At 40.6% G+C, this 271,320-nt stretch overlaps 3 protein-coding genes, 1 long non-coding RNA gene and 1 pseudogene across 9 annotated transcripts in view; 2 read left to right on the top strand and 3 right to left on the bottom strand.

Moving 5' to 3' along the window:
- Positions 1-29,093, bottom strand: part of TMEM236 (transmembrane protein 236) — a 47,776-nt gene extending 18,683 nt beyond the window's left edge. Inside the window, exons 1-3 of the mRNA XM_015146568.3 lie at positions 28,709-29,093; positions 9,610-9,682; positions 4,289-4,430 (exon numbers count right to left, since the gene is read on the bottom strand). Of these exons, the coding sequence (XP_015002054.1) occupies positions 4,289-4,430; positions 9,610-9,682; positions 28,709-28,965 (472 nt within the window). The 5' untranslated portion in view covers positions 28,966-29,093. The remainder of the gene's footprint in view (positions 1-4,288; positions 4,431-9,609; positions 9,683-28,708) is intronic.
- Positions 29,094-59,892: 30,799 nt separating this feature from the next.
- On the bottom strand, positions 59,893-133,837 carry STAM (signal transducing adaptor molecule). 3 transcript variants are annotated; one of them, XM_028826032.2, is made up of 15 exons: positions 133,691-133,837; positions 116,081-116,165; positions 102,665-102,768; positions 89,691-89,766; positions 89,514-89,609; positions 86,259-86,405; positions 81,063-81,153; positions 79,103-79,295; positions 77,435-77,529; positions 73,647-73,735; positions 69,127-69,214; positions 68,620-68,674; positions 67,895-68,048; positions 66,763-66,938; positions 59,893-61,235 (listed from the first exon to the last, which is right to left on the bottom strand). In XM_028826032.2, exons 4-15 carry the CDS (start codon positions 89,739-89,741, stop codon positions 60,998-61,000), a joined length of 1,473 nt encoding a protein of 490 aa, XP_028681865.2. In that variant the 5' UTR covers positions 89,742-89,766; positions 102,665-102,768; positions 116,081-116,165; positions 133,691-133,837; the 3' UTR covers positions 59,893-60,997. The 3 variants fall into 3 exon arrangements, with proteins under 3 accessions (XP_028681865.2, XP_015002052.3, XP_077801601.1); XM_015146566.3 differs by lacking the exon at positions 102,665-102,768; XM_077945475.1 differs by lacking the exons at positions 102,665-102,768; positions 116,081-116,165; positions 133,691-133,837 and adding an exon at positions 93,446-94,040.
- Positions 133,838-134,048: 211 nt separating this feature from the next.
- On the top strand, positions 134,049-156,174 carry LOC144330996 (uncharacterized). Its single transcript, XR_013397788.1, has 4 exons — positions 134,049-134,437; positions 138,631-138,692; positions 152,085-152,136; positions 155,339-156,174. It is a non-coding gene; the product is annotated as an uncharacterized LOC144330996 (long non-coding RNA).
- Positions 156,175-157,586: 1,412 nt separating this feature from the next.
- HACD1 (3-hydroxyacyl-CoA dehydratase 1) lies at positions 157,587-186,522 on the top strand. Of its 3 annotated transcripts, NM_001193912.1 has the most exon segments (8): positions 157,587-157,606; positions 159,497-159,766; positions 171,719-171,836; positions 172,023-172,041; positions 172,119-172,207; positions 176,368-176,489; positions 182,074-182,252; positions 186,042-186,252. In NM_001193912.1, coding segments are annotated over 7 exon segments (867 nt in total). In that variant the 5' UTR covers positions 157,587-157,606; positions 159,497-159,509; the 3' UTR covers positions 186,125-186,252.
- Positions 186,523-195,116: 8,594 nt separating this feature from the next.
- LOC144330995 (pre-mRNA-splicing factor 38A pseudogene) lies at positions 195,117-198,982 on the bottom strand (annotated as a pseudogene). The gene has a single exon (XR_013397787.1). The product of XR_013397787.1 is annotated as a pre-mRNA-splicing factor 38A pseudogene (transcript).
- Positions 198,983-271,320: the final 72,338 nt, after the last annotated feature.

Below are 271,320 nucleotides of genomic sequence, written 5' to 3'. Positions count from 1 at the left end.
CCATGAAGAAAAGCTGCCTCAAAGAAGGAGTCTGGCTCTGCCGCATTCAGCCACAAGGTCTATAAGTGCGAGGGGAAGTGGTGGTTTGCAGGGGAGTAGAATGGCTGTTATCTGAAATCACTGAAGCCCAGCCAATCTGTTGGTACATATACACTCTAAGGGCTAAAAGGCTGTTGTTTCCAAGCAAAAACAGTTATTCTAGTGCTCTGTTTGAGACCTCTTTAGAAAACTAGAACTCAGTGGCAGGAAGCCAGTATTCCCACTAGCAGAAGAAAGGAAGTCAATCTAAAGCACCAGCAGCACATCCACCAATATCCCAGACACAAGCAACCGCAGCACCAACAGCATTTAGAGCAGAGCCAAGCAGGAGTGGTAGAAAACAGCATACGCCGAGGGGTTTGCGCATGAGAGTAAGAAACTGAGTGCAAAGCAGATGCGGCAGGGTCGCCAGCGGTCTAGACCAACAAATAAGGGCACAGGAGACCCACCGTGGGTCTGGTTTAAAATGGGAGCAGCAGGTGGGCACAGTGGCTCACGCCTGTCAACCTAGTGCTTTGGGAAGCTGTGGCAAGCAGATCACTTGAGGTCAGGAGTTAGAGACCAGCCTGGCCAACAGGGCGAAAACCCATCTCTACTACAAATACAAATATTAGCCAGGCATGGTGGTGCCCTCCTGTATTCCCAACTACCTGGGAGGCTGAGGCAGGAGGATCACTTGAGCCCAGGAGGCAAAGGCTGCAGTGAGCTGAGATTGTACCACTGCACTCTAGCCTGGGCACCAAAAAATTAATTAATTAATTAATTAAATGGGAGCAGGAAGAAGACAGTGAAGAAGAGGAGACAGAAGTCCTCTTCTTTCACAGGCTATTCTTTGTGTTCTTATTATTTGTACACGTGACTGGGGGTTGGCATTCCTAGGTACCACATACATCTGTGAGATTGCCGTGCTGCAGAGATCCACACGTCAGAAAAATGCTCCCATACGCGGTGCAACCACCATGAAACGCGGCAGTTAGAAGCTACTGCATGATAATTACTTGATACTGAGAAATTTCCACTGGTAATAGGAGGTTCGTAAAAAGGATTCCTTGGTCCAGTGAAGACTGTTTTAAGCATAAGCATATTTCATCTGCAGAATAACTTTTATTTAAAATTTTTGAAAAGGAAAAGCTACACAAAGATAAAAGTTTTGTAGCTTGGAATGAAGATGGTTAGGATGCTGTAAGAGTGTCCATAAATCCATACATTGTAGATGATGTTAGTTTCATCTAACGTAAAGTCCAGACTGCTACTAGCTAACAGACATGGATGCATTTCAGACTATCTGGAAAGAGCAAAGGACATATTCACTTTTCCCACATTCCTAAAGGGAGTCAAATGATTCTAGATCTTGTTCATCCCCCACCTCTAGTCAATTTTTTTAATTTGCAAGTACCACCTGTAGTGAAACCATATTTATGGTATACTTGCTTAGGTTCAGAATTATGTATTTAAGATTTACACGTTAATGTATTTATATATTAATTCACATTCCAAGGAATAAATGATAAAACCTCATGGATTCAAAAATTACATAATTTATATCATTAATCTCATGTTGAAATCAGTGTAGGAGACTATTTGGGTTCGAGGTTTGCATAAAAATTTAAAGTATGTATCATTCATATTTACAAAGGCATTTCAAGTGACTGCTAGTTTTTTTAAGTGTAAATTTATTAAACAGCTGAACTATCAAATCAGACACTAATCTTCCTAAATTTTGATGGAGAACAGCTCAAGAAGAAGGCTCTTCAAGTGAGAAGCAGTTGTACAAAATATTCTAGAGTCTTCTCCCCGAGATCCACTTCTTCTTTGTCTTATTTCAGTTCTCAGTGTCATTGTTGAAGTTATGGATACAAGGAAAATTCCCCTTTAAAAATCCAACTAATGGCTGGCCACGGTGGTTCACACCTGTAACCCCAGCACTTTGGGAGGCCAAGGTGGGTGGATCACCTGAGGTCAGGAGTTCGAGACCAGCCTGGCCAACATGATGAAACCCTGCCTTCCCTAAAAATACAAAAATTAGCCACACATGGTGGTGCATGCCTGAAATCCCAGCTACTCGGGAGGCTGAGGCAGGAAAATTGCTTAAACCCAAGAGGCAGAGGTTGCAGTGAGCAGAGGTCATGCCACTGCATTCCAGAGCAAGACTCCATCTCAAAAAATAAAAATAAAAAAAAATAAATAATTCATCACTAACAAAAATAAAATGTCATTAACTTATTCCCGAAAAGATACACGTGTCTGTCTTTTTTAAAAAGACCTTTAAACTTGCACAGGAAATTTATATTAATATAGAAAATACAGAGTCATCAGAAACCATCCAATTTAAAGCTGGGTGCAGGTGTGCACACCTAGAATCCCGGCTACTCAGGAGGCTGATGCAGGAGGATCTCTTGAGCTCAAGAACTCTAGATCAGCCTAGGCAACACAGCAAGACTCCAGCTCAAATAAAAAAAAAAAATCAAATTTAAAAATAGATTTGAATTTCTAAGGAATCTAGAGATGTAGCAAAGGATTTGGACATTCCCAGCTCTCCTGAGTTTAAGACAAATACTCCTAACTCTGGAGGGCAGATGTGACTTGGGTGGGCTTTCTGCTCAACAGATGGCCCCAACTGCCATCTTATCAACCTACATGTCACCTGTGTTATGTTAGACATAACAGACCGTCATCTCTCTCCCAAGGATGAAGTAGAAAGTGACAGGCTCAGATTCTGCAATTTCCTAGTGGCCTCCACCTCAGTTTTGTTTTCCATCTGAGCAGCAAGAGTGACTGGAAGGTACTGGTATCTGACCGATAAATGACTGACGGGCTCCAGTGGTGACACCGTGACTCTGAAGCTGTCTCCTGAGCCTCACTCAGTTGACTCCATTCACCCCATCAGAAAACAACTGACAAACCTTACCCATTTCAAATGCACAACATGACAAAATCTTAGCCACAAGGTAACTAACATACAAATATTGCCAATTAAACACAGATACTACTGCATGAAATTTAATAAAAGTTGGAGTAATTTATGACTAAATAAATAAAATATTCTGTTAACAAAATACCTTTTTGTAAGGGCCAATCTGTATTTAGTTTCAACTCATCACTTTGGAGGAGATGTGGCATATCTTGTTGGGTTTTCTTTAAATTTTATTTTTTTTATAGGGATGGCATCTTGCTATGTTGCTCAGGCTGGTCTCAAACTCCTGAGCTCATGCCATCTTCCCATCCTGGCCTCCCAAAGTGTTGGGATTACAGGCGTGAGCCACCACACCCAGCCATAGCTTGGTTTTATTAGTGCGATCTTTGGTATTTTTATAATTCACAATTAAAAACACATAATTGGGGAGGGGGGAGGGACAGCATTAGGGGATATACCTAATGTAAATGACGAGTTAATGGATGCAGCACACCAACACCAACATGGCACACGTATACATATGTAACAAACCTGCACATTGTGCACATGTACCCTAGAACTGGAAGTATAATTAAAAAACACACACACACACACACACACATAATTATCTAGGACACAACTACCACAGTCATATTAATTCCTGTAGTAAAAGTCTCCAAACTAAACTTTTTATTAATTCATTTAAACATATGGTTTAGGCCGGGCGCGGTGGCTCAAGCCTGTAATCCCAGCACTTTGGGAGGCCGAGACGGGCGGATCATGAGGTCAGGAGTTCGAGACCATCCTGGCTAACACGGCGAAACCCCGTCTCTACTAAAAAAATACAAAAAAACTAGCCGGGCGAGGTGGCGGGCGCCTGTAGTCCCAGCTACTCGGGAGGCTGAGGTAGGAGAATGGCGTGAACCCGGGAGGCGGAGCTTGCAGTGAGCTGAGATCCGGCCACTGCACTCCAGCCTGGGCGACAGAGCGAGACTCCGTCTCAAAAAAAAAAAAAAAAACATATGGTTTAAGAGACTTCCTAGAAAAATATACATCTAAATAATTTACTTGGATAATTTCTTGCTGGAATAAACATTAAGGTTTTTGGTATTAACTATTTGATAATTTTTAATTTATCAGTACTACCAAAATGCAGATAGGAAACAAAAGCAGCTATCTAGCTATCAAGGTAGGTTTAAAAATAATTATGTTTAGATATCTTCGTTTACAGTCTTCTATCAGTAATGTTAGCCCTAAGAAAAGGTATCGTTAAACATGTTGTCACATAACAGAGTGGCAGAAAGGTGAAAGATATATCAAACTTTAAAAAATATTCATATTTAAAAGAACACTTACTCTTTTGACTCCCTCTAAGAGGATATATCCTGAGTTTTTCAATAATATCAACCACGATCAGGGATAACAGAACCAGAGACACGGGTAGGTCAGGTAACATATCAGGTAAGACATCAGGGGACCCATTAATGCTCTTTTGAACCTGTTTAGAGAAAACCATTCAGAAGCATTAAATTATTGTGCTTTGTTTGCTCAAAATGCTTTCAATAGTTTGAATGCAGCACTAAATTAATTATAATTACATTTACTAAAAAACTAGAAGGTTGGTTTTTAACTTGTCAGGTTTTAAACTCCACAAGATATTGAACCATTTCTAAAGCAATCATAAAGATTCATATTAATGGAAGCCTATTTTCAGTTAAAGACAGACCTTGGTAAATGCATGTAAAAATGTAGTAGTGGGCTCCCTGTAATATTGAAGGGGTAACTCCTTCCAACTCTACTGCTGAGCAGAGTTTCTAAGAATCCAGTCTCAAAGAGCTAAGGGAACAAATTTTAACATTTAGGATCTTCCAAGAAGACAGAACTCAGATAATTCCGGCTAGACTTTGGGATACTTCCTTCGCCTGCTTAAAGTGTTTACAAAAAGCTATGGCAAGACCAGGTGTGGTGGCTCACACCTATAATCCCAGCACTTTGGGAGGCCAAGGTGGGAGGATTGCTTGAGCCCAGGAGCTCGAGAGCAACCTGAACAACAATTTTCCATGTCTATGAAAAATGTTCCATGTCTATGAAAAATTTAAAAATTAGCTGGGTGTGGTGGCACACACCTTTGGTTTGAGCTACTCAAGAGGCTAAGGTGGGAGGATCACTTGAGCCCAGGAGGTTGAGGCTGCAGTGAACTGTGATTGTGGCACTGCACTCTAGCTTGGGTGACAGAGCAAGACCCTGCTCCACCAAAAAATAGAAAGAAAAACAAACCACAATAACAAAAAACTATGGAAAGCATTGTATTAATGATGAAATATTGAAAGTTTTCCCTCTGAAATCAGGAATAAGACAAAGATGCTACTATGGCCATTTCTGTTCAACATTGTCCTGGAGGTCTTAGCCAGGGTAATGGGCCAGAGAAAGAAAGAAACAGTGTAGGCTGGGTGCTATGGCTCACACCTGTAATCCCGACACTTTTGGGAGATGAGGTGGGTGGATTACCTGAGGTCAGGAGTTCGAGAACAGCCTGGCCAACTTGGTGAAATCCCGTCTCTACTAAAAATACAAAAAAATTAGCCAGGCATGGTAGCACATGCCAGTAGTCCCAGCTACTCAGGAAACTGAGGCAGGAGAATTGCTTGAACCCAGGAGGCGGAGGTTGCAGTGAGCCGAGATCACACCATTGCACTCTAGCCTGGGTAACAGAGTGAGACTCCAAAAGAAATAAAGAAAGAAAGAGAGAAAGAGAGAAAGAGAGAGAGAGAGAGAGAGAGAGAGAGAGAGAGAGAGAGAGAGAGAGAGAGAGAAAGAGAGAAAGAGAGAAAGAGAGAAGGAAAGAAGGAAAGAAGGAAAGGAGGAAAGAAGAAAAGAAGGAAGGAAGGAAGGAAGGAAGGAAGGAAGGAAGGAAGGAAAGAAAGAAAGAAAGAAAGAAAGAAAGAAAGAAAGAAAGAAAGAAAGAAAGAAAGAAAGAAAGAAAGAAAGAAAGGGAAAGAAAGAAAGAAAGAAAGAAAGAAAGAAAGAAAGAAAGAAAGAAAGAAAGAAAGAAAAGAAAGAAAGAAAGAAAGAAAGGAAGAAATTAACAGTGTAAATATTGGAAAGAAGAAAAACAAAATGTCATTATTCATAGACTATTTGACTGTACACAGAGAAAATCTCCCCCAAATGGATAAATTATTTCTAAATACCAAAGACAAAAGAGTTCAAATATATGAGTTTTTTTTAAAAAAATGATACTATTCAATGCCACTTCAATCAATATTGCAACTTTTTGTGGAAAAAGACAGGCTGATACTAAAATTTATATGGAAATAAAAAAGGCAGGAAATTCTAGAAGAAAAAGAACCAGCTAGGAAGATTTACTCTTCTGGATACAAAGAACTAGTAGAAAGCTGCAAGAACTAAGACAGTGTAGTGTTGGCATAGGAATTATGTATATCTGCACTTGATTTATAACAAAGGTGGCACAGCAGAGAAATGTGGGCAGGACGGACTTTTTAGTAAATGGTGCTTGGTTCATTGAATGTTATATGGTGAAACAAATTAACTCACTGCTGCACAACATACACAAAAATCAATTCCAGACGTATTGTGAATCTCAAAAAGAATGAAGAAACAATACAGCCTTCAAAATATAATTAGAAGGCTGGACACAGTGACTTACACCTGTAATCCCAGCACTTTGGGAGTCCAAGGCGGGTGAATCACTTGAGGTCAGGAGTTCGAGACCAGCCTGGCCAACATGGTGAAACCCTATCTCTATGAAAAATACAAAAATTAGCTGGGTGTGGTGGCACACACCTGTAATTCCAGCTACTTGGGAGGCTGACAGGGGAGAATCACTTGAACCCAGGAGTTGGAGGTTACAGTGAATACAGATTGCACCACTGCACTCCAACCTGGGTAATAGGGCAACACTCCATCTCAAAAAAATAAAATAAAAGAAATAAATTATATGTATATGTGTGTGTATATATATTTTATATATATAAATAATGTATATAATATATATTTTATATATATATATAAAAAAATTAGGGAAAGATGTTAAGACTTTGAAGTTCAGATTCACAATGACAAAATCTTCTGCAAGTGACCCAAGCACTATCCATAAAGGAAAGAAATAGATAAACCACACTATTTTTAAGTTAAGAACTTCTTTTCATGAAAAAGATATAAAAGTGTGAACACAAGTTACAGAGAGGAAAGATATTTGCAATACATATAATCAAAAAGGGCTTGTGTAATCTGAATATGAAAATGATTCTTCCAAATAGATTTTTAAAAGATAAGCAACACAATAAAAAATGGGCAAGATGAAAAGATGCTCAACCTCATTAATTACGGGAGAAATGTAATTTAAAAGTACAATGCGATTCAGGATCATACCCACCAGAAGAGCTGAAATAAAAAGACATGATGATGCCGGGAGTGGTGGCTCACACCTGTAATCTCAGCATTTTGGGAGGCCGAGGCAGATGGATCACGTGAGGTCAGGAGTTCGAGACCAGCCTGGCCAATATGGTGAAATCCCATCTGTACTAAACATACAAAAATTAGCCAGGCGTGGTTGTGGGCGTCTGTAATCCCAGCTGCTGAGGAGGCTGAGGCAGGAGAATCGCCTGGATCTGGGAGGCAGAGGTTGCAGTGAGCCAAGATCACGTGTGCCACCACACTCCAGCCTGGGCAACAGAGCAAGACTCTGTCTCCAAAAAAATAAAACACAACGCAAGTGTTGGTGAATGCTCCTTCTCTGCTGGTGGGTTCTATAGAGATGCTATAGAAATCAGCACAATCTGTGTGGAAAGCTGTTTGACCTTATCTCTCACAATGTAACATTTCAGTATCTCACGATTCATCAATTCTGCTCCTGCATATGTAACCAACAAAAATGCTTGCATGTGCACACCAAACGACATATTCACAGATGTTCACAGCCGCATTATTTGTAATTGCCAAAACTGGAAGCAACCAAGATGGCGACCAAGAGTAGAACACAGAAGTAAATTATGACCTTTTCATAAAATGAAATACTCTACAGCTGAACACGAGTGAGCTTCAGGTATTCCCAGAAACACAAATGACACTTACAACCATATTTGAAATAAAAGAAGCCAGACATCATTTGATTTCTCCTTGGAAAAATTTCAAAAACAGGCAAACTAGCCTGCAGTATCAGAAGTCAAGTTAGAAGTGACTTCTGGAAAGGAGGGAAAGGGAGTCATTGAAAGGAGCATGAAAAAAGAATGAGCAAGCAATGGGTTTCTGATACAAAACTAAAATAAAATACTAAATGCAAATAAAGGAGCGTGGGCATGGAGCTGGCCAAGGTTTCCTTCTTGACCTTGACCTGAGCGATGCTTACCCAGGGATTGTTTTGTGGTATTCCATTGTTACTGTACTTTTTCCTTTCGTGTACTTTTCTGTTTATGTGTCATACTTCGGTGAAAATTAAATAAGAAAAAAAAGGAAAGGAAAGAAAAAGATGTAACAATGGATGAGACATCATAAAAAAGAACCAAAAAGGGCTATCGAGCTCCAGATATGCCATCAGTTTACCGCAGTGATGTTTCTTAAAAGGTTGTAAACTAAATTTTTAGTTTTTGGGAACCTTCCAAATGATTTACAAGGTCTTTGGGAGGGAAAAAGACAGCTCTACATTGAAATATTCATCTGTTGCAGTTCACTGGATGCAAAGCACATCTGTGTGACCTCCCAAAATGATTCTGTGCATTCATACATTGTCCTAATGTAGCATCTATGATGTATTCTAGCAGCACCTATGATGCGTTCTGACAACCATGTAACTTCTAATGTCATACGTTACTTGGTACTGCCCTGTCTCACAACACTTGTGATACTTGTTCTAATTGCCTGTTTCTATTTCTAATGTCAGAAAATTCTACCAGAGACCTGCCATATTTCCTGAGTCCCCTATGCCCTGTACCTAACAGTGCCTGGCCTGTAATATACACTTAATGAATATTTGCTTCACATAAAAGTGAAATATCACAAAGTAAATTAAGTCATTTAAGTAAATTAAGTATGCTTTGGGAAAACAAAAGTTATCTTTCACAGCACCTTGCAAATCAATAGGATTAGTGGGGCATTCTTCTCTGACCTTCTTGGATAATGAAGTACTTACAGCCTGAAAATTCTGCCTAAGATATTCCTGCCCTGCAGGTATCTATCCAAGACTTTTTGAAGCTATATATAGTCAAAACATAAACTCATCATTATTTTCAAATAAATAACACATGCAAATTATTATCAATGGACATCTTATCAAAGGTATTAAAGCCTAAGCGGTCCTTCCCTTAGATCCTGTTGTATTCATTTAGAGTTCAGGACAATCGTGAAAAACATCAGGTTGACAGAAGAAACAAATACAGATCAACTTTCACATTTTTCACTTTTTAAATGTTCAAATATCATTTCTGTCTCTCACACACAAACACAAAATTAATTTTTAAAAATTGGCTATTGGACTTTCCTTCACAATCACAGAGGTAACAACGGTCTTAGTACTTTAAATAACGTATGTTGTAAACTGGAAGAAGACTGGATTACATAAATGTCAAGAACTTTGTTGAGCACGCTGCTCTATCAAATTCCAATAACAAGAAATTATAAAATCTCATAATCTTGTAGCAGAAGAAGTCAAAATTCCATACCTCAGTCACTGCTATGGAAAAGGTGAGGCAGGGCAGTGTGGTGAGGACCACACACATCATCAGAACAGGTCTCCTAGCAAAGGAGAAAAAATAAGCCAAAGCAATCATGGACAAGATCGACAGTTCCTCTTACATTCTGCTAATTTTGCAGTTCCTGTTCCATTCATCTATAGTTTTTCTAAGAAGCTGCTGCTTCCCTATTTCCATTTCCCAAATGTTTGCGTATGGCAAAGAGGAACCCGCGCAGAAACCAGAATGCTTCTTCTAGAACAAAGGGGTGAGAGATTTCCAAATAATTAGCAAACCACAAACTATTAAAAGCATCAAATCACAAGTCAAATGACATTCAGCATGTTCATAATTCATTAATTAAAATCCTGCCCAAGAGGTGAGGCTGTAGTGACCAACTGAATAAATGAACAGCATGACTTTCAAGTTATATTATATCCCATGTTGTAAAATTTATTTTTCAAAAGTACATTTAGAGATGATAAATTATTGGATATTTAAAGATCACTTAAAAACATTTAAATTTTTTTACTAGAACCAAAAAAACTATACATACATAAAAATGACATAATTTTTCAAACTTGTTTTTGGACCACTTCTTAAACCTTGCATGATCAACCAATCCAATAGCTATTGAGATATAATACATAGAAAATAGTATATCTTATGACACAGAAAATTTAAATGTGGCCGGGCACGGTGACTCACTCCTGTAATCCCAGCACTTTGGGAGGCCGAGGTGGGTGAATCATGAGGTCAGGAGATCGAGACCAACCTGGCTAACACGGTGAAACCTCATCTCTACTAAAAATACAAAATATAAGCCAGGCATAGTGGCAGGCGCCTGTAGTCCCAGCTACTTGGGAGGCTGAGGCAGGAGAATGGTGTGAACCCGGGAGTCGGAGCTTGCAGTGAGCCAAGATCGCACCACTGCACTCCAGCCTGGGCAAAAGAGTGAGACTCCGTCTCAAAAAAATAAATTAATCAAATAAATAAATAAAATAGAAAATTTAAACGTATGTTTAGCATTCTTAATTTACGGGACAACAAAGGATACTTATTCAAAGGTTTTCTACAATGAAATATTTACCTTCTTTTTGATTCGTTAATATGTATTATGTTAATTTCATTTATATAATGTTTTCTACGTACAAGCAGTGTTGAATGCTTTCAAATTATTAATTTCTCCACATTCATAAAAAGAATGAAATCATGTCCTTTGCAGCAACATGGCTGTAGCTGGAGGCCACTATCCTAAATGAATTAACACAGGAACAGAAAACCAAATACTGTATGTTCTCACTTACAAGTGGGAGCTAAACGTTGGGTACTCGTGGACTAAAGACGGGAATAGGCACTGGGGACCATTACAGAGGGGAGAGTGGAAAGGGGGCAAGGGTTGAAAAATTACCTATTGGGTACTATTCTCACTACCTGGGTGGGGGGATCAGTCACACCCCAGACCACAGGATCATGCAACATACCAGTGTAACAAACGTGCACACGTACCCCCTGAATCTAAAATACAAGTTGAAATTATAAAGAACAAAATAACAGAGAACAATTTCTCTTTGGTGCTGTCTTGCCTCCCCCATCCCAGTGCCATCTTAGACGTCCTAGGTGTAAATATAAGTTAGAAGATGAGATTACCCCTCTCTCATGGCCAGACCTAGTACAACCTGGCTAAGACTAGTCTGATGGAATTTTCAACTGGTAGCTTTCTCTGTTTGTCTGAGCTGAGATCCAAGTTCCTACAACACTAAGTTCTCTGAGTAAGATTGGACAAGTCACTCATAAAGATCTCTTCTTCTCAACTTGACCTCTAAACGATGACAATACCCCAGAGACTATTCCCAGGCCTGTTCTTTGTCTGTATTATCTTCCTGGATTATCTCATTCTGGCTTCAAATACCACTTATTTGCCCAGGACTGCACAATATATTCTGGTGCTTTTCCCTGAACCCTGACTTGTCTACCCAATTGTTAGACACTTCCACTTGGCAAAGACACAAAGACACAACTCAGACTTACCATGTCCGAAACAGAACCCAAGTCCTCCTCCATACTTGTTCCAGTCCATCATCTAATCCTGTCTGATTTACTGCCAATGTCCATTTCAAACTCCTTTTCTGCCAACACCGTAGTTCATCCACTGTCACCTCTCATCTGCCATATTTCCTAACTGGTTTCCTGTTGGTGGTTCTATTCTTGCATAGCAAAAACATTGTCTTCATGTTTTTTTAATGAAATCATGCTTTTAAAATGTAAAACCCATCTTGTCAATGCTCCAACATTGGGGAAAGGAAGGAGGTTATTGGTTAATGGGTATAAAGCTTCAGCTTTGCAAGATGAAATGAGTTTCATGGGTGGATGGTGGCAATAGTCACACAACATTGTGAATGTACTTAATGCCACTGAACCATACCCTTAAATTGTTAAGATAGTAAATTTTACATTGTATGTTTTTTATCATAATTTTAAAAAATCTTTGATGAACACACAATGTGATTAGAATCAAATTGAATCTTATTATCCTAGTCTACATGCTGTGCATGATGTGGTTTCTCTTATTGCTCCTACTCTCATATATAGTATAGGAAACACACACAGGCACACACACACACACACACACACACACACACACACACACACACACACACGAGTTGTATACATAGCCCTTATGACTACCTAGAAATCTGCTGATTCTTTGTTTATTGTTTGTCGTCTTCCTCTTTCCTCATCCCCCGAGGTAAGTTCTGTGGAAGGAAGGACCTTGTCTGACTTGTTTGCTGCTTTATTTCCAGCATCTAGAATAATGTTTCTGAATCATTTTTGTGTGATGAAATTTCTGAGAGTCTAGTGAATCCTATGAACCCTTCTCAGACAACATTTTTAAATGAGTAAAATAAAATACACAGATTTTTAGAAGATAAATCAATTATATTGAAATTATTCAAATGTTAAAAATTACCTAAAGTCTTTCATTAAAAATTGTATACAGTTTATGGTTCTTTCTTAAAGAATTATGTAGTAATCCAGATTCTTTTTAAAGTTTAAACTTGGATGAGAAAGAATTTACATCATTTCTTTCATTAACCTCATAACAATATATGTGTCTATCTATGAACATGTCTTTTTTTATTTTCTTTGGAGCAGGCCAGGCCTGGTGGCTCATGTCTGTAATTCCAGCACTTTGGGAGGCCAAGGTGGGTGGATCACTCGAGCCCAGGAGTTCGAGACCAGCCTGGACAACACAGCAAATCCTCATCTCTATAAAAAAAAATATAAAAATTAGCCAAGTGTGGTGGTGTGTATCTGTAGTCACAGCTACTTTGGAGGCTGAGGCAGGAGAATCTCTTGAACCCTGGGAGTCAGAGGTTGCAGTAAGCCAAGATCGCACCACTGCACTCCAGCCTGGATGACAGAGTCAGACTCCGTCTCAAAAAAAAAAAAAAGGAGTACTTAAGATCTAGTAAAAATTGTAATCACTCATAATTTCAAGATAGTGAAGATCATAAACCATATACTGAAGTCTCTCCTACAACTGTTGTGTCATACGAAAAGATCTGTGATATATGGTCTGAAAAGCTCTATGTAATAAACTTACAAGTCCTACTAATACTACTGTGGTTTGTTACCAACATCTACATCAGAAAAGACTGGTAGCTTTCAATTAGAGGTTAATGAAAGAAATAATGTAAATTGTTTCTCATCCAAGTTCAAGAACTTCATGATGCTAGAGAATGTCCAACACATAGTAGGAATTCAATAAATACTAAATGAATGGACTCATTAGTAATTAAATGACAACCCAAGTTTATGTTTTATTTAACCAGAAGTTACATTAACCTGTGTTTGAAAATCTTGACTAGGATATGCTTTATATATATATATATATATATATATATATATATATATATATATATTTTTTTTTTTTTTTTTTTTTTTTTTTTTTTTTTGAGATGGAGTCTCGCTCTGCCACCTAGGCTGGAGTGCAATGGCTGATCTTGGCTCACTGCAACCTCTGCCTGTCAGGTTCAAGCGATTCCCCTGCCTCAGCCTCCTGAGTAGCTGGGATTACAGGTGCATGTCACCACACCCAGCTAATTTTTGTATTTTTAGTAGAGGCGGGGTTTCACCATGTTGGTCAGGCTGGCCTCAAACTCCTGACCTCGTGATCCACCCGCCTCAGCCTCCCAAAGTGCTGGGATTACAGGCATGAGCCACCATGCCCAGCTGGATATGCTTGTAATTTATTGAGTATTATGGATCAAATGGTGTCTCCTCAAAAAGATATGTTGAAATCCCAAACCCCAGCACTTCAGAATGTGATCTTATTTGGAAATAAGATCTTTATGAAGATAATCAAGTTAAAATAAGATCATTAAGGTGGGTCCTAATCCAATATGACTGGTGTTCTTATAAAAATGGGGAAATTTGGTGACAGAGTTGCACAGAGGGAACTCTATGTGAAGAAACCCATGATGTGTACCATGTGATGATGAAGGCAGAAATCAGAGTGATGCATTTACAAGCCAAGGAGCATCAAAGATTGCCAAAACCACACCAGAAGCAAGGAGAAAGACATGGAACAAATTCTTTCTCATATCCCTCAGAAGGAAGCAATCCTACCAATATCTTGATCTCAGTGTTTTCACCTCTGGAATTTTGAGGCAATACATTTCTGTTGTTCAAGCCATCCAGTTGGTGGTACTTTGTTACGGCATTTCTAGGAAACTTACACCAATTTTGCAACTGGAATGTGGAATGCTGCTGTAACAAACACCTAAAGATGTAGAAGTGGCTTTAGAATTGAGTAATGAATAGAGACTGGGGGAGTTGTGAGATGCATGATAGAAAAAGCCTAGATTGCCTTGAAGAGACTGTTGGTAGAAACACAGGTGTTAAAGGACATTCTAGTGAGGGCTCAGAAAGAAAAAAGGAGGGATATAGAGAAAACTTTTAGCATCTTAGAGAGTAGATATATTGTCATGAACAGAGTATTGTTAGAAATATGAATGCTAAGGTACTTCTGGTGAGGTTTAACCTGGAAATGAGGAACATATTATAGGAAACTGGAGGAAAGGTGATCTTTTCTATGAAATGGCAGAAAATTTGGCTATACTGTGCTCTGTTGGATAGAAAGTAGAACTTGCAAGTAATGAACTGAGATATTTAGCTGAGGATGTTTCTAAGCAAAATGTTGAAGGCACAGCCTGTTTCCTCCCTGCTATTTACAATAAAATGTGAGTGAAGGAAGAGAGATAACTTGAAAAAAGGAATTTTTAAGCAAAAAGGAATTAGAACTTGAAGATTTGGCAAATTCTCAGGCTATCCATATTGCAAATGATAAGAAAGCATGTTTGGAAGAGAACACCAAGGTTGTGGTTTGTGAATCCAGTCAACCATCTCAGCAGAAATACTGCTGGCCTGGACTGAAGGTGGCAGAGATAAGATGAAACGAAGAAACGCTGTTGGACTTCTAGGACTCTAGGGAGCAAATGGGTTGATAGAGCTATTTGGCTGCAAATGTGTTATCTTTCAGAAAAGAAAAAAATGACTTTGACAGTGGTTCCAAAGCCAGGGAGACTGGTGCTATAACCACAAACCCAGAGGTGATCAACCTAAATCCATAGGGCAGAGCCATCACCATCCAAGGCTGAGTGGTTGGGGCCGCTACCCTCACAGGCCTGGATGATGGGTTCAGAGGAATCAGCATCAAGACACAGAGGATTATTTTTAAACCTTAAAAACTAACGGGATTTTCCTTCCTCGCTTTTGAACCCCCTTTGCGTGGGACCCATGACTCCTCTTTCCTTTCCAAATTCTCCCTTTCGGAATGGTAATGTCTATCCTGCCTCACCATTGCATGTGGGAAGCAAGTAACTTTTTGTCCAGCTTCACAGGTTTGCGGATGGAAAGAAACTGACCCAGGAGGAATCATATCCCACGTCTTGCCTATAACTTGTTTGGATGATTTAGAGGGAAAGTTTTGGGATTTTGAGTTGATGGTGTGTAGTCAAGATTTGGGACTTAGAGTTGATGCTGGGATGATGAGGACTTTTGGAGGTGTTGAGATGAATGAGTCTATTTTGCACACCAAAAGAACATGAATTTTGGGAGGGTCAGAGAGTGAAATCCTACGGGTTGAATTATATACCCCAAAACAGACATGTTTAAGTCCCAACCCCCAGTGTCTCCGAATGTGATCTTATTTGTAAATAGGGTGTTTATAGAGGTCATCAAGTGAAAATGGGGCATAAGGGGAGACTCGTATCCAATATGACTGATGTCTTTTTAAAAAGGGAAAATCTGGGACCAGGCGTGGTGGCTCATGCCTGTAATTCCAGCATTTTGGGAGGCCAAGGTGGGAAGATCACAGGTTCAAGAGATTGAGACCATCCTTGCCAACATGGTGAAATCCCTTTTCTACTAAAAATACAAAAATTAGCTGGGCATGGGGGCACACGCCTGTAGTCCCAGCTACTCGGGAGGCTGAGTCAGGAGAATTGCTTGAATCTGGGAGGCGGAGGTTGAGGTGAGCCAAGATCATGCTACCACACTCCAGCCTGGGAGACAGAGCGAGACCCCATCTCAAAAAAAAAAGGGAGGGTGGAAAATCTGAAAACAGACACGCAGGTGGGGAAGACTAAGTGAGGACACATAGGAATAATGCCACGTGAAGACGAAGGCACAGATCAAAGTGATGCATCTACAGGTCAAGGAACACCAAAGATTGCCAGCAACTACCAGCAGCCAGGAGAGGGGCATGAACAGAGCCTTCCTTACATCTCTCACAAGGAACCAACCTGCCGTCACCTTGATCTTAGACTTCTCACCTCCAGAACTTTTAAGTATTTCAGAATTTGAAACAAATTTCTGTTGTTTAAGCTACCAAGTTTGTGATACTTTGTTATAGCAGTCCTAGGAAGCTACTACAAGTAATAGAATTTAGGTTAGAAATATCACAGACACTTCTTTGAAAGACTTTTCATGCTGCAAAGAATGCAAGTTTGCGACCATGGTACGATTGGCTAAAGAAAAGGACACATGGGCATGGTGTAATTTCCACATGAAAGACCAAGTTAGGGTACTGCCCATAGACCTCTGTGTGCATCATAATAAACTGGCAATGAGAAGGACCCTCCTAGGAATGGGACCCATTAAGGATGAACTAAGTAAGCTCAGCCACGTTGGGTTAAAAACTCTTGTTTGTGCAGCAAGCATCCTGGCCCTGAGATTTCTCATAGATGAAGCATGGTGGGTGGAAAGGATCAGATGAGAACTTGGGAAATGACTCTCTGCTCAGAAACATAAATCCTTTTACCAAACTCATGAAGTTAAAGTTTCCGTGCCCATCTTTCAAGGCTCTCCAAAATCTAGTATTAACGTTCCAACATATAATAACTCTCGGCTCTTTACGACAACTCAGTGAGCTCATATTATACCACAGGCTAAGCGCTACAGGAAAGAATTTTACCTATGACAACCTCACAACAACCCTCTGAGTGAGGTATCAACCCTATGGCAATTAAACTGATGTTGAAGGCTGAATTAATTTGCCCAAGATCCCATGGCTGGGAAGTGAAAGATGAATTCTAATCCAGGTCTTGTGAGCTCTAAAACTCACGGCCCGAACCACTCTGCAATGCTGCCAACCCATTTCTCACCACTCGCTCCTTTCTAAGCAAGTAGGTCTTTTCCAACCCCTTAAATAATTCACTATGTCCACTCATTCCTCATATTCATCCTCCTCCTCTGGATGCCCTCCCACATCCAACTTTCCAAGCTCAGTGCAAATCAAGTTTTCCTTACGAGACTTTCTCTGATTACTCCAAAGCGTAGTGCTTTTCTAATAAACCTGAGTCCATAAACCACATGTACTGAAAGGCTGCTGAGTTCAAGGCACTGTGGTGGGCTGATGGGGCAGGGTGGAAAGGGACAGGTAAGAAGGATGAATCAAAAAGGGCATCTCCCTTACTGTCAGTATTGAGGGGTTTTTTTTGTTTTTGTTTTGTTTTTTCTTTTTTTAATAGAAAGACAGGGTCTTGCTATGTTGCTGAAGCTGGTTTCAAACTCCTGGCCTCAAGTGATCCACCTCAGCCTCCCAAGTAACGGAGACTACAGTCATGCATCACCATGCCCAGGTAATTTTTTTTAAATTTCCTGTAGAGACAGGGTCTCGCTGTGTTGCCCAGGCTGGTCTCAAACTCCTGGTCTCAAGCAATCTTCTTGCCTCAGCCTTCCAAGGCTGTGCCCAGTCACTACTAAGTTTTGATGATGCTCTTCTCTGGGATAATAAAGGACTAGTTGTGGGCCACATAAAATTTGGTGATTTGTTGTACAGTGGTTTATATCACTTTCTAATTTTTTCATGTACAACTATCTAGACTCCACAGTGGACTACAGAGTCCCTGAGGATGGAGGCAGTACCTGAGAACAAAGGCATGTACCTGCAGTAGCCTGGAAATAATGTTGGCTAACATGAAGAATTCAGGTAGGGAGGCTGGGCATGGTGGCTCATGTCTATAATCCAAGCACTTTGGGAGGCTGAGGCATGTGGATTGCCTGAGTCCGGGAGTTCGAGACCAGCTGGGCAACCTAGCAAATCCTGTCTCTACAAGAAATTTAAAAATTAGTCAGGTGTGGTGGTGCACACCTGTAGTCCCAGCTACTCAGGTGGCTGAGGTAGGAGGATCACTTGAGCCTGGGAGGTTGAGGCTAGAGTGAGCTATGATCATGCCACTGCACTCCAATCTGGGTGACAGAGCAAGACCCTGTCTCAACAAAAACCTAAATATATATATTTATAAATATATATATGATGAAACCTAAATATATAGATATACATTTACCTATCTGAATTTCTTTTATATATATACACACACATATATATTTAAATATACCTATATATATTTAGGTTTCATTACATATATTTATAAATACATATATTTAGATTTTGTCTTTTATATATATAAATATATGTGTGTTTTGTCATATATGTGTGTATATATAAAAAAGAAATTCAGATAGGTAAATGTAGACCCATTAAACAAACCCATAGAGCGGACTCATGGATCACTATTAACCTGGAGGATTTCTAGTAAAACTAGGTTTAGTCAATCATACACTCTGTTATGAAATAGGTGACATCATTGCAATGGAAGCCAGTAGCATTATATCAATAGGTGAAGTCAGTAGCTGCATCAGGAGGACATCAGGGTGTCACTAAGATAATATCCAGGCATTAAAAATCCAGCCAGCATCCCAAGGAGACTTTCAAAAGAGTCAAAGGTCGAGAAATCATGGGATAGGAATGGCTGATGGAACTCTGCCCATTGGAGAAGAGAAAACTTAGCAGACTGAGATGTGGCGTGGATGAGATGGCAGAATGATGCCACTGCCTTCAAATGTTGCAAAAATTTAACACAGATACAGTAAGCTCAGAGAAGTCACCCCTGGAGACACAATTTGGGGAGTTGTCATCCTACAAGGGGCAGTTTACATTATGCAAGCTGATGGGAGTGCTCAAAAAGCAATAGAAATGGGGAATAGGCAGTGACGGGCACAGATCCTGGCCATGGAGAAAGAAAGGGCAGAGGAGGCGAAGTCTACAAAGTGGATGGGAAAGAGAGCTACATAGTGATAGGTTTCGTTTCAACATAAGGGAATAAGGAAGGCTGTACTACGCAGAGCCACAGAAAGTAGTGAGTTCTCTGTAGAATCAGAGGTATTTGCATTGTGAGAAATCATTTTGTAGATGAACACTAAGAGTTTGCCCAGCTCCAGGATGCTGTGGAATAATGTCAATATTTGATTTACAAGCAAGGGGAAGAGGACATTTTTAAGGACTGGGGCTGAGATACAGAAAACTTCTTTTTCTTTTTTTTTTTTTTTTTTTTCTGGAGACACAGTCTTACTCTGTTGCCCAGACTGGAGTACAGTGGCATGATCTCGGCTCACTGCAAACTCTGCCTCCTGGGTTCAAGCGATTCTCCTGCCTCAACCTCCTGAGTAGCTGGGACTACAGGCGCACGCCACCACACTCAGCTAACTTTTGTATTTTTTAGTAGAGATGGGGTTCCACCATGTTGGCCAGGCTGGTCTTGAACTCCAGACCTCAACTGGTCCACCTGCCTTGGCCTCCCAAAGTGCTAGGATTACAGGTGTGAACCAGCATGCCTGGCCCAGAAAACTTTTTTGAAGAAGAGAATTACCCTATTGACAAGGATTGGGAGGGAACGCGTGGGGAGAAAAGAAACAAAAAGTAAGACCAGTGGGTGAAGGTTGCCAGAGTCCAAGCGTTAGTTAATGAAATGGTCTTCATTTTTTCCTTGAATAGAAATGATCAGGACAAATCAGGTCTGACACTGTATTTGAATATATGAAAATTTGGGGGACCACATCAGAAACTGAAGTTTTGATGGTCTGGAAATAAGGGCCTAATTGGGATGAGAGAAACAGTCATGGAGAACAAGGAGCTGACACAAGAGAGAGGAAGAGGAAGAATTACCACAATGTGGTGACTTCCTGCATAGGATGAGGAGAGAAAAGAAAAAGTAAACATAGTCCTGCTGGTTTATTGTGTGATATGGCGTCACTGGGTCTCCACCCAAATCTCATCTTGAACTGTAGCTCCCAGAATTCCCACATGTCATGGGAGGGACCTGGTGGGAGGTAATTGAATCATGGGGCGAGTCTTTTCTGTGCTGTTCTTGTGATAGTGAATAAGTCTCATGGATCTGACAGTTTCATAAAGGGGAGTTCCCGGGCGCGTGCACTCTTGCCTGCTGCCATGTAAGACATGACTTTGCTCCTTATTTGCCTTCAGCCATTATTGTGGGGCCTCCCCAGCGATGTGGAACTCTGAGTCCATCAAACCTCTTTCCTTTATAAACTACCCAGACTCAGGTATGTCTTTACTACCAGCATGAGAACAGACTAATACACTGGATTTAGTAGGGCAAGGAAGATAAAGCCTGCAGTCAACTATGACAAAATTATTTATCTTTTTCATGTATAATGCCTCAGACCAAACTGTAAAAGAAATATGGATAGCTTAAACTATATGAAAAATAAAAATTCTCCATATCAAAAACACCAAAGTAAAATTAAAAGACTAATGATAACTCTGAAATGTATGCTACATCAAATTCAACATCCTTATTGCTTGATGATCTTGTGCAATTAAAATAAATGAACATCTTTAATGTTTATAGAATTCATAAATCAGTAGCAAAAAAAAGGACATACCAACAGAAAAAGAGATCAAGGACAAAAATACATGATTTTTAGAAAATACAAATAGCCAATAAATCTATGAGAAAATGTTAAACACAATAGATAATAGATTCACTAACGGAAACTGGAATGTTCTGAGAAGTAAACTGGTAAGCAGCAGTGTTTAGTTAATGGGGTCTTACCAATTAATTATCTCTCAGAGGTGTTGAAAAGTGAGCTGCATTTCCTTCAGGTTAGCCCGTGTGTCCAGGAGTGCACAGATGTCACTAGTGCTGTGTGTTTCAGTTGGGGGGGCCAACGCGGAGCAATAAGGTGCTCAAGGCTCCCTTGGGGTAGTCTTGGCTCAACTGCTCATTGGCTCTGTGATCTTCTAACTCCTGTGCCTCAATTTCCTCATTTGTAAAGCAGAGACTATCATTGTTCTTGCATATCAAGATTAGAAAATCAACTAAAATAATACAGACAATGTGTCTAAAATTATGCTTGATACATAGCACTTGCTCAATAACTATTTGTTCTTACTTTACTGCAACTACAACAGCTACTACTACGATGATCACCACCACCACTACCTAAAGCAGATCAATAGCAAAATCTCATGGAATATATCAAAAACTTAAGCCAGGTAAAATGTTGCTCAAAATGGTCGGGTCTTTCAAACTTGCCCTGCCCAGGATTCCTGATGTGTTCATAGTCTGAATTAATCGTACTCAAAAGGACTCAAATGAATGCCCGAAATATAGCTCTAGGTCCCAAGACAGTTTGGGAATCTCCACAAATATTCTAGGATTATCCTGCTGCCAATGTACCTTCTCAATGAAGATCTGCTCCCGTTTCAGGCTAGCCTTGTATGTAGCTCAGTGTTATCACACATTTTCTGATATTCCAGGAAAAGAACCCTCTTATTTCCTGGAATACACAGTTTGGTGTGTCTATAAATAGCTTTCTTCATTCCCCCAAGCATCTCCCTTGTTATGAATTTTGGCAGGCATCCCTAGAATGGAGCCATAATTCCAGAAAAATCAGGAAGTGTTAACAAGAGAAGGGAAAGTACTGGATTAAAGTTCAGCCTCCAGTACATTTTAAGCTCTCTGAAATTGTTTCCTCCCTCACAAAATGGGAATTATGTCTGCTTGGTCAACTTTACAACACTGACATGTAGGCCTAGCGAGAAAATGAAATGAAAAATGTAACACAATAAAACATAAATATGACATAAAATAAAACATAACAACTCTGTGAATGTAAAACATGTCTGAGATACTAATGATCTCACCCTATGGGTGTTCATTCTTCTCAAAGAATAAAAGAAACCTGCAAAATTCTCCAAAATTGAGGAATATTACTGACAGCATATATTTTCCTTCAGTTTTATTGTCACTTCTACCACTTTTCAGAGTCATTCTGGAGATTTAACATGATCACATTTTTAATGAAAACAGTAAATTCAGTCTGAGGTCATAACACTTATATTCATTGAATGATTACTACAGACCAGTTGCTACGCTAGGAACTTTACATGCATGATCTTACGAAGTTTCTTGAAACAGCACTCCAAAAAAGAAACCTAAGTTGTCTCTGTTTTGCCCAAGAAAAAATTAAGGCTCAAAGAATTCAGATAACTCACGTAAGGTTTCACGGTCAATGTCAAAGCTAGGATTTGAATCCAGGCCAGTTTTCTTTTACATATATTCCTGGGCACACCCTTTGCTGACTGATGACTCACTCCCTCCTGAAGACCAGCCTCACAGGGCTCATGACACCAGTCTGGACCTTCAGGGAAGCTCTCAGATGAGCCTCATCAACATCAAATCATGAATGTTCAGGGTCTATGAAATTGCACATAAACAACTATTTGACTATTTGACTCAACTATTTGACTCAAAAATACTTCATATGCTCAATCCTTACTTTCTCTAACAGCAATTATTTTTGCATTATCTTCATGTAGCAATCAAGATATGACGCTCCATATATTACGCCATGTATTATAAGAGCCAAATACACCTCTGGGTGAAATGTATGTTAATGACGTTAAAAGCATTGCATTTTCTGGCTGGACGTGGCGGCTCACGCCTGTAATCCCAGCACTCTGGGAGACCAAAGTGGGTGGATCACTTGAGGTCAGGAGTTGGAGACCAGCCTGGCCAACATGGTGAAACTCTGTCTCTACTAAAAATAAAAAAATTAGCCAGGCATGGTGGCGCACGCCAATAATCCCAGTTACTTGGGAGGCTGAGATGAGACCACAGCTTGAACCCCGGAGGTGGAGGTTGCAGTGAGCTGAGATCATGACACCGCACTCCAGCCTGGGCAACAGAGTGAGACTCCATCTCAAAAAACACAAAAAACAAACAAACAAAAAAAACCACATTGCATTTCTCTTGAAACACACTTGGCATTCAAAGTCAGAAAAAATAAAGGAAAAGAAAGTTGCATGACATAGAGAAAATTGCATGGAATTAGACCCAGGCTCACAAATCCTAGCTCCCCCATTATGTAGCCTTTTTTTTTTTTTTTTTGAGACAGGGTTTTCCTCTGTCACCCAGGCTAGAGTGCAGTGGCATGATCTCAACACACTGCAGCCTTAATCTCCTGGGCTCAAGTGATCCTCCCCTTTAGCTCCCAGAGCAGCTGAGACTACAGGCACGCACCACCATGCCTGGTTAATTTTTTAATTTCTTTGTAGAGATAGGGTCTCACTACATTGCCTAGGCTGGTCTTAAACTCCTGCGCTCAAGCGATCCTCACACCTCAGCCTCTCAAAGTCTTGAAATTACAGGCATGAGCTACCATGCCTGGCTCCACCTGCTAGCTTTATCGGTTGACAAAGTTAATCACTTCAAGTTCCAGTGTCTTTGTCTGTAAAATGAGAACACTAGCATCTACACTTCACTGAGTTGTTGTAAAGTTTAAACTCAATAGTACAGAAAGTGTAAAGTTCCTAGAACAGTGCTCAGTAACTATTTTCTCTTCTGTGCCAGTAAAAGATAACTATATGATAATGCTCACCAATGTGGCCAGAAGGAAACAGTTTCAGTTTCACTGAAATTACAGATAACCTGTCCACTGTCTAAACACTATTTAAAACATGTGTAGCCAGCCACACCCGCAAACAGAAACTAAAGACTGGAAGTGTATTTCCCAAAAGACATCACTGAGAGATATAGTTACGACAAAACACTTTAGCACAAGGGAGGTACCTGAGCCAGATGTACAAAATGAAATCTGAGCAGACACCAGAGGTGACTAATATACCACGTGCACTGAGGGGCAAAAACGAAAGCCTACTCTGTTCCTTAATCTCAATTGCCCCAGGAGAATGGGACCTTGTCCTTCACAGAGGCAGTCTGGGACAGTGGCTAGAAGTATCCATTACGGAGTCAGATAGACCTAGGTCCAAAGTCTGCCTCTTCCACTCTCTCTAGTTCACTGACTTCGGGAGAGTTGCCGAACCTCTCCGATCGGCAATTTTCTCTTGGGAATAATAACGAAAAACTCAAACATTCTACTTCAGGCCGGGCACAGTGGCTCATGCCTGTAATCCCAGCACTTTGGGAGGCTGAGGCAGGCAGATCACTTGAGGTCAGGAGTTCAAGACCAGCCAGGCCAACATGGGGAAAACCTGTCTCTAAAAAAGAAAAACAAACAAACAAACAAACAAATTACTCAGGTGTGGTCGTGCACACCTGTAATCACCGCTACTCAGGAGCCCGAGGCAAGAGAGTTGTGTGAACCTGGGAGGCAGAGGTTGCAGTGAGCCGAGATCACTCCTCTGCACTCCAGCCTGAGCAACAGAGCTAGACTCCATCTCACAAAAAAAAAAAAAAAAAAAAAGTCTACTTTATAATGTGAAGCAGATATTTCTCTCTCTTTTTGTTTTTCAGAGTTGGGGGTCTCAGTCTGTCACCCAGGCTGGAGTGCAGTGGCACAATCATAGATCACTGCAGGCTCAAACTCCTGGGCTCAAGTCATCCTCTTGAATAGCTGGGACTACAGGCGTGCACCACCACGTCCTGCTGATTTTGTAATATTTTGTAGAGTCGAGGTCTCACTATATTGCCCAGGCTGGTCTCTAACTCCGGGCTTCAATCAATCCTCCCACCTTGGCCTCCCAAAGTGTTGGGATTACAGGTGCAAGCCTGGCCTATGAAGTACGTATTTCTGTACCACCTCATATCAGTACTTACATGGGACATAATCAATGACCTGTAAAGAATCAATTATAGCCTAATAATAACAGTAAGTTATATGTGAAAGTTTGCTGCCTAAATGACATTCAGAATCTAGAATCCTAGAGATTTCAGTCAATGTGAAAACAAACAACCAAAACACAAAAAAACCCAAGAGCTTCTTCCTGGGCTGTGGCGGGCCAGTTTCCCATTGGTTTATTCCTGTTGTCAGTTGAACCTTCTACCATTCCTTTAAAAATTCCAACCCAGCCAGGAGTCTTGGATGGTCAAAGCCATCCCTACAGGGTGTGAGAGGTGGAGGGTCAAGCCCAGCTCCAAGCTATCTCTTTGGTGACCCTCGGGCTCTGGTCAAGGTTTGGAAAGCCCCTAAACCCTACTGATAAAAGCACTGCCTACAACAAAATGCTTTATTTCCGGAAACCCCTTAAGACCCCTGCTCTTGGGGAAAGTCTCCTGGCGAGGTTCGCAGAAGCGGCCACATCCAGGAGCCGTACCTAAAGAGAACACCATGAACTTCACATGTCAGCTCTCCCTCAGCATCCTCCCAGCCTCAGCAATGGTATTTCTAGCTCTCTTGCAGAGTCTATTATTCTTACATTTCTGCCCTTGCGTACGAGCAAATTCCCAGTGCCTCACTTCTCACATGTGTTCTATGTTGTTCGCTTTCAAAATAAACTATCAGCCGGGAGCAGTGGCTCATGCCTATAATCCCAGTACTTTGGGAGGCTGAGGCAGGCGGATCACCTAAGGTCAGGAGTTCAAAGCCAGCGTGGCCAACATGGTGAAACCCTGTCTGTACTAAAAATAAAAATAAAATAAAATAAAATAAAATAAGCCAGGAGGCCGGGCGCGGTGGCTCAAGCCTGTAATCCCAGCACTTTGGGAGGCCGAGACGGGCGGATCACGAGGTCAGGAGATCGAGACCATCCTGGCTGACACAGTGAAACCCCGTCTCTACTAAAAAATACAAAAAACTAGCTGGGCGAGGTGGCGGGCGCCTGTAGTCCCAGCTGCTCGGGAGGCTAAGACAGGAGAACGGCGTGGGCCCGGGAGGCGGAGCTTGCAGTGAGCTGAGATCCGGCCACTGCACTCCAGCCTGGGCGACAGAGCGAGACTCCGTCTCAAAAAAAACAAAAACATAAGCCAGGAGTGGTGGCAGACCCCTGTAATCCCAGCTACTCAGGAGGCTGAGGCAGGAGAATCGCTTGAACCCAGGAGGCAGAGGTTGCAGTGAGCTGAGATTGTGCCACTGCACTGCAGCCTGGGCAATAAGAGTGAAACTCTGTCAAATAAATAAATAAATAAAACATCAGTATGAAAGAAAAATTAACTTATCAAAGAAAACGGAGAAGTCCAAGATGAGTAAGAATCAGATCTGAAGATCTAAAAGGAAAAACACATTGATATCAGAGACTATTTTGTCCTCAATACCCTTAATGTGGATCAGTACACCCATTAGCTGATCTGCTAGTTAAATCAACATTCAATCCTGATTTATTTAAAATATCTCTGTATTGTTATTGAAGTACTTTCCTCCCCTACAAGGGTAATAGAATTTACCAACATAGTAAATTATTTGTTTTTAAAGTCTAAGTAGGCCAGCTTTGGTGGCTCATGCCTGTAATCTCAGCACTTTGGGAGGCCAAGACGAGTGAACTGTTTGAGCCCAGGAGTTTGGAACCAGTCTGAGCAACACGGCAAAACCTCATCTTTATAAAAAACAAACAAAAAAATTAGCCCGGTGTGGTGGTACACACCTGTAGTCCCAGCTACTCAGGAGGTCGAGGTGGGAGGATCACCTGAGCCCCCTGGGGATGTCGAGGCTGCAGTGAGCAATGATCAAGCCATTGCACTCCAACCTGGGCAACAGAGCCACATCCTGTCTCAAAATAAAGAAATAAGTAAATAAAAAGTCTAAAGGAACCAGTTGTTTTAAAAATCTTAGTTAATAGTCAAAGTATGCCTTAGGCCTGCAAAATGCAATGTAAATAATTAAAAATAGACTTACTTTCAGTTTTATGCAAAATTAAAATTCTACATTACCATCTTCTGATTATGACTTGTGTAAGCGCACTCTGATGAGTTTATGTAGTCTAGTGTACAGGAGAATTAGGTCCAACATTTACTACTGAGAATAACATGAACTGGCATAAACTCCAGTCTTACCCATCTCATATGTTATTATCACTCAGTATAAATGACTGTAGAAAAATAATAGAAGATACCATAATATCCATACGTTTATAGAAGCAGTAATTGTAGCCTCCCATTAATGTCACATTCTATCCTTATGCTCTGCTCACATCCTTACCCACCGTATGTTAGAAATATCTTTCAGCAATACTTATACACTGTTAGTGGGAGTCTAAATTAGTTTAACCATTGTGGAAGACAGTGTGGTGATTCCTCAAAGACCTAGAGACAGAAATACCATTTGACCCAGCAATTTCAGTACTGTGTATATACCCAAAGAAATATAAGTCATTCTGTTATACAGACACATGCATCCGTATGTTCATTGCAGTACTACTCACGATGCCAAAGACATGAAATCGACCTAAATGTTCATCAGTGATAGAAGAATGGATAAAGAAAATGTGGTATATATACTCCATCGAATACTATGCAACCATGAAAAAGAACAAGATCATGTCCTTTGCAGGGACATGGGTGGAGCTAGAGGCCATTATCTTTAGCAAACTAACACAGGAACAGAGAGCCAAATACCCCATGTTCTCATTTATAAGTGGGAGCTAAATGATGAGAACACATGCGCACACAGAGGGAAACAACACACACCAGGGCCTTTCAGAGGGTGAATAGTGGGAGAAGGGAGAGCATCGGGAAAAACAACTGATAGGTACTGGGCTTAATACCTGGGTGATGAAATAATCTGTACAACAAATCCCCATGACATAAGTTTACCTGTATAACAAACCTGCACTTAAAAGTTAAAAGTTAACAGACAAACAAACAAACGTACCTTTGAAAGCATCACGGGGATTCCCTGCTAAAGAATTCTTTTATGGGCCAGGCATGGTGGCTCACTCCTGTAATCCTAGCACTTTGGGAGGCCGAGGTGGGTGGATCATTTGAAGTCAGGAGTTCGAGGCCAGCCTGGCCAACATGGAAACCCCATCTCTACTAAAAGTACAAAAATTAGCTGGGCATGATAGTGCATGCCTGGGAAAGAATCTGTACAAACAAACCCCTAATGACACAAGTTAACCTATGTAACAAACCTGCGCTTGTACCCCTGAACTTAAAATAAAAGTTAAAACAAACAACAAACAAACGTATCTTTGAAAACATCACAGGGATTCCCTACTAAAGAATTCTTTTATAGGCCAGGCATGGTGGCTCACTCCTGTAATCCTAGCACTCTGGGAACCTGAGGCAGGCAGATCACTTGAGGTCAGGAGTTCAAGACCAGCCTGACCAACATGGCGAAAACCCATCTCTATTAAAAATACAAAAATAAGCTGGGCGTGGTGGTACGCAACTATAATCCTAGCTACTCAGGAGGCTGAGGCAGGAGAATCACTTGAACCAGGGAGGCGGAGGTTGCAGTGAGCCAAGATTGCCCTACTGTACTCCAGCCTAGGTGACAGAGAAAAACTCCATATCAAAAAAAAAAAAAAAATTCTTTTACTTACCATCCTTTAATTTTTCTGTAAATATAACATTTCTTGTGCAGGAGAACTTTTACAGGAACCCAGATCAGTAGAGTCACTAACGCAACATAGGCAATAGCACAGGAGACGATCAGCCAGTAGGGTGTGTTATCAGATCTAGCCATTGCTCCCTGGTAGGCGGTGGCAAACTGTTCCGTGATCACCAGTGTGGGGATGGAGAAAGCGGCAAACTCTAGGAGCTCAAAAACCACGAACTTAATGAGCCTTCCAGAAGCCATCCCGAGGAAAGGCAAGCTGCCAAGGACCTGGGACTCCCTCTTTGACTATGGGCAGCATACGGACCCACAGATACTGAACTGGGATCAAGTTCCTTGTCCTCGGATCGCTAACCAGTGACTTTTTTTTCTTTTATTGACCCTCACATGGTTCAATGATCTCCTAACTTAACAACCTTGGTCTCTTAAAGGAACAGGGCCATTGTGGAAGTGATCACTCAACATATTTGCACATCCATTATTAGAAGTCAAATGAACTTTAGAGCATGCCTGGGAGCACGGGTAAAAGCAGGGTTTTAAAAAGGTGTTTATTGCTTATATTTGTGTAATAGTCAACTCTTGTTAAGTAAAACTGCTGGAATAATATAATTTTAGAGTTAAAGGGGAATAGATAGAATCCAACTCTCTATTTTCACATAAAAGCAAAATCAGGCAAAGGGAGATACTCACACCCAAGTCTTCATCTTGGAAAACCACCCCTCCCTTTCAAGTGCTTGAAAAGGGAGTTTGAATTCACTTTATCAACTTTCTAACCAGGATTCTCCCTAATACTTAAGATATTCATTCATTATTGTGCATTAGTTGCCATATAACACAAATTAATGCTATTTTTGTTTTGCTGCCCAGCAAACTGAAATGATGACATTAGAAGCCTGTTATCAGGATTTACACATTAATAGCTATCTGTGACTGGCTTAAACGCATATCAAATATTTAAAGGATGACAATTGTCTCCATGAATATCCTTCCTTCGAAAAACATACTTAAGACCGGGCACGGTGGCTCACACCTGTAATCTCAGCACTTTGGGAGGCCGAAGCGGGCAGATCACCTGAGGTCAGGAGTTAAAGACCAGCCTGGCCAACATGGTGAAATCCTGTCTCTACTAAAAAATACAAAAATTAAGGCCAGACACAGTGGCTCACGCCTGTAATCCCAACACTCTGGGAGGCTGAGGCAGGCAGATCACCTGAGGTCAGGAGTTTGAGATCAGCCTGACCAACATGGTGAAACCCCATCTGTACAAAAAAAAAAAAAAAAAAAAGACAGGTGTGGTGGTGCATGCCTGTAATCCCAGCTACTTGGGAGGCTGAGGCAGGAGAATCACTTCAACCTAGGAGGCTGAGGTTGCAATGAGCCGAGATCATGCCACTGCACGCCAGTCTGGGTGACAGAGCAAGACACCTTCTCAAAAAAAAACCAAAAGCATATTTGAGCACTTACAATGAGCATTTTAGTATGTGTGGGGGTATGAAGATGAATGAATGACAGAAGTTCCTGTTCTGAAAATGCTTGAGGTCCAATGGAGGCGATAAACTGAGGAACCACAACAAAAATAACTGAGGTCAGAAGACTGTAAACGAAGTGCTACAGGGACACAGGTGAACTGCACCTTGCTCCACCTTGGGGTTGTGGGAAGAGGATGGGCACATAAGCACGGTCAGGATGGACAGGGGCACTGTGGTGTTGGTGACATTTCAGACGCAGCCAAGGAGGCTGCAGTGGTTAGTGAGAATCTGGTGTGGCACAGCAGGAAACAGGAGGAGGCAATATTAGAAAAATAGTTTGGGGAGCCATTTGGGGTGGCTCATACCTGTAACCCCAGCACTTTAGGAGGCCAAGGTGGCTTGATAGCTTGAGGAGGCCAGGAGTTTGAGACCAGCCTGGGCAACATGGTGAAACCTCTTCTCTACAAAAAATACAAAAAATTAGCCAGGCACAGGGTCTCATGCCTATGGTCTCAGTGACTCCGGAGGCTGAGGTGGGAGGATTGCTTGAGCCTGGAAGGTTGAAGCTGCAGTGAACTGTGATCGTGCCACGGCACTCCAGCCTGAGCAACAGAGCGAGACCCTACCTCGAAACAACAGCAACAAAATAGGTTGCGGTAAGAATGTCGTGTCCCATTAAGGATTTGCGGGGGGCAGGGGGCGTAGCCAGCAGTGAAAAAGCAAAGTTTTCTGAACACAGCAGTCCTTTGGTCATCTGGAAAGGAGGCTCGATGCTGATGTGGAGGAAGGACAGAGCAGTGCTACCCTGGAGGCAGGAGGCCAGCTGGGAACCAGAGAGGAGCCTGGGCTAGAGGTAAGAGCCCCCCAGCCAACACAAATGGAGCGGGAGTGATGAAGCGGGGTCACACCAGCAGACATTGAGCCCCGTCCCTTCTGTGGCCTTTCTTGTGCCTGCTGTCACACTGATGCAGACCCATATTTCTCTAGGCTTCTCTCTCTCAAGGTCCTCGGCAGAAGGGGCCCTGGGCTGCTGGAGTTCCAGGGTGCATCAGAGGCTCCTGGTGTGGCTCTGAGGATTGATGCTTTCTGCCCTACCACTGCCAGACAATTAATCAGCTGGTTCTTCAAGCCATCTAGTTATTTTATTTGAACTTGGATTTTGAATCCATTGAAGTTAGCAGAAATTCTTTCAAGCCAAAGAAGAGACTTGGAAGAACAGTGATAAAATATGAAAGGATGGGGTGGAGGCCCATCTGAGCAGCAGTTCTGTCGTCAACTACTTTTTTTTTTTTTTTTTTTTTTTGAGGTGGAGTCTCGCTCTGTCACCCAGGCTGGAGTGCAATGGCGTGATCTCAGCTCACTGCAACCTCCACCTCCCAGGTTCAAGCAATTCTCCTGACTCAGCCTCCCAAGTAGCTGGGACTTCAGACGTGCACCACCACGCCTGGCTAATTTTTGTATTTTTAGTAGAGACGGGGTTTTGCTATGTTGCCTAGACTGGTCTTGAACTCCTGACCTCAGATGATCCATCTGCCTTGGCCTCCCAAAGTGCTGGGATTACAGGTGTGAGCCACTGCACCCAGTTGCCAACTACTTCTAATAACTTACCATTGACATCAATGGTCAGTATCATTCCTGATGAAAATGCCTATTTAAATGGTACTGGATATGAATTATATTTTAACCTCCTAACACTCCATCTTGAGTCACAGCGCTCTGTTGAATCATAACATCAGCGACACAGTTTGTGTATGAATAGGAATTATTGAGCATTTGAAGAGTTATTGAATAGCTTGACTCTTGAGAAAGGTCTCTTACCCGGGTCTATAGTTCCATTTTGAACGCTCAATTTTTATTTCCATTTAGAAGAATTTAAAACTGACACCAGCTTTCTATTTCTCACCTGTGACTTTCCTCTGGTTCAGAATCTTCCTCCACCTTTATTTTTTAATTTTTTGAGACAGAGTCTCGCTCTGTTGCCCAGGCTGGAGTGCAGTGGTGCGATCTTGGCTCACTGCAACCTCTGTCTCCTGGGTTCAAGTGATTCTCCTGCCTCAGTCTCCCTAATAGCTGGGACTACACGCACCCACCACTACACCTGGCTAATTTTTGTATTTTTAGTAGAGATGAGGTTTCCCCCTATTAGCCAGGCTGGTCTCAAACTCCTGGCCTCAAGTGATCCACCTATCTCGGCCTCCCAAAGTGCTGGGATTACAGGCGTGAGCCACTGCTTCCGGTCACCTTTACCTTTAAAGATGACCCCAAGAGTGTTAGCATTCATGTGACATGACCTGTGACCAGTGTTTTCTACCTCCTGGAATGCTCTGGTCACTGGCTGTGGTTTCTTTAGGAGAAAGGCTGTGATTCTCGCTTTCTGCCTGCCACGAGCCCAACTCCATGTAAAGAAACAATTGAGTGTGTCCACATTGTCCTTTGAACACTTCCTGCGTGCAGATCCTGGCCGTCCCTGTTAACTTACGCTTTGCTTAGGAATTTAACACAAGTGCCCCGCGAAGACCCGAGGACGTTGTCGGAGTAAGTACACTGGGCAAGTTAGGGCTAGGAAGGGTGACCTACCCACAGTCCATCTCCCTTCTCCAGCCACATCTTCTTGAATGAATGGGTCCTGGGCCATAGAGTGTCCAGCCATCTAAGTGTAGCCTGGCACAAGCCAGGTCAATTGGATTCTCACCCTTAGGAATTTGAACTCAGAAACATGGGGAGAATTTGGTAAGTGGAGCAAAAGAAGGTCATGAGTTTGAGTCAGAATTAGAGCAAGCCAAACTCTACGGGCTGGAACCTCCACTCCTGGCATGTTGTCAATTCTATCTGATGAATGAACAAATAGAAGCCAGGCAGTGAGGGAATAGAAGAGTGAGTTGAGCAAGGAACCTGGGAGTGAGAAGGCTAGGACAGATCAACAGGGAGAAGCAATCGTACCAAGAAAGACCAGTCTTTACAGGCGCCTGAGCTGTTGAACCTTCCAGCTCACATGTGTCCTTACAAAAGGTGGTCTTTGTTCTTTGCAAGAGAAAGGGCTTGAGAATAAGACAAAGGAGTGTGTTTGTGAGCAGAGGCCAAATACCACTCAGAAACCCCATGGAAAATCACCAGAAAATACAGGAGAAAGGATGGAAAAAACTCAGAGTTAATCAGAGAAGGCTTCTCAGAGGAGGGAAGCTTTGTATCGCTCTTTCTGTTGACTCAAAGCGGTAGCTGTATACCGCTACAGCAATTTTCTCTGCATAGTGTAATAATATTTCCTTTGAAAAATTGTTCTGGCTGGCTGCAGTGACTCACACCTACAATCCTAGCATTATGGGAGGCCAAGGTGAGAGGATTGCTTGAGGCCAGGAGTTTGAGACAAGCTTGGGCAACATGGCAAAACCTTGTCTCCACAAAAAAAAAAAAAAAAAAAAACTAAAAATTTAGCCAGGCATTGTGGCATGCACCTGTAGTCCCAGCTATTCGGGTGGGAGGATTGCTTGAGCCCAGGAGTTCAAGGCTGCAGTGCACTTTGATTACACCTGTGAACAGCAAATACATTCTAGCCTGCGGTAACAGAACAAAACCCTGCCTCTAAAAATAATAATGATTTTTGTCAAGGAAAAGTAGTTCTAAGAATGTTTATGATGTAGTAAGACAGGGAAGAGGATGGGAGAGAGAAGCAAGTTGTAGATACTATGTCTAACAACATGAATGGTACAATCTTTTTGCTTTCAAATATTGTAGTTGTAGGTTTCTACGTAAATTTTAAAATCCAGGAAGATACTTGTCAAACTGTTCACAGCGCTGTCCCTGGAGAATGGGTGAAGTGGGGTGGAGGGAGTTTAATAACAATTTTGTGCGTGTTTTTTTTTTTAATCTTTCCTCCACCAGTTTGCTTTCCCTTACTTTACAGAAGCCAAATAATCTGGCGTGAACCTGGGAGGTGGAGCTTGCAGTGAGCCGAGATCATGCCACTTCACTCCAGCCTGGGCGACAGAGCGAGACTCCGTCTCAAAAAAAAAAAAAAAAAGGAAGCCAAATAATCAAACTGCCCTTCAATTATTCTTTTAATGGTAGTACTTAAGAGCAGTGAAATAGTCAAGAGGCAAGCAGAAGACAGCAGACAGGCTTGAACCACTGTTTTCTGGCTGGGCCTTTGGGTAGAATTGGATTGTCCTCTCCTGCTTTCATAGGAAAAGGCTGAAAAGGGAAGCTTCATCCTTCCACAGACACTTGTTTTCTCTTCTGCTCCTCTGTGCAACCTTTCCTAACTCTCCTTTTCCAAGCAGAATTAAGTCCTCCCTCCTTTCTCAAAACACCTTTTTTTTGAGACAGAGTCTTGCTCTGCCACCCAGGCTGGAGTGGAGTGGCACAATCTCGGCTCACTGCAACCTCTGCCTTCCGGGTTCAACCGATTCTCCTGCCTTGGCCTCCTGAATAGCTAGGATTATAGATATCCTTCACTATGCCCAGCTAATTTTTATACTTTAGTAGAGACGGGGTTTCACCATGTTGGCTAGGCTGGTCTTGAACTCCTGACCTCAGGTGATCCACCCGCCTTGGCCTCCCAAAGTGCTGGGATTACAGGCGTGAGTCATGGTGCCCAGCCTCAAAACATCTTTCAGATGCTTGTAGGGTAGCACAAATGATAAAAATGTTCTTATATCATTCGCTTACACACTGGGTCCCCTACAAAACCCTGAGCTCCTGGAAGGCAGAGAGCATCTGCTTTTCATCTGTGTCTCCTCATTTCTCAGCACAGTGTCAAGCGCACAACAGTCCATTAATATGTATTCCTGGAAAAAAGGAAAGCACAAATGAAGTATAAGAGAAGTGAAGGCGGCCAGGCACAGTGGCTCATGCCTGTAATCCCAGCACTTTGGGAGGCTGAGGTGGGCAGATCGCTTGAGCCCAGGAGTTTGAGACCAACCTGGGCAACATGGCAAAACCCCATCTCTATGAAAAATACAAAAATTATCTGGGCATAGAGGTACACACCTATATTCCCAGCTACTCAGGAGGCTGAAGAGGAAGGATCGCTTGAAACTAGGAGGTTGAGCTATGACTGTGCCACTGCACTCCAAACCTGGGCAACAGAGTGAGACCCTGTCCTCCTCCCAACTCAAAAAGAGAGAGAGAAGTGGTGCGTTACGAATAAAAATTAGAAAAGAAAAATTTAAAGAAACAAGAATACAGCAGAGAAAAAAAAAAAAAAGAGAGAGACAGAGAAGTAGGCAGCAGAAGGAATGTGCAGGGATTTGATCATGGCTAACTCTTTTTTTATGCCAAGGGAGAGTCAGCTGTGTCCCACGCTGACATTTCAGAAGGAGAAATCATATTCTATGAGTCTCAATTCAATCTACTCACTCAGTCTACAGGCTTCAATTTCCTCTCTCGCTCCTCCTTACCCTTGCAATGCTTGGCTCCAAATAAAGCTACCAGATCTCTTTCTCCATAGCCTGGCTCCTTGGGGTCTCAAGGTAAAAGAGAAAAGACAAAGTCCCCGTGGATTGCAGAATTGATTAATCTCGTGATGCCTGTTGAAAAAGACTATGACCCTTTCCAAGCCTTCCCCATAGCTTCATAGATGTGAATGCTACAATATTTCCCCAGCCTTCTCCAATCTGTGGGCCCTCAGAAAATGCACACGCCCTAATGGGTTTGCACCATTAATGAAGGAGACTGGAGAGGACTGTCTGGTATTTGACTGACCCGAGGCATAGCCTTCAATTATTTCAGAGTCTTCAGCCCTTTTGAGGTGTCATTTGCCTGAATTTTACAGAAAGGATCAGGAGGCAGTGAATGTTCCTTCATGAGGGACAGAGCAACTAGTGAGCTTGGCAAAGAAAAAGAAAGCTACTATGCCAACACTAAGCCACCGGGAGGAAATAATCCCAGACCCCTGACTTGCAGACAAAGACAACGGGAGATGAAAGAGGGTTTAAGATCACCTACCTACCCTTCAGCTGGGACCCGTTTACTCCAATCCTGATTCCTGCCCTTCTAAGTCCTCTGATGAGTGTGCCATGCAGTTGCACTGAGGTAACTGGAAAGACACAGAAGGGGACATTTTCAAACCACCCAGATTCTTTACTTGGATTAACCCAGTACTGATTCAAGGAACTCTGCGCCTTAGTTTGCTCTTTAATGCTGGGTTTAACAACTTCCTGGTAGGAAACAGATTTGGGTTTCTGAAGCTGGATCCGTGGTGAAAAGACTGAGCCTTGTGGTTAGAGTTCACTTCCATGTACGAGTGTTGATGCAGTGTTTTTTATTTTAGTAAGCAGAAGATATCATTCTGTTCAGGGGAACACCTGTTCTCCACACTTCCAACTGTCACTTCCTTCCTGCAGGCAGGAAGTCAAAAATCGAGTCTCTAAAATTGTTAGGAAGATCATTTGTAATCTCAAGGTTTGCTCATTGTTTTCGGCGTAGGGTCTGTGAAACACAATGTGCAAACTGCCAGGAATGTTCTGGCATATCCGTGGTTTGTTTCCTGTGATCTTATGATGTGCAAAAAGGCAGGAGCTAGTGGAGTGAAACTGCTCTTGGGATGGAGCTGAATGTACATAGAGCCTAGGGAAGAAGTGAAAGTCGGTTCCGGGGCCTGGTTTACTGTTCATTTAATAAAATTTCCACAGAGTTGCTGATCACCGTACGCAGGCGTGACCAAGTAAATCATTTGAAGTGAATTTAGTAAGATGATGTCACTATCCAATATAAGCCCCCTTGACCAATTTTATGCTATCATAGTCCAGATTATGCTAAATATATACTATAGGAAAAAGTATTATTTCATCTGTTTGGCTATCAAATAAGCAACTTTGTAAAAGCAAAGATGACAGCGTATTCACTTTTGTGCCCTTTTATAACTGGTGACTTTTTTTTTTTTTTTTTTTTTTTTGAGACGGAGTTTCGCTCTGTCTCCCAGGATGGAGTGCCAAAAAGCTCTGCCTCCCGGGTTCACGCCATTCTCCTGACTCAGCCTCCTGAGTAGCTGGGACTACAGGCGCCTGCCACCAAGTCCAGCTAATTTTTTGTATTTTTAGTAGAGACAGGGTTTCACGGTGTTAGCCAGGATGGTCTTGATCTCCTGACCTCGTGATCTGCCCACCTCGGCCTCCCAAAGTGCTGGGATTACAGGCGTGAGCCACCGCACCTGGCTGACTCTGTTCTTGAAATTAACAAAATGTATAGGAAATCCTTAAAAAAAAATTACGCTCCCTTAAAATGTCATTCCACTAAAATTTCCCAGATCCTAAAAGAGAAAGAAAGTGAATTAAAATTTCCCACTCCACTATGTAGTCATCACACACATTGTGGTGTGGTAATGTGTAAATGAGCTAGAAATGTTTTTAAAACTGTATTAAAGGAAAAAAGGAAGTCACCTCACTGTTTGCAACAATTCTCAAATTTTATTTTTCAAGGGACTAAAACACGTGAGCCTTTTGGTATTGCAGAGTAACAAATTTAAGCAGAAAAAGTGTAGGTACAGGCCTAATCAATTAGCATAAATTCATCCCAAAGTTCACAAGGATGCTTTAACCTAAATTTCCCACATCTTCACTGTTGAGGATTTGATAAGTTTACAACTCTCCAATTCTTCCTTAGGTAAGTTAAAATATCTTGAAATAACTATTAGTAGTCCTGCCCACCATATATTCACAAAATAACAACAATGTTCATTGTGCAGTTAATGTGATCACTGTAGATAAAAGTTAAAATAAAATTTCTAGCCGGGCGCAGTGGCTCATGCCTGTAATTCCAGCATTTTGGGAGGCCAAGGAGGGCGGATCACCTGAGGGCGGGAGCAGTGAGCCAAGATGGCGCCATTGCACTCCAGCCTGGGCAACAAGAGCAAAAATCCATCTCAAGAAAATTCAAGTGATTTGCCTGTATGCAGTGCTTCCTAACTCCACTGGGTGGTGCAGGTTTGGTTTTGTTCTGTTTTCATCACAATTTTTGAGTTGATATCTATATACACATAAATATTTTTTTTGAGACACAGTTTTACTCTGTTGTCCAGACTGGAGTGCAGTGGCACAATCTCGGCTGACTGCAACCTCTGCCTCCTGGGTTCAAGCGATTCTCCTGCCTCAACCTCCCGAACAGTCGGGCGCCACCATGCCCGACTAATTTTGTATTTTTAGTAGAGACAGGGTTTCACCATGTTGGCCAGGCTGGTCTCGAACTCCTGACCTCAAGTGATCTGCCTGCCGTGGCCTCCCAAAGTGTTGGGATTACAGGCGTGAGCCAATGTGCCTGGCATTGAGTTGATATTTTAGAAGATATTAAAGGTTTGGAATCTTCCAACCTAAATTATTCCTTTTCAAAATTCAGGCTATTAAGTTGTGAGTCTTGTGGAGATAATATGTCATGTTGAACTATGTAAATTTGGTTCATTTAGTTTGATATTCAGTGAGGTAAGTCAGAGCTCATCTCAAAAGCCACTTAGATCAACGCCCTAGGCTTCACCATAATTTTCCAGGTCCTCCACAATCTCTCCCCTACCACCTTTCTCTCTGACCAAATTTCCTCCCTCATTGTCCTCCTCAGTATTCTTCAAACACACGAAGCATAAAGGCTTCTGTTTGACTTTGCCCTGTTGTTCTCTTGGCCTGGGAAACTCCCCAGGGATACCCAAAAAAGCCAACCCCCTCCGGTTCTTCAGGTCTTTTCTTAAGTGACATTTTCTCATGAGACAACTTACCTAAAATTTCAACACCTCCCCAGCTTCCTATCCCTCTTTCTGCCTCATTTTTATCGCTTAACATTAACTAATGTAATATTTTACTTTTAGGTTAATTGTCTTGTCTCCCTCAAACAGAAATGTAAGTTTCTTGACAGCAGGAATTTTTACCAATTTTTTTTTTCCTTGAGATGGAGTTTTGTTTTTGTTGCCCAGGCTAGAGTCAATGGCACAGTCTTGGCTCACTCTAACCTCTGCCTCCTGGGTTCAAGCAATTCTCCTGCCTCAGCCTCCCAAGTAGCTGGAATTACAGGCGCCTTCCACCACACTCGGCTAATTTTTTTGTTTTTTTAGTATGTTCACCATTTTAGCCAGGCTGGTCTCGAACTCTTGACCTCAGGTGATCCGCCTGCCTCACCCTCCCTAAGTGCTGGGATTACAGATGTGAGCCACCGTGCCTGGCCACCAGTTTTTTTTTTTGAGACAAGGTCTGACTCTGTTGCCAGGCTGGAGTGTCGTGGTACAATCCTAGCTCACTGCAGCCTTGAAATCCCGGGCTCAAGTCATCCTCCCACCTCAGCCTCTTAAGTAACTGGGACTGAGGTGGTGCATATCACCACCTTAGCCACCTCCTGCCTAATTTTTATTTAGTAGAGATGGAGTCTCACCATATTGCCCAGGCTGGTCTCAAACTCCTGTCTTCAAGTGATCCTCCCACCTCAACCTCCCAAAATGCTAGGACTATAGGCATGAGTCTAATTTTGTTAGTTAGTTTGTTTTTAATACAGTTTAAGCACAGAGAATGTGCCAGTTGTTATTCAGGAAATTTTACCTGAACCTCCAGGTTGAGCACATGAGTTCAAGACCAGCCTGAGCAACATGGTGAGACCCCCATCTCTACACAGTATCAAAAACTGGCCACACGTGGTGGTACACGCCTGTAGTCCCAGCTACTCAGGAGGCCGAGGTGGAAGGATTAATTGAGCCCAGTAGGTCAAGGTTGCAGTGAGCTATGATCATGCCACTGTATTCCAGCCTGGGCAATAGAGTGAGATCCTGTCTCAAAAAAAAAAAATTACAACAAAATTCATTTAAAAATTGAGCAGATGTTTATTGCAATTCATGAATCAGGACAGCATCTCATTCGATAAAATAGGATAAGAACCTTGATGAGTAGAGCAAAAGATACTGGCTGAACAGACAGAAAAGGGCTGAAGAAAGCAGAAATAAGAAATGAATAGCAGATTAGTCTTTTAAAAGTTACTTTATAAGTTTAGATCCAAGGGGGCTTCTTAGCGTTTTGGCTCAGGTACACTGGGCCCCTTCTGATTGGCTGTACAGGTACACTGGGCCCCTTCTGATTGGCTGCTATAAATCTCCAGGTGTTTGGAAAACTTCTCAAAGTTCAATTTGATGACATGGCACTTTGAACTTTCAACCGATGACTGCATTTGGGTTTAGTCTGATCTGCTGGGAGCCTAGATCAAAATAATGGCCTCCCATAAACTTAATTTAACACTAGTCTAGCTGGATTCTTTCAAAGCTCCTAATCGAGATACACTAAATTCACTACAAAACACTGAGATAACGGCAGACTAGATCTAATTACCCAGCTGCAAGCAATATTGGTCCCTATTTCTTCTTATCATACTTAAGATGCTAACCTTGTGCTGTAGTTTCAAATGCATATTTCTCTTATTCATTTTACTTCCTTAAAGGTGGTGACAGTATCTTGTGTTGGGGAAGCCCCAAGACCACCACCCATTTCAATAATTGTCTAGGACTCACAGGAGTCAGATATGATTGTACTCAGGGCTATGATTTTTTACACTGAAACAACTTGAAGGAAAATCAGCAAAGGGAAATGGCACAGGCGGTGAAGTGCATGGGAAACGGGGTGCCAGTCTGCACAGGTCCTCTCCCAGTTGAGTCAAACAGGACATGCTGAGTTCCCACAGCAGTGGGCCATGACAACACATATGAAAGGTTGCCACCAGGAAAGCTCCTCAGACACTCAGTACCCATGGTTTTTACTGGGCGCTGGTTGCCAAGGCACCTTCTGCCTGGAACCCACCAAAATGCCAGGCTCCCAGAAGGAAAGCAGGTGTTGAGCATAAACCACATCATTCATGCAAATCATTTAGGCACAGTGAGCCACTCTTATCAATTCTGGGAATTGTGGGAACCCTCCCGAAATTTAAGTTCCCAGACGCCAGCCAAGGGCCAACTTTGTAAACAGGCCTTTCAAAAGACAGCAGTCCACCTGCTCGGTTAACTGTTTTCTGTCCACTCACTCAGTGTTAGATCCCGCTAGTGGTTAAACATCTGCTGAATTCTATTTTCACCTTTATATCATTGTTAAAATGAAGCAATGGGAATGAAATGAAATCATCATACATACCAACAATTAGTTACATTTTTAAACTGTTCACATGGATATTTTTTAAAACTGTGTCTTGCCATTTCATTTGAGTATATTTTTTGTTCCTATATTATTTAAGCATGGATAAACCAATTTAATGTAAATAGTCATCATCGTAAGTACAGAGATAAACAAAATGTAATGGTTTAAATCACCACCACAGAGGTAGTGGCCCAGGTATGACTCCTATTTTCAACATTTATGTATGATCTGACTTAAGGTATTTAAGTTAATCTATATGACCCTCCTCTGTAATAACAATAATACTTTGAACTTATATTTCAAGGCCAGTATCAGACTGTTGATAGATTGACTCAGGCTAGTAGTAAACCTACTAGTCTCAATAATTTAAAATACTTGACTGACTGGGAGCTGGGTGTGGTGGTGTGCCCCTATAGGCTCAGCTACTGAAGAGGCTGAGGTGGAAGGAATACTTGAGCCTACGAGTTCAAGACCAGCCTGGGCTACATGGCAAGACCCTGTCTCTTTTAAAGAACAAAATTTTTTTGAGTGACTGGACAACTCTAATTGCTGGTAGGATCCAAGCCTACTGATGCTAACAGATATTTCAGCAAGACTCTGGTGGAGTCTGAAGCAAGCCCCTGTGGCTCACCAGGGGGTTGTAAGAATGACTTCTGCTGTGCCATGACGGGGCCCAAAATGATACTCTACAAATGACACACTGTGTCCTCAGGAATAGAAGAAAGTGAAGTGAGATGTCTGCCTTGGCAGATCACCAGTGACTTTTATCATCTTATTTTTCCCCCGGACGATGCCAATGACTGCAATCTATGAGATCCTGCCTAGTATGTTTCCTTAATAGACTCCACTCTGTATTGAAAAGGCCTCATATATGCTTAAAGGAAAGCACAGAGGTTCCTTTGATTTCAACTTGGAATATAATTGGTTCCCCTTCACAGCTCCTCGTTACCATTGAGACAAGAGGTTCAACTGGTAGAATGGGGCAAGGGGAAGCCTTGAAATTTAGGCTGGGGAGTTTTAAACCAAGTCTAAGACAGAGGGTTGTAAGAGAGGCTACAGAAAAGAGTTCTAGGCTGGGTGTGGAGGCTCATGACTGTAATCCCAGCACTTTGGGAGGCTGGTGGATCACCTGAGGTCAGGAGTTTGAGACCACTCTGGCCAACATGGCAAAACCCCATCTCTACTAAAAGTACAAAACAAAATTAGCCAGGCATGGTGGCGCGCACTTGTAATCCCAGCTACTCAGGAGGCTGAGGCAGGAGAATTGCTTGAACCCAGGAGGCGGAGATTGCAGTGAGCCAAGATCACGTCACTGCACTCCAGCCTGGGTAACACAGCAAGAGTGTGTCTCAAAAAAAAAAAAAAAAAAAAAAGAGTTCTAAAGGGTTCCTGAAGCACCTGAAATTATACGAAAAACTCTAGGCAGTACTTTTCTGGTGAAAGGGTCCATAGCTTTCTTCAATTTTCAAAAGTGATCTTGACCTCAGAATGTCTGTGAAGCTTTAGACCAAGAAGGTGAGGACCCTTGTTGGAAAGGAGGAGGCTGCATGGTATCAGTGTTTCTCAAACTGGTGTGACCGAAGGACTCCCGGGGGGTGGTGAGGCACTTAATTATAGCTTTCCAGTCCCATCCCAGATTGACTCAATCGGAATCTGCAGGCAAAAGGCCTGGGAATCTGTGTTTTACCAAGTACCCCTCTGATGTTGTTTGGAAAACAGAGGACTTGGGCATCTTTAAAATCCATGCCAGGTTAAACATTTCACAGTTCCAGGATTTTTATGGGCCTATTTCTATTGGTAAAGGCCTATAGTACTCTACTTCTTGAGGGTTGCTAGGAAAATGGCCCCTCAGGGCCTCACTTCTGATGCTTTCAGAAGACACGGCTCTGAAGTTCCTTGCATCTAATTCTCTCCTCCAGAAAATTCAAATTCAACCATTTTAAAAACCTTGATACACATTATAATTCATTATGTGAACCTCTAACAGGAAAGTAAGACATAAAGGCAACAGCTACCCCTTGTCTACCATATGGCCTATAGCATGACCATCCTTCTAATTCTGCAGAGAAACATCAGCTCCGGCTCTTTTGATTGTTGAGAAAACCCAGAATGGTCCACATATGAAGGAAATAAAATTGTAAACATCGGTGCGTTCCAGATGTCATGGAAGAACAGTGAGTCATAAACGAACTGTCCTGTAGTGTTACATTTTTTCCCAAATAATCTGTCCGAAGTCTAGATCATCTTCCATTAAATGGCTAATTTGGATTTTTCAAGAGTCAATCTCAGCAGCACCACCTACTGATTAAGTCAGTACTTTATGTAAATTCTTAGCAATGTACACAGCAAACAATTAACTCGAAAGAACCTAGAACATGTTTTGAGTTTTCATAAAATAATATGCATGGTAATATAATTGTTAGAGAAAAATTTAATGTTTTTGCAGGTGGTGAGTTAAACAATGCCTGCTTCAACTGAGTATGTCTCCAGCATGCTGGCTCCCCTCCACTTCTCTCCCTGTCCTCAATATTTCCCCATCACTCTGTATTCGAGTTGGGTTTGGCCAGTGAGAGGACTGGCAGGAGGCCAGTGGGCAGCAGCAGAAGCGAGGGCGTTGATTCCCTCGTCCCTCTTTCCCATTCACTGTGCCAGTTTCAGCTGTCAGTCCGTCCCTCCCCCTAGGTCCAGCAATCACCGTGCACACTTGCCGCTGTACACTTGTTCCTCTGGGCCCAGGGCGGTAACAGTTGAGGGTGTCTGTTCCCTTGACCTTCAGTAAGTCGTTCTTTCAGAAAAGCCTGTCCCCTGAAGCTCATCAGTGATTCTCCAGGGCTCTGGAGACCCAGCTTGCAAATGGTGAAGCGGAACCGGCCACCCACTCAACATTTATTAAGTGAATATTGCAAAAATGATTGCTCTTGGTGTAATAGTAGATAATAAAGATTCCATTATTTTCCACAAGAAGCTCAAATTTACACACATGAAGGGGATTAGCGTTGACAAAAAACCATTTTTAAGGCATGTGATTCAGCATAACTACTTAAATTTCTATACACAATTGTATTAATCTTAGGTATTGAATAGGTAGAACTTTGGACCAGTTATGTCTCTACAGTTTCCCGCAAGAGTCTGACATCATTTACTATCATCAGATTAGAACCCTAAGGTTTATTTGAACGATCTTCAATAAGCAAACTAAAAACCTGGAACCAATTCTTTAACCCACACATAATGGAGACTTCTGCATTCTAATGGGGCATTCTTACATGCAAATGCTTACCTTGGAGTCCTTCTGTGGGACACGCACACACACACACGGAGAGAGAAAAATACAAAATTCTCCATTAGTGCAAGACCCTGGAGAACAAGGACCTGCTTTATTCTCCCCTGTGGCCTCCAGCATTCTCAGGAGGGGCCTCCCATGCAGTGGAGACTGAATCAATTGTTCGATGACAAGATGGGAGACAACACAGCATGGCAGACACAAGCACAAAGGTTGCCTAGGTTTGCACCCCAGCTATGCCACCTGCTAGCTGGATGACCTTGGCCAAATGATTAACCTCTCTGTGCCTCAGTCTCCTCACCTATGGCGGGGGTTATTAGTATCATCCTAGTTTAAAAGAGTTATTTGAAAAGCACTTAGACTGGTGCCCGTCCCATAGGAAGGACAAGAGCTTGTTGAATAAATAAAGTGATGGTATTTTTCACATCACCTGGAGCCACTGTAGCTGGAAGGGCCTTTAAGAGATATAATTTTCTCATTTTATTTTATTTTTATTTATTTAAATATTTATTTTTGAGACAGAGTTTCGCTCTTGTCATCCAGGCTGGAGTGCCATGGCATGATCTCGGCTCACTGCAGCCTCCGCCTCCCAGGTTCAAGCGATTCTCCCGCCTCAGCCTCCTGAATAGCAGGGATTACAGGCACGCACCACCATGGCTGGCTAATTTTTTTTTTTTTTTTTTTTAGTAGAGATGGGGTTTCACCACATTGGCCAGGTTGGTCTGGTCTTGAACGCCTGACCTCAGGTGATCTGCCTGCCTCAGCCTCCCAAAGTTCTGGGATTACAGGCACGAGCCACCATGGCTGGCCAATTTTCTCATTTTAGAGATGATAAACCTGAGGCCCAGAAAAGGTGAATTCAGTAAGCCACCGCGAAAGGTGTGGTCACCTCTCTGCTGGGAAGACCTGCTTGTTGATACACATATTTTATAAATCAGTGGGAGTCATTTTATCCAACCAAACAAAAATCCCAGCCCCTGACCCTAGGGAATGAAAAAACGTGGGCTTCCAAGCCTATTCTGGGAAAGGTTTAGTCATAAGTGGGTTAACTTGGGTTCCACAAGAAACGACTTTTTGACTTTATTATTACCATCCAATGTAACTGTCAAGACCTATGAAGGCAAGCTGCAAAGTCAGTCAGCCACAGTTCCCGGAATGCTGACAGAAGGCACAGAGGCATGGCTCCAAGACAAAGAACTACGAAACTCACAGCGTTAGCAGGAGCCGGAGCATCATTTCCTGTGCCAGTTCCTCAAGCACAGGGGATATAAGAAGGGCAGGTGACAAGGGCAAAGGCAGTGAGCTGCAGAACAAAACAGGAGCCCTGAGCTAGATCTCTCAGTCTTTCATCATGGTCAGCCTGCCTGCGCTTTGCTCTAAAGAGACACCAACTCCATCTTCCAAGGGTGTAAACAAACCTGCCCTTTGCTTCAGAAGGAGACGCTGTCTGTATCTCCCAAGGCTGTGTGCCATACAAATATCCTGGAAAAGATGGCCTAGAAAAATCACTGTCATCGTCTCTGCTTGCAAGATGTGCAAGAACTATGGAGGATTATCTCCCAATAATTTCTACCTTCCATTTCTACACCATTAAGCTTTTGGCAAATGTTTCCATGCATACGCCAATCCGTCAGCCACTATGATTAATCCATCTGACAGACGTTGGGGCCCAATCTGTTCCATGGCACATTTAATTAAAACTACCACCAACACACTGCAAGCAGTAGGATAAGGCCAACTTCAACCATGCCCCAGTGGCCTGGACCCAGCCACTTAACTCTCACAAACAATGAATTTACCTTCAAAAATCAGCTAGACCTGAACTTCCTCTCCCTGAAGCAGACCAACGTAGGATGCAAGTAATCATCACCAAGGACAGGCAGCTAATCAGCACCAAAGCCACATCGGTCAGCACCTGAGAAACAGCTTGTTCATGGGACCAGGATACTTAAGTGACACCAACTAAGATTTCACTCTCATCGGCAGATTTTCCTTTGACTAGATTACCTCCTTTTTCCTCCCAACATTTTTTTGTTTTGTTTTGCGATAGAGTCTCGCTCTGTCGCTCATGCTAGAGTACAGTGGTGTGATCTTGGCTCACTGCAACCTCCACCTCCCGAGTTCAAGAGATTCTCCTGCCTTAGCCTCCCGAGTAGCTGGGATTACAGGTATGCACCACTGTGCCTGGCTAATTTTTGAATTTTTAGTAGAGACAGGGTTTCACCATATTGGCCAAGCTGGTCTTGAACTCCTGGCCTCAGGTGATCCTCTCACTTTGACCTGCCCAAGTGCTGGGATTCCAGGCGTGAGCCACTGCGCCCAGCCTTCCTCCCAACTATTTCAAGTTCGGGAGTACATATGCAGTTCTGTTACATGGGTAAATTGTGTCAGGGGTTTGGTGTACATTAATTCATCACCTGGGTGGTGAGCACAGTATCCAGTGGGTAGTTTTTCGGTCCTCACCCTCCTCCCATCCTGCACCGTCCTCTTGCTGGATTTCTATAGTTCTCCACATGCCCCATCCCTTCTGGGTCACGTGTTTTCTATTGCTGCATAACAAATTACTACACATTTAATGGCTTAAAACCACCTACACTGATTATCTCACAGTTTCTGCTGGCCAGGAATCTGGACAGGGCTTAGCTGAGTCCTCTTCAAGGCTGTGATCAAAGTGTTGGCCAGGGCTGGGTTCTCCTCTGGAGGCTCGTCTTGGGAAGGGTATGCTTCCAAGCTCAGCCTGCCAGCAAAACCATGACGTAATAATGTCAGCAAGGAGTGATGGCCCATCACATATGCCATAGTCTATTGGTTTTCAGCAAGTCACATGTCCTGCCCATACTCGAAGAAAGGGAATTAAATAAAGGTCTGAACATCACAAGGAAGGGCCCATGGGGACCCACTCCAGAGTCTGTCTGCCGAAGACACATTCTTTAGGCTCACGGCCAGGTCCTAGAAGCCATAGTCCAGCACTGTCCAAGAGAAACAGAATGTGAACCATGTGTGTAATGTTAAATTTTCTAGCAGCCATATTAAAAAAAGTGAAAAGTGCATACACTACAATACTATTTTATGGATGCAACGGTTACCGTGAAATACAGTCCCACCAAAACAGCTTACAAAATAGCTTACACTGCTGGTTTTTAAATTTAAATTAATTCAAATGAAATCAGATTTAAAATTCAGTCCCTCAATTGCACCAGCCCATTCCAAGTGCTCAATAGTCCAAATGAACAGAGAGGTCTTAGATCCACCCTCTCTTTAAAGCAGGAAACAATGCTTCAAATATCCCCTGGGTCAGGCAAAAGTGAAGTGGTGACAAGATGCTCTCCTTGACCTCTAAAACCTCTTCTCAGGCTTCGATCTTGGCCACTGTCCTTATCAGGCCTGCACAACCCGGTTTTAGCAAGAATCCTGCTAAGTCAGTTTAGAGAGAAGCCCTCCTGCCCTTGAGATCTGATCAAAGCCCTCGCCCTCCACCCTGGCTAGCTGATCACCCTGGCCTGCTCTTAGCAAGAATCCTCTCTATCCCCGAGGTCTCCTCTTAGTGATTTTCCACCTATGGACTACTCCCCACCACTCTTGGTTGTAAGTCCCCATCTGTCTTTACTGTATTCCACTGAGCCCAGTTCTGGACGCAAGTCTCTTTTCCCTATTGCAATAGTTTCTGTGTAAAATCTCACAGGCCGGGTGCGGTGGCCCATGCCTGTAATCCCAACACTTTGGGAGGCTGAGGCAGGCGGATCACCTGAGGTCAGAAGTTCAAGGCCAGTCTGACGAACATGGAGAAACCCCGTCTCTACTAAATATACAAAAAAATTAGCTGGACATGGTGGCACGTGCCTGTAATCCCAGCCACTCAGGAGGCTGAAGGAGGAAAATCGCTTGAACCCGGGAGGCAGAGGTTGCAGTGAGCCGAGATGGTGCCATTGCACTCCAGCCTGGGTAACAAGAGCGAAACTCCATCTCTAATAATAATAATAATAAATGTCTCTTTACTGCTTTGACAAGAGTCCATTTCTGATTCTCCCCAACAGTTGGGAGGGCTCAGTAGCAAACTGGAGACAGCACGGATAGTTGTGGGAATGCAGGCTTCATGTTTTTGGATCTGGGATTTTTTTTTTTTTTTTTTTTTTTTGAGACTGAGCCTCGCTCTGTCGCCCAGGCGGGAGTACAGTGGCATGATCTTGGCTCACTGCAAGCTCCACCTCCCAGGTTCATGCCATTCTCTTGCCTCAGCCTCCCGAGTAGCTGGGACTACAGGCAGCCACCACCAAGCCCAGCTAATATTTTGTAGTTTTAGTAGACAGGGTTTCACCGTGTTAGCCAGGATGATCTCGATCTCCTGACCTCGTGATCCGCCCGCCTAGGCCTCCCAAAGTGCTGGGATTACAGGCGTGAGCCACAGCGCCTGGCCTAGATCTGGGATTATTGAAGGAGCCCAAAGTCTGTATTTTTGGTGGGAAATCACTTAGACATAAAATACTATCTATTGAAAAAACATTTTTTAACCCTGCGGGCCAAATAAAACATGTCAGACTGATCTGGCTGAGCCAGCAGCGCTTAACCCCAGCTTTAACGTACCCATCTCCTACTGTGGTTCCTTCTCTACTATTTTGTCAATTTGAATCACACCGGGTAATCTTATTTCCTGAAAGTTTTGGGGAGCTATAGCACTGCAGTCTTCAAGAAATGACCACACACAGGGAGAATCCCCAAGACCAAGGCCCCTCCTGGGCAGTGGGAGTTCCTCTTCCCCAGTCTGTCCCATGCCATCCCACCTACCCTTGCTTCCCATTTCACTCGAGGGATGGTTGGACAGCAAAGCAGGAAAGCGAAGATCTCTTTTCCCATCAGGCTCTTTTCCAACTCATAAATGTCCAGAAGAAAAGAGAATATATTTTCCTGATTAGTTATACTCATTCTTTTGTATATTTGCATTTTCCCCCAGTTAAGAATGAAAAGCAAGACAGGGCAAAGGTTTACCTAGTTTACCTTGGTGCTTCCTACAGCAGAATTAAGATAAAACATGCCATAAAATTGCTGGAATCATAAGGAAATGAAAATCATAATGAAATGAGCATTGACTTTGAAACCCTGAGAGCGCATTCAATGAAGATTATTTAATGAGGCGTTTAGGGGCGAAGAAAATGACCACCTTCCTTTCTCCTGTCCCCTCCCCACCACGGGCCCTGCTCCAATAACTGGTTGCTCAACTGCCTCTAAGGATGGGTGTAGGGCTTCGGATTCCTCGGGTGGATATACAAGGTGTAGCCGCTCAGAAAAAAATAACAAATTTAAGGATTATCATGATAAACAGGTATCAAATTAGCCTACCTATGGCCTCTGTCCGTTTCAGTTGGGCCTTCAATCCACAGGAAAAACCACAAAAAGTTGCTTGAGAGAGAGAGAAAAGGAGGGGCTGAGAAATTGTCTTTAGTCTTTCCATGGATCAGGTAAAGTTATCAAAGAGGAAAGAAGGCAGGTAGATTTATCTCTGGGACTCCCAAAAAAGGACAACAGCACACTGGCCTACACCAGGTATTCTGAGGGTAGCGATGGGAAGCCCCACCGCTTCCGGGAAGGTGGAGGAGCCTCAGAACCCACGAGTGGCCACGAGGAGATGCGTCCCTGGCAATCGCCCTTGGACTTGGTGCACCTTCCTATAAAGCACTCATGGGATATGAGTCAGACACACCAGTAACGCCACGCTACATTCTGGTTATATCATAGGTTAATTGGGGTTTAGACCCCAGCCTGGCATCCCAGTCACCAAATTCAGCATTGTTCTAAAATGTTTCCTAGAACTTACTATGTTACAAATGAGCTTGTGGAACATGTAAATGAGGGAAGACTTGTGCAAAAGACCTTATAACATATGGTGTAACAATTAAATTTTAACAGTAGAGTGGACTCATCGCTATGTTTCCTTACTGTTCATTTTTCAGTAAGTTTACATGTTGATATCAAAATGAACTTATAAAAAGACCTGGGTTCAACTTTTCTGATTTCTAAAGGTACTTAAATATTTAAATAAATGCCTGCCATATTTAGTGCTATGAAATGTAAAACTTAAGAAGGCAGTTAGTGTATCTTGAAAATAGTATAAACACTTAGGCAAATGAAGAGCAAACCATCAACAGTTAATAAACAAAAATAAATTAAGGACATAATGGCTGTGACCACTCATCTCAAAAAGTGATGTTTATCCTTTTTTCTTTCCTTGTTTTTTATTTATTTATTTTGTTGTTGTTGTTGTTGAGATGGAGTCTTGCTCTGTCACCCAGGCTGGAGTGCTGTGGCTGGATCTCAGCTCACTGCAAGCTCCACCTCCCGGGTTTACGCCATTCTCCTGCCTCAGCCTCCCAAGTAGCTGGGACTACAGGTGCCCGCCACCTCGCCCGGCTAGTTTTTTGTATTTTTTTAGTAGAGACAGGGTTTCACTGTGTTTGCCAGGATGGTCTTGATCTCCTGACCTTGTGATCCGCCTGTCTCGGCCTCCCAAAGTGCTGGGATTACAGGCTTGAGCCACCGCGCCCGGCCTCCTTGTTTTTTTGGGAGAGGCAGGATTGTAGGGCACATAATTTCTCACGGGTTTTATGTGTTTTGTGTTTTCTTACCAGGTTTATAGGGCATTTAATTTCCCACGGATTTTAAGCATTTTAAGCAGAACATATCAAATAATTATTTGAATCTAAATGTGTTTACGTGTTCATTTGGGATCATTTCTGATCTGGTAAGGAGGAAGCAGGAGGTTTTTTTTTTTTTTTTTTTTGAGTCGGAGTCTCCCTCTGTCGCCCAGGCTGGAGCACAGTGGCTGGATCTCAGCTCACTGCAAGCTCCGCCTCCCGGGTTCATGCCATTCTCCTGCCTCAGCCTCCCGAGTAGCTGGGACTACAAGCGCCCGCCACCTCGCCCAGCTAGTTTTTTGTATTTTTTAGTAGAGACAGGGTTTCACTGTGTTAGCCAGGATGATCTCGATCTCCTGACCTCGTGATCCACCCGTCTCAGCCTCCCAAAGTGCTGGGATTACAGGCTTGAGCCACTGCGCCCGGCCAAAAAGGAGTTTTGTATCTTAGATGTTGTCCACAATTCTTATTCATTTAGAAGTAGAAAGAGTATATTTCTAGGTAGAAATAAGTGGTAAATAGCCACCCATTCTCCACCATGAAATATCTTTTAAAGTCAATATTGATACCACATTTGTTTGGAAAACACAAACTTGTTCCGGGAAATTACTAAACCAAGGAATAATATGAGCAGAACACAAATTTTGCAATTTGCTTATGCATGGTTTCGTCCAGGAGCAACGCTAGGTGAAATGTGGAAAACCACACCTAGCATCACAACACACGGAACATGAGTGGGCAGCCTCCATTCACTGCCAAGTGCTGAGTCACACTTACCCACTCCTGGGATTAGAACTCACCCTCTGATTCCACTTGACTCTCCTTCCACAGCTGCACCTTAAGGCAACCCTTCCTAGGCCCACTTCTGCAAGCACACCTCAGGTCTTTTCCAAGGTAAAGCACCACATTTATTAACCTTTTAACATGTGTCAAACTGTGCTGCTCTTAGTAGGTTCCTATCTTTATTGTCGGGTATGTCACTGCTGAAGTTTTTGGATGTTGAGCCTCTAACCCAGTTTTCCCCATAAATCCTAAGGCCTCTTTATTGTGCAATTTTGCAGAGCATTCTGATTTTCTGAAGGCAAGTGTGCATTAACAGCAGGATTCACTGCATTCTATTATGAGCATCACTTCATCAAAATTATAGCAATTAAAGTCCAATATCCAAGAGATATCTGCTAGAAACCACCCCCAATGTTCAGAGTTCTCTTGATTTTAAGCATTCTGTATAGCATTTTACATTTCTCAAATGACAGCTCTTGGAATAAACATCTAGAAACAAATGAGTTATAAACAGCATTTGATTAGTAAGCCATGAATTAATATTTAGAAATGTCATTTTCAAAAGACATTAAACAGTAATTTAGATCATGCTACTCACTTTTAATTTAGTGATGTTTACCGCTTGGTCAAAAACGACCACTAGCACTTCAAAGTTTTAATCTCAAAATATTGACTTGTGACAAAACTACTAAGACATATCACCTAAACTTTGAAAAATATCCCGAGACCATTTTAAATCACTACGTACATAAAACAAACATTTAGCATAAACCAGGCACTTATTCAATTTTACATTTTCCCCACTGCAAGCATAAACAAAATCATGTTTCAACAAATATGCTCTGACAAATAAACATCTGGAGGCTTTTTTTGCCTTTCAAATATACAACGCAGCACAGTTAAATATCTACAAACGTTGGTGAAAAGTTAAAACAAAAATGGAATTTGCTTCCATCGTGCTAAAGACCTTAAGAAAATTATTCTTTTTCAAATACAAGAGAGGCAAGAAGAAAAGTAGAAATACTCTACTGCTTAGCTTAATGAAGGAAGCAAAAGCACAGTAATTTAACTCGCAGTCTAATGTAATTCTATTCTAACTACTAGGGCTTTCCACATCGAACGCTTTTTTAACTTAACCTGAAGAGAATCCATTGACTGTCTGCCCCCACATCCCATGTAAATTAATATTCAGCAACCAGCTGAATGAAATGAGACTGTTCTGATGTTTTGATATTAAAATACTTCACTAAAATCTATTAGAATCTAAGTGGCTTTTTTAAAAGAAAGAAAAAGACATTAGTTGTAAAAACACAGAATTAGTATGTACTCTAAGAATTCTTTTTTACTTGTTTTTTGGTAGAGCCCAACCAATATTCCCTTCTGTGACCATCCTTATAAAACATGAGCAAAAGACAGCAAAAAAGATTTAAAAATGTACCTGTTTACAAAGGGAGACAACACAATCTGATAAACAACTGGAAAAGTTTGTCTTTCCCCCTCAACAAGTATAAAAGCCTTATCCAGTTTACTTAGTACTTGAAGTAAGCCCCAACTTCATCAGATTTCATTAAATAATATAAACTTTTAGGAAAGCTTTTTAGATGCCAGCATGGTATCTAATCTTATAAAGTGCAAATACTGAAAAAACAAGTATTTTTTATTCTTGCAATTGTTTTATGAAACTATATAAAACAATAGATAAATGTAACTGACAACACCAGAAAAAAGCCGATTTTAAAAACAAATCAACCTTCCTTGAATTTAATGTCTACTTTAATACTTATTTATATTAATAACTTGTAACTAAGCAGTATATAATGGCATTTTTCTAGGCCAAATATTTGTGATGCAAAAAAAAAAAAAAAAAAAAATCACTGATTTTGCACCTTACTTGGTAGACAATTTTAGCCAGCACAAAAGATGGAAACTACTAGTTTCCATAGTACTCGAGCATCTCAGCAATACAACAGCTAAAGAACGGCAAGTGTAGTGTACTGGCGACACTATCATTTTCAGTTTACCAAGACTAAGATGCCACTTTGCGTACAAGAACATCAAGAATAAAATTTCGTGTAGTCTGATGCTACTTATCTCCTTTAGTTTGAAGCAGTATACAAATACAGTATATGCCCCAGAGTTTCAACTATTTATTTTTATTTTTTCAAATCAACACCAGTGAAAGTTAATGTACTATGACTGAAGCGCTTCTACTTGGAATGCAGATGTTCCTGGTAAAATCACTCAGAACAAAAGGCTCACCAGATACTAATGGAAATAAAGTACCCCCAGGTTCCATGCAGAAAGTACACTGCTATAACTACATGCTAGAAATCCTGCGCCCAGGTTTCAGTACCATGGTACCCACGTCCATTCAGTGTCATAGGTTAACTATTCAGGCTGAATGGCAGGGATATTTAAGGTAGGCAGAGGTACATGATATGAAACAGAAAATTTATACAAGCTAGAAAAGATCATGTTACATTAGCCCTACAATGCATAAATAAGTAGACGACCCAGAAAGATACATGGAGCTGCCCCAAATCACATATCTACCAAGACATTCTTTCGATAAAAGATATATCTGAATTAAAATCTAGTTCTCTGAATTCCTAAAGCCATGAACTGAAATTTCCACTTAATAGCACAATGGACGAGTAAATTCCTACACCTTAATTTAGTTCTTATTCTTATCTTCAACCCCAAATACCATCACCACTATCCATCCCTTTCTTTAAAAGAAATCCATGTAGTCACAAAGTATGATACATTTACAATACAAATTAATGAAACCATTTTGTCAGGAGCCATCCACCTTTTATAGAAATAAACTTGTTATAATGGTTCCTCTAAATGAATTTACCTGTATTCCTGATTACAACTTCTTCAGTCATTTTCAGCCACTCCTTTACAGCATATTATGTTTTTAAATTACAGAATATACTTGTATCAAACCCTTCTTTTCTCTGGAGAAATAGAAACAAATTCTGAAACAGTAAATAGATTTTTTTTTCCATTTTTGGTTCAGAGAAAAATAACCATACATGGACGTCTCACATAAATTTTCCTATTTGGCATCTTACCTGGCTAACATACAGTATCACCTATAATTAACCGAAAACATTCTTAACTGTTTATACAGCATATCTTTTCCTAAAGTAACAAGATAATGTGATTACCCTGCAGTTAAGAAACCTGATGTATCCTGCCACAGAAACAACTGATTACAAACATTTATTCTATTTTTTAAATGACATTAACCAACTGAAACAAGTCCCAAACTAGCTCTTTAATAAGTTGATGGCATATGTTACTGTAATGTGCGTGTGTTTCAAAATTGACTGTGGTTATATATTTTATTCAGTCTGCTTCCAATTTAGTTACCAACTTGAGGAAAATAAGTAACAATGATAACTTTTAAAAAGAAAGGACTTTCCCTCTCCTTCAGTGATTTCCATATTTTAACAGAAGGTTATGACTAGGGTCATGAGAAGTCTTTTAAAACAAACATGCCAAAATGTTTGCATCTAAAAACAGAGAACTCTATTTGCTGGTTACAGTTCTAGAGTTACCTAAAAGCCATCCAGAGTGAATAAGGTGGGTATTGAATAAATGGAGAAAAGCTGACTTGGGTTTGAATGGGGAAAGGGCGCAAATTTTCATCAGCTACTCTGAATGCAATTCAAGACGAAGAACATGAAACTGTACTGAGCTACAGCAGCATCAATGGCCTGAGGATACAGGCTATCACAGGGCAGCTACATGTTAGGGTTAACAACGTTCCTTTGGCCGGGCGCGGTGGCTCAAGCCTGTAATCCCAGCACTTTGGGAGGCCGAGGCGGGTGGATCACGAGGTCAGAAGATCGAGACCATCCTGGCTAACATGGTGAAACCCCGTCTCTACTAAAAATACAAAAAACTAGCCGGGCGAGGTGGCGGGCGCCTGTAGTCCCAGCTACTTGGAGGCTGAGGCGGGAGAATGGCGTAAACCCGGGAGGTGGAGCTTGCAGTGAGCAGAGATCGCGCCACTGCACTCCAGCGTGGGTGACACAGCGAGACTCCGTCTCAAAAAAAAAAAAAAAAAAAAAAAAAACAACGTTCCTTTATGTGTGCAGCTTCCGATGCCAGCTTGAAAAATTTAATTTCATTACCTCTAACCAGAACTCACATGGTTCTGATTGTAATTCTTTTAGGAATAAGGAATAGAGTCGAGGCAATGAGAATAGAGCATCAAGTTAGAAATCCAGAACGTAAGAAATTCTATGAGACAACTGGCAGGGGTGTTTAAAAAGTCAATGTCACGGAGCATTGGGGGAGATGACAAGATTAACCCAGATTAGTAGAGAAGCAAAGGACATTAGAAGTATGGTTATATATTCCTGGAATGGATCCTGGATTTAAAATATTACATATCTATAAAAGACAGTTTGAGGGACATTCAGTAACAACATATTACAGAATTACTGTTAATTTTCTTAGATGTGAAAATGGTTTAGGTTATGTGGGAAACTGTCCAAATCCTTACAAGATACAAGATGAAGAACTTAGAAATATGGTTTACAATGTTTACAATGTGTCAGTTCACACAATAAAGTACGTGTATATACACATATGAACACGCCTATATATATACACACACACACGTGCATATATAAACATACACAAGGAGATAAAACAAACGTGGCAAATTTTTAATGATTAGCAAATCTAGATGAATAGTAATTAGATGTTCAGTGTTATCACTCTTCCAATCTTTCTGTAAGTATGAAAATTTCCCAACAATTTTTTGAGAAAGTGCCACTTATAATAACAGATACTTACTTCAAGGGACCAACTTAGTTAACATTCTACGTCCCCTGCCTGTTTAATCTTAGCCTCTTAACCAAGTGGTCTCCAAATCAGGTTCATACATTCTAGGGTACAGAGAAAACAAACCACTACGACATAGAAAGAAAATATTTAAATTTCTATTAATAACTTTTTATCTCACCCTTTTAAGATTTCTATTTTTTGCTGTGTTTCATAATGTACAATATGCATTAGTACAGAACTTGTAAAATTTGTGAATATATGTACATATTTTTAAGGCTACACACTCCAAAAATTTGTTACTCATCAGGGTATCTAATCAAAAAATTTGGATACTACTCTTCTATAAAACAGAAACGACTTTTTGTTTTAAGTCTCTGACCACCAAAGATCATTAAAATCAGTCCCTTTTGCTTTTATCCAGGGGTTTACTGACTCTTAATAATTTATTATGAGAAATTTTAGGTCTAACAGCAGCAGCAAAAAGACAGTAATGACAGTGGTAAGTGTTAGCAGAAGCCAGGGAATCAGATAATTGGCAAAGTGCAGTTTGGCCACAAGTTAGCACCAATAAAATGTTCAATTCTGTTCATCAAGGAAATCTAAAATTTTAAATACTGAGATTTAAAGTGTTCTAGAATGTCATAGGGAAGAGCATTTTTGAAGCCTGGAAATTTTCAGAAAAAGATACTACCAAGGACTAAGTAATTTTGAAAGAAGATCGTTCTAAGAAAGAATACACAATGAAGGCAGCTTTGCTTAAAAACATGGGGGTGTGGTGGGCATGTCAGTATAAAGAATACAGAAAACAATCTAGGTACCTGACAAGAACACTTAATGGAATTATGATTCTAAAATAAAAGATAACTGAATATAAGGCCTTTGAGAAAATAGGTAAGTTTCTTCTATATATTTTATTCTAAGGGGTACAAGCAGTTAATCCAAAAAAAGAAAAAAAAAGGAGAATGATACAAGTGAAAAATTTAAACTATAACTTTGTTATTAAATATTTTAAAAATGATGTAACAGAAGGCAAGCTGTAATTATTGCAACTGGAAAATAAACCAAGAAAATAAATGAGAAAAGAAAATAGTGACTTTAATGTATATTAAACAGATGAAAATTTGAGCAATTATACCAATAAATCTCGTTTTGGAAAATAATTTCCATAATTTTTATAGTTGCATAGTTTATCGTGTAGGGTGCTAATTTGTCTTATATCAACTTGAGGCTTTGGAAAAAAGATGTTTTCAAACTGAATTATAGATACCGCATAGGAAAGCTGTTATCAGAGAAGAAAGATACTGGTCTATGAAGCATTTTAAATACAAAAGCTATGAGGTATAGAAACAAAGCGCCAGAAGTACATGAAAAAAGGAATCTGTAGGCACATAAAAAGGTCCCTCGCTGTGTAGGGAAGATAAGTAACAGTGAGGGAGAAAAACAGAGTTAGAAGAGGCTGTAAAGTCCCATTAGGTACGCATTCGAAATCCTCTTACAGGTTCGGGGCACTGGTATAACATCACAGGCCATGGGCCGGTTGGCTATATATGCTAGATTGTTAACTGGATTAGTTTTTTCCATTTATGTGTCACTATTTTATGGAAAACCACCCTCAAATTTTATTTTTAAAAAAAAGAGAAATAAAATTTGCTTCACAGAAATTTACATTAGTTATTTATTTCTCGCTCTGCCTCCCAGGATGAAATGCAGTGGCGTGATCTCGTCTCACTGCAACCTCTGTCTCCCAGGTTCAAGCAATTATCTCACCTTGGCCTCCTGAGTAGCTGGGATTACAGGTGTCTGCCACCATGCCCGGCTAATTTTTGTAGTTTTGTAGAGATGGGGTTTCACCATGTTGGTCAGGCTGGTCTCGAACTCCTGACCTCAAGTGATCCGCCCACCACAGTCTCCCGAAGTGCTGGGATTACAGGTGTGAGCCACCGCATCCGGCCTATGTTACAGTTAGTTCATTTTATAAATTATTCTATTCCTTCAAAATAAGGACAGCTATTAATGAAAGATTTCTTGAAAGTGCAAGATGTGCAGGTTTCAGAACTTAAAGTCATTCATGATCCTAACTGGCCTCCTCCTATTTCTACCCTCATCATGTCATTTGAAAGACAAGCCAGTGCTTCACTTTCATTGGAGTTTTTCCCCCTGGTATTTTCATTTTTAATAACAGGAAGGCATAAACTCATACAGTAACAGTCTTACGTACTCATCATTTAAACCTTTACAAGCCTAGTAATGTAATAGGTAAAGAAAAATGCACGTGGGTTGTAATAAGGGTAGTTTTCTCTATTCACTGTTATTTGACTTTTATGGGGCAAAAAATCATATTAGAGACTATGTCATTGATTTTCAACACGAAAGATATCAAAATTAAAATGGGAAAATGATACATTTAACATTGGTAAACAGGAATTTATCAAAAGACAAAAATTGGGGAAAAGTGTATCAGTTAAACCATAATACTCAAATTGGAGCGGAAAAGATTATAATCTCATTGATGTTTATCAAAAAGTAACTTCTAGTTTTTAAAACATGAAATTTGACTTCAGGGCAGGGCAACATATTTTAAACACAGGAAATCGCAACACAACACTAGAGCGAAACACTTAAGTTACCCTTAAGTAATCTTATGGGTGACTAATTTCACAGGCTCAGATTTAAAACTACGGTGCTTTAAATCTGAGCCTGTGAAATTAATCACCCTTAAGACTACTCGCCAAAGATTTACTCTTCTCTCAAAAAGAAAATAAACAAGATACCTGATTACAACAGTCTTAGAAAATAAGCATCAAATTTTCATTTATAGTATGAAACCTGTTATATCAATTCATTAAATATGATGTTCAACTCAACTTTTCAGTTGTTTAAATAGTGTTAAAATAATAGTATAGCCCAATCAGGGAAATTGTAAATATTTAAGATTACAATGTCAGTGGAAAACATTTTTCGCATGAATTAAAAGAAAAGCATTCATTCGAAAATATTCCCAAGTAGGAAGCCAAAATAATTCCATACGAATTTTAAAAGACCAGAAAGAGCAACCCAAAAATCCAGTTTGAAAGATAACAATAAATACATAAACCGTTAAGCAAAGCCAGGAATATAGATTACTTTGAAACATCTACTTATTTCCATTTTAATGAAGAATTAGAGGATACAATGTGTTAAAAGACATATTTAAAAGACTAGCAATGGCATTAGACAGATGAATCAAATTTTGTTGATATCCCAAATAATTACAAGAGACTTCAAGAATGTAGTGTAATTCAGGTTTTCTTTCCAGTTTAAAAATTTCTATCCATTGCCTCTATCTTTGGTGTCACTGCCACCAATAAACACAGTATACAGCTTAGAAACCTAATTACTATCTTCAACTAGGAAAAGGTAAACCAACATCATTTCTTTAAAAATAAGAAATAAAGAATGTGATCGTTCTTAATTTTGTCTCATGGTCTCACAATATTCTGAAATGTCATGCCAAAATGTAAAAGTTCAAAAGGGAACATTATCATTTGCTATAATTGCACCAAAAATTTAGCTACTGTACGCTGGTGTGATGACAGCTAGTAGTATGCAGAGGCTACAGAAAGACATGTGTATTTATAGATGTATCTTTAGCTCACAATTAGTAAAAGGTTCAGTTTAATGTCAAACTGAAACACACGACAACATAATGCGCCTTCAGGTAAATACGCTACAACTTTGTTTTCTTGCAGTTTAAAAGGATAGTATAATTACCTTAAATTTACACAAAACATTAAGAAACATGGTAGCTGTTTATGATTAAAATAAAATAGCAATGTAAATTAATTTAACACAGTGTTAAATATATTCACATGATCACCACTGTGATTCAAAATGGCCACTAATGCAGTTACATATCAATATATGTACATAACATTTGCCACAACAGTTTTCGTAAGTTTGACTTTCTGCAGACCAGGTTTACGAGACAAATAGCCTTGTATCAATTCTTTCATATTATGAAAGGAATTAAATGTTGTAAGTAGTTTCATTCCTCTGGGGGTGGGGGAAGAACCTCTAAAAAGTCAGTGTAAATTGAAGAGAGTTCTACCTTCTTGAATATCTGAACTTCTTGACCTGGAGAGATTCCTATAAGCTGAGGATAAACACATCTTAAGAGAGTAATGAATCTCATAACATTGTCAATGGCATTTAGCAGGCATCTGCCACCAAGTGGAACACCGGGTCCTATAGCAGAGCCTTCTGAGAATACGGTTGCTGTGGCTGAGGCGGCTGTTGGCTGCCTCCCGGCTGAGGCAGGGTTGATGAGGTTAAGTTATAGTTTGGCACCTGGGACATACTAGGTCCTGCATTCTGGTACAGAGTGACATCGGCAGTTGCTGCAGCAGCAGTAGCGGCAGGAGGAGGACTATATACCGGCGCCTGGCTGGGATACGTGTTTCCTTGAACGGAACTCACCATTGTACTGTGGAGGAAGAAAAACACTCAATTAGATCAATACTGATTTATAGAGCAACTTACAGATAAATGGAAAAACTATTTATTAAGCATTCATTCATATAGCCAATTCATTTAATAACCTTTTACTAAATAGCTATACTGTGCCAAACATTGTTATTTTAGGCATTGTCATATCAGGCATTGCATTAAAAAAATGTGTTATTTAAGAATTGTGTAAAAAAAGGTGGGGCGGGGGGTTGCGGAAGTAAGTCTATACCACCATGGAGCCTCTGTTCCAGTGGTAGAAAAGGGTAATAAACACATGGATTGTGTGTCGAGTGGTTATAACTGCTAAGAAGAAAAACAAAGCACAACACGGAGGTCCGAGAGCAGCTGGGACCACGGATTCTAGTTTATGGTAGGGGCCTCTCCAATAAGGCAATATTTAAGCAGAGATGCGGAAAAAGTGAGGGAGTGAGCCAGATAGATCCCATAGGAAAGTGCATTTCAGATAAACAGAAGCCTTTGAGGAGAGAAAACACCAGGCACGTTCAAGGAACAGCAGGAGGCCACGAGCTGCGGTGGCGGCGGGGAGAGCAACTAAGACCACCGGCAGGACTGGGGTGGTGGGGAGGGGCTGGAGAACACAGCACCTGATGGCCACAGTAAGGGCTGTAGCTTACACTCTGAGTGAAACAAAAAGACACTGGCTGGTTCTGAGCAGAAGGGTGGTAAGATTCCACAGGGTTTAACGGGCTCCCTCTGGACCAGGAGAGCGGACTGCAGGCTATTACGATCGACCAGGAGAGAGCCGATCGGCAGCAGGGCCACGGCAGTAATGGTGGAGATGGGAGAAAGGGTCAGGGTCTAGATTTATTTTGAAGATAATGCCTTCAAAATATGATAATGAACCGAAGAGTCCAAAATGCCTGGGGTTTAGAACTGAAAAACTGACAGAAATAACTGGTAGAGTGGCCATTCACTGAAAAGAATACTATGATGGGACTACAGTAGACTGGGGGGTGGGAGGGGTGTGGGGAATATCAAAGTAATAATCTTGGATCTGTCAAGTTTGATGTTCAAAAAACAGACAAGCAAAGAGAATGCATAGGTAGTCAGCTATTCAAGCCTGCTGGCCCGTGGGGAAGTGCGGAGAAATACCCATCTGGGAGCATCTGGGAATCCTCGGCAGAGGCATTCAGAATCATTCAGAATCACGGGGCTGCATGAGATCCCCTAGGGAGCAGCTGCAAACAGACAAAAAGGCAGTCCAGCTACTGAGCACTGGACCTTGAAGTCCATAAGATAAAGCGGCAAGAGGCAAATGAGACTGAGGAGAAGTGGCGGTGAGGCAGAAGGGAAAAGAGAATGGTCACCGGCAAGTGAAGAAAGCATTTCAGAAAAGAGGAGGGAATCACGAACTGTCAAATGGAGGAGGAGGAGAATGGTGAACTGACCAAGAGTCTGGCAATATGGGCATCACCAGTGTCCTTGAAAAGAACTGTCCCAGAGGACTAGTGGAAGGGAAGGCCTCGTAACCTCATTTCTCTTATTTCCTTGAAAATACTACCACGCTGATCAACTCTCTGAAGCTGCACCCCCTCAGTACTGAGTTTGCCTCCCACTCCCACCGCTCCGCTGCCAGTACTCCCGTCTCAAGGCCCTGCACTTGTGCACTGCTCCGATTAGAAAAAGAAAGAAAAAAATCCTTTAAAGGTTGTCTTTATCCACTGCCTCTACTTCCTGTCTTCCTGTTCCCAACCGAATACATGGCATTTCCACTGTAATACACTAGGTTAGCTATGTGAAGAGAAGTACTAAGATGCTGAGAATTCCCCCTACCTTTGTATTGAAAATGTAAAACAAGCTATATATAAAGCAACTGTCAAATTTTCAAAATACTGCCTATTTCTAAACTTTCCTCCAATTGTTATTTATAAATCTATTGTTGGTCAATTCAATGCTCTTGTACTCGGCACAAATTCACTATCTGATGGTAATTTAATTATTATATGAGACGGTAATTTAATGCTACATTTCACCAACTAATGTGGTGACCTAAGGCATTATTTGTCATCACTCCATATGTGTGAGATATAAAGTTGATTAGATGTCAAATTTCATACTATTATTTACAATGGTATGGGCTATAATATTGCCATAATATAGAGTCTATGTGCTGAGTTCTGGAGTCAGAATGTCTGGTTTAGAATCTTAGTTAAGTGAGACTTTGGTTCTGTCTCCAGGTCTCAGCTTCCCCATCTGTAAAATGGGGGTAATAGTTTACCGACTTCACAGGTTATTATGAGGAATAAGTTACTTTGTGTAAGCACACAGCACAGTGCTTGGCACATACTAAATATCCCTTAAATGTTAGTATTATTGGAATCATTCTCAATTTACAGTTCCACCGTCCATCCAGTTGCCTTGGGCAAAACCGTGCAATTCACCAATACTTCTTTCTCTTATCTGCGTTGCACTATCTCCCAACCATGTCACCCAATGTATAATTATTTGCTAATCTCCTAAACAACTCTTTCCAATTAAAAGCACTGTATCTTGTCAACAAATACTCATCATTTCTTGCCTAATATCCACGGTCTCCCAGCTTCTAACCTTGCCCCTAAGAATCCCTCTACACTACTCCCATTTAAAGCCCTTTCTGAACTTTTTCATTATCCCTAAGATGGTATTTAGAACAAGCATTCTTCGACCTTGGCAGTGTCTTCAAGTATGTCTCTCGCTGCTCCCCCACACGCTTTCATCCCTTGGTAAGTGTGCTGCTGGAATGCCGATATGTACCACGCACCTTTCACACCTCCCATCTTTGCTCACTCCACCAGTACCATGCCATTCCAGACTACCGCATCTTTGACATGACAGAACATCTTCCTCACATTTTTTCTACTGGCTAAGAATAACCCTCTTGGAAAACCTCCTCAAACCCTGAGGCTCCTAAAGCACAAGGCATATATCTTTCTTTATTTATAAATCATGTTGTATAACATTATGTTTTTTATGTGTTTGCCCCTACTACTCAGTAAGCACCTTGAAGCTAAAGAAGACTCTCAAGTGTCTAACGTAGTGCCTGGCACATGCTGACTGTAGTAAACTAAAATCGAGACAAATAAATACATAAGCTTCAGTGGTCTCATAATACTAACAGTAACTGTCACTTATTATCACCTTATAATACTACCATCGCTACAGGTAGCTTTAGAAAACTGTCATCAGTGACACCTTCCCCAACTAATAAGACTGTCCTAGGATGACAGAAGTCTGAAAAACGGTGAGCTTTAACACCAAAATTGTATGTAACAAGAGCTAGCCTCTCAGATATATATAAACTGAGGAGTGCTAAAAAACCTGCCTACCAAAAACAACAACAATCCTCACTGACCTTGATTTGCCACTAGAAAGCTCGAGTCAAATACGCAGGACATCTCTAGTAAGACTTCTAACCCTGGCTCTCACTCTTTCCAATTTCCTCATCCTACATTTGCTGTACCAGCAATTCCTCATTTCCCCGTTGAAACACACAAACACACATCTGTTTTTATATATTGATAAATAGATATTACATATTGTACCTTTATATAGAGATATTTAAATGGCCTCTAAGCCTTTGTGAAGCCTTTGCAAGGAATTTTAAAAAATACACCTAACTGATCTAATATAGTACTTGAAATTGTCATTAACACTAAAACATGTATTTATAAAATATTTACTGGGTTCCTATCCAGTGTAAAACTGTGTGCTACATAGGATGGCTGTACAGGTGAAAGAGACAGCGCCAGCTCTCAAGATATTGCCGTTCAGTGGGGATACAAACAAGTAAAAAGGCAACTACCAGCCACGAAACACACAGAAGTACACACACAGTCCTCTGACAGCACACAGGAGGCACAGTGCTGACAGGTGGGAAAGCAAGGAAGACGTCCCAGTAAAAATGCAGCTGAGCTAACAACTAAAGAATATGTAGGAATGAGCCAGGAAGGGAGGGCTAAATATTTCAAGAAAATGTTCTTCAAAAGACACCTATTGAAATAAACATGTGTTCCTTGAGAGGTGACATTAATAGCTACACTCTACGGGTAGGACTGGGCCCGTGCCAGGGATTTCACATCCCGCCTGCAGAAGTAGAGTCACCCACAGAGAACAGCAGCAGGGTGCCACAGCGCTACACAACTTCACTGGTAAAGCACCTACCAACAGGTTATCTCATTCACAAAGATCATTTCCCAAGGTCCTGACCTTGAAGAATGAGTCTCAAGTAATCTCTAGTAACAAGGTAGGTAGAGCAGCATGTGACACAGTCAAACAGAGGACTAGCTGGGGAGAGGTGGCAGTTCTGGCTAATACTAAAATAGCTCAAGGGTCCTATTACGTCGGGAACCCTAGTGTTTTCTCAACAATTCCTACCTTCTGCCCACTTCGTATCTAGTTGTAAAGCAATATATTACTCTAGGAACAGCTGCTTGCTTATTTTCCATAAGGGTATTCATTTCCACCAGATTTCAACTTAAAAAAAAATCCTGCAAGAGAGCAAGCTACACTTAACATTTTTTACTAACATACATAACCCACTAGGGAATGCCCTGTTTTCTGACACTTAGGCCTTGCCATCATCCCCCTTAAGGTCACTTTGGGATACTAACCTGACAACCAAATAATGCTTGAAAATCCCCAAGCATCTCCAACACGTAACTCTTTGAGGATGAATAGTGCAACAGAGAGGGCAGTACAGGAAAATTCCTGGGCAATCCCGATACTGCTGGAAAGGTTTCTAGAAGTTGTGCCTGTGTTACCTAGAAACTTCTATTGCCAGCTAGAATATCGTAACTTCTAGAACACACATTGGTAAACTCTTAAAAGCCTATCCTTTATTTGCTTCAAGGAAAAGATTTCAGCTTAGAGTCCCATTAAAGCAGAAGAAAAAACACATAATAAGCATTTAACTACATGACAGAGAGCACTGTAAGTAAATGGCAAAAGTAAATGGGCCTCTGTCATCACATATTCAGCCATCTGCCTCCTGAGAAACAAGGGCGCTTATCTTCTTGTACCGTCTTGATTCAAATGGGGTACCTTGCTATAATATAAACTAAATTCCAAAATAGGGCAAAAATAAGAAAATATCTGTCTTAAAGAGACAGCTCAGAACTATAATTTTTAAATAACAGAATTTAAATTTTATATAAAATGTGTGGGAAAATGACAAATTATAGTCACTACATGTAAATTTCATTAAAGACATTATCAAATATCATAGATGCAAATAAAAACAACAATAAAAACTTATGGTAAGAGTAGTATTAAAAATATAGGGCTGAAACCAGATTGCAGGAGTTAAGCGAGTGGGGAGCAGAGCACCAGCTTGCTGGCTGGTACTGGAACACCACAGAGGCTCTACTACTCATTACCATGAATGGGGTGGCCGCATGATGCTGACCACAGATATTTATTAGCCATATTTTAGAGTTATAGATAACTGGGGCACTTAAGCAGCTATAACAGCACTAACTCCAAACAAGAATCAACAGTCAAATTACTTTGGGTAAGCAGCCTGAGTCTGCTGACTAGGAAGGGCTGGGTTTGTGGACGGCGGGACGACTGCCTGGCTGAGAGAAGACAGCTGCTCCGGGGGAAGACTGTAGCTCTGGAGGTGGCTCATCTGCGCATTCCCTGCAACCAGGTAGGCACCACTTGGAGGAGGCCCTGCATACACCTGGGACAGTTAAAGAGAAATCATATTCAATTCTAAAATTTTAATAAGCATACTGAACTCTCTCTATAGAGGTATTCAGTTACAAAAACAAGAAAAATTACCACTCTGGAATCCTTTGGTAAAAGTTACTTCTGTCAACAGGCATTTTGAAAAATGTTTTTCAATGAAATAGGCTGTTGATGGTTTTCATTTTTAGTTAAACATATGCTGAACTCACGTTTATCTCCATACTGAAGCATTAAAGAAACTTACCCTGAAACTTTATACTAATCCCCCTTTACATTAAATATATTTTAATATTCTGTATGTTGGTATTTTTTTAAGGACTCCCAAAGGATATTTAAAAAGTGTATTTGAACTCATTGTTTTGTAGCCATAGACTGCAATGGATACAAGTCACATTTCCTAAACTGCCAGACTGCAATGGATAAAAGCAATTTCCTTTAAAAAACAACAACAAAAACTATTAGTATAATTAGTATGTTATATACTGTAATTGCCAAGTAAAAAAATTCTGTTAAACTTTAATTCTAAACATTAGTTTCAGAAAGTTTCAAACAGCTATTTCAAATAATCTCAAATGCATTTGAGAATTTATTTATTTATTTATTTACTTATTTATTTATTTTAGAGGCAGGGTGTCACTGTTGCCCAGGCTGGAGTACAGTGGGGCGAACAAGGCTCACCGCAGCCTAGACCTTCTGGGCTCAAGTTATCCACCCACCTCAGCCTTTCGAGTTGTAGGGACCAAGGAACATGCCCCCAGCCTGGCTAATTTTTTTTTTTTTTTTTGGTAGAGACAGGGTCTCACTATGTTGCCCAGGCTGGTCTTGAACTCATGGTCTCAAGCAATCCTCTTGCCTTGGCCTCCCAAATTACTGAGATTACAGGCATAAGCCACCACGTCTGACCGTGCATTTGAGAATTTAAAACAACATGGCCTTCTAAAAGCTTACCTGAGAACCAGAAACACCAGACGACTGCATATAATATGGCTGATTCTGTAACTTTGCATACATGGAATACATCGGATCTTCGTTCATTAACTTGGTATATAAGGAAAGTGCCTCCATCACTTTCACATTAAGTTCTGAGAGTTCTGAATGTTTTCTGAAACATGACACAATAATTTGAAACACAGCTGTTGCTGAAATGATATAATGTTCTAAATACTGATACATCAAAATATCAAAAAGAGCAAAAAGTAGTACTGGCAGACATTATTAAAAATTTCACCTATAACAAAAATATCCTGCATTTTAGCCCTGAAGCAACCCAAACTGTTTAAGGCTTACGTGCTGTGCTGAGGGAACTCCAGCTTATCGTATCTGACTGTACCAGAAATATCTTGGTTTCCCTAGTTACTAACATATGGGTCATTTCTGAGCTCTGGTAATGCCACTTCAGCAAAGAGGATTACACAGCTAAGCCCTTGTTTTTAAAAAGACCTATCTATGCTGGTCTTTTTGACTATATTGTAAAGGTCAATCAAATCCTCACTTTAAAAAAAAGGACAAATGAGTCTAATTCTCCACATCTAGCAGAAGACACATGAATGAGAATTGGTTCCTCCACAATATTTCTTTTTTTTAAAAAAAGGCAGTTATAGCCCACTTTGCAGTTTATAGCGATAGCGTCAGTAAGGAAGGTACACAACATAAATGCACCCATGTTCTTTTACCTATCAATATCTTCCAGCTTTTCATCAATGAGAGGGCCCATCTGGTGACACATTGCTAAAATGACAAGATGTAAAGGAACATAAGAAAGTACAAGAAAAAAAAAATGTGAACCTTTGATAGATATTTGTATAATTTAAAGAATAAAAGATTTAATTTGGAGTAATAAAAATATACATTCGTTAACTTTAGTCTGCAAAACCCAAAATTGATTTTCTTAAAGTATAATGGTGACAACTTAATCTAAAATACTAATCCCGAAATCTTAAAGTGCCATTTTTCATTTTACAAGATTCTAAAATGTTGAATAGAATACTTAGTTTGGATAGAAAATTGTAAGAATTCAAATTCTACCCAAGGTCTAAACTGCATATGAAAGGGAGCCTGGGTCAAGGAGAAGTGAGAAATGTTCCATTTTTAATATTATTCTCAAAATCCATTCTTCAACAGGACACCAGTTAGTAACCTCGAATTATTCTTTATCTGCAAGGTAAATAGAAAAGTTTTACCTTCAAGATGAAGTAGCTCTGGGAGGTCTGGCTGATCGTCACTGGGGTCTGTACTTTGCAACATTTGTAGCAACTGGTCCATTTTATCCTACAGGAATGAAGTAGTTAATATAAAAAGCAACCAACCTTTATGCAACTTTGTGTTTTCACCTTATTAACTAGACAAACTTTCAAAATTCATAGTTATGGAGACTCCAATTTTGCTTTTATGTTTTCAGTGTCCCATGTATTTATTCTCTTTAGTACCACATGAAGTCAGAGCCTTGAAAGTGTTTCCTATATATTTTTGAAACTGCTCAGGAGGCTGAGGTGGGAGGATCACTTGAGCCCAGGAGGTCAAGGCTGCAGTGAGCTATGATCTCACCACGCACTTCAGCCTGGACAACAGAGCAAGACCCTGTCTAAATCAATCAATCAATCAATCAATCAATCAATCAACCAACTGCTAACAGAGATTCTCTTAAGTGAGAAGAAATCGAGCCACATTTAAACTTACAATGCATGAGTTCTTCCACCTCTTATGTCATGCTAGAGGATTTTGCTTTGTTTCAGAGCAGCTTTAGCTTAGCCACGCCAACAAGTGTACTATCCATCTCAAGATGGCATTGCTTCTGACTAACAACTTGTCATTCCTTCTCCCCCATGGTGAATACAGCAGCTGTTTCAGTAAGGCAGAGCTCAGCTGTATCACAGCTGCTCTTCTGAGTGGGACTCTCAGGATTTATTCTACATTTTCTTTCTACCAGTGTTTCAGTTAGTCATAAAAGGAAGGAGGAAGACTAGTGGTTTCTCGATTTTCCTATGTGGGAAAGGCTGGAAGATACCTCAAACCAGTGACACAGATCTATTTCTGAATCTTTTGTTGTACAGACCAATGGAACTAATGAAACCATCATTACATAAACACATCTATATGATATATAAGTATATATGTATTTATGTTTTTTAAAAAATCAAAACAGATCTACTCTACCATGACTACTACTAAAACAATTACAAACCTTTCTCCATGCATGGTTTTCACATGGTTATGCTACCATATATAGGTACATAGGGCAAATAAAGACAACTAATTCTAAGCAAAGTAATTACTTAAAATTTAAAAACTATGATTCTGTGTAAAAGGAAAATAGCTTGAGAAACAAATTAATCATCAGAGAGTGAAACTGACATAAATATGCTAAAAAAAACTCTTCCCAAGTCAAAAGAATTCTGTATTTTGAAATGGATACCAATTTTCAATGTAAATTATTCACAATTTTCATTTTAAGCAGTCTTACAAAACAAAAATATGTCAGAAAGTTTGCCTACCACACACAAAAAAAGGTCAAATGAAAGTGAGAGTCCATTAACACACAGATGGTTTCTGTTTTGTTTGCTTACAGAACACTACACAATATTTAAAATTATTTAGTGTCATAGAAGTAGGGTTTCTAGATAGACAACTAGTCTGCCTCTGCAAGTTTTTTTTTTTGAGACAGAGTCTCACTGTCCCCCAGGCTGGAGTGCAGTGGCATGATCTTGGCTCACTGTAACCTCTGCCTCCCAGATTCAAGTGATTGTCCTGCCTCAGCTTCCCAAGTAGCTAGGATTACAAACGCGCATCACCACGCCCAACTAATTTTTGTATTTTTAGCAGAGACAGGGTTTTACCATGTTGGCCAGGATGGTATCGATCTCCTGCCCTTGTGATCCGCCCGCCTCGGCCTCCCAAAGTGCTGGGATTACAGGCGAGAGCCACTGCGCCTGGCCAGCATTTTCTTACATAATGCAATCAGTCAAACATCACTTCCCCTAGCCCAGGTGGATTCCTTGTCCTTAGCACAGTCTTCCACAGTCTGTTTCACTCTTCAAATTTTGTTTCTGCCTCCCACAAAAGACTGCTACAAGCCCATAAACCCCTTCACATATTTCAGAGATAACATCTCATTTTTCATACGTTTAAAATGTTACAAAGGATAAGATTTCCAGGACATTAAGCGTTGACATTTTAAAATAAAACAGTCAAAAACTCCTTTAAATATAGCCAAAGGAATTTAAACACCATAGCAATCTGCACTCACCATTACCATTCAAAAAACAGTCTCTGTCATGTATTTCAAATTGTTTTTCTCCTTGAACTCATCATATTTCCACTCAATTTCCCACCCCCCCAAAATTTTATCCTAATATGCTTGAAAGTTTTCTACTGATGACCATATGAGATTTCTTTGCACTAAAAATATGTAAATTGATGATAATACTCTCGGTGTTAGATACATTCATATGTATACGGTAATGATTATATTTATTATTAATATATAAAGGGTCAAAACAACACTAACTATATTTCAAGTTTTGAAAAGTAAAATGAGCCAGGATTCAGCATCAGTTCTATTCCTGTTTTTCGTTTTTATAGTTGAAAGTGAGGAGAAATTTTGTTTATATAATCAAGCTATTATGGCAATTTCATTAAGTTCTTTCAGTGCCTTCTGAAAGATGGAATGGAATGACAGTGGTCTGTCATTAAAAATTATTTTTAATGATCTACTAGCTGAAAATTCATTTTGGTCCTATTTTTTAAAAACAAAAAATATGAAACCATCTCAGCTGTGTTAACTAGTCATTAGAGCCATTACTTTCTTTTTTTTTTTTTTTTGAGACAGAGTGTCTCTCTGTCGCCCAGGCTGGAGTGCAGTGGCCGGATCTCAGCTCACTGCAAGCTCCGCCTCCCAGGTTTACGCCATTCTCCGGCCTCAGCCTCCCGAGCAGCTGGGACTACAGGCGCCCGCCACCTCGCCCGGCTAGTTTTTTGTATTTTTTAGTAGAGACGGGGTTTCACCGTGTTAACCAGGATGGTCTCGATCTCCTGACCTCGTGATCCGCCCGTCTCGGCCTCCCAAAGTGCTGGGATTACAGGCTTGAGCCACCGCACCCGGCCTTAGAGTCATTACTTTCTTAATACAAACACCAATATTTGGAATCATCCCTGGTAATTCTTATACTCTGAGGCAATGTACCAGGGTAATCTTCACTATGGGCAAGTGGTAAGCCTTTTTTCTGTAAAGTGGGAGAGAAGACTTGAAAAGGAAAAGAGGGGGGAAAACGACAAATGGTAGGAGAGAATGTTTTCAGGCAGATCAATTTCAGGAAAGAATGCTATGGTAAATCAGGATCTGAAAAGATTCTCTTTAAATTATGCCAGGGGCCAAGCAAACTTTTTCTGTCATGGCCAGCCAGTAAATATTTCAGGCTTTGCAGGCCATATGATCTCTGTTGCTACTACTCAATTCTTCCACTGCAGCACAAAAGCAACAGACAATGTATAAATAAATGTATCTGTGTTCCAATAAACAGGCAACAGGCTAAATTCGGCCTGAGAGTTTGCCAACCCCTGATCTATACAATGTGACACTTAAAAAATCCTGAATGGTTTGCTAGTTGCATAATTTAATTTAGTAAGTTAATTCAACAGTTACGTTAATGGTATTTTTAAAACACGGTATTAAGTTTGAGTAGACAAAGACAACCACAAACATGCTTTTTATTTTTTCATAAACACACTTAAAGATGAAAAAGGTAGCCAGTTTCAATCTTTTCTTTATATGTAGGAATAGCAGATGTTTCTATAAAGCTTAACTAAATAGGAGTGATTAACTTAATTCAAGAAATCTCAAATTTAAATCCAATAATACAAATTTGGGTATCATCATGTGGCTCCAAAAATTATGATGTGTCACCAAGTTGACATTATATTTTTGAGCATAATTACTAAAAATATACATTGTTTCAGGTGTGACAATGACATATGAAGACATTTAATATAAAATTAGCATAAGCTTTTCCTCAAATACTAGAATGTGTTCAATACGAGGAGCCATGAATCATCTCCAATGATATTCAATATATTAGCACTGCTTTTATAAAATGATTTATGTAGAAGTAATTTAATGACAATTTTATTTTTAGAACAGTAATTTATTTGTTTCAACAGATAGTCAACCAGTGTCCCTTCCTCAGTAATACGCAAACTAAACTAGTTTATATCCTTGTGGAGTATGCCAGGAAACAGGAGTTCTCGCATGGTATGAATAGGAGTGTAAAAACCTGTTTTGCTCAACAATTTGACAGTATCTATTAACATGGAAAACACACAAATCCTTCAACTCAACAGTTTCACTCCTGGATATCTACCCTAAAGAAACACAAAGATAGATGTTAAAAAAAAAAATCTCACTACAACACTGTAAAAGCTGTAAACAACCTAGGCATTCAACAACAGATTAAATAAATCATGTTAAGGTCACTCTACAGAATATTCAGCAGGAATTTAAAATAATGAGGCTCTGACATGGCAAACAAAGGACTGGAGAGGAAGTTTGAAAAACAATCTGCATCGTCTACATTGCTTGAATTTTTGTAACAGAAAAACACAAAAATTTTTGCAACAAAAAAACTCAAGTAATCAATTTTCTTTTTAAGCAAAACCATTTAAATTTCAATACAAAGCACCAACTCCTATCACCATGGAAACCACTTACTTCATCAATAAAGGCTGGTTCCGGCTCTGGTTCTATTGTCTCTACCTGAACATCATCACTAAATTGTACCGTCTTCTTCTCTGTTTTAACTGTAAGATATGTAAAAGTTATCTTTTTTTATAATACATTTAAAATTCTACTTTAAAGCACTTTAACTTCCAAGAGAGATTTGGGGATTTTTCTTATATTCCCAGCAAGCTAAAAGGCACAATTTAGGAAATAACTGAGTTGCAGATTTTGGCAGTAATAACAGAACATTAGTTTATGAAATTGGATTTCTTAATTTTCTCTTGTAAACATTTTACATTTTCCATAAAAAGAGATTTCACTAATAAGAAGAGTTGTATTTCTGAAAAAAGATTAATCACCTACTACATATCAGAGTTTAGTAAGCTGGAGGACAAAAGCAAAGTTTTTCAATGGCCTAAATGAATTCTGCAATTTATTTATTTATTTATTTATTTTTTGAGACAGAGTCTCGCTCTGTCGCCCAGGCTGGAGTGCAGTGGCCGGATCTCAGCTCACTGCAAGCTCCGCCTCCCGGGTTCACGCCATTCTCCTGCCTCAGCCTCCCGAGTAGCTGGGACTACAGGCGCCTGCCACCTCGCCCGGCTAAGTTTTTGTATTTTTAGTAGAGACAGGGTTTCACCGTGTTAGCCAGGATGGTCTCGATCTCCTGACCTCGTGATCCGCCCGTCTCGGCCTCCCAAAGTGCTGGGATTACAGGCTTGAACCACCGCGCCCGGCCGAATTCTGCAATTTAAAATAAACCCTCTTTTTAAATTACCAATCCTTCAAGAAAAAAATCTCATTTCACAGGAAAAAAAAAACCTGGTTTGATAGAAAATCCACATTACTCCAATGTAATGAACGGGAAAATCAGCTATATATTCTCTGGCATGCCACTTAGGCTTTTAGAGAATGACGTTCATGCCAGTGGAGAACTTTGCAAGTGGCCTTGGCAGGGATCTCAGTTTTCCAACAAATCAGCCTGTACTTTCTAGTTATGTAATATTATTATTTGACAATGAAAAGTGGTCATTGAGGGATCAACAACCCATTGGCCAGAAGCACATAGTTCTCCTACTCACCAAAGCAATCTTTAAAAATGATTTAACATAACGATAGCTATATAATAAACTCCAAATACTACTGAAAGGCACATACGACTCTACTAAACAAATTTCCTTTCTATTCTTTTTAATCCTTGCATCAATGTGGTCGATCAATTCATAAAAATATTAGGAATCATGATGGAAAGGGAGATGGGAGGGGGCAATTTAAGGAAGGGAAATAATGTTTATTAAACTATTGAGTATGCTTGATGGAATATTACATTTCCTCCAGTGAATCTCCAAAACAATCCTATGAGATATGCCCTTTTTATAAATAAGGTAGTTTGGAAAGATGAAAAACTCTTGTAAAAGAGAAAGCTAATAAATGACAAAGGCTGGATTTGAATGCCAATCAATCTTGTTCTACTAGCCCATACTACTGGAATCTGGCCTGTGCCTGTGATTTTACCCGAAGAACATGAAGTCCAATCACTTGGGTACTCTATGTTGTGTGCTTCTGTATAACACAGAAATAGCTTAATTTCCAACCTAAGAAATATAATCATTCCATTCAAGTCACCAAAAGCAAAATTCTACATACAAAAAAAAGTTTCAGCTGATTCAGTTTCCTATAAAGGAAAAGAAACATCTGCAGCAGACATTTTTGCTTTTTATATCTTGAGCTATGACAAGTAGAAAGCTGGGATAGCACTGCATTGGCCATTACCCACAAGAAAACACATGGCAGACTTCATATTCTAACAGCTCTTGATGCACAAGTTTGCAGCCCCTTTTCTCACAGGAACTAATACTATGTGTGTGTAAAAAAAAATTTTATTTATATACAATATATAACAAAAAGATTTCACAATATTTTACTGTATCTCCAAACCAAAAGCAAGCTAAATAGGGCAGCCATTTCTATTTGACATGCTAAGTGAAGTGGGCTTCTATTTCCTCAAAAGAATGATGCTCTGGGGATCATGCTAGCACCTGCTCTCCATGCTTGAGAACTACAACCCCATTACATAAGCTCTGATGCTTCAGTTTCTCTTTTAGATTGTCCAGAGTGAAAAACATGAGAAAAACTAGAAAACTCATATGGAGGCTGCATTGCTATATGACTGACAAAAAAAAAAAAAAAAAAAAAAAGATGAAATGGATCCAGGATCTACATGAGATCCTGGACCTTATCTTGAACAGAACTCCAAGCAATTCTATCCTCTCCAGGAAATGATTCAGGACCAAAAAAAAAAAAAAAAAAAAAAAGTCCCAAAACAAACAAAACATCATTACTAGCCCAGGTTATTAAAAAGTCAGCATAGTACGCAATGCCATTTAAATAAGGCTGACATGTTTTTGAACTCTCACAGACATAGAAAACATCATTGAAAGACTGGGTCTCACCAATGTGTCTCTATAAACATGACACCAGGCACCCTGGCAGTGCTATGAGAGTGCATCATTTTCTTAAAGATCTGTATTTTCTGTTTTGCTGTTCAAGCCTTCTCTTGAAAGAGAAGTGAAGTGTCTCTTTATTGTTAACATATATATTTCTGTATCATTTATTCCATAAGTATTTATGTAGCATGTATTGTAAGATTCACTATTAGGAGCTACTGGAAATAAAAAGATGACCGGGACAAAGATTTTTTTTTCTTAAAGTTCTTATAAACTAAAAAACACCTAAGCATCTTGTGGTTTGTAATTTTCTTTGATCCCTTCTATCTAGCATTAAAAAAAGATAATATGAGCTATTTTGCCAAATAACTATAGCATATCAACCTACACATAGAAGCTGTTTAAATAAAGAGTCAGCACACTACGCAATGCCATTTAACCAACACAGATCTATTTTTCTGTTTTCCTAGAGGGAGATTATGACTTAAACTTTGCTTGATGACTAAACTCATCATTATGAAGATTCATTAAAGCAAAGTATTATGTAGAAATACAGTAAACTGTCTCTCACTACTTTGACCGACTATGTAGCTATGTCTCCTGAAACTGTTAAGCCTGCCACTGGTATCACTTTTTCTCCACGGCCCCACTTTCTAGTTTATTATCCTAGTCAGCAGGGTTTGTAAATCAAACAAACTTTTATATGATTAGTAAAAATGGTTCCTTCTGAATATCTGACATGTTGCTTGGAGACCACTGTTTTCAAGTCTGGGACTACACACTAGAGAAACAGTCCCAACCTTTGAACAGGAAAAATTCTCCCTGAGGTTATACTGTACTTGTCACACTGTAATGAACTGGTAAGAAAAACATATAATGTATAAATTCTGTAAAACTTCTTAATGAATTTGCATTTTAACAACAACCTCTACATAGACATATATGAAAAAAAAGTTAGGCCAGGCACGATGGCTCACGCCTGTAATCTCAGCACTTTGGGAAACTGAGGTGGGTGGATCACCTGAGGTCAGGAGTTCAAGATCAGCCTGGCCAACATGGTGAAACCCCGTTTCTACTAAAAATACACACACACACACACACACACACACACACAAATAGCTGGAAGTGGCGGCTGGCACCTGTAATCCCAGCTACTCGGGAGGCTGAAGCAGGAGACTCATCTGAACCTGGGAGGCGGAGGTTGCAATGATCCGAGATCGCACCATTGCACTCCAGCCTGGGCAACGCTGCTCTAAAAAGTTCAGTTTACTCAACTTCCATTAAGAAAAGGATTAGAAAACATTATTTATTGGCAGGCTGGAAAATACTTACTCATTTCTGGTTCAGCAGTGAGATCTGCTGTCACAAAATTAGATGGAAATAACCCTATGCCTTGATGGGTTTCACCTTTCCACCAGTTAGGATCACTATGACAAACAGAAAACAATGCTTTACCACAACATTTTTATTTCTATAAATCTTTATCTTTTGTAGTATTTAACTTACACTATTACAAAATTTGAATCTCACAATAACCCACTGAAAAGGCCAATGAATCTTCCTTTATTACAAAAGAAGAAGCCTCAGAAAAGGTAAGAAGCTATTAAACACAGGGTTGTTTATCCTTTTGACTGTGGATGCATGCTTTGCAGTTATGGACTCTCTCCCAAAAAAGAGGTACCCATATGAAAAAATTGTCAGCTTCAGGTGGTTCACAGGCTCCAGAGTAAGAAGTCTTTGTAATGAGATATAAAGACAGGCTCTCACTTTCAGTCTCCATTCCTAAATCATTGCTCTTTCCAGTACACATTAGCAAGGTTTTTCTTTTTATCTCCCAACAGAACAAATATGAAAGATGACGCTGTTCACAGTGTAAAACATTCACAAAGAGTACACTCCTAGGTAAACTCTAGTATATGGAAAGCTAGCAAGCACTTAATAAATGTTTTTGAAAGAACAGATGCAAGGTTTTGTGCAATTTCCAGCCAACCAGCTCAAATTTTACTTCATTTTCTTCCACTCAAAAAATCAAACAAACAAATAAAAAAAAAAAATGTTAAAATATGTCTGAATGTTTGTGTCTTCCCAAAATTCACAGGTTGAAATCCTAACCCCCAAAGCAATGGTATCACAAGGGGGGGCCTTTGGAAAATGATTAGGTCATGAACGGGATTAGCAACCTTATAAAAGAGACCCCAGAAAGCTCATTGCTCCTGCTGCCACGGGAGGACACAGCAAAATGACAGCCTTCTACAAACCAGAAAGTGGGCATTCCACATACAGTCAATCTGTCGGGTCCTTGACCATGGACTTATACTCCAGAACTGTGAGGAATAAATTCCTGTTGTTTTTAAACCAGTTAGTCCATGGTAGTTTGTTATGGCAGCCCAAATGGACTAAGGTAGTAAGAGAGATACTACAGGAAGAACTTTAAATCAATTTGAGCTGATTTTTTAAAAACACCTGTAAATTTCAATACTGCATTATCAGTAACAAGCATCAGTAACAATTCATTTTCAAGTAAAACATCACAAAGCTAGAGTAAAAAAACTGATGCACCGTATCACCTCCTGAATAAACGTATAATTCCATATAAAATAAAGTTGTTTCATATGGACATACTGTTCTGTGTATAAAAACTCAATAGATTATATGTTTCTTACAAATTCCATTAAGTACATATACATACTCAGTGTTTTTCCAGAACTGTACCTTTTTAAATAATGTAACAATCTATATTATTAGGTAGAACCAAAAATGAATAGATTAAACTACGCCTCCAAAACAAATTAAAAACTAAGAAATAAATAAGAAAAAAATTAAACAAAATAAGAATCCACTGAGTATAACACAAGCAAATCAGCCAACTGTCTGCCATACAGAGAAGCATCTGGGTCAATATTTATTATTATATTTGGTAACTGCGATCAACAGGAATAATATGAAACACCGAAGCCATACATACTTTCATACAAATTTTAAATGTAATATTAACATTACCTGTCATCAAGAACTGTAATAATTTCTCCAGCTTTAAAAGTAAGTTCATTATCTTCAGCAGCTTCAAAGTCATATATAGCACGAACTTTTCGGCCTTCATGTTGGTGGTTAGTTAAGAGGTTGGATGTGCTTGGATACAAAGTGGAAAGGGTGGTTGACTGCTGCCTTTGTTCCTTGAGAGACAACTCAATGGCTAGAAAACAATGAGTTTTTAAAAATCCAAAATGTTATTATATCCAACAATCTGAAGAAGTAGAAAAAGACATCAAGGTAAAAGGTATTCTTCCTTCAACAGCATAGTTAGAAACTAGAACATATCCTGATATATTGAACAAAAATCATGTTGTCAGTTTTATTCATTCATTCACAACTGAAAGTTTAAAAATAAATTAACAAAATTGGAACAGCGTGGTAATTCCTATTTTTACTGAACAAATACAATGTAAATTATTCTGGGTAATAAAAAATACAAACTCTTAGATCTCCTTTTCTTTTTCAGCTGCAGGTATTTTGCATTTTCCTTGACCTTTTAAATGTATTCCTATAGCTTAAGTTTTCAAAATAATCATCAAAATTGCCTGGAAAGTCAAGAGTATCAAGCTTCACTGCAGACTTACTAAATCAAAGCCTTAATCTTGGAGAATCAGGATTTTATTGCTCCAAGGGTAATTCTTAGCAGTCTAAAGACTCAATGTAACAAATCCACCAAAATAGATCTCAAATGTGTCTCCTCTATCTCCACCACTACTCCCCCAGTGCAGACCATCACCATATGTCATTCAGGCTCTGAAATGTAATCTCAGTGCATTGATTATCCTGCTTCCAACTCAACCCAGAGCCCTTTCTGCTCCTCCACTCTTGTTTTAGATTAATAAAAGAACCAATATGAAAACAAAACTTTAAAGCTACTAAAAGTCAATATAGAAAACTATATTTTAGGACCCTGAGGTAGAGAACAGTATTTTTTAAAAGCCACTAAAAAGTAAAAATCATAACAAAAGAGCAAACAGCTCTGGCCTTCTCAAAACTTAAAATTTCTACTTGATAAAATACACCATTATCAAAGTTAAGGTCAAAAACCAGGAGTAGATATCTACAATAATTAGATAACAAATTAATATTTCAAATAAAGACTTCTACATATCATTATTTTATTTAACAAAAGACAATTTACCCAAAAGAAAATCATCATGAGCAGTGAATATACAAAAAAGAACTCAGTCTCACTAGCAATCAAAAAAATTAAAATTAAAATAACAGGACATCATTTTAAACCTACCAGATTCACAAAAGTTAAACCCTTAAGATTACTAAGTGTTGTCAGAGATTAATCATAGCTTTCATACACTGCTAATGGAAAAGGAAATCATAGAACCATTTAGCAAAACCGAAGATGTACCAATGCCATGATCCAACAATACTGCTTTTAGTCACACATAACAGAGACAGTCACATACATGTGCACAGAGAATATGTACAAGAATACTCACTGCAGCTTAATTTTAGTAAAAATAATAATAGTAATAATCAGAAAGAATCCACACATCCATCAGTAGAAAGATAGAAAAATGTGGTACACTCATTAGTACACTGGAATATTACAGAAGCGTTAATGGATATGTCACATGAATAGATCTTAAACATAATGTTGCATGAGAAAAGCAAGTGGCAAATGGCACTTCAAGTGTACTACCTATGAAAAACAAACTTGTTAGACACAAAAAAGTACTTGATACTGTTTTTGGATACACAGTATAGTAAAAATCTGTCATAAAAACATAGACTGAAAGGACACATGTAACAGTAATTGCCTCTCAAGAGGAAAGGAAAGAATACTGAGGAGGGCAACAAAGTAGATTTCAGCTTTTGCTATAAAGTTCTATTTATTTTATCTTTTAAATATCTCAGAGAAAAAACAGAGGCTTATCTTCTTCCCACCATCAGGGACTTAAAAACGTACCTTTTGCTAAATCTTCTTCTTCTTTTTTATTAGCCACAGTACCAGGATCCTTGGCTGCAAGAGCTGGGCTTGCTTTTGCTTGTTCTGCAGCCTGACAAAAAAGAGGAACACAGTATTTGACGGTTGTTATCAAATTCTCCTCCTCTTACCTACCCCTAAGAATTTGTAAAACCTTTCTCATCAATCTAGCACAGATTTCTGAAAAAAGAAATCCAAACTGCAGCAGCTTCCACCTTAAAGGGAGAGGGAAAAGAATCCGAATTGGAGGACACAGAGAGCAACCGGACACTTACAGGAGGCAGCCTAGGCATACCCTCCCAGGTTTGTGTCAAGAGGTTCAACTAAAAGCATATGGTACACAAATCAGAGAAGACAGACTACAGAAGATTTCAATGTGTTTAAAAAAACTCCAAAACCAGAAAAGGGGCTGGGAGACAGAAAGAGATAATTACTTTAAACATAAATAGTTAAAAATTCTTTAATATCTATTAATAGTTATATTTATCATATCCTTTTGGATCAAGTGTCAGGATGTTACCTTCAGGAACTCATATACATATAAATATATATAACGATATAAATACTCAAAAATCCTATTTTGTAAACCAAATTACAAGTAGCTAATTCTGACAGTATATCACTGCCTCTATTAAATTGTGTAAATAAGAGAATGTACAACAAACAAACATATAAATCAATTCACACTTCTAGAATTATAAGTTTCTAAGCCTGTGGGCTCCATGGCCTCTCAGTTTTTGCAAAGCATTCAAGGCAAATCAGAATTTCGCCTGTCTTACCAACCTCATTTCCAATCATTCTACCAGTTACCAGAAACTGCCAGCAGTTCCTGAGCAGTCTATATACCAGTACTTTACAAGTCTGACACTCATTTGCTTCTCCTTACAACGTTCACCCACTATGGCTCCTTTTGCTGCATTCACTTTTTCCCTTTTGAGTTTGAACACATCAGTCAGTAATCAGCTAAAATATCACTCTCAATGAGGCATCCCTAAACCTGTTAATTACACATTCTCTTGTTTGTTCTTATGATAACACCTTTAAACAAGGTACTGTGATATGAGTGGTTAAGAATGTAAGTTATGGAGTCAGGCAGACATGAGTTCAAATCCCAGATCTACCACTTTCTAGCTGGATGACACTGGGCAAATTAGCCTTGGTGCCTCAAATTCCTCATCAATAAAATGAGTACAATAATAGCACCTACACCTCATGGGCACTTCACAGCCTATTTAGAATATTAAATTAACACATGTGATTCCAACATTAGATGAGATGGGCTCATTCAGGGTTTAAAACAAAAAGTATGTAACATTACCTCCAGGGCTTATAATGTATGTAGAGGTAATACACATGACAACTACAGCATAAATGGACCTCTACGGATGCAGAGTTTCTATATTTTACATCAAATATTAACTCAAAGTAGATCATGAAAAGTTATAAATGTATATTGTCATTCTCAGGGCAAACAATTTAAAAATGGAATTCTAAAAAACATTCAAATTGCCACATGTATAGCACTTAGAACAGTGACTGGAACATCGTAACAGGCAATAATCTCAGCTTCTGTTATAATTGTCTGATTACATGTCTGTCTCCACAACCAGACTGTATGTTCCCTGAGGGAATGTGCCTAAATATTACAAGCAATCAATAAATGTTTGTTGAGGGTATGAAAGGAGAAATATTCGACATTATAGTAAAATACAGTTCTACACTCCTCACTTACTGGATTTCGTATTGTCAAACAAACACACAGGCATTTATTTATTTATTTATGAGACAGAGTCCTGCTCTGTCGCCCAGGCTGAAGTGCAGTGGTACAATCTCAGCTCACTGCAAGCTCCGCCTCCCGGGTTCACGCCATTCTCCTGCCTCAGCCTCCCAAATAGATGGGACTACAAGCGCCCGCCACCACGCCCGGCTAAGATGTTTTTCTAAGTATATTTTTTTCATCTGAGTACAGAAGAAAATAATGTAAAAATATTAAGAAAAGTGATAAAGTCACCTGACTCGTGCTGATGCAGTTTTGTTAGCACTAACTTTTGATGTAAAGACAGAAGTAGGCTAGCAGCATTGCTACTGTAGTTGGCTACTAAATAAGACAAGTGTTATTGTTACATTTAGAACCTGATGAAAGAAAGGAACTTTGAATGAAAAGTGCAGTTCAGGAACATACGGCTTCACACATCACAGTTTGTTTCTGCACTTCTCGACTGGTAGAGATTTCTTCACACACCATAAAAGTTCAAATCTGTCTAATTGTGAAGTTTGCCAAATTGTGAACAAAAATTTATATAAACCACAAAAGTTATTTCTGACCAGGCATACCTTTAGTTTTCAGAAGGGTCTGATAATTAAAACATTATCTAAAGAAAACTGAAACTAGAGATAGGTCAGAATTGAGAGTGTTTAAAGTTGTATTCCGTGAACCTCAAAAAGTTGTTTTCTTCTCAGCTCTTCTAAAAATAAATGCCTGGCCGGGCACGGCGGCTCACGCCTGTAATTCCAGCATTTTGGGAGGCCGAGGCGGGCAGATCACGAGGTGAGGAGATCGAGATCATCCTGGCTAACACAGTGAAACTCCGTCTCTATCAAAAATACAAAAAAATTAGCCAGGCTAAAAAAAAGAAAAGAAAAATATATCTTCAGAGGTTTTTGTTAAGCATGCCCTAACAAAAATCTGGTCTGATGAAAACACAGTAATAACTTAAGTAACTAAGTGGCTTTAAAATCTACAGGGAGTTCTGCAATTGAACTTAGATGATTTATTTTTTTCATTTAATGTGAAGTTCTTTACATGTAGGGTTTCTAATAAGCTTTTCAGAAACCACTAAAAAAATCATTCTACCTCATCATATTTTACTTTATATATTTCTTGTAGGTGAAATATAGCTACTACGACAAGATTAGCTGTTACATACTTTATAATATCTAGATCAAAGGATGAAAAGTAAGTCCTGTCTTCACTATTGCTCCTCTATGTCCTGAATCTCTTGAACAAGAGAATAAGCTAGTTTCTCTACCAATCAAGACATAATGCTCTTGCCAGTGTTCACTCCACTGGAAGCCTGGTCTGGACAGACACATATTCACTAACCTCTCTATCAAAGAAGGCAGACTCGGGCAGTGAAAAGAACACTGAACTGAGAATCAGCATGCCTGTGTTCTAGTTCCAGCTGTCAACTATGAGCTGTGGCCCTGGGCAAGTCACTTAACCACTCTGAGTCTCAGTTTCCTCATCTGTAAAAATGAGCGGATTAGATTAGAGGCTCCCTAAAACTGTTTCCGTGGCTAAGATTGTAGATTAATCAAACAAGGGTACATATGGCACAATCATTAATTCTTCCTTTTCTTACAAGAGTAAGTCCCTTTGTGGACTGAAATGCGCTTTTCACTTGGACTGAAGGCTGTCCTCTAGAGCAGCAGTGCCTCTCAAACCTCAACGTGCATATTAATCTTCTGAAGATCTTGTTAAAATGGAGATGATGAACCCATAGGTCTGGAGTGGGTTCAACTATGCTGCATTTCTAACAAGCTTCCAGGTCATGCCAGTGATGCTGGTCAAACCGCGTTCTGAGTTAACAAGAACCAAAGACTCTAGATATTTAGTGGGCTTGTATTTTCTCTACCTATTCTAGGTGGGTTCTCTGCAGTGAGTCTACTCTTTGATAAATAAACATTGTTTCTGTTGTCAACGAATGTATAATGTCTTGGATTATTCTGCTTAAGATTATTCCTTAATTATACAGATTCTAGAAACCAGACTGAGTAGTAACAACCAGCTATCAATTATGAATGAATGAATTTTCAAAGACATAATTTATCATTGTAAAGCCAATCAAAAATTAAAAATTTTTTTAAGAAGAAAAATGTCCTTTGCCTCCTTCCTCTCCCAAATACATTTTTGAGTCTTCACATCTCAAGAGCGCTCAGATAAACTGGAAATGCCTTGGGAAGAAAGCACACGTAGGTCTGGATCAATGTAGATAAGCTACATGACTCCCTGAAGTGGTCAAAATGTAAGCCCTCCACACTCACAGATTTCCGTTCATGGTTTTACGTCACTCATTATAGTCTGTCCCAGTCAATAAACTGGGGAAAGACAATGCAGTAAATCAGCACATATTTTAAGCCTCTTGATTAGTTGGGCATCCTAAAGGAAGGTTACCCAAAATAGAAATAGGAATAAAAAAAGACATTTCTTGATTTTTTTCTATATGACATAAATTAAAGATTGAATTTTTTTGGCACAAGGGCAGACAGGAGAGGAAAGTTAAGCTATTTATTCATATCCACTGGGGAAAGGAAGACGTCTGTACTGGTCGGCTCTTACTAAGGAAAAAATGCTTCAGGTGCTTCTCTTCTCATTTACTCCTTCTAGAGTCCTCTCATTGTTAATACAGGAATTCATAAATTTCCTCATCAAAAGAATCTCTCAAGTCATCCCTAACTTCTAAGGATATCCTGATTTTTGAGCTGTCATTCTTTGTAGACAATTATAGCATTAAGAGCATTTAACAAGATAGTGTTACCTAATTAATAAAGCTATTTTGTGTCTATTATTAAAACTGTACTGGCCGGGCTGGTGGCTCACACTTGTAATCCCAGCACTTTGGGAGGCCAAGACAGGCAGATCACTGAGGTCAAGAGTTCGAAACCAGCCTGGCCAACAAGGTGAAACCCATCTCTATTTAAAAAAAAAAAAAAAAAAATTCCAGGTGTGGCCTTGCGTGCCTGTAGTCCCAGCTACTCGGGAGGCTGAGGCAGGAGAATCGCTTGAACCCAGGAGGCAGAGGTTGCAGTGAGCCAAGATCACGTCCCTGCACTCCATCCTGGGTGACAGAGTTAGACTCCATCTCAAAAACAAACAAACAAAAACAATACCAAAACATTTCAAAAACTGCAAATTGTTAAACCAATTCATTTATAAAGAAGGAGAGAGGTTAGAGCACATTAATATTCCATTGTAATACTTTTCTGGCACCTCTGAATGCCAGAAAACTAGTATTACTAACTACCAATACAACTAGTTACTGATACAATTAGTATTACTAATGAAAATTCCTCTGAAGTAGTAAAAAATTACCAGGGAATGAAGAAAAAAATTCAAATAAACATAGCTATTTAAGAGAAACAAACTGCAGCACACACACAGCTTCATTCCCAAAATACCTGAGAGCCAATAGCTGGGAACGTAACTCCTTGCTCCTTAAGATTCTTAATCATTGCTGATATTAGACTAAGCTGTGGATCATTCTTAAATTCATCTGTCCATTCAACCATAAGAGCCTTTAATTTTTCACATACTTTAGGATGACCCTGTAAAATAGAAAAAGAAATAAAAGAGCACCAATTTCCTAGCCAATGATTTAATACAGACATTTTAAATATAAAATTATAAAGTTATAGATATTTTTTGAAACACAAATTACGCATAGCTATAGACAAATAAGAAAATATAGTTATTAGAAATAAAACGAATGTTCACACTATGAAAAAAACCCATAATATATATCTCACTTCAAAATTAAAGCATTAAATAGGTAATAACATTTTGGAGATCTGAAAGGACTTCAGAATATTTTGCAATGAAGCAAGGTTTGTACATCAGTAAGACAAGGAAAAGCGTCTGTTTGCTTTTTGCAAAGCAATACGAAAGTTGGAAGGCGAGAAGAGAATAAACGATATGGTTCCTTTATTCAGAATTCCTGACTTCTTAATGTTCATGACTATGCATTTTTTTCATGATGCTTAATTATCTGGGGCCTGGTTTGAGATACATTGCATGTTAATCATCTTGAAAACTGAATTTCTTCAAAATAACATAACTATTTTTTTCCTTTTTTTTTTCCCTGAGACAGAGTCTCACCCCGTGGCCCAGGCTGGAGTGCAGTAGCTCGACCTCAGCTCACTGCAACCTCCGCCTCCCAGGAGTGGGAGGAGTTCAAGCGATTCTCCTGTCTCAACCTCCCAAGTAGGAGTACAGGTGCGCACCACAATGCCCAGCTAATTTTTGTACTTTTAGTAGAGGCGGGGTTTCACCATTTTGGCCAGGCTGGTCTTGAACTCCTGACCTCAAGTGATTCGCCCACCTCAGCCTCCCAAAGTGCTGCGATTACAGGCATGAGCCACCGCATGCAGCTCAAAATAACGTTAACTCTTTATGGTTGATGTACAACACTGATTCAGGTTAGTCTAAGGCAAGTGTGCAGGGCACTATTCTTCTGTATTAAAGAAAGAGATAAATGTAGTGAGTTTTCAAAATAAATTATTTTACTTACTGCTTATTATGGGAAAAAACCTGGCTAGTTCATTAAAATACTGATGTATCTTCATAGTGGCAATAATCTAAAGTCTTATTATTTGATGTAATAGATATAAAGAAACCTTCACAGATAGCAGAGAAAAGTGAAGATAACTCCTCTATGAAATGTCATAAATGTATTTCAAATTAATGTTTACTAAATAATTAGCTAAAGCTTCTAAAAGTGGAGAAGGTTAGACTTTTAGATTACTCTATTAGAAGAAAAATAATTCTTCCTAAGTGCACATAATCTGTATTTTGGCCAGCGAGCATATAATGGATTTGTAAATGCTTTATTGAGACTATACATGAACTTAATTTGTTTAATAAAAGGAAATTTTTAAAAAGGGCAGGATGTTGGCTGGGTGCAGTGGCTCACATCTGTAATCCCAGCACTTTGGGAGGCCGAGGCGGGCAATCACGAGGTCAGGAGTTCGAGACCAGCCTGACCAACATGGCAAAACCCCGTCTCTACTAAAACTTACAAAAACCAGCCAGGAATGGTGGCGCATGCCTGTAATCCCAGCTACTCAGGAGGCTGAGGCAGGAGAATCGCTTGAACCTGGAAGGCGGAGGTTGCAGTGAGCTGAGATCATGCCACTGTACTTCAGCCTGAGTGACAAAGCGAGACGCAGTCTTGGAAAAAAAAAAAAGAAAACAAAAAAAACGGTGGGACGTTATTAAGTACAAAACCAATATGTTCATTGTAAAACATTCAGAAAATAAAGAGTAGTCCTCTTGCCTATAGGTAGTCGTTTTTTGAAATGACTGTTTGCACTACTATACACAGATTTGCATACCACATTTTTCACCTATATTACAAAAAACATGGTTTTAGAATCTCTTCATAAACAGTTTTACATCTAGACAGACATTCAGGACGTTAAAAGACAATATTTATTAATTAGTAGAAAATAACTAAATATTAATGCATAAAGCAGGCAAGGGAAAGAATTATCACTTAACCATAATGTTCAAAAAGTACAGAATTTTAAATTCTTACTATATTTCTATACAGCTTTTTTCCTACTGTAACCTAGAACTACTCATTTTTCCCAAAAACATGAGGCATTTTCCCTTTTAACAAACAAAAACTTTCTCTTGATTTATAATACTCCCCCTAAAAAAGCTAAAAATAATTACCTTTAGAATGCACAAATTTTTACTGGGAAAACTCACCTATTACTAATTGAAAATTTAAAACTTTCCTGAATTGTGTGACTGGAATTCTACACGCAGATGAGTGGGCAGCTGTAGGGTCACCCGTTCTCACTGCTTTTTTCTGTGTCCCAACAGAAAAGCAGAGTGCCTTGTCCCGCTCTGTGACCCAGCCAGCTGCATGTTTTCCACCACAGGTTTGGACCCAAACTGGGGCCTTGAACATTTTTAGGCACTGATAAAGTTGTTCAGGTTGTGGCTCAAAACACTAAAAGATCAAATGTGTTGCTAAAAACATAGAAATCAGCCCCGACCTGGGGTCAAATTCCTTAAATCCTCCTATAAATCTGCAGCCCTCAAAAGTTTCCCTAATAAATGCTTTAGAGTGATCACCCTGGCATTTAGTGCCTCTTTTTTTGGATTCTCATCTGGCCCTATCTGGAACAGTTTGGGGCGGTCCCTTGTGGGAACTCTCCCGCCACCACTTTTGAGGCAACTCCAGCTGTGGGTTCAGCCAGTAAGAACAGCAGTATAGTATTAAAATCCTGTGATGGCCAGGAAGTGGCCTTATTGATAAAGATAAAAACTCAACGGTGCCATAGACTTTTGGCAGTATTTCTGAAAGGTTTTCCATTAGGAAAATACCTTGTGCCTACAAAAACGGTACCTAAAATAGACTGATATTATTTAATTAGATATAGAAATACCTGTTTTCTTATCAGATGAAAGTATGATGGAAAAGAACAGGTTAAAAATACTCTAATATGGCTTGAAAAAACTAACTCAAAGTTACATGAATCTGCAGTCTCTTCAGCAAAACATAATATTTATTTATATACTGGATAGACACATCCTAGAAAGGATTTCTTAAAAAGCACAGAATAGTCCTTTGTGAAGATTTAAACAATAAAATATGTGAAGAAAGAAGACTGCCTTAATTAATTTCTGGAAATAATGCTCCTTACCTTATTTAATACGTTGCTTACTTCACTAGCAAAATCTCTTGAACACACTTCTAAATGAAAAATTTTGCCACAGTTTGATACACATGCTCCTAGAAGCTAAAAGCACAAAATCAGAAGTTAAAGGGGCTCCATTGTGGCAGATAATTTTGTGGTACAGGTTAAAACGAAACCACTCACAGTCAAAGCCTGCATAGCAACGTGAGGATCTTTGTGGTTCACTCTTCTCATAATAGACCGAAGACAATCCTTAGGTCTAAAAAATGAGAAAAGTAAAAATTACTTAATAATACATCTAGTTTCCCCCTGCCCCTTAACTGTTATAGACAAAAGACTATGATAAAAAGGGAGACTATGATAAAGTAGGGAAATTTAATTTTTATTAATAACATGGTTGAAAAACTGTAAATTAGTTCCTTTAAATTTTTCAAACAAAATTAACAGGATCTCTTATTAGTAATCATAGATGAGGCATTTCAGGCTAATTCTGGGTAGGAAAAAAAACAAAGTTTTGAAAATAAAATGGTAGGCCATGACTTCCACTTCTAGCCAGGGTGAAAAAACAGACCAGACTATACACTCCCGTTGTAAACAACTAGAAAACTGGAAAACTAGATTGAAAATATACATTGAGGTTAACTTTTTAAAGACATTAGGCCACAGGCAGTACTGAATGATAATCCACAAGAAGGAAAATTAATTAGATAAGCCAGAAGTTTGCCTCAACTTTCTGCCTAGAGGCAGTTTCCAAGTATCAGTGAAGACTTTCAGAAAAACCCACGCATGCACAGGTGAAAAACTCCATGAAACTGGTCAAAAAGTGACCAGGGCAATACGCTAAAGAGATCCAAAGTTCACACAGTTGTCAGAGATGAGACCACAGTGAAGCATCTATTGATAATCCAGAGCATTCAGTGGATATACAGGGGAGTTTAGACTCTAGCAACGCAGCTCAACCATACCTACACATGGCCTAACAACATAAGCCACAGACAAATGTCACAACTTCTGAAAAATAAAGTCCAACACTCCTTAACAGGAATACAACACCTGATGATCAACAATGTAAAATTCAAATACTAAGCATTCAATAAAAGGATATGAAGAAATGATATGAAGAAAAACACTATCATACACAACTAGCAGAAAATTCAGTCAACTGAGAATGCAGAAATAACCAAGATGATGAAATTAGCAGTCAAGGACTTTATATAAGCTATTATAAGTATGCTGGAAATCATCCACATAATGATGAAGAAATGATGTATTAAAAAGGGCCCAGATAAAATTCTAGAGACAAAAAGTATGTAAAGTTGAAAAATGGATGGAATTAATCAGGTAAGAATGAAAGATCAGTAAATTTGAAAATATGCTGAAAGTTATCTAAACTGAAGTACAGAGAGAAAAAAATGAAAAAATTTAACAGAGAGCCACCACTACAAATACTTTTAAGAGAGAAATGCAAATAAAATAGCTTGGGTGCAGTGGCTCACACCTATAATCCCAGCACTTTGGGAGAATGAGGTGGGCAGATGGCTTGAGCCCAGAAGGTCAAGACCAGCCTGGGCAACATTGTGAAACCCCATCTCTACAAAAACAAACAAACAAAAAAATACAAAAATTAGCCAGAAATGGTCCCAGCTCCTAGGGGCGCAGGGAATCGCCTAAGGTGGGAGGTTCACTTGAGCCCCAGAGGTCGCGGATGCAGTGAGCTGTGATGGCACCACCGTACTCCATCCTGAGAGACAGAGTGAGACCCTGTCTCAAAAAAAAGTTTTCAATTAAAAAAAAAACCATAAAAACTATTTGATTGATACACAAAAGACAGAAAGAGAAAACAGAAGAAACATAACCAATCATCTAGAAAAATGGCAGATTAAGACTGAAATCCAACTATACTTGTATCAATTCACTACCGTTAGCAGTTTTCATAACAAGGAATACTAACAGGGATAAAGAGAGACAGTACATAATAATAAAATGGTTAAGTCCCCCAAGAAAACATAATTCTAAATGTGTATGAACACAATAATAGAACTTCAAAATATATAAAGGAAATATCGATAGAGCTGAAAGGAAAAACAGACAAATCTACTGGAAACTTCAACATGCCCCCTCAATGACTTGATAACACAAGAAAAAAAATGACTGATATGGAATACTTGAATGGCACTATCATACAACGTGACCTGACTGACATTCCACAACAATCCACCCACCCATGGCACTATACCCATTTTTTTCCATGTGCATGGAAAATTCAACAAAATGGACTACATTCTGTCCTATAAAACAAACACCAATAAAGTTAAAAGGACTAAAGTCATTCAAAGTACATTCTTCAACCATAACAAAATTAAACTACAAACTGATAACAAAATGATAGCATAAAAATATCCAAATATTTGGAAATCAAATAACATATATCTAATGCTTACATCAAATGAAATCACAGAACCATAACTTCCCTTAAGGACATGAAAATGAAAGCACACTATCCAGTATTCTGTATAAGAATGTTCACAGAGGCTCTGTTCATAGTGTCAAAACCTGGATACAATCCAAATGCTCATCAACAGATGAAAGGATAAATTGCAATATATTAACACAATGTAATACCTCTTCCCAAAAAACAGGAATATTGATACACACAAAAATATGAATTCATCTTAAAAACATATTTAGTGCTAGACACAGGAGTACTAACAATACCATTTCATTTTATGAAATTTTAGAAAAGGAAATTTAATCTATAGTGACAATGCATATTAGTAATTGCATAAGGTAGAAGGAACTTTTGGGAGTGATTAAATGCTATCTTGGTTGGGGTGATACTTATATAGGTGTATATATTTGTCAAAACGCATCGAACTATCAAACCATACATGTACAAGGCATGCATTTTTTTGTTGTAGATAAATCATAGCTCAGTAAAAACAGATCTATTTAAATGACAGGTCAAGCATGTAGCAAACATGCATTTCATGGGGATGCTTTATGGTAATTAGTGATAATAGTAAAGCAGAGTAACCATTCATATAACCTATGAAACATCATGTGCTTAGGCTCTCAAAAATTATATAATAGCAAAGGACTCATTCAGTGTTCAAAACATTCACAGCAAACACAGTAAAAGTCCTCCATTTACTGAAGTTCAGTTCCTTGCCCATGATGCCTGTTACCAGGCAGTAATAGGCACTAACAAGATTCATACCTGTCACTCTTAAACATGCTATGTTCTGGCCACAGATGTGCCTCCCAATAAATTAAGACAACATAAACAGGGAATCTTCATATAATTCAAAAGGATAGCCTCAAAATATTAAATCATCAGATTAAAATGACATATATTTTCCTCTAATAACACATTGTCAACATTTATAAATTATTTCAACTAAAAATAATACAATATATTATTCTCAAGGGCATATGGACATTATACAGAATAAACAATGTTAAGTCACAAAACAAGTCTCTACAGATTTAAAAAGATAAAAAATCATAGAAAGCATGTTCTCCAAAGACAGTAGAATAAAATTTGAAAGAACAAAGAAATGTAGAAAATTAAAATATGTGAAAATCAACATCCTCCTAAATAGCCAATGGGTCAAAGAAAAAAATCACAGGAGAAATCAGAAACTACTTTGAGATTAATGAAAAGGAAAACATAACCCAAGAAAACTTAAGGGTACAGTAAAAACAGTGCTCAGAAGGAAATTTATACCTATAAGCACCTACATTAAAAAAAAAAAAAAATCTCAATACTACCTCACACCCATCAGGATGGCTACTACAAAGAAAAACAGAAAAATCTAAGTGTTGACAAAGATGTGGAGAAATTGAAACACTTGTGCACTGTTGGTGGGAATGTAAAATGCTACAGGTGCCGTGTAAAACAGTCTAATGGTTCCTTGAATAATTAAAAATAGAATTACCATATGCTCCAGCAATTCCACTTCTGGGTATATACCCCAAAGGACTGAAAGCAGGCAGGCTCTGGAGGAGATAGTGGTACACTGGTGTTCACAGCAGTATTATTCCCAATAGCTAAAAGGTGGAAGCAACCCAAGTGTCCACAGACACATAAATAGATAAGCAAAATGTGGTGTATACATACACGGAATACTATTCAGCCTTTATAAAAAGGAAATTCTGACATATGCTACAACAGGGATGAATCTTAAAGCCATTATGCTAAATGAAATAGGCTGGTCACAACAGGACAAATGCTGTATGATGCCCCTTAGATGAGGTACTAAGAGTAGTCAAAATCAAGGCCAGGCACAGTGGCTTGTACCAATAATTCCAGCACTTTGGGAGATGAAGGTGGAAGGATTGCTCCAGCCCAGGTGTGTGAGACCAGCCTGGGCAATATAGTGGGACCCTGCCTCTACAAGAAATTTTTAAAATGAGCCGGACATGGTGGCACACACTTGTAGCTACAGAGGCTGAGGTGGGCAGATCACTTGCTGCAGTGAGCCATGATTGTGCCACTGCACTCCAGCCTCAGTGGCAGAGTGAGACCGTATCTGCAAAACAAAGAAAAAAAAAAAAGAGTAGTCAAAATCATACACAGAACGTGGTTGCCAGGCGGCCTGGGGAGCAGGGAATGGGGAGTTACTGTTCAATTGTTTAATGGGTATACAGTTTCAGTTTTAAACAGTTCTGCTACACGGGAGGCTGAGGCAGGAGAATGGCGTGAACCCGGGAGGCGGAGCTTGCAGCGCGCTGAGATCGCACCACTGCACTCCAGCCTGGGCGACAGAGCGAGACTCAGACTCGTCTCAAAAAAAAAAAAAAAAAAGAGTTCTAGAGGTAGATGGTGACTATAGCACACAACATAATGCCATTCAATACCATTAACACGGCAAATTTTATGCTATGTTTATTTTGCTACAATCTAAAGAACTGGGGAAAAAGATCTCAAATCAGTAACCTAAGATCATACCTTAAGAAACCAGGAAAAAGAGCAACTAAACCCAAAACAAGCAAAGCAGAAGGAGGGAAACAATAAAGAGAGGCAATAAATGAAACAGACAACAGAAACACAATAGAGAAAAGCCAATGAAAACAGAAGGTTTTTTCGTTTTTGTTTTTTTGTTTTTTAAGGATCAACAAAACTGAAAAACTGGCCGGGCGCGGTGGCTCAAGCCTGTAATCCCAGCACTTTGGGAGGCTGAGACGGGCGGATCATGAGGTCAGGAGATCGAGACCATCCTGGCTGACACTGTGAAACCCCGTCTCTACTAAAAACTACAAAAAAAAAAAAAAAAACTGAAAAACTTTTGGTTAGACTGGCCAAGAAAGAAAGGTGACTCAATTTATTAGAATTAGAAAACAAAGAGGGAACATTACTCTCAACCTTACTGAAATAAAAAGGATTTTAAAAAACACTATGAACAACTTTATGCCAACAAATCGTATAACCTAGTTAAAATGGACAAATCCCTACAAAGACAGGAAACTACTGAAACTATGGTATGCTTAGGTGTTGAAAGAAAAAAATAAAAAAATAAAAGAAACTGACTTAAGAAGAAACAGAAAGTCTGAATAGAGTTATGTAACAAGTAAAAAGACTAAATTTCTGATTAAGAAAATCTCCCACAAAGAAAATCTTAGAAATAGAAAGCTTCACTGGTGAATTCTACCAAATGTTTACAAATTAACATCAACTCTTCATTTAAAAAAAATACATAAATTAAACATCAAAATTAAAAGCTTTTGTGCATTAAGGGACACCATCAATGAAGAAAAGTAAACCCACAGAATGGCAGAAAGTATTTCCAAATCATATATATGACAAGGGATTAACAGCCAGAATATATAAAGAACTCCTACATCTCAACAACAAACAACAGCCTAATTCAAAAATGGACAAAGGACTTGAATAGACATTTCTCCAAAGAAGATACACAAATGGCCAATAAGCACATAAAAAGATGCTCAACGTCACTAGTCATTAGGGAAATGCAAATCAAAACCACATTGAGATGCCACTTCACACTCACTAGGCTGGCTATGTTTTTAAGAAAGGAAAGATACCAAGTATTGGAGGCGATGTAGTGAAATTAGAACCCTCGTACATCGCCAGTGGGAATGTAAAATGGTGTAGCTACTGTGAAGTGTGGTAGTTCCTCAAAAAATTAAGCATAACCACATGTAATCCAGCTGGGACTCTAACCAATATCTGTACACCCATGTTCAGAGTAGTATTAATAGTATTCACAACAGCCAAATGTCCATCAACAAAAGAATGGATAAACAAAATGTGATATACAATGGAATGGTATTCCGCCTTAAGGAAATTCTGACACACGCTATATATACAACATGGATGGACCTTGAAAACATTATGCTAAGTGAAATTAGCCAGACACAAAAGCACAAATAATTCTATGTTTCCACTTACATGAGGTACCTAGAATAGACAAATTCATAAAGATAGAACATAGAAAAAAGTAACTAGTGGCTAGGAGGGGAAATGGAGAGCTATTATTTCAAAGGTATAGAGTTTCTACTTGGGATGATGAAAAAGTTCTGAAAATGGACAGTGGTGTTGGTTGAATAATACTGTGAATGTACTAAATGCCAATGAATTATGCACTTAAAAATGATTTAAATGGTAAATTTTATATTAAATATATTTTACCACAATAAAATAAATGAAGTACTAATACCAGCTACAATATAAATGAACCTCCAAAAAATTATACAACATGAGACTGGGTGCAGTGACTCACACCTATAATCCCAGCACCTTGGGAGGCCGAGGCAGGCGGGTCACCTGAGGTCAGGAGTTCGAGACCAGCCTGGACAACATGGTAAAACCTCATCTCTACTAAAAATACAAAAACTTAGCCAGGCACAGTGGCATGTGCCTATAATCCCAGCTACTTGGGAGGCTGAGGCAGGAGAATCGCTCGAACCTGGGAGGTGGAGGTTGCAGTGAGTTGAGATTGTGCCACTGCACTCCAGCCTTGGGTGACAGAGCGAGATTCTGTCTCCACCCCCCAAAAAAAAAAAAAAAAAAAAGGACACCACATGAAGAAAGCTGGTCACAAAAGAAAACATATTGCAGAGCTCCATTTATATGAAATGTCTGTAATAGGCAAATCCATACAGATACAAAGTAGATTAGTGGTTTCCAGGAATGAGGAGAGGTGGCAATGGGAGTGACTGCTAATGAGTACAGGTTTCTTTTGGGGATGATGATTGTTCAGTAATTAGATACGGTTGCACAAACTTATGAACATATTAAAACCCACTGAACTGCATATTCTAAAATGGTAAATTTGATGGTATGTGAAATATATACATATTTATAAAAGTAAAAACATTTATCGAGCAATTTGAACTCCAATGAGCCCTGGAAAGTAAAGCAATACGCTTAAGTATAATTAGTTAGCACTGTAATAAATACAAAAAATCCTTTTTAATAATTATGTAGAAAAATTAGGCTACAAGGTAGGATTCCTGATTTTAAGGATTCTCAACTGCCTGTGAGGCTGCTTCCAACTAAAGAGCATGGTGAAGGGAGAAACAACACACAAAAGAAGTAATATTTGTTGAATGTCTATTATGTGTCAAGCATTCGATTTTTTTATTCTAAAACTTTTTTCTTCTACTTTACTGATTTTGTAAGACATTAAAATTTTTGGATAGCAGCATCATTAGACTGAAGAAACTATGTACTTTAACACTATTATTTAGATTTGGCCTTTTTCACAGTTGGACTTATTTTAGGAGCCAGGGTCTGGGATCCCATACTAACTTGCAGTTGTGACTACCATGCTGACATAAAAACACAAAACAATCACTTCAAGGCATGGTAAAGGCCAGATAAAAAGAATTATTTGAATACTAAAATTAAAATAAGTAAAAAATAATCCAAACATGATTCAGCCGAATAAACATTTTAGAAAATAATCCTGTACACTTTATTTACCAAATTTTAAATAAAATTGATTATGTATTTTGTTTACAAATCACTTTTTTATTTTGAAGGTAAGAAACCTGTGACTTTTGGAAAGGATGATGGGGAAAGGGGTATTGAAATGAAATTATTCCTTTTTATTTTAGACATTCCAATGCTGTTTTACCACAGCCAATTGTAAAAACCAACGCAAAGATATCTTTGGCAGCAAAACAAAATCAGTTACTGAACCATTAAAAGGACAGAGCTGCAAAGCCAGTAAGAATGCTCCTAAGTGCTGATGAGCACCTTGTTTGTGCAAACACAGCGGTATCTTTTTAGATACCAGCTTAAAAATCCCTTCAGAATTGTCTACAAAACAGAACTTACCCACTATTATGAACTATCTCATTCTGTCCTATGCATTTTTAATTCAGTTTTCAGTATGTCCACCAGATGGGTAATACTGAACATACATATATATACACACACACGTATATATATAAAATTATTAAATCTTACCATGCAATTAAAAGTATGGTTAAAATACTATTTTTTAAAAGGTATGGTGATTATAAGTGAATTTAATGTAAGTATACTTATGGCTATTATCCTTCCAATGACAAATGAAAGTTGATTACAAGCTTGGTGTCTATGTAATTCATCCTCTACACAAGCACCCTTTTGAGAGTGAAAGGGGGTGCTAACTGGACATAACAGAGGAACAGCAGACACAAACTACAATTGTCCAAGGCAAACTGGATGTTACGGTCACAATAGTTAAAACTATGTTCATCCACAAAATCATCTTTTTATGAATAGATCTGGGTCATATAGTTTGTAAGAGGGTAACGGAAAAGGCGGCGGTATTTCTAGACTGATACAGCTTCCAAAGTCTTTTTCTCAAATCACAGACCAGACAGAAAACAGACTTTGCAGGAATGTACATAACTACCTACACAGCATATGTCAGCTGATGAACTGGAAGCATCAAATTCAGTTTCATTATTTACCAGTATTACTCCAACCTGCCTCAACAAACTGCACTGTCAGATTCAAAGAAAGCAGATTTAAGATGGAGCTCCTCTCTGTAACATCCTCCCTATACCCGCCCCCAACCCATCATACCACTCTCAACCATTCAGTTTCTATGTGAAGTCGTAACTATTAAAAACAAGTCAGCTCATGCCTGGAAGTAAATTAAAATTAATCAATCAATCTTCAGACAGAAATATCCAAACTGTGCTTTCTTTTGCAATAGACCTTTCTAATTTCTGAAACAAAACACAAACTCTGCAGAACTTGAAGCTCTTAAGGCAAATGTGCAAAGGACGGATTTTTTTTTTTTAATGAATTCTATCAGCAGTCACTTCTCTGATCTAATGGTAAATTAAGAAAACTTCTCATTTTTGCTCATTCATCTTGTTGGAAGTACTCAGAGAATTCGATTCCACCACCTAGAGTGATATTTGTATATATCAGTGCTAAAGGATACCAACCCTTTTGATTAATCTAATTAGGTAAGCAAGACTTTCAGGGTGAATCACCTCCATAAAAATTAGAGTGGCACTGGTAAAAAAAAAATTCAATAGGTACCAAAGAACTCTGTTCATAATACTTTCCATAACTAATGTTCATTAATTACCTTCTAGGTGACAAGTATTATGCAAGGCTTTAGGAATAAAGCAGTGAACAAGAGGAGACTGGCCCTGCTTCATGAAGTTCATAGTCTAGCCTAGCGCCTTTTCCTAAAACTTAAGTGAATCCCTATGTAAGTTAAAACTGTGACATAAACATAGTTGTCCAAACTTTATATAAACTACAATATCAGGTTTAAAACCATCAATTTCAGAAAATGCTACTACCTTTTTTTTTTTTGAGACAGTCTCACTCTGTCTCCCAGGCTGGAACGCAGTGGTGCGATTTCAGTTCACTGCAACCTCCACTTCCCAGGTTCAAGCAATTCTCCCACCTCAGCCTCCCAAGTAGCTGAGATAACAGGCGGGCACTACCATACAAAGCTAATTTTTTTATTTTTAGTGGAGACAGGGTTTCACCACATTGGCCAGGCTGGTCTTGAACTCGTGACCTCAGGTGATCCACCCACCTTGGCCTCCCAAAGTGCTGGAATTACAGGTGTAAGCCACCGCGCCCGGCCAGAAAATGCTATTGTCTTTAATTTGGCTTTTATGAATTTTCATAAACTAAAAGCTTTATCAGGCCATGTGTCTAAAACCAAGCCATGAAAAAGCACCATGAAAGAAAATCTTCATGACTACCTAGTCAGTTAAGATTCCGTATCTGTCAGCTGTTCATATTTATAAATATGCACAAATGGGTTCAACACAGAACTGTTCAACACAGAACAGTTTTTTCCATGTCAAAAGTCATAATTAAATGTTAGATTAAAAAATGGCCGGGCGCGGTGGCTCAAGCCTGTAATCCCAGCACTTTGGGAGGCCGAGACGGGCGGATCACGAGGTCAGGGGATCGAGACCATCCTGGCTAACACGGTGAAACCCCGTCTCTACTAAAAAATACAAAAAAACTAGCCGGGCGAGGTGGCGGGCGCCTGTAGTCCCAGCTGCTCGGGAGGCTGAGGCAGGAGAATGGCGTAAATCCGGGAGGAGGAGCTTGCAGTGAACCGAGATCGCGCCACTGCACTCCAGTCTGGGCGACAGAGCGAGACTCCGTTTCAAAAAAAAAAAAAAAAAAAAAAATGAAGTAACTTTTTTTTTTTTTTTTGAGACGGAGTCTCGCTCTGTCGCTCAGACTGGAGTGCAGTGGCCGGATCTCAGCTCACTGCAAGCTCCGCCTCCCGGGTTTACGCCATTCTCCTGCCTCAGCCTCCCGAGCAGCTGGGACTACAGGCGCCCGCCACCTCGCCCGGCTAGTTTTTTGTATTTTTTAGTAGAGACGGGGTTTCACCGTGTTAGCCAGGATGGTATCGATCTCCTGACCTCGTGATCCGCCCGTCTCGGCCTCCCAAAGTGCTGGGATTACAGGCTTGAGCCACCACGCCTGGCCAAAATGAAGTAACTCTTGTATCACATTTTGTCATTCCAGTTCTTAAGGATTGAGTGTCTCAAAGTATCAAAAGTGGAATTTATAATTTTGTCAATTAGAATTATTTTTTTCTAATGGTATATTTCATTGTTTTGTTAAGTTCAAAGTTCTGATTCAACACTTATGGAACCAACAGGCCTCAGGCAAATTATTTATTCCAAAGATAACTATGGTAATAATTCCCTTCCCACATGCTCTTCTACAATACAACCTTAGCATTTCCCATCAAGAGGTGACATCTAACAACCCTCCCCTTGAATCTGGACTGACTTCAGTGACTTGCTTGACCAATAAAACATAGTGGAAGTCGAGGTCAGGAGATCGAGACCATCCTGGCTAACACGGTGAAACCCCATCTCTACTAAAACTACAAAAAATTAGCCGGGCGTGGTGGCAGGCGCCTGCAGTCCCAGCTACTCGGGAGACTGAGGCAGGAGAATGGAGTGAACCTGGGAGGTGGAGCTTGCAGTTAGCCAAGATCACGCCACTAGCAAGACTCCATCTCAAAAAAAAAAAAGAATGTGTATACATATATATACATATATGTATGTGTGTATATATACACACGTGTGTGTGTGTGTGTGTGTATATATATATAGTGGAAGTGACATTCTGAGACTCATAGTTTACAAGAAGCCATGTGGAGTACACTTGGGTCTCCTGGAGCACTGGCTCTTAGGATGCTCCCTCTGGGAACCCAGCCACCATTCTGTGAGAATCTCAAGCCACAAGCAGAGGCCTTGGATAAGAGTTTGAACTGACAGCCCAGGTGAGGTCCCAGGTAATGGCCAACCATCACTGCTCGCCATACTAAGCATCCATCCCAGTGAAGCCTTCAGATGACCCTAGTCCCAGGCACTATGTAACTACAACTTCATGAGACCCCACGCAATAACTGCCCAGCTGTTAACCCACATAACTTTGAGATATAATAAACTGCTCTTTTAAGCTAAGTGTTAGGATGGTTACTACTAAGAGGTGTGTAGTAAGAGATAACTAGAACAGCCTCTAACAAAGAAAGCTGACAGCTGGTAGGTTTGAATAGTACTAAGTCATATTATTTAGAATTGTTTGGGTCTTCTTTTAATCTTTAAAACATGACTTAAGCATAATACATACTTAAATAAATTCACTTCAAGTTTATAAAACCCAAATTAGGTCAGGCTTACAAAATCCACCCATGAATCTCATCTCTGGATCACTTCTCAAAAGCACCCTGCTCTCTCGGACCTCCAGTCCCTCGCTAGGACTCTCCTGCCCTGCTGTTCTTAGTCAATGCTTACTCATCCTACAGATCAGAGCTTACACATCTCTTAAACTGAGGAACTTAGGCCCTTGACAGCTCCCCACATCAAGCTGTGCCTGGAATGTTAGGTATTCCACCTGCAAACTCAAATATTGAACTAAATGTGTCAGATAATAGTTGTAACACTAATAGTTAACACTTAGGGAGTGCCTGCTTTGTGTTAGATGCCGTGCTAAGAACCTTACAAGCAGACAATCCGACTCTTCACCACCAAGTGATAAAGCTTTGGCATTTAACACCTCTCTTTTGTTGGGCTGGTTTGTGGGGTTTTTCTCCTTAACTATTTATCTCCCCGTCATGAGGGCTGCTGAAGGCAGGGCCCAGGGTTACACAGCTTATCCTTGACATGCCACTCCTTAACCATGCCCTCTGGCACATAATAAACTCTCAATTGAAATTTGAGAAAATGAAAATAAGAATTATTTAGCAACTGCTGTTGCTCTCCCATGACTGAATTTAAAACACCGTCATTGTGAAAGGGGCCTAGAATTGTGCCTTCAACATGGCTGATGCTCAAAACAAAGTCACTGAGCAAAACACAAAAAATGCTACTTTTCACTACTGTACAACTAATATTTAGAATAACTCATCTTCCTTATAAAGCTCTGTTTATTACCAAGTTCTGCATATCTTCCACTGAGTTCGCTAAGTGGAAAACGCACATCCTTTCATAAAATGTAGTTAATAAAACTATAATAAAACCATGATAAGGGGGGAAAACGCACAATAAATAGTGCTGGGAGAAACAGAGGATGTGAGAAAAAGAGACAGGTGGCAATAAACACAAATAAAATATTTTGCAAAAATAAATGGTAAGAGAAAATCTGCACGTGCACTTAGAAGAGTCTACCAAAGGTTTTCATCACCTACCTGTTTAAGGGGTGGGCAAATCCTCATCTCTCTCAAAAAGCTTCTTAAAACCCCATTTTGGTATTTTAAAACTTTTTGTAAGACACATCCTCTCTTTTCCTTATCTTGAGATGGGGAAAGAAAAAGATAGGGGTCAGGGACAGGGACAAAGAACAGGGAAAGGAGAATTATCTCTCACCTTTCCCAGTTTTCCACCTAAAAATACCTACTTCTCTTATTATTTGATAAATGACCACAACACAAATCACACTGCTGTAAGATGTCACAGAAGAGCAACATTTCTGAAGGTCAGTTTCCAAAGTCAAGGTGTAAGGCCAAAACTGTAGTTAATCCATGTTCTTTGATTAGGGATTTACCTATTGGAGAATTCATGAACCGTCTCTCAAATGTGTCAATATAGCCAACTTTTCCTCAATTATTAAAGCAAAACTGTTACTTTGAGCAACAGCTGAAGAAGCTGGCTTGCATATAGGACTGTGTTAGATAAAATATGCATGCTCCGAGCAAGAATGGTCCTCAGCACAGCAAGGTACTGCCGCTATGAGAAAAGTGGGAATTGTAATTGTGAGATAGCGCATGTAAGCTCACTAAATGAATTGGCACGCACAAGTTTTTTGGGAAGAAAACCTGAGGAGGCTGGAAAAGAATACAGTTAAATTCAGTAGGTTAAACATGTAAATGATACAGCTCAATTCTACAGTCAGAGGATCAAGGAAAACTAAAAGCAATTTGCATTCCTGCAATTCTCTTTTCCAAAAAAAGTGAAATTTCAAATGTCTTTGAATGGCCCACAGTAAGTTTTCAACAATGTCACTATATTATTTATAAACATCTATCTACTTACAGGTATACTGTTGTACAGTTATGAGAGATCTATAGCTCAACGTTAAGCACAGTCACCAGTTAGTGAGATTACCTGAAAAGGTATTTCCATTACTACATAGGAGGAAGCCAAGAATATTTAAAGCTATTATTGGAAAAAGGAGTCAAGATTTGTGACATCCTATGCTGTATAAAACTTTTGAAAAGTCTCTTATTTCAAATAGCTCTATATTTCGGTTGAAAGTTACTTTTTAGTATCATAAAAACCATATGCTGAGCAGTGACAGGAAGATTTTATACTCTTAAGGAAATTATTGTCATTGAAAAGACAGTAAATTTAAATAATTCCTGTATATATTACTAAATTAATCAATGATTTTTAGACCAATCAACTTTTCAAAATGAGGATATCACCTCTTCATTATCCCTCTCTCAGGGCATAACAAAATAACAGGGTATTTGCCTAAAAGTATTGCAAATGTAAAAGAAAAGTGATCAAAACAAAAATTATCAATAGCAAAAATAATAAACAACATAGCTAACAAATATGTTTGCAGGGTTAACCTCTAATAACCTATGAAGTCGGACTAAAAAAGTGCAAGAACACTAGTGAAAGACTATCTGGCATGTTGCATCCCTGATCCCTACTAGTTGCTACTGATCAACATCAGTAGTAACCCCCCTGTCATGGGACACCTGAAACCATCCCTAATGGAGCAATACCACCCAGGTTGAAAACCATCACTAAACAAAAGAAGCATTATGATACAGTAGAAAAAGGATTTGAAGCTTTGACAGACCTCATCTGTAAAAGAGGAGATGTCTAATACCTCCTTATCAGAATGTTAATACAAAACTCCTAGACTCATGCCAGGGATTGAAAGACTCTCAACAATGTTAGTTCTTGAAAGCACAAAAATGTCTCATTCTTTCTTTACTTTTACAACTGTAGCTTTCAAAGTTATTTTAGAGTGATTTAAACTTTACATCCTCATCTAAAATGCTATGAAAAAAGCTTTACTGTGGTTGACCATTCAAGGACATATGTATTTCTATACTGGAGGAAGGAGGAGTATGTGTATGCATAGCTTTTATAGGTCTTAGAAAACCAGGACCTAGCGGGCACGACGGAGCTAAAAGACATGGGAACTGAAATCTTTGCTGAATGAACTAAATATTTTTAGAAATTAACAGATAATATAAACGCTCCTTGAACATTAAGCCTTATTTAGATGCCTTTCATAAGTGTCAAGGCATGTCACAGACGTAAGAGAATTCTAATATAAAAATACAAAAGAAATCACAACAGAAATAATGCAATCCTTATATACGAACACATTCAAAATGCAAATTTGATTTGTAACACACATTACGTAAAACATAATCCACACAACATATAAAAAGGGGCAAAATATAGAGTACAAATATCAAATTCTTCCCTTAATGTTAAGCTTATTAAGTAGGCATTTCTTATGAGATAATGGAACATGAATATAGATAAATATACACAGGGATGTTATTTGACTATTTAACAAACAGGTTCATGTGAGTCCCAAAGGACTTCATTAGAAAAGAGGTAAACTAAACTTCTACATATCGAACTAAAATATTGAGGATTAAATTCAGTATAATATTTTCAGTTTCCCAGACCATATAACACTAAGGTATATTTCAAACAAAACACAATGTAACATAATGTATGGGGGAGAGAGGAATCACCAAAAACTTTAATATAAGATTGGTATGTCTTGATTCGTAATTTTAACCTTCAAATATAACTGCTCATACAAGCACTTAAGCACACAGCACAATGAAGGTAGAAAAAAACATAAAATGGGAAGTAAAGAACTCTGACTTCTAATTTTGCCTCTGCTCACTCCTTTTAGACAAGTCACATTAAAATCTCAGCGCTTTAGTTTTCTCATCTGCAAAACAAGCTCAACAGTCATTAGAACTCTACAGGTCTCATTCTGTAAAATATATGGTGTTTTTAAGACTTAGTAAAATAATAAAGTAAAATCATTGTCTAGGCAAGTAAAGATAGAAAAATCAGCTCGCATTGGATCCCATTCCCTACTGCCTAGTCAACAACTTGACTTCCGTTATTATCCCGATTCTCTCCTGAATCATCATCTCAATTTCCTCCTCACAGTGCATCATTCTCTTCCAGATACACGGATGCTACAATCTCGTCTACCCTTTAAGAAGGGAAATTCCCCGCTGCGTGCGGTGGCTCACGCCTGTAATCCCAGCACTTTGGGAGGCCGAGGCGGGCGGATCATGAGGTCAGGAGATCGAGACCATCCTGGCTAACACTGTGAAACCCCGTCTCCACTAAAAATACAAAAAAACAAAAGAATTAGCCGGGCGTCGGGGCGGGCGCCTGTAGTCCCAGGTACTCGGGAGGCTGAGAAAGTAGAACGGCGTGAACCTGGGAGGCGGAGCTTGCAGTGAGCTGAGATCCTGCCACTGCGCTCCAGCCCGGGCAACAGAGCCAGATTCCGTCACAAAACAAAAACAAAACAAAACAAAAAAGAACGGAAATTCCCAATCAGTGAAAGAAAAACCCCACTGAAATAGCAGCAAAAAGGACAAAATACCTCATAAGAAACATTACAAAAAATGTACAAGACTTTTAAGAGGAAAACTTAAAAACACTACTAAAGGTTATAAACTAAAAGAGATGCTATGTTCTTGGATAGGAAGATTTAATATCACAAAGACATAAATTTGTTAATTTGAAACTAGGCCAATTTAAAAAGAAAGTTTTCTTTTTAAACCAGTCAACCCAATTTGAAAGTTTATCTAAGGAGTGTAGGAAGGGGAAAGAATATCTAAAAAAACACTTCAGGAAAAAAAAACCCTCAAGACCATGTCCCACCAAATGTCAAAACATATTAATAATTAAAACCATGTAGTAGCAGAATGTGTTTAAACACATACCAATAGGTCAAAAGAGAAAAACAGACTTAAATACATATGCAAATATAATATATAAAAGAAGTATTTCAAATCAGAAGAAAAAAAAAAGATGGACTATTCAGTAAATGGTGTTGGGATATCTGGTAGCCATATAAAAAAGAATAAAGTTAGAACCATACTTCATACTGCCTAACAGGATAAATTCCAAATAGATCAAAGACTTGAATGTAAAAACTAAAACCATACTGACGGCCGGGCGCGGTGGCTCAAGCCTGTAATCCCAGCACTTTGGGAGGCCGAGACGGGCGAATCATGAGTTCAGGAGATCGAGACCATCCTGGCTAACACGGTGAAACCCCGTCTCTACTAAAATACAAAAAAAATTAGCCGGGCGAGGTGGCGGGCGCCTGTACTCCCAGCTACTCGGGAGGCTGAGGCAGGAGAATGGCGTGAACCCGGGAGGCGGGGCTTGCAGTGAGCTGAGATCCGGCCACTGCACTCCAGCCTGGGCAACAGAGCCAGACTCCGTCTCAAAAAAAAAAAAAAAAAAAAAAAAAAAAAAAAAAAAACCCATACTGAGACTCTGGGGACAGTCTAGTGGCTTCTAACAAAGATAAACAGTCTTACCATATGATCCAGCAATCACGTTCTCACATATTTACCCAACTGAACTGAAAACTATGTCAACACAAAAGCCTGCAAATTAATGTTTATAGCAGCTTTACTAAAAGTCACCAAAAACTGGGAGCCATCAAGATGTCCTTCAGTAGATTAATAAATAAACTGTAGAACATCCATATAATTAAAGAGTATTCAGCAATAAGAAGAAATGAACTATTGAGCCACGAAAAGGCACATAGGAACCTTAAATGCATATTGGTAAGGGAAAGATGCCAGTCTGAAAAGGCTATATAGTCTATGATCCCAATTATACAACATTTGGAAAAGATAAAGTTGTAAACAGTAAAAAGATCAGCGGCTGTTTACAGTCCAAAAAGAGAAAGGAAAGGAATGAACAGATAGAGCATAGGTCATTTTAAGGTGATAAAACTATTCTGCATGATACTGTAATGATAGACACGTGTCATTTTAGTTAATAGTAATGTATCAATATTGGTTCATATCTTGTAACAAATGTATACACGAATGAAAAATGTGAATAGCCGGGCGCGGTGGCTCAAGCCTGTAATCCCAGCACTTTGGGAGGCTGCGACGGGCGGATCACTAGGTCAGGAGATCGAGACCATCCTGGCTAACATGGTGAAACCCCGTCTCTACTAAAAAAAATACAAAAAACTAGCCTGGCGAGGTGGCGGGCACCTGTAGTCCCAGCTACTCGGGAGGCTGAGGCAGGAGAATGGCGTGAACCCGGGAGGCGGAGCTTGCAGTGAGCTGAGATCCGGCCACTGCACTCCAGCCCGGGCAACAGAGAGAGACTCCGTCTCAAAAAAAAAAAGAAAAAAAGAAAAATGGGAATAATGGGGGAAACTGTGCCTGGGTTGACCTCTGTACTATCTGTTCAATATGCATTATGCTAAGCAATGTGCATTCGTTTTCCTTGCCTCTTCCAAACCATTCTCCCTCTTTCCTAAAACTGCCCAGCTCTAATCATGTCAGTCCCCTCATGTTGCAGTTAAATTTAAAAATCTCAAATGCCCCTTCACCTGTCAATTATTTTAGCTGCTGGATCACTGCCTCTCTCTCCAACATCACTCCTGGCCTAGTTCTTAGAGCTTTTAATAACAGTGTAAGTGATGCTTCCAACACCTTGGTTTTTCAACTTCTATCACATCTTATTAACTCCGATGGACCTTGGAGTCATTAGACCTTGTCATTACCAGTAATTGAAAACTCTCTATAGTATTAATTTAAAGCATCCTACATTCCAACCATCATCTTCCATTTTTCTAACTCACTCTGAAACCCAATTCTGTGCTCATTCACGGCAACTGATTTCTGTTCCATCTACTCTGTAACTTTCAAGTTCTTAAAAGGCATCAAGTTTTCTCTACCTTGCAGCATTCAGCATTCACCTACAGGCTATTCTTCTTTCTGGGTTGCAGTGCTTTGAACTCTTTGTCTCTTCTCAACATTAAAACCATAGCATAAATGTAATCCCTTCATACCAGTCTACCCTTTTGTTTTCCATTAAAGGACTCTGGTTACTAACTTCTTAGTTATTGACCATCATCTGTTTATCTGTTTATTTCACATCTTCCACCATTAGAATATCAGCACCATTGATGGCAAAGGCTATGCCTGCTTTATTCACCACTGTATAGCCAAAGCATGATACTTGGTATTCAGTGTTTGACAAATAAAAGAAAAAATGACTAATGCAAAGAAAAGGAAATGAATTAAAGAATTTCTGCCATGTTACAAAACTGAACGAAACATGGAAATCGAGATCATGTTTTAAAAAAAAATTCTGTGGGCTGGAAGAGGTGGTTCACGCCTGTAATCCCAGGACTTTGGGAGGCCGAGGTGGGCAGATCACAAGGTCAGGTGTTCAAGACCAGCCTGGCCAATACGTTGAAACCCCATGTCTACTAAAAATACAAAATAGCCAGGCATCGTGGCGTGCACCTGTAATCCCAGCTACTCAGGAGGCTGAAGCAGAAGAATCGCTTGAACTCGGGAGGCAGAAGTTGCAGTGAGCTGAGATCGTGCCATTGCACTCCAGCCTAGGCAAGAAGAGTGAAACTCTTATCTCAAAAAAATAAAAAAATTATTTAATTCTGCTGGAACCCTTCCCCTATTTTAAGTTATACAAAAGAATCCTAAATATGAATTAGATTTCTCACTTGAAAGCTGGGAGAATCTACAGTACCTAGAACTGCTGTGATGATCACACAAATGTTCATAGGGCATTTTAACAGAGTCTGGCAAATAATAAGTAGTCAATAAGTGGTGACTATTCTTAAAACAGCATTTAAAAGACTTTGAAGACAAAGTCCTGTAAAATGAGGATATGATTATAGGAAGAAAAAAAGACTTGAAAGCGGTCTGTTTCTCTACTGATGCTGCCCTTTCAACTCTAGGATATTCGGGTCAGAGATTATTTTTCCCTTACAAAAATCAGGAAATATTCTTTCACCTTCCTACTAAAGGTCAGAAATAGTCACAATCCAGTCCAGGACAAAATAATACAAAGCCAAGGAAAACCATTTTTAACAAACTCCTTCCCAAAGGCTTACATTTGTATTTTTCACAAAATACCAGTAATGACTATCATATGATCTTTCTCATTCTGTTAGAATAAATTTAGTACCAAAATATACCCATTAGTCAGGTAAAGAAAAAGTTACATGATGTTTTCCACCTTCAATCAACTATATCTTTCGCTAAAGCTAAGAAAAGACAATTAACATATAAAATAATAGAAAAATTAATCTAGAGGTCAATTACAGAACTTTAATTTTAACTTGTTATTGCAGATAATCAGTATCTATCCTCACATCTATGTTTACATATCATAATATAAACAAATCAGTCAACACTAACACAGAAAAATTATTTATGTGAAAACATGTTAAAGAAAACTGCTATTATCATTGTGAAAGTTCTCTTGATTTCTAAACAAATGAAGGCTGTTCAGCCCATCATATGACCTAATTGGCTGGGCATTCTTCACTAGTTACTCATACACTGGAAATTGCACACTGAAAATCATGTGAATATCTTGAGAGGTCAGAAAAAAATTTTAGAATGTTTGTTAAAGTTTTAGGTTTGGCATAATCAAGTACTTCAAGCTTAAAAAAAAACAAAACAAAACTACAACCTAAATGAAGTAAACAGGGATTACATCTAGTAGGTTTTCTGAAATTGAGATAATTACTAAAAATTATTAATTTTTATTCAGTAATTATGTGTATGTATTAGATATTTTACATGCCACTAACCAAAAATTAATGTTAAACTACAAAATAATTTCTAAATTTGTCCAATACTAATAGACTTTAAAAAAATACATTTCTAAGACTGACAGGATACAATAAGTAGTCAATAAGTGATGATAAGTAATTAATAAATGCAGAAGAGTATATACAATATGCTTATTACATGTAAATGGGGGAAAATGTATTCACATTTGTGTAAAAGAATAATGGAAAGATACAAAATATACAGAAGTGGTAGCCTATAGAAGATAAGAGCAGCAAAACAGGGAGAGGAATTAGACCTGTCACAATGTCCACCTTTTTAAACTGTTTTAATATTTGAGCCATGTGAATATATACCTATTTTTAAAAGAAGTAAATACTTTAAGGCCGGGCGCGGTGGCTCAAGCCTGTAATCCCAGCACTTTGGGAGGCTGAGACGGGCGGATCACGAGGTCAGGAGATCGAGACCATCCTGGCTAACACGGTGAAACCCCGTCTCTACTAAAAAAAATACAAAAAACTAGCCGGGCGAGGTGGCGGGCGCCTGTAGTCCCAGCTACTCGGGAGGCTGAGGCAGGAGAATGGCGTGAACCCAGGAGGCGGAGCTTGCAGTGAGCTGAGATCCGGCCACTGCACTCCAGCCTGGGCGACAGAGCGAGACTCCGTCTCAAAAAAAAAAAAAAAAAAAGAAGTAAATACTTTATATAAGCATGTGTATCTCTTTAAATCAACAAACATAAATACATACACATATGTATATGTGTAGTTTAAAGAACAGAAAATGGGTTTGTCTGGCTTTCTTTTTAAGAGAAGGAATTAAGAAAAAATTTTCACAACACCACTGAGAGCCATGTTTCCAGGTCACAGTTGTGACTAAATGAAACTTCACAATAATAGCTCTTTTCTCCCCCTTTAAAACCTAAGAATATTTTTCAAACTACCATAATTCTAAGACAGATGACTTTTTAAAAAGAAGCCAAAAGAGAAAAAAAAAGGTTAAATATGAACTATTTCATTTTATTTATCCTCTAAATAATTCTACATATATTACTAGCTACAAATCATTTTGATTTAAAAAATACATTATTACTGAAAGTGAAATTCTCCTCCTAAAGTCCTTCTACCATCTCTGAATTTGTCCTCTTAAAAAGATCGCTGCACTTTATAAAGTTTCAGGCTAGCACCAAATGGAAATAATAATTATTTTTCTAAACCTAGATTGTTGCCTGATATACAATTCAATTCCGAACTGCATTCCAATCTACAACATCCCTCTACTTCAAAAGACTCTATATGAATTTGTCTCTGGAAAACTCATGTCCCCTTTCCCGTCTCATCCCACTTACACGTCTTAGTCTTCTCTAAAGCACATCATGTATTTAGAATATCTCAATGGCAGCCTACAATACTGTTCAACATTCTTATGCTACCATCAGCAACCCATATCCAATCACAGGTTCCTACAAAACATAAACCAGATTTCTATAAGTTGTCCATATATACTAATTATAAAATGATTTAAAATATTAAGGACAAATGTTTCAGAGGAGCTGGAGGAAAGGGGAATGAGTTAGTGTTTAATGGGCACAGGGTTTCAGTTTGGGATGATGGATAAGTTCTGGAGACAGACAGTGGGCATGTGAGTGTACTTAATGCTACTAAAGTGAACACTTTAAAATAGTTAATTTTATTTTATATATATTTTTTACCACAAAAACAAAAACAAATGACATATTAGGAAGGATACAATAAGTATCCCACAGTTTAGTGCTCACCTGAAAGAAACCTAACAATTTGCTATTACTAAGTTGACCTGTCAATATATAACCCAATTCTATAAATGTTTATGCATTAGGCATGTAGACACAGTGCCTAGGACTCACAGTAATTTTAGAAGTACATGAAAATGTTTTAATTTCTTTTAAAATAAGGAAAAAGTGAACTTTTGCTTCAAAGAAAATGTTTTAATATATAATACTAACAAATTTTTCCTTAAAACAATGTAAAACAGTTTTAATTTTTTTAATAGAAAGAGGGGCCCAAGAAGTCAAAAGTGCCTATGGCCCATGAATGTCCTAATATGACCCTTATGTTTACCATTTCCTAATACAAGATTATCAAGGGAGAACAAGAAACAGAAAACACAACTGGAGATGTATGTTAAACAGTATTATTGAAAGAAACTACATACAGGAGCAATTACTGAAGGCCTGACACTTTTTAAAACCTCAGTAATACCAGAATAGTATCTCAATTATTGCTTAATCCTTTTCAAACAACTCTTTATTAACAAGAGCTATATAACAAGATATCCCATTTATGCACACAATAAATGTTTGAAGATTAACTTAATGTGGATTTAAAAGAACCAGAGAGCAATAACTATTAAAGGAGTCAAAACTAAGTGAGTAAGTGGGAAGAAAAAATGAGGGAAGGAAGAAGGAAGGAAAGGAAGAAGAAAAGGAGAAAACACTGACTAAAAGAACAAAGAGAGCCACCTTCATTACCGAATTCACTGAAGTTGAAAATATTTCTGAAGTAAATTAATAGACTTAGTATAACGTCAATTAAAATCCCCAACTGACAATTCAAATATTAAGGAATATACTGAGAGAAAGTACGCAGTTTAAAAATAAATTTGAAAAACAAACAAAAAAAAAGAGCATGTATCTAAACTTATTGATACTGGATAAAAACAAAAAGGCAAAAAATATTTTTAAAGCTATAAATTAGCAAATTTCAAATCTGAAAGGAAATAAAATAGGGAAAAGAATAACTAATAAACATTTCTGGCATAATAATGTGAACATGAAGAAAAACAAATTGATCTCTACAGCTTTGTGCTACATCATACAGAATTTCAGATGCATTACAAATTGATTTTTTAACTGGAAAAACATGGAATCTTTAGAGTTGTAAAAGGGGGTTTGCCTTTTGACAAACAACTTCAAGCAATTGACCCAATTATTACAGAAAGCGTCTACAAAATGAAAAACACCAAAGTAAAGATAAAAAGGAAACCAACAGAGTGAAGAACGAGAGGAGGGACTTTGCAGTTATAAAGACAGACAACATTTTTATCTCCAAAATACACACGAAGTGGTCTAGCTTGGTATCCAGTCTTCAACAGAAACTGTCACAAAATATGACTTCAATCAAAAGCAGGCAGAGTTGCACTCATTCAGCCATGTGCCAGATACTGTTATAAACACTTGATAAAACTAATCTCACAGTCACAACAACTCCCCTATGAAGATGATACTATTATTATTATCAGGTGGCAAACTGGAAAAGAAAGGCCCAGAAAGATAAGTTACTTACCCAGCATGACACAGCTAAACAGCTAGAGCCAGGATTTGAACCCAGGCAATCTCCCTCCAGAGTACATGATCTCCACCACTAAGCTACTGGCTTCTTTCCCATGCGCAACAAAAGTTCATGGACCATTCACTCTACAAATCTACTAGGTGTATATCTAAGAAACTTAAGTTCATTAGATATAAGTTACTAAAATGCAGGAAAAAACACAAATAAGAATAGTTTTGATAGAGTGCTTTCAGGATTCGGAGGATCACATCATTGTCAGTAAAGGGGATAAGGAAAGGCTTTGTGGAAGAAGTGATTATCTACATTGGGTCTGAAAGGATATGAGACACAGAGACGGGAAATTAAAGAGGAAAACATTCCGTCCTCAAGAAACAAAAGGACCAAAAGCATCAAACTAAGGTAGAAAAAAAGCACTGGAACTCAAATAGTTGAGCTGAAATGAATGTTATACAGGAGGGAAAAAAATGAAAATGAATGATTCAGAAGACTAAGGAGTTTAAACTGAACTCAGTATGGAAGGTAGGGGAGTAACATGAACACAGTTGTTATATGGCAACTGGATATAAGAATTAGAAAAGAGATGGAAATGGAAAGAAATGCCAGTGGGTTAATTCGCTAGCCTAGGCAAGGTAAGTAATGTCCAAAGTAAAGTAGGGCAAATAAAAATGGAGAAAAGGGAACACGATATGTAACACACAGTAGTTAAAAATTTTCAATTAATGAACCAGACCAGAATATACTACAATGTAAATACAACAAAGGGGATGAATGGGACCACATTTGGGAGATTCTTTGGGAACCTCATAGTGGGAGGACATTAGGGGCCAAAAAAAGCTAGAGTGGACAGTAGACAGCCCCTGAAGAAAACTGCCTCCGCACCATTTGGCTATGCTCAAAAACTTGATTAAGGAAGATTTTAAAACGTCAACATTTTGAGAGAGATTATGAAGGTAGATGGATAGAATTAAGTAATAAATGTGGAGGTGACTCAAGTTTTCACTGCAATGAAAGAATCATCTTGTCATTAATAGAAATGGAAAAACTGAAGGAAAGTAGGTTTAAAGCAAAAAGAGACAGGAGTTCTGGTTTTTAGATGGTGAGGTGATGGCTTACATAGAACGATATCCAGAAATAATGCAGTGTCCACAAGGCAAGTGCTTGAGTAAGAAGAGCTGAAAATACAGATGCCATCTACACAAAGACAGCAGGAAGTTGTGAGACCAAAAGAAAAAAATCTCAGAAATAAAAAATGAATCAGGCAAAGTTTTAGGAACATCTGTACTTTTTTTTTTTTTTTTTAATTTTTTTTTTTTGAGACGGAGTCTCGCTCTGTCGCCCAGGCTGGAGTGCAGTGGCCGGATCTCAGCTCACTGCAAGCTCCGCCTCCCGGGTTCACGCCATTCTCCTGCCTCAGCCTCCCGAGTAGCTGGGACTACAGGCGCCCGCCACCTCGCCCGGCTAGTTTTTTTTTGTATTTTAGTAGAGACGGGGTTTCACTGTGTTAGCCAGGATGGTCTCGATCTCCTGACCTCATGATCCGCCCGTCTCGGCCTCCCAAAGTGCTGGGATTACAGGCTTGAGCCACCGCGCCCGGCCGGAACATCTGTACTTAGGGGTGAAGGAAGAAGAGGCAAAGAAGACACTAGCAAAGGCTTAATATTACCACTGCAGATATCAGGTATATAATGCAGCAGTGAGTGCTTCCTAATCTTTTTCACATGAAAGCGCACAAATAAGACAACACAATTTGTGTGGCACAAAGCAGTAAATGAAACTGCTAAAGGCTAAATGCAGTTAGCCCAGGAGCTGAAGAAATCACCCATATCCACACCAAGTAATCCAATTATTGTACTGTTTGGAAAGCTCTGTAATATACGCCAAAAAGTTTAAGATTCTATTCCCCTAATCTTTCAACAGAAAGAAAAAATTTCTTTTCATTTCCACCTAACTGATTCATTAGTTGGAATGTTGCAAATCTGACAAAGGAGAAAAGAACTCAGAAATAACCATGAAACTTTGTAACTGAGAAATCACTAATAACTCTAAAATCAGTGGAAAAAATGAGACTGCAAAAGGAAATATGAAGGAGGGTGATTGAAGTATCAACTTTTTACCAGTCATGTTACCCTAACTGGTTAAAAGGTATATAACCTAAATGGGATGATTCTTCAAATCTTTGTAATAAAAATACTCTCTTTTTAAACGAAATTTAATGGTAATATACTTTACTTCCTGATCCTTCTTTTTTAAGAGACGGGGGTCTCACTATGTTGCCCAGACTGGAGTACATTGGCTGTTCATGCATGTAATCATCACACACGGCAGCCTCCAACTGCTGGGCTCAAGCGATCCTCCCACCTCATCCTACCAAGGCGCTGGGCCTACAGGTGAAAGCCACTGCACCTGGCCCTTCGTGTTTTTTAAAAAGGAAGAATAAAAATCCTTTGAAACGCTAAATACTCACCCAGTGCGAGACTGACCAACTTTATCACAGATATCCAAAATGAGGCCCCAGTCCTCAGCAGTATTCATCTCGCTGGTTGCTTTCTCTGTAGATTGTAAAGGGGATTGCAGAAACATTATTTTTAAAATCTTTAAAATATATATAATCACATTTAAATCACAAAACTATAGTATAATCAAGTCTTAACAACAAATCAGAATAGTTGCCAGCATTCTAGTTATTTTCATGGCCATCTTGAAAAGATGTACCCTCATTATCTCTTGCAATTATTTTCCCTATTCACAATGCAGTTGCTTCTTTACTTAGTATAAAATATAAGGCATTGATTTTTTTTTTATAAAAAAATTATATATAGGTCTACCACCATCTGCAAATCGAAAGACTAAAATAAGAAATATTATTTCATTAACGAAAGCTTATTCTTGCTAGTAAATCTTTATAAAAATGTTTCAGGTAGCCGGGCGTGGTGGCTCACGCCTGTAATCCCAGCACTTTGGGAGGCCACGGCGAGTGGATCACCTGAGATCAGGAGTTCGAGACCAGCCTAATCAACATGGAGAAACCTCGTCTCTACTAAAAATACTAAATTAGCCAGCTATGGTGGCGCATGCCTGTAATCCCAGCTACTCAGGAGGCTGAGACAGGAGAATCGCCTGAACCCAGGAGGCGGAGGTTGTGGTGAGCCGAGATCGTGCCATTACACTCCAGCCTGGGCAACAGAGCAAGACTTGTCTCAAAAAAAAAAAAGTTTCAGGTAATTAAGTTAATTATTTAGCTAGTTTTGTTGATGTATTTCTTTGATAATATGGAGAGGGGACTGAAGGAAAGAAAACCAAGTTTTGACTGAATGTATTTCCTTAAATAAAAACTTATTTAAGTGTTCAGAGAAAATAACTGCTTGTTGTTTATCCTAAGAAATTATTCTTCACTGGCCGGGCGCGGTGGCTCACGTCTGTAATCCCAGCACTTTGGGAGGCCGAGGCGGGTGGATCACTACTAGGTCAGGAGATCGAGACCATCCTGGCTAACACAGTGAAACCCCGTCTCTACTAAAAATACAAAAAAATTAGCCGGGCGTGGTGGCGGGTGCTTGTAGTCCCAACTGCTGGGGAGGCTGAGGCAGGAGAATGGCATGAACCTGGGAGGCAGAGCTTGCAGTGAGCCGAGATCGCACCACTGCACTCCAGCCCGGGCAACAGAGCGAGACCCTGTCTCAAAAAAAAAAAAAAAAAAGGAAATTATTCTTCAAAAGTGAAGAGGAAATAAACACTTTCTCAAACAAAAATTGAGGGAATCTACTGCAAGTACACCTGCCTTGCAAGCAATGTTAGAAGAACTTCTTCACAAAGAAGAAAAATGATTTAAGTCAGAAACTTGGATCTACATAAAGAAAAAAACAGCATTAGAGGCTGGGCAGGGTGGCTCATGCTTGTAATCCCAGCATTTTGGGAGGCCAAGGTGGGAGGATCACTTGAGGATGGGAATTGGAGACCAGTCTGGGCAGCAGAGCAGGACCTCATCTTTAAAAAAATAATTAGCTGGGCCTGGTGGCATGCACCTGTATTCCCAGCTACTGAGGAGGCTGAAGTGGGAGATTACTTGCGCCCAGGAGGTTGAGCCTGAAGTTACCTATGATTGTACCACTGCACTCCAGCTAGGCGACAGAGCAAGATCCTATCTCTTTTTAAAAAAAAAAAAAAAAAAAAAAAAGAGGAAGAGAATAGAGATGGAATACCTGAAGGTAAAAATAATAACTTTTATTTTTATTTTTCTTCTTAATCTAACAGAAAATAGTTTATTCAAAATAACAGCAACAAGGTATTCATTACCTATGATTTTACATATATTCTGATATTCTTATGTATGCTTCCATGTAAGTAGAATGAATGAATGCTTACTTCATTCATTCTACTTACATGGAAGGAAGTAGAATGGGAGGAATTCATAATACTCTTATTATTATAAGGTACTTGCATTATGCATGAAGTAGTACAGTGTTATCTGAAAGCAGACTTAGATTAGTTGTGAATGTATATTGAAAACTCCTGGGCAATTACTTAAAAAAAAAAAAGTTTTTAAAAAAAGTCCCAGCTACTCAGGAGGCTGAGGCAGGAGAATGGCGTGAAACCGGGAGGCGGAGCTTGCAGTGAGCCAAGATTGCGCCACTGCACTCCAGCCTGGGCACCAGAGCGAGACTCCGTCTCAGAAGAAAAAAAAAAAAAAGTATAACTGATATGCTAAGGAGATAAAATGGAATCATGTAAACTGCTTAATTAAAATCACAAAAGCCAAAAGTCAAAAAAAGAGTGAAATAGAAAATGGGAACAAAGAACATGGGCTATGAATAGAAAACAGTAACAAATATGGTAGATATTAACACAAGTATATTAACAGTCACTTTACATGTCAATGGTCTACATACTATACCAATTAAAAGAAATTGTCAGAGTGAATCAAAAAACAACACACAACTATATGTTGTATATTAGAAACTGACTTTAGACATAAAAACACCCAGAGATTAAAAGTAAAAGGATGAGGACAGGCACAATGGCTTTCGCCTGTAATCCCAACACTTTGGGAGGCTGACGTGGACAGATCACTTGAGCCCGGGGTCCAAGACCAGTCTGGGCAACATGACAAAACCTCTTCTCTACAAAATACAAAAATTAGCTGAGCATACTCAGGAGGCTGAGATGGGAGGATCACTCAAACCCGGGAGGTGGAGGTTGCAGTGAGCCAAGATTGCACCACTGCACTCCAGTCTGGGTGACAGAGTGAGACCCTGTCTGGGGGGAAAAAAAAAAAATGTAAAAAGATGGAGAAAGATACATTACTCTAAAACTAGTAAAAAGAAAAAGCTGTATTATTTTCAGACAAATTAGACTTCAGAGCAATTAAAGTTATCAGAGATAAAGAGGAACACTACATAGGGTTCAATTCTCCAGAAAAACAAAACAGTCTTTAACGAGTATGTGCCTATCAAAAGAATGCCAAAATACATGCAGCAAAAATTGATAGAACTGCAAGGAGAAATAGAGAAGCCATTATTCCACATGGACACTTCAACGTTCCTCCATCAGAAAAGAACAGGTCAGGCTGGGCACGGTGGCTCATGCCTGTAATCCCAGCACTTTCGGAAGCCAAGGCGGGCGGATCATGAGGTCAGGAATTCAAGACCAGCCTGGCCAATATGGTGAAACCTCGTCTCTACTAAAAATACAAAAATTAGCCAGGTGTGGTGGCAAGGCTGAGGCAGAAGAATTGCTTGAACCCGGGAGGAGGAGGTTGCAGCGAGCCGAGAACGTGCCACTGCACTCCAGCCTAGGCGTCAGAGTGAGACTCAGTCTCAAAAAAAAAAAAAAAAGAAATGGACAGGTCAGGTAGGTAGAAAATCAGAAAGGACACAGTTGAACTCAACAACACCATTAACCAATTGTATATCATTGACAATTGACATCTATGGACTACTTCATCCAAAAACAACAGAATACACATTATTCTCAAGCTCACACGCAGCATTCACCAAGACAGACCACCTTCTGGGCCATAAAACAACCCAAGACAAAAATCTAAAACAAATAGAAATCACATAGTGATTACAATGGAATAAACTAGAAATCAATAACAGAAAGATAGCTGGAAAACACCAAAGTATATGGAGATTAACACACTTCTAAACGAGAGTCAAAAAAAAAACTTAAAAGAAATTTTAAAATATTTTGAACTAAACGAAAATACAACTTCTCAAAATTTGTGGGATGCAACAAAAGCAGTGGTTAGAGGGAAATTTATAGCAGGGAATACATATTTTTAAAAAGAATCAAGACCTAAAATAAATAATCTAAGCTTCTACCTTAGGAAACTAGAAGAGCAAATTAAATCCAAACTAAGAAAGCAGAAGAAAACAAACAACAAAAATTAGAGCAGAAACCAATGAAACTGAACATAAGACCAATACAGAAAATCAGCACAACCAAAAGCTACTTATTTTAAAAGATCAATAAAACCGATATGCTGCTAGCCAAGCTAAACTAAGGGGGGAAAAAGAAAAGAGAAAACACCAATTACTAATATCAGAAATGAAAGAAGGAACATCACTACAGATCCCATGGACATTAAAATGAAAATGAAGGAATATTATGAACAACTCTATGCCCACAAAATTGATAACCTAGATGAAATGGACCAATTCCTTGAAAGACAAAATCTGCTGAAATACATACAAGAAATAGACAATCTAAATGGCCCACGTCTATTTAAAAAATTGAATCAATAATTAATAATCTTCTAAAACAGAAAGCACAGGCCCAGATGGGTTCACTGGTGAGTTTTACCAAACATTTAAGGAAAAAATTCTGTGTAATCTCTTGCACTATATAGGAGCAGAGGGGATACACTTCCTAACTCATTCTATGAGGCCAGCATTACTCTAATACCAAAACTAGACAAAAATATTACAAGAAAACTATAGGTCAATATCTCTCATGAACATAAATGCAAAAATCCCCAACAAAATGTTACAGGTAGTAAGACAGGTATGAGCAGAGCAGGAGAAGGTTCTCACCCACTAGGAATGTTGGGTGATTCAGCAATTATCACACTGCCTCTCTAAAAGTGATAAATTGGCAGCCTGCACCAGGGAGAAACAAGCTCCTAACAGTCCACAAGTGTTAACATTAAAGTGTTAATTGAATGCAGGCACCAGGGAGAAGCAAAAAAAGGGGCTCCAATAAAATCCCAGGTATTGGGTGAGTGAGCCCAGGCATGTGCATTAAGAGACAAAATGGCAGTATATGACCTTCCCAGGACACGCCACAGGAAAAGGGAAGAAAGCCTCCAATGGGCATGCATCCAACTTCCTAAACACACTGTGCATGCTCACCTCCCAGGTATAAGGAGGGCACTGCGCATGCGGGTCACCCACCTTAAGGGAAGAATCACAGGAAAGGGGCCACCTATGGAGTCCTGGGATCAAGGTTCAACACCGCACTCATTCTTCAAATCGCCCACTCGGATCTCTTCCAAGTGCACTTTCCTTTCTTTCCTGCTGTAAAGCTTCTTAACAAACTTCCATGCCTGCTCTGAAACTTGCCTCAATCTCTTTTTCTGCCTTATGCCCCTCAGTTGAATTATTTCTTCTAAGGAGGCAAGAATTGAGATTGCTGCAGACCCGTAGAGACGCACTGCCAATAACTCGGACACCTTCCACTGGTAACAAAAATATCAGCAAACTGAATCCAACAATGCATAAGAATTATATATGCCATGACCAGTTAAGATTCATCCCAGGTATGCAAGGCTGATTCAACATTTGGAACCGTTACCCTCCAAGAAATTAGAAGACTCTTTTCTGGGGGCTCTATGTCAGCCCAAGACGAAAGACCTGAAAACAGTAATATTGCAGGGGGAGGAGTGGAGACGCAGAATTCCATAGTCAACGGCCCACCAGACCAATCTACAGTGAAGTTAAAAGTCAGTGAGACCTAACCACATGATGAAAATTTCCAATGTGCTTTTGATTTCTCCAGTATTAGCCATGAGCAAACAAGCAAGCTATTTGGAACTCTTTTTTTTTTTTTTTTTTTTTTTGAGACGGAGTCTCGCTGTCACCCAGGCTGGAGTGCAGTGGTGTGATCTTGGCTCACTGCAACCTCCACCTCCCAGGTTCAAGCGATTTTCCTGCCTCAACCTCCCAAGTAGCTGGGGCTACAAGTGCGTGCCACAACGCCCAGCTAATTTTTTTGTATTTTTGGTAGAGACGGGGTTTCACCGTGCTAGCCAGGATGGTCTCGATCTCCTGACCTGGTGATCCACCCACCTCGGCCTCCCAAAGTGCTGGGATTACAGGCGTGAGGGAACTATCTTCTAATGTGGAAGATAAAGAAAAAGACCAAAAAAAGAAAAAGAAAAAAGCAACTTAAGAGAAAAAGAATATAAGTAGAAGAAAAAATACTTTAAAAAAGTCATTATATTCCAAAACAACAGCTGTACAGAAGCAGAGGGTAACCAGTCTTGACTGGAACACTGCAATTCAAAGAGCAGATATGCTGAAAGATAACATCACCAAGATCCTCAACAGCAGTCTCCATTTTTTAAACAGAGATGGGTTGGGGGGAGGGTGGAAATGACTCATACCAAGATTTTTATCTGTAATGGTTGCTCTTGACCATGTGATAATGAAATTCTTGCTTCCATACTCTCCTCTATGCCCTGCTGCCTAGATCAACAGAGTACACTTATTTCCTCATTTTGACCTACTACTGAGAGCGGAAGGTAGGTCATGTGAGTTTAAATGCAGAAAATAGAAAGCAGTCAACTCTGACCAAATATTTTACAGGTGTATAATACCTGCTATATATCACAGCATCACCTGCTAGTTAGTTACTACCACTGGAGAACTAAAATAAGCATCTAGTAAAGACCAAGTGGATAATAACCAATGGGTATTGGTTAGGTAGGGTACCTACTTAACTACCCTAAAATCTTCTAACATAGAAGATAGCAAAAGCAGATTATTCACACAAATTAATTCCTTGCATAAGAATTAACACACAGATCCAAACAATTCGTGATCTCAATAAAGCAATTTACTTGCAGGCAATTATACAATTTGAACACATACTTAGTGTCAGGCCTCTGAGCCCATGCCAAGCCATCGCATCCCCTGTGACTAGCACGCATACGCCCAGATGGCCTGAAGTAACTGAAGAATCACAAAAGAAGTGAAAAGGCCCTGCCCCACCTTAACCGATGACATTCCACCACAAAAGAAGTGAAAATGGCCGGTCCTTGCCTTAAGTGATGACATTACCTTGTGAGAGTCCTTTTTCCTGGTTCATCCTGGCTCAAAAAGCTCCCCTACTGAGCGCCTTGTGACTCCCACTCCTGCCCACCAGAAAAAAAACCCCCTTTGACTGTAATTTTCCTTTACCTACCCAAATCCTATAAAACGGTCCCACCCTTATCTCCCTTTGCTGACTCTCTTTTCAAACTCAGCCCACCTGCACCCAGGTTATTAAAAAGCTTTATTGCTCACACAAAGCCTGTTTGATGGTCTCTTCACACGGACGTGCATGACAATCAGCAAAACGGAATAGCCTTCTAGTCCATGCCATACCCTACCAGAAGTAGCTTACAATCGAAGAAAGGAAATGCAACCAACAGATAGACTTAAATGTAAGATTGAAAGGGTTTCAAATAACGCAAAGCCCAAAGCAAACTGAAAGAAAGGCAAAGAGCCTGGAGAGAGAGAAGAGGAGAATCAGAAAGGGCTTCCTGATATATTTAGAAAATAAGAAGAGGACAGAATAATGAATTCATGTTTCTAATTAAGTGAATAAAGTAAAAACTAAAATCAAAACAGAAAAGAAGTATAATGAAGAATCTAGGCTGGCTGAAATACACACTACTTTGTGAAAGTTTGGAATAATAACAGAACAACATTAAGACCTAAAATACTAGCTCAGGTATTTGTACTGCTTCAAGAAACATCAGAATGCCAAGAGTTCTAAACAAGGAAATAAAACAACAAGAACTGGATGTTTTTGAAAAACATTAATCTATCACCAATATGTGAAAGTGGTTTGGAAGAGGGAAAAGCAGAGAACTAGATCAAATTTACCTATCATTGTTCAAGTTTTGATAATATATTGTAAATCCCTTGAAAATAGTAAGTTTTACTTTGGGGAATTATTTCAGTAACAATGCTCTCAGTCTAAGTGCTCAAAAAATGATAAGACTACTCATGTATCTGCAATATGGAAGCCACAAAAAATCATAGTAACACACTGACCTTAAATAATACCTGGTTTCATGGTTTTCAAACTTAACTTTCAAATGCAGAAACCCTCTACAATGCACTGCTAACTACTCAGAGGGCTAGCATACTTCCGATGCTAATTACCCAGCCAGCAAAGACTTCACAAGTTGAATTCCATAAGACTCCCTTCACTTCAAACCTCAGGCACAAGCTCTGGGGTCCCCAGGCACTTCTGACCAACTGGATACAAACGGGGAGTTGCCACTATCCTTTAGGATTGATAATTCACTATAGCAACTCACATAACTCAGAAAGCACTGTACTTACAATTAGAGTTTTATCATAAAAAACACAAATCCGGACCAGCCAATAGAGATATGCAGTTGTCTCTTGGTATACATGGGGGATTGGTTCCAGGACCTTCCACAGATACCAAAATGCATGGATGCTCAAGTTCCTAATATAAAATAGCATTGTATTTGCATAAAGCCTGTGCACATCCTCCCATATACTTTAAATTCTCTAGATTACTTATCATACCTAATTCAATGTAAATGTTATGTAAATAATTATACTGCATAGGGCATAATGACAAGAAAAATGTCTCTATGTGTTTGGTACTGACATGATATTTTTTCCTCTACAAGTTTTGATCCACTGTTCTTTGAATCCATGAATGCAGACCCCCAGATACAAACAATCACCTGTTTAGAGCTAGATCTGGGAGAGTCCGAAACATAAAGCTTCTGTGCTAGGAAGCTTCATCACCCTCTGAGCACATCAGTGTGTATCACCTACCAGAATGCTCAACTGAGCTTCAGTGTTCAGAGTTTTTATCCTGTTTTATCAAAACAAACAACCTGTTTTACCAAAACAAACACTTAACTCTGTGAGATGAATCCACACATCACAAAGCATTTTCACAAATAGCTTGCTTCTAGTTTTTATCGTGGGATATTCGGTTTTTCAGTGTAGGTTTCAACGGACTGGGAAATGTACCTTCATGGATTCTACAATTGGGGTTTCATTATATAGGTATGATTTATGAAATAACTGACCACATAGTGGAACTCAACCTCCAGGTCCCTGTCCTTCCAGGAGGTCCTGTGACTCAAAGCCCAAAGCCTTTCATCACATGGTTAGTCCTTCTGGAGTGGCCAGCCCCCAGACTGAGTCATCTTATTAGCATAAACTAAGCTATTATCCCAGGGGCCCATCATAAATAACAAAGATGCTCCTATCACTCAGAAAATTCCAAGGATTTAGAGGCTCTCTCCTAGGAAACAAAGACTATTCAAATTATTTATCATTCAACACTCTATAAAAGAATTTTATCTTAAAAGAAACCCAATATATACACAGCAAACCCAAGTGGAAGTGCTCTGATTGAGGAGTTTCAGAGCCTGCTTCCTAGGTACTCAACCCCTCTAAAGCCCAAGAATATTGAGTGAGTCATTCTGAACAATATCACTTACTTCATCTTAAAAAAGGAAAGCATGTTATTACTTTGGTCTGGTAGTGCATTTTAATAATTAATTCATCATTCTTACTGACTGGTAGCCAAGTAGGCTTTTTTTTTTTTTAAGTGCATTTTTTAAAAGAACACACTTATATTCTAAAACCTGCCACCTTATTTAAAAACATAATAGCTAAGCATATTAAAACTTATTAAGAAGTCAACAGTTTATCTAATCAAATATAAATTGCCTATCATAATTGAGTGCTATCTTACAGTTCCTGAATTAATGATATACCCAGGAACACATGATACAGTTATCAGCAGATATTATGTTGAACACTCATGAACTACTTCATTACTTTCCTACACATAAATAGAATCAGCATCTGACTCAAATTTGTATGGATGGATCAGAAACACAACCCACTTTAGAAATCTAAAATTGTTCACATCAGTTATTCAGGCTGCCTCAAAATCATCAAAATCAGTGGCACAATTCTTCTCAATTATAAAAGAACAAGTATTTTTTTTTTTTAATCAGAAGAATATAAACTACCTACAACATGGTTCTGTGAATAGCAAATGAAGCCAAAACTATTTATTTTCTAAGACAAAAACAAGGTTTGTGGGAAAAGGAAAAGCGACAAAAATAACAGACTTGCTTCTAAAGAATTCAAAGCTTCATAATGATCTCATCTTATCCTGAGATTATCCTTACACTAATACTCAAAAAGAGGAGATTGAGAAATCTGCCCAGCAGTACCCAGAAAAAACACACACAGAGACTCATTTGAATTTCAATAGTTTTTTCAATAGACTGGAGAACTTTTTTCTGATAAACAGCTACTTTTGATTTTTCTCAAAGTTAATGACTGTCAAAGATCTGGGGAGGTGAGAAATGCTGACAGGATGACTTCGCGTCACATTTAGGCTGTGGGGAAAGGACTGTCATTCAGTCAGCCCAGATACGTAACAGTTCATTAAAAATGGCCAATGGAAAAGTAAGTCGGAAAGAAATTATCCTCTTTGCAAATCAATTCTTCAAAAATCTTTCATCTAATGTCCCTGATCCTCCTGGAAATTCTATCTGCAAAGAAAAAGCAACCTGAAGTTCTGCTAACCAGAAAAAGAAGTAGGTATCAAAAGAACGGCATGGAAGGATTTCAGGGAGGAGCGCAAAACAGAAATGATAACCTAAAAGCATTAGAAACAACAGCTTAGAGGAGAGGTAAAATAGGGACAGAACCAAAGAATACAAGTTCTTAATCCAGTGGATATTAGACGGTTAACATACTCATATTCGGAATTTTCACATTTCTCTCCTATGTTTTGACAGTAACTGATTGCACACCTTAAAATCCAATAGTCCCCACATCTATTTCTAACTTGGTTATAAAAGGAGCTAAAACGTATCCATTGGTTACTATATTCAGGTGCTTACGCTAAGTGCTTCGCATGCATCATCTCCTCAAAACAAACTTACTGAGGATTAATGAACAAATAAGTATGTCAAGCCAGAGAATCCACATCTGAAGAGCACAGTGGCATAAAACCAGTAAGGAGTGAAATACACCTGTAAGAAAAAAGTGGAAGGTGAGGCTGAAGAGTTACAAAGCCAAACGTAAGAGGCCTTACATGCTCTGCTGAAAAGTTCAAAGTACTGTGAAAGTTGTAGATTCTCTGGAATTTTGTTTTTTTGGTTTTTTGTTTTATTGAGAAGGAGTCTTGCTCTGTCGCCCAGGCTGGAATGCAGTGGAGTGATCTTGGCTCACCGCAAGTTCCACCTCCCGGGTTCACGCCATTCTCCTGCCTCAGCCTCCCAAGTAGCTGGGACTACAGGCGCCCGCCACAACGCTCGGCTAATTTTTTTGTATTTTTAGTACAGACGGAGTTTCACTGTGTTAGCCAGGATGGTCTCGATCTCCTGACCTCATAATCCGCCCATCTTGGCCTCCCAAAGTGCTGGGATTACAGGTGTGAGCCACCATGCCCCGCCCTCTCTAGAAATATTTTAAACAGAGGGGCCACGCGTAGATTTACATTTTAAAAATATCAAGTTTTTTACAGTTTAAAAAACTGGAGGCAGGGAAGAACAGCTGGAAGCTACTACACTAATCCGAGAGAGTGGTGATCTAAACCTGGAATCCTTGAGGGCATATTCAGTACCACGGTATCTGGCAGAGGGTAGACAGGATACATTTGTTGTTTAGGATGTACAAAATTATAACTACAGTGGTCAAGAATTACTCCCAAGTTCTCGACTTGTATGACTAAGTAAACTAAGGTACCAACTATCAAAACAGATGAAAAGCATAATTGAGAAGAAAAATTTCAAATGGTTTTGAACATGCTGACCTTGAGATATTTGAAGCCTATTCAACTCTGGTAAAGAGTTAGAATGTCATGTGTTTTTACAAGTAATCCTCATAGCATCCGCATGACGTATAATGGATATTTCTATCCCTATTTACCAAAGTAAAAAGTGAATTCAAAGGGGTCCTATACCTATCCAACTATATATTGTGTCCATTTACTAAAAGTAAATGCTGCAGGTGCAATTTAAACCCAAAGTCCAAGGTCTTTCTATCATACCACACTTCAGGAGAATGTGACACTAACATTTAAGATTCATCTGGCTTATGATTTATGAGGCTGATTGGACTCAGCAAAGCGGACTAAAAAAATGTCCAAGTATGTAGGACGTGGACTGGCCCAAAGCAGTCTGACTGGGAACACAAATATTCTATTATAGAAACAAAGACATATGATGATTTAGCAGAGGCAGGGAAATGATTCAAAGATGCCTCTTGGGTTTCAAGTCAAGATAACCACAACACTAAAATATTACCAAACTGGATGGGCCCGGGTGCCTCACAGCTGTAATCCCAGCACTTTGGGAGGCTGAGGCAGGCAGATCACTCGAGGCTAGGAGTTCGAGACCAGCCTGGCCAATATGGCAAAACCCCATCTATATTAATGTAAAAAAGATTTAAAAACAAAGAAAAATGCTAGCAAATAATGAATGAAGAGCCAGACTGGGAAAGTTAACTTCAGCTTTCTGACAGATGAATTTGTTTTGGAGGGAAAAAGAACACAAAATAGAAATACAAGACTGATGTTCTAGAAAAATATCGATAATTCATTATTTGATAAATAATTATTGAGTGTTTTCTATGTACCAGACACTATCCCTAAGGCATTAGGGGAAAAAAAATGAAAAGTTCTCATCTTGATGGAGTTTACATTCCACACAAAAGATAATCAATTAATGTCAGGTAACTAAGTACTATAAAGAAAAAAAATGGAACAAAGAAACAGAGTGAGAGAGTAAAGATGCATTTTTTAAAATTTATTTATTTACTTTTTTAAAGACAGAGTCTCACTCTCTTGCCCAGCCAAGAGTGCAGTCATAGCTCACTGCAGCCTTGACCTCCCAGGCTCAACCAATCCTCTGGATTCAGCATCCCAAGTAACTGGGACTACAGGCATACCACCATGCCAGCTAATTTTTTTATTGTTTGTAGAGACAGTGTCTCATTATGTTGCCCAGACTGGTCTCCAATTCCTGGCCTCAAGGAATCCTCCTGCCTCACCCTCCCAAAGTGTAGGGGTTACGGGTGTGAGCCACTGCATCCAGCCCAAGATGGATATTTACAGAAGATTATTAGGAAAAGCCTCTCTTAGAAAATGACGTTTGAACAGAGTCCTGAATGGGTGTGATGAATATCCAGACCTTCAAACACCTGGGTGAGGAGTATCCCAGGCAAAGAGTACCACATAGCTACAGAGTCAGGAAGGAGCTTGGAGCGTTCAGATTCAAAAGCCTGGAATTCAAGAGAGTGAGTTTGGAGAGCATAATCATATCAGACACAGAGGAAGGAGCCATATTGTGGGCCACAATAAAAAACTTGCATTACCCTTTAAGTAGGATAGGAAGCTACTAGAGAGCTCTGAGCAGGTAAGTGACATTATCTAACATTTTTAAAAGATCACTGACCTTTGTAAATGAGAACTGATTGTAGAGGCAAGAGTGGTAACAAAGAAACCTACCAGAAGGCTCTTGCCACTGACTATGAGAGATAACAATGACTGAAGTAAGGTAAGAATGGTGAGACAGAGAAAGGTGGTGATGTGTCCGGAGTTTGTTCCCTCCCGTGGGTTTGTGGTCTCACTGACTTCAAGAATGAAGCCACGGACCTTTGCGAGTGTTACAGCTCTTAAAGGTGGCACGGACCCAAAGAGTGAGCAGCAGCAAGATTTATTATGCAGAGCGAAAGAACAAAGCTTACACAGCGTGGAAGCGGACCCCAGCTGGTTGCCGCTGCTGGCTGGGGTGGCCGGCTTTTATTCCCTTATTTGTCCCCGCCCCTGTCCTGTTGATTGGTCCATTTTACAAAGTGGTAATTGACCCATTTTCCAAACCTCTAGCTAGCTACAGAGCGCTGTTTAGTGCGTTTTTACAGAGCACTGATTGGTGCATTTTACAAACTTCTACTTAGCTACAGAGCGCTGATTGGTACGTTGTTACAGAGCACTGATTGGTACATTTTACAATCCCCTTGTAAGACCGAAAAGTTATCCAAGTACCCGCTCGACCCAGGAAGTCCAGCTGCTTTCACCTGTCAACGAGATTCTGGATATATTTTTAAAGTATAGCCAAAATATCTTGCTGATATGATGAATGTGAAGTGTGAAGAAATAAGAAGAATGATACTCCTAGACATTGGAGCTCAGTGACAGGAAACAGTTAATCATGTTCTCTACTGAGAAGGGCAAGGATGAAGGAATGAGCAGGTTTGGGCAAAGAACTAAGAATTGAGTTTTTGAATGTTTGTTTTTAGACTCTAAGCAGAATCCAAATGGAGATGCTCAGTAAGGAGATGGATATCTAGGTCAAGAGCTCAGGCAAGAGGCTGAGAGTAAGAACATAAATCCAGGAGTCACCAGAATACACTAGGTATTTAAAGCTAAGAAATTAGATGAGATTCTTTTTAAAATCTTAATAAAAAGTACAGAAATTTTTCTAAGTGCTTTACAAATATTAACTCAACCTTCTTAACAACTCTCTGAGGTAAGAACTATTATTACCCTTATATTCCATATTAAAGATAAGGAAACTGAGATACAGAGTATCTAAGCAACTAGCCCAAAATCACACTGCCGGTAAGCAGCAAACCTGGGACTGAATCCAAGCAGTGTGGCCCCAGAGTCTGAATTATTAACACTAAGCTAAATTGCTTCCTAATACTCTAAGGGAAAAAAAAGGTGGAAGGAGAGAAGAGGCTCCGGAACTGAGCCCCAGGGCACTCAACTTTAAGAAGTTGCAAAAAGGAGAAGCAAAAAAGCTTAAAAGAAGCTAAGTAGAAAATAAGAAAAAGTTTGGTGTCCTGAAATCCCATGAATAAAGTACTGTATATCAAAGAGGAATGCTTAAGAGATCAACAAACAAATGGACTAGAAAGTGACCATTGGATTTGGCAAGGTGGAAGTCTAGAGACTGAAATAAAAACTTGATGAAATAAGTTATCTTTACATTGCTTCTTAATTCAACTCTTGAATTATAATGTCCAAAATGAGATTCATTTATTCCATAAATGTTTACTGAAAGTTCTTCAGCATGCCAAACACTGGTCTACAGCCAAGGATACAGCAGTGAACAAATCAAACAAAAATCCCTGTCCTCACAGAGCTCACATCCTAATAACATCTTTCGGTGTTTCTTCAAGGGAAAAGCTATCACCAGCATTTTGTCTCTTTATAATAAATGTTATATTATATAAATCAGTCAGTGAATTTCTGATTCTGCTTCAGATTAAGACTGAAGACAAATAATTTTGAAGACGTGCAAATGTATACAAGCGTTAAGTGATAAATAATTGTATCAAATGAGTTACTTTAATGTTATGACATACTCATTGGTTATGACATAGTGAAAGAAAAAATGGTTAGTGTATTTTATACACTGTATTCTATATACTATTTAAAAATAATATAGGAGTCTACTGGAATCTGCGCAAGGATTATGTATTGGGAATCTCTGAGGGGTCTTCTCAGATAAACCTTTTGGAATATTTCAATACACGGACTGTGAGAAGAGAATTGGTCCAATACCAAAACTTGAGCAACTTTTAAAAGTAAGCTTTTCTGGAGCAAAACAATGTTGCTACATTGAAGAAGTGTACTATCTGGCAGGCTCAACTGACACATTCTCAACTCAACAAACGTTTATTAAACACCTTCTATGTAGCAACCACTCATTAAGTAGGAAAATACAGTACATATCTTTAATGCTAAGTAATTTGGTAAAGACAAAAATGCTAAAATAAGTTAGAGGATTTTGTAAGAAGGTGGAAATTAAGAGTGGACTAGTGCAGTGGTTCTCAACTAGGAGGTATTTTGTCCCTCCAGGGGGCATGTAGCAATGTCCTGAGACTTCTAAAATCATGACTGGGGGCTGGGTGTCACTGGCATCTAGTGGATAAAGGCCAGGGATAAGGCTGAACACCCTACATTGCACAGGACAAACCCCTATGACAAAGATATTTATCTGGTCCAAACTGTCAATAACGTTGCTACTGAGAAACCCTTTGCTACAGCAATCAGGAAACGATTCAGGTATAACAAGTTGGATTCTGAGTTGGCCTTAACACATAAGGATATGTTGAAAGAGAAAAGAAAGCGTAAGCACAGGGCAAAAGCATAAAAGCAAGAAGGTGACTGTGTTTGAACTGGGTGGTACAGGTACTAGGAACAGGTTTGACATTAAGAAATTTACCTGAATCCAATGCAAATACGTGTTCACAAAGTCAGTAGAATACAAAGGTGATTGGGTAGTTGCTAGCTAAATTATACAGGACCAAGAAAACTAGACAAAGGTACTGTAAACAGAAGAAACAAGTACTAAGAAGCTGTTTTAAGTACTTCCCCTAGAGATTCATGTACTGAGATGTAAAACTGCTTGAGAGCAGCAACTAGGCCTTGCTCATCACCGTATCTCTTATGTCACTGAGCCACTGTGTCCTGTAGTGTGTGCTAACTGCTTATTAAGTTAAATGCAATTTTCCAATTCATTAAGTATAATCGGTGATCTCCAAGGTTCTGTCCACTGCTAAGATTCAGGACACTCATTTAAGCTGGAAAAAAAAAGGTAGCATCTAGTAAGTGCCTATCACATAAAGGTACTGTAGCAGGCCCTCTACACATATCATTTAACCGCAGAATGGAATGATGTATTTTCCCCTCTTTGAAGACAAGAACACTGGAACTCAAAGAATGTAACTTGCCTATGATTTCACTGTGAGCTGAGAAGTGGCAGAGGTAAGGATGAACCTTTTTTCTAGTCTTATATAAACCTCCAAGTTTCAGTGACATGCTCTAAGGAAGAGTTAAAAAAGCAAAATTCAACATCCATCTTTCATAATTAAAATACACACAGACGTATAAATTAACTTCATAAGGTGGTCCTTATTCACAGTAATCATTACATTCTGCCATAAGGGATTTGGAAATGGTATTTGGCTTTCATTCCGCACTTGTGTGCCAAGGTAGTTCCTACGTGCGTTCATATTAAACCAAAATTCTCTCCCCGGAAACTCAAATTCCCATAATTATTATCTTCAAGCCGGAAAAAAATAAAATAAAATAAAAAATAAACAAAAAGCAAACCTATTGAACTGACATAATCAGTACCTAAAACCAGTGATTCAGAAAACAACAAAAATGTAGCACTTCAAACTCTTTCCAGATTCAACAACTTCTTCCACACTTCTTTACACTTTTTTAAGGGCAGAGACCTAGCCTAAGAGAGACATCCCGAAGGCGCAGGTCCTCAATTCGGTTTCAGCTATTGCCAAGTATTTCATCTTCATCGCTCGCAACATTTTTGAGTCTAACCTTAACCAGAGCTCCCTCCTTCAGTTACCGTTGCAAAAAGATTTTAAAATCCTCTAAGGAACCTTACCTAAAACATTCTGCCAGTTCCAGACGCTCAACATTTATTTGTCTAGGCAAGCACTTTTGGTATAGGGTTTACCATCCTAATCTAGCCGACATACGCCTTAAGCCCTTCGCTGTTCGTCCAGAAGCACAGTCCCTGCACCAGATGCTACACCAGCTGCTCCTCCCAGGCCCTTTACACCAACCCCTTCAGCAGTTCTTTGGCAACCTACAGTCCTAGCTCAAGGCCCATTTCACAGGATGAGTCCCATTTCTTTCAAGAGGATGCGCCAAGTCCTCAACCTCCTCCCAGCTCTGAAGGAGGGAACCTCAGGAAACGGGAAGAGCGAGCTCTTCCTCGGCCCTGGTCCGAGGGTCCTGAATGCAGCAAGGGGCTGGCAGAGTGAGCGTGCAGTCCGGTGAGGAATGGGCAGGGAGCAGCAAAAACACTTACCAACATCCTGATCGAAGGGATTGGTGGCAAAGAGAGGCATCTCCACTGCGTGCCGAGGTGTCCGCGGGGACTCCCCCCTCGACAGCACGGGAGTCAGGGCTCGACGTAGGAAGGAAGACTCCTCAGGCAAAAACAGCAACAGAGACTGACTCTACAGGGTCCGCGACAGCTCCTCCCTCTCACCCAACCCCAGCAACCACCCCAGCAGCGGCGGTGGCGGCGGCAACAGCACTGAGCCGAGAAAGCCCCCGCGCGGAGCTTGTCGGGAATCTGGGCGACCTCGGCACTGCCTGTCCCAAAGGTGCCCCGAGCCTGCCCCATCAGTAAAGGCTGAACAGGTAGTCCCCTCTGCCTGACTCCTCTTTTAATTAGTCACACAGAAGAGTGGGATTAGTTCTTGTGTTTCCTGCTTTTCCCTTAGCTAGGAGTCTCCGGAAGACGGGGTCCTTCAGGCGTGCTGAAGCCTACTAACAACCCCCGGAGTGACTGGGAGACCCAGGAGAAAGAAAACAGGTTGAGTTTGGGTAGAGGCGTGCCCCTTTTTTCCTCTCGCTCTCTCGGTTATCATAACCTTGTATTCCTTCTGGAAGGAAATGCAAATTCTTTTGGATCATATTCTAGGTAAACAGTTTAATTCGCTGCGTGAGGTGACAAATTTGCTCGGATGAAGTCATGGGAGCTGAACGGATTGACCTGAATCCCAAGAGGGGAGTGTTCAGGGCGCGAGGCTCCCTCGGAGAGGCTGAGGTAACGCTGACTCCTTCCCGGGAGTCCCTGAACGCCGGGCTTCGGAATCTGCAGACAGCTCTGCTAGTAGGGCGTTGGCACCTACTGACTAACCGTGCAGTCACTCAGCAGCTGTGATGGTTGGTGACATGTCTTTCACAGCCCAAGATAGCCTCCCTAGACTGAGCAAAAAAAGAAAACAAAAAAACTGCAGCTAGAAGTTGATCAGTGAGTGATTCCTAGCAACCCAAAATGTTGATTTAATTATTTTACTTTTGAGTTTAATTAACCAATAAAAATTATTCTCTGTGTCATGGAGAAGTTTTAAGGAGGATCCACTAGAGATTTTGCATACCACTTGGAACAAACTTAGTAAGCTCATCTTGTACGTAAATTGAAATTATGGAAATTATCCCCCAAATTACGGCACCTCCAAATGTACCATGGAAACTAATACTGACATGTCAACACAGGATTAATATATAGTAAACAAAGAGTGCTTACAAAAATTCATTAAAAATGAAGTCCCGGGCTGGGCGCGGTGGCTCAAGCCTGTAATCCCAGCACTTTGGGAGGCCGAGACGGGCGGATCACGAGGTCAGGAGATCGAGACCATCCTGGCTAACACAATGAAACCCCGTCTCCACTAAAAATACAAAAAAATTAGCCGGGCGTGGTGGCGGCGCCTGTAGTCCCAGCTACTCGGGAGGCTGAGGCAGGAGAATGGCATAAACCCAGGAGGCAGAGCTTGCAGTGAGCCGAGATCGCGCCACTGCACTCCAGCCTGGGCGACAGAGCGAGACTCCGCCTCAAAAAAAAAAAAAAAAAAAAAAAAATGAAGTCCCACCTCTAAAAGTGAAATGTTCAAATTAAAGTAGCAGTTACATAATGTTTTGTCATTTAGGTAAAAATTACAAAGGATCGGCCAGGCGCGGTGGCTCACGCGTGTAATCCCAGCACTCTGGGTGGCCGAGGCGGGCGGATCACCAGAGGTCAGGAGTTCAAGACCAGCCTGGCCATGGTGAAACCCCGTCTCTACTAAAAATACAAAAAATTAGCCGGGCGTGGTGGTGCGCGCTTGTAATCCCAGCTACTCGGGAGGCTGAGGCTGGGAATCGCTTGAACCCGGGAGCGAAACTCCGTCTCAAAAAAAAAAAAAAAGAAAATTGCAAAGAATCAGGGATGTGAGGAATGAGACACTCACATACTGTTGGATGAACTGTAAATACTGTCATCTTCCCAAAGGAAATATTTGGAAGCATGTAACAAATTTTTAAAACCTTAGGACCCAGCAATTCCATTTCGGCAAATTAATCCTAAAGACATTATTTTAAAACATGAACAAAGGTATACCTGGCAACATTGTCTAAAGGATCAAAGCACTGCCAACCACTAAAATGTCTCACATTAAGTGATTGGACTAATTGCTTCACCTCTTGGTGTCTCAGTTTCTTCATCTGTAAGAAACAAGAATAATAGGGTAGTGAGGATCAAATGAATTAGTACAAACAAAACGCTTATTACAGTGCCTGGCATAGAGTAAGCACTAAATAAGTGTTACTGATCATTGTAATTAATATTGGTCAATTAAATCACAGTACACAAGATGTGAAAACTACACAGCCATTTAAGGTGCATAATACAGATTCCTATTTCCATAGACATCTGAATACCTAAGTTTTCAGAAGGAAGTTACAAACCTTAGAAAATTACAAATGCCCACAATTTTAAAAGTCTGAAAGGAAATACATGAGAATATTATGACATGATTATCTCTGAGTGGCAAGATTCTAGACAATGTTCTTTGTGCATTTTATTATTCAAAATAATGATGAGCATGTATTTCTTTCAAAAGCAGAAAAAATGTTAAAACACAACAATGTAAAAAATGATATGTTGGTATCACCAGTTTCTTAATATTTTGAGGGGCCAATACCAAAAGCATGCTTGTGTTTCATTATGACAAGTATAGAATTATTTGGAAATATCACGACTGATACGGAAGTCAGAACATTCCCTCTCAAAAATGTGCTTTGATTGCTGGGCTGACAGAATTAGGTGACAACTTGTTTACCTTAAGATCCTGAGCAGTGTCTTCAGCCATTATCGTAAGTCCCTGAGCCAGATATTGGTGGCTCAGACTGGCTATATCAGAGCCAGATATTGATGAAAATGCGTTTGGACGTGCTCTGTACTCTGGACTGAATTACTCCGTTGCCAGCAATAAGCCAGGGCACAAACTGTTCAAGCCTTGATTATCAATATGTGTGCACTGGGAATAATACATACTAGTATTGAGAGCAGTATCCATGTATTCTGACCTAGAATGACTTTAGCTATGGGGGCAGGGGGGTCTTGATGATTAATGTGCTGTATAAATAATAAACCTTTTTAAAATATAAAACTTTCAATATTTAACATAAAAGCCAAACATAAAAAGTGAAATGCTTTGTATTTTGTGGTTAATGTCCCTTATTATCACTTTAAAATACTGAAACTCTATAGAGTTTCACTTTTAGTATTACCATAGTTTTTAAAACATTTTGAAGACTACGTATCAATATCACATTAAAATGTTTCTGTAATGTTGTATGTTTAATTATGTGGTTGTTTGTCAAATGTTATATCCCTCTATCTCAGTTTGATTTTGAAAATTCATCTACATTAAAAACAAAAATACTGGCTGAGTGTGGTGGCTCACACCTGTAATCCTAGCATTTTGGGAGACTGAGGCAAGTGGATCATCTGAGGTCAGGAGTTCAAGACCAGCCTGGCCAACATGGCACAACCCAGTTTCTACTAAAAATACAAAAACTTAACTGGGCATGGTAATGGTCACCTGTAATCCCAACTACTCAGGAGGCTGAGGCAGGAGAATCGCTTGAACCTGGGGGATGGAGGTTGCAGTGAGCTGAGATCAGGCCACTTCACTCCAGCTTAGGTGACAGAGAGAGACTCTGTCTCAAAAAAAAAAAAAAAAAAAACTGATATGCATTACTACAGGGAAAAGTCTATAATTTTAAAGTTCAGGAAAAGGAATATCCTAGGAAGGTTTTTAACAGTTTAATAATTCCAGTCCAAGTAGGAATGATTACTATTTCTCAGTCTTTCCTCTTCCACTGCATTGTCACTAGTTTAGTTTACACCCTCATCTCTTAGGCAAGTTATTACATTTACCTCCTGCTGTCTTTTCTCCTTTCCTACAGCTGTGGACTGAATTGTATCCTCAAAAATACAAATGTTGAAGCCCTTACCCCCAGTGTGATGGTATTTGGAGACAGAATCTGTGGGAGATAATTAGAGTTAGATGAGGGCATAAGACTGGGGCCTTGCTAATGGGATTAGTGCCCTTACAAGAAGGACACTGGATTGCTTACCGTCTCTCCCTCTCTCTGCCACGTGAGGATAGGGCGAGAAGGCAGCTGTCTGCAGGCCAGTAAGAGAGCCCTCACCAGAACCCAACCATGCTGATACCCTGATCTCAGACTTCCAACCTTTAGAACGGCAAGAAAATTAATTTCTGTTGTATAAGTCACTCACTCTGGTATTTTGTTATGGCAGCCCGAGCTGGCTAATACAGCTATTACCTCTAAACCATTCTCTGTACTACTGCCAGAATGATTTTTCTAATACACAAAGCTGATTATATATCATTTCCTTAAAATTCTTACAGGGTTTCTTCAGTTACTCAGTCATTAGTAAATATTAACTCCCATATGTGCCAGGTAACATTTTAGATGCTGGAATTACAGGGATAAAAGCTTTGTGTGATTTAGCCTTTTTGGAGTACAGCCTATGGGGAAGATAGCCATTAAATAAAAAATTAAATTAATTGCATGATTACAAGTGTGCAGAGTAGCCTTACCTTCAGGATTAAACCCCCATTCTTTAGCATTAGCTCCTTAATGAACTGGCCTTTCAGTAACTCATCTCTTCACAGTTTTGTTCCCCTTAGCCTCTATGTTAGCCTTTCTGAACTACTGGCATTCACCCCATGCTTTTTATATCTTCAAACGAACAACTATTTCTGCTTTTCCTGCTCTTACTCTCTTTAGGTCCTAGATCTCCTGTAAACTTCCACTTAGATTTTGCTTCTTAAAAGCCTTTCCTGACTCAGTACCTGACTAGTAATAGGCACATAATAAATATTTGTTAATTCAATTGTTAATTGACTTCCTCTATTATAGCACTTAACGATATAATATGTGTTACAGGTGTCTATTACAACCGGGCACAGTGGCTCACGTCTGTAATCCCAGCACTTTGGGAGGCTGAGGTGAGCAGATCACCTGAGGTCGGGAGTTCAAAACCACCCTGACCAACATGGAGAAACCCTGTCTCTACTAAAAATACAAAATTAGCTGGGCATGGTGGCACATCAGCTACTCGGGAGGCTGAGGCAGGAGAATCACTTGAACACAGGAGGTGGAGGTTGCAATGAGCCAAGATCACACCATTGCACTCCAGCCTGGGCAACGAGCGAAACTCCATCTCAAAAAAAAAAAAAAAAATGCAAATTGAAAAATTTAGTATCTTAGGGCAACAACAATAATTTATTTTGCTTACAAACAGAAATTTGGTTAGAACTTAGCCGGGACCACACAGTCTCAGCAGGGGTAGCTCAGAGGCTGGAATGACTACAGCCAGGGCTACAGTCATTTCAAAGTTTGCTCAGTTACATGTCTGGCAGTTGGTCCTAGCAGTTGGCTGAGTCACTGGGGTTACCAACCAGAACAACAACATGAGAACTCCTATGTATCTGCTTGGTTCCTCTCAGTGTGTTGGATGGGCATACGACTGAGTATTGCAAGAGCCAGGAAACTGCCAGTTTCTTAAGACCTGGGCTAGGAAATAAGCACAGCATCATTTCAGCCATATTCTTTTGGACAGGCAGTCACACATGTACACTTAAGGGAAGAGGAAATAAAATTTACCTCTTTGTGGAAAGAATGTCAAAGAATTTTGGGGTCATACTTAAAAGCTACCACAATATTGTAACTTTTTAATTGTATAAGCATTAGTCTGTGAATCATTTTTCTCTATTTCTGAGCTCTTCACGGTAGGTATTCCATAAATGTTTGTTAAATGTAGTAAATAAATAAAATGTATTATGATTAAAATGGCAAACCTCCATTACTGGTCATGAGAGAGTAACAGGATCCAGACTTATCTTTTTACAATAAGCAAATAGAACATGGACAAAATATATGGAATGATTTCAAACATGGGACAACAGGCAGCACTGGACTATGATTTCAAGAAGAAAGGAAGCATATGCAGTGAGCCCAATGATTGCAACAGCATTCTGCCTGGAATCAGTTTCTAGGCTGTGGCACAGGGAGGTGGGACTCAAAAAGAACCCAAAGGTCTTACTGCATTGAAGAGACAAAAATCAAGGTTTGAGGAGGCCAAGAGACTAGAATTTGGAGGGCAATATATTAGGAGGGTGCTATGCAGAGAAGAGCTTTAGAAATCTGCACAAGGGGCCAGGCGTAGTGGGTCACGCCTGTAATCCCAGCACTTTGGGAGGCTGAGGCGGGTGGATCACCTGAGGTCAAGAGTTCGAGACCAGCCTGGCCAACATAGTGAAACCCTGTCTCTACTAAAAATAAAATTAGCTGGGTGTGGTGGCAGGTGCCTGCAATCCCAGCTACTCAGGAGGCTGAGGCAGGATAATTGCTTGAACCCAGGAGGCAGAGGTTGGAGTGAGCCAAGATCGCACCATTGCACTCCAGCCTGAGCAACAACAGCAAAACTCCATCTCAAAAAAAAAAAAAAAAAAAAAAAACCTGCACAAAGGTTCCCCTTGGGGCTTTGAATGCTAATCTAGTCATGGGTACGGTAAAGCTCTACAAGTTTGGGCAAAGCACGTTTAGGCAAAGACCTATTACTAGGGAAGCAAAATCTGAAAAATCCCGAGTTCATACAAGTCAGGGAATCATTTCAGTTCTCGAAGCCAGAGGGAAAGAAAATGAATAGAACACATTGAGTGTTAAATAAATACCCCAAAAGGCTAATGTCTTAGTAGTGGGGAGTGGCCTGACAGGGAGTCTACCTCTACCTGTGCTCTAAAAAAGCTGAAAGAGTAACTCTTGAAAGGTAAGCTGGGCAACATAAATTAGGGGCAAAACAAATTATGAAACTCTTAATAGGAATGCATATATTTATGGCATTCAAAAATATAAAACTCTTCAATGGCCAGACTCCAATAAAATATTACTGAACGCATAAAGGGGCAGGAAAATGTGGCTAATAACCAGTAGGGCAATCAGTCCATGGAAACAGAACCGGAAATTAAAGAGATGATTGAATTAACATAAGAATGTTTAAGGCCGGGCGCGGTGGCTCATGCCTGTAATCCCAGCACTTTGGGAGGCCGAGACTGGTGGATCACGAGGTCAGGAGATCGAGACCATCCTGGCTAACACGGTGAAACCCCGTCTCAACTAAAAAATACAAAAAAACTAGCCGGGCGAGGTGCCGGGCGCCTGTAGTCCCAGCTACTCCGGAGGCTGAGACAGGAGAATGGCGTGAACCCGGGAGGTGGAGTTTGCAGTGAGCTGAGAAGCGGCCACTGCACTCCAGCCTGGGCGACAGAGCGAGACTCCGTCTCAAAAAAAAAAAAAAAAAAAGAAAAGAATGTTTAAAAAGTTCTGTGATCAGTATGCTTAAGGACTTACAAAAAGATGAATATAACGGAGAGAAATAAAAGGCATCAAACAAGAAGCAAATGGCAATTCTATAGATTAAAATTACGCTATCTGACATAAAACTTCCACTAGATAGAATTAATGGGAGTTTAGCCGGGCTTGGTGGCTCACGCCTGTAATCCCAGCACTTTGGGAGGCCGAGGCGGGCGGATCACCTGAGGTTGGGAGTTTGATACCAGCCTAACATGGAGAAACCCCGTCTCTACTAAAAATACAAAATTAGCTTGGCGTAGTGGCGCATGCCTGTAATCCCAGCTACTCGAGAGGCTGACACAGGAGAATTGCTCGAACCCGGGAAGGCAGAGTTTGCGGTGAGCGGAGATTGCACCTAGCGGAGGTCATGCCATTGTACTCCAGCCTGGGCAACAAGAGTGAAACTCCGTCTCAAAAAAAAAAAAGACATTTTCTCAAATTTAATGAAAACTATATTCTTACAAATCTGAGACTGTAAGTGAACCCCAGTCAATAAATAACAACAACAAAAATGGCACTAAGGCACAGCATGATCAAATTACTGAAAATCAATAACAATAAAATCTTAAAAGCATCCAAAAAACAAAGACACATTATATATAGAGGAATAAAGATAAGAATTACTGTAGACTCCTAATAAAATTGCAAAAAAAATTTAAAAGAGAGTGGATAGTACCTTTAAAGTCCTAAAATTTAAAAATTGTCAATGTAGAATTTTATATCAGCAAGAATCTTCAAAATGAAGTTGAAGTAAAGTGACTTGAGCATCTGTAGATTTTGGTATCTGCCTGGGGGTCCTGGGGCCATCCCCTGCATACAAAAAAAGCTGAAAGAACTCATCATCAGTGAAACCTACACAATAAGAAATGTTCAAGCAAACGAACAAAAATCGAGAATTCTTCAGGCAATAGAAATATGGTGCCATTTGGTGATTTGAATCTAAAAAACAAAATGAAAAGCATCCGAATGGTCATGTGAGAGTAAATATAAAAGACACTTCCGGCCGGACGCTGTGGCTCACGCCTGTAATCCCAGCACTCTGGGAGGCCGAGGCGGGCGGATCACGAGGTCAGGAGATAGAGACCATCCTGGCTAACACAGTGAAACCCCGTCTCTACTAAAAACTGCAAAAAATTAGCCGGGCGTGGCGGCGGGCGCCTGTAGTCCCAGCTACTTGGGAGGCTGAGGCAGGAAAATGGTGTGAACCTGGGAGGCGGAGCTTGCAGTGAGCCGAGATCGCGCCACTGCACTCCAGCCTGGGCAACTGAGCGAGACTCCGTCTCAAAAAAAAAAGAAAACAATAATAATAATAATTGTATTATGGGGTTTATAGCATAGGCAAAAGTAAGATATATGAAAATAATATCACAAAAGATAGGAGGAGACAAATAGAAATATAATACTGAAAGAGTTCTTACATTATACATGCAATGGTATAAATATTATTTGAAAGTAGACTATGATAAGTTAAAAATGCATACCGTAAATCCTAGAGTAATACCCGCCAAAAGAAAATCAAACAAAAGGATATAGAGAGACAATAGTGGAAATACATAAAAATTTCTTAAATTCACATAATTCAAAATAGGCAGCAAATGAGGACAAGAAGAAAAAAGAACAGAAGAGACCAACAGAAAACAAAAGTGAGATGATAGATTTTGACCTAGTCATTAATAATTACATTAAATACAAAAGATCTAAACTGCAATTAAAGGGCAGGAATTGTCAGTCTATTTTTTTTTTTTTTTTTTTTTTTGAGACGGAGTCTCGCTGTGTCTCCCAGGCTGGAGTGCAATGGCGTGATCTCGGCTCACTGCAAGCTCCGCCTCCCGGGTTCACGCCATTCTCCCGCCTCAGCCTCCCAAGTAGCTGAGACTACAGGCGCCCGCCACCACGCCCGGCTAGTTTTTTGTATTTTTAGTAGAGACGGGGTTTCACCATGTTAGCCAGGATAGTCTCGATCTCCTGACCTCGTGATCCACCCGCCTCGGCCTCCCAGAGTGCTGGGATTACAGGCTTGAGCCACCGCGCCCGGCCCTGTCAGTCTATTTTTTAAAAACAAGACCCAACTATATGATGTGTATAAGAAAGCTATTTTAAAAACAAAAACATAGAGAATATAACAATTGTATACATTTTTGCATATAATAACAGAGCTTCAGAGTACATGAAACAAAAAATGATGAATTTCAAGGAAAAATACACAACTACATCATATAGTTGAAATTTTAACTTCCCTGTCTCAATATTGACAGGACAAGCAGAGGAAAATCAGTAAGGCTACAGAGATTTGAACAGTACTAACAACAAACTTGGTTTAATTGAACTTGATAGAATACTACATCCAATAAAGGCTGAATGTACATTATTTTCCAGTGTACATGAGTTATTTGTCAAGACAGATCATATTCTGGGATATAAAACAAATCTCAATAAATCTAAAAACATTCAAGTCATACAAAGTATATTCTCTGACTAAAAAGAGTTAAATTAAAAGTATGTAGCAAAAGGCTAGTCGAAAGTCCCCAAATATTTGGAAATGAATTAACATATTAATTAACATTTGGAAACTAAATAACAACTAATTTGCTAACCCAGGGTCAAAGAGAAATAAAAATGAAAATTGAAAAGTATTTTAAATAGAATAAAAATGAAAACAGAGCATATCAAAATTTGTGGACAGCAATTAAAGCAGTATTTACAGAGATATTTATAGTATAATATAACACTTATGTTAGAAAAGAAGAAAAGTCTCAAATCAATGATCTCCGCTTTTACCTTAAAAAACTAGAAAAAGTAGCAAATGAAACCCAAAGTACACAGAAGAAAGGCACTAGTAAACATCAGAATGGAAATCAATGAGAAACAAGACACAAATAGAGAAAACAAAAGAAATTAAAGCCAGTTTTTTGAGAAGGTTAATAAAATTGATAAAACTATAACCAGACTAATTAGGGGGAAAAAAGAAAAGTCACAAACTAACAACTTCCAAAATGAGAGAACTGACATCACTACAGATGCTAAAGATGTTAACAGGATAATAATAAAATATTATGACCAACTTTATGCCCATAAACTGGACAACACGGAGGAAATGGCAAATCCCTTCAGTGGCACAAACTAATAAAGCTCACTAAAGAAATATTTATTTATTTGTATCTTTTTTTGTTTTGTAGAGACGGGGTCTCGCCATGATGCCCAGGCAGGTCTCAAACTCCTGGTCTCAAACAATTCTCTTTCCTTGGCCTCCCAGAGTCCTGGGATTATGGGTGTGAGCCACCATGCCCACCCCAAGAAATATTTAATGTGAAAATCTCTATTTGAATTTCATGTTGAAAATTTTCAACAAAGTTAACACCAGGCCTAGATGGCTTCACTGGAAATTTTTAAAAGAGATAGGGTATTTTGGGGAGGGCGAAAGGGTGGGAAGGGGTGACGCTCTATCTTCATTATTTAGACTGTAGTAATGCTTTCATTACTACATTTTTAATATATATTGGTATATATGCCAATATTTATTAAATCATACATTTTAAATATGCACAGATACTGTATTTGAGTTACACCTAAATAAGGCTGTTAAAAGTCACCAGAAATTACATCCTTTGCAACTGTTTAGAGTTAAGATTAAAAAAAAAAAAAAACTGGCCGGGCACGGTGGCTCATGCCTGTAATCCCAGCACTTTGGGAGGCCAAGGTGGGCAGATCACCTGAGGTCAGGAATTCGAGACCAGCCTGGCCAATACAGTGAAACCCCATCTCTACTTAAAACACAAATATTAGCTGGGTGTGGTGGTACACACCTGTAATCTCAGCTACTCGGGAGGCTGAGGCAGGAGAATCGCTTCAACCTGGGAGGCAGATGTTGCAATGAGCTGAGATCGTGCCACTGCACTCCAGCCTGGGGGACAACAGCGAGACTTCATCCCCCCCCAAAAAAACTGTAGGTCACTTAAAAATATGAGAGAAGGTATAGTTTCAAAAAAGCGAAAATGTTTGAAAACCACAGCCTCACTCAGACCCTTACCCAGCAACTAGACGCAGGCCTGTCCCCACCCCTGTTGCTCTTTTGCTCCTAATGGATATTCTGGAACAGCTGCTTTTGTCATAGTTTGACGTCTTTTATTTGGAGAAGTTTGAACCAATCTGTATAATGCCAGGGTCCATAAATAACCTTTTCATAACAAATGATAGTATGATATAAACTCATCCAATTCATCATAATTCAATTTATGACTTCTTCCACTTTTGTCTTTTACTATTATAAAGATCAGGTCCTTTTCTTTGAACACCTAGTAACTACCACAGACCAGGTAACTAGATTAGCAACACTTACCAGCTGGTCTGGGTTGATGCTGATTCTGCTGACTCAGCAGCTAATACATCCAAAGGGTCTTTGAAACTGAAGACCTCACAAAGGAATCTATTCCTTCCCATCGTTTACCATTCAAAGATTTTTTCAGAATAGATGACTCCAGTTTTGAAGGCACGTCAACGTTTAGCACAATGCAAAATGCATATGCTTATTCTATATGCATATACATATTTACAAAATGAAATTTACATATTTACAAAAGGAAAAAAGATATTTTCATTCTAAAATTCCCTGGACTATATCTGTACCAATGTAGAAAATATTCACCAAAGGAGCATTTAAAATACTACTTTTTATATTGTTTTTAGTCTTACATAATTAATATTCATGATCACATATGTGTAAGTTTTGTTTTATTTTCATGATCAATTTTGTAAGGTATGAAATTGTTCTTTAAGAATGAAGCTCTTATTTACAATAATATACCTATGGAACAGAAGGATTTTACTTACAAAGTCCTGACTTTCAACTGTCAGCCTAGAACCAAACTTGCATGATTGATTCTTTTCTAAAGGAGATTATAGATAAGCTCTAAAGGAACTTCCTTGTGTCTCAGTTTTCACATCAATAAAAAAATAAGGAGATTGAGTTAAACGAATTCCAATATTCCTTCCAAACCACAATGCTCAACTTATCATTTCCCAGATCAGTCCTCTGTGTCCAGAGGTTTCTTGCTCTTCATGTTTCAGTTCTCATTCCCTTTCTTTGTGTTTCTTTGTGTTTGTTTCCACTACAGCTCACTTCTGCTACACTTTTTTTTTTTTTTTTTTTTTTGAGACTCAGTCTTGCTCTGTTGCCTAGGCTGGAGTGCAGTAGCGCAATCTCGGCTCACTGCATTCTCTGCCTCCCGATTTCAAGCAATTCTCCTGCCTCAGCCTCCTGAGCAGCTGAGACTACAGGCGCCTACCACCACACCCAGCTAATTTTTGTATTTTTAGTAGAGATGGGGTTTCACCATATTGGCCACGCTGTGCTCGAACTCCTGACCTCAAATGATCGGCCCACCTCGGCCTCCCAAAGTGCTGGGATTACAGGCGTGAGCCACCACGCCTGGCCTTTTGCTACATTTCACAAGTGTTCTCCCGAATGCGCCAGCTTTCTTCCTGACATTCCTTCCCATTGTGATACCTACAAATAGAAAAACTGGTGAAATTTTAAAGTGTTTTTTTTCCTCTGAAATTATCACTTCTTTCTAGTGGTATCATTGCTCTCATCCCGTTGAAATAACCACACCATGCCTAGTCAAATTCTATCATGATGTGCTAAGAACATACACATTACAGATTACTAACATCATTAACACTGTCGCTGTCACAAACACAAATCATGACTTGCTTTCAAGATTTATTATAAAGCTATGGTAATGAAGATAATATGGAACTGGCATAAAGACAGACAAGAAGATCAATAGAACAAGGCTGGGCGCGGTGGTTCACACCTGTGATCCCAGCACTTTGGGAGGCCGAGGTGGGTGGATCACGAGGTCAGGAGATTGAGACCATCCTGGCTAACAGGGTGAAACCCCGTCTCTACTAAAAATACAAAAAGTTAGCCAGGCATGGTGGCAGGCGACTGTAGTCCCAGCTACTCGGGAGGCTGAGGCAGGAGAACGGCGTGAACCTGGGAGGCGGAGCTTGCAGTGAGCCGAGATCGCGCCACTGCACTCCAGCCTGGGCGACAGAGCGAGACTCCATCTCAAAAAAAAATAAAAAATAAAAAATAAAGAATAAAAAAAGAAGATCAGTGGAACAGAATAGACCCAACAGAAATATATTCATACATAAATGGACAACTGATTTTTGACAACGTACAGAAGCAATTCAGCAAAGATAGGTTTTCAACAAATGGCCCTGGAACACTTAGATATTCATAAGCAAAAATATGAACCTCATTTCATACCTCGTATCATATACAAAAATTAACTCAAAATGGATCATCGACCCAAATATAAAACCTCAAATATGAAATTTCCAGAAGAAAATAGAACAAAACCTTTATTACCTTGGGTTAGGCCATAATTTCCTAGATATAACACTAAAAACTCAATCCTTCAAAGAAAAAACTTGATAAACAGAACTTCATCAAAATTGATAACTTCTGCCCTTTGAAAGGTACTGTCAAGAAAATTCTCCCACTGGCTCATGCCTGGAATCCCAGCACTTTAGTGGGAGGATTGCTTGAGCTCAGGAATTCAAACTGACCTGGGCAACACAGTGAGACTCTGTCTCTAAATAAATAAATAAATAAAAATTATCCCATGAACTGTGAAAAAATATTTGCAAGTCATATATCTGATAAAGGATTTTTACCTATAAAATATATAGTAGCCTCAAAACTTAATAATTAAAGAAAGCAATTAATCCGCCACAAAATTCAGCAACAGGCCAAGTGTAGCGGCTCACTCCTGTAATCCCAGTGCTTTGGGAGGCTGAGGTGGGCGGATCACGAGGTCAGGAGTATGAGACCAGCCTGGCCAACATGGCGAAACCCCATCTCTACTAAAAATACAAAAAAATTAGCCGGGCGTGGTGGCAGGCACCTGTAATCCCAGCTACTTGGGAGGCTGAGACAGAATCACTTGAACCCGGGAGGCAGAGGTTGCAGTGAGCTGAGACCATGCCACTGCACTCCAGCCTGAGCAACAGAGGGATACTGTCTCAAAAAAAGAAAAAAAAAAAAAATTACCTGGGTATGGTGGCTTGCACCTGTAATCCCAGCTACTTGGGAGGCTGAGATACGAGAATTACTTGAACCTGGGAGGTAGAGCTGAGATCATGCCACTGCACTCCAGCCTGGGTGACAAAGTGAGACCCTGTCTCAAAAAAAAAAAGAAAAAGAAAAGAAAGAAAAAAAAATTGGTCAACAGATTTGAACAGTAACTATACCAAGGAAAATATACAACTGACAAATAAGCACATGAAAAGCAACAGCATAATTAGTCATTAGGGAAGTGAAAATTAAAACCACAGTGAAATAATACATCTATTAGAATGTCTAAAATTTTGAAGACTAACTACACCAAGTGTTGGCTAGGATGTGGAGCAACTGAAATTCTACTGCATGGCTGATGGGAATGTAAAATGGTGCAACCACTTTAGAAAAACTGGAAAAATTTGAAAAGTGCATGTACGTGCTAGCTGTTTCACCTCTTACTCGTAATGCAAGATGAGTCTCCAGCAGCTATACTAGAGCCACCTGTGAAATTGGCCAGGGTTCTTGCTCAAACCAGTATGATGTGATCCAAAAATACAGCCTCAATATGTTCCCCAGTATGCAAAGGATATAGGTTTCATTAAGTTGGACTAAGTGAACTTCCTTGAATGGATTATCCTGGTACTTCATCCCATGAAAGAAACCATGCTAACTCTTTGTGCATAAAGTAAAAAATTTGTGAATCTCTTTTAAAAATTAGAAAACAGTCCGGGCACGGTGGCTCATGCCTGTAATCCCAGCACTTTGGGAGGCCGAGGTGGGTGGATCACGAGGTCAGGAGATCCAGACCATCCTGGCTAACACAGTGAAACCCCATCTCTACTAAAAATACAAAAAATTAGCTGGGCGTGGTGGTGGGCACCTGTAGTACCAGCTACTCAGGAGGCTGAGGCAGGAGAATCACGTGAACCCAGGAGGCAGAGCTTGCAGTGAGCCGAGATCGTGCCACTGCACTCCAGCGTGGGCCACAGAGAGAGACTCAGTCTCAAAAAAAAAAAAGAAAAGAAAAGAAAAAAGAAAACAGTGTGGTTTCTTAAAAAGTTAGACATACACTTACTATGTTACTCAGTCATTCTGCGTTTCAGTATTTACCTAAAAGAAATGAAGGTAAATCTTTTTTTTTTTTTCAAGACAGGGTATTGCTATGCTCCCCAGCTTGGTCTCAAATTCCTGGCCTCAAGCTATCCTCTAACCTTGGCCTCTCAAAGTGCTGGGATTATATGCATGAGCCACTATGCCCAGCTCAAATGCATGTCTTTATATAGGCTTGTGCACAAACGTTCATGGATCCTTTATTTGTAACTGGGAAAAAACCCAAATGCTTTTAGTGAATGAATGGATAAACAAATTGTAGTATATCCATACGATGAAATAACTGCTCAGCAATAAAACAAAATAAATGATTAATCTATATACACATATGGATGAATATTTCAGGACCAGCAACATAATTTGTGGGGCCCAGTGCAAAAGGAAAATGTAGGTCTTCTTGTTCACAAAGTATTAAGAACTTAAAAAACAATGACAGTGGAGCGTTCAAACAACCGCGGAGCCTTTCTTTTTCTTTTTTTCTTTTTTTCCCTGAGATGGAGTCTCACTCTGTCGCCCAGGCTGGAGAGCAGTGGTGCGATCTTGGCTCACTGCAAGCTCCGCTTCCTGGGTTCAAGCGATTCTCCTGCCTCAGCCTCCTGAGTAGCTGGGACTACAGGCGTGTGCCACCACACCCGGCTAATTTTTTGTATTTTTAGTAGAGAGGGGGTTTCTTCGTGTTAGCCAGGATGGTCTCGATCTCCTCGTGATCTTCCCGCCTCGACCTTCCAAAGTGCTGGAATTACAGTCGTGAGCCACTGTGCCCAGCCCAAACAAGCACGGAGCCCTTCAAAGTGCAAGACTCTATGGACTACATAGATCACATGACCATGGGCCAACCATGGACCAGCTCAAAATAATTACCCAGAGTGAACACAAAAACAAAGTCAACAAAGAGTACGTCATGTATGATTCTATTTATACAACCTTCTTGCAAATGCAAACCACTCTGCAGTGATAGAAAGCAGATGAGTGGTTGCGGGGGAGGAGGTGGGGATTACAAAAGGGCAGGAGGACAGTTTTTGAGGTGATGGATATGTTCTCTGTTGTTTTTTTTTTTTTTTTGAAATGGAGTCTGGCTCTGTCCCCAGGCTGGAGTGCAATGGTACGATCTCGGCTCACTGCAACTTCCACCTCCCCGGTTCAAGCGATTCTCCTGCCTCAGCCTGCCAAGTAGCCGGGACTACAGGCGTGCACCACCACGCCCAGCTAATTTTTGTATTTTTAGTGGAGACGGGGTTTCACCATGTTGGCCAGGGTGGTCTCCATCTCCTGACCTTGCGATCCGCCTGCCTCGGCTCCCAAAGTGCTGGGATTACAGGCATGAGCCACCGTGCCCGGTCTGTTCTCTGTCTTGATTGTGGTGAAAGTTTCACAGAGGACACATTTGTTAAAACTTATTAAATGGTATACTTTAAATATATGCAGTTTGCTGTATGTCATTTATAACTCCACAAAGCTGTTCAAAATTGCAAAACACTAATGGGTTTTTGAGAATGATTTTTAAAAATATAGTTTGTGATCTCTCATATGCATTTCTTCTTCATAGACAAAACATACCCAAGTGTAAATTAAGGAAAAGCAGAAAATGATATACAGTTAAATGCCAAAAGAAACGACACATTATCACTACAAACGATTGGTATCACTACAAACTATTTGTGTCACTACAAACTATTGGAAAAGCAGAAAATGATATATAATTAAATGCCAAAAGAAATGACACCTTATCACTACAAACTATTGGAGAATTTAATGTACATTGAAGTGGTCAGGGAAAGACACTTAAAAGAATTGGAGTTGAAAACGTCTTTGAAGAATGAATGAGATTTTCAAAGCATTCTTGTTTGTATAAGGGAAAACAGCAGCTTGGGGAGCAGTTGGGAAGGGAAAACCACAGGTTGGGGAGGGTGAACAGAAAGGATATTTGGATTAAAGTCTGTCTAGGTCACTTTTTGGACAGGGAAGAGACCTGTCTTGCTGGATCAGAGGATTTTTATGGCATGGACTAGTAGGTAATATTCCATTCGTCCCTATGGGCTCAGGTTATAATAGAGAGCTCTAAATGCCTTTATTCTAAAGGCAAGGGCTATTCCTTAGACTGGGAAAAATAATATGATGTTTTGAGAAGAAAATAAAGTTATATATAAGGTGCCATTCCAAACCTTATTTGCCCTCAGGACACCTCATTCTCAGTGGAGCTACCTACCTCAACTTTCCTTTCCCTACCTCAAAATATCTGTATCTCCATTTTCTTTATTCCTGTCTGAGAAAGAAGGATTTTTTTTTTTCTCTTTTTGAAATCTAATCCAGCAGGGCATGGTGGCTCATGCGTGTAATCCCAACACTTTGGGAGGTCAAGGCAGGTGGATCACCTGAGATCAGGCATTTCAGACCAGTCTGGCCATCATGGCAAAAACCCATCTCTACTAAAAATACAAAAATTAGCTGGGCATGGTGGCGGGCACCTGTAATCCCAGCTAATCGGGAGAATCACTGGACCCCGGGAGGAGGATATTGCAGTGAGCCGAGATCGTGCCACTGCACTCCACCCTTGGAGACAGAGCAATACTTCATGTAAAAAACAAAAACAAAAACAAAAACAAAAACAACCTAATCTTCTCATCCATCTTCTTACCTCATCTTTCCACTGTCAGAGACACCTTGCTTCATTACATAGCCCATCCCAAATAGGTGATCAATCTCTCCCTCTTTCATGACACCTTTGGCAAATAAAAAACAACAAATAAAAATCTTATTTTGATTCTCTTGTTATCTCAAGATATCTCCTTATTCATCTCTTTTGCAGGAACTTGAATGGAGCTGGAGGACATTATTCTAAGTGAAGCAACTCAGGAATGGTAAACCAAGTACCATATATTCTCACTTATCATTGGGAGCTAAGCTATGGGTATGCAAAGGCACACAGAGTGGTGTAGTGAACACTGGAGACTCAGAAGCAGGGAGGGCGGGAGGGCGTTGAGGGATAGCAGAAGTACATACCGGGTACAACATATACTACTCAGGTGACAGGTGACTTAAATCTCAGACTTCACCACTATACACTTCATTCACATAACCAGAAACCACTTGTACCCCAAAAGCTAATTTTATTTTATTTTTTAAGATATCTCCTTATTCATCCTCCTCTTCAGATGAAACTGAAGTTCTCTTCACCATCCACTTTTCAACGACTATTGCCACCAACCCAGTTCTGGTCTTTCTTACTCATCTAGACTACAGCTCTCATTTCTTGCATCCCCTCATACCAATGTATTTGATATATTGCTGCAAAATTAATTGTTTTTTTTTTGAGACGGAGTCTCACTCTGTCACCCAGGCTGGAGTGCAGTGCTGCTATCTCCACTCACTGCAAACTCCCTCTCCTATATTCAAGCGATTCTCCCACCTCAGCCTCCTGTGTAGCTGGGATTATAGGTGCGTGCCATCACACCTCACTAATTTTTGTATTTTTAGCAGAGATGGAGTTTCCCATATTGGCCAGGCTGGTCTTGAACCCCTGACCTCAGGTGATCTGCCCGCCTCAGCCTCCCAAAGTGCTGAGATTATAGGGGGGAGCCACAGCACCTGGTCCAAATTAATCTTTGAGAACAGTGTTTCTTCTCTATGGTTTTCATACTGAAAATCTTTAGAAACTCATACTGCCTTTTAAAATAGAGTGGTTCTTAGTGTGTATCTATTTTATCCTTCTCCCCTAATACCGCTAACATTTCGTTAATCTGCACAACTCACTTCTCCTCAAACTTGTTTGTTTTTCCTGTCCCCGTGTTTATGATCAACTCTCAGTCTGCAATACTCTCTGTGATTTGTTGAAATCATACTCAGTTTAAGTATTTAAAAGTGATCTCTTGCATGAGTCATTTTCTGATTCTCCAAACAAGTTACATTTTTCGACAGCTCTTTAGCTCCCAAAGCACTTTGTAACTCTGTTTTCAAATTTATTATACTCTGCAATTCATAATAGAACATGGGCTTTGGAGCCAGTGGTCCTTCAAAATCACTGCCCACTGGCTGGCAAGCTTGGGCAAGTTTCTTAACTTCTCCAGGCTTTAATAAGCTCATTTGTAAAATGTGGATAGTAATACCTACCTGAAAATATTGTGTGGATTAAATCAGCTGAAGTGTCTGGCACATGAGAGGTGGCATGTTAATAACATATCTTGGAATACATTAATGTGTATGATTTTCTTATCCATTATATAACATTGTTACCTTCATGAAAACAGGCTCCATGTTTCATCCAATTTTGTATCACCTATTTCTACATGGTACATGGTAAATTCACATTTTATAGGGACGATTTTACAAATCTGTTGAAATATTATTTATTGCTAGAGCATTTAAAAGTTTATTTTTCAAAGTGTTATTATATTGAACTTTGTACCATGCATAACTGTTGTGAAAATGAGTTATATCTTTTGGCAGATTCGATGCTTTAGAGGAATATTTGGTAGGGAAACTATTAACTGCAAAATACAAAGGCTTTCTGCCACAATATTTGGGTTTCATGTTAAATGTATCAATATTATAAATTTTACATGTTAAAATATATACTGTTCATGGCATTTATAAATCAATTCTAATAATTTATATTCAAAGAATTGCATCTACTTTATGTATTCAGTATGATTTTTTTTTTTTTTTTCAAGATTGAGTCTCTGTTGCCCAGACTAGAGTTCAGTGGCATGATCTCGGCTCACTGCAATCTCCACCTGCAGGTTCAAGTGATTCTCATCCCTCAGTCTCCCGAGTAGCTGGGACTACAGGCATGCACCACCACGCCTGGCTAATTTTTGTATTTTTAGTAGAGACAGTGTTTCACCATGTTGGCCACACTGGTCTCGAACTCTTGACTTCAGATGATCTGCCCGCCTCAGCCTCCCAAAATGCATGTATTACAGGCATGAGCCACTGGACCAGGCCAGTATGATGAGTTGTAACAAATATGTAAAGCTGTGTAACCACCATGATCAGCATGGTGAACATTCACACTACTGCAAAAGGTTTTCTGTATTTATTCTTAGTCTTCTCTCCTTACAGGCATCCCCAACTTCAGTAAACAACATTTTTTGTTTTCTGTCCCTTTAGATTGGATTTTGCTCTTCTAGAGTTTTATATAAAAGTAATCATATACCATATAATTTGTGTCTGGCTTCTTTTGCTCAGCACAAAGTTAATGAGATTCATTCATGTGACATGTACAATAGTATATTCCTTTTTATTGCTGAGTACTATTCCATTGTATGAATACACTACACTCTGTTTATTCATTCACACATTGATGGGCACATGAGTTATTTTCAGTTTGGAGTTACTACGACTAAAGCTGCTATGAACATTTGGTTTCAAGACTTAGTGTAGACATATGTTTTTATGTCTCTTGGTTAAATACCAAGAGTGAAATTACTGGATCATATGCTAAGTGTATATTGATGTAAGAAATTGCCAAATTATTTTCCAAAGCAGTATTCTTTTCAACCTTGTATGAGAATGCCAGTCCTTGCTAACATTTTAATATATTAGCCACTTGAGTGGCTATGTGGGGCTATCTCATTGTGGGTTTAATTTGCATTTCCCAAATGACTAATAAAATTGAGCACTTTTGCATGTGCTATTGGCCATTTCTTTTTTACTTTTTTTTTCTGAAATGGAGTTTCGCTCTTGTAGCCCAGGCTGGAGTGCTGTGGTGCCATCTCGGCTCACTGCAACCTCCACCTCCCAGGTTCAAGTGATTCTCCTGCCTCAGACTCCCAAGTAGCTGAGATTACAAGGGCATGCCACCACGCCCAGCTAATTTTTGTATTTTTAGTAGAGACGGGGTTTTGCCATGTTGGCCAAGGTGGTCTCGAACTCCTGACCTCAGGTGGCCTGCCTGCCTCAGCCTCCCAAAGTGCTGAGATTACAGGCATGAGCCATAGCGCCCAGCCGGCTATTGGTCATTTCTATATCTTTGTGAAGTGTGAATTCAAATCTTTTGCTCATTTCAAAAAATTGAATTGTTTTATTAAGTTGTAAGCTTTCATTATGTGTTCTGTGTTGCAGGAAGTCAGGGACCCCAAATGGAGAGACCGGCTGGAACCACAGCAGAAGAACATAAATTGTGAAGATTTCATGGACATTTATCAGTTCCCAAAATTAATACTTTTATAATTTCTTACACCTGTCTTTACTTTAATCTCTTATTCCCGTTATCTTCATAAGCTGAGAATGTATGTCACCTCAGGACCACTATTGTACAAACTGAGTGTAAAACATGTGTGTTTGAACAATATGAAATCAGTGCACCTTGAAACAGAACAGAATAACAGTAATTTTCAGGGAACAAGGAACGACAACCATAAGGTCTGACTGCCTGCGAGGTCAGGCAGAATACAGCCATATTTTTCTTCTTGCAGAGAACCTATAAATGGACATGCAAGTAGGAGACATATCACTGAATTCTTTTCCCAGCAAGGAATATTAATAATTAATACCCTGGGGAAGGAATGCATTCCTGGGGGGAGGTCTATAAACAGTCGCTCTGGAAGTGTCTGTCTTATGCGGTTGAGATAAGGACTGAAATATGCCCTGGTCTACTGCAGTACCCTCAAGCTCACTAGGGTGGGGGAAAAAACCTACCCTGGTGAAATTGAGGTCAGACCGGTTCTCTGCTCTCGAACCCTGTTTTCTGTTAAGATGTTTATCAAGACAATACATGCACAGCGGGACATAGACCCTCATCAGTAATTCTAATTCTGCTCTTGCCTTGTGATCTTTATTGCCCTTTGAAGCATGTGATCTTTGTGACCTACTCCCTGTTTGTACACCCCCCTCCCCTTTTAAAATCCCTAATAAAAACTTGCTGATTTTGCAGCTCAGGGACATCACGGACCTACCGATATGTGTTACCCCTGGAGCCCAGCTGTAAAATTCCTCTGTTTGTACTCTTTCTCTTTATTTCTCAGACCTGCCAACACTTAGGGAAAATAGAAAGAACCTACATTGAAATATTGGGGGCTGGTTCCCCCGATAGTTCTAGATACAAATTCCTTGTTAGAGACATCTGTTGTGAATACTTTCACTTTTTTAAGGTTGTCTTGAAAACACATGTTTCCCATTTTGATGAAGTTCAATCTGTCTTTTATTTCCTTTTTATGATTAGTGCTTTTTTTTACCTCCAAAATCGTCACCTTGCCCAAAGTCAAAAAGATTGTTCTATATTTTCTTAGAAATTATGTAATTATAGCTTCATGATTAGGTCTTTCATTTCAACTTAATATTTGTCTATGGTGTGAGGTAAGGTTCAAGATTTATTTTTTGATATGGCTATCCAGTCATTTCATTGATTGAAAACATTATATTTTCCACACGGAAATTACCTTAGCTTCTTATGAAAATCAATTGACCATATACATATAGGTCTATACCTGGACTTGATTCTGTTTCACTGATCTATATGTCTCACCTTATGCGTACTACAGTGTGTTGAAAACCAGTTTTATAGTAAGTCTTTAAACCAGATGTATGTGTGCTCCAACTTTCTTCTTCCTATGCACCTCTGTATGAATTTTATAGTTAGCTTGTCAAGTTAAAAAAAAGTCTGCTGGGATTTCGAGAGAATTGACATTTTAACAGTATGCAGTCTTCCAATTCATGAACAGGGAACTGCTATTTATTTAGATCTTTCATTTCTCTCAGCAGCGATTTATAATTTTGAGCAGTGATTTATAATTTTCAGCATATATGTGTCACACATATTTTGTGAAATTTATCCCTATATAGTTCATGTTCTGGGATGCTGATTAACATGGTATGGTTTATTTTAAATTTCATTTTCCAGTTGTTCTGTGTACATATGTAGAAAAACCATTGATTTTTGTTATGTTGATCTTGTATCCTGCCACTAGTTCACTGGTTCCAGTAGGCTTTTTTTTTTTTAGGATTCCTCGAGATTCCTAGGATTTTCTAGGAAACACATTGCTCTCATTTGCAAAGAGTTTTACTTCTTTCTTCCCTTTATTTTATTTTTATTCTTTTTTGAGATGAAGTCTTGCTCTATCACCCAGGCTGGAGTGCAATGGGGCGATCTCAGCTCACTGCAACCTGTGCCTCCTGGGTTCAAGCAATTCTCCTGCCTCAGCCTCCAGAGTAGCTAGGATTACAGGCGCCCACCACCATGCCCTGCTAATTTTTGTATTTTTAGTAGAGATGGGTTTCACCATGTTAGGCTGGCTGGCCTCAAACTCCTAACCTCAAGTGATCCGCCTGCCTCGGCCTCCCAAAGTGCTGGGATTACAGGGGTGAGCCACCACACCCAGCCTTCCTTTCCTTTTTTTTTGAGACAGAGTCTCACTCTGTCATTCAGGTTGGAGTGCAATGGCCGATCTCGGCTCACAATTTTAAAAAATTATTTCCACTAAGGAAACTGAGGCATGGAGAGGTTACATCGTCCAAGTTCACACAGCTAATAAAATGGGAGGAGTCAGGAATTTGGGGGTTGTATTTCAGTAACCGGACTCCAGAGCCTGCCTTCTTAACTGTATGCTTTAAGGGGACAGAGTAAAGAGTTAAGAGGGGAAAGCATAGGGATTGAGAGGAGAGAAAGCAGGAAACAGTGGGATTCTATCTTCCTTGCTGGAAAGAGTTCCTGTTGGCCCAGTGTCTAGGTTGCCTGTATCTGTACAAATGTTTCTTCTTTGCTGCCCTTGCCTTGTCAGGTCCTCTTTCCTCCAGCTCCCCTAAGACATCGAACATTCTACACTGAATTGACCTCAATGCCCTTTCAACCCGTGGACTTGGTGTCGCGCGCGTCCGTGTGAAGAGACCATCAAACAGGCTTTGTGTGAGCAACAAGGATGTTTATTTCGCCTGGGTGCAGGCAGACTGAGTCTGAAAAGAGAGTCAGCAAAGGGAGATAGGGGTGGGGCCGTTTTATAGAATTTGGGTAGGTAGTGGAAAATTACAGTCAAAGGGGGTTGTTCTCTGGCCAGCAGAGGTGGGGGTCACAAGGCGCTCAGTGGGGGAACTTCTGAGCCAGGAGAAGGAATTTCACAAGGTCATGTCATCAGTTAAAGCAGGAACCAGCCATTTTCACTTCTTTTGTGATTCTTCAGTTACTTCAGGCCATCTGGATGTATACGTGGGTGCCGGTCAGAGGGGATATGATGGCTTAGCTTGGGCTCAGAGGCCTAATACTTGGTAGACACACACACACACGCACACACACACGCACAGACACACACACGCTCCGATAAAATTCACACAAGTGGGGCTGGGAGAGGTGGCTCACGCCTGTAATCCCAGCACTTTGGGAAGCCAAGACGGGTGGATCACTTGAGGCCAGGAGTTCAGGAGCAGCCTGGCAAACATGGTGAAACCGTCTCTACTAAAAATAACAAAAATCAGCCGGGCGTGGTGGTGCATGACTGTAGTTCCAGCTACTTGGGAGGCTGAGGCAGGAGAATCTCTTGAATCAGGGAGGCGGAGGTTGCAGTGAGCCGAGATCACACCACTGCACTCCAGACTCTAAAAAAATAAATCATGGAAGTGGGACGGTCTTCTCACTGTTAGAAGAACTGTTGGAGTACCTGTTGGACTCCCTGGTAAACGGGAAACAGGGCGAAATGGGCATTTCTTCCCCAGAAGCTCTTAAGAATGAATGAATGTTTGACTCAGCGCTGTGGCTCAGGCTTGTAATCACAGAACTTTGGGAGGCAGAGGTGGGAAGATCGCTAGAGCCCACGAAGTTGCAGTGAGCTATATTCGAGTCACTGCCCTCCAGCCTGGGAGACAGACTGAGACCGCGTCTCTAAAAAGAAAAGAATGAGCGGCGGGAAGATCCCGCTCCCTGCCTGCGCATTGAGAAACTGCCTTACAAAAGGCCAGGCGGGCAGAGCCACGCCAAGTTCAGGTGCATTCCCTGTGTCCCCATTAAACACTCGCAGGGCGCACATCGCCAGGGCTCAAGGCGTCTGGGCGTCTCTCTATGAAGAGGACCCCAGCTAGAGAGGCGGGTGCATTTTCCTCGGGAGCGGAAACTACAGCGCCGCCTGGAAAGCGTGCCGGGGGTCACGGGTTCTGGATCCCCATTGCCGAGGCCAGGCTTTCTGGCCCCCAAGCCGCGCGCGCTCCCAAGGGGCGGGGCGGGGCGGGGGCGTGGCGGGCAGTGGCCGGGGGCGTCCGCTCCTCCCCGTCGCGGTCGTGCTGGCTCCGCCGAGCCCCCTGCGCGTGGCACATGGGGCGCCTGACGGAGGTGGCGGCATTGGGCAGCGGTGCTCGGGCTGCGCGCTGGGCAGGGTCCCCTCCCACGCTCCTGCTACTCTCTCCCACGTCCCCCGGGTGCGCGGCCACCATGGCGTCCAGCGACGAGGACGGCACCAACGGCGGCGCCTCGGAGGCCGGCGAGGACCGGGAGGCCCCCGGCAAGCGGAGGCGCCTGGGGCTCTTGGCCACCGCCTGGCTCACCTTCTACAACATCGCCATGACCGCGGGGTACGCGCGCCGCGAGGCGCCCTCGGGCCCACCCCGCGCCGCGGTCCGCGGAGGTTCCGGGCTCAGGGGGCGCGGGCCGGGGTATGAGGGGCGCGGGGGGTGCGGGCAGCGGCCGTGGGGGAAGGGAGCTGTCGCCGCGGCCACCGCCGGGGTTGAATGGAGCGGGCGGGGGGGCAGGGCCCTGCGCTCCGGGCATTGCCTAATACGGTGCACGGCGGGGCGCTGGCCGGAGGTTAAGTATAGACCCGGGCAGGAATGCGGGGCCGGCCGGCGGGGGAGGCGGCTGCGGCCTGGGCGCCGCTGCCTTCGCTGCTGTTGAAGGAGCGCCCTGCCCTGGCCACCCGATGGTCTCCAGAGCGCGGAGCCTCATGCTGCGATCACTGGGCAGAGTTTTCTCCCCTGTTAATTTCACCGTGACTTTTTTTTTTTTTTTTTTTTAAAGCACAGCACGTCTTAGAGCTTGTCACTTTGGACGATTTTGAAATAACCAACCCCTTTATCTCAGCCTGGAGCTCCTGCCCAGCATCTTTATGGCCTCAGACTCCGTGGCTGATACTCTGGACCTTCATTTTTGGCTTTGAGTATGACTTGCAAGTTAAGGTTACACAATGACTGTCGCTCTTCGCAGAGCTGTCAAAGTGACTTCTGTGTCAACTGCTTCTCAAAACCTGTTGAGAAAATGCTTTTCTATTTCTAATTGCACTGCCTTTTAAAAAAGTTATTTTCCCATTATCACTCGAAGTATTAACTTATGTAAATGTGAGGAAAAGTTTAGTATTTTTTTATTTTTATTTTTCATTTTATTTTTTGAGACGGAGTCTCGCTGTGTCGCCCAGGCTGGAGTGCAGTGGCGCTATCTCGGCTCACTGCAAGCTCCGCCTTCCGGGTTCACGCTGTTCTCCTGCCTCAGCCTCCCGAGTAGCTGGGACTACAGGCCCCTGCCACCACGCCCGGCTTTTTTGTATTTTTAGTAGAGACGGGGTTTCACCCTGTTAGCCAGGATGGTCTCGATCTCCTGACCTTGTGATCCGCCCGCCTCGGCCTCCCAAAGTGCTGGGATTACAGGCGGGAGCCACCGTGCCGGCCAGTATTTCATTTTATTTTTTAGACGGAGTCTCACTCTGTCGCCAGACCGGAGTGCCGTGGTGCCATCTCCACACACTGACAACCTTCGCCTCCGGTGTTCAGGGTGTTCAAGCGATTCTCCTGCCTTGGCCTCCAGAGTAGCTGGGACTTACAAGCGTGTGCCACCCCGCTAATTTTTGTATTTTTGGTAGAGACAGGGTATCACCATGTTGGCCAGGCTGGTCTCGAACTCTTGACCTCAAATGATTCCCCCACCTCGGCCTCCCAATATGCTGGGATTACAGGTGTGAGCCACCGCACCGAGCCTAATATTTTATTTTAATTTTTTAAAAATAGAAATGGGCTCTCACTGTGTTGGCTAGGCTGGTCTCAAACTCCTGGCCTTAAGCAATCCTCCCACCTCGACCTCCAAAAGTGCTGGGATTACCACTCCCGGCTTAATATTTTAAACTTTCTCCAGGGTTTATAGAAAAATGTGATTGACAAAGATTTAATAAATCTTTACCTATGGTGATTGAGTTTCTATTATGTGCTTAGCATATGATACTGAATACCAAATACAGTTCACACAAATGTTATTTGAGGATTTACTATGCAGGGGACTGTGTTGCTTATTTTAGGTGTATTTTTAGTCCTTTAAAGTCCTGTGAGGGGCACATTATATTACATTATATAGATTAGAAAAGTGAGGCACAGACACTTGCCCAAGATCACAGCCAGCAAGTGTCAGTCAGACATGCGCTTCAACCCAGACTCTCTGACTTCACCGTCCTGCTACTTCATCTTTCTTTCTTCCTAAATTATAATCTTGGAAAGAGAGAAAACTAATGTATTTACAACAATTCAGTAGTCACCAAATGTTGCCGCCTTTAAATGCATTCAGAACTGAAAGAATTCTCTCTCCTCTGTGATAGTCCGGTTAATAAACGTTTTCTTTTCTTTTCTTCTTTTTTTTTTTTTTTCCTTTTTAAGGCAAGGCCTTGCTCTGTTTTCAAAGCTGGAGTGCAGTGGTGCTTACTGCAGCCTCAACCCCCAAGCTCAAGGCGATCCTCCTGCCTCAGCCTCCTGAGTAGCTGAGACTACAGGCGCACAGCTAATTAAAAAAAAAAATTGTAGAGTAGGCTGGGCACAGTGGCTCACGTCTGTAATCCCAGCACTTTGGGAGACTGAGTTGGGTGGATCACTTGAGGCCAGGAGTTTGAGACCAGCCTGGCCAACGTGGCAAAACCCCGTCTCTATTAAAAATACAAAAATTAGCCGGACGTGGTGGCACACAACTGTAATCTCAGCTACTTGTAAGGCTGAGGCACGAGAGTCGCTTGAACCCAGAAGGCTGAGAGATAATGCTACTGCATTCCAGTCTGGATGACAGAGCGAGACTCTATCTCACACAAAAAAATAAAATAATAATAATAATTTCTGTAAAGACAGGTTTTCGCTCTGTTGCCCAAGATGTTCTCAAGTGATCCTCCCACATTGGCTTCCCAAAGTGCTGGGATTACAGGTGTGAGCCACCACACCCAGCCAGTAAACATTTTGAAATATCTGCCTTGTGTTAACTGGGTGTCTGTCCCTTCTCTTTTCAATTGACTCTCTGTGTTGAAAGCCAACTTATATTTCAAAAATGAACATCAATGCATAGCTCCAGTTTAAAGACTTCAGTGACTCTCTGCCACCTCCACCCTGACATAAGGGATTCAGGCTGTCTGCCATTCAAGGCTTTTTGCAATCTGCTCCCGAGTCCCCATTCCAGTCAACTTGCATTTGGTATCTCTGACTCACTCTTCCCTCAAAGCACCATGTATTTTCACAGCATTCTGCTTCTTTGCTCAGGTTTTTCACTGTTGTATAATGTTCTCCTATTATTCCCATGACTTCTAATCAGATAGACCTCTTTGAAGTTTTCCCGGTCACCTGCCTTACGTGGCGCAGAATTAAATGCTTTCTCCATTCTGTCCCCCTGACCCTTCCCCGGCAAATCAGGGCTTATTCTAAACTTGTCTCCCTCTGCCTCTATTGAGAAGTTTCCTTGTCATATTTACAAAATAAGGGATACTGAAATGGAATAATCTCTGTAACTGACTCTTCGGAGGCTTTCTAGAGGCATTGAGATTTGAAGAAGGAATAAGATTATAAATTCTGGAAATAGGCATGATATGCAAGCCTGATGTATTATCTTGATTGAACTGGAGGATGCTGTTGGGAAATAGTGGTAAATAAGGTTGAAGAAGTTGTAGTGTTGAAATTGGGACAAGAACTTACATGTTTCATGGGGTGGACAGCAGAGGACTAGTTGAGGTTCTTTTTGTTCATTTAACTTATTTTATTTCTCTTAGCAGAACTTTGGCATGTTTATTAATTTTTTTGTAATAATTTTCAAAACAAGCTGGGAACAGTGGTATGCGCGTGTAATCCCAGCTACTCAGGAGACTGAGGTAGGAGGATTGCTTGAGCCCAGTAGTTTAAGACCAGCCTGGGCCGCATAACAAGACCCCATCTCAAAAGCAAAACACACAGACACACACACACACACACACACACACACACACACACCCCCCAAATTGCAAAGGGAACTGTATTTAAGAAATCTTACAAAATTGTGCATAAATGTAAAAAACAACTCATCATTTTATAAGCCTATCACATACTTTCATTTTCTTTTTATCATTTATATGAATATCTGACCTCTTCCAAGTTTTTACTGAAAACCACATTCTCAAGGAGGCCTTACCTGGCCATCTTAAGTTGAATAGTGAAACACATACTCCTTATCTCCCTTGCTTGTTTATTTTTCTCCATCCCACTTTCTTTCATATGACTGTACAACACATTTTACTTATTCGCAGGGCTTATTGTCTGTCATCTCCAGTAGAGTGTAAACTCCATGAAGTACTCAATACATATTTGAATGAATGAATGAGTGAATGTATTACAGCACTGTTATAATATCTGCTTTATTGTATATTTTTCCATTTTCACTTAATAGTCTGTCAGGTTTTCATATGGTTTTCTTTCTTTTTCTTTCTTTTTTTTTTTTGAGATGGAGTTTCGCACTGTTGTCCAGGCTGGGGTGCAATGGCACGATCTGGGCTCACTGCAAACTCCGCCTCCGGGGTTCATGCCATACTCCTGCCTCAGCCTCCCGAGTACCTGGGACTACAGGCGCCTGCCACCATGCCCAGCTCTTTTTTTTTGTATTTTTAGTAGAGATGGGGTTTCACCATGTTAGCCAGGATGGTCTCGATCTCCTGACCTCATGATCCGCCCACCTCGGCCTCCCAAAGTGCTGGGATTACAAGCATGAGCCACCGCGCCTGGCCACATGGTTTTCATAATTACACTTTTTGATAGTTACATATGAGTGTATAGAATTAATACACAATAATGGATTAAATCATGCCCCTAATGACATTTTACTTTTATTTGTTTCTGTTCAATTAGTGGCTTAGTGTAATAAATTCCCAGAAGTAGAATTATACCTTTAAAGGATGTAGGGATTTTTGGGGTTTTTTTTGTTGGGGGGATGCGGTCTAGCTTTGTTGCCTAGGCTGGCCTCAAACTCCTGGCTCAAGCGATCTTCCTGCGTTCACCTCCTGAGTAGCTGGGATTACAGGTGAGTGCTACTACCATGCCTGGCAGATGTAAGGATTTTTTTTTTTTTTTTTTTTTTTTTGAGATGGAGTCTCACTCTGTCACCCAGGCTGGAGGGCAGTGGTACAATCTCAGCTCACTGCAAGCTCCGCCTCCCGGGTTCATGCCATTCTCCTGCCTCAGCCTCCTGAGTAGCTGGGACTACAGGTGCCCATCACCACACCCAGCTAATTTCACCCAGCTAATTTTTTTTTTTTTTTGCATTTTTTAGTAGAAATGGGGTTTCACTGTGTTAGCCAGGATGGTCTCAATCTCCTGACCTCGTGATCTCAATCTCCTGACCTCGTCATCCACCCACCTCAGCCTCCCAAAGTGCTGGGATTACAGGCATGAGCCACTGTGCCCGGCCAGATGTAAGGATTTTTATGGCACTTGCTCATAATAGGGAAGTGGGCATTTCTCTCCCTCCCTCTCTCTCTCTCTTTCTTTCCGACAAATACTTTTGAGCCCGTATATATAAATGCATTGTCCTTCAAATACTTTAGGCCTTGTCCTTAAAGCAGGGTAACCTGGGGCATTAATGTATAAACAACAATTGCACTAAAATAATGAGATAAGTGCTAAGCAGATGTGTCAGAGGATGGACAGGGAGAATTACAGAAAGTTTTCTGTGAGAGATCACAGCATTTAAACTGAGCGGTGAAGGACTTAGTAGGCATAAGCGGGGAAACAGCATGAGTTAGAGGACAGAGATCTGAAACTGCAAGACATCTGTTACGGCATCAAGAAGAGGACCTGGGCCGGGTGCGGTGGCTCACGCCTGTAATCCCAGCACTTGAGGCCAAGGCGAGCGGATCACGAGGTCAGGAGATCGAGACCATCCTGGCTAACACAGTGAAATCCCATCTCAACTAAAAATACAAAAAAGTAGCTGGGTGTGGTGGCATGCACCCATAGTCCCAGCTACTCGGGAGGCTGAGGCAGGAGAATCGCTTGAACCCGGGAGGCAGAGGTTGCAGTGAGCCGAGAGCACGCCACTGCACTCCAGCCTGGGGGACAGAGCGAGACTCTGTCTCCAAAATAAAAAAAGAAGAGGGCCTGAAGTGTAGAGTGGGAAATGAAGATGGACAGGTAGCTTGGGCCATTGCACTGGGCCTTAGATGCTTTGCTAACATGTTTGGATTTTAGTCTGTACACAATACAGAAAGGTGTGGTTTAAAGGTTGTGTCTCATTCCTTTGTAGCTGGGTAACCTCAGATAAGCTACTTAACCTCTCTGACTCTTAGTTTTCTCATCTGTAAAGTTGGAACAGCACAACTACTTAGCTAGATTATAAAGGAATAAAGAGATAATGGATATGAAGTTCTTAGGAGGATACCTGCTGCACAGTGGATGTTTAAAATTTCATTTTTATTCCTAGTGGTTTATTTAAAATAGTCTTTTTTTTTTTTTTTTAAAGACAGCACCAGCTCAGCTTACTGCTCAGCCTCCCAGGCTCAAGTGATCCTCCCACCTCAGCCTCCCGACCAGCTGGTACTACAGGCATGTGCCACCATATGGCTATTTTTTAAATTTTTTGTAGAGACAAGGTCTTGCCATGTTGCCTAGGCTGGTCTTGAACTCCTGGGCCCAAGCAATCCACCCATCAGCTTCTTGTGTGGCTGGGACTACAGGCGTTGCGCCACCACGCCAGGCTAATTTTCTTGTATTTTTAGTAGAGACGGGGTTTCACCAGGTTGGCCAGGCTGGTCTCAAACTCCTGACCTCAAGTGATCCACCCGCCTTGGCCTCCCAAAGTGTAATTTCTTATGAAACTGCCAAACTGGTTTCCAAAGTGGTTATACCCTTTTATCTTCCCTCTGGCAATGAATAGGACTTCCCATTGGTGCACATCCTTCCCAACCCTTGCTGTGGTCAGTCATTGTAATTTTAGACATTCTGAGAAGTATATTGTGTTATCTCTTTGGGATTTTGATTTTGTTTTCCCTAGTAACTAATGATACTGAGTATCTTTTCATGTGCTTCACTTGCCAATTGTATATCTTCTTGGGTATAGTGTCGGTTCAAATCTTTTGCCCATTTTTAGCTGGGCATGGTGGCTCACGCCTGTAATCCCAGCACTTTAGGAAGCCGAGGTGAGTGGATCACGAGGTCAGGAGATCGAGACCATCCTGGCTAACACCGTGAAACCCTGTTTCTATTAAAAGTAGGACAAATTAGCTGGGCATGGTGGCAGGCGCCTATAGTCTCAGCTACTCTGGAGGCTGAGGCAGGAGAATGGTGTGAAACCCGGAGGTGGAGCTTGCAGTGAGCCGAGATCGTGCCACTGCACTCCAGCCTGGGCAACAGACTGAGACTTCGTCTCAAAAAAGAAAAAAAAGGAAAAAAAGAAAACCTTTTGCCCATTTTTTTTCTTTAATGGGCTGTTTGATTTCCTGTTACTGAGTTTTGAAAGTTCTTTATACAATCTGGATACAAGTGCTTTACCAGATATGTGATTTGCAAATATTTTCTTCCAGTTTGGGCTTGACTTTTTATTCTTTTAACAGTGCCTTTCAAAGAGCAGGTGTTTTAATCTTAGTGAAAATCAATTTCTCGGGCGTTTTTTCTTTTATGAATCTTTCAGGTTGACTCATTATTGGCATGAGTGCCAGTGTACAATCAGTGGAAGCACTCACATATTGGCTGCTAAAGGAAAGTATAATTTTTATCTAGAAAAGGCAGTTTAGATGTCAGTGAACAATATATGAAAGTATGGGCCAGACATGGTGGCTCACGCCTGTAATCCCAGCACTTTGGGAGGCTGAGGCAGGCAGATCACTAGAGGTCAGGAGTTCGAGACCAGCCTGGCCAACATGTTGAAACCCCGTCTCTACTAAAAATACAAAAATTAGCTGGGTGTGGTGGCAGGTACCTGTAATCCCAGCCACTCTGGAGGCTGAGGCATGAGAATCACTTGAACCTGGGAGGTTGAGGTTGCAGTGAGCTGAAATTGCATCAGACTGGGCGACAGAGCAAGACTCCATCTCAAAAAAAAAAAAAAAAAAGTATGGAGTGTATGAAAGTTGAAGACTATCTTCGGTACAAGCCTCCAAATGGCTAAAGGAGGTATACAAAGGAAATAGCAAGCTAGAATATTGTTTTTCAATAATTATTGAAATAATGGATCTAGGCAATGATCATCAGTAACTGCTAGTATCACAAAAGAGAGAGTCTGGCCAGGTGCAGTGGCTCACACCTGTAATCCCATTACTTTGGGAGGCTGAGGCAGGCAGATGGCTTGAGCCCAGGAGTTCAAGATTAGCCTAGGCAATGTAGGGAGACCCCATCTCTACCAAAAAACAAAACAAAACAAAAAAACCCACAACAGCAAGAACAATAATGAGCCAGGTGCGATGGTACACCCTTATGGTCCCAGCTATTCAGGGGGCTGAGGTGGGAAGATTGCTGAAGCGTGGGAACCCAAGGCTGCCATGAGCCACAGGCACACCACTCACTCCAGCCTGGGGGCCACAGCGAGAATCTGTCTAAAAAAAAAAAATCCTAATTGCAGAAATTCCAATTGCTTTTGAAATATTTTCTGTTTGTTTTATTATAGTTACTAAGCAGATGGATGAAGGAAGTTCAAAACTAGTTCAATACAGGACCCTTAGAAGACTTTGACTGTCACCCCTTGTGATGGAGGGCTTAGGAAGTGAACCCTGATTCAATTGGCTCCTGGCCTTATTTATGGAAAAACAGACAAGAGGTTAGAATAGATGGTTCGATGGGTCCTTTCAAACCCCTGAGTCTGTTAATTTCTTTTATTTCCCACAGTTTAGTGAGTGGCATGATCATGATACTGTGCTAGGTGGTACAATACTGCCACCTATGGAACAACAGTAGAACTTGTTATAATGTTAACGATGCATGGAGTTTTATACAATGCTGTTTAAAAATGTAGAAAACTTGCCGTCCAAATGACTCCTTTGATTGGTAGGTTAATAATTGCCTCTCAAACTTATCTTTTGTGGACATCTGATTTGGATTCACCTGAAAAAGACAAGCGTATGGAAAATGTGAATGAAAATATCTTAATATACCTTTTGTTTTCTTAGAAGAAATACGGGGACTTGGAATTGAAGATAATAAAATCATAACACTTTAGTTGTGGAAGGTACCTAAAGCATGATTCAAATTAGTGCCACAGGATCAGTCCAGCACTGAGTTCAGTGTCGGCACTCACATGAGATAAATCCATCAGTCATAGCCACAGTGAAGCTAGGGAAGAGTGGAAAGGGGTCAGGACTAGGGAGTCTAGAAACTACACAGGTTCTGTTTCAGACTCAATCATTAACTTACTCTTAAGACTCAGGTAAGTAACTCAATGTCTCTGGAAGATGATTTTCTCATCTAAAAGAGTGGCCTTCAAACTTTTTGGATAGCATGCTACTATCAATTAAAATATTTGAGCATAGGCTCTCCATATAACATAAAAAATACAATGTAAATATGAATTGCTATGATTAGCTGGTATCTCAGGGCACAGTATATACTTAGAGCCAGACTGATACAGCATAGTGGCTTAAGAGCATATACTCTGAGCTTAGTGGTGGCTGTGTGACCCTCTCTGCCTATTTTTCAGTAGTGAAATAGGATAATAGAAGACCTTCATATTCAATAGGATAATAGAAGACCCTCATATTCAATAAAATAACCTCACAGGGTTATTGTGAGGATTTGCGGTTAGTATGTTATGCATTGAAAACAGTGTCTAGGCCGGGCGCGGTGGCTCACGCCTGTAATCCCAGCACTTTGGGAGGCCGAGACGGGTGGATCACGAGGTCAGGAGATCGAGACCATCCTGGCTAACACGGTGAAACCCCGTCTCTACTAAAAATACAAAAAAAAAAAAAACTAGCCGGGCGAGGTGGCGGGCGCCTGTGGTCCCAGCTACTCGGGAGGCTGAGGCAGGAGAATGGCGTGAACCCGGGAGGCGGAGCTTGCAGTGAGCTGAGATCCGGCCACTGCACTCCAGCCTGGGTGACAGAGCGAGACTCCATCTCGGGACAAAAAAAAAGTCATCAATTAATATTTACTTAATTTTCACTAAAACAACAACAACAATGACAACAATTGCCAAGCCACAGGTAGGAGATCAGCCATGGGCCTGCTTTCAAAAAGGTTGCTTAAAAAAAAAAAAGGGACAGGCACAGTGGCTCACCCCTGTAATCCCAACACCTTGGAAGGTTGAGGTGGGTGGATCACCTGAGGTCAGGAGTTCGACACCAGCCTGGCCAACACAGCAAAACCCCGTCTCTATTAAAAATACAAAAATTAGCCAGGTGTGGTGGTGGGCACCTGTAGTCCCAGCTACTTGGGAGGCTGAGACAGGAGAATTGTTTGAACCCGTGAGGCGGAGGTTGCAGTGAGCTGAGATGGTGCCACTGCACTCTAGCCTGGGTGACAGTGAGACTCTGTTTCACACAAAAAAAAAAAAAAAAGAAAGAAAGAAAAGAAAAAGAAAAAAAAGAAAAGAAAAAACAGCCTGTGCAACATGGCAAGATCCCGTCTCTACAAAAAAAAATTTAGAGGCATGGTGGCACATGCCTGTGGTTCCAGCTACTTGGAAGGCTGAGGTGGGAGAATCACTTGAGCACAGAGGTGACACTTCTAGGAATAGAAGTGTCATTCTGCCATCTTATTGTTCTCTTGAGCATGCATTTTCATCAGATTCAGTTAGCAGATTCTTTGCAGGAATCTTTTCAAGCCATTGGTCCACTGTATGAGTGTTGTTTGTTTTAAAAAGTTAAAACTGCATGATAATTTTATATTTCATAAATCCACTCACTAGACTCTTTGGAGACTATCTAAAAAGACCAGGGTAGCTCCTCATTTCCCTGGGTGAGTTATTAGAGCTTTTAAAAACAACAACAATGACTACAGGCGTGCGCCACCACGTCTGGCTAATTTTTGTATTTTTAGTAGAGACGGGGTTTCACCGTGTTGGCCAGACTGTCTCGAACTTCTGGCCTCGGGTGATCCGCCTGCCTCTGCCTTCCAAAGTGCTGGGATTCCCGGCGTGAGCCGCTGCACCCGGCCCACTTAACCTTTTTAAAGTATAAGTTCAGTGGCATTAAGTACATTCACATTTTTGTGTAACTATTACTTCCTTCTGTCTCCATAACTTTTCATCTTGCAAAACTGAAACTCTGCACCCAGTGAACGCTAACTCTTCAATGCCTCATCTGTCCCCAGCCCCTAGCCACCACTATCCTACTTTCTGTCTCTATGAATTTGACTACCCTAGGCATACCTCATATAAATTAAATCATACACGCTAGGCATGGCGGCTCACATCATGTAATCCCAGCACTTTGGGAGGCTGAGGTGGATGGATCGCTTGAGTTCAGGAGTTTGAGACCAGCCTGGGCAACATGGCGAAAACCCATATCTACAAAAAATACAAAAATTAGTTGGATATGATAGCGCACACTTGTAGTACCAGCTATGGGGAAGGCTGAGATGGGAGGATCGCTTGAGCCCTGGACGTCAAGGCAGCAGTGAGCCATGATTGCGCCACTGCACTTCAGCCAGGGTGACAGAGTGAGATACTGTCTCAATCAATCAGTAATTTGTTAAAGATGACAGCAACACATAATGCAAACAAAGAAATTTTTTAAAGAAAAAAAGATCATATAGTAGTAGTCCTTTTGTGCCTAGCTTAGTTCACATAGCATAAGGTCTTCAAGGTTTATCCGTGTTGCATGATATGTCAGAATTTCTTTTCCTTTTTAAGGCTAATATTTTATTGTCTGTATAGACCACATTATCTTTTTTTTTTTTTTTTTTTTTTTTTGAGACGGAGTCTCGCTCTGTTGCCCAGGCTGGAGTGCAGTGGCACGATCTCAGCTCACTGCAAGCTCCGCCTCCCGGGTTCACGCCATTCTCCTGCCTCAGCCTCCCAAGTAGCTGGGACTCAAGAACCCGCCACCACGCCCGGCTAATTTTTTGTATTTTTAGTAGAGATGGGGTTTCACCCTGTTAGCCAGGATGATCTCGATCTCCTGACTTAGTGATCTACCCGCCTCGGCCTCCCAAAGTGCTGGGATTACAGACGTGAGCTACCGTGCCCTGTCTGTATAGACCACATTTCAAGTATCCATTCATTCACTTACGGACACTTCGGTTGCTTTCACCTTTTCACTATTTTGCATAATGCTGCTGTAAACACAAATGTATAAATCAGTGGTATTAAGTTCGAAAGAACTTTATAAAATACTTTTTTTTTTTTAGGTGGTTGGTTCTAGCTATTGCCATGGTACGTTTTTATATGGAAAAAGGAACACACAGAGGTTTATATAAAAGTGTTCAGAAGACACTTAAATTTTTCCAGACATTTGCTTTGCTTGAGGTAAGTTTTCCATCATGCTGTTTTTCTATTGCTGTAATATTTATGTGAATATTTTTTTGTTGTGCAAAATCAATACGATTTTGCTGATTACATACCACCTGTGGATTTGCTTAATACCAGTGTTGACAGTGGTTTATTTAATGTTTTCTATTATTGACGTGATGATTTTTTTCTATTTGCTTACAGATAGTTCACTGTTTAATTGGTGAGTTTTTGCTTCAATTTTATACTTTTATTTTAAATTGCCTTTAGGGCAATAGTTGACTTGTTTTTCTTTTTAAGGAATTGTACCTACTTCTGTGCTTGTGACTGGGGTCCAAGTGAGTTCAAGAATCTTTATGGTGTGGCTCATTACTCACAGTATAAAACCAGTAAGTGACACAAACATATTGTCTGCTTGAGCCTGCAGGAAAGCTTTCCATTCATAGGAATCTAAAATATTGACATTTGTGTATTTCAGGAAGTGGAAGAATTGGACAACAAGGAGTTGGGTTTGAGTTTTAGGTATTGTGCATTGACTTAGTGCCTTAGCAGACTGGCTTTGAAACACAAACAAAACCAAATATTGACATCTTATATCCGTAATATATTCTCGTGTGATATTTTCTAGTTTTTGAAATTAGTATTCAGACTCTGTCAAATAAGCGGTAGAAAATGTTCTTTTCTGTAGAAGTTTCTTTTCAATCCAAGTTGTCCTCTTTGATTGTGTAATCAAAGTTGTCAGGATAAAATTTATTATTTCTGGCCAGGGGCAATGGCTCACGCCTGTAATCCCAGCATTTTGGGAGGCCAAGGCCGGTGGATCACCTGAGGTCAGGAGTTTGAGACCAGCCTGGCCAACATGATGAAACCCTGTCCCTACTAAAAATACAAAAATTAGCCAGGCATGGTGGCGAGCACCTGTAGTCCCAGCTACTCAGGAGGCTGAGGCAGGAGAATTGCTTGAACCCGAGAGACAGAGGTTGCAGTGAGCTGAGATTGTGCCACTGCACCTCCAGCCTGGGTGACAGAGCGAGACTCCATCTCAAAAAAAAAAAAAAATTATATCTCATTTAGCATTGAGTATTATAGCAACAGACATAAAAAGTAAATGCAGTCCTGAAGATCTGAACAAATGGAAAAGACTAAAAGTTAGAAGGGGTCAAAGGATAAAAATTTTAATTAGGAGGAATTAAGTTCAAGAAATGTATTATGCAATGTAGTGACTATAGTTAATAGCAGTGTGTTGTATATTTGAAAGTTGCTAAGAGAATAGGGTCTTACCACAAATAAATAAGTATATATGGTAATACATAGGTTCATCAGCTTGATTTAGCCATTTCACAATGCGTACATATTTCAGAACATCATGTTGTACACCATAAATATATGCAATTTTAATTTCCAATTAAAAATAATTTTCAAAAAAATGCTAAGGAGCTTAAGGAAAAATAAACAATTTTTATTGAGGCATGACAGGAGACAGACCTAATTATTGAATCTAATTAATATTCAAACCTTTTAGGCGAGATAGACACCATGCTCCTATGTCAAGATACTGGGCATTTTTAAACCCATGTTAGGGCTGGGCAAGGTGGCTCATGCCTGTAATCCCAGCACTTTGGGAGGCCGAGGTGGATGAATCACCTGAGGGTCAGGAGTTCAAGACCAGCCTGGCCAACATGGTGAAACCTCGTCTCTACTAAAAATACAAAAATTAGCCAGACGTGGTGGCGGGCGCCTGTCATCCCAGCTACTCGGGAGGCTGAGGCAGGAGAATTGCTTGAACCCGGGAGGTGGAGGGTGCAGTGAGCTGAGATCGCACTACTGCATTCCAGTTTGGGCAACAGAGTGAGACTCCATCTCAAAAAAAAAAAAAAAAAAAAAAATTAAACCCATGACAGCAACATTTCCCATGTGAACCCTTCTGACCTCTTGACAGCCTTCAGAACCTCCTGTCTCCCTGAGGACAGATCTCTGGCCTCCTTTCCATTTCTCAGATGACTTTCTTATCTCAGATTGGGGACTGACACCTGACCTCTTCTCTGTTCCTCTTAGCTTCACTGGCCTCCTGTCTGTGTGGGGACAGCTCATTGACCTCCTGCCTTTATATACTTTTATCTCTCGTGACTAGTATCTTTCACTCAACTTGCATGATTTACCTGTTCCCTAACCAGCAACTGCCATGCAGGTAGTGCAGACAGCAGCGAGCACATGGCATGGGAGAGGCAAAGGATTAATTAACTTTGCCTACTCGTTTAAAAGCAGGAGGGCAGCATTCACAGACGAGAAGAGAGACTCTTCCAGGCAGTGAGGGAATATGATAGCTGAGTTAGGACCACCATGAGTCTGAAGAATGAAGGAGAAGAAAGACAACATTAACTAGACATTAACGAGAGAGATGGAGGTAAAGGGAAGCTTGAGAGTCGCAAGTTCCAAAAAGAAAACAGGACCCATCTGCCCCGTTTATCCTCCAGAGGATCTCTGCCTTAATGTTCCTATTTATTTTTTGCTGATGGTAGTTTCCCATTGGTACCTATTCAGCACTCCTTAATTAATTCAACCAATATTACTGAATGTATTCTGTACACGTGGTGCTGTTCAAATTTCTGGATTTACAGAAACGAATAAGGTGGGCCAGGCATGGTGGCTCACACCTGTAATCCCAGCACTTTGGGAGGCTGAGGCGGGTGGATCACTTGAGGTCAGGAGTTCAAGACCAGCCTGGTCAACATGGTGAAACCCTGTCTCTACTAAAAATTCAAAAGTTAGCCAGGTGTGGTGGTGCGCACCTGTAGTCCCAGTTACTCGGGAGGCTGAGGCAGGAGAATCTCTTGAACTCAAGAGGCAGAGGTTGCAGTGAGCCGAGATCGTGTCACTGCACTCCAACCTGGGTGGCAGAGCAAGACTCTGCCTCAAAAAAAAAAAAAAAAAAAAAACAAGGCAATCCCAGCTGTCAAGTGTACTGGCTGTTGGGAAGTGGGGGACACTTAACTCGGAATCATGCACAGATGCTAATAGTGCACCTCATCTGTGCCTGACAGTGTGCTGGGATATGGCTGTTGACAATACAAACATGGTTCTCACTGGTGGAGCCTAAACTTGGGAGAGAAGCTGAACAAATATTTAATTATGTAAGTGTTAAGTGCTTTGAAGCAAGAGCTCGGTATGCATTGCAGTATACCTAGGGACTTCGTCTGACGTAGGCAGTGAAAGAAGGCTTCCCTTAAGGAGGGATACAGATGTTGAGCACTGACATGTACAAGAGTTAGCCAGACAACTCTTAGTACAGACTGGCAAATGCCACAATACAGATATGAACAAAATACAGTAGAAGAAGGGTGTTGGGCTGGGCATGGTGGCTCATACCTGTAATCCCAGCACTTTGGGAGGCTGAGGCAGGCAGATTACTTGAGATCAGGAGTTTGAGACCACCCTGGCCAACACAGTGAGACCCCGTCTCTACTAAAAATACAAAAACTAGCAAGGCATGTAATCCCAGCTACTCTGGAGGCTGAGGCGCAATAATCATTTGAACCTGGGAGGCGGAGGTTGTAGTGAACCGAGATTGCACCACTGCATTCCAGCCTGGGTGACAGAGCAAGACTGTCTCAAAAAAAAAAAAAAAAAAAAAAAAAAAAAGGGGTGGTGAGCAAATAAATAACTGCTCAGGGTGAGAGGAGAGGGTTGGAGACAGTTTTCTAGAGGGCGAGATGTTTTAGCTGAATCTTGAAAGATGGGAAAAGATTTTTTATGGAATAAGAGAGTAACATTCCAGTGAGAGGGAATAACGTGTTAAATTGCACAAGTTCAGAGCATATTCTGGTAATAACGAAATCTAGTGTCACCAGAGAGAGAAGTAGGTAGGAGGGTTGAGTAATTGTAGATGAAGTTGGAGAGATTTCCGAGCAAGGATTGTAAAGAATCTTGAATATGGTGTGCAGGTATTAGGGCTCATCCTTCTATTCTGTGAAGCAGTATGGGACCAGTGAAACTTTTAAATCACAGGACTTAGCTAATTCCAATTTGTTTTGTATTTATTTGCTTCCTTGACTTCTTTTTAAAAGAAAAGTTGCATTCATGAGTGGAATAAAGAGAGGAAAGACTATTTAGGAAACAGTTACAGTAGTCCAGATGAGAGATGATAAAACCGTGAATTAAAATAGTGGTGAAAGGGCCAAAGATGAGTGAGTAATTCAAGCGTTGGTCTTACAGTAGAACAGGTGTGAGTCAATGATTACGAGAAGTAGGAGGGTCAGATTTTGGTTTCAACAAGGTAACATTGTCCTCCAACGATAGCGTTGTTGCCTGAAGTGATGGACGAGGGAAGAAAAACCAGTCTATGGTCAACTATTCCTGTGCATAGGATATATTTAAGTTCCAGGTTTATAATTAATGATGTTAACGGTGACTGCATGAAGTTTTCTGTGTGGCATCTGCGTAACCCTAACATCCCATTATAAATAAAAGGCAATACATAAGTAAAGTAAGTACCTTCATTGAAAAGTAAGTTCCAGGTTGAATGACACTGGATTTCTCTGTAATTCTGCAGATCCAGAATGAGGAGAGTGTGGTGCTTTTTCTGGTCGCGTGGACTGTGACAGAGATCACTCGTTATTCCTTCTACACATTCAGCCTTCTTGACCACTTGCCATACTTCATTAAATGGGCCAGGTGGCGATATCTTGCCATTTAGTTTCTCATTGTCCTGTGCGTGCTTATTTTATGTGCTAACGCCAGAGAACTAAAATTCGTGTTTCAGCCCCATGATGCCAGAGTGCTGTTGCTTTAGATATTAGCTGATACAACTAATAATAATATTAACTGTATTATTTATTTAATAATATTAAATAATAATTATACGAGTTATGCTTTGTCTTCTAAAAGTTTAATGATCAGAGAGGAATTGTATTAATAAATATTTTGAGTGAAATAAATGTAAGACAAATTATTGTAGTATCCTTAACCTCAGAATTGGTCATTCATTTTTGTTTCGGAAAGCACAGTAAACATTTTTGGGATTAGCTTAAATAAGCAGTGCCAAAAATATGGTGTTTTTTTGTCTGTGATGTAAATTATTTTAAGAGTCAATCTAGCAGCCACAATTTATGTCATTTATACAATGCGATTGGTTTTTTTTTAATTTTTTTAGCTTTAAGTTGCAGAGATATTTTTAATAGTCATACTTACTTAAAATTGTATTGTTTGGGCCGGGCGCGGTGGCTCAAGCCTGTAATCCCAGCACTTTGGGAGGCCGAGGCGGGTGGATCACGAGGTCAGGAGATCGCGACCATCCTGGCTAACACGGTGAAACCCCGTCTCTACTAAAAATACAAAAAACTAGCCGGGCGTGGTGGCGGGCGCCTGTAGTCTCAGCTACTGGGAGGCTGAGGCGGGAGAATGGCGGGAACCCGGGAGGCGGAGCTTGCAGTGAGCTGAGATCACGCCACTGCACTCCAGCCTGGGAGACACAGCGAGACTCCGTCTCAAAAAAAAAAAAAAAAAAAAAATTGTATTGTTTGGAATGTGGATAAAATTTATATTTGAAGAGCTCCAAATATATCCTAAAGCAACAGTTTTTAAAGCAAAAGATATCTGTTCTTTTTGAAGTTTGAATTCTTGGAGCAACTGACATTTTAGAAAGTTGTTATCAAAGCAAAACTGCTCTTTGGAGAACAAGTCACAAATCAGTAGAGATTTGTTCACTTTATTCTTTGTATTATATTTATAGTAGCAGTAACAATGACAAATGGTGTGTGCCTACTGCATGCCTGAAATGCAGGTATGAACAAAACAAATTCTCTGCCTTATGACGAAGACAATACAGAAACTAATAGCTATGTGATATGTCAGGTGGTGACAAATGCTGGGATTATAGGTGTGATTGACATGCCTAGTCAATTACTCTTTTTGAATCTCATGTGTTATACATGTTCAAATATAATAAATGAGAATATACAAACCAAAAAGAAGGAAAACTACTTTTAAATTACTTTACTTATAATCTGTCTACCCAAGGATAATCACTGTTGTGTTTTATGGTTTTTTGGGGCTTTTTTGTTTTTTGAGACAGGGTCTCATTCTGTCACCCAGGCTGGAGTGCAGTGGCATGATCTTGGCTCACTTCAATATCCACCACCTGGGCTCAAGCGATTCTCCTGCCTCAGCCTCCCAAGTAGCTGGGAGTACAGGCACAGGCCACCACATCTGGCTAATTTTTGTATTTTTTGTAGAGAAGGAGTTTCACCATGTTGCCCAGGCTGGTCTTGAACTCCTGAGCTCAACTGATCCACCCACCTCGGCCTCCCTAAGTGCTAGGATTACAGGTGTGAGCCACTGCGCCCGACCATGTTTTACATTCTTTTAGACGTTTTAATACTCTCTAGCTCTTCTTTAGACACTTGTGGCTTACCACTTTGCATAGGATGAAATACTTTGAAATTATAATTTGAGCTTAAGTGTCTTGTCTGTCATAAGAAGGTTGCACTATGATTTACAGGGATTTGGGTGGTCTTAATCTTACTGTACATGAAAATGTATTTACCTTTAGTGACTGGGCTTTTTAAAGGTTGGCAATTTTGAATGTAGCGACTCTAATCCTAGAACACATTAATATCATTTAGCATGACAATGTTCTGGACCTCTGGCATCTTTAAAAATACTAACTTATCATCTAATCTCTTTTCATGTGCTGAATTTACAAAATTTGTCTGAAGAAGATAACAGAATGTACGTTGCACATTTTCCTGAGGTCAGGCACATGAGACTTGATGGCTTTGTGTGTCTGTCTTTTGGAATGCATTTGCATGTCTTGAGTGTCTGTAAAAGTTAGAAACTGCCATTGTATGTTTAAATTTGCTGTTTAGAAAGTGTTTATCCATTGCAGACTGGGCGTGGTGGCTCATGCCTGTAATTCCAACACTTTGGGAGGCCAAGGTGGGTGGGTCACTTGAGGTCAGGAGTTCGAGATCAGCCTGGCCAACCTGGTGAAACCCCATCTCTACTAAAAAATAAAATTAGCCGCATGTGCCTGTAATCCCAGCTACTTGGGAGGCTGAGGCAGGAGAAATGCTTGAACGAGGAGGCGGAGGTTGCAGTGAGCTGAGATCATGCCACTGCACTCCAGCTTGGCAACAGAGAGAGACTGTGTCTCAAAAAAAGAAATTGTTTATCCATTGCCTTAATGTTAAACAAGTTATACAGTCTTTCAGTCTTTGAAATCATGTGTTGCATAATATATTGTCAGCTGATCATAATGGTAAATAATTATGTTTCATGTCAAAAAGATCTTAAAAATCCCAGCCATCTAAATATACTTCCCAACGCCATTAAGTAATGTAAAATAATACTTGTATTTATGCTCAGATGTTGAAGATGTTGTTCTCAAATAAAACTACACTTTAGAAATGGCTTCTTATTTATAAGTTTAGCCTATTGTTATAGTTTGAATATACTTTGATTCTACTTGTGTGTTATAAGTGTTCTTGGAAAAGTCCTCAGAATAGGTAATTGTATATATTATGTTTTTCCTATTGATTTCCATTTTAATTTAGAAAATTCACTCCCTTCAAAAAACTTTTAGACAGTAATTGAGAACCTTCAAAGAAGCACTGTATCTTTTTTTTGAATGTGGTCTATCCATAGTTAAATGTCCCATACTGCCCTCAGAACTTAGAGAGGTAGTAACATGCAATCTTTCTGAAGTGCAAGTAAAGTCAAATAAACTATATAATTTTTTCCCATTTCATTATAAATTTTCACTGCCCTTAAGACTTTCAACTAGCTTATTGTAGGAGTGTTAATTTTTTCTTCTATTAAGGAACAATCCTGCCAAAAAAAAAAAAAATCTTTTGAAAACCACATAAGAAGGCCAGGCGCAGTGGCTCAAGCCTGTAATCCCAGCACTTTGGGAGGCTGAGACGGGCAGATCACGAGGTCAGGAGATCGAGACCATCCTGGCTAACACGGTGAAACCCCGTCTCTACTAAAAAATACAAAAGAACTAGCCGGGCGAGGTGGCGGGCGCCTGTAGTCCCAGCTACTCGGGAGGCTGAGGCGGGAGAATGGCGTGAACCCGGGAGGCGGAGCTTGCAGTGAGCCGAGATCACGCCACTGCACTCCAGCCTGGGAGACAGAGCAAGACTCCGTCTCAAAAAAAAAAAAAAAAGGAAAAAAAAGAAAACCACGTAAGATAAAAATTGCAACTTAATCAGTTTGGGTATTTTATTGACATAGGTATATAAAATGTCCAGTTATGGGATTTAAAAAATTGAGGTACAGGGAAAGATTGAGTTAAATGATATGCAAATAACTGCCCAAGACTGGTAAGAAAGCAGGGAGTTTCTCCAAGGCCAGGAAGGGATTAACAGGTGCAGTGAAGGAATCATTGTTCTTTCTTGAACAACTCATCTATTTGGCAAATAATTCTGCCCTCCTCGCATCTCCTGTCTTCGCATATCCCTGACATACAGGAACAAGGTGATTTTTAATTTGTCTCCAAGCTTGTTCAATACTGACAACTTTGACTTTTCTTTATAGATATTTCGTAATGCCAACAAAATGATTAAATACAGATTTGATTTCTTTTTTTCCATCAAAATGTTGACCTTTTGTTTTAAATTAAAAACATTTTTCTTTTTTTAAATTAAATCATATTAAATTTTTCTGAGACAGGGTCTTGCTGTGTCACCCAGGCTGAAGTATAGTGGTGAGGTCTTGGCTCACTGCCCCCTTGACCTCCTGGACTCAAGCAATGCTCCTGCCTTAGCCTCCCAAGTAGCTGGGGCTACAGGCATGCACCACTGTGCTCGGCTAATTAAATTTTTTTTTTTTTTGTAGAGACAGGGTCTCACTATATTGCCCAGGGTGGTCTTGCTCTCTGGCCTCTTGACTTTAGTTTTCTGTGGTAACTGTTATACAGTGGCTGACTCGGAGAAAAATGATTTTTTTAAAAAGAAGAAATATGATCATCTTGGGTCCTTTGGGCCCCTCTTATTGGAGCCCAGCCAGTAGAACACCGAGTGTTTTCTAATTGGAGGCATACATGATGCCTGGCCTACTGTGTGTTCCAGACCTTGCTGCAGACCAAATGAACACATGGTGACTTTGGATTTAAAGTAGAACTTTCTTAGCTCTATTTTAAACAAGTTAACTCTGCCTTGAATGTGGGAATTCAGGAAGTAACTTGTCAACTTGTTTTGTTACGGGAGCAGTTTTAGACAATATAATATACTCATTAGTAGCTATTCATGCTTCAGGTGGTATTATCCGTTTTCTGCAATAATTGCTTTTCATTAGTAACCACAAAGACTTTTCCAAATGCCTCTTAAAAATAACTACCTTGGTAATTTCAAGGTTTAGATATAAAATTTAGGATAATCACTGGTCTTTTCAAACGCAGCATTTTGATCAATAAATTATTAGCTGCCGCGGACAAAAGCAGTCATTTGTGATTTTATGCACCAAAGAAGTTATCACTACAATACCTTTTTTTAACGTTACATAGGTCTGTAATCCCAGCACTTTGGGAGGCTGAGGCGGGTGGATCAACCGAAGGCAGGAGTTCGAGACCAGCCTGACCAACGTGGTGAAACCCTGTCTCTACTAAAAATACAAAAATTAACCGGGCATGGTGGTGTGCACCTGTAATCCCAGCTACTCAGGAGGCTGAGGCAGGAGAACCTGTTTAACCTGGGAGGCAGAGGTTGCAGTGAGCCAAGATTGCGCCACCGCACTCCAGCCTAGGAAACAGAGTGAGACTCTATCTCAAAAAAAAGAAAAAAAAAAAAAAAAGAAAAGAAACCCAAAAATTAGCTGGACATGGTGGCATGCACCTGTAATCCCAGCTACTTGGGAGGCTGAGGCAGGAGAATTACTTGAACCCAGGATGTGGAGGTTGCAGTGAGCCAAGATTGTGCCACTGCACTCCAGCCTGGTGTCAAGAACCTACTCCATCTCAAGACAAAACCAAGAAAAACTACATATACATTTTTTAATATACAAAAGTATTTCAGTAATCTAAAATAAGTTGATACTATTTTATTAAAAAGACATTGCCTATTGTGGAAACTAATACTAGGAAAAAAGGATGATAATTAATAAGCAAATGATTAAAGTAGAACTATTAACCTTATGTAAGATTATCGTAATTATGTAAAGAAAAGAGAATTTTGAAGTTTAAATTTAGTAGTAGCAATAGACTTGTAAAGTCAAATAACTATTCTAGAAAAATAATTCTCTGAGGTTTTTCTTTCTCCAGATATAATTTTTTTATCATCTTATATCCTGTCGGAGTTGCTGGTGAACTTCTTACAATATATGCTGCCTTGCCGTATGTGAAGAAAACAGGAATGTTTTCAATAAGACTTCCTAACAAATACAATATCTCTTTTGACTACTATTATTTTCTTCTTATAACCATGGCCTCATATATACCTTGTAAGTATATACTTATTAGTGCTTTGATTTGACATATGATGTGGAAATTTTTGAAAGGATATAATAATAAGCAAGGGGAAATAATTAGAAATAATTGCTTATAAATACATTAAAACTTCAGTTTAACCCCATGTTTACTGTTAATTTGGGAAAACTGAAGGGAGAGTGAGGCAGAAGACATTTCACTTGCTATGAGAATAAAGGCAAGTAAATTAACGCATGGATGATTGCTTTCTCAAAATCATTTAAACATCAGCTTAGTATGATTTGTTTTTTAAAGAAAGGTAAAAATAAATTATGTTTAAAGCATTAGTGTACTTTTTACAAGCATTTAGAATTATATGTCTGAATATAAACTATCCAAGAAAATGTCAGATTATTTCTATCTATTCATTAAGCATATACTTGGAAAAATCATCTTGGAGTAGTTTTGAGTCTTATTTGTGTAGCTCTATGTACTTGCAAATAATAAAGACTCTTTTCTTAAAGGATTTTGAATAAGTCAGCCTCTTTACTAATTTCTCATCATCTTTCAGTAGTTGCAGTGAATTGGTGAGGCTTTGCTCCATTTAAGTGCTAATAGTGAGGCTAGGCTCAGTGGCTCACGCCTATAATCCCAGCACTTTGGGAGGCCGAGGTGGGTGGATCACCTGAGGTCAAGAGTTCGAGACCAGCCTGGCCAACATGGCAAAACCCTATCTACTAATATACAAAAATTAACTGGGCATGATGGTGCATGCCTGTAATGCCAGCTACTCAGGAGGCTGAGGCAGGAGAATCATTTGAACTCTAGAGGCAGAGGTTGCAGTGAACTGAGATGGCACCATTGCACTCCAGCTTGGGTAACAAGAGCGAGACTCTGTCTCAAATAAAAAAAAAAAAGAAAACGGGGCTAATAGTGATATATTTTTAGGTCAAACATTGATACCTCTAAAATCTACATTGACGTGATATAAATTATTTCATCTAAAGGAGATGAGCATAAAACTTGGGCAGCCCCTTGAGGTCTCCAGCTTTTTTTTGTTGTTTTTTGAGACGGAGTCTTGCTGTTTTGCCCAGGCTGGAGTGCAGTGGTGCAATCTCAGCTCACTGCAATCTCTGCCTCTCAGGTTCATGGGATTACAGGCGCCTGCCACAATGCCCACCTAATTGTTGTATTTTTAGTAGAGACGAGGTTTCACCATATTGGCCAGGCTGGTCTCAAACTCCTGACTTCAAGGGATCCGCCCACCTTGGCCTCCCAAAGTGCTGGGATTACAGGCGTGAGCCACTGCCCCCGGCCGGTGTCTCTAACTTGTATCTTTCCCAAAGTCAAAATTGACTTAGTGGTGAAAGATGTGTTTTCCCCTTGTCTTCTACCACTTCAGCCTGATTCTATATCTGATTTTCTACCCCAGCCAGTTCAGGAGAGCTAGGGAGGGGAAGTCTACTCTTTTGGATCACATCCCTCTCTTTTCCCAATGGCAGGTTAATGGTAGTATGGCTTGAACAGAGCCAGAGCTTGCTTAGGTGTCTGACAGTTACAGGTTCAAACAGTGGGTTCTCCTCTTCCTCGTGGCCTTTGAGGCATCTCCATGGAAATGGAGCGCCTGAAGCACCTTTTTCAGTTGTCCTGGGAGATGGAGACTCTGGCCTGTACCAGTAGCAGCTTCCCAGTTCACCATGCTGCCAGCTACTGAGTCCCACTGGCCAGAGGGTCACTCACCTCAGGACATGTTTTCCACTGCATTCTTTTTTTTTTTTTTAATTCCCTCCTCCCCCTGCATTCTTGATGTTAGTAATAAATCAATTAATTTTACTTTGCTTATTAAATCCTTTGCTAATCAAAAGTACTTTTTGAATACTTAGTACTCAAAAGTAGTAGTATTATTTCTCATTTACATTAAGATGAAAGAGGTTAAGTGAGTTGCTTAAAAATCACTAGCTTGCGGCCAGGTGTAGTGGCTCATGCCTGTAATCCCAGCGCTTTGGGAGGCCAAGGTGGGTGGATCACTTGAGGTCAGGAGTTCGAGACCAGCCTGGCCAACATGGTGAAACCCTGTCTCTACTAAAAATACAAAAATTAGCTGGATATGGTAGTGGGCACCTGTAGTCCCAGCTACTCAGGAGGCTGACGCAGGAAAATCACTTAAACCGGGGAGGCAGAGGTTTCGGTGAGCCGAGATTGCACCATTGCACTCCAGCCTGGGTGACAGTGAGACTCCATCTCAAAAAAAAAAAAAAAATCACTAGCTGGTGAATCAAGCCAGGGTTTGAACTCAAGCCCATATGTTCTGTTCAGCCACTCAGAATTTTATGGAAGTATTTACAATAATGGTCAGTGAGTTTAAGTAATTATGACCTGAATAAATTTAGCCCCCTAGGTATATATAATATGATGGTAACCTTTCTTAGGAAGTACCTAATAGAAAGAAATAAAACCTATTGTGTATTTTTGCTCTGTTTGAGCTAAGTTTTACAAAGAAATTTTTACCCAAAGTTGCCTAAGCAGGATATTCAAAGCTTGTTTTGGGATAAGGTTCATTGGTTTGATTATTCTGATCATCATATTCAGAAATATTTTTACACTGGTATTGTTTATAGCTGATACTAATTTGTTTATCCACCAACATTTATACTATGAAACACCGGTTTGAAACACTGGTTCAAATTGGTTCAAAATAATTCTTCAAATTTGACTGGACAGATGACAATTTGTCCAACTGACCTAATAACATACGTATTCATGTGTTTATTATATAATAGACTAAATACCCTTACACCTAGCCAGGAGGAGCTTCTGCTTTAGGATCTGTTAAGAGGACCTTGTTGTAGCCCTTCTCTGGTCACTCCACACAGTACCCCATTGCCTTCTAGATCACATTCCAGAAACCTGAGACCATGGAATTTGCTACCCAGATGGCAATAAGCATGCATCTGGGCCCTAATCAGGCTTCTTCCTCGATCCACTGTCCTGAGGGTTAACTATGTACCAGTATACACACCCTTGAGAAAACAGGATAGCCGGGGGGCAGCTGTTGGTGAGGGGTATGGATGAAGCTCAGATGTCTGCACCCGGGTATCCTCACACATGTGCAGGAGGCCCCTTGCAGTACAGGATACAGCCAGTAGAATGGAGAAGGGGAGGCTAGGTGGGCCAGTTTTCCCTGTGCGGGAATGTTCTGGCACAGCATTCCAAAGACTTAAGCATTCTAAATTCAAACATGGTCTTCTAAGTCATTATGAAGGTATTTTTATCAAGGCATTTAAGTTTGTTAAAAACAAGCAAAAATAGGCCAGGCACAGTGGCTCATGCCTGTAATCCCAGCACTTTGGGAGGCCGAGGCAGGTGGATCACTTGAGGCCAGGAGTTCAAGACCAGGCTGACCAACCTGATGAAATCCCATCTCTACTAAAAACAGAAAAATTAGGTGTGGTGGTGGTGCATGCCTGTAATCTCGGCTACTTGGGAGGCAGGAGAATTGCTTGAACCTGGGAGGCAGAGGTTGCGGTGAGCTGAGATCATGCCACTGCACTCCAGCTGGGGCAATAGAGTGAGACTCTGTCTCAGGGGGAAAAAAAAAAAAAAAGCAAAAGTAAAAACAAAACCCCAACAGTTACAGCATTAGAATATTTAGGCATGTGGTATGTGGGCCTCCATTTGCACTCTTACACTCTTGAGCTCTGTATGTATCCAGGGAACAGCAGTGGTATGGGATGTATTTACTCTCTAACATTGCCACATTTACTAATTCAAGTATAAGTAATTGTAAAGCAATAGCTTCTTTTTCTTTTTCTTTTTCAATGAAGTGTTTCCACAACTGTATTTTCATATGTTACGTCAAAGAAGAAAGGTGCTTCATGGAGAGGTGATTGTAGAAAAGGATGATTAAATGATCTCTGCAAACAAGGTGCTTTTTCCAGAATAACCAAGATTACCTGAGTCCAAGTTTTAGTAACAAGAATAAACAACTTTGTGAAGTATCATGGATTGTATGGTTTCTTAAAATATAACTCGAGATGTGGCATTTGCCAGTATTTGTGTTCTTCTTCTGCCAGATCTATTTTGTACAAGAACTGTGCAAATATCAGTAACTCTTGGGTAGGTATTGATTATTAAGAAAATAATTAGGTGTATTATCTGGGGGGAAAAAAAAACTTTTACTGAATTCTTTTGAAACATGCTCAAAGCTTTTTAAATCAATATTTAGAAATTAATGATTTACTATTATAAGTGCCAGTGATATTTATGTGATATTTATAAATGAAAATAAATGCAAAATTATAACAACTTGTTAATAATGTATTGGTATTTTTGAACCCCTAATCTATTTTTTCAGGAAATAAGGCAGCATTATGATTAATAACAATTTTTGGAAGCGTGGATATAATTTGCTAAAGTAAGACTGTTGATGTAGATAAAGTAGCAGCATAAAAACACACATATATTCAAGTAGGTGTCATAGTTGGAAAATATTCTTTGGAAATATTTCTAGGCAGTTGAAATTACTTATACTGCTAAGGAAATCTATTCTTCATTTAAATTAGCCACTTAAGGATAAGTTTTTCAACTGTTAAGGTTTTAAGGAGCTAGGAAGAGCATAAGTATTTGCCCCACTGTTAAAAAAACAACATGACATCTGACTATAATGTTGTATTCAGGCTGAGAGTGGTAGCTCACACCTGTAATCCCAGCATTGGAAGGTTGAGGCAGGAGGATCGTTTGAGCCCAGGAGTTCAAGACCAGCCTGGGCAATATAGTAAGACCCCATCCCTAAAAAAGATACAAAAAAAAAAAAAATTAACCAGGCATGGTGGCACATGCCTGTAGTTCCAGCTACTTGGGAGGCTGAGGTGGGAGGATCACTTGAGCCCAGGAATTCGAGGTTACAGTGAGCTATGATGGTACCACTGTACTTAAACCTGGGTGACAGAGCAAGACCCTGTCTCTGAAAAATAGTGATGATGATGGTGATAATGATGAAGATGATGATGCTGTACTCAGAACTTTGGTTGAGAAAGTCTCTATACTGTAGAATTATCTCATTAACAATTGTTATGATAATCCCTTTGTGGTACTTATATAACTAAACATTTTGGGGTATGATCGTTAGACAGACTCATTTCATTCTGAATTCCATTGAATAGCAAAAAGTCTTGTAATAAAGTTCCTGTCCTTGTGTTTAATAAAAAAGAAACACCAGAGCTACTTTCATACTGCCTTAATTTGTAAGTAGGTCCTTCAAAAAATTTCCCTCCTTTATTCAAGTATGTTGATTTACTAACCCAGTTTTTGAGAGAATATTAAATATGTGACTTAAAAAGACAAGGAACTTTTTTCCCTCACTATAGATATCTAGGTGTAATTTTGGCTTTGAATGTTCTGTATTGTTTCCATTTATAATCAACATGTAACATTACACTTTTTAAAATGACTTGATTTTGTGTTACCACCTCCTTTACAGATTATTTTCACATAGAGATTTGCAGTTCAGAACATTTTTGCAAACTTTTACTTTAAATAACTTGGTTTTTCCAAGGTGCTATTTATTTTATTACATTACATTGTAATGTTTCCTCTGCAGCTGAATGTTTCATTGAGCAATTAGGTTACTAGTTCTCAAAAGTCCTAACATTCATTCTGCTCTTATTCTACTTGATCAGTTTCATGTTGGATTTTTATATGGAAGAAATTGTCAGGGAGTCTTTACCTTTGGTTACATAGTATGAGAATTTCACATATTTTATTAGATGCCTGTCTTGCAAAAAATATTTTAAATCATATTTCTAAAATTTGCATTAATTCAACTAGTACTGCCTTCAAGTGGCTGTATTACTCTTTTTCTTCTTATGTTGTGGAATATCTTGAAGTAGGAATTGTGATTAACTTTAATAAAAATGAGAGTGTGTTAAACTATTTGGTGACCCTTTAACATATGCAAAGTATACCTAAACTTCAGATTTCGTTTATCTTCTATATTCAACCAATTGTAAACAGTTATTTGTTTGGAAAATGAAGTGCTAAACAGTAGTTTGATTTTAAAAGGAAAAAATATTTGAAATGCCTTTACACTTATGTTGACAGAAAAGAGTCAAACTCTGTAAAATATTTGAAGAGATTTATTCTGAGCCAAATATAAGTGACCATGGCCCATGACACAGCCCTCAGGAGGTCCTGAAAACATGTGTCCAAGGTGGTTGGGGTGCAGGTTGGTTTTATACATTTTAGGGAGGCATGAGACATCAGTCAGATATATTTAAGAAATACATTGGTTTGGTCCAGAAAGGCAGGACAACTGGGGGTGGAGAGTTTCAGCTTATAGGTAGATTTTAAAATTTTCTGGCTGACAATTGGTTGAGTTTATCCAAAAACCTGGGATCAACAGAAAGGAATGTCTGGGTTGCAATAAGAGGTTGTGGAGACTCGGGAGTTCGAGACCAGCCTGGCCAACAAGGTGATGTAGCAGGACAAGCTGCAGACAAAACCCCTCAGACACCGAGTTGTAGAAGGAAAGGGCTTTATTTGGCCGGGAGCTTTGGCAAGACTCAGGTCTCCAAAAACCGAGCTCCCCGAATGAGCAATTCCTGTCCCTTTTAAGGGCTTACAACTCTAAGGGAGTCTGCGTGAGAGGGTTGTGATCGAATGAGCAAGCAGGGGGTACATGACTGGGGGCTGCATTCACTGGTAATCAGAACAGAACAGGACAGGGATTTTCACAGTGCTTTTCCATACAATGTCTGGAATCTATAGATAACATAATTGGTTAGGTCAGGGGTCATTTTTAACCAGGCTCAGGGTGCGTTGCCAGGCTGTCTGCCTGTGGATTTCATTTCTGCCTTTTAGTTTTTACTTCTTCTTTCTTTGGAGGCAGAAATTGGGCGTAAGACAATATGAGGGGTGGTCTCCTCCCTTAGTGAAACCCCATCTCTACTAAAAATGCAAGAATTATCCGGGTGTGGTGGCACACCCCTGTCATCCCAACTATTCGGGAGGCTGAGGTGGGAGAATTGCTTGAACCCCGGAGATGGAGGTTGCAGTGAGCTGAGAACGTGCCACTACACTCCAGCCTGGGCGAGAGTGAGACCCCATCTCAGAAAAAAAAAAAAAGAGGTTGCAGAGACCAAAGTTGTATTATGCACATGAAGCCACCAGGTAGCAGGCTTCAGAGAGAATAGTTGTAAAATGTTTCAGACTTAAAGTCTGTGTTGATTTTAATGCTGGAGATTATAATCAGGCATGTCTGACCCCCACTTCCTGTCATGGCCTGAACCAGTCTCTCAGGTTAAATTTTAAAAGAGCCGTAGCTGAGGAGGAAGTCCATTCAGATGATTGCGGGTGGGGGCGGGCGAGGTGCTTTTATTTTTGGTTTACATCGTGTTCTGTGACTGCATTTTCTTTTGAGTTTCTCCGTAAATCACCATAACTTTCAATAGCCAAGTCAGGGCTTGTATCAGATAGAACTTTAGAATACAGTCCTGTAGACTTTGGCATTTGAAACACAGATCAAGAAATTCTGATGCTAGCAACTTTCAATTATATTTGGTGACAATTCCTTGATATTCGGATTGTTTTTTGATTTTCATAGCTTTATAGCTTGCTATATTATACAATATGCAAGTTTTAAAAAATATTTTTCAAAGTGTTAATTTGATATGAATATAGCAACATCCTTGATAGTTTTAGCTTTTTAAAAAAGCATGCTAGAAATATAAGAAAGTCATTTTCACCAAGAGTTTTTGTTTCTTGACATCGACAGATTTTCAGAAGCATTATTTTCTCATCTTTATATTTTTAAGCATCTAATTATTATGCTGCTATGTCATAGTTTCTAGTGATATATTGCTAATGATCTAAATTTTGCAATAATCCCTTTTCCTTCCCACAAATACGTGTCTCATGCCCACTGTGTGTCAGGCCCTGTTGTAGGGAATTAACATCTTCCTCTAATCTTATCTCTCTCTCTCCTACACAGTAAACCTTTAGCAAAATTACTGGGTTAGATCGATTAGTAAATCATATTGCAAAATAGTTATCTGTGCTTTAACAAAATACAGTGTGTGGGTAATCTGATGTGATGGGTTCTTTGTTACTTATATGTGTATAATAAGCATATTCAGGCACCACTAAATAGACAGAATTCTGGCCTAAAACTACTTCATAACAAAATTAGTTATAGTTGATAAGACCGATACAATAAATCATTAAGAGATCCTTGAAGGAAAAAAATAACTGTAAAAGGCAACATTTAAAATATTTTTCATATGAATATGGGACGTATAGAGGTATTTACCTTTCATATACATTTAGATTTGGATTAAACATATAATTGATAGAATAAAAAATAAGCAATGCAGTTTTGTGATTTCCAGTATGAAGGCATTGAATAGAACTTAAAATTCAATTTGTTTATGGTTTTAGTCTAAATTCACAAAATATTTAAATGGACATAGGTCTCTCCTTTAGATATGAAGCTTAAAAACATATTCTAAACATTTTAGATATTTTTTGTGTGTTCCTGTTATAGCTTTTAAAATATTTTGGGCATTTTTTATTTTGAAATAATTTCAAAGTTACAGGAAAGTTGTTAAGAATAGTAGGAAAAGCGCCTCTAAATCCTTCACTTGAATTGCCCACTTGTTAATATTTTGTCCCATTTGCTGTAGTTTTCTCTCTCTCTGTTCATAATATTTTGTGAACCATTTGAGAATAAGTTGAAACATTAACCCCTAATTTCTTCAGTGCCTATTTCCTAAGAACAAGGACATCGTGCTACCTTGCCACTGTACCATAACCTAAATCAGGAAATCAACATTGATACTGTTATTAGAAAAACTTCAGCCGAATTAAATTGAAAGGAGGTTAATTGAGCAATGAACGATTCGTGAATCGGGCAGCCCCCAGAATCAGCAGATTCAGACAGACTCCAGGGATGCCCTGTGGTCAGAACAAATTTATAGACAAAAAAAGGGAAGTGATATACAGAAACCGGCAGTGAGGTACAGAAATAGCTGGATTGGTTACATATGGGCATTTGTCTTATTTGAACACAGTCTGAACACTTAGCAGTCTGTGAGTGGTTGAAGTACGTCCGCTGGGATTGGCCAAGACTCGGCTGTTGTTACAGGTGCATACTCCTAGTTAGGTTATCAATCTTGTCTGCCTATTAAGCTAGGTTACAGTTCGTCCACAAGGACTCAAATATAGAAGTACAGAGTGCTTCTCAGGCCATATTTAGTGTAATAATGCAATCCCTTTGTCTAACTGGTAGACCTTATTCCAGTCTCATTGACATGTATTATGCATGCACATGTATATTCTGGGTCAAGATCCAATCCAGGGTCAGCAATTACATTTGGTTACCATCTCTTTTAGTCTAGAGTGGTTCCTTAGTTTTTCTTCACCTTTCATGACTTGGACATTTTCCACAGTACAGGATTGTTGTTTTATAGACAGTCCCTCCATTTGAGTTCGTTTGATGTTTCCTAATGATTAGATTTAATTATGTACCTTTGGGCAGGAATGTTAAATTGTTCAATTTTCTGGTGATGTTAACTTTCATGTCTCAGGGCTTTTGTTTCTTAATGTTTTGGTTGCACATGAGTATTTTAATAATAGAAGGAGTTCTAATTCATAGGAGTTTATGAAATAAGACATTGGGGTTTTTTTTTTTGAGACTGAGTTTTGCTCTTGTTGCCCAGGCTGGAGTGCAATGGCATGATCTCAGCTCACTGCAACCTCTGCCTCCCGGGTTAAAGTGATTCTCCTGCCTCGGCCTCCCAAGTGGCTGAGATTACAGGCAGGCACCTCCATACCCGGCTAATTTTGTAGTTTTAGTAGAGATGGCGTTTCACCATGTTGGTCAGGCTGGTCTTGAACTCCTGACCTCAAGTGATCTACCCACTTCGGCCTCCCAAAGTGCTGGGATTACAGGCATGAGCCACTGCGCCCTGCCTGGATTTTTAAAACCAGATTAATATGCCTGTCATCTCATACATGAAGATTGATGTCTTTTTAAGTGCATAAAAAACACTAAATTATTTATGCATGTGCAATTTCCAGGCTTATTATTAACTCAACCTTCACATTGACGTTTATGCCCCTAGATTATACCCTAGAAAATTCTGTGATTAATTAATATACTTTCATTTTGCTCGAATGTTCTTAACTGCAGCGTTCTGTTTCGCATTACTTTATACTCTTACCATCTTCTCTTGCTTTGCTAAAATTATATATAATGCAAAATTGAGATTGCTGTAAAAATACATTTTGTTTCTTGATTAGTGATTGTGCCTTACATATTTAAATTCAATTTATACAATTAAAAAATTAACAATTTTTCTTAAATTCAGTTAACATTTTGTGATTTAACTTTGAGGATAATGACTGTAGAAAAATGGTTTTCAGATCAAATCATTTATGAATCATCTGAGGACCTCAGAATTCTTTCTTTACAGATTTTGCATCAGCAGCTGTGGGGCTAAGAAACCTGAATTTTTTAGCAAGGTGCTAGGCAGTTCTGGTGCAAGCAACTTAGTCGACCCCCCAGCCTTTAAGAAACACTGCAATAGAGAAAGGCCGGGTGCGGTGGCTCACACCTGTAATCCCAGAACTTTGGGAGGCTGAGGCGGGTGGATCACTTGAGGTCAGGAGTTTGAGACCAGCCTGGCCAACGTGGTGAAACTCTGTCTCTACTAAAAATACAAAAATTAGCTAGGCGTGGTGGCAGATGCCTGTATTCCCAGCTACTTGGGAGGCTGAGGCAGGAGAATCACTTGAATCCGGGAGGCAGAGGTTGCAGTGAGCCAAAATCTTGCCACTGTACTCTAACCTGGACAAGAGCAAAACTCTATCTCAGGGGGAGGGGGGTGTAGAAATATCAAGAAGGGGTGGAGAGGTGGGGAATGACTTCTAACAAATGCCATATTCAGTGTACCCAATAGAACTGAAAGAAAAAAAAATCAGCATTCCTACAGTCATGTCTCATTGTTTCTTATCAAAATGAACACTGTAGTTTTAAGTTTATAAAAATGAAAAATGATATTTGCATAGTCTGACAGTAAGATATTTTTAGCAAATATTATTTTATAGCTGTACAATTTATCGGACCATTCACTTAAGTAGTGTAGCTGGGAAGAAAGAACAATAGTAAGATCTAGTCAGGTATTTTTGTTGTATTGAATTTGATGACATGATATAAACTAGATACAACTAGAAAGTAGGTTAAAAGATTTTGGGGCCAGGTGTGGTGGGTCACTCCTGTAATCCCAGCACTTTAGGAGGCTGAAGTGGGTGGATGACTTAAGTCCAGGAGTTGGAGGCCAGCCTGGGCAACATGACAAAACTCTGTCTGTACAAAAAATACAGAAATTAACCAGGCATGGTGTCACATACCTGTACTTTCAGCTACTTGGGAAGCTGAGGTGGGAGGATTGCTTGAGCCTGGGAGGTCGAGGCTGCACTGAGCGGTAACCAGCCTGTGCACTCTAGCCTGGGCAACAGAGACCCTATGTCAAAAAAAAATTTTTTTAATAGTAGTGTTGTTACTTAAATAGAACTTCTAGTGTCTTTTTTTAATAAGCCCTCCCACAGACACAGACACACACACACACCCCTTCTTACGGAGGGATATATTCAAGACTGTGGGGAATGCATATGCTTCTGTTTTTGAGAAATATGCATGACAGAAAATAATTATAATTTGCCTGAATGATTTTTAATTTAATCATAAGTTGACTAAAATAGGTTTGTGGCTAAATTAATGTGTTCAGAAGCTGATTTTATTGAGTTAAACTTTCGCTGAACTTTATTAAAACCCTTGCAACAGAAATTAATCTTAAGAAATGAGGAAATGGAAAGGTTAATTTACATTAAGTGTACTCAAGAAGAAAAAATGAATTTAAAACAGTTGTTATCCCGGAGTCTGTAGATCTTTGTGCATCAAATATTCATTTTTTCCAAGTTACAACTTTATTTGTAACTTGTATGCATAAACATTTGCTCCAAAATCTGGTATTACTTTTTTGTTTCAATTCCAAAATCAATATATATGAGAAATTTTATATAGAAACTTAATTTATAGCATTAAAAATGTATTACCCACTACAATGTGACCTGGGTGACAGCGAGACTCTGTCTCTAAAAAAAAAAAAAAAGAAAGAAAGAAAGAAAAAGTATTACATCTTATGAGAATTGAAATTCCAGAAAGTCCAAAATTTCAGAATACATTTTTTTGAAGAAGAGTTGATATTGTCTGTTTGTAAGTTGTATGAAATAACAATGACAGGTAGCAAAAGTTAAGTATGAGCATAGCTAGTAAGAAGGTTTTTTAGAAAGCATTAGTTTGTGAAAATGTTGGTTAAGTTGTATGTTTATAGTTATGATGCATTTTTGGCCCTGGAAAACTCCAAATTATTTAGTACGCTTATGGAGTTATTATTTGCTTTGTTTTTAAAAAAGCATTTAAAAATATTGCTGTGAATTAACTTTAGATGCTTGTAAACTTTGTAAACATTCAGTTTTCTTACTTAAAAGTATATTTTTAGTTGGATACACATTAAAAGAGGCAAAGAAACCTTTGCCACATATATTTTAAAGTTTTGGAAATTAAGGCTGAGCTGTTTCAGTACCAATTATAATCTTGTAGTAAATGAAATGGATTAGTATAAAGCTATCAATATTTTCTTATGTATTTTTTTTTTTTTTGGCAAATACTAACAAAATAAAAGTTATACACAATACCTTAGGGTATAATTGTTATTAGATTCTCATGACAGGTCTTCTGAGATTCTCAGTCACATTCAGTGGTGGAATGGTGACATGTGTCATGGTTAAGAGCCAAGGCTTCGGAGTGAAACTTGCCTTAGATTTGGGAAAAAGTACTTAACTTTCCTTTTTTTTTTTTTTTTTGAGACGGAGTCTCGCTCTGTCGCCCAGGCTGGAGTGCAGTGGCCGGATCTCAGCTCACTGCAAACTCCGCCTCCCGGGTTCACACCATTCTCCTGCCTCAGCCTCCCGAGTAGCTGGGACTACAGGCGCCCGCCACCTCGCCCGGCTAGTTTTTTGTATTTTTTTAGTAGAGACGGGGTTTCGCCGTGTTAGCCAGGATGGTCTCGATCTCCTGACCTCATGATCTGCCCGTCTCGGCCTCCCAAAGTGCTGGGATTACAGGCTTGAGCCACCGCGCCCGGCCGTACTTAACTTTCTTAAGCCTCAAAGTCCTTATCTGTAAAATGGAATAAGCAGTGGTCTGAGGAGCAAATGAGGTAATATCTATAAATTTGTAGCACAGAGGTGGGCCAATATAAGTACCCAATAAATGTTAGTTGTTACTAATGGCATTGCTGCTTTTCACGGTTTTATAACAGTTGTGCCAGGTGAAATTTCTGAAGTCCTACCTCACTTGTTTCTGGGACAGAATCACTTACGGAGAATAGTTTTGGTAAAATTTTCTTTTCCCATAGTTTTTTCTGCTTTTATTAGTTTGAAAGATTGCCCGTGTTTAGCTGTTTTCCTTATCCTGAATTAGAAGTAGAAGGCTACAGTTCATTTAGTAGTAGCATCGTAAAGAGGAGCTTCCTGTAGCTTGGTCTCCTTTAGGATATATACGGTATCCTGCTGGTCATGGTTTTTGACAGTGAGTATTTCAAATGAGGCAGACCCTGGTGAGATATTTTCCAGCCAGCTTGACCCCCTGTTAGGGCAGGCAGAGTGGGGTTTTGCTCTCCTGAAATGCCCCAGAGAAGATGGGGGGTGGTGGAGCTACTATCTTCACAACAGAAGATCTTTTAGAGAATTCCATTGTCAGCCAATTATTAATTTTTACATATAGTTTTTTTTACATTTACATAGAGATGCTTATATTGAATCTTAAAAGGTAGTCCTATGTAGTTGTATCAGAAACCAAAAGCGCTCTTTCAGACCACCTTTATTAACTCAGGTATTATGAAAGGAATCACTGAAGAATATGAAAGCTCAAATAAGATTAAAAAATGCTTTAATACTGCCGCAGAAGTCTCAGTTCAAGAGCAGGCAATAGAATGTAGAGAATGTTTACCTTATGACTAGATACAACCTCCCAAGAAAAACTGGATCCTGCAGGGCAGCTGGTCTTCACAGTTCCTGCTGGGACTACAGTTGCTGGGAGTCATTCAATCACTTTTCTCTTTTTAAGGGAGTTAAGTACAGGTAAAGGAACTCTCCTAGCAAAGATCTTAATAATCTCTTGATTATCAAAGTCTATGGAGGCTTTTTAGTCCTTCCTTTGCTTCTGCATTCTTGACCCCTGGCTTCTTTCACCTATTCTCTCCTAATTCTCCTGTCTTTCTGAATGGGCCATTCCAATGTTCTTCTACTTCTTTCCGTCACCAGTGTTGGTGTTGCCTATGGTTCTGTTGTGTGCATTTCTGATATATATAAACACTCTGGGGAGTCTTATTGACAGATTTCACAATTACTGAAACATTGTCAATTCTGGCCTTGATCGCTATGTTAAACTCTGGTCCCTATCTCCAACTTTATGGTCCTTTTTTTTTTTTTTTTTTTAGCTATACCATAGCTGTCTCAAATTAAACTTGTTAAACTGAATGCATCATTTTCATTACTACCACAATCCTCTAATTCTCTGCCCCTCTAAAAGCCATCTTTTCCTGCTGTATTTTCTGACTTTGTGAATGGCACTATTGTCTAGCAATTTAGGTCAAAACCATGACTAGTATTAGATACTTTCCTCTCCATCAAATCTTTTTCAATCCTGTTACCCTACTGCTACTGACTAGGCCTGGGTAATGTCAATGCTTATATAATAAAGGCTGGATACCTTAACCTGGATTTTAAGCTTGTGGGCAAGAACAAATGAAACTATGAAAAAATGGGCTGTATAAAGGGTATTAAGTGCCACTCTCTGTTGAACTGTTTGATGAAACTGGCTTTAATGATCCAGAAGAAGCCTTACATTTGAATGCATTCTGTTCTTTCAAAACTGCTGCTAACCAGTTTTCATGTTTATTACCGTTTGCTGCTGCTGGAAAAAAGTTAGGAGCTACTACGTTTTACTCATTTCATCTTTGAATAACAGCAGCAGCACAAATCCCAGGATTCTCAAAGCAGTTCCGACCACAACAAACCAAAAACTAAACTACAGAGAAATGGGAAACAGGTGTGTCTGGTTTAATAAAAAGGGAAAGCGTCATCAGGTGGCCACATCCTTTCCTTGTCATTCATATCCCCAACCTCCAGATCCCTTCTACTCTTGTAAGTTTGAATACAGTCAAGGTTAGTTGGGTAAAAAACTGATGTTGATTATGATTAAAAAGAGATACAAAACTCAGCATCTCCTTCGTTAAAAACAAAGGTTGAGAAACTTGATAAAAAAACTAAAATATTATTATTTTTTATTATTATTATTATTACTATTTTGAGATGGAATCTCGCTCTGTCACCCAGGTTGGAGTGCAATGGTATGATCTCAGCTCACTGCAACCTCCGCCTCCCGGATTCAACTGATTCTCCTGCCTCAGCCTCCCGAGTAGCTGGTACTACAGGCGCCTGCCACCACGCCTGGCTAATTTTTGTATTTTTAGTAGAGACGGGGTTTCACCATATTGGCCAGGCTGGTCTCGAACTCCTGACCTTGTGATCCGCCCACCTCAGCCTCCCAAAGTACTGGGATTACAGGCGTGAGTCACCGCGCCCGGCCAAAAAACTAAAATATTCTTATAGCTAGCTGGGAGAGATCTTAATCTTTCCACATAGACAGATACCTTCATATCCACAGGAGGCCATGTGGACTAAAACCAAACTGAGTCCATTACTCATTCCCTCACCGGCTCTTCCTGTGGCTCTTCTTAGACCTTTCGGGAGACTTTGAGTATCTCCTGTGTCTGTGACTACGGTGATGACCTGGGGACTTGGAACGGGATCTGTGCCGCCGATCTCGGGACCTGCTGCGGTGACGTCTTGGACTCTTGCTCCGAGGCTTTTCTCGGCGCGGGGCGGGGCTTCTCCTTTTGGGAGATCGATTCCGCCTTCTAGGAGAGCGACTCCTACTCTCCTTCTGTAGCGCAGTGTGGGAGAGTTACCGGGCTTGTCCAAGTCTCCGGAGCTGCTCCGGCGGTGATCAGGTGATGGCGCTCTTTCCAACTTCACATCCTCCTCTTCTTCCTCTTCGCTGGACTCCACATCATCCATGTCCTCTTCCAGAGCACTAACTCGAGGCTCCAGCTGCTCAGCTTCCTCTGATACCTAGCGTTTCTGCAGCCGGAGCAGAGTGATACCGCAGACTCTCTCACTGTGCAATAGTTCATCAATAAACTCATCAACATGCATCAATTCAAACTCTCCATTTCGGTTCTGGCTCTTGATTTTTCGACAGTCTTTGTACAAAGGCTCCAAGTACTTGTAGCCATCAACTGCAGTGCAGCCTCATGTAAAATGCCCCCAGCATGCGGACATACTTGAAATCTTCATTTTTGATAAACTCTACAGTGATATCCTTCTCGGGTTGAATTTGAAGCATCTTCAAGGTTAAACACAGAAAGGGTGTTGGTTTTATGTTGCCACCATAGATGCCACCCACAAACCTTAACTCCATGGCTCTACAGACTACAAGCCCCAGCCGTAAGTCCAAAGCACCGCTCTTTCCAGTACTCGGACTCATAGATTCGAGTTCGAATGATCTTCTCTGCCAGATACTGAGCGTTGGTGCGGTGGGTGCTGTGCGCATCCTTCACTGTACGGTTAGCCATTTTAGAATCTTTTATGTAGAGTATTAATTGAAGAATATAAAAATTTTATAGCTTTCTCAAATGCAGAGTTCCTTAATCAGAATATGATGAAATAATTTCGTTCAGAAATGCTTCATTAATCTGCCATTGTTAGGAATAAGATGATTTTTCAAAAAACTTAAGCTCACTATCCTAAGTCCCTTTTTTAAAAAAATGAGATATGGCCGGGCGTGGTGGCTCACGTCTGTAATCCCAGCACTTTGGGAGGCCGAGGCGGGCGGATCACGAGGTCAGGAGATAGAGACCATCCTGGCTAACATGGTGAAACCCCGTCTCTACTAAAAACATACAAAAAATTAGCCAGGCGTGGTGGCGGGCGCCTGTAGTCCCAGCTACCCAGGAGGCTGAGGCAGGAGAATGGTGTGAACCCAGGGGGCGGAGCTTGCAGTGAGCCGAGATGCATCACTGCACTCCAGCCTGGGCGACAGAGCGATACTCTGTCTCAAAATAAATAAGTAAATAATAAAAATAAAAATAAAAAAAGAGATGTAAATCTCTTTCATCCTTAATGCTATGCAAAATATGGATTATAAATTATCTTCTATCATTTCTAATCTGAAAAAACAGATGACCAAACTACTTAGAATTGATGGAAGTCAAAGGGTTCAGCTGTTGTGGTTTTGGATGAGGCAAGTTCACTGGTTTTAATGGGAACACTGACACCTCTACAGGCTGTTCAGAAAGGACAGAATTCAAACAATACAGAACAACACAGGGTAAAACAATGTCAGTGCCTCTTCAGTTATTCCCTTTGCCAAATACTTAGGGCATTAATAAAACTTTGGTGTTCTTTTAAATCTTTATAAAACACACATTCATTCTTTCTCTTTACACACACACACACACACACACACACACACACACACACACACACACACAGAGGGATAAATACATGGAAATAATCTATACATATTTTGTGACTTTGCTATTTTGCTCGAACAGCATCTTGGAGATTTGTGTGCGTATGTACATATATGTGCATGCTTTTTCATAATATATACTTCTCTATTGATGAGCATTTTGTATTTTTAGTAGAGACGGAGTTTCACCATATTGGCCAGGCTGGTCTCAAACTCCTGACGTTGTGATCCGCCCACCTCAGCCTCCCAAAGTGCTGGGATTACAGGCACGAGAAATCACACCAGGCCAAAAATAGTATATAGGTACATAAAACAACCATGTCATAATAAAATGGGGATCATAGTAACATCAAGATTTGATTTTTATCTATTCATTGAAATTTATTATGTACAGGCCATGTATTCTTTATCTCATTTGAAAATAACAATTAAATGAGGCATACGCTACTGTAATAAACATTTCGCCAAGGAAGAATCAGCATCAGGTTAAGTAACAGGCCCAAGTATGTTGTATCTTTGTGCAGCTGAAGGCACATACGAGAGATTCCTAAGTGTAAAATTAATAGATTAAGGGGAACACACATTTTAGATTCTGGTAGATGCTGCTAGTTGTACTCCTCCCACAAAAACTATATCAGTTTAAGTCCAGCAGCCAGGTATGAGAGCACGTTTCCCCATATTCTCACACTGAATAGTGTAAATCTTTCCATGTTTTCCCAATTTGTATTTACTTGATTATTAAAATGGAACCTATTTTCATGTGCGTATTGGTATTATTTGTATTTTTTTATTATACTTTAAGTTCTGGGGTACATGTGCAGAACGTGCAGGTTTGTTACCTAGTTATACACATGCCATGGTGGTTTGCTGCACCCATCAACCCGTCATCTACATTAGGTATGTCTCCTAACGCTATCCCTCCCCTAGCCCCCCACCCCGTGACAGACCTCAGTATGTGCTGTTGCCCTCCCTGTGTTGATTTCATTGTTCAACTCCCACTTATGAGTGAGAACATGCAGTGTTTGGTTTTCTATTCCTGTATTAGCTGAGAATGATGGTTTCCAGCTTCATCCATGTCCCTGCAAAGGACATGAACTCATCCTTTTTATGGCTGCATAGTATTCCATGGTGTATATGTACCACATTTTCTTTATCCAGCCTATCATTGATGGGCATTTGTGTTGGTTTCAAGTCTTTGCTATTGTGAACAGTGCTGCAATAAACATACATGTGCATGTGTCTTTACAGTAGAATGATTTCTAATCCTTTGGGTATATACCCAGTAATAGGATTACTGGGTCAAATGGTATTTTTGGCTCTAGATCCTTGAGGAATTGCCACACTGTCTTCCACAATGGTTGAACTAATTTACACTCCCACCAACAGTGTAAAAATGTTCCTATTTCTCCACATCCTCTCCAGCATCTGTTGTTTCTTGACATTTTAATGATCGCCATTCTAACTTGTGTGAGATGGTATCTCACTGTGGTTTTGGTTTGCATTTCTCTAATGACCAGTGATAATGAGCTTTTTTTCCTATGTTTGTTGGCCACATAAATGTCTTCTTTTGAGAAGTGTCTGTTCATATCCTTTGCCCACTTTTTGATGGGGTTGTTTTTTTCTTGTAAATTTGTTTAAGTTCCTTGTAGATTCTGGATATTAGCCCTTTGTCAGATGGATAGATTACAAAAATTTTCTCCCATTCTGTAGGTTGCCTGTTTACTCTGATGATAGTTTCTTCTGTGATGCAGAAGCTTCTTAGTTTAATTAGATCCCATTTGTCAATTTTGGCTTCTGTTGCCATTGCTTTATGTTTTAGTCATGAAGTCTTTGCCCATGCCTATGTCCTGAGTGGTATTGCCTACGTTTTCTTCTAGGGTTTTTATGGTTTTAGGTCTTACTATTTGTATTTTTCCTGTGAATTGCTCTTCCATGTTGTTTGCACAGTATTCTCTTGGATGATGAGTCTTTTAAAAATTATTTGTAAGTGCATAGAGCAGTTACGTACATGCATTTTTTGTCATGTATGTTTCTTTCCATCAGGTGCATGTGTCTGGCTTTGTTTATGATGGCTTTTGTCTTACAGGACATTCAAAGTTTTGTGTACAAAATTCCAGTCTTTCCCCTGCTTTTATGTTTTGCTTGGAGACCTAGGAACCTCCAAATCTTAAGTACACTCTTTCCTATTTTCTTCTTTTATGGCTTGTCTAACTTTCTTTTCATTTGAAATTTTGATTGTTCATGGCGTAGGATAGAAATCTAGTTGTATTTTTGCCTGCATTGATTTCAGAGTATGCTAGCAGCATTTATTAAATAGACCTTTCTTTCTCCCACCAAAATGAAATGCTGCCTATGGTATATATCAGGAGCCCTTTTCATTTCAAGGTTGCTTAGATATACAATCACTATTTTAAGACCAGGGAAAGGAGTCTCTGGACTGTTACACATGCAGGGATTTGTGTACTTTCAGCCCCCACTCTTTTCTTTTCTTTTCTTTTTTCTCTGTATTAGTCCATTCTCACACTGCTATAAAGAAATAGCCATGATTGGGTAGTTTATAAAGGAAAGAAGTTTAATTGACTCACAGTTCCATATGGCTGGGGAGGCCTCAGAAAACTTATAATCATGGCGGAAGGGGAAGGGGAAATAGGTACCTTCTTCACAAGGTGGCAGGAGAGAGAGAGCAGTGAAACCCTGTTTCTACTAAAAATATAAAAATCAGCTGGTTGTGGTGGCACGCACCTGTACTCCCAGCTAGCTGGGAGGCTGAGACAGGAGAATCACTGGAACCCAGGAGGTGGAGGTTGCAGTGAGCTGAAATCACACCACTGCACTCCAACCTAGGTGACACAGTGTGACTTCGTCTCAATAAAAAAAAGAAAGATTAACTTTTAAAGGCTCATGAGATTACATCAGGCCTTTCTGGATGATCCACAATAATATTCCTGTCTTAAGGTCAACTGATTAGTAACCTTAATTACTCCTGCAGTATCCCTTTTGGCCTGTTATGTCACATGTTCACAGATGTGACTAGGAGGTGAGGGTCATGGGGATCAACATTTTGCCAACCACAATAGGTATATACAGATATTAAAAATACATTGAATTAGATCCTTAAAATATGTACCTTTTACCATATATATATATATATATATAGCACGTAAATAAGAAGTAAAACTTAGTATATGGATATTTACTTCAAGTAGAACTGATCTGACTAATGGTCAGATAATGAGTGATGGGGGTGGGTATTTTTGAGCTGGGACTGAAAAGGTAATTAAGACAGTGACATGGAATCAGGGCAGAAAGGCAATTTGGCAAAGAAACAGTCTGAGAAAAGTCACAAGTCGGCTGGGTGCTATGGCTTACGCCTGTAATCCCAGCACTTTTGGAGGCTGAGGCGGGTATATCACTTGAGGTCAGGAGTTCAAGACCAGCCTGGCCAACATGGTGAAACCCCCATCTTTACTAAAACTACAAAAAAAAAAAAAAAAAAAAAAAAAGGTAGCCAGGTGTGGTAGCACGCACCTGTAATCCCAGCTACTTGGGAGGCTGAGGCATGAGAATTGCTTGAACCCGAAAGGCAGAGGTTGCAGTGAGCTGAGATAGTGCCACTGCACTCCAGCCTAGGTGACAGAGTGAGACTCCATCTCAACAAACAAACACAAAGCCACAGGTAAGAAGATACAGAATGTACAAGGAGGAAAGAGGAGCTCAGCTGGAACCAGGCAAAAGCATGTGTAAGAGCAGGAAAAATTAAGAATGGAGAGATGGATTTGGATCAGATTATCTGGCATTTCCCATCAATCATAGATTGGAGTTGAGTGATTGGAGGCAGGGAAATATTAGAAGACTGTTGCAGGAGGTCGGGCAACAAATAAAGTGGGCCTGAAAAAGCACTGTGGTGTCAGGAGTCAAGGCGCAGTGATGGTTGTAATAAAGACTGCAGAAATTAAAATGAAAGTGACTTTCCAAAATGAAAGGTGGCATTCTGGCTTGTAGTAGAGACTTCTAGTTGTCCCCCAGGTCAGTTCTCCACTTTTCTAGTAATTCAACCCTTCAGTTTTAACTTGGCACTGAGAATAAAGATATTTTTCAGTCTCTCTCCTAGCGAGGCATGACTGTGTGAGTAAGTTCCGGTCAACGGAACGTGAGTGGAAGCGACATGCAGCTTCCAGTATGCATGCCCTTAGTGGGCTATGGATGTCATGCCAGCGATCCATCTTGGGACATGATGGATCTTGACACTCCCTAGGAATAATGGAGCAATTAAAATAAAGGAACGTGGATATTTACCACCATGGAGCAGCTCCAGGGCTGCTGAATACAGCTGTGCAGTTGTGAGCACCATTCCCATAGACCACAGTGTGAATGGGACTCTGTGAAGTTGTGCAGTGCACATCCTGCACAACCATACCCAGTAACCCAGAAACACCTGTGCAGGTAGGATAGACTGGAGGAGTAACTCTTGGGAAGCTTACACCTGGGCTGTTTAAACTACTATTATTTTGGATCTCTGTTTCAGCTTCTGAACCTATATTACAAGTAATACAAGGTTCTGAATCATAGATAGCAACTTGGGTGTTTTAGTGTCCTTCAGCAAAGGAAGAAAGGTCGAAAGGAGTAGTAGACAAGGGGTGAGATGAACTGAAGATTGCTTGAGTGAATGCTGAGTGCAAAGCACTATAGTAAGAGCCATGGGGAGTATAAAGAAAGCACAGTTCCTGCCCTCTAGGAACTTAAAATCTAATGAGGACAAACATATTTATGCCAATAATTTTATAGAATATCACTCTCAAGAAATGTATACTCTAGTGCAGAAAAAAATATGTATTTTTATTTTTATTATTTTATTTTAATTATTTTATTTTATTTATTTTATTTTAATAGAGACAGGGTCTTGCCCAGGCTGGTCTCCAACTCCTGAGCCCAAACGATCCTCCTGTCTTGGCCTCTCAGATTGCTAGGATTACAGGCATGAGCCACTGCACCAGGCCCTATGCCAATAATTTTTATAGGAGTAAAGTGTGGCTTTAGAGGCAACAATCTAGTAAGAAAAAGACATTGAAACCAGTAACATTAATATGAGCAGTGAAGCAAATCCTGGAGGTGCCCCTGATATGAAGCAGAATCTAACCAGCTAGCCTCAAGTTTCCAAATCACAACATTTGTCACTTTTCCCTTAAGATATTCTTACATTATGAGATTCAGCACTAATTTTTCCATTTCAGTGCCCTGAGACATCTGGCTTCTGTAGCACATAAGCAGTCTGCCTAGTATATTTTAAGGATTGTTTTTCTCCTCAAACAAAAAGGAAAAATCAATATTTTTTATTTGCACAAGAAAATGAAAACCTGCTTGGCCTCAGAGGAACAAAACATCTAATTTATTTTACAATGTTTTCTAAATATTACTCTAGAGAAGCTTATATTTATGGTAGTATTTGAATATGACCTTTAAAATACATTGTTTGGGTAGTTTTGTTTTAAACAGACTATGATAATAATATGAGGGAAAATGCAGTTGAAAAATGAATGTGTATATGTTTACTGTTTATGTGAGGGCCAACCCCAAATCCTGCAGAACCTTTTCTCAATATTAAGATCATTCTCATTGCAGCAGCATTTGGCTATTAAAACCCACCTCAAACAGTTACTGGGGACCAATTAGGAGAATGACTCTACTAAACCCTGTGCATGTCTGGTTTATGAGACAAATTCGATGTTTTCTAAAACTTTTATTTTAAATTTAATTTTTATTTTTAGTTCTGCACATGTGCAGGATATGCAGGTTTGTTACACAGGTAAACGTGTGCCATGGTGGTTTGCTGCACCTGTCAAGCCATCACCTAGGTATTAAGCGTCACATACATTAACTATTTTTCCTAATGCTCTCCCTCCCTCCACCCCACCCCCCTGACAGGCCCCAGTGTGTGTTGTTTCCCTCCCTGTATCTATGTGCTCTCATTGTTCAGCTCCCACTTATAAGTGACAACATGTGGTGTTTGGTTTTCTGTTCCTGCATTAGTTTGCTGAGGATAATGGCTTCCAGCTCCATCCATGTTCCTTCAAAGGACATGATCTCGTTCCTTTTTATGGCTGTATAGTATTCCATGGTGTATATGTACCACATTTTCTTTATCCAGTCTATCACTGATAGACATTTGGGTTGATTTCATGTCTTCGCTATTGTGAATAATGCTGCAATGAACACATGTGTGCATGTATCTTTGTAATAGAATGATTTATATTCTTTTGGGTATATACCCTTTAATTTAATTTTTAATTTTTTTGTAGACTCAGAGGTCTTGCTTTGTCACCCAGGCTTGTCTTGAACTCCTGGGCTCAACTGATCCTCCTGCCTCAACCTAAAATTGCCTACAAAAAAATTAAAAATTAAATTAAAGGGTATATAATCCCAGCTGAGGCTGGTGGATCACTTGAGGTCAGGAGTTCGAGACCAGCCTGGCCAACACGGGGAAACTCTGTCTTTACTAAAAATAAAAAAATGAGCTGGGCATGGTGGTGCACGCCTGTAATCCTAGCTACTCGGGAGGCTGAGGAAGGAGAACCGCTCCAACCCGGGAGGCAGAGGTTGCAGTGAGCTGAGATTGTGCCACTGCGTTACAGCCTGAGATTGTGCCACTGCATTACAGCAGGAGCAAGACCCTGTCTCAAAACAAAACAAAACAAAAACAAAAATACAAAAAACCAAGGGGCACATGCTGGGCCTCTCTCAGAGAGGCGTGGTCTTCATTTAGCAGACGAAGGCCGTCAAAGATTTTTGAACCCAGTGGTGACGATCCTATCTGTCCTTTAGTCAGTGTGGGAAAGACTGGAAGGGTCAAAGACTAAAAGCTGGAGACCGATTTAGGAGACTGTTGCATGATTCCAGGCAAGAAGTCCTGAGAGCCAAACAGAAGGAACATGAGTAAAAAGGCAACGCTGGATGAAGTGTTTGAGACACTCTTGAAAAAGAAGCTTCAGAGGTTGGTTACTGGGAAGAACTGGAGGAAGAAAAGGAGCACCGTAAAATAGTCCTCAGAATTCTTAAGCATGTAAGTTATAACTATAACCTTATAATCTAACATGAAACAAAAACAAAGAAAGCATTGTATTTCCCCCAAAGACACACATTAATAAACTCCCACATATCAGTAAATGGCAAATCTATTTTGCTGTCCCCTGACCTTGCAGTCATTGTCGATGTGACATTTTCTCTCATATTTCTGTTTGCTGGTTTGACCTTCAAAATATATCCAGATGCATGGTCAGGTACGGTGGCTCAGGCCTGTAATCCTAGCACTTTGGGAGGCTGAGGTGGGCAGATCACTTGAGGTCAGGAGTTTGAGACCAGCCTAGTCAACATGGTGAAACTCTGTCTCTACAAAAAATACAACTATTAGCCAGGCGTGGTGGCACACACTTGTAGTCCTAGCTACTTAGGAGGCTGAGGCAGGAGAATCGCTTGAACCCGGGAGATGGAGGAAGTTGCAGTGAGCCGAGATCATGCCACTGCACTCCAGCCTGCATGACAGAGCAAGACTTCAACTAAAAAAACAAAACGAAAACCGAAGTATATCCAGATGCAGACATTTCATCCTTCCATGGCTGACACTGTCCTGGGCTGCGCCATCATTTTCTTTTGTCTGTATCATTGCAGTTACCTCCTAACTGGTTTCCTCAATTAATCCCTGGGTCCCTGTAGGCTACTCTTAACACAGCAATTATTTTATTAAACTAAAGCGAAATTGGTGCTTGTAATCCCAGCTACTTGGGAGGCTGAGGCAGGAGAACTGCTTGAACCCAGGAGGCAGAAGTTGCAGTGAGCCGAGATTACACCACTGTACTCCAGCCTGGTTGACAGAGCAGAACTCCATCTCAAAAATAAATAAACAATAAATAAAGTGAAATCATGTCTTTCCTTTTCTCAAAGCTTTCCAGTAATTCCCCACTTCTACTTTTACTATCAGAGTAAGTCAGTGTCCTAACTATGCAGGCTGCTAAGCCCTCCGCAATCTGCTGCTTCTCCTCTGCTGTCACAGCCACCTTCTACCTTATTGTCCTTGGTTATTTTGCTCCAGCCACACTTGACACCTTGCTGTCCTTAGAAAATGCCAACCACGCTCCTGCCTCAAGGCCAATGCCCTTGGCACTGCTTCCCTGTGAGTTTCTGCTCAAAATGTCAGTTTGTCACAGAGGCCTTCCCTGACTATCTTGTGAGGTAGCAACCCTCTTCCTTCCACTGCATTCTATATCCCCTAACTCCAACTTAGCTTTTATGTAACAGTTGACAAAACACATATCTACATATATGACCACTGTATATGTCATAAACTCAATGAGGGCAGGCCTATTGATCTTTTTATTTACCTTTCATTCATTGTTTCATCACCAACACCTAAAGCAGCTTGGCACAGAATAGGTATTGATTTTTTTTTTTTTTTTTTTTTTTTGAGCCAGAGTCCCTGTTGCCCAGGCTGGAGTACAGTGGCCCAATCTCAGCTCACTGCAACCTCTGCCTCCCAGATTCAAGTGATTCTCCTGCCTCAGCCTCCCGGGTAGCTGGAATTATAGGTGCCTGCCACCATGCCTGGCTAATTTTTGTATTTTTAGTAGAGATGGGATTTTATCATGTTGGCTGGGCTGGTCTTGAACTTCTGAGCTCTAGTGATCTGCCTGCCTCAGCCTTCCAAGGTATTGAAATATTATTGAATGAATGAATCAATGAATCCTATCAACAGAAGGGTGAATTCCAGAAGCATATACTAGATACTTCCGGTATTGACACTTGTTTGTAACATAGCACCTGATGAGAATTTCTGATAAACTATAAATTGTAACCAGCAACAGAAAAAAATTCCTAGTCTAAACAAATCTACTCTCTACCATATCTTAGTACCACACTACTCAACTATTTTCTAGCAAAACAAAAACTTTTGAGGTGTGGGGTTAGGTTAACAAGTGATTTTGGCATCATTTTTCAAAAGAACTTTCAAGCTACAGAATTCACTCAGCCGTATAACAACTTTATTAAGGAACTATCCATATGCCAACACTGTGCTCTGAGCATGAAGGCATGAAAGGTTGTTCCTGCTCTCAAGGGGATTACAGTTATGTTTTTTTTAAAGGACAAATCAACTTGCAATTAAAAAGGTACATGTCAAGTGCTTTGCAAATATGCTGTTGAGTACGGAAGAGGGCCAATTAACTCAGCAGACACTGCAAAGGAGGGCAGGCTGGAGCTGAGTCTTGAGGGATTACGTAGATTTACATAAAATATAAATAGATGTTTATTTATTTAAAAAAAATTTCTTTCTGTGCTGGGCAGAAGCAACAGTAGCCTAACCAAAGGCATAGGGTTCTGAAGGAATTTGATGGGGCAAATGCTGTGGTTTGCATGTATGAGTCCCTTCAAAACTCCTATGTTGTTACATAAGCCCAAGGTGGGGCCTTTGGAAGGTAATTAGATAGGATCGGTGTCCTTATAAAAGGGCTGGAAGGAGTGAGTCTGTCCCTTTTTTGCCCTTGTAAAAATGCACGAAGAAAGTGCAACTGGGCCGGGTGTGGTGGCTCACACCTGCAATCCCAGCACTTTGGGAGGCTGAGGTGGGCAGCTTATGACGTCAAGAGATCAAGACCATCCTGACCAACATGGCGAAACCCTGTCTCTACTAAAAATACAAAAATTAGCTGAGCGTGGTGGCAGGCACCTGTAGTCCCAGCTACTTGGGAGGCTGAGGCAGAAGAATCGCTTGACCTTTAGAGGTGGAAGTTGCAGTGAGCCGAGATCACACCACTGCACTCCAGCCTGAGCGACAGAGGGAGACTCCGTCTTAACAACAACAACAACTAAATTTTGGCATATGAATGCATCCTAAGGTCATAAGCTCTCATACTTTCTTTTCTTTGGTTTGATCTTGGCATGTGAGATAGTTTACATGTATCCACCGAAAAACCTGCTGTTATTGGCTGTAGAGTAGTCAATCAATAATTCTGTTTTCCTTTTGGATATTGGGTAGGATAATTTCAGTGTTTATTGATATGATAATATGAAACCAAACCTATGAAGTTTTTTTCTTAGATGAAAAATGAAGTCTAATCAGGAAGAAGGGAGATGACAGATAATAGAAGAGTTTATATTGAAAGAGAAAGAAGGGAATCAGGGTTATCTGTATGGGGGCTACAATATTTTAACTGGAGATTTTTTCTTCTTCTTCTTCTTTTTGAGAAGGAGTCTCACTCTGTTGCCCAGGCTGGAGTGCAGTGGCGCAATCTCGGCTCACTGCAAGCTCCACCTCCCGGGCTCATGCCATTCTCCTGCCTCAGCCTCCCGAGTAGCTGGACTACGGGTGCCCGCCACCACGCCCAGAGAATTTTTTGTATTTTTAGTGAAGGTGGGGTTTCACCGTGTTAGCCAGGATGGTCTCGATCTCCTGACCTCATGATCTGCCCACCTCGGCCTCCCAAAGTGCTGGGATTACAGGCGTGAGCCACTGCGCCTGGCAACTTGAGATTTTTTTTCCTGTCATGTTCCAACTTGTTTCCTTCTAATTTCTTGCTAAAGCTAATTAGAAATCCCCAAACTAGGGCAGGTGTGGTGGCTCACGCCTGTAATCCCAGCACTTTGGGAGGCTGAGGCGGGTGGATTACTTGAGGTTAGGAGTTTGAGAACAGCCTGGCCAACATGAAATTTCAGCCGGGTGTGGTGGTGGGTACCTGTAATCTAAGCTACTGGGGAGGCTAAGGTATGAGAATCACTTAAAGCTGGGAGGCAGAAGTAGCAGTGATGCAGTGAGCCAAGATCATGCCACTGCACTCCAGCCTGGTCTGGTCAACAGAGTGAGACTCCATCTCAAAAAAAAAAAAAAAAAAAGGAAATCCTCCAACTAAAAGCAGGTAGTAAAGCTAGCTACTTTAACCAATGTATCCAGAAGTCTCAGCAGGTTAACATAAAGTCAAAAGGGATGGGTGTGTAACTCACCTCTGTGCAGTGGATCCAGGGACTTAGGCTCCTTCTATCTTATGGCTATGCGGTCTTTAACATACGCCTTTCAAGGTCAACATGCCTGTCTTTATGACCCTAGCACAGCAGAAGAGACACCCAGATTTGTATGCAGGCAGTTTTTATGAGCCAGATGTGGAAGTGGTATTCATGGATGTTCCAGTGGCAAAAACGTAGCTGCATAGCTAAAACAAATTATATACAATGCTGGTGTCCAGGAAAGTATAGAATGGTACTTTAGAATCGCATTAACATGGCCAGATACGGTGGCTCATGCCTGTAATCCCAGCACTTTGGGAGGCTGAGGCAGGCAGATCACTTGAGGTCAGGAGTTTGAGACAGGCCTGGCCAATATGACAAAACCTGGTCTCTACTAAAAACACAAAAATTAGCTGGGCATGGTGGCGTGCACCTGTAATCCCAACTACTTGGGAAGCTGAGGCAGGAGAATCACTTGAGTCCAGGAGGCAGAGGTTGCAGTGAGCTGGGATTGCGCCACTGCACTCCAGCCTGGGTGACAGAGTAAGACTCTGTCTCAAAAAAAAAAAAAAAAAAAAAGAATTGCATTGACAGTGATTACTAAGATGACTGTTTTTTCAGTGTCTGCATCTATGAAATTCTTGATGCTTTAAAAATGAATTTCAAAGAGCTGTTTATCTGACAGGGCCATTTATCTTTTATCTACTGCTTCTCCTACAAGTCTACAAGTTTTCTTCCTCTCTCGTTCCTTATAGTTATGGGCCTCCCCCACCCCCTCCACAGTGGGCACATGTGCTTTGGCATATGCAAGCTGATTATATTTTGCTTTGTGATGTCTCTCTCTGTAATTTGAAACTATAGAAATCCACACTTAGAGGGATCTATATGGGGCTTTGTATTTTATGCCATTGATCTACATGTTTATTTTTTCCATCAATTCTGCCCAGTAGGTAGTTGAAAGGTATTACAGAGATGAGGGAACAATATGCATGATGAAAAAAAGAATCAACCAGTTAAGTTTGCATTCAATTTCCTTATTCAGTTGACTTGACTTCAGTCTCTCCAATAACAGCCGAGCGTGTGTGTCTGTGTGACTGTGGCAGGAAGATGAGGAGGTGGGGATGGACAAATGAAAGTAGTGAGAGATTGTGGGGGATTGAGATAGAGCTAGTAAAGCTGTGAGCTGGTAAATTGTTTGGGGTTCATGCTGTCGAAGAACAAAATTTCAACGTATTTTGTTAAAATATCAAATTGGCTTTTATTAGCAATTCATGAATTAGGTAGCATCTCATTTATGAAACAGAAAAGACCTTCCAGTAGGCTGAGCAGAGGAGGTGGGCTTTACAGGCATACAGAGCTGAAGAAGCAGAAACAGGGAACTGAAAGCTGACTGGTCATTTCCAAGTTACTCTCCTTCTAGGGTTCAGGCAGAGGGAGCTTTCTCATCATGCCTATTCAGGGTGACTGGGCTCCTTTTGACTGGCTGCGGTGAGTTTCCTATTCCTTGGAAAACCATCTCAAAGTTCAGTTTGACTATGTGGTACTTAGCGTGACTGACTCCATTCTGGTTTGCTCTGGTTTGTTGGGGCTTAGTACAGCAGCTCAATCCAAAACAACGCCCTCCTATTAAATTTCATTTGGCAATGCAACGAGGATTCTATATTTGTGTATTGATTTCATGAATTCCAAACAGCTTCTGAATTGTCAGACTTGGAGCACAATGTTGTAGTTGATTATTAATATCTGATTTAAACAAGATTGCAAAATGAGTCATCAATGGCAGTGAACTTAATTCAGGTTCTCATACTTTCCCTAAAACCAAGCAAGCGAACAACCTAGAGAGGTATTAAAATTAAGGACACGTAAAAATGCTGTCAGGAAGGTAGCAGTGTGGTGTTTAAACCAATAATTTTGCTTCTTAGGAAGACAGGATAAATGACTTTTTGAATAAACACTGCAATAATTGTGTAGAGAATTCATATTTTTTCATGCTGAAAGACGAAAAAAGGAATTACTTTGAGTGCAAAGAAATTTATGGCTCAGTTGTGAGTATGCATTGAAAAGTGGAATTATAGCTGCCTGAAGCTTATTTGAATTTATAATGAAGGAAATTTAGAAGTAAAGCGGTGTACACTTGATATTCCCAATGTTGTGACCCTTCCTAAAACTCTTCGGGTTTCTTGATCATATAAAACTTGCTTGCAGCAGAGATATTGGCAGTGTATGAAATCTGGACGGAATCCAGAACCTAGTATAGTCCAGGGAAAAATGTTCTTTCGGGCGCTGAATATATAGGGGCATGATACAAACAAGCCTTCATCTATTTATCATAGTTCATGGTCTGGTCATGTCCTCTGCCAAAGCTTTTCTGGGAAGCTGTAAGAAGAAAATGATTTGCTGGCCTAGCTTCTGAATTGACTTCATTCCTCTCTGTGGGGGATCACTTTACATTTCCTTAATTGCAGGGACAGCTTGTGTGGTTGGCAGTTGTTTGAACTGAGAAATGGACTTTAATGAACTACAGTTTCTTTGGCTCAGCTGGAATTTAGTAGTCATAGACTAAATTAACAGCCACGGTCAAAGCCCAGATGACAGCTGTGTCACAGAAAAGGAAAGGTAAGGGTTTATTTTGTGCTACTATGTTAGGATCATGCTCTTAAAATAATGGGTTTTGCAACTTCACACTTTTGAGTTATATTGCCATTTTTTTTAAAGGTACCAAAAGGCTCCTCCACGGTAATGTTACGAACCTCAGGTGTCAGGATAGGGAATGTAGCCTAGCTGATTGCAGATAGTAATTTGTATTCATCTTGTGATTTACAATAGGTAGTTTTTTCTTCGTTGTGACTGAATGCGACAGGTCGTGAACATGCTTTCTATTTAATATCTAAGGTTACAAATATGAATAAAGGTTAAGTCGCATGGACGAACAGAATAAAAATTAGAACTTTCATCCTTGACCTTTAATTTTACAAGTGGTACCACTTCTACTACTTCTACGGGCGTCACAAACATTTGTTCTCGCGTTTTAAAGACATGATGCAAATTAAGGCCAGGCACGGTGGCTCATGCCTGGAATTCCAGCACTTTGGGTGGCTGAGTGGGGTGGATCATGAGGTCAGGAGTTCGAGACCAGCCTGGCCAACATGGTGAAACCCCATCCCTACTACAGTGCCTGGCTGGTCGCTCTTCTTGCACATGAAAGTTCCATAGGTAGAGTAGGGTTCAGGAGTGGCTTGCTTCAGTGCTCAAATAATGTCATCTGCATCACACCTCTCTGGTCTAGCGCAGGGTGGGCTGTGTTTTCAGGCCTTAAAAAAGTGACCAGTGATAGTTTCAGGCTCCCCAGTTTAGTTAAAAGAAGTCCAATTTCAAACATGTCCTTCCTCCACTAAAACCAGTGGAAGTGGGGAAAATGTCTCTCTTCAGAAACCCTCGAACACCACAGGATTCAGTGAGTTTGTGTATCTGCTCTTGAGCCAATTACTGTGGACGACTGCATGAATTAATTTGGTTGTGCGAATCAGGGTCCATTTCTGAGGCTAGAGATGGAATTTATGTCACCCAAACCACATGATTGACGATAAAGTTTCCTTAAGAAAAGTTGGTGTCATAATAAAGGGAGATAATATTTGCTATCAAATAGCAACATTGCATTTATACCTTGCTAACAATTAAGAACAAGTGCAGAGAACTTTCGCTTCTATGCCGCATTCAGTAAGTAGCAGCAGGTCACAGTTTTCTGCTGCAACAATTAGAGCAAGCAGATGAATGATAAAAACCATGGTTTTAAAAGACCATGGAGAGATGATCAAGCAAGAAAACCAGACCAGTGGTTCTCATGCTTTCACATGTATCAGAATCACCCAGAGGGCTTGTTGAAACACACTGCAGGGGCCCATGCTGCAGAATTTCTGAATCAGTAAGTATGAGTTGGCATTTATTCTGTGATCTGCAGTAAAGGCAGTAAGTCAGGTTGAGGAATGGTGAAAAGAACGAAGGTAAAAAGGACTTGGCATTCCTATTCCAATTTTCCTCAAAGAATGGAAAAGCTGTTATTTGAAAAAAGGATTTGCCTTATTTTTTAGTGTGGTTCTTAAAGGTTGTTGTGGTTTGAATACTGAATATTTGTCTTCTCCAAAACTCACGTTGAAATTTATTCTTTTTTTTTTTTTTTTTTTGAGATGGAGTCTCACTGTGTCACCCAGGCTGGAGTGCGGTGGCACCATCTTGACTCACTGCAATCTCCGCTTCCCGGGTTCAAGCGATTCTACTGCTTCAGCCTCCCGAGTAGCTAGGACTACAAGTGCATGCCACCATGTCCAGCCAATTTTTGTGTTTTTAGTAGCCAATTTTTGTGTTTTTAGTGGTTTCACCATGTTGGCCAGGTTAATCTCAAACTCCTGACCTCAGGTGATCCACCCGCCTAGGCCTCCCAAAGTGCTGGGATTACAGGCACGAGCCACCATGCCTGGCCTCATGTTGAAATTTAATTCCCAATGTGGTATCATTGAGAGGTGGGCCCTTTAAGAGGTGCTTGAATCATGAGGTCTCTGCCCTCATGAAGGGATTATTCCATCATAGATTAATGGATTAATGGATTATCATGGGACGGGAGCTGGTGGCTTTACAAAAAGAGGAAGAAAGAATTGAGCTAGCGTGTTAGTGTGCTCAGTCCCCTGGCTATGAGATACCCTGTGCCCCATTGGGACTCTGTGGAGTCCCCACCAGAAAGAAGCCTCCCATCAATAGATAAACAGATGAAAAAAATGTAGTATATATACACAGGCCGGGCACAGTGGCTCATGCCTATAATTCCAGCAATTTGGGAGGCTGAGGTGGGTGGATCACTGGAGGTCAAGAGTTCAAGACCAGCCTGGCCAACATGGTGAAACCCCACCTCTACCAAAAATACAAAAATTAGCGGGGGTTTGGGGGCAGGCACCTGGAATCCTAGCTACTTGGGAGGCTGAGGCATGAGAATTCTTGAAGCCAGGAGGCAGAGGTTGCAGTGAACCGAGATCGCGCCACTGCACTCCAGCCTGGGAGACAGAGTGAGACTCCATTTCAAAAAAGAAAAAAAAAAAAAAAAGAGAGAGAAAATTAAAAAAAGAAAATGTAGTATATATACACAATGGAATACCATTATGGACTTTTATTTCATAAAAAAGAATGAAATCTTATCATTTGCAGCAACATGGATGGAACTGGAGGCCATTATGTTAAGTGAAATAAGCCAAGCACAGAAAAGCAGACACTCATGTTCTCACTCATGTGTGGGAACTAAAAACAGTGGAACTCATGAAGATAGGGAGCAGACTTGCAGTTACCAGAGCCCAGGAAGGAGTAGGGAAAGGGGATGAAGGGAAAAATAAGGATATAAATGTTTTTGAGGCATGGCCAGGTCAGTGGCTCACGCTTGTAATCCCAACACTTTGGGAGGCCAAGGCAGGCAGATCACTTGAGGTCAGGAGTTCGAGACCAACCTGGCCAACGTGGTGAAACCCTGTCTCACCTAAAAATACAAAAATTAGCCGGGCATGATGGCGCGTGCCTGTAATCTCAGCTACTCTAGAAGCTGAGGCAGGGGAATTGCTTGAGCCGGGAAGGCGGAGGTTGCAGTGAGCTGAGATAATGCCACTCCATTCCAGCCTGGGTGACAGAGCGAGACTCCATCTAAAAACAAAAAAATGCATTTGAGGCAAGATGGGTAGTCAAGGAAATGATCACGTTCTTGGGACGCAGTAACCGTGGTGACTGTACGGTCAACACAATAAGCCTCAGCATTTGCATTGCAGTTGAGCTCATTCAAGCAAACTTATCTTCAGCAGGGACTTTCCTCTCGAGAGTGCACACGTATTTTGATTTTCCCTGTCCTCAAACTCACCCTCTGATCATTATAACAGTAAAAAACACACCCTGGGTAGAGATTTAAGATGCTAATGAGACATGTGACGTTTGAAGACGCATGTACAGCTACTGTACATGTGCACCCAGAAGACCACCCAGAACATGCTTACTAGCAACTCCTCTTCCCACCCCTTTATGAATAATCATGTAAGACTCCCTTTCCCTAGTAACGGTCTCTGCTGTCTCATCCTTACGAGCAGCTCGCCCTGAATCCTCTCTCTCTCAGGATGCACTGTCTATTCTGTACCTAACTTTCAAAATACTCTTTTTCTTTTGCAATAAATTACTATATGCTGCATCCCCTACACTGTATGTCTCTTGTTTAAATTCTTTTTTTTTTTTTTTTTTTTTTGAGATGGAGTCTCGCTCTGCCACCTAGGCTGGAGTGCAGTGGCAAACGATCTCGGCTGACTGCAACCTCTGCCTCCTGGGTTGAAGCCATTCTGCCTCAGGTTCCTGAGTACCTGGGACTACAGGCACGCGCCACCACGCCCGGCTAATTTTTGTAATTTTAGTAGAGACGGGGTGTCACCATATTGGGCAGGCTGGTCTCAAACTCCTGACTAGTGATCCACCCACCTCAGCCTCCCAAAGTGCTGGGATTACAGATGTAAGCCACTGCACCTGGTCTCCTGTTTCAATTCTTTTAAACTAAGAAGGCAAGAACTGAGGTATCACAACAGCCGTCAATGTATTTCTTACCACTGAACTAACTGTACGCTTAGAAATAGTAAACATGGTAAATTATAGGTGTGTATTTTACCCAATTAAAAAAAAGACCTTGCCAGATGTGGTTCCTTGATGTTGGATTCTTAGCCTCCATAACTGTAAAAGATAATTCCTTTTCTTTATAAATTACACAGTTTCCGGTATTCTGTTATAAGCAGTAGGAAACAGACCAAGACAGAGGCTCAAGGACCCATAGGAAGAGTTAGAGGCAGGAAGACTTCTGTGTAATGTCTTTGAATACTTATTTGCTTATTTTACTTCATTTTATTTGTTTATTTATTTTGAGCCAGAGTCTCGTTCTGTCCCCTCCAGGCTGGAGTGCAGTGGCGTGATCTCAGCTCACGGCAACCTCTGCCTCCTGGGTTCAAGTGATTCTCCAGACTCAGCCTCCCGAGTAGCTGGGATTACAGGTGCCCACCACCACGCCCGGCTAATTTTTGTATTATTAGTAGAGACGGGGTTTCACCATGTTGGCCACGCTGGTCTTGAACTCCTGACCTCAGGTGATCCACCCGCCTCGGCCTCTCAAAGTGCTGGGATTACAGGCGTGAGCCACCGCGCCTGGCCTTCTTTAAATACTTTAGATTGCGTAACAGCTGCTCATTTCACCCCTCCTATTATGTATGTCCTCACACATATGTGTGGGTTTCCATCCCTTCCTTTCAGAAGTGGGGTCTTTTTCTTCAACCCCCTGTGTCTGGATCACCCTTGTGGTTTAACTGAAAGAATATGGCGGAAGTGATGTTGTACGCAACCTGGAGTTTAGGTCTCAAGAGGCTGTTGAGTTTCCGCCTTCATTTTTTTTTTTAGAACCCTGTCCCGAGACATATAATGAAGTCAGGCTAGTGTGGAGGAGGATGAGAGGCCACATGAAAGGGAAACAAAGAGCTCTAGGCAACAGCCATTGACATCTGCCAGTCAGGCACGTGAGGCCATCTTGGATCTTCCAGCTCAGACCGTCCCTCAGTTGAAAGCAGCCACCTAATCGAGCCCAGGCAAAACCAGTGGGGGACCACCTAGCCAATCCAGGGAAATAAAAATCACTGTTATTTTAAGATGTTAATTCTGGGTGTGGTTTGTTACGCAGTAGCAGATCACTGAGACAGTGAAATTCGTGGTAAACTTGTCCTAAAAATGTTACGGAGCTCCTGTGAGTGAGTTCACCATCAACGAAGGTATTCAAGAAGCGGGGGAAAGAGGAGGATCATTTGGGAGAAATAATGCAGGAAGTTTAAATATCAGAAGAGGGGTAAGACTAGATGTTCTTCTTTTTTTTTTTTTTTTTTTTTTTAAATACTGAGTCTTGCTCTGTCACCCGGGCTTGAGTACAGCGGTGCAATCTCAGCTCACTGCAACTTCCTCCTCCTGGGTTCGAGAGATTCTCCTGCCTCAGCCTCCGAATAGCTGAGATTACATTCGCGCACCACTATGCCCAGCTACTTCTTGTGTTTTTAGTAGAGACGGGGTTTCACTATGTTGGCCAGGCTAAGACCAGATGTTCTTAAAAGTTTTTTTCTGATCACCAGATAATAATCCTAGGAACCTAATTACGTAATGATATCTTAGGTATGCCTGTCATTATGCACCATATATACAGAACATTCTCCTGGTGGATGATTTCTACTAAATGAGAGAACAAGATTCACATACATAAGAATAAACAAAGAGAAACCAAGTTAAAAATTGGGTGACATAAGAAATCATTAAATATAAATCTTAGAATGGGAGGTGGAACTTGAAGACCATTTGGTTCAGTTTCGCTCCAATGCTGAGCTTTCCTCTACTACAGCCCTAGGGGATTAATATACAGCCCCTGCACAAATACGTCAAGTGACAGTACTGTCCATTTTGGGGCAGGTCATCCTTACTTTTTTGAAAGTTCATCCATCCCTACTGTTAAGATGAAATTTGTATCCCTGTAACTTTCACACATTTATTCCTTGTTTGCTTTCTAAAACCATAGCGTATAAGTCTAATTTTTCCACATGACATCTCTCCAAATATCTAAAGACAGTTATCTATCCCTTCAGGTTAAAGACAATCAGTTTCTTTAAATATTCTTTTTTGGTTTTTTGTTTGTTTGTTTAGAAAGAGCCTTGCTCTGTTGCCCAGGCTGGAGTGCAGTGGTGCAATCTCGGCTCAGTGCAACTTCTGTCTCCCAGGTTCAAGCGATACTCCTGCCTCAGACTCCTGAGCAGCTGGGATTACAGACATGCAGCACCACGTCCGGCTAATATTTTGTATTTTTAGTATAGACAGAGTTTACCATGTTGGCCAGGCTGGTCTTGAACTCCTGACCTCAGGTGATCTACCCACCTTGGCCTCCCAAAGTGTCAGATTACAGGCATGAGCTATGGCGCCCAGCCTAAATATATATATATGTGTGTGTGTGTGTGTGTGTATGTATGTGTATGTATGTATGTATGTGTATATATACATATATAATAATTCTTTTTTTTTGAGACAGGTCTTGCTCTGTTGTCCAGCCTGGAGTGCAGTGGTGGAGTCATGGCTCACTGCAGCCTTGAACTCCTGGGTTCAAGCAATCCTCCCACCTCAGCCTCCCTAGTAGCTGGGACTACAGTTGTATGTCATCACACCTAGTTAATTTTTGTATTTTTTGTAGAGATGGGCTTTCACCATGTTGCCAGGCTGGTCTTAAACTCTCAGGTTAAAGCGATCTGCCCACCTCAGCCTCCCAAAGTGCTGAGATTATAGGCATGAGCCACTGTGCCTGGCTGGTTTCTTTAAATATTCTTTAGGAAATTATTTTGAGACACTTTTGTATCTAATTTATACTTTACACAATTTTTTTACACACTTCAGTTTTTAAAAATCTCTTAACTTCTGATACACAGGACTAAGAATGATATTCTACATATGTTCTTACCAGTGATTCATAGAATGAGATTGTTCATTTCTGTAATGTGGTCTCTATACCTCTATTTTTGAGACATTGGGATTCCAGGATGGAGGATTTGGGAACGTTTCATTGTGGTATTGATGTGGAGAGGAGACAAAGAAGGGGACTGTATTCATCATTTCTAGAGGGACAGAACATATATATAACATATATATAAAATACATATTACTGATATATATAATATATATATATTCTCTAAAGGGACAGAACTGATATATATATATTCTCTAGAGGGACATATATATATAGATTCTCTAGAGGGACAGAACTGATATATATTATATATAATATATATAAAATATATATTATATATAACTCCCATATATAATGTGTATAATATATATAAAATATATATATTATACATATATGGGAGTTTATTAAGTATTAACTTACATGATCACAAGATCCCACAATAGGCTATCTGCAACCTGAAGAGTAAGGAAAGCTAGTCTGAGTCTCAAAACTGAAGAACTTGGAGTCCGATGTTCAAAGGCAGCAAGCATCCAACACAGGAGAAAGATGCAGGCTGGGAGGCCTAGCCATTCTCTCTCCTTTTCACGTTTTTCTGCCTGTTTAATATTCTCTGGCAACTGATTAAATGGTGCCTACCAGATTAAGGATGGGTCTGCGTTTCCCAGCACACTGACTCAAATGTTAATCTCTTTGGCAACATCCTCACAGACACACCCAGGATCAATATTTTGTATCCTTCAATCCAATCAAGTTGACACTCAGTATACTCATCACGAGGATAAAAGACACGTCCTTCTGTAACTACCAACAGAGAACTAGCTGGCTCTCCCCTTATTGTCATCCCCTTTATATAAGAAACTCTACTTTGGAGGTGGTGAGGTTTCTGTCTTCTCTGTTGGCCATACCCACTGATCTCATTAACTGCCTGCGACTCAGTTTGGAACTCATGCTGTTGAAGAGCTCAGACTTCCTTTCCCTGTATTCCCTAGTTGTTGGTCACCTCACTGGAGATTTGCCTGTATTTCCAACCAGCCTGCAGCTGATAGCATTAGATTGAATTTCTCTGATGCACATTCTTCTCTATCCTTTAATGAAAGTATCACCAGGAAGTGTGCAATCCCCACCTTCATCATTTACTCCTCTTAGCCCTGGATCTACAACTCTGGGGAAGCCAATGTGAGACAGAGATGGAGGGAGATGTGGAGGAGGTGGTGGTAGTGATGGTAGGTATAGTGGGTTCTCAGTCTTTATGTCTTCTCTGCCTGGCCATCCGAGGCTTTTTTCTCTAGTCTAGCAGTACTTATGTGGCCGGGTGAGCGAGATGCCAATTCCTCCTCTTACCCACATAACTATTTTTTTTAATATTAAAAATTATTTCTTTGTACAGCTACGATCTTGTTCTGTTGCCCAGGCTGGTCTTGAACTCCTGACTTCGTGTAGTCCTCCCACCTCAGTCTCTTCAAGTGCTGGAATTACAGGTATGAGCCATAGCACCTGACCCATATAACCATAAATTCAACTCTTTTGAGGGTTGTGCCCTTGGCTTTGCAAAGGAGAGAACTGCATTCTACCAAAATAAGCCCTCTTCTTTTTCTGTCCCATTCATCTTATAGCTCTTGTTAGTAAAGACCATCAACATATCTAAGGACAAGGACAGGCATCTCATAGCAAGAACCAGATCCCCATTGAAATGCCGCTTGGGAAATGTAATAATGTCATTCTTCACCGAGATGCCTGCCCTATTTTATAACTGACGGGTGCAAGAGTAGTGAGCAACTCACTTTTTCTTTTGTTACATGTATCAACTGCCTCTTCTTATTGAGCTTTCAGCCAATTATACCCTGTTTACTGACAGAAGTGTGTGAAATAGATAATCATTTGGAGAACAACATGCTAATTATGGGCTAAAAAAAGTTAAGAAAACATTTCATTTGATTTTTGTCCTGAAAAAAAGCATAGGATTGCAATGGGATGAAATTCCAGATTGAAATGCTCTGAGCAGGAGTGTGGTGGTGGGACTGTCTTGTGAATGGTAGGGTGGGGAACAGGAAGAGGGCGATGGGGTCAGAGAGGATGTTAGCTGATCTGCACATCTGTACTCACAGTCTTGGCAGATACTGTTGAATAATTTATAGGTTTCAATTCTGAAGAGTCTTGGATCTAGGCTGAAGAATTTAAACGAGGCTATTGAGAATTTTTGAGACAGAATTATATGCAGATATTACATTATATATACATATATATTTTATATATACATATATAATTTTATATATGTATACATGTGTGTAATATATAAATGTAAAAATATATGTGGGTATATACACATCTATACATATATACATATATGTATATATATACTGAGTATAGTTTTATATATGTATTTATATATTTTATTATATAAAACTATATATAAAACATATAAAACTATATGTATATATGTATGTGTTATATATGTATACCTATATAAAATACATATATGTATATAAAAATATATGTATATGTGTATTATATAGGTATACATATATAAAATACATATATGTATACATATAAAACTATATATGTGTATATATGTGAATATGCATATATTTTACATTTATATATTACACACATGTATATATACATATATATTACACACATGTATACATATATACATATTATATATTATACCTATTACACACATGTATACATGTATACATATTTATATATTATATTATATATTTATATTACACACACATATATTTAGAGATAGAATTTCACTCTTGCACAGGCTGGGGTTCAGTGGCACAATCACAACTCACTGTAGCCTCCACCTCCTGAGGTCAAGAGATCCTCCCATCTCAGCCTCCCAACTACCTGGGACTACTGGCACAAACCACCACACCTGGCTAATTTTTGTATTTTTTCTAGGGATGGGGTTTTGCCATGTTGCCCAGGCTGGTTTGAACTCCTGGGCTCAAGCGACTCATCTGCCTCGGCCGCCCAAAGTGCTAGGTATACAGGCATGTGCCACTGTGCCCAGTCAACATTTGATATTCATATGGTGATCATGTTTGGGATAACGAGGAGAGAGGCAAACTAAGTCTTTGTAACATGCAGTTGTAAGATAAAGAAAATTCGAGTTACGGTGGAAAGGAAGGGATGTATCTGAAAAACACTGAGAAGAGGAAAAAAAAATCTTAGAAAGTCTAAAACAAAACGAAAGAAACTCTCATTGTGACCCCATGTGACCTAGTCCTGTATTTCATGAAAAGGAAGAAGGAACAGAAAGGCAATGGTAGCTGCGGTCTGACTCCAAAAGTCTTGAGAATAGCATAGGTTTTTCTTGTAAGTTTCTTTTTTAGTAGTTTCATTCAGCATTGCACACAGAAAAATTTCTAAACATTCTACTTAGCTACCTCTCACTTCTCCAGATTTTCCTCTTGCGGCAGCCACTAAAAATGCCCCCCTTTATCAGTCTCTTCTTTTTCCCTTCTCAGTCTCTCTACTGCTTTTGTTGTTGCTCTAGCTTACCCTCCTCCCCGGAATTCTGCAGTGGATCCTTCCCTCCTTGTGCAGCCTCCTGGGAAGGCCTCGTGTAAGGAAAACTCCTTCTCACAGCGCTTTTCCTCCACCTCTCACCACAACAATCATCAACACAGAAGATTTCTGTGACTGAATATTTTTTTCCCTCCACATACCAAGCAGCAGACATCACCTGGGCATCCTTTAATCCAGTTCTGACACTATCTACCTGAAGACAGTGTCAGATCCCATGAGTTGAGGGCTGAGTCCCCAACACTGCCCCCTCCCCCAAACACACACTCTAGTTGCAGGTCTGGCCTCCAGAACTTCTGACCGACCGGCTTCAAGCTAGGGTTCCCGTGATCTCCTGTTCAGACTCAGTCGATGTGCTGGAGTGGCTCATAGAACTCAGAGGAACACTAGCATTTACTGATTTATTATAAAGGCTGTTGCGAAGGATGCAGATGAAGAGATGCCTAGGGTGAAATACGGGGCAAGGGGTGCAGAGCTTCCACCCCTCCCTGGGCCCACCATTCTCCAGGAACCTGCACAAGTTTAGCTATCCAGAAATTCCCTGAACCTTGTCCTCTTGGGTTTTTATGGAAGTTTTATGCCATCAGCGTTCCTTCCCCCAGGGTATCGGGTGGGACCTTCTCATGGGAGGGTCTTAAGACCCACAGTCAGAAGGGTAGGGGACTCTTAGAGTCCTGCCTTGGGCGGGTGAAAAGAGGGCAGGAGAGAGGTTCTGTTTCTGGAAGTCTGCACCTAAGGCCTAACACAGCCAACCTCATAACAAAAGACTTGCAACAAGGGCTATGGGAGTTAGGAATCAGTAACCATGGACGAAAACCAATGTATGACATAACACCACAAGCCACATCTTCCTTTTACTGGAAAGAAGCCCAGGATAGGGCTTAGAAGTGAGGTAGGAGATAGGATTCGGACACTGGATCAATTTGAGGACTAGCTAAAATAGGGTGGAGTGGGAAGCAGCTTTCCATAAGACACACCCACCAGTGGGCCATGTCAGTTTACCATTGCCATGGCAACACCTGAAAGTTACCCCTTTCTATGCCAACGACCTGAGGACCCAGAAATCATCTTTTTTTTTTTTTCTTTTTTTTTTTTTTTTTTTGAGACCGAGTCTCGCTTTGTCTCCCAGGCTGGAGGGCAGCGGCGCGATCTTGGTTCACTGCAACCTCCATCTCCTGAGTTCAAGCATTCTCCTGTCTCAGCCTCCCATGTAGTTGGGACTACAGCGCACAGCACTATGTCCGGCTCATTGTTGTATTTTTAGTAGAGACAGGGTTCCACCATATTGGTCAGGGTGGTCTTGACCTCCTGACGTAAGGTGATCCAGCCACCTCGGCCTCCCAAAGTGCTGGGATTACAGGTGTGAGTCACTGCTCCCGGCTTGTTATCATCCTTTTCCCAGAAATTTCTGCATAAGCTGCCCCTTAATTTGAATGTAATTAAAAGTGAGTATAAATAGGACTGCAGAACTGCCTTTGAGCTACTACTCCGGGCACCTTGCCTGTAGGGTAGTCCTGCTCTGCAAACAGCAGTCCCTCTGCTGTTGCTGTACACTGCCACTTCAATAAAAGTTGCTGTCTAACACCACTGGCTCATGCTTGTATTTTTTTCCTGGGCAAAGCCAAGAATCCTCCCAGGCTAAGCCCCAATTTTGGGACTTGCCTGGTACCGGATCAGAAACGTAAACCTCATAATGAGATGTTCTGCATCTGAGTTCGAGCCCCTCCACTTACTTGTTCTGTGACCTTGGCGAAATTATTTAAGCTTAATTTCTTCATACACTGGATTAATAATCCTACTTACTTAACAAGGTAGAATTAAAGATTGAATTGAAATAATACAACATAAAGTGCTTAACATAGCAACTGGTAGACAGTCAATGCTCAACAATTCTCTTTTCTTCCATTCTACTTTTCTCCTAAGAAATAAACCAATACCAAGGCCTTTTACACCATGTTATGTGATACGGTTAAAGTGTTGCTGACTCCTTGGCCAGGAGCAGTAGCTTATGCCTGTAATCCCAGCACTTTGGGAGGCTGAGGTACGTGGATCACAAGGTTAGGAGTTTGAGACTAGTCTGGCCAATATGGAGAAACCCCATCTCTACTAAAAATACAAAAATTAGCCAGGTGTGTTGGCACACGCCTGTAGTCCCAGTTACTTGGGAGGCTGAGGCAGGAGAATCGCTTGAGCCTGGGAGGCAGAGGTTGCAGTGAGCAGAGATCGCGACAGTGCACTCCAGCCTGGACGACAGAGTGAGACTCCACCTGAAAAACAAAAAACAGTGTTGGTGACTCCTTTGAGAAGGTCTCAGTCTCCATTTTTTTTTTTCCTATTCAGAATCTAACCTTTCCTCCCTGTCCCATGTTTCTTCTCTGGTGTCAGTGTGAGTCCTCTGGGACCCTATTGGAGAGCTTTCATCCTCCGCTGGGCTCTCTGCTGCCATGTGCCTCCTAGGGGAGTTTGCAATCTCCCAAGACTAGGGCTTAATCCTCTTCCACTAAATCCAAGGGCTGTGCCTCAGGTAGAAGGAAGAGGACTGTGCCTTCTCCGAAATCTGTGCCTGCTGGGAGCGACTGGCCACTAACCGTCCCCAACACCTTGATCAAAACACCAGGAGATGAAGACTGGGGAGCTGGACACCTAGCTTTTGGGGCACTCTGCCGTGCTACAAGGAAAACTGGAAATATGGTCTCTATGGCAATCCTGGCTGAATCTTAGCCTCCAGTCAAGTTTGAAGAGGCCACTTTCCTCTGCTCACTGAGACCTTCTAGGCTTGCTGTCTCCAGCTCAGAGGAAGAGGCGTTCCCACCTTCAGGGACCCACATCTACCTTCACACCTTTACTCCAAGCTCTGTTTGGTTATTGTGATGGTTAATTTTTGCGTCAACTTGGTTAAGCTGTGGTACCCAGATGTTTCATCAAACATGAGCCTAGATGTTGCTGTAAAGCTGTGTTTTAGATATGATTCACATTTAAATCGGTCCACTTTTAGTAAAGCAGATTATCCTCTATAACGGGCATGGGACTCATCCAATCACCGGAAGGCCTTAAGAGAGAAAGACTGAGGTCCAGGAAAGGGGAGGAATTCTGCCTCCAGGCTGCTCTTGGACTCCAGCTGCAACAAATCTTCCAGCCTGCCGGCCTGCCCTGTAGATTTCAGACCTGCCAGTCCTGCAGTTTCAAGAGCCAATTCTTTAACAGAAATCTTCTTCTCTTTACTCTTTCTCTCTCTCTGTTTCTCTCTCTCGCAATACTCCTGACTACAATTATCTTATAAAGCCACAACTGCCTTCAAGCGACCCCTTTTCCCTTCTTAGCCCTGAAGAACTTCATCAACAGCAAGAATTCAGGAATGAGGAAAACGCATAGTAAACAGCTGGTCAAAGAAGACCCCGGGCTTCTGAAGGATCTCCAGCTATTCCATCTCTAGCCTCAGCTGGCTTTGGACTCACCTTTCCAAGTAATCTACTAATTTTTCAGGGATTTCAATTAGTGATTATGTCCTATCTGAAACGATTCTCAGATTAATTATAGGTTCTCTACATTAGATCCAAAGAGCAAAATAAATAATAAGAGAATAACTGAAATAATCAGTCTTTCCTATGTAAATATTTGCACGTGACGACAATAGCAGAGATAATGCCGTGGGATGCCTGTCCCTCCCCGTAGGCCCACCATGAGTGTGACCGCTGCAGGTACAGCCAGATTCAAGTATGTTGCATTGCCGTTGCAATCAGTCCTGTGATTTGCCCAAATGGTGAACCACTCTTGGCAAAGTTCCAAAACAAATTTTAAACATCCCTCAAATATGGTCACTGCAGTCCTAGAAAATTCAATGTATAAAAATGTGCAAAAAATAATAATTTGGTTTACAGGTATGTTAGGGAAGCAGGAGCCAAGGAGAGCCAGGGTGACACCATTTTAAGAAAACCTCCGTCTTTAAACTAGCCAGGCACATTTCTTGCCAGGCACAACCCATGGTTCCAAGATGCTTACAGCTAAGAAAGCAGCTTGGTAATTCCTACAAGGACAAACTCCTACAGCATCAGAAAATCCAGATGTCCCAAAACCCATAAAAATATATGCTTTCTAGGTAATAATTGGAACGCTTTGATGCACTCACACACACTAGACTGTTAAGGCTAGTTTTTCTTTTTTGAAACAGAGTTTTGCTCTTGTCACCCAGGCTGGAGTATAGTGGTGCGATCTTGGCTCACTGCAACCTCTGCCTCCCAGGTTCAAGCAACTCTCCTGCCTCAGCCTCCTGAGTAGCTGGGACTACAGGCACGGGACCACCACGCCTGGCTAATTTTTCTATTTTTAGTAGAGACAGGGTTTCACCATGTTGGCCAGACTGGTGTTGAACTCCTGACTTCAGGTGATCCACCCGCCTCTGCCTCCCAAAGTGCTGGGATTATAGGCATCAGCCACCACACCCAGTCAAGGCTAGTTCTCTTTGAATCAATAGAGTAATACATTTGTCATGATGCCTGGTCACCTGCACATGGACACAGCTTAGTGTTGACATGGGCAAGTTCCCTGTGTAAGAAAGACCTAAAGCCACGGCTTTCCTCTACTTCCTTTCTGAGGGTGCCTTTCTCTGTAAGTTTCCATAAACTCGCTTCTTTCACTGTGCTCTGCGGCTTGCCTTGAACTCCTTCCTGTGCCAGATCAAAGAACACTCTCGTGGGGTCTGGATCAAGACCCCTTTTTTGGGTAACATCTTTATCCAAGTTGAGCTCAGAGAGTCATCAGTAGGTTTCCATCTCCATGCAAGTCCTGAGAGACAGGCACAATCTCGGCTGGACAGGACTCTCCCTGAATTGCAGAAGTTCTCAAATTCCTGATCCCTGCCGGCCAATGCCAGCGATCCTCCCTGTTGCTGTGACAATTTAAACTCTCCCAACCTGATTTCCCCCACAAAGCCCAAGGCAGGCCTGCTATGGAGAACCACTGATTAGGAAATTCTTTTCTTCGTTTTTGAGGCCTTTACGTTTAAACCAATGATGAGAAATTACAACTAATTCCTGCACATAATTGAAAAACAAAAGTCAATAGAAGTAATTTCTTTTCTTTTTTCTTTTTTTTTTTTGAGACGGCGTCTCACACTGTCGCCCAGGCTGGGGTGCAGTGGCCGGATCTCAGCTCACTGCAAGCTCTGCCTCCCGGGTTTATGCCATTCTCCTGCCTCAGCCTCCCGAGTAGCTGGGACTACTCGCCCAGCTAGTTTTTTGTATTTTTTTTTAGTGGAGACAGGGTTTCACCGTGTTAGCCAGGATGGTCTCGATCTCCTGACCTCGTGATCCGCCCACCTCGGCCTCCCAAAGTGCTGGGATTACAGGCTTGAGCCACCGCGCCCGGCAGTAATTTCTTTATCTAGTACTGAACTGTTATAAATGCAAAATAAAATGTTATATAGGAATTAAACTCAGTGATTTTAAGATCTGAATTTTTTTTTTTTAATTGTGGTTAAATACACATAACCTAAAATCTATGACCTTAATTTTTTTTTTTTTTTGAGACAGAGTTCTGCCCTTGTTGCCCAGGCTGGAGTTTAATGGCATGATCTCGGCTCACTACAACCTTCACCTCCTGGGTTCAAGCGATTCTCCTACCTCAGCCTCCCAAGTAGCTGAGATTACAGGCATGCACCACCATGCCCAGCTAATTTTGTATTTTTAGTAGAGATGGGGTTTCTCCATGTTGGTCAGGCTGGTCTCAAACTCCTGACCTCAGGTGATCCGCCTGCCTCGGCCTCCCAAAGTGCTGGGATTACAGGCATGAGCCACCGTGCCTGGTCAATGTTTTTTATTTTATTTTATTATACTTTAAGTTCTGGGATACATGTGCAGAAGCTACAGTTTTGTTACATAGTTATACACGTGCCATGGTGGTTTGCTGCACCCAATTAGGTATTTCTCCTAATTAGGTATTTCTCCGAATGCTATCCCTCCCCTAGCCCCCAACCCCCCGACAGGCCCTGGTGTGTGATGTTCCTCTCCCTGTGTCCATGTGTTCTCATTGTTCAACTCCCATTTATGAGTGAGAACACGCGGTGTTTGGTTTTCTGTTCTTGTGTTAGTTTATTGAGAATGTGAATGAAGATGGAGACCTTAATTTTGTTAAGCATAGAGTTCAGTGGCATTAAGCACATTCTCGCTGTTGTGCAACCACCACCTCCATCCACCTCCAGATCTTTTTCATCTCGCAAAACGGTAACTCTCTACCCAATAAACATTAACTCCCTGTTCCCTTCCCCAGCTTCTGGCAAGCACCATTGTACTTTCTGTCTCTATGAGTTTGACCACTCTAGGAACTTCATACAAGTAGAATCATACAGTATTGGTCCTTTTGTGGCTGGCTTATTTCTCTTAGCATAATGTCTTCAGAGTCATCCATTTGTAGCATGTATCAGAATATTATGTCACCCTTAAAAGGATATAGCATATACATCACCCTATTTTTTGAGACAGTCTCGCTCTGTCGCCCAGGCTGGAGTACAGTGGCAGGATCTGGGCTCACTGCAAGCTCTGCCTCCCAGGTTCACGCCCTTCTCCTCCCTCAGCCTCCCGAGTAGCTGGGACTACAGGTGCCCACCACCACGCCCGGCTAATTTTTTGTATTTTTTAGTAGAGACGGGGTTTCACTGTGTTAGCCAGGATGGTTTCAATCTCCTGACCTCGTGACCCGCCTTGGCCTCCCAAAGTGCTGGGATTACAGGTGTGAGCCACCGTGCCCAGCCTATATCACCCTTTTAAGGTTGAATAATATTCCATTGTATGTGTGTAGTACATTTGTTTACCCATTCAGTCGTTAATGGACACTTGGTTTCTTCCACTTTTTGGCTATTAGAGGTAGTACTGCTATGAATATGAGTGTACAAATATCTCTTCAAGACTCTGCTTTCAATTCTTTTGGGTATACCCAGAAGTGAAATTGCTGGATCGTATAGTAATTTCTATGTTTAATTGTTTGAGAAACTGCCATACTATTTTCCATAGCAACTGCACCATTTAACATTGCTGCCAGAGCACAAGAGTTCCGATAGTAACCTATTTGGTGTGAAGTGACAGCTTTGAATTTTTTTTTTTTTGAGACGGAGTCTCGCGCTTTCACCTGGGCTGGAGTGCAATGGCGTGATCTCGGCTCACTGCAACCTCCACCTCCCAGATTCAAGCGATTCTTCTGCCTCAGCCTCCCGAGTAGCTGGCATTACAGGCGCCTGCCACCACGTCTGGCTAATTTTTTGTATTTTTAGTAGACACGGGGTTTCACTATGTTGGCCAGGCTGGTCTCAAATGCCTGACCTCGTGATCTATCTGCCTCAGCCTCCCAAAGTGCTGGGATTACAGGAGTGAGTCACTGTGCTTGGCTAGCTTTAAACTTTTAGCAGTTATTTTATTTGTAATGTATCACTATGCTATAAATCATATTCCATGAAGAACAATGGCTTGTGAATAGAAAGTCTAAATTATTAATACATTTTTATTCTCTAAAATGTTGATATTTAACTAGTAATATGTGCTCATTAAATACAATTGTTAAAGGCCAGGTGCAGTGGCTCACACCTGTAATCCTAGCACTCTGGGAGGCTGTGGCAGGTGGATCACCTGAAGTCAGGAGTTCGAGACTAGCCTGGCCAATATGGCAAAACCCCGTCTCTACTAAAAAGTACAAAAATTACCTGAGTGTGGTGGTGGGAACCTGTAATCCCAGGTACTCGGGAGGCTGAGGCTGGAGAATAGCTTGAACCTGAGATCACGCCTCTGCACTCCAGCCTGGGCAACAGAGTGAGACTCCATCTCAAAAAGAAAAAAAAAAAAAGAAAAAGAAAAAGAATGGAACTCTAGCTTTATATGTGTACACATGACAGTCTAGAACAAGGACTGACACACTGTCCTGTGGGTCAAACCCAGCTTGTTTCCTATTTTTGTATAGCCCACAAGCTAAGAGTGTTTTTAGATTTGTAAGGGGATGTTTAGAAACAAGCAAACAAAAAAGAATATTCAATGGAGATGTCCTGTGTCCTGCAAAGCTTAAAATATTTACTCCCTGGCCTTTTATAGAAAACGTTTCCTGACCTCTAAGGTAGAATGGAGACATTTCCCAGCCTCCCTTGCAGCTAGCTGAGTGGGTCTATGTGCCTAGACTCATGGGTTCTCTAAGGTGGATTAGAGACATTTCCCAGCCTCCCTTGCAGCTAGCTGGGTGGGTCTATGTGCCTAGACTCATGTGTTATGTAAGAAAGTGATGTGTGTAGCTTCTGGGGTGTATGCTGAAGGGAGAGGGCATGTTCCTTTTTTTCACCTTGTTTTTCTTACCACTAGGAGCACAAGTATGATGGCAAGCCACATGGATTAGAGGAACACGCTAGAAATGAGTAAATGACATGATTGAAGGAGCCCAAATCTCGAGGTGACTCTGTCAAGTACTTCCTATACCAACCCCAGATCACTCACCCACAAACAGTTGTGGGAGAGAGAAATACTTTTCCATTTCATCGAAACCACTGTTATTTGGAGTGTGTTACATGCAGCCAAACCTAAGATGCTGTAGACTGTATGTGCCATTAGCTTATATAATGCTAGGGAAGAGAATATGCTTTCAAAATATATTACTTCCCTATGGCCAGCTGCGGTGGCTCACACCTGTAAATCCCAGCACTTTGAAAAGCTGAGGCAGGAGGACTGCTTGAGCCCTAGAGTTTGAGACCAGCCTGGGCAACATGGCAAAAACCTGTCTCTGCAAAAAATATAAAAATTAGCCGGGCACATGGCACGTGCACCTGTGGTCCCAGCTACTTGGGAGGCTGAGGTAGGAGGATCACTTGAGCCCAGGAGGCAGAGATTGCATGGGCTGCGATTGTACCACTTCACTCCAACCTGGGTGATGGTAGTAAAACCCTGTCTCAAGAAAAGAATACATATATGTGTGTGTGTGCATGTGTGTGTGTGTACACATACATATGTATATACGTACATATATGTATATATGTATATGTGTACACATTTATATGTGTGTATATGTGTATATATATGTATATATGTGTATGTACATAAATTCCCTATGCTTTCTTATCACTTAAAAGTTTTTTAAAGGACATTTTAAACAAAAAAAACTCTTACAGGCTTATTTTTGCTGACGTTAAAGAAATTCATTATACATCACTCTTCTGCATACATGAGGCACACAGATGCTCAAAGAAATACAAACAAAACAAATTGGTTAGGGTATTGCTAAAACTTCAGCTTGTAGTCAAATTCCTCTAAATGAGTTTTGACGCGAAATCATCAAGATTTCTGTTTTGCAAAAGATCTTGTCCTCTGTGCCAACAAGGGTGTTGTTGATGCAGCACTTCTTAAATGAGCATTACACTCTTGACTGTGGGATAGCCTTCCAAGTGGCTGGCACAGACGCAGAGTTTGGCAATTTTGATGCTCATCCACACACAATGATAACTGTGTTGCAGTTGCTGCATGAATGAGAGAAATTACAAGGTACATCTCAATCTCAGAGATATTAAAATGTGCAAAAGTGCACCTTATTTATTTATCTATTTACTCTGAGTCAGAATCTCGCTCTGTCACCCAGGCAAGAGTGCAGTGGTGCAACCTCAGCTCACTGCAGCCTCCACCTCCCGAGTTCAAGTGATTCTTCTGTCTCAGCCTCCCAAGTAGCTGGGATTACATGTGTGTGCCACCATGCCCAGCTAATTTCTGTATTTTTAGTAGAGATGGGATTTCGTCATGTTGGCCAGGCTGGTCTTGAACTCCTGTCCTCGAGTGATTCACCCACCTCAGCCTCCCAAAGTGCTGGGATTACATGCGTGAGCCGCTGCATCTGACCTAAAAGTGCATCTTAGAATCGATGAAATCTGAATTTGCAGAACACTTGGAAATTACTGACAAGCAGAAAGAACAATGTGCACTCTTATCTATATTAGTACTTTGGTGTACTTCCTTTCAGTATTAAGAACATTTTTATTTGTATAGTTACAATCACACCGAACCTATAACTGCTTTCTCCATTAACATAAGCATTATTTCATATTGCTCTATTTACTAGAGATCGAGTATTCCATTATGTGGATGTCCAATAATCTGGTTTATTATCTAATTGATCATTTAGCTAATCAAATTCATAAGCCACAATTGAATTTCCAGATAATTTTAAATGAATGAGAGTCAGGTAGAAAGGAAAATGAAATCAACTATATAAGCTTTCAAGGCTTCCCCGCCCCCGCCAAAAAAAAGTCCTCAAAATCTTTAGAAACAGTTTGAGGCTGGGCACATTGGCTTATGCCTGTAACACAGTACTTCGGGAGGCCGAGGTGGGAGGATACTTGAGCCCAGGAGGTCAAGACTAGCCTGGGCAACATGGTAAGACCCCCATCTCTACAAAAAATTATTTAAAAATTAGCCATTGTGTGGTGCACACCCATTGTCCCAGCTACTCGGGCACCTGAGTTGGGAGGATGGCTTGAGCCCAAGAGGTCAAGGCTGCAGTGAGCTGTGATAATGCCACTGCATGCCAGCCTGGGTGACAGAGTGAGACCCTATTTAAAAAAAAAAAAATTGAGATATTAACCTAAACTATTAACAGATTTTGCAGCACAAACACTCTTTCCTGGCCTTACCAAATAATACTATCCCATGCTGCACGATCACCAAAAGATACACAGAACTCCCATTTCAGAGTAAGAACGTATTTTGCCCTGAAAAACATTTTATCAAAATGCCTTCTAAGAGTGTTGGAAGAAGATCTCAAATGCTAGAAGTTTAGGTTTTAAGAAAGACCAAAAGAGTGAAAATTGCATTAAAAGCTGAATGAAAAACTCAGGTCAGGTTAAGGTTATCTTCTCATAGAAAAAGCTTCAAGGAAGAAGCTAAAAGAAAGAGGTGGTGTGAGTTGATGACATGTCAATGGCTTCCTGAAGATGAAGGGAATGAACACAGCCAGAAAAAGAAGGAAAAGAAAGAAAGCAAAAGCAATACCCTCTAAAAGGAAAGATAATCGGAGTCATAGAAGAGCAATGTCTATTTTATTCCACGACAATTACTTTGGTCGATGTTCCCTTTTATACAAACTTCTGGGTTATTAAAATTCTGAGACAGCCTAGATGGAGATGATCACTTACACAATTAAGGATTATGGCTCCTAAAATGATTGTCATGTTTGAAAAGCACAGCAGCCAGTCCTGACAGCAGGAAAGAAGAAAAAAGCAGCCCTTAAATAGAGCAGAAAGTTCATCCCTGGTTATTCTGAATTTTGACAGGAGCAGCCTGTGGGAACTACCTGGAGCTACAAGATGGAATATTAGCCTCGATTTTATGAGTAAGACACAAGAGATGAGAACACTTACTGGCAAACGCTTTATTTTGGGTTGTTTATAGATAAAAGGCAGTGAAAACCGCAGTGCAAGATAAAAAGCACAAGTAGTTTATAGAGAAATGAACTATACATTCAATGTCAAGGTAGTATTTTTGACAATCACATGTTAAATAATTTTAGAATGGTAACATTGAACTTCAAACCAAAAGGAAAGAAATGGAGAGAAAAATGCCGGTGTGAAAGAAATTATATCCAGAGGAACTTTTTCTGGCATTGTTGTAATCTCAAATAAGCAAACATAGAGTGTGTTTGGTTTTAAAAAAATTAATAACATATTCACAGAGTGAAAAAATATTTGGAAATCATATATCTGATAAAGGGCTTGTATTTAGAATATATAAGGAAGTCTTACAACTGAACAATAAAAAGAAAAATAACTAAGAAATAGTTGAACAGACATTTCTCCAAAAAAAATTTGCAAATGGCCAATAACAACATGAAAAGATGTTTCAACCTCATTATGATTACAGGAATGCAAATCAAAGTCATAATGAGACATCATTTTACACCCACTAGGGTGGCTATAATTTTAAAAACTAGACAGTAGCCCAGGCACGGTGGCTCACGCCTGTAATCCCAGCACTTTCTGAGGCCGAGGCAGGTGGATCGCCTCAGGTCAAGAGGTTGAGACCAGCCTGACCAACATGATGAAACCCCGTCTCTACTAAAATACAAAAATTAGTCGAGCATAGTGGTGGGCGCCTGTAATCTCAGCAACTTGGGAGGCTGAGGCGGGAGAATCACTTGAACCCAGGAGGCAGAGGTTGCAGTAAGCTGAGATTGTGCCACTGCACTCCAGCCTGAGCAACAAGAGTGAGACTCTGTCTCAAAAAACAAAAACAAAAACAAACAAACAAAAAACCTGGACAATAATAAGTGTTGGCGAGGCTGGATGTCTACAAATTGGGCCCCGCAAACATTGGTGGTTGTATTAGGCAGTTCTTGGTTTGCTACAAAGAAATATATTAGACTGGGTAATTTATAAAGAAAAGAGAGGTTTCATAGGCTCACAGTTCTACAGGCTGTACAGGAAGCATGGTGCTGGGTATCTGCTCAGTTTCTGGGGAGGCCTCAGAAGCTTAAAATTATGGTGGAAGGTGACACGGGACGAGGCATATCACTTGGCAAAAGCAAGAGCAAAAGAGGGGGGAGATGCTACACACTTTTAAATGACCATATCTCACAAGAACTCACTACCGCAAAGATAGCACCAAGCCATGAAGGATCTGCTCCCATGATCCAGACACCTCCCAGCAGGCCCCGCCTCCAGCACTGGGGATTACAATTCAACATGAGAACTGGCAGGGACCAATATCTGAAGTATATCAGTGGTGGAGTTGTAAAATGGTGCAGCCAGGTTGGAAAACAGTTTGGCCGTATGATGGCCAAAAAGTTTGATGGCCGTTAACATCTCAAGATGTTAATCATAAAGTTCCCATGTGACCTAGCATTTCCATTCCTAGGTATATACCCAAGAGAAATGAAAACTATGTCACACAGAAACTTGTATATGAATGTTCATAGCAGCATTATGCCTAATAGCCAAAAAGTAGACCTACCTCAAATGTCCATCAATAGGTGAATGGATAAATACAAGGAGATACATGCACACACTAGAATATTACTAGGCCCTAAAAAAGAATAAAATACAGATTCATGCCTCAACATGAATGCACCATGAAAACATGCTAAGCAAGAGAAGCCAGTCAAAAAGATCACACACTGTATGGTTCCATTTATGTTAAATGTCCAGAATACATAAATTCATAGAGACAGAAAGATTTGTAGCTGCCAGGGGTTTAGGAGAAAATGAGGGGTGACTGCTAATGGGTATTGTTTTTTAGGGGATGATGGAATGTCATAAAATTAGACAGTGGTGATGCTTGAACGACCCCGTGTATGTACTCAGAACTAGGAGTTGCACACTTTTTTTTTTTTTTTTTTGAGATGGAGTCTCGCTCTGTTGCCCAGGCTGGAGTGCTGTGGCCGGATCTCGGCTCACTGCAAGCTCCGCCTCCCGGGTTTATGCCATTCTCCTGCCTCAGCCTCCCGAGTAGCTGGGATTACAGGTGCCCACCACCTCGCCCAGCTAGTTTTTTTGTATTTTTTAGTAGAGACGGGGTTTCACCGTGTTAGCCAGGATGGTCTCAATCTCCTGACTTTGTGATCCGCCCGTCTTGGCCTCCCAAAGTGCTGGGATTACAGGTTTGAGCCACCGCGCCCGGCCACTTTTTTTTTTTTGAGATGGAGACTTGCTCTGTTGTCCAGGCTAAAGTACAGTGGCATAATCTCAGCTCACTACAACCTCTACCTCCTGGGTTCAAGCGATTTTCTTGCCTCAACCTCCCCAGTAGCTGCCCGCCACCATGCCCGGCTAATTGTTTTATTTTTAGTAGAGATGGGGTTTCGCCATGTTGCTCAGGGTGGTATCGAACTCCTGACCTCAGGTGATCCAACCACTTCAGCCTCCCAAAGTGCTGGGATTACAGGCATGAGCCACCACGCCCAGCTTGCACACTCTTATAAACGTGAATTTTATGGTATGTGAATTATAGCTCAAGAAAACTGTTATAAGAATTGATAACAATTACATTTAGACTATAAACACTGAACTTCTAAAGAATCATCAGAGAGTCAGGTCTCTAGCTTTATATTTTACCTTTTCTTTCTCTTTTAATATTGAGAATAACTATGCTATCTTTACTGACTGAATCATGAAGGTAAAATTGAAGTGATAACTATTCTGTCATTTGACTGAACCAATCTTGACTTTGCTTTCATTCATTTATTTCTCATTTCATTATAAATTAGGAAGGGAAATAAGACTTTTTTTTTTTTTTTTTTTTTTTTTGAGACGGAGTCTCGCTCTGTTGCCCAGGCTGGAGTGCAGTGGCCGGGTCTCAGCTCACTGCAAGCTCCGCCTCCCGGGTTCACGCCATTCTCCTGCCTCAGCCTCCAGAGTAGCTGGGACTACAGGCGCCCGCCACCTCGCCCGGCTAGTTTTTTGTATTTTTAGTAGAGACGGGGTTTCACCATGTTAGCCAGGATGGTCTCGATCTCCTGACCTTGTGATCCGCCCGTCTCGGCCTCCCAAAGTGCTGGGATTACAGGCTTGAGCCACCGCGCCCAGCCGGGAAATAAGACTTTTAATTAATTCTTGAGATAAATAAAACATATGTACTATTTTTCCATTTTTAACTACTGTCTTTGTGTGTTCTGATAAATGTCATATCTTGTTTTTCTCCAGAATATACCATTAAAAAAATGAACTTTTTTCACATTTATTTTTTACTATTATTATTATTTTTGAGACAGAGTCTTGCTCTGTTGCCCCAGCTGGAATGCAGTGGCCCAATCTTGGCTCACTGCAACCTCCACCTCCTGGGTTCAAGCAATTCTCGTGTCTCAGACTCCTGAGTAGCTGGGATTACAGGCACCCATCAAGCCCAGCTAGTTTTTGTAGTTTTAGCAGAGATGGGGTTTCACCACATTACCCAGGCTGGTCTCGAACTCCTGACCTCAGGTGATCTGCCCACCTTGGCCTCCCAAAGTGCTGGGATTACAGGTGTGAGCCACTGGACCTGGCATTTCATTTAATTTTGATTTTGTATTCCATGTGTACATTTTTATATGCCACATAATAATTTCAATTGTATATTTTCCTTCAATTAACATCCTATCAGGAATGCTCTTCTGTGTGATGGCACAGTGTCAGGATCATTGTGGTCAGCAGAACAATCACCTGTTTCCCTTCACCCCCAGGAATATGTCACCTTGTGGCAAGAGAGATTTTGCAAATGTGGTTAAATAAAGCAGTTGAGATGCGGAGATGATCTTGGATTATCCGAGTGCACCTGATGTAATTACAACGGTTCTTATGAGAGAAAAAAGGAGGTGGGAGAAGCTGAGGAGCTGTGACAGTGGAAGCAGAGATCAGAGTGAGGTGGAGAACAAGGGCTGAGTAACAGGGGCTGTGTGTGAAAACTGGAAAAGCAAGCAGATGGATGGCTTCTTAGAGATTCCAGGAGGAAGACAGCCCTACCGATTTCTTTTGGACTTCTGACCTCCGGAATTGAAGATAATAACTTTGAGTTGTTTTAAACGATAAATTCGTGGTAATTTGTCGCAGTATCAATAAAAAACTAATATAATCATCATTTTAAATTGTTGCCTGTTGGTCGGGTGTGGTGGCTCACTCCTGTAATCCCAGTGGTTTGGGAGGCCACGGTGGGAGGATCCATTGAGGCTGGGTGTCCAAGACCAGCTTATGCAACATACCAAGACCTCATCTCTACACAAAATAGAAATAAATTTGCCAGGCATGGTGGTGTGCACCTGCAGTCTCAGCAACGTAGGTTTGCTTGAGCCCAGGAGTCTGAGGTTATAGTGAGCTGTGGTTGTACCACTGCACTCCAGCCTGGGCAACAGAGCAAGACGCTGTCTCTTAAAAAAAATTGTCATCTATTATTTTCATAAGGAACCATAATTTCCCAATTATTTCTTTGTTTGGAAAGAGCAAACATCTTGAAACAGCAATCAAATCCATTCAGCCAAGTCTGTGTGTGAAGGTTTGGTTCCTGATTGCAGAGGGTGACCAACTTCCATGATGTTGGCTATCAGAGTGGTCTGGGGCCATGTCTAGTGACACTACCATCTTGCTCTCCTCTCTAAAGAAAGCTTAACATTGAACAGTCCACCACTGCACACAAACTTCATTGTCATCTCAGGCGTCATTACTCGGGTAACACGCAGCTGGGCAGTCACAAACCCTGAGTACAGAAACCCTATTTTCTGAGCGAAACATTGGGAGACAGAATATTTGAAATCAGAACTTTTGGGAAATCTGGAACCTATTGTTGTCATACAACTGAGTCAGTGAGGGATAGTTCATAATCCCCTTAATTGGTGGATAACACTGGAAGCACTTCAGAGAGCAGAACTTCCTGTGCCTGGCTTCTTGATTAATGAGAAAGAAACATTCCCAAATAATTGCTTGTTGAAGCACTGGCCTGACCATCTTGCCTCTCCAAGTTAGCCTGAATCCTAACAGATGGAAGCACAGTAGTGGTGGCCGTGATGGCCATGGAGAGAGACTTGTAAACAAAAGGAGGTAACAGGAATTTCGTTCCAAACTGTGGAAAGCCCAGAGCTTCCCAGCATTCAGATTTTTACTGGGGACAAAAAATTCATGGGACTAACGTTCCATGAGATTCTTTCAACCCGTGGGCAGATAGGCTAGGTTAGGCTACATGAGTTATAAACTGTGATATAGAAAGACAGAGTACACATTGTCCAATTAAAAGCACTTACTGTGACACATATGTGGTGATGTGGACTATTGTTAATATGCTGCACGGTGATTAGTGAAATGGCTGCGTGTCCACATGAATGACTATAACTGGCATTCTTTACAGAAAGAGCCTTTTGTAAATTTTTTTCTGAGATGGACTCTCTCTCTGTCACCCAGGCTGGAGTGCAGCGTGTGATCTCGGCTCACTGCACAACCTCCGCCTCTCGGGTACGAGTGATTCTCCTACTTCAGCCTCCTGAGAAGCTGGGACTACAGGTGCCCGCCACCAAGTCCAGCTAGTTTTTGTATTTTCAGTAGAGATGGGTTTTCACCATGTTGGCCAGGCTGGCCTCGAACTCCTGACCTCAAGCGATCTGACCGCCTCAGCCTCCCAAAGTGCTGGGATTACAGGCATGAGCCATCGTGCCCGGCACAAGAGTCATTTTTAAACATGTGTTTTCCTCTTTTCATTTTCTGAGTTTTCCAGTGTCTGTCATGAGAATCAGATCACTACCTCTCACTCCATGCTCCCTTTTCTATGTAAATCATCAGACAGATCCACACTGAAAGGCAATGAATGGTCCTGAGTTACTCCGACGTTCGCCCTGCACTGTCACTCAGGGGCTGAAGTCCCTCGCACATCATCCTCTTGCCATGACACTTTCCAGTTGCTGCCCTGAGCATTCTGGGTAGTGAAGCTTGGTGCCAAGAGTCTTTGATTTGCTCTCTTCCCACCTAGGTTGCGGCAGGTGGGAGGAGGGTGGTGGTGGAGGAGGGGGCATGTCAGAGGACACTGAGCCAGTGCTGTGAGAATTGATTATAGAAATTGAGTTATTTTTGTCATACCCAACTAAATCATAGTCAAGGGAGCTGGGGGGAAAAGCACTCAAGGCACATAGCACCTGCTTCAGGAATCATCTCCAAGCCCAGCTGCTGAAACGACCTGCTCTAACCCTAAGATAAGCTTCACCTGGTAGCTGCTGAAACGACCTGCTATGACCACCCTAAGACTAGTTTTACCTACTGTTGTCACTCACCAACCCGGGCTTGCCAGCTCCTCAGAGCTCTAGTGCCAATGAGCTTTCTTCCAAAACAATACCTAACATTGCACGCTTTCTCATAAAACCTCCAATCTTCCCTTTGTTCTTCAAGCATACTGAAGACCTCCACTGTCTGTGTATATGCCCTCAATTGCAATTCTGTTTTCCCAAACAAGATGTTTTGCTTAGAGAATCGTGTGTCTGTGTGTGTGTGTGTGTGAATACAGATAGATAGATAGATAGATAGATAGATAGATAGATAGATAGATAGATAGATAGATAGATAGATAGATAGATTTTGAGACGGAGTCTCCCTCTGCCACCCAGGCTGGAGCACAGTAGCATGATCCTGACTCTGTAACATCCACCTCCCGGGTTCAAGCAATCTCCTGCCTCAGACTCCCAAGTAGCTGGGGCCACAGGCGCCCACCACCATGCCTGGCTCATTTTTGTGTTTTTAGTAGAGATGGGGTTTCACCATACTGGCCAGGCTGGTCTCAAACTGCTGACTTCAGTTGATCCACCTGCCTCAGCCTACCAAAGTGCTGGGATTACAGGTGTGAGCCACCGCTCCCGGCCTCATCTGTATATTTTTATTTGAGTTTGACAGGGCACTGTAAAAATTTTCTCTGAAGTTCAGTAGCACCCCAGGGGCAGGGCAGTGGGGCCAGTCAGCCCTGGGAACAGGCACTAAGAGGATGCATTGTCTGTAGAGAAGTGAAAAGCAAGGAGAAAAGTGACTGAAAGGGGTTTGGCTTTTTATCATCACCGTGGGGCAGCAATTTTATGTAAAATTGATAAAATATCCCACGCCTCTTTTTTTATTGTTTTAGATTCTGAACAACCATGGTTTCCTGCTAAATTTTACTGCTATATATTTATGTCTCAAATACGAAAATTTTACCTTCTGGTTTTTTTTGTTTTTTTTTTTTTTTTGAGACAGAGTCTCGCACTGTCGCCCAGACTGGAGTGCAGTGAGGGGAAAGCCATTGTCTCCTCCATTTGTTAGCCATTCCCTTAGTGGGAAAGAAAGCTTTTAATTACAATTCAGAACTATACGGCATATGGCCAGGCGCAGTGGCTCACATCTGTAATACCAGCACTTTGGGAGGCTGACGTGTGTGGATCACTTGAGGTCAGGAGTTCGAGACTAGCCTAAACAACATGGTGAAATCCCGTCTCTACTAAAAAAATACAAAAGTTAGCTAGGCATGGTGGCACATGCCTGTAATCCCAGCTACTTGGGAGGCTGAGGCAGGAGAAATGCTTGAACCTAGGAGGCAGAGGTTGCAGTGAGCCGAGATTGTGCCATTGCACTCTAGCCTGGGTAACAAGAGCAAAACTCCATCTCAAAAATAAATAAATAAATAAATAACTATAAGGCATAAAATATGGATACCTTCTATTCCTTGAACGAATATTTTTAACTGTCTAATATAGGATAATGTTCTCATCACTGAAATCCAGCAATGAACCAAAGTCCTGCCTTCAGAGAAGTTACATTCTACTAAGGAAGACAGACAATGTAAAAATCATGTAAGAAATAATGTAGCAACTCAGAATAGGGTAGGTGTGAAACAGAAAAATAAAGCAGGAACGGAGATGGGCATGAGGGGGAGAATATATCCATATACATTTTTTAATACTTTAGTGAGGTATGATGTATACACGTTAAAATGCATACATCTTAAGTGTACAGCTGGAGATATGTTTACGCACACACACAAGTGTGACTCCCATTCACATCAAGATATAAGATAGTTCCATTATCTCAGAAAATTATCTTCTGCCCTTTTCTCTCCAGTGCCCACGCCATACATGTAACTTCTGTCCTGATTTCCAACAGCAGAGATTAGTATGACATATTCTTAAACTTCATATGAAATCTTACAATATGTACTTTTTGTGTCTGGCTTCTTTCAATCACCATAAATAATATTTTCGCAACTCATTCATGTTCTAACATGTATCTGTTGTTTGTTCTTTTTATCACTGAATAGCATTCCATTGTGTGAATAGACCATAATTAGTTTGTGCATTCTCTTGTTGATGGACAATTGAGTTTTATCTATGACCCAGTATTGACTTTTTTTTTTTTTTTTTTTTTTTGAGATGGAGTCTCACTCTGTTGCCCAGGCTGGAGTGCAGAGGCTGGATCTTGGCTCACTGCAACCTCCACCCGTTGGCCAGGCTGGTCTCGGACTCCTGACCTCAAGTGAGTCACCTGCCTGAGCCTCCCAAAGTGCTGGGATTACAAGCATGAGCCACCATGCCTTCCTAGTATTGACTTTTATCAAGAGTTTTATTTTCAGGTACTGAGATAACTGAATGTTTTGCTCCTCTATTCTGCTAATGTGGTGAGTTACATTGTGTGAGTCCATTCGTGCTACTATAACAGAACACCACAGACTGGGTAATTTATAAAGAATAGAAATGTATTCCCCCAGTTCTGTAGGCTGGGAAGTTCAAGATGAAAGCGCCCTTCCTTCAGGGTGCCAAGTGAAATGGTTTGAGAATGGATGATAACTCTGGATAGAAAATATCCTTATTATAGTTTAAAGATAAAGTTAACATTCTTCCACCAAAAAGGCAAGTAAAGAGCTAAAAAGTAAAGCAAGAAAAGGATCTCTTTCTCAGCCGAAACCTATTACTACCTTTAATATTTTAGTATATTTTCTTCAAATATTTTCTGTTTCATTCTGGTCCACTGGTATGAGTGAACCATAGACTAAAACCAAGACAGCATATACTCATTGTTATGTTTTAATTAATTAATTAATTAATTTTTAGACACAGGGTCTTGCTATGTTGCCCAGGCTAGATTCAAACTCCAGAGCCCAAGCAATCCTCCTGCCTCAGCCTCCTGAGTAGCTGGGACTACAGTCATGTGCCACCATATCCAGCTACTAATCATTTTTAAAACATTTCTTTCTGGTTTTAAAAATGTGCATCTCCTATTCACAATAGCAGAGACACGGAATCATCCTAAATACCTATCAGTGATAGACTGGATAAAGAAAATACCACAGAATACTATGCAGCCATAAAAATGAATTACATCATGTCCTTTGCAGGGACATGGATGGAGCTGGAGGCCATTATCCTTAGCAAACGAACACAGGGCCAGAAAACCAAATACTACATGTTTCACTTACAAGTGGGAACTAAATGATGAGAACACACAGACACAAAGAGGGGAACAACACACACTGGGGTCTATCAGAGAATGGACGGTGGAAGGAGGGAGAGGATCAGGAAAGATAACTAATGGGTACTAGGCTTGATATGTGGGTGATAAATAATCTGTATAACAAACCCCCATGACACAAGTTTACCTATGTAACAAACCTGTACTTGTACCCCCAAACTTAAAAATAAAAGTTAAAAAAAAGTGCATCTTAACATAAAAGTCAAGGAATACAGAAAAGTACTAAAGAAATTAAGATTGGTAAGAATTTCACTACTCAGAGGCTTATCTGTTTTCTTGAAGTCTATTTTATTTATTTATTTATGGTTTAACACCATAGTATCCCATTGTATTAGTCTGTTCTCATGCTGCTAATAAAGACATACTCAAGACTGGGTATATAAAGAAATATATAAAGAAAAAGAGGTTTAATGGACTCACAGTTCCACATGGCTGGGGGGGCCTCACAATCACGGCAGAAGGCAAAGGAGGAACAAAGGCATGTCTTACATGGTGGCAGGCAAGAGAGCTTGTGCAGGGGAACATCCATTTACAAAACCACCAGGTCTTGTGAGACTTACCCACTATCATGAGAACAGCATGGGAAAAATCCAACCCCATGATTCAGTTACTTCCCACTGGGTCCCCCCCATGACACGTGGAGTTCATGGGAACTACAGTTCAAGATGAGATTTGGGTGGGAACACAGTCAAACCATATCAACCATATGCAGTAGTTTTAAAGCACAGTTACCACAGGTCTGTTCACAGATTCAACATCAGCATTTCTCAAACTGTGGCCCGTGGACCATCTACATCAGAAACTCCTTGAGCTTGCTGAAATCCGATTTTTGTATCCCACCTCAGACCCACTGAATGAAAGTCTCTGGGGGAGGGCTGGGCCCTGGAGCTGGTATTTCTACAAACTTCTCAGCTGTTTCTTACAGTAAAGTTTGAAAATAGGATCTAGGTGGAAGCCAATATAAAGAGGAATTTAGGTACAGATGTCTGGCTTATTAGCCTTCTCCATTGAAAATAATGGAATCATTGAGGTCATTCAAAAGTGATCAAACTATCACTTGAGGTCAGGAGTTCGAGACCAGCCTGGCCAATATGGCAAAACCCCGTCTCTACTAAAAATACAAAAATTAGCTGGATGCAGTGGCGTATTCCTGTAATCCCAGTTTCTTGGGAGGCTGAGGCAGGAGAATCACTTGAACCTGGGAGGTGGGGGCTGCAGTGAGCCAAGATCACACCACTGCACTCCAGCCTGGGTGACAGAGTGAGACTCCATGTCAAAAAAAAAAAAAAACAACAACAACAACAAAAAAACAATTCACTAGGGGTGGAAGATATGACTCAAGATATTCCCAGGCTTAGGAAAAAAATGTAACGATACAACTCAGATCTGAACTGTAAAGGAAGCATCATTTTAATCTACTCTAAGTGAAATTTAACCTAAACTAAGTCATTTTTGTTTTGTTTTTAATTGACAAAACAACAACAATAACAACAAAACACAAAAAAATGAAACCAAAAGTGATTAAACTAAAATGTATTCAGTCATAATGTGCCAGGTATTTTACACATGGAATCCAAATTTCCCAATGACTCTGAGTACAAATTTAGTGATATTAAAGATCCAATTTCATGAATTCATGCCCCTAAACTGATAGCATAGTCCAGCCCCGCTTCAAACCTACCCAGTCAGCTCTGAGACCCGGTGCTGACATCTCCCTTGAGTTTTCTGGAAGCACTTGAGGATCGTGCTTTATCAGTTCTGCTGACATTTCCCTTACTTACTGTCTCTCTCCCCTTCCTAGTTCCACAGGTACCTCCATCTCCCTGACACAATCCCACTGGCACCCATTATATTATATGAAGAAATTAAATCGTTTTTATATTGCAACCTAGTTATTAGAGATCACATATTATTATGCATTAAAATGCTAATTCAGGCTTTTAAAATAAAGTATTGCACTTTCACAAACTAAATTTAAACACGAAAATTGTCTGATATTAAGGGACAGCCATAGCAGTTTGGAGTATGTTCTGGTACTTAAATGATTTTGCCTTTTTTTTTTTTTTTTTTTTTTTTTTTACAAAAAAGACTATGTATGTCCATGCTTTTATATTTACTCGTGTTATTTTATTTATATAGGTTTGGCCCGGCATGGTGGCTCACACCTGTAATCACAGCACTTTGGGAGGTCAAAGCGGGCAGATCACAAGGTCAGGAGTTCAAGACTAGCCTGACCAACATGGTGAAACTCCATTTCTACTTTAAAAAAAAAAAAGTTAGTCCGGTGTGGTGGGGGGTGCCTGTAATGTAATCTCAGCTACTCGGGAGGCTGAGGCAGGAGAATTGCTTGACCCCAGGAAGCGGAGGTTGCAATGAGCCGAGATCACACCACTGTACTCCAGCCTGGGCGACAGTGCAAGACTTCGTCTCAAAAGAAAAAACAAAAGAACTATATTTATATAGGTTTATTGCAAATAACATATTCATTTTTGTTAACAAATATTGCTAGAGGGCTTCCTATGTGCAATTCAGATGCCCGCACGGGTATGGAATTGCAGAGCAGTGGTGGAAAAGACATCGAACAAACCATTACATAAGTAACCTTTAGCAACACGCATGGTCACGGAGGAAAATGCAGGCTGTGACATATAACGGGACCATTGTTCTAGAATTGCAGGTTGGGAAACTTGTGGAAATTTCCTCAAGTGGAGGCAATAAAGGATGAATTAGAATTAGCATCATAAACGGTGGAAGAACAACTATTTCAGGCAGGGAAACTGAATGCACAAAGCTGCGGAGACAGGAAAGAGTTTGGGGCATTTGAATAAAAAGAAGCCTACAGTGGCTAAAGCCAAGTGCAGGGGCCCCGTTGGGCAGACCATGCAGCCTTTGTTGAGGATTTGGGGTGTTTTCCTAAGATGAATAAAAAGCCTTTAGAGGATTTTAGGCAGGGTGGTGCCATGATCAGATGTGTAGTCTGAGATCACCCTGGATGCTCTGTGGAAAATGGGATAGGGAGGGGAGGCAGTGACCCTGAGGAGATGATTAGGGGGTTACTCGTATTAGTCAGTTTTCTACTGAGAAACAGAACCAATAGGATGTATACATCTGTGTGTGTGTGTGTGTGTGTATATATATAGAGAGAGAGAGACAGAGAGAAAGAAATTTCTTCTAAGGAGTTGGCTTGTGTGATTATAGGAGGTGGCAAGTCCTGAGATCTGCAATTGACAAGCCGGAGACACAGTAGTGCTGAGCATGTAGCTCCAGTCTCAGTCCCAAAGCCCAAGAACCAGGAAAGCCAATGGTGTAAGTTCCAGGCCAAAGGCCTGTAGGCTTGAGATCCAAGAAGAGTCGAGGTTTCAGTTTGAGTCCTAATGCAGGAAAAGACCCATGTCCTATCTAGGGCATTCAGGCAGGAGGAATTCTCTCTTACTCACAAGACGGTTGGGCTTTTTGTTCTATTCAGGCCTTCAACTGATTGGATGAGGTCCACTCACAGGAGGGAGAGCAATCTGCTTTGGTGAATATGCCTATTGAAACATGAATCTCACCCAGAATCACCCTCAGAGAGACACCCAGAGTTGTTTGACCAAATGTCTGTGCACCCTGTGGCCCAGGCAAGTGGACACACAAAAGTAACTATGGTTACACCTTATATAATAATTAACTCAAGATGGATTAAAGACTTAAATGTAAAACCCAAAACCATAAAAACCCTAGAAGAAAACCTAGGCAATGTCATTCAGGACATAGGCATGGGCAAAGACTTCATGACAAAAACACCAAAACAATGGCAACAAAAGCCAAAATTGACAAATGGGATCTAACTAAACTAAAGAGCTTCTGCACAGCAAAAGAAACTAGCATCAGAGTGAAAAGGCAACCTACAGAATGGGAGAAAACTTTTGCAATCTACCCATCTGACAAAGGTCTAATATCCAGATTCTACAAGGAACTTAAATAAATTTACAAGAAGAAAACAAACAACCCCATCAAAAAGTGGGCAAAGGATATGAACAGACACTTCTCAAAAGACGACATTTATGCAGCCAACAAACATATGAAAAAAAGCTCATCATCACTGATCAGTAGAGAAATGCAAACCAAAACCACAGTGAGATACCATCTCATGTCAGTCAGAATGGCAATTATTAAAAAGTCAAGAAATAGATGCTGGCGAGGCTGTGGAGAAATAGGAACACTTTTACACTGCTGGTGGAAATATACATTAGTTCAACCATTGTGGAAGACAGTGTGGTGATTCCTCAAGGATCTAGGACCAGAAATATCATTTGACCCAGCAATCCTATCACTGGGTATACACCCAGAGGAATATAAATCACTGTACTGTAAAGACACATGCACTCGTATGTTTATGGCAGCACTAGTTACAATAGCAAAGACTTGGAACCAACCCAAATGCCCATCAATGACAGACTAGATAAAGAAAATGTGGTACATATATACCATGGAATACTATGCAGCCATAAAAAAGAATGAGATCATGTCTTTTGCAGGGACATGGATGAAGCTAGAAGCCATGATCCTCAGCAAACTAGCACAGGAACAGAAAACCAAACACCGCATGTTCTCACTCAAAAGTGTGAGTTGAGCAATGAGAAAACATAGACACAGGGAGGGGAACATCACACACCGGGGCCCATCGGTGGGTAGGGGTCAAGGGGAGGGAGAGCATTAGGACAAATACCTAATGCATGTAGGGCTTGAAACCTAGATGATGGGTTGGTAGGTGCAGCAAACCACCAACGCACATGTATACCTATGTAAGAAACCTATACATTCTGCACATGTATCCCAGAATTTAAAGTAAAATTAAAAAAAAAAAGGTAACCACAGTGACTCTCGCCTATAATCCCAGCACTTTGGGAGCTAAGGTGGGTGATCCCTTGATGCCAGGCGTTTGAGGCCAGCGTGGCCAACATGGTGAAACCTCGTCTCTACTAAAAATATAAAAATTATCTGGGCATGGTGGTGCATGCCTGTAATCCCAGCTACTTGGGAGGCTGAAGCAGGAGAATCTCTTGAACCCCAGAGGTGGAGGTTGCAGTGAACTGAGATTGCACCACTGTATTCCAGCCTGGGCGACAGAGTGAGACCCTGTCTCAGAAAAATAAAATAAAATTTAAAAGAGGTACCATCACACAACTACTCCTAAAAAGAAGAGATGGTGAAGGCTGGAAGTAGTGTGGTGATGGGGAGTAATGAATGCTTTTGACAAATGAATAAGAAGCAGAAATGACAGACTTGGATATGAATGAGGGAGAAGGAGGAGTAAGAACTACCAGCAACCTGTAGGTTAATTAACTGGGTGAGTGACATTGCCTTTTGTTGGGAGAGAGCATGTGTATTCTAGGAGGAAGATTGTGAGTCCACTCTGGACTCACTATGTCAGCAGGACATGCAAGGAGAGCAATATTAAGTAGACAGTGTGGAGTGAGGAGCGTGGGCTGAGCTGTTGCTGTATAAGATGTTTTGTCTTTGATTGAATCTGGGCAGACTAATTTTTTAGAACTAAAAGCATTACTTCCAGACCTCCACTGACTTTTCTGATCAGTTTATTTTATGGTGACTGCAGCCTCCAAATGAATTTTGAAAGAGAGGAGCTGGTTGAAGAGGTGCAGTGAAGGCGAGGAAAGACTGATAGCATCATGAGTGTCTCGAAAGTCCACACGTGCAGAACAGGAACAGCTGCTCAGTCTTCTCCATGGCCCAGGTCTTGTATATCAGACCTGGAAAATAATACTGGAGCAGGAAGATAGTCTTTCCTTATTCTCTTCAGTTACTCAGGCTCATTTTGTTTGCGATTCTCTTGAACTTATATTAAGTTGAAATTATCCCCAATACTAGATTTTCCTGGTGGTACTTTTTTTTTTTTTTCTTTCTGTTGTTGTGTACCATATTTCAATGGAAGTTCAAAATGCTATACCAGAAGTTACTCAAGAAAAACCATTTCAGACTGGTAGTTAAAATTCTTTCTCTCTTTCCTTTTTTTATTCTTTTTGAGTCTGAGTTTCACTCTCGCTGCCCAGGCTGGAGTGCAATGACATGATCTTTGCTCACTGCAACCTTCATCTCCTGGGTTCAAGTGATTCTCCTGCCTCAGACTCCCGAGTAGCTGGGATTAGAGGCGCCAGCCACCGCACCTGGCTACTTTTAAATTTCTTGCTTTCTGATTAAAAAATAATAATAATTGGATTTAGTGGAGTCTACCTAAACAATATCTTGTTTACGACATTTCCCTTTAAATCTAATCAGACCATGTATAAAAATGGTACTATATTGCATTAAATAATTTCCCCCTTTAAAAAAAATTTTTATTTTTAGTAGAGACGAGGTCTCACTATGTTGCCCAGGTTGGTCTCAAATTCCTGAGCTCAAGCGATCCTCCCACCTCAGCCTCCCATAGTGCTGGGATTTCAGGTATGCGTCACCACACCCAGACTCCCCCAATTTTTAAAGGCAGAAAATTGAAAGTGATGGTAAGAACTGAACAAGTCCTCTAGTTTTTAAAATGTATATTTTAATAGATCAATATTTAACATAAATGGGGCATTTTGTTTTATCCCATTGAATGATTTAGGACCCAGAATAAAAAATATAATGATAATACAATGGACCATTATGTTTTTTTCCAGTCAGGGAATTTGGTGTTACATTTTAAAAATAAGGGTCTTGGTATTTACAGAATGGCAAGAGAATTACATCCTTACCTAAGGATTTAAAATATATACATTATTTAGGCTCTTGTTCTTTCCTGCATATCAAGAGTACTCAAGATGGCTTTCAGTTTGACTTATAATTAAGTTACTAACTAATTCAGTCAATTGGAAGATGGAAAAAGATAACATAAGGCTGAAATAAATTGAATCAGGGTTTCTTTAATGAAAATACAGTAGACCCTTGCACTTTATTCTTTTCCTTCGTTTCCCTGGGCTCCTCACCTTATGAACACTTAAAGAAATATATTTTAACTGTAATATATAAAATATGTCAGGGCGTCAACAGAACATAAACACTATTTTGACCAAATATCAAGTTAGTCTTTTCAGTACAAACATAACATAAGGCCATCTTTTATAGTTTTCTTTTGTGCTGGTAAAAGCCTTCCTTCCCTCCCTCCCCCGCTCCCTCTCTTCCTTCCTCCTTTCCTGCCTCCCTTCCTTCCTCCTTCCCTCCCTCCTTCTCTCCTTCCTCTCTTCCTTCTTTCCTCCCTCCCTTCGTTCCCTCCTTCCTCTTTTTCTCCCACTCTCGGCCTCCCTTTCACACCCCCCCTTCTCTCTCTCCCTTCCTCTCTCCTTTGCTTCCTTTCTTTCCACAAAGCACTAGACAAAACCATTTTCCCAAAATATGTCATGACTTAGTCCATTTCTGCTGCTATAACAAAATACCTTAGACTTAGGTAATTTATAAATAATAGAAACTTATTGCTTACAGTTCTGGAACCTGGGAAGTCCAAGATCTCGGTGCTAGCAGATTCCGTGTCCGGCAAGGCCTCGCTTTCTGCTTCCAAGATGGCGCCTCGTTGCTGCATCCTTCAGAGGGAACAAATGCCATGTTTTCAAATAGTAGAAGAGATGGAAGGGAAAAAGGGACAGATGTTGTGTCTTCACAGGGCGGAAGAGATAGAAGGGCGAGGCCCTCTCGGAAACCTCTTTCATAAGGACGTTAATCCCTTTCAAGAGGCCAGAGCCGTCAAGACTTAATCACTTCCAAAACGTCCCACCTTTTAATACCATCATATTGAGCTTTAAGTTCCAACAGTTGAGTGTGGGGGGAAAATTTACATTCAAACCCTACCATGTCGGTGGTATGTTGATGCCTATGGTACATGTGTACCCTTAAAATACCTACATCTCGTTGGGGAGGACAGATATACACGTATGTAATGTAAGAGGGGAAACCAAGAGATTGAGTGAACTGAAAGCGCACACTAAATTTGGAAGCAGCCAACTCTAGCATTCCAAATTTCAAAATTGGGTTTATGGGGTGGTCTTGGCAGGACTGAGAGCAGGAGAACTGGCCAGATGGAAGGGGCTCTTTGAAATCACCTCAGTGACTGTAGATGAAGTGATTTGTTGACAACATTTCCAATTTGGTACTAAAAATGAGGATTTTTATGATTGAAAAATTTTATGGGCAAAATTAGAAGCCATTAAAAGCAACATTTAAATCCAAATGACCTCACTTAACCAAGGGCCCACATGGCTTTGTGGATCACAGTTGCTCATGTGAATTGCACTCGGAGGTGAATCCAGAGCCAGAACAGACTGGGGCCCAGTTGTTTTTTGCATCAAGCCAGCACCTCTAAGTGAACAAGCTGCTGCACTGTGAAACCGCTGATACTTTGAGCTGTTTTCAAGGGTAGCGGCGAGTAGAGAGAATTCAGCCTTGGCAGTGGTTAACTCAATGGTATTATGGATTCAAGATTTAAAAAAAGCCTTGTAGTCAAATAAGCTTAGCAAACACTGAGTAACAACCAAGTTAAACAAGATTTTCTACTGCAGGATATACTACTCTAAGATTTACTCCAAGATTTGAACACACTAATACGAGTGGAGAATTTACAAGAGTATTTCCCAAGTTTATTTGTCCAGCGAGCTCTTTTGCCTAGAGCATTTTCTGAGTTACAGTCCACGAAATATACTTTGGGAAACATTTTATTAAACTAATCTTTGAATATAGCCTAAAGCTGGGCTAACAATATTTTTTTATCCAAAGTGGGAGACTTTGAGAGTATGCAGGAGGCTGTTAATAATTATGCTTGATAGAAAATATAATCTGGGATTATCTTGGGCAAATCAGGATGTGTGATTCTCCTAGTTATAGCTAATAAGGGATGTCCCAACAGCAGTTATTCTCTGTACATCAATATAAAAGCAACAGAACAGAGTAGGTTGAGTCAGTTCAGGAAAGCAGGTACCAAAATGAGTGTAGACATGCAATAGATTTATTGTGTGAAACTTCTGTGAAGGATACAGGGAGAGGGAACAGAAGGGGATGGAGAGAGCTTCAGATGGTAATGTAGGTCTGATACCTGTGAAAAGAGAGAAAGGAGGAAGGCAGGAAGGGAGGGTTGGTTGGTTAAGAAGATCTTCAGACTGCAGCACAGTTCTCTTTTTTTTGAGACAGAGTCTTGTTCTGTCACCCAGGTACTGGCATGCAGTGGCGCAATCTCAGTTCACTGCAACCTCTGCCTCCTGGGCTTAAGCAATTCTCCTGCCTCAGTCTCTCCAGTAGCTGAGATTACAGTCGCATGCCACCATGCCTGGCTAATTTTTGTACTTTTAGTAGACATGGAGTTTGGCCATATTGGTCAGGCTGCTCTCGAATTCCTGACCTCAAGTGATCCGCCCACCTTGGCCTCGCAAAGTGCTGGAATTACAGGTATGAGCCCCCGTGCCAGGCCCAGATTTCAGCACAGTTCTGAGAGACTTGACCAGGTTGAGGAGAACCCCAAGCAAGGCCACCTGTTGGAGGAGTCCCGCATAGGCCTGCTCTGGTATACCCACTTTGGTAGCAACACAGAGGATTCTTGTCCTCAGAATGAATGTCATAATGGATTCCAAGGGGCAGCAAGCAGAGGCTCCCTGCAGTAGACTCTCTCGAAGGAAATCTGAGAGGCATACCTCTGTAGCTACCACCATGGTTAACCTGTGAAAGGACAAAATAGTATTTGCTGAATTACCATTATATTTATTTCAATCCTATTGTTTGACTCTGGAAGTTGCATCTTGGCTAGGTCCCCACAGCCCAGTGGAAGAATAGGCAGGCATTTCTTTCTTTTTCTTTTTTTTTTTGCAGCAAATCTTATTTTAATAAGCAAACCAATACATTATATAAGTATTGGGAAAATAAGTTTTAACTAGTATTTTATTTTTATTTATTTATTTATTTTTGGGGGGGGTAACTTTTTTTTTATTATCCTTTAAGTTCTAGGGTACATGTGCACAACGTGCAGGTTTGTTACATATGTATACATGTGCCATGTTGGTGTGCTGCACCCATCAACTCGTCAGCACCCATCAACTCGTCATTTACATCAGGTATAACTCCCAATGCCATCCCTCCCCCATCCCCCCTCCCCACCATAGGCCCCAGTGTGTGATGTTCCCCTCCCCGTGTCCAAGTGATCTCATTGTTCAATTCCCACCTATGAGTGAGAACATGTGGTATTTGGCTTTCTGTTCTTGTGATAGTTTGCTGAGAATGATGGTTTCCAGCTGCATCCATGTCCCTACAAAGGACACGAACTCATCCTTTTTTATGGCTGCATAGTATTCCATGGTGTATATGTGCCACATTTTCTTAATCCAGTCTGTCATTGGTGGACATTTGGGTTGATTCCAAGTCTTTGCTATTGTGAATAGTGAGAAGAGGCAGACATTTCTTCACAACTGGGAGATTCTTCCTTCTCCAAGCAGGCATTCAGTGGACGAGCTGTCAGGTTACCCACAAAGACGTATTTCATCCTGAGAAAGACTTCGTGAATCAATAAGAGGATTCCATCCTGGGCTTGTTTGTAGCCTGGCTTCCAATGAAATAGTATTCAATAGATGTGCTGCTTTGTAACGGTAGCAGGACTGTCCTGGTTCTGTGGTCGGTGGTTACATGGATGATTCCCATTCTTGGGAAATTCCAGTATGGAGAATAGAAAGCAGAATTTCAACTGTTTGAATTCAAGGCCCTGACTTGAGTGTTGAAACACAGTTCTCAGGGACTTCAGTGTGCTCTCTGCAGCAACGTGTTATGTCTCATCAGAATTGGTGACCTATCTGGTAGATTGCTCTGTCCCCGTCTACAACTGTTAGGCCTTGGTGAAGATGGATTTTCATTCAGCAGAGCAAAAAGTAGCATTTGTCTATGATAAATCCATTGTGATCATGGCTCTGCGACAGTTAATTTTATGTGTCAACTTGGCTAGGCCACAGTAGTCAGATATTTGCTCAAACACCAGTCTGGATCTTGCTGTGAAGGTGTTTTTAAAGATGTGATTAAATCAGTAGATTTGAAGAATGCAGATTACCCCCTGCTAGAGAATGAGTGTTTGCACCCCCACAAATTCATATGTTGACACCTCAGTCCCCGCTGTGATGATATTTAGAGGTGTGGCCTCGGGGAGATGATTAGGTCATGAGAGGGGCACCCCCATGAATGGGATTAGTGCCCTTATAAAAAGACGAAGAGAGGTCAGGCATGGTGGCTCATGCTTGTAATCCCAGCACTTTGGGAGTCTGAGGCTGGCAGATCACGAGGTCAAGAGTTTGAGACCAGCCTGGCCAACACAGTGAAACCTCATCTCTACTAAAAATACAAAAATTATCTGGGCGTGATGGCAGGTGCCTATAATTCCAACTACTCGGGAGGCTGAGGCAGGAGAATTGCTTGAACCGGGGAGGTGGAGATTGCAGTGAGCTGAGATCGTGCCACTGCACTCCAGCCTCGGCAACAGAGCTAGACTCCGTTTCAGAAAAAAACAAAAACAAAAAAGAGGAAGAGACGCAAAATGTCTCTGTCTGCTCTCCACCATGAGAAGATACAATGAGAAGGCAACCATCTGCACAACAGGAAGCAGACACCACCCCTCTCAACACCTTGATCTTGGACTTCCCAGCCCCCAGAACTGTGAGAAATAAATGTTGGTGGTTGTTTATTATAGACTCTCTTACTCAGGCTATGATAATGTGTTGTAGCAGTCAGAACGAATTAGATGCCCTCCATCATGTGAGTGGACTTCATGCAATCAGATGAAGTCCGGAAGAGAAGAAAGATTGCAGTGTCCTGGGCAAGAGGGAATTCTGCCTCTAGACTGCCTTTGGACTTGAGCTGCAACATCAGCTTCTCCATAGATCTCTACCTGCTGGCCTACTCTGCAGAATTCAGACTTGCCAGTTCCTATAATTACATGAGCCAATTCCTTAATATAAACCTCCTTCCCTCTCCCATGTAGATACACCATGCTATTGGTTCTGTTCCTCTGGAAACCCCTGACTGATACAGCCTCCTAAGAGTCAGGAGTCATAATGTGCACAATCCTAAATCGTGATGAATTGAAGTACTTGGTAGATTACATTGAAACGCCTTATCTGCCAACCCTGTGCATCGTCCTAATGATGGGGAAAACTATAAATAATACTGATCAGAGTACTGGGAAAGGGAGAGATTGTAGTCAGAGTACTCTTTCGGAGCACTTACTAAGTGCTAGGCACTTTACGTGTATAACGCTTTGAATCTGCACTTAACAACGCTATGAAATGAGCATAGTTGCTCCCATTTTATGCATGAGAAAACTGAGGCAGAGAGAAGTTAGGTAGCATGGCTGAGATCTACAGCTAGGAGGTGATGGAGGTAGAAGACCAATCGAGGTGGTAAAGTTCAAGAGTCCATGGTCTTAACCATGGCATTCTATGGCCTGTCATGCAGCCACACCTGACATGACATGACGCTCACTACATTTCAGTGGCGCCTGCTGGAAAGGCACCAGTCTCCTCTGCTCAGCTTGGTGTCTTCCCTCCACACCCAGATAGGCCAGGGAGCCCTGGCCTGTGTGTCCTCCTGTCTTCTCAAGAGGCCCAGAAAACATACCTGCCCTGTCCAGTTCCTCCTCTCCCCTCAAAGAAAGCTATCTTTTGGCTTGATTTCTAAGCCCAGGTAATAGAACTTTCTGTGGCAGGACCTCCAGATTAGATCCACTGTTTCTGGGCCCTCTGGGAGGGTCTAGAGTTGACCTTAAAGATGGAAGACAGGAACTGCTGTGTTGAATGAATGAAACCAATGCCTGTAGGACACATGGAGATTGTTTGAAAGGGATTAAAGCTCTGGAGCATGAGAGAGAATCCATTTTAAACAGGGATCTGAATCTTTTTGTACCTATGGATCTCTTCTCAGAATGATGTTTTAAAATGCATTAAACAGGATTCATAGGATTACAAAGCAAACCAATTCTATTGAAATGTAGTTATGAAACTATTAAAAATATATTTGCAACGTAGCAATATAGATGCTTCTTTATTGGCGTCTGAACGTAAGACCTAGTTATGTTAGTCTTGTGACTAACAGAATTTCAAAGTAGTGAGTGGGCAGAAGTGATCTTTTGAGATATCTGCAAATTGCTGTGATATGAAAATATGTGTGATTTCAATTGGTCATAAAACCACAGACATTGCTAATACTATTACAGTTTGCTACCAATATTTATAGCTGAAGAAAATGCTAGCTTTCAGTGAAGAGATAGTGAAAATAAAGATGTCATTTCCCCCCGATGCAAGTTTTATGATTGCCATATAAAAACCTCTGTTTTGTGCTGGGTGCAGTGGCTCATGCCTGTAGTTCCAGCACTTTGGGAGGCCGAGGTGGGAGGATCACTTGAGGTCAGGAGTTTGAGACCAGCCTGGCCAACATGATGAAACCCCGTCTCTACTAAAAATAGAAAAATCAGCCAAGTGTGGTGACTCATGCCTGTAATCCCAGCTACTTGGGAGGCTGAGGCAGGAGAAAGGCTTGAACCCAGGAGGCAAAGTTTACAGTGAGCCAAGATTGCGCCCCTGCACTCCAACCTGCTGAGCAACAGAGCAAGACTCCCTCTCAAAAAAAAAAAAAAAAAAAAAAATCACAAAAACAAACAAAACCTAAACCATTGTTTTAAAAATTTCCAGACACTTCTCACCCAGATGGAGACCAAAAATCACCTTTGACAGTGACTTTTATTCTTTATTCTTGGAAGGATCACTCGGGTGGCCTCTGTCTACCCAGATGTGTAGGTGCCTCATTGCTCTGTGGAGCGGATCACGCAATACCTTTTGTTGTTTGACAAGGTCTCTTCTCTATACTCTTTAAGGTATTGGGTTTGGGGAAGTAGAGAGGAGGGACATCCTTACACAGGGCTCAGGGAACCTCCGAGGAAGCAGAGACTTCAATCTCTTCCCTTTGGAATTTAAGGGAGCTGTGGTTACAAGCACAGCCTCTGGAGCCAGCCTTCCTAGGTTCAAAGCATCCCGTCCCTGCCAGTTACTAGCTCTGCTACCTAAACTCTCGATATCTCCATTCCTTCATCAGAAAAATGTGACAAAAGTTGATCTTTACTTCACAGGATTCCTATGAGAATTAAATGAACAAAGTACTTAGAACAGGCTTTTAAGTATTAGTGTCATTACTGTTTCTGTTATTAAAGAACTGCTTTGAGAACTGAGGTGGTGCTGACTAATGTCTGAGGTGGACTTGCATGGATACCAGGAATTTCCAAGATGGAACTCATATCAGGAAGGGATTGTCTGGGCTCGTGGCCATGGATCAACATAGGATCTTGCTTGTTGGTTTCAGGGCAACCTTTAGATGAGGCTGGAAATCGCTCCTGCTTCTGCTAGTCTGCGTGGGCTTAGGGCACTGAGTAGGTGAATGCAAATATAAGAACTGTAGTCACAAGGGCCCTGCTATGAAGTACCACAGAGAGAGGGATCTTTCTCCTTTTAAGAAACTTCATGATCTGAGCAGTAGGATCATTGAAAACCTGAGTAGACAATGACACAGGTTCTTCAAGAAACTATCTGGCAGCAGGATTAAACAATGACAATGAAAGTCAGGACTCATCAGATTCACAGTTTTCTCTCCTCTTAGAAAAACCTCCAGAATTCTTGGGGGCAATTCTGGGCAAGTGGGCATTTAAATAATAAAATTAAAGATGTGTGATAACCTTGTTTGTGTCTGAATGTGGCAAGATAGTCATGCTATTACAAATATTCTTTAGATGGATATTATAATTATTTTAATTCTGTGAGTATATGTAGCCTTGGAAGTGGCACTAGGAGTGGGGAATAAAGGAGAAAACCAATCTAGAATTTAAAAATATACTTGAGACTTGTTTTACAAGTAATTTGTATTAGCCCTTGTTTTAAAATATCACAAACCTTGGCCAGGTACAGTGGCTCACACCTGTAATCCCAGCACTTTCGGAGGCCAAAATGGGAGGATTGCTCGAGCCCAGGACTTCGAGACAAGCCTGGGCAACATAATGAGACATCTCTAAAAAAAAACAAATTAGCCTGATGTGGTGGTGCGTGCCTGTTGCGCCAGTTACTCAGGAGGCTGAAGTGAGAGGATTGCTTGAGCCCAGGAGGTTGAGGCTGCAGTGAGCTGTGATGGCACCACATCACATTCCTACCTGAGTGACAGCGTGAGACCCTGTCTCAAAAATAAAATACAATAAGATAAAATAAATGCAAATAATTTTCTAGTGTTCTGCAATAGTATTGATAATTCAAAATTAATTCAACTTCTCCCCCTACAACTTCCAGAAACAGATGCAGAAATTCAAACCATAACAAATACTTTCTGAAGTGACAGTGAGTCATATCAGAAGTGTGATGATCAGGAAGATGGGCTGATATAACTCGTGGTCACCCATCCGGACTGTGGATGTTCTTGTTTTTCAAACGTATTTGAATGCGTATGATAAAAGCTATACATTTCTGACTAGTCTGTATATCGCAAGCATCCTCTTTGGGGCTTACATGTCTACTTCCCTTAGCTGGGATCAGCAACTTCTCTTGGGACTTCCCTCCAGCAGGCTGGGTGCCCTCTCTGTACAGAAGTTAAAAGGATGTCGTCAAGCACATAAAGGAAAAGTACATGGAGAAGCAAGAGACTGAGGTTCTTGTCTTCTCTCCACCATTTAGCGGCCACGCGATCTGGATGAGTCACTTAACATTACTGTATAAAAAACGCCTTCGCTACTCAAGATGGGAACTGGACCAAATAATCTCTTAGGCTCATGGCAAGAGAGCAGTACTTCTATCCAGCTGTTAAAATTTTGTACGATGCCACTGGGCAGGATTATTGCCTTTTAACACTCCCTTCTTTTTTCAAATATTATACAATGAGAATTTACTGCTAGTTAAAATTATTTAACCAAGAATTTGCACTATTAGTACTTCTTTTTTTTTCTCCCAGCTAAAGAATTGCTGAAATGTTGCAATTACAAATTTAAGAATTTTTGCTAACCTAACTCTGGTTTCCATAGGTTGTGTTAAAAATGGGCTGGGCATAGTGGCTCATACCTGCAATCCTAGCACTTTGGGAGTCTGAGGCAGGAGGATCACTTGAGCCCAGGAGGTCGAGAGCAGCCTGGATAACATAACAAGACCCCAACTCTAAAAAAAAAAAAAAAAAAAAAAGAAATCGGAAATCAGATGGGTATATTGGCACATGCCTGTGGTCCCAGCTACACAGGAGGCTGAAGCAGGAGGATTGCTTGGGCCCAGGAAATCAAGGCTGCAGTGAGCTGTGTTTGTGACACTGCACTCCAGCCTGGGTGACAGAGTGAGACCCTGTCTCAAAAAAAAATTTTTTTTAATGTAGTAAAATGTATAGAATTAATGATCTTGATCCTAAATCATTAGCAACATTGTCAACTTGAAGCACTAGAACAGAAAAGAGAAGCTCTTCTCTGGTGTCACAAAGGCCACCAAAACTCTTGTTTATGGTTAGTGCTGTGAGAGGTTAAACTTTAGAGTCCCAAGTTTCTTGTGGGTTGTGAGACCACAGGCCAGTTTCTTAGTATCTCTTTTTTGCTTCCTGTAAAAGGAGAGTTGCTTTATGAATTAAATAACTGCAAAGCTTTATAGATAGCATCACTCTATAAAGGGTAGATATTTATCAGCATTTTATAAATTAATTGTGCTAACAGAAGGAAATTCTTCTCCAAGATTTTTTTCTCTGATTAAAAATGTTTTTGTTCGTCATATCACAGTCTCTGGCTACAGATTGCCAAATACAAGCTGTTATTCTATTTGCAATAATTTTCATTATCTTACATTCAAATCTCGATATAATGTGACACATTTGCTATGTTTTGATTCTTTAAAACAGATGTTTTTATTAGAATAGTCATACTCTAGACACAGTAAGAATGAAAAAATTTAAAGAATCAAAACAAGTTGTCATTACTTTGTTCATTTTCATCCAAGTATAATACGTACTTGAATCTCATCTCTAAAATACCATTTCTACCAAATGAATTTGTTCACTAGTGTGGAAATATAGAAGGGAAAGTAAAATTATGGAAACTTTTAAGGAATTATTAGAAGTTAGACATGTGTTTTTGACAATACAGCAGTGGAAATGCCTCAACATTGTGAACAACTTAATAGGGTAATATTTTAAAATCTATACTTTAATATCAACTATATACACAATTAAGTTGGTTTATCAAGAACGTGATCTAGATACAAAAATAAGGATGTGCAAATCCCAATCTAAATTTTTTTATTTCATTTCATACAGGATATTTTGCTAAAGTTGCTTAATATCAGTCTCTCTCTTGTCACTTTGAAGACCTTTGTCATGAAAACAATAATTCATTTGCCTGATGTTTTGCAATAACACGCTTCTCAGTTATTATATTTAGTCTCATTACTGAATAAAATTTGTGTCCTCATGAAACAGTTTCCAGTGTCTTAGCAGTTTCTGGGGAACTCTGATGCATTAATTAGCTTGTCACTTGACCAGCCCATAGAACGGTATAACATGCAGAAGTGAGAAGATGTGGCTTTCTTACTGCAAAGCTTCCCATCCGTTAGACTTGGCCTTATCTTTTCTGTCAGGAAATTTTCTGCAGTTTTGAGATAAGATTGCTTCATGTCTGACTGCTTAGTTGGCAATGATCACAGCTTGTGAATTCGGTTTCACCAAGAATGTCTGTGGATCTCACCTGTAAACTTTAATCTATGCCCTTTTTTCTTTTCCTTTGAGACAGAGTCTTGCTCTGTTGCCCAGGCTGGAGTGCAGTGGAGTGATCTCAGCTCACTGCAACCTCTGCCTCCTGGGTTCAAGCAGTTGTCAGCCTCCCGAGTAGCTGGGATTACAGGCGCCTGCCACCACGCCTGGCTAATTTTTTGTATTTTTAGTAGAGACAGGGTTTCACCATCTTGGCCAGGCTGGTCTTGAACTCCTGACCTCGTGATCCACCGCCTTGGCCTCCCAAAGTGCTGGGATTACAGGGGTGAGCCACCACACCCAGCCTATTCCATGCACTTCTTACTTTGCCTTCCCTGGGAAATTAGTTTCCTGGAATATACCAAGGGGCACATTCTACTCCTTTTGCAGCATTCCCAGAAAACCATCCATGCATATGTTTATATGTTTGTGTATGCATAAACATAGTCATTCATTCTGGCTTCCTTTCGATAGCTTGCATCATTCTGTGGTGTATTTCCAGAGATTTCCCAGAGACTCCCCATCGCCCCTCTGATGACTGGCTTACTAGCTTTGGTTGCCTTCATGTCTCTGTATCAGTTTCCCCCGTCACCTATCTGTATTCCTTGCACCTTTCAGTAGACTGCCATTTTATTCCCTTTCCCCCAATCCTGCAAACCAGAATGAGCTATTGTTTCTGTGTTGTATCATTCAGCTTTCTGGGATTCTGCCATATGGTCTAAGTTTAGAAGTGCCCAGAAAACCCTTCAATTCAATCCTAGTTTGTCTGCTCTTTCTTCATCCTGTCAGAACTGGCAATGGCTTTCTGGTGGCTTGGATGGATACCTCTTTACTGCCTGATATGGTTTGGCTGTGTCCACACCCAAATCTCATCTTGAATTGTAGCTCCAACAATTCCCCCGTGTTGTGGGAGGGACCTGGTGGGAGGTGAATTATAGGGGTGGTTCCCCCATACTGTTCTTGTGGTAGTGAATAAGACTCACAAGATCTGATGGTTTTATAAGGGAAACCTCTTTCACTTGGTTCTTGTTTTTCTCTCTTGTCTGCCACCGTGTAAGACATGCCTTTCACCTTCCACCATGATTGTGAGGCCTCCCTAGCCATGTGGAACTGTGAGTCTGTTAAACCTCTTTTTCTTTATAAATTACCCAGTCTCGCATATGTCTTTATCTGCAGCATGAAAATGGACTAGTAAACTGCCCACCTTTCAGGAAGCCACTGACTTACCCAGAAGTTTGTCCACACATCTGGTCTACTCACCACTCAAGGCACATATGTTATCAAACTAGCTCTTCGTTGTCACTGGGGACAGAGAACCTATTTCAGTTCTCCATCTATCTATTAGTAAAGACTGTTATTTCTCATAATTTGCTGGGCTCAGTTGAGATGTTCTTCTGCTCCACTGAGTGTTGGCTGTGGTCACTCCTGTAGCTGCATTTAGCTGGGAGCTCTGCTGCGGCAGCAACATTCAAGTTGAGGTTGGTCTTTCACACGTCTGGTACCTCAGCTGGGTGATGGTACTGGCTCGGCCTCTCTTTCTTTTCTTTTTAAGGTTTTTGTTTGTTTGTTTGTTTGTTTGTTTTTCAGGGAGAGGGGTCTGCTCTGTGGTCCAGGCTGGAGTGCATTGGTGCAGTCATAGCTCACTGCAGCTGTGAACTCCTGGCCTCAAGTGATCCTCCTGCCTCAGTCTCTCAAGTAGCTGCGTCTACAAGTACACACCACCATGCCTGGCTAATGTTTTATCTTCTGTGGATATTGGGTCTTGCTGGTCTGGAACTCCTGGCCTCAAGCAATTCTCCTGCCTTGACCTCCCAAAGTGCTGGAATTACAGGCATGGGCCTCCGTCTCCACATGGTTTCTCACCATGTTATAGTCTAGCCTATGATAAATGGCTTCCGAGAAAGGGAAAGTGGAAGCTACAAGTTCTTTTAAGGCCTTGGCTCAGAAGTCTGGGTAAAGTGATGTCCCATCACTTCCCTTACGTTCTCTTGGTCAAAGCAAGATATGGACCAGCCCTGATTCAAGGGGAGAGAGATAGATTGATGAATCTTGATGAAAGGAGTGGCTTGCACATTCAGGGACTGTGGCAATTATTGGCAGCCATCTTTGGAAATGATCTACTGTTGCACCTAATCACGCTCATTGGTGGTCAACATCTTGTTTTGTCTCCTCTCCTAATTACTTTGACTACTCTAGCCAGAGATTTTCTTCCTATTTTCATTGGGTCTTCAATCCACCAAAGCTAGTTCTCGCTTGATAATATGCCTCTTTTATACATATTCCACAGGGCATAGGAGTACCAGTGGGTACATCGGCAGAGAGATCGCTTATATAATCGCATCGGTAGTACCTTTGGTAATTATTTAAATAGATCCTTTTGTGCTTAAATCTAATTAATTATTTAAAAAAACTGTAGACATCTCAAGATAAATCTATTTACCTAGTCTTTACGAGAACCTGGAAACTTTCCTGTAGCTATTCAACTGTTCCCGTCATATAATCCTCTTCTCGTCATTTTATAAGAGGCACACATAACAGGAAGTTCGAGTTGACTACTTGCAAAATTAGCCTCCTTTTCCTAGAATTTTAATGGGTGTGAGATCTCAGAAATTTCTAGTTGCACTTTGGGAGCTGCTGCTTGAAGCAACAAGTTGAGTTTGTCCTTGGGGAGACCTGTTGAGCCTTTTTGTCTCATTATCTCTCAGAGTTTTCTCCTAATGGAATAGGACGATGGACCTTCCCCACCCCTTCTCCTCAGAGAGTACTTCTTGAATTAAAAACAAGTAGGAGATCAGTCTTTGTGTAGAAGTGTTTCTTCCTTTTTAATTTTTTTAATTCTCCTTTTTTTTTTTTTTTTTGAGACAGAGTCTCACTCTGTCACCCAGGCTGGAGTGCAATGGTATGATTTCAGCTCACTGAAACCTCTGCCTCCCGGGTTCAAGCAATTCTCATGTCTCCACCTCCCGAGTAGCTGGGATTACAGGCATTCGCCACCATGCCCAGCTAAATTGGTTTTTTTCCTGTATTTTTCAGTAGAGACGGGGTTTTGCCACGTTGGCCAGGCTGGTCTCGAGCTCTTGACCTCAGGTGATCCACCCATCTTGGTCTCCCAAAGTGCTGGGATTACAGGCATGAGCCACTATGTCTGGCCTATTTCCCTTCCTTTTTGTTATTATTTAAGTTCTAGGAAAAGATTTTCCCTAGCACCAAGAGAATTTTGGGACAGCGTTGCAGAGATAAATATTAAAGTCATGTTTTACATATCTTTAGTATGAAAAGAAATTGTTTACTATTTGCCCTTTTCTCAGCAGGAATATCATTATTCGGATGACGGAAAGGTATGGCCTTTCACCTCATTTTACAGATATTTTGAAACCTCTTTTTGCTTCTCTAAAGGAGCAGTTCAAGGAGCAAAGGAAGTTGCCTATTTAATTTGTTCTTTTATAGCTATGAAATAGAACCATTTAAAGAACAGAGGCCATGCATGGTGGCTCACACTTGTAATTCCAGCACTTTGGGAGGTCAAGGCAGGAGAATCACTTGAGCCCAGGAGTTTGAGACTACAGTGAGCTATGACGGCAGCCACTGCACTCCAGCCTGAATGACACAGTGAGATCCTGTCTCTAAAAGCATAAATACATAAATAACGGGGAAGCTTTTCATCCTCACGTTACTATCGTTTGATTTCACATGACTTGCTTGGCCAGAACAAAACTAGTCTCATTCACCAGATAAGGCAGATGCCAGGAAATGTCTATGTAAAGGCAGATGTTCTGAAGGGATGCCATTGGCCAAGTGGGCAAGCATTAATTGGGGGGTCTGGTGAAAGTAGAAGAGTGCTCCGAAACACTGGTCTGGCTTGGTGATGGAGATCGCTGGCACAAGTGATTTGTGGAGCCCTGATTGTGAACTGTTAGAGAAGCCTGTCATAGCTAGCGAGGACTGCAGCCACTACAAGGGTTTCAAGGGGGAGGTTAAAATTTTCCAAGCAGTTCATTAGCAGAAGCAAGACAGCACGTTAGTGCAAGAAGAGCTAAGTTTCTAGACAAGATTTCTCACTGGGAAATGAGAAAAAGACCATTTATCAGACATGCAACAGAGGCATCAGAATGCATTTTCACTGCTTGAGTTTGCGCTTTTCAAATTCCTTCTAAGTGAGCGGTCTGCAGTGGTCACTTGGCCTCCTCCCTGAGAAGTGAAGACTTCACAGATTAGGGACCCCGCAAGTCTTATCGGTCACAGTGCATTGTCTCTTGCAACAACAGTGACAAAGTAAGTGACAAGTGAGTGACTGTTTTTATAATAAGAGATTTTCATACTTGTGATTCATATGTTGCCACATCTTAAGTGGGATTTTTGTCTCCAGGAAATTTTTTGAACGCTTTAAGTATAAAAATTCCTTCCCATGTTTGACTCTACAGGATGGGATGTAGTAGGTTACAGTATCGGACAGAGGATGATGGGGATAAGGCTGGATTGTGGAAAGGGTTTGAGGATATATAAGGTTCAATGAGAGGGAAGAAAATCTCACAAACTTTATAGTTGCAGTGAAGGTTGAATCAGATGTGGACTACTGCAATATCCATATCCACAGTTGCTAGTCAAGACCTCTCATTTCCCAAATTAACTTTTTTTTTTTTTTTTTTTTTTTGAGCCAGGTCTCACTGCATCACCTAGGTTGAAGTGCAGTGGCATGATCATAGCTCACTGCAGCCTCGACCTCCTGGGTTCAAAGGTATCCTTCCACCTCAGCACCTCCTCCTTTGAGTAGCCAGGACTACAGATGTACACCACCATGCCCAGCTAATTTTTTGTAGAGATGAGTTTTTATCATGTTGCTTATGGTTGGCCTTGAACTCCAAGGCTCAAGGGCTCAAGGGATCCTCCCCACTTGGCCTCGCAAACTGTTGGGATTATGTGATTGAGCCTGGGCCCAAATCAACTATTATTCACCAAATCCAGGCATTTATAATTTTATTACTCTAGACTTAGCTGAAAAGGCAAGGATTAAATGAATTGTACAGTCTGATTTCTTCCCAAGATTTTAGAATTTCATAGACTGTAACAAGAAGAATTCAACTTCTAATAATATTTTAAAAATTCCCTGAGGCTGGGCACGGTGGCTTAAGCCTGTAATCCCAGCACTTTGGGAGGCCGAGATGGGCGGATCACGAGGTCAGGAGATGGAGACCATCCTGGCTAACACGGTGAAACCCCGTCTCTGCTAAAACATACAAAAAACTAGCCGGGCGAGGTGGCGGGCGCCTGTAGTCCCAGCTACTCGGGAGGCTGAGCCAGGAGAATGGCGTAAACCCAGGAGGTGGAGCTTGCAGTGAGCCGAGATCGCGCCACTGCACTCCAGCCTGGGCGACAGAGCCAGACTCCGCCTCAAAAAAAAAAAAAAAAAAAAATTCCCTCTCAGGTCAGGAAAATAAGATCATGGGGTTTTTTTTTTGCAAACATCTTTTCTGTCCTTGAGTCTGTCCTCAATTCAAGTCAACGAGCATATGTTAAGCACCTCTTGCACACTCCAGGGTCATGCTAAATATTTTAAGCAAAGCCAAATAAGTTGAAGAGTTAACCTTAAGATTCATTCATTGACCATTTATTTTGCCAAACACCATGCTCATTGCTTTATGTGCATGTCTCATTTAATCCTCTCGATAATCCTTTGAGATATTGATCCAGTTACTACTGCTGTGCTGCAAATAACCCCAAAACTTGGAAACTGAAAATGACCATTTTATCATGCTCGCAGCTTCTGTGGGTCAAGAATTGAGCTCATCTCTCTTGCATATTATCACAGACAGAGAGAAAAAGTCAAGTGGCTCTTTTAATATTTTATGGAGAAATTTGCTTAGCTAGATCATCGGATTCCTTAGGTTTATTTTGTATTTTTAAATTTTTTTTTGTAATTATTATTTTTTCATTGTGTGTTTTTTATTTTTTTTTAATTTTAATACTTTTGGGGGTATGTTGGTTTTTGGCTACATGGATAAGTTCTTTAGTGATGATTTCTGAGATTTCAGTGCACCCAACTCCAGAGCAGTGTACACTGTACCCGATATGTAGCCTTTTACCCCTCACCAACCTCTCAACTCCCCCACAAAGTCTCCACAGTCCAGGATATCATTCTTATGCCTTTGCATCTTCATAGCTCAGCTTCCACTTACAAGTGAGAACATATGATATTTAGTTTTCCACTCCTGAGTTACTTCCATAGAATAATGGCCTCCAGCTCCATCCAAGTTTCTTCAAAAGACATTATTTCATTCCTTTAAATGGCTGCGTAGTATTCATGGTGTATATTTACCACATTTTTAATCCAATATTTTCTATTTATTTTTTTCACATTACCACATGTGACAGTGTGGCGAGACTTTCACCACTAGGCAAAATGATTTTGCTTTCCTCCAGCTTCTAATGACATTTTCCTGTTTGTCTGCAAGTCCCCACCACTAGCCTCCTCCAGCCTAAGATGATAACAGTCTCCTCAAAGCCCGTTCAGCTGCTGCTAGAAAGTGGTCTCAAAGCCAATGCCTCGTGCTCTCGGTTTTTTGGTATGGCAGCACTCTATTTCTAGGTACCAAATTTCTGTTCTAATTATTTTTGCTGCATAACAAGTTATCCCCAAAGTTAGTAGCTTAAAGAAACGATTTTGTTATGCTCTTGTAGACTGCAGCTCAGGAATTTGGACAGAACAAAACAGAAATGGCTCGTCTCTGCCACATGAAGGGTGGTCTTCAACTGGGAAGACTCAATGAACAAGCGGGAACTTGACAGTTGAGGGCTGGCATCACCTGGAGAGGTCTTCGGTCACATGCTTAGCAACGGATGCTGGCTGTTGGCTGGGAACTCAATTGAGGCTTCCTACCAGACATTTAGCCAAGGGCCTTTTTGTATGACCTAGGTTTCCTTAGAGCCTGGTGGCCTCAGATTAATTGGACTTCTTAAATGCTAGTTTAAGCCTCCACAAGTGAACATCTCAGTGAACAGGGAAGAAGCTGCATAACTTTTTTTTTTTTTTACTTAGTCTTAGAAGTTACCTAGTGTCATTTCTCCCACATTTTGTTATTTACAAACAAGCCACAAGTGTACCTAGTTTCAACAGGAGGGCACATAGGCTCTGCCTCTTCATGGGAGCGTTGTCAAATAATTTATGGACGTCTTTTAAAGTTTTGTGTATTATCATCTTATTTTGCAGGTGAAGTGAAGTAAGTGGGCTGAACCCAAGTTGAGTTAACTTCAAAGCCACACCTCTCAATTATTAAGGTCTATTGCTTCCAAATATGTTAGAGAATAAGCACGAGTCACAGAAGGAAGAACATACTGGGCTACAAGATATACTTCTTGAGGTGAGCTTGGGAAGAGGCAATGATAGAGAAAGTTTTCAATGTCAATACAAAAGAGAACACCAATTTGTTTTGTTGTTCTAAAATCATATGTTCATTAAGAGGATCGTTAACATGTTGACGTTCTTAAAATTAACCCAGCCTGGGACGTATGTTAGGTCAGAAGGAAGGAAGGCAAAAGTTATTTTCTGTAGACTTTGGAAAGAGGGGAGGAAGAAAAGTTTTAAAGATGGAGAAAAAAGGGCTGGTCATGTCCAGAAACACGTAGTACAAATTTTTTTGAGAGGAAGATACGTTAGATCTAGGTAGAGAGCAAAGTCTCGACAGGTAAGAGGATGGAATCTGGTTTTTTTTTTTTTTTTTTGAGGCAGAGTTTCACTTTTGTTGCCCAGGTTGGAGTGCAGTGGCATGATCTTGGCTCACTGCAACCTCAGCCTCCCGGGTTCAAGCAATTCTCCTGCTTCAGCCTCCTGAGTAGCTGGGATTACAGGTGCCCACCACCACGTTTGGCTAATTTTTGGTATTTTTAGTAGAGAGGGGGTTTCACCATGTTGGCCAGGCTCCTGATCTCAGGAGATCCACCCACCTCTGCCTCCCAAAGTGCTGAGATTACAGCTGTGAGCCACCATGCCAAACCAAGAGGGTGGTATCTTATAAGGATTTTGAATGCCATACCTAGGAACTCAGCTCTTATTCTGTAATCGTGTCATCTAAGGTTCCAGAGCAGGAAAGTGATATGATCAAATATTTGTTTCAGACAGATAATTATGTAACTACTATGATTATGTAAATTATATAAGTAATGTGATTTAATCTGTGTTTAAGACAGATAATTAATTTCAAGACAATAGATGGATTAGAGTGTGGTAAGGCTGCAGGAAAATAACTAGAGGATAATTATTAGGCATGATGCTATTTTATTTCAGACGTATTTTCCTAAAGAGGCATTAATCTTTTGTCTTAGTTGTACCCTCCTAAAAATGCCTCTGATTTTCTGAACGGCATTCTACAACTGAAGGACTTATTTATAAGTTTATACACATAATTTCCATGTATAAATAATATACATTTATATGTATACATAGGTGTATACTTTCATTTACTCTACACACATTTTGATGAAGGTTTAAAAGCTATAGATAACGTGAGAGTAATTTAAAAAATCAAGGCCAGAGAAAAATCTACATTCATTAGCAAGATAAAACAAACTACAAAATATTATGGGTTGGGTGTGGTGGCTCATGCCTGTAATCCCAGCACTGTGGGAGGCCGAGGCGGGTGGATCATGAGGTCAGGAGTTCGAGACCAGCCTGACCGACATGGAGAAACCCCATGTCTACTAAAAATACAAAAATTAGCCAGGCGTGGTGGTGCGCACCTATAA

This window comes from Macaca mulatta, chromosome 9, assembly GCF_049350105.2.
Source record: "Macaca mulatta isolate MMU2019108-1 chromosome 9, T2T-MMU8v2.0, whole genome shotgun sequence".
NCBI lineage: Eukaryota > Metazoa > Chordata > Mammalia > Primates > Cercopithecidae > Macaca > Macaca mulatta.
This window is presented reverse-complemented; position numbering and strand designations above follow the sequence as displayed.

Coding starts and splice junctions, on each gene's coding strand:
- STAM (XM_015146566.3), bottom strand. CDS start 133,730: ATGCCTCTCTTTGCCACCAATCCCTTCGATCAGGATGTTG. Junction 73,736..77,434: donor CACTGCTGAACCAGAAATGA/GTAAGTATTTTC, acceptor CATATCTTACAG/TTAAAACAGAGAAGAAGACG. Junction 69,215..73,646: donor AACCAGCCTTTATTGATGAA/GTAAGTGGTTTC, acceptor TCATTCCTGTAG/GATAAAATGGACCAGTTGCT.
- HACD1 (XM_077945103.1), top strand. CDS start 159,510: ATGGGGCGCCTGACGGAGGTGGCGGCATTGGGCAGCGGTGCTCGGGCT. Junction 172,208..176,367: donor TTACTCACAGTATAAAACCA/GTAAGTGACACA, acceptor GTAATTCTGCAG/ATCCAGAATGAGGAGAGTGT. Junction 182,253..186,041: donor CATGGCCTCATATATACCTT/GTAAGTATATAC, acceptor TTTTCAATGAAG/TGTTTCCACAACTGTATTTT.